General features: G+C 41.9%; 2 protein-coding genes across 2 annotated transcripts; both read left to right on the plus strand.

Annotated features, from left to right (window-relative positions):
- Positions 1–1,933: 1,933 nt before the first annotated feature.
- On the plus strand, positions 1,934–6,091 carry AVPR1A (arginine vasopressin receptor 1A). Its single transcript, XM_074901533.1, has 2 exons — positions 1,934–2,936; positions 4,736–6,091. Exons 1-2 carry the CDS (start codon positions 1,934–1,936, stop codon positions 5,017–5,019), a joined length of 1,287 nt encoding a protein of 428 aa, XP_074757634.1. The 3' UTR covers positions 5,020–6,091.
- A 96,995-nt stretch (positions 6,092–103,086) lies between these two features.
- On the plus strand, positions 103,087–243,380 carry PPM1H (protein phosphatase, Mg2+/Mn2+ dependent 1H). Its single transcript, XM_074902970.1, has 10 exons — positions 103,087–103,679; positions 170,323–170,491; positions 179,237–179,581; positions 187,127–187,239; positions 202,570–202,654; positions 209,689–209,807; positions 225,536–225,599; positions 227,288–227,395; positions 234,944–235,095; positions 241,114–243,380. The coding sequence occupies exons 1-10, from the start codon at positions 103,444–103,446 to the stop codon at positions 241,259–241,261; spliced, it is 1,539 nt and encodes a 512-aa protein (XP_074759071.1). The 5' UTR covers positions 103,087–103,443; the 3' UTR covers positions 241,262–243,380.
- The last annotated feature ends 413 nt before the right edge of the window (positions 243,381–243,793 follow it).

Consider the following 243,793-nt stretch of genomic DNA (forward strand, 5'->3'; position numbering starts at 1 on the left):
GACAGGCAAGGAGTTCTCAAGGCAGGGTATGAGCTTTGGATGTGAAAGAGGACTTGGTAGCTGTGCAGTATTGTGAGATTTGTGAGGCATAGCTTTATTTTCCCCCTGTATTTGCCCTGAAATCTGTAGTCACACACACTGATGTGTTTCCTAGGTCTAATACCTACAGCTAAGGTATGGATCTGTTGTTGAAAAGTTAGGAAAGTAAGTGTGTGTGTGTATGCATGTCTCTGTGTGTGTGTCTGTGTGTGAATGTGAGCTTGACTTACAAAGATTTTGACTCCACAAAGTTATAATATCTTACCAATACCTTCAGTAGTGTTCACAATGTAAAATGGAATAGACACTAAGCTGTGAATAATGCACTGAACTCTTCATAAAAATTAGGCTTTGCAACAAAGGCACCTTTAAAGAAATAAGCTTACTGGAAACTTCAGACAGTCACTTTTTTTTTTTTTTTTTCTGTATTCCAGGTTTTAGGGGGGTTTTGCAGCTTTTTATGGAAAAGCTTATGCCAGTTATTTGGATGGTTGGAGCAGCTGTCCTGCCACTAACCCCAAGCAAAGGAAGGGTAGTGTAGTGGCAGGCTGGTGTGGGTGCGCGTACCCTCTCACAAGCAAACAAGCTCAGAAAAAGGTCAAAAGCCTGGGATAAAGCCTTGCACAATTCCATCATGTTTAGAATCGTATAATCTTCTTGCTTTTTAAGATGAAAGCCTCTTCTGCAGCCAAAAGTTTGGAAACATCTTTTTATCCAAAGAAGATTTAAACTTTAATTCTTTACTCCTTTTCCTTCTCCCTGTAAAACCAGTAGGCAAAACCCCACGTAGTTTTTGCAACAAAATTTAACTTCAATCGCGTATGAGCAGACCCAGAGAGTTTTATTAAATCAAAATAGGATTGGCATCTAACGTAACATTTCTTTGTTGCAATCTTTCACATTTTTGTGTGACGGAAGGAAGGAGTTTCTACATAAAGGGTCAAATTCAGGTTCTGGTGAAATCAGGGTGTTAATCCACACTCATGACAATGGGAGCAGAATCTGCCCAGAGGAAGAAAACTCTTCAGCTTAAACATGTTTGAAACAAATATTTAATTGGCCAACTGACAGCAACTCTAGGACATGAGGAGATTTTGACTGTACTTGCAAACATGTGTTTTAGACCTATACACTAACGTCTGGATGACATTTATTGTCCAAGGTGAAATCCCGAAACCTTTAAAAACATGAGGTTTAGTGGGTTGCTTTCGAACTCGGTGCTGTTTCTCCTCATCATTCACTTTGCCGGAGTTTATCCCAGCACGACTGTGAAATGCCGAAGGCCCGGGTGGGATCTCCCTTGGAGCCAAACCAGCACTTCTCACCGCCCGACCGGCCCCTTCGCCTGGGGTAGAAGCAGGCTCGGGGGCGGGCAGCCTGGTACCCACAGGCAAACCTCCTCCCACTCCGCACAGTGACGGGAACATTTATATTCCCCATCAGACTGTCAAGTGCTGCTTCAGTCTCCCGTGAGGGAGCTCTCCGGCCGCAGCGCTTCGGCCCGGGCAGCTCTTCCCGCTGCCCCTCGCAGCCTGCCCGCCCCGCCGGGCTCCGCGGAGGCAGGGAAGGCGCGGCGGCCGCCGGCCCCCGTCGGAGCAGCGCTTTTTTCGGGCGGGACGGCCCCGGTGCCTCGGCGGGGCGCTGCCCTCCGGGGGCTCGGCGGGACGAGCCTCCCGCGCCGGCGGGGGCGGGCGGGGGGCGCGGGCGGGGGAAGGAGGGGGCTGGCGTCAGGCGCCGGGCAGCCACTGGCACGGGAGCTCCCCCCGCGCCGCGCCGCGCCCCCCGCGGCGGGGGATAAAGGCACCTGGCCCGGCGGAGAGGGGAGGCGGCGGGCAGCGGCGGCGGCCGAGCGGGCGTGCGGGGGCCGGGCCGGGCCGGCCGCGCAGCCCCCTCCATGCGCCTCGCCGGCGGCGCCGGCTCCCCCCGGGCCGCCCCCTCCCCCGGGAACGGCAGCCGGTGGCGGGCGGCGGAGCCCGGCGGCGGCAGCAGCCCCAGCCCCGAGGCGTGGTCGGGGTCGCCCAACGGCAGCCTGGGCGGCTGGGACCCCTTCGGGCGAGACGAGGAGCTGGCGAAGCTGGAGATCGCCGTGCTGGCCGTCACCTTCGCCGTGGCGGTGGTGGGCAACGGCAGCGTGCTGCTGGCCCTGCGGCGCACCCCGCGCAAGGCGTCCCGCATGCACCTCTTCATCCGCCACCTCAGCCTGGCCGACCTGGTGGTGGCCTTCTTCCAGGTGCTGCCCCAGCTCTGCTGGGAGGTGACCCACCGCTTCCACGGCCCCGACGGGCTCTGCCGCGTCGTCAAGCACCTGCAGGTCTTCGGCATGTTCGCCTCGGCGTACATGCTGGTGGCCATGACCGCCGACCGCTACATCGCCGTCTGCCACCCGCTGAAGACGCTGCAGCAGCCCACCAAGCGCTCCTACGGGATGATCGCGGCGGCCTGGGCGCTCAGCCTGCTGCTCAGCACCCCGCAGTACTTCATCTTCTCCCTCAGCGAGGTGGAGCGCGGCTCGCAGGTCTACGACTGCTGGGCGCACTTCATCATGCCCTGGGGGCCCCGCGCCTACATCACCTGGATCACCGGCGGCATCTTCGTCGCGCCTGTCCTCATCCTCGTCACCTGCTACGGCTTCATCTGCTACCACATCTGGCGCAACGTCAGGGGCAAGAGGCGCCCGGGGGAGGCGGCGGGCGGCGGCGGGCGGCGGGCGGGCGGCGGCGGCAGGCGGCGGGGGCTGCTGCTCGCCCCCTGTGTCAGCAGCGTCAAGACCATCTCCCGCGCCAAGATCCGCACCGTCAAGATGACCTTCGTCATCGTCTCGGCGTACGTCGTCTGCTGGGCGCCCTTCTTCACCATCCAGATGTGGTCCGTCTGGGACCAGCGCTTCCCCTGGGTCGGTAGGTGACGGGGCGGCCCCGCCGGGCACCGGCAGGGCGGCTGGCCGCGTTGCCTCCGGCCGCGCCGGCACGCCGTGGGGTCCTCCGGGGGCGCAGCCGCCCCCCCCCGCCGCGGTGCGCAGTCCAGAGCCCGGCGTGGGGGAAGCCCAGGGCGGGACCGGGGCGCGCCGTCCCGCCGAACCGGCCCCTCTGCCCCGGCACCCCGGGGATCTGCGCCTCGGCGCCCTCCGCCCCGCAGGCGCCGTCGTGGGGCGCGGCGAGGAAGCGCCCGGGGCCGCCGCCCTCGGGGCCGCCCCGCCGGCACCGCTCGCGCTCCCGGACCGGGAGGCCCCGGGGAGCGGCGGCGCGGGGCGCAGCGGCGCTCGGCTGGGGCGGCCCCGGGAGCCGGCGGCGCGGAGGGGCGCGGAGCGGCGGCCGGGCCCCCGAAACGGAGCAGCGGGCGCTGCGTCCTCATCCAGAGCAAAATTAGCGGATGGGAACCTGGAGTATCTGCTGCGTTAGTTTGAACCAGCGACATTTTCTTCCATTTGCGGCTGCCGATTAATACACCTTTAGAAACGTTTCGTGTTGTTCTGAAGCCTAGGCACATGCATGTCACGAGTAATATAGGAGCGGGGAACTTCCTAAGCCTTCTTTCATGCACATGCCTTGCGTGCGCGTTCCCTGCTCCTTGAGTCACCTCTGAGTACCTCCTTTAGTCGGCCACCAGTTCTCGTCAAACGTTGGCAATTTAGTAGTTTGGAGATACCCGTCCCGCTGTTAAATCTGGCTGAAAATAATTGGTGAGTTTAGAAGTTATTACAGAGGGAATGGCAGACAACACAATAACATATACCCCCTTTCCTCATACTGAGAAAGCAGCGAATCAAAGTGTTGCAATACATAACTTCTTGACTTTTTTTAATATTCCCAAATTATCACTTACTGTAGTGAGAGTATTGATTGCCCCGACCGTGTGACTGAAGTCAAGTCTAAAATGCAGGTCTCTACAGAGAAATAAGGACTTGCAGTAAGCAAATAGATTTTTTTTTTTTTTTTTTCAAAAAGAAATGCAAACTTAATTGAACAGCTGTGTATTTGGTAGGTTTGTTTGAAGAGATTCTTTCAATCTATGGAACTGCATAACACTGCGATTATACTTCTTTGGAGATTCAATGTTTACAAAGAAAGATCACTAATAATTTATTAGACTAAATATATAGAGTATTTGATAATTTAACTAGTTATTGAAGGCAGAAGACCCTAACTGTTTTATGGAGTAGTACAAACTTCCATTTTTCCTTCAAGTAGAATCTTCGAAATCCTGATTTGATTCACAAGTCAGTAGTTACTTGAGCATTCAACACTTTCCAGCATGCAAATGTATGCAGCAAAATTATTATTGAAAGCCATGGGAAATCAGCGGGAATTTTGCCATTGCCTCCCAGGGTAACCAATTTTTAAAACAAAAGTCTGAATAAAAACTGTTCGGTATTTAAAGCATGAGCTTATCAACACATGGATAAATATCAGTAGAAATGGGAATAAAGCATTATTTTGGACGGATTGTCCCGTAACTTCTCTCGTCACAGCTTTTTGAAGGCTGTTCAGACAAATTCCTGTTGACTTCAGTGGCAGCCTTACATAAATAAGAACTTCCCTGATCATGTCCTCATTTCAAATGCTCATTTCAAATGCTGCTGCTCAACTTTTAGATCTAGGATTACTCAGGGAAATAAATCCAACAGTTACTGAAGCAATTGACTGAATGGTGCAAATGTTCTTTTGATGATTACACGGCTTTCTTCTCCCGTCCCCAGATTCCGAAAACACCGCAACTACCGTCACGGCTCTGTTGGCCAGTCTGAACAGTTGCTGTAACCCATGGATCTACATGTTCTTCAGCGGGCACCTGCTGCAAGACTGCATACAGAGCTTCCCTTGCTGCCAAAAAATAAAGCGAACACTGAGTAAAGAAGATTCAAACAGCAACAGCAGGCGACAGACTTCTTTTACCAACAACAGAAGCCCAACTCACAGCCTGAACACCTGGAGAGAGTCACCCCACTCCAAATCAACCAGCTTCATCCCCATTCCAACCTGAGATGGGCCCTGGGACAGGCAGGGCTTGAAGCCCCGTAACAGCGCTTGGGACGGTCACGGTACAGCACTTCATGCTGGGCAAAGGCACTAATGGTGGTAATGAGGAATGACTAAGACGGCCATAAGACAAAATGTGCCGCATTGCTCGATAAGCTATTCTGCAGCGTGTAAATTATTTTCTGAAAGGTATTTAGGATTTGTGCAAGTGATCAGGAAGGTATGACAACAATAAAACAATTATTTTTCTAAGTAGAATGATTTTAATTTTTTTGTCGTTTCTAAAATACTAAGTGCGTTGTTTGCTTGTTTCAAAGCAGTAAAATAGTGGAATCAGTTATGTGTTGGGGTAACTCCGCTCTCTAGTGTTAATGCCTAAAACTTCTCATGTTTGTCTGATGAAGTAACAGGGAAAGAAGATGTTATGAACAAGATTGCAATTTAGTCTTAAAGACAAAAAGAAAAGCATTGGGAGAAAGTCCTGACTATCCAGATAAGGTACATGGTTAGACAGACTCTGAGTTATTGGGAATTTATTGATCATACTGCTTTGTCTTGTACAGGTCTAGCAATTCTCAGTTAATGAAATTTAACAGTCCTCGTGAAGGCAAATCCTTCAGTGCTGTCAATGTCTCTGTGTGTATTGTGGGGTTTCATTTTTAGGGTGACATTTCCTCTTCATGTTGATGGAAGTTATACAACATAATTGTGTTGTTGTACCTACTTTGCTTTTTTTAAAAAAAATTATTTTTAAAAAAGTATATTGGTAAATAAGTATGATAAGCTATAACTGTCTCAGCACTGTTACAAACAGATACACCAAAAAAACTCATCATGACTACCAGAACCACTTTCTTTATGGTTTTTGATTTATGCATTTTTTCTTTTTTCTTCACTAAGACAGTTAGGATCAAGCCACACTTGGTTGTTAAGCAAACAGCCTCATAAATTTGGGAGAATGTGGCTATTTAGTAAGAGCTGAAGAATCAGTATATTCCAAGACACAGATCTGAGAATCAAACTTACAAGTCTTCTGGAAACATATAAAGTTGTCAGTGTTGTGTTTTTGTTTGGGTTTTTTTGTTTGTTTTTTTTTTTTTTTTTATTTTGGCAGATCATGACAATATCATCTTTGAAATTGGCAGTAAACTGCAATAAAAACTCATCACATATATATAATTTGAAAGCGTTCAAGGTGTACTTGTTTTCACTACAGTGCATGCCAAGTCAAATGTAGTTCCTACAGCTTGTCAGTAATCCTGTTATGTCTTTCCATGGAGCGCGTCTTTTACCCAGAGATTGGGTTTTGAACCTCCTTGATTAAGTTTTGCTGTGGTTTTAAAGTCCTGAGGATCTCTTTGAGAAGTAACAGCTACCTGTCTACTCCATTTTCTTGAGCTGAGTCTTGTAATCCAGGTGTTCCACTGGCATCACGCAGGACTTCTGATGCAGTCCCAGCTGGCCTGCTAGAGCAGCAGCACACATGCACCGCTGCCTAACGTGCATGCTTATGTTTGCGAGGAGGAACCTCAGCAGCAGGTTTCTCTCTTTCCCACCAAAACCATACAAAAAAGATTACTTTTCTAATTGCTTGAGGAGAGAAAAAATTGGGGCCGCCACAGTGGCTTTCACTAAAGATGGTGCTTGGCCCCATGCCTGTCACAATAATGGTAGCAGAAATTAATAGAGCTAGCTGCAGGATAAGATCATATTCAACCTCTTGTCTGCTCCAAAAGCTCCCAGACATATCCCTGACGATTCCAGGCAAAGAACAGGGAAGGTTATAGCTAAAAATAAAAATCAAATTAGATTTTGTTGTCACTAAAGAAAATGGTAGTTCTTCTCTCTACATTTCTTGTTACAATTTTATGCTTTTCAGGAGAGCCATCTGGTCTAATATGGTGGTGGGTTTATTTTTGTTCAAAACACTAGAACCCAAAGGACTGCATGGTAGAACAGCTTATATTTAACAGACTATCTTCTTGACCACATTTAGTAACAGATGTGACTACAGCTCTCACCAGTTCTGGGCGAAGGTTTGTGAACCTGAAGTTGTGTTTTAGTCCAAAAAAATGCATGCAGTGGCATCAGGTGTGTGTGTATTTGTGCACATTATATTTACTACATATATTTCGCAAGTAGGTAATTCACAGCTACTGAAATTGCAAATGTTTCAAGTTAAGTACACTATCCTGTGCCTAGTTTTTTATTTGTGTTACTACTTTGTACATAGAATACATATTAAAAAGCAATTAACTGTACTAACAGAATTTTAATGTTTGTGGAATTGAATTATTTTTATATTACACTTTATATTCAAACAGAGAAGATGATGAGAAGATAAATGTAGAATAATGTTGATAATAAAACTAAGTTGGGTAATGACCAATATATAAAAAAAAAGTAAACAGACTCAAAATTGTAATTTTCAGTTTCTTCCAAATATGTTACAAAATCTAGGCTTATACTTGGGGCTTGTCAGCATAAATGTACCCTGTGAGTCTTAATTGACAACACTGTTTAGTAGTGTTTGGATTCCCGGCATTTCTTTGCCAATACTGAGCTTTGTTTTTTCACAGAATTGTAGCAATGGAAGATACAACCCAGATTTTTTAATTGCTCATCTGCAGAGATACGGGGTTTTTTAACAGCTGCTTTGTGTTATCATGAGGGCACACTGATGAAAACAGAAACAAGAAATTATGAAGCCATTGCACATTTAAAACATGGAAACTTGCTTTAATAAACCTATATATTTATGTGATGAGAAGTTTTTTGCTTCTTTTGCTTGACTAGATTTTTCAGTGCCAGAAACATCTTCAGTGATAGTCCACATATTTTACAAAATGTAAAATTTCTTCATTAATTTTAATGATTTTTTTCCAATGAAAAGCAAAGTGAACAAAACTAAGAAGTTTTTCTACTACACATAATGCATGAAGGACATGAGCAAAGAAGGAACATGCAGTCAGTTTTCCACTGTATGCTGTTGGTATTGTTAAAATATGCAACATAGCACTTAGGTTGTAGAGGGGTTATTTTTATACATTTGTTTTAATTTTGGGGAACAAAATATTTAGCTTCTATGTAAAACACGATTGAATAGATAAGCCTGCACTCTGCTGTTTGTGCTGGTGTTACTAGAATTGCAGCATTTCAAAGACTGTTGGATGGCAGAAGTAGAGCACATGAGATGATACTGAAGATGGAAAGAACTTTGTTCTTTTAAATAAGAAACATAAGTTACCAAAAAGCTTTTTTCATTAATTTCTTTTTAAAATTGTAGGTAAACATATTGTTGGCTCAGAAAAAAGAAAAAAAGTTTATTTTTCTGTATCACCACATCAAGATCGAAGTCTACAAGAAGACCCAAGTTTATGTGTGCCCAATCTTGCAAAGACAAAGATTTTGTCTGCAGCAAATCTTATGGCCATTCCAAATTGTCCAGGTTGAAGGACCTTACTAAAGTGCACACATGCTCCTTTCTAATTCGTGCATATGGAAACCAGGGCAGAAGAAGGAAAGGAGCTGCAGAACTGGATGTCATCCCAGGGCATGTACTGCTGGACCAGATTTGGGAAGTGAACTCAGATCTTACAGTAGGGCTATTGCCGAAATAGAGTTACTTCCTGCATAGGGGAAGCTCTTACAGAGTTGTCCTAGACTGAGTTCCCCACCTACAGAAAGGACTAATTAAATACAGTGCCCTCTTCTAAAAAGAGTCTGCATGAGTTTCAGTGGTACAGTTCCTTCTGTACATGGAAGAGTGGAGAGGCAGAAAGGAGTTAGTGTGCTTAAACACTAGTTTGGAGCTTTAGTTACTATTATAAGACAGTTTCTGTGATTTTCCTTAGGAATGAGCTTTACTGGAAAACATAGCACTTGCTACTTGGGTAGAGGAATTACAGAGTATGTAAATGAATGGGTTTCAAGGCCCAGGAACAGATCATAACTGCTCCATGGGGAGCAGTCCCAGCTGGATCTGGTAACAGTCCCTCACACAAGGGTAGGTCCAGCTAGTCTTGAAAAAGGCAGAACTGTCAAAGGTAATGTAAGTCACACAGCGTGGTTTGTGCAGGTATGCAAAAAGCAAGCAAAACCCAATCACGACTAGTCCCTGCTGAGCTTTGTTAGAGCCAGCCAGCATGGGTCTGCCTCTCCCAGGACTAGTCCTGCAGAAAGTCCTGGATCGGTACTGTGTTAATGGATTAATACTGTATTGCTGTTTTGATACAACTGCTCAGTAATTTGCCATGTCTTAGTATAAACTTGCTTGGAGTAACAGTTTAGATGCAAATCAGCCTTAGGTCTTCATAAGAACAGTTTTAGCTGAATTCCTGACACAGTCCATTGGTTTACTCCATTTCTGAAAAGCAAGGCTGTGAGGCAGCATCAGGAGTGCAAAGCTCTCTTCCCAGCTGTACGGTGAGGAGACCGGCAAGTCTCTCTAGTTCAGGCAGACCCAAGATGTTACTGGGTACAGGTGGACTTTCTTCTAATCAGAGAAGAATCTTCTGCACATTTCCAGCATTTTTCATATTTCCAACCCATTGCCCTTTTTTTTTTTTTTTTTTTTTTTTTTGCGGGGGAGTGGGTGGGAGGAGAGGATTAGGATGTTGCACTTTCTCAGTGCTACGTGAGTAAAGGATAGTTTTCAGAAAAAAAATGTTGGGATCAGTGGAAGGACATCTACAAGTTTCTCACCTCTTCAGTGGCTTAGTTTTTTTCCTTTTACTGATGAAGTAAATGCAAGAGTGCCTTCCCTTCTGTTTCATGCCAAACAAAGTAATTCCCAAGAACAGTTTTGAACCACTGTGGTTCACTATGGGTTTCTGTAAGGTGCTAACACTATTAACGATTGCATAATTAGGAATTAAGATTTAGTACTCTGTCTGCAGAAGTAAGGACTACCATTTCATGACTGTCTATTGTTAAATTGATTGTGCTCTTACTCTGCAATAGGACAAAATGCTACTGAAATCACAGTCATCCTTCCATGGCAGTATTTTATATACTCAGGACTATAATATTTTATTTTTCCTTTTCAAATGTGAGGGGTGTGTGAGACCTGCTTAACCAGATTTATGAGCTTTATTTCTGCCACTGGTCAAAAAATACAGCCTTACAATAACTGAAGAAAAAGAACTCCCATGATCTGGATCTCATTTTGACTTATGAATGACTTGTTAGGATATGTTTCTTCTGTGTTCTCCCATTTGACATGAATCATTCCAGTCTGTGGCCCTTGAACAAAGGAGTTTTCCGTCTAACTCAGGAAAAAAAAAAAACAAACCAAAAAACAACAACCCAAACGAATTGTTGAGCCTTAGAACTGGGCTAGGAAAGATTACTCTTGCAGGGCATAAATATCCTGGACAATGACATCATACGGACAAAAGTTTACCACAGAAGCCATCCTGCAGTCGCTGTTTCCCTTTGAGTCCACCTGTCTCATTCTTCTCTAGCCTGGCTGGCAGGCACAGGTAGGGAGCCACTGCTGTCCCATGTTCACTGCTGGCTATTCCCTCTTACAGAGGCTCAGGCACTGGCAGGATACTGGGAGGTCTGGATTGTACTTCCAAGCAACAGTGGCCACATGTTCAGTACTGGTCAAGTTAATTTACTGGTGCCTGAATTATCCATCTGTAGTTCATGGTAATGATGTTTATCTTCCCCTGTAAATTCTTGTAGGACACATGGAATAGAAGTACTACCTATGAGTTCAATATTCCTTTTAAAGCAAAGCACTGGCAATGGTGGCCCATCAGCTTTTACACCTTTGGAGCAAAACATGACAAAACTGGCATTACTTATCTCTCCAGGGCATGAAGCCCATTCTGGAAGGAATAGGTAGCAGAAACTGGCACCATGGCTGACCTCGTCTCTTCCACCTGTACAGCTGTGATTGCTCCTGATACAGTCCCTCCTGTCCCTGGTAATGATGACTGCAGCAAGAATGGGGACAGGGACCACAGGAGCAGCAGACAGTGTCATCATAAAATGCATTCATTCTAAACTCCCTTTGGAGGGAGGAATGTGGATCCTATCAAATAAAAAACCCACAGTTGCATTGGTCTTAGCCCCAAAATTATTTGAAACTATCAAGGTGCTTTCCATGTTGCAACTGTAAGTTACGTTTTCTGTATTTAGAAAATGAGCACCTTGTCTCCTGGAACTGTAAATACATGAAGCTCCTTACAAATCTATTAAGCATCTTTGCTGAGATGGCTAGCTACAAGGCTATGTCTAAAAAAGGGCAATGATCTCTTCAAGTTAAGCATTCAACATGTGACTTGTAGGGTCTTGGCCCCCACAATAAAAGCATGTCCTGTGGGAAATGTGGGCAGCCACAGAGCTTTCAGGGAGGAGAAAGGAAGAAGCCTAAATACCAATCCCGTTTTTGGAAAGAGGTGATAAAGTCAGATTAAAAGTCATAATAGTTGCCTATATCTTCAAGCTAAAAGGAAACAATTTTCCTAGTATTTTAGAAAGTTTTTCATTGAAGATGTTGTGGAAGAGAGGAGCAGTGGATGAAGAACCTGAAGGATTAGGAAGCATTTAACATATCATTCTTATCAAAAAGAGAAACTTGCTTAGGTGCTGCTTAAATGTTTCTCTAAGTAAGAATAGTAACTGTACAAAATAGTGGCAAAAGTAATAAAATATTGAATGGCATATGCTCTCTCCTGGCTGACTGTAAAGCAGGTAGAGTTATGCAGTAGACATCTGCAAACTGGGGGAGGCACAGACAAATGCATCCTCTGAAATACTGCAGGTGTCGGTCACCTCAGAAGGAAACCACTGATAACAATTCATTCCATCATTGGCTGAGATCAGAAAAACAAGGAAATCAAATCATCAGACTAATTTGGCACACACTTAATCTGAGTAATTATCTTCCAGAGAGGGAGCAGACATTATTAAATAGCCACCATAATGTTTTCTAAACGTGAGACATTTCAGTGTTTCCATGGGAGCAAGGGAGGTCTTCCAGGTATTACATGAGACACTAGAGCTAAGGATTGAGTTCCGTAAGACACTTGGGCATTTGTGTGGATCTCAGTTCTTCTGGAATCCCATTATCTCCAGTACTCCAAACATGGTGAGGGCATTCAGGGCAATAAAGAATTATATGCAGTAAATAATAAATGAAAGTAAAAGATACATTTGTGTGTCTATATATAATCTCATTTCCCAAACCAAATTGTACTTGTCTTTTTAAAAAAGAAATGAGCAGAGATTTAGTTATGTCTCTCTGATAACCTTGTTCACCATGAAGCTGATGTTCAGAGGTTCAAGAATCCTGTTTTGATATAAGTTCACAGATGTTCTTTATTAAATTGATAGGTTTGAAGCTTATGAGTTAGCAACAATGTATAATTCATTAATAAATTGAATAGAAGCTAGGAAAATGAGGAAACAGAGCTCTGCCTTTGTTCTTTTTTTTGTTTGGTTGGTTGTTTTTTTTTTTTCATCTATTCTGGCAATTCCACTGAAAAACTATATTTTAAATATGCTGTACTGGAGGTGAGATGATTAAAAACACCGTGAGGAACTCCAGCTTGACTCTCTTTTTCAACATAAGATTCATCATGAATACTTGCTCCACTGTCTCACAGATTTCACAATGTGAGGCATAGTGTAATTAGACAACAGATTCTCATTTCTGGACAAATTTATGACCCAAATGCCTCAACAGAGGCACTCAGAGTGGGAGGATACAAAGGTGGAATTCATCTGCATGAATGTACATACAGTGCAGGTGTGTCCATCTGAGCAAGAGTGATTATTTAGCCAAGGCAGAGCTAGTTTCTGGAGTCCAGGGAGTTATGATATGGAGGATGTCAACAACTCATCAGAAGAACACTGCCCTATCTCCACTGATATATGGACTATTCATTGATTACAACAGCAGGCAGACAGCTAGCTCAAATTGGTACACCTGTACTGCAGATAGCTATTGGTTTTGTTGTCAGATCTCAGAAGAGACCTCCACATTACTAGTTCAGGATTTTACTTTATTCCAGGGGAAATACAAAGTGTTACCACCTAACAGCATCATATTAATTTGAATGGAGCTGATGATGCTATCCCAAGAGCTGACAAAGGGTGGCTCATATTGCAAAGGTTCTGCCAGCCGGGTGTCTCTGTTAGTCACGTCACAAGGAAGACCAAAACCAAAATGAGCCTTAGAGATCAATTTACCTCCTCACACCCAGATGATATCTCTGGCCTTACAAAGAGGGAATGATCTCTACATCTAATCTCTCTGTGTGTCCCATCTGTTCATGATGAACCTTTTCAGGTTTCATCTCCTTTGTTCTTAAAGGTGGATTTGCGAGAAAATCCTTAATTAGGCAGAACTCTCAAGATGCTCAGATAATACAATTCTAAGGGTCAATGTACAACACAGAAAGGTATATCTTATTACACAAAGAGTTAGGACTGGAGAAAAAATGACAGGATAATACCTAAAATTCTTGGTAGTATTGTGTGGAGAAAAAAGCAAAAATAAGGAAAGTGAGAGTGACATGTTAGGTATCTCTGCCACCTACAGCATGTGAAATCCTGATTTCCTAAGAAAGTTCACAATTATAAAAGCTTTGAGAATATAAGCAGTGTAAAATGATTTACACCTGATGCCATCAAAGACTGTTTTCAACATGAGCAGAAGCACTGTAAGAAAAAAGGAAACAACAATTCTGATCAACAACTTTCCCTCCCAAGCATTTAAATGAAAAATAAAGGGATGTAATGGTTTAATGGAAAAAACAGATTTGACTTTTTTGATGAAAAGTGTCCTTTTCCCACTGAATACATCAGGTTATTGTAACAGAAAGAAGCAAACTCTCTGTGCCTCCGGGTCCATGTACCCTGTGGTCTGTGTGGGGAGGCCAGGGGTGTCTCTAGCTTCCTGGGTGCATTTCCCAAGTGTGGGGAAAACAGGGAGCACTAACGAGCTGCCCCAGGAGTCTCCTCAGCACACTCCAGCTCCTGTTGGGAAGATACTCTAGTCTGACTATTAATTCTGCATGTACCAACATGATTGAGTTCTTTCCATTACAATTTTTAAACCCTCCTGAAGGCAAGGATACAAGGGAACACAGAGACTCATTGGGACACCTGCACTTAATGTCTTTCTCCATGGACCCAGGAGGAGCGTACAAGCAGAGGTTACCTGCACCGCTGCTGGGCTGGCAGTAGGGCACAGGTGCCGTGCTTTCCTGCATTCCTCCAGCTCCAGGTTAGCAGGCTCTGGGAAACCAGGCAGGCTGTCTCCCCACCCTGGGAGTATGCTGGAGCAGCTTCAAGCAAGGTCTTCCACACTGCCAGTGTAGGTACCTGACCTCTTTTGCCTCTGTGTGGGCCTGGAGAGAATCTGGGTCTCTTTTGGGAGACAAATGGTTAAACTCCTTTCCCACACACTGTTAGCCGAGATGGGAACATTTCCAAAAATGCAGGCTGAACTTCCTCAACAATGAGAAGCCAGATCATGGAGGGATAGGTGTATAAAGCAGAAAAAAGTCTTGGAGACGAGATGAGAACTCGTAAGAATTTCTTTCTGTTTTTTAATAGCACATGTGGTAGCTGAGAGCCCTTTCAGTGAGCTTGTTAGCAGGCACTGGGGAATACAGCTCTAGTAGACCTGTCTCTTTATGTCTGGTGTTTTATGGGAGAAAACAATTTTTCTGGTTCAAAACATAGCATTAACATATCTCAGTCTTGCTGACCTCTGTGCTTGACCTGGCACTATGATACTACCAACAATTTCTCACATTATTGCTCACTAAAAATGAGTCAATATATCTACATATATTTTGACTTTAACTTTTTTTTTGCCAGCTCTAATCATGTAACATGTAACATGTTAAAGCATTATTTTCTGATGATAGTGGTTTATCATAGAATAATTTGTTGACGAGTATAAAGCATTTATTTATTAATTTTCTACTTCAATGTTAGTGGTTTATGACTAACCACATCTTGGTGGTCTGGTTATTTTAACCTTTATTTAGATCTCCTCAACTTGATCTGGGAGTATAGTTTCCAGCAGTTTTGGCAATATTCCTCTAACAAAACTGCAAGATAAAATAGACAATGTTTTAGCTGTTATGAAACCTCAAGCTCAGCTGCCTGTTTTCATTTCAGTGGAAAAACCAGAACAAACCAACAATATTGCTAATTAGCAGAAACACTTTAATAACACATACCAAACATTTGGATTAATCAGTTATAAAACATAAAAATTTTAAAATGTGCTTTCTTTAGACTCTGCGATTTATAGGTATTGCGTGACAGAAAAAGGGTACTCATTTTTCAAAATTGAATTAATCTGAAATGAAGAGCCTTTGAAACTGTTTATTGTTTGTTAATTAATCTCAACTCGAAGTTCTTTTCTGTCTTGCAATTGGTTACTAAGTATGACAGAATACTTCCATCATATTACAGAAATACTTTCCAAGTGTAATACAATGATCTTTATGCTTATCTGTCCTGTAAATTATAATCCTACATGTATTGGAGATACCAATTGTAAGAATTAAGTCATGCAAGCATGCTTTCAGTTAATGTACCTTTGATCTTTTGTGTAACTATGTTTGTCATCAGAAAGCATTCATCTTTTCAGCACTTTTAAGTGAAAGAATTTGCACAAAGAAGGAAACTTGCTCATGAGACAGACCCAGCTCTGCGATATCTCATAGGCAGCCTTTTCTGCCTTCACTGCATGTCTCAATGTTTGGTGCAGTGAGGCAACAGCAGTGAAGGGATGAGAAATCAAAACCACTCTGTCACAAAGGGAAATGGCTGCAATTCTGTCACTTTAATAGTGGGAGAAGAAACATGTAAGACAGAAATAACATCAGCTCTGGCACTTCTGCATGACCCTAAGGACTAGAGGAGGACAGAACACAGCTCCTCCCTGCCGCAGGCTGTGTCCGAGGAGCCAGCCCTTGTGCTCCTGGCTTCTCAGTCTGTACTATTTTGGTTTCAGGCAGCTTGTGTACCTCTGGAGAGCAATACTAACCCACTAAAGCCATGGCTTTACATAGCAGCGCCTTAGGCTCCCAGAATGGGCATCAGCCACATCTCTGGGCAGGCTGTCCCAGCACAGTTCGTGGCCACTGCTCCTCTGCCGGGAATGTGGCAATCCTGAGACAAGCTGGGTTTCATCCTCTCTACAAGGATCCTCACCCTTTCAAGGATGGCAGGCTGTTATTGGTGCACCCTGTGGCTCCTCTTTGCCAGAAGAAACAAACCCATTCCCTCAGCGTTTCCTCATACCACTGAGTACCTTGGCAGCTTGCCACTGATCCTCTCCATTTTCTCCACATCCCTCTTCAGCAGGGGCCCCAAATGGGACACCATTCCACCTGTGGCCCTACCTGCAGCAAGTAGAGCTGGATCTGCAGACCTTCCTAACATAGTTGCAGTTCCCTATTTCTGCTTGTTTCCAGTCAGAGTGAACTGTTGGCTTGTGTTCGCCTGGGCATCCCCTGTACGCACAGGTCCTTTGAGCAGGACTGGCCACCCCAGGCAGCACGCTGCACCTCTCCCCCTTGAACCTGCCTTCTCCCTACGGGCTCATGGCAGCCCCCTTCCCCATCAGGTTTAGGTAGCCATGATGGCATTTCCCAGAAACTGGAGCACAGCCACAGCTGAAGATGTCCCCATCAACACTGCTCTTCCTCCAAAGACCTTTGTCTGCTCCACAGTCACATTGGGCAGAACCCAACAACGGGACAGGGCTTAAACAGGGCTTCCTCAGCCCACCCCTGTCCTGTCCTCCATTTGGGACACCCATGCTTTTGGACAGCATTGTCACTTGTCCTGCTTGGAGGCAGGAGGAAGAGTAAAGGGCAGCTCACCCTCACAGCAGCATGCACAGCCATGCTATAACTGTGGGTGATGGGACAGGGAGTGCATGGAAGGTTGTCTCACGCAGATGTTTACCATCAAAGTGCTGCTGCTCAGCTGTTTCTACTTGGTTGCTACTGAGGTTGCTGGTTGCTGGTGCTACTAGGAAAGATTAGAGATTTTGCAAGCAGGTAATCTGCTTTTCTGGCTTCCTCTGTGTCAGTAGAAAAAATTAGAGCAGGTATCTCTCTCCAGCCCTAATCCCTGAGGCATGGTGAAGTTCATGTTTGGGAGGCGGTAACACCAGGTCAGTGCTCAGCTCTGAGGCATTTCTCAGCTCAGGCTCCCCCCTCACCCCTGTTCCACTAAGGGGTGCTACATGTGAATACCTGGAGCATGTAAGATAGTGCTGCAGCTCTGGGAGGGAGAGTAAGTCCTTACCAGAAATGTACAGGAAGGCTGTGGCTGTGCTGGAAACCAAACCAAAAGCATCCAATTCCTAGTACAGTGCTTTAACCATCAGATCATCTCCTCTCCAGAGAGCTAACCTGTTGCTGGGAGAGAAAATGTCCAAGAAGCTACACATAAGCACTGAAAGGTATTCTTCATGTTTTTCCTCAGAGATTGGTAGATTTCTTTTTTATAAAATGTCGGCACTTTGAGGACAAAATTATCCCTCTTCTGTAGTGTGCATTCTCAGGGGTAAGTAAAACTTCAGTTTTGACCACCTGACAAAAAATTAAAGGGATGTGATATATGCATTGTTTTCATTTGTTCTCAGAGCTGTTCTCAAAAGAGCGTCATTGAAGTGATGCAGTAGGTAAATATGTAACAAGCAGGCCAAAGGGCTTTCCAGTCTATTGTGTACCTACAGTGGGGAAAGCATGAAGATTCATGCTTACCCACTGACCCCTCACACTTGTGATAAAGCTGTGTTGGTGGTCAAGCACAGCCTTCTGGATAGGGACTTCTCCGTTTCCAGTTTGATTGCCTCAGTGCTATCTTTTAAAGACGTTTTAAATAATGGTCTTCATGTATTACTTTTTATTGTATTTATTATTTTATCCAGCCCAGTCTTAAGAACTGAATGAGTATATGGCCAAATGCAGCATTTCACTTACTGGTTCCAACATGATGCATTTTTGTGGGCCTTTCCTCAGCTGTAGCTGTGAATTAATCACCAAATTACAGTGCTTTTCTCAGCAATCTGAATCCAGGTATGGTTTTATATGACCTTTTGTTTACCTTATATTTAATGAGGGTCATTTCCCTACCTAAATCCTGTATGTCAGGCCTATATCCTGTACATAGGCCTCTTCCTGAAGGATGTTGCAAAAACAGCAAATCAGTCCCACACAGTCTTCTATACTAAATTAACTAGGGATTAAAGAAAAGAGATAATATGACACATTTAAGGATCACAGAAAACTCCTCACTTCCCACTGATGATTGTCTGGAATTTTGCTGAGGATGTCTCTTTTGGAGTCGAATCTTTGGCCATAGAGAGCTGTATTGCACGGTCCCTTTACCAGCCAAGGTCCATCAGGTCCCATCTGCACAAGGCAATGGGGTGACACGCTGTGACTAGCAGCTGGCTGCAGTCCTGGACATGACACAGCGGCATTAGTGCAATACTGCGATCAAGCAGGTTTGTAGAGATTTGTAATAGAAATATTAAGACTGATATGAGTTAATTATGAATCGAAATGTTTGTAAGAAAGCTGCAGATGAAACAGTAGAACAAAGTTTAGAAGGAGAGGTAAGATTAATAGCACTCTGTGTGTGATTTCATTCAAAGAAAGAGGAGGAACAAACTGACCTTAAAATAAGGTAACAAGATGAAGAACAGGACTGGAGCCATAAAATAACTAGATAAGGAAAGCAAGACTTATGAGGGCTGAGTTGACATACTGAGGTAAAAGATCCCAAACAGCATCCACTTGTAAAGGGCACAAAGGCAAACAGACATCAGTTCCTCAATGCTAGCCCTGGACATACATGTCATAGTGCCTCTGAGCACTTCTGTGTCAACATGTGAATCAGTAAAAACCAGCCTGGAGATTTTGTAAGTTAAAATCGTATTTCCCTCCCATAAGATCTCACAGTGAGTTAGTGTTTGCTACAAACTGGCCTTGCTGAGATGCAGGAAGAAAAAGCACAGCAAAACACTCAATGACACAGTAATTCTGCTTTCAACAAGATCTCTCCCCAGGCCTACGTCACACGTGAAGGTGTAGCAAGTAGACGTGTGACCTCAAGGGTCTGGACACTATATCCTGCTGAGCTTGGTACCCGGGATCTGAAATATTTGAAATAAGGTTTAAAAGACTTTTGGACAGTATCTGATTTTTGTGTTGGCTCACTGAATATTAAGGGTAATGAAAGCATACTAATGAACAGATCTACCATACACAATCTTATACAAAACCAGGAATAAAACTGTTCTGTGTATAATTCAATCCAGTTGAGACACAGGACAAGTTTTGTCTTTGGCTATATATGTTCTAATTTTGCTGAAACCTGGAATTATTTTTGTCCCTTAGCTCCAAATTTCAGGCTTCCCTTAACTTATAACCAAACTGGAAATGTTAGCAAGCAGTCTTTAAAATTATGTCAGTTGCAGAGTTACAGTTACTGCAAAGGGAAGAATCTGTGAATAAGGAAGATTTTTGGCCATGTGACTGACCAATAAACCCCTACAATGGAAGACGACTCAGAGGAGACAGTCAAGAGTGATGTGCCTGTGAAGTTCAGAACAAGATATTCAAATAACATGTTTCTTCCTTCAGAGGCTGTAGAAGAGGCCCACATACCTTTCATACAGTATTTTGCTTTTTATTCTTAGCATGTACTGCACTTTGGTGCATGATATTTATTGCAGTTTTTCAGTTCTTATGATGAGGAGTGTGACTCCCATAACCTCATGGAGGATAAAAAGGATCTGCCAGTAGAATGCATAGGAGCTGTATTCCTCTGGTTGTGGCTCCTTTATAACCCTTTTTCAGTGGGGATAAATCAGAGATAGAAGACAATTTTGAATACTATTTTCATGAAACTTCTCAGTCTTTCTATCTCTGAGCCAAACTATGACTCCTAGTTGCATGATATCTTTGCAATATCAATAAAGTCAGTGGTCTCTTCCCCTTCATTTTTGTCTTTAGTTTAAGATGTAAAAACAGAGGTAGAAATTGCTGAATTTAATCAGGATTTTGTATGCATAAATTTAAGAGTAGATTTTTTTCCCTTACGTTTTTTAGAAGTGAGCTTCCTTTAGAAATAGCAGCCCAGTAGTCCCAGTTAAAGCAGCACTGTTTGACAAATTACAAATGCCATGAAAGCAAGTCATAATCCACAAGGGAACTCCCCTCTTCTCCCTGCTGTAAGGATATTTATAGCTAGAAATAAAAAATGCATACACAAAAAGAAGATATAAATGGCAAATGATAAACAAGTCTTCAAGAATTGAAAGTCAGTAGAAATTTTTAGATGACCCCTAATGATTTCCCATTTTTTAAAAGAACGCTCTGTCCACTTCATGACTTGACCAAGGTAAGATGAAATAAAACAATGAGGCAAGCACTCTTATGGCACTTGTTAAAAACTGGGAAAGGAATGTGTGTGAACTTTTAGGGAGTTTTGCTATTAAGAACGAATAATTCTTAGTTAAAAAATGTCAGTTGTGAAGGGGTGGTGGAAATCTATGGCCTACAGATATCTGCCTGGGAGGGATGCAAGAGGAAAATGGGCTGCAAGTCACTTAACTGCTGATACAGAAAACACCGTAAAACATTGAATTTAGTGACATCTATGCTCTCACGCTGTTTCTGTTAACAAGGATAAATAGATACTCCCTGTGGTGTTTGTAGTGTCTAGTGACAATACAAGCCAGGGACCCATCTGTCTTGCAAATCTGACAAATTTTACACACCCTGGGAAGGCTCAGAGGTAGACATTTGTGTACATGGGAAAACTGCAATACTTAGAGTAAAACTTTTAGACTTACAAAGATTTAAATTGTACAGTTAAGCACTTGATTCAGAGATCAGTCCCTTACTGTAAGATAGGTAGCACAGGAGGAAAGAAAAGCTGAATGGTCAGGTTGCTTCCTCCTGTCTTCTACACTTAGTGACATAGAAATGGAAAGCAGAAGGAAGGGAACAAGGGACATTTGTTACCGCATCAGTACAGGCAAAGGGAAGGGCAGCAGTAGAAGGATGTAGCCTTGAAAGGGCACTGATTACCCCTGTGCCAGGTGTGTCAAATATTGGGGTGAACTGAGCTTGTACCCAGTGAGTGTGGCACTACCCAGGGCACAGGTTCAGCATGACAACAAATGTTTTTATACAATGCTTGGAAATTAATAGTCTGGTTTAAGGGCATGTTACAGAAATAAGTGCATTTTCTTGGTGCCGTACAGCACTGAGCTGACTACATGGTGGGCAGTGCTGTGCAGCATAGCTACAGCCTGCTACGGGGATTGGGCATGTAGGGACTTGACACACTGCCTCTGGAGGGTCTCAGGCTCTGGGAATGCCCCTGCCAGCCCTAGTCACAGTATGAGACTTCATTTCTCCACTAGTTTCTGCCTCCTAACGCTATTTGAGGCAGGGCTGGTGTGAGTGAGTTGGTTTTACTCAGTAAACTGGGTCTTCTCTGCAAGACAGGGATGGCATTCACCAGAAAATTACTCAGGATACAGGCGTCACGGAGTAAGTCACTGGGAAGCAGTGAAAATCTGAGAATTGCATGCTCTGTTTGTTACTGGGACACCAAATCTGGGTGCTTCAAATGGTTAAAAGCTGGAGATACGTACAGGTGTGAAAGTGGGGAAAAAATCCCACATATCAGTGCTTTGCAACAGGAGGTCGGGTGGCTGCTGGCTCCCTGCAGAGGTAAGTGAAGTTTACATGGTCCCTGGTTAACAGAAGCAGCCTTTGGGCTATGAGATAATATTCTTTTCAGGGTCTTCACATGAGTGAAGAGCCTTGAGGGATTAAGCCCATCCAAATCAGTGTAAGACTTCAAGAGGAATTCATCTACTTTTGAAGCTGGAGATCTAAGCAAACCTAAAAGCCCTGCTCATTTTAGCTCACTGTTGTATTTATTTTTTTTTTCCAATTGGGTTTTACTTTCAATGTAAATATTAAAATAACTGACTCTCCCTAATTTCTTGGGTCATGACTGGTAATAGGAAGATGACTACAGCACAAACATGAACTTTGTAAACTCTCACCATGAGCTCTCCCTCTACTCTTCACCCTAGGGACAAATTGTCCCTGACTTATGAGTTTGTTTCTCAGCAGACAGCTAATCTTTTCTATAAACAAACTGATTTCTATTCCCTTGAAAAAAAAAAAAAAAACCAAACAAATAAATGTACAATCTATGAAATCAATGTTCCAATCCAAAGGAGAAGCAAATAGCCAACACTTAGCATCTGAGTTGGTTTTCTGTACTTTTATGCCCTCTTGATGACATCTCTGCAAATCATCAGCTGTTTCAATGAAAGGCCATGAACCATTTTTTTCCCATAAAGGAGAACAAGACAGTTAAATTTGCTATCTGAAAATCAAAGAGAGTTACAGCTTATCTAGGGGCTGCATTTATATCTATTCTATTCAGTGGGAATGTTAGAAAGGAGCAAGAAAAAGTGCATGAGTGGATCTTTTCACATAAATAAAAGCCATTATTTAGTCCTACTGTATGAAATACACTAGAATGTAGAATAATTATTTTATCAATGACTACAGCAATCAAACTCTCCTGCCCTGAAGTCCTCACTAGCTACAAGGACTTGTAAATCCTATTTTGATCTGGGACCTGAAACTCCTCCTCACATTCTGCCACCTGCCCAAGGACTACAAACTGGGTTTCAGTGGAGCCCTTTCTAGGTGAGGTACATCAGATAATCCCCATCAAGTTATCCTTGGCTCTCCACCAGCTGTTTTGCTGTCGAGGCTGTAGGCACCCCACAGTTTCTAGGAAGGCTTAGAGGTGCTGACATGTGAGGTGCACTCTCTCAGAGCTGTTTCCACCCCCCTTGCTAACTACAATGACCATAGACGTTCCCCTGAACAGTATTGCTAATCCATTAATTTGGCATAATATGATCACACTGTTGTAATATTGATGTCATATTTGATATAAATTGAGTCTGCTGAGCTAGATGAGCTCATTTTCTCATATAGGGAACTTTTTTATGCTTTAGGCCCACTACTATGTTGTGCTCTTGAGAGTGAAGCATAATCCTAAACAAGTTTTTGTTTAATTCATAGAAAAATCTATGGAAAAAAGATTTTGTCAGATTTGTAATTCTGTGGCTATGAATCATCACACACTCATGATCATCTGTATAGTAACCTAGGGGGGTTAACCCAATTCTTTGATCCATGGGTCCTGCCATGACTCCCACACCTCCACCTGAAAGGCTGAATTGAGATCCTTGTCTTTGTTCCAGGACCACACTGTATAATTCAGTGGATGTGACAGGATGTGATTTGTCCTCTGAAATCTCTCATGCCCTCTGCAGTGACCTGGCTGTTACTAGGGCTGTAGTCCACCCCATGCCCGGCACTGCATTTCTCACACAGAAAGGGTGTTATAGCTTGCCTTAGAGCACAGATTAGGACCTCCCAGTACAGAGAACTGGTTGCAGAACTCTAAGTCTTCCCTAGCAGTGATGGGATGAGACATTTAATTTGGTTGTGAATAGACTTTGTCCAGAATGATTGCTCAGGTATCAGCACCACTACCAAAACTCCCAAGCTCATGTTGTATGTTTCTGAGAAGCATGTAACATGAAGGGAAGGAACAGATATCTGCGCTATCGTACCAAGATCCTGGGTGTTTTGTTCACTTTCTGTGACATCTTGCAAAGAAATGTCATGCCTGCAAATGTGCTGCTTAGGGACATGTTGTGGATCACATCTTCTGCCCAGCCTGTGTTTGGAGATGGCAGAAGTAAATTATAGACTCATAAGCATGAGCCAGTCTGCAGATTCAGATGCTCGGTTTACAGAGAAGGGTCTGAATACCAAGACAGAATATATTTACCCAAAATATGGTCCATTAAGGGAGAAGGTGATTCTGAATATCTGGAGACACTGCTGCACATTTTGAGCTACAAGCTGAACAACCAGATGCAGACAAAAAAATCCCTCACGTGGTGAAAACTGTTGGTTTGTAGTAAGAAACATATATTGATAGGAGCTAGTGACAGGTCAGTGAAGTCCAGACTTACTGTCTTCTCTCTCAAATCTTTCCATTACTGGATGAATCCTCTATAGGTACTTTTCAAAGACTCTGGCTATAAATATATAATGTTGTAGATTAAAAAAAAACCTCACAAGATATTGGATTTTCTATATGTGAAAGTTCAAGAGAAGTCAGGAGGAAAGACAGAATGTTTTCCTGCTAATAAAAGGGACATACTTTAATCAACATCATCAAAGATGGGACATCAAATCTCATTTAGATTTGGTTTGAATTAAGCTGGCACTGTCTGGCCTTGAGATAAGTTGGTGTATGAAAAGTTCCCTTCTCTGTTGGCATGAAACAAATCTCTCGGGATTTTTATGCAATGAGAATGGCGTAGACTATCTGGATCTTAATTGCATGTCACCATAGCTTTGTTACAAGATTAGAAAAATAGATAGATAGATAGATAGATAGATAGATAGATAGATAGATAGAGCTGGCAAATTATCTGCTAGCCTCCATTTTCACTTGGCTGCATGACACCTAAGGGGATATTTTCATAGGACAGAGAAATTCTTATTTATAGGTATACTTACAACTATTAAAGTACAAAATGGTAAATTTACTGAGTAGGTATCCTGGTTTCAGCTGGGGTAGAGTTAATTTTCTTCCTAGAAGCTGGTATAGTGATGTGTTTTGCATTTAGGATGAGAATAATGTTGATAACACACTGATGTTTTAGTTGTTGCTAAGCAGTGTTTACACTAAGTCAAGGACTTTTCAGCTTCTCACACCACACCACCAGCGAGAAGGTGGGGGGGCACAAGAAGCTGGGAGGAGACACAGCCAGGACAGCTGACCCAAGGTGGTCAAAGGGATATTCCATATGAACTAGGGGGAAAGCTGGCCAGGAGCCACGTCTTGGGAACAGGCTGGGCATCAGCTAGTAGGTAATGAGTAATAGCATTGTGCATCCCTTGTTTTGTATTTTCTAATTCTTTTTATCATTTCCTCTTCCTTTTCTGACCTATTAAACTATCTTTATCTCAACCCACAAATTTTACTTTATTTTCCCCAATTGTTTCCCCCATTCCACTGAGGTGGGGGGAGTGAGCAAGCAAGTGGCTGTGTGCTGTTTAGCTGCCTGACAGGTAGGTCACCATTCATTTTTCTGCCTGCTTCATGAAACTGACCCCAAGTAGTAGATTTGAGCATGAGGGTCATAATTTCTAGATGATAAGAGAGCTGATTTTGGATGAAGTCCTTCATTGTTAGGAGTAATTAATAACCAGTCCTTTGTAAAGGGAGATTCCTGCTGTCATCCTGAGAAGAAAGATGTCTATGCTGACACATCTTACTGAATGTTAGCACTCAGGATTTCCAAATAACAAAGCAAAGCTATAGTCCTTGGGAAGCTGATGTTATGACACAAAGTCCGTTTCTTTAGAAAGAAAGAGAGTTAATTTTCCTTTTTCACCCTGCTTTATACATGTCAGATACCTTTGAGGCATGGGGAATAAAATGTAGCTGTTAAGTCTTTTATTTGGCTCTTACAGAGCATCCTACACATCAACAGCAAACAGGGAAATCTCTGTGGGTCTAACATTTTCCTCCTCTGGAGAAGGGCTTTTTATACTCCATTTGATGATTCAGCACCAGTACGTTTTTGGGTTTTTTTACAATCTGAATTAAATTACTACTTAGCCAAAACCCAGTGATCAGAGTAATAGCTAACTGGTCCAGTAATTCTCCTCAAACTTTTACTAGCTCTCTTCTAAATCCATTTATGTTCTACTCAGGCTTTTTCTGAGTTATGCCACTTCTTCAGAACCCCAATTTGCAATTAGTCTAAAGGATATTTCCTTTTAAGGTATTGAGACTATTTCTGAAATGGCTGCTGCTAAATCATGTGAAGCAGAACGCAGCACAGCTTTCTTGCAGGGAGAACTGGATAGGGCACTTTAAGAGGTCATTTTTCTCTTTAGCTGCTCATGTTTTCTTTTATTCTTTAAAAAGAGTGTCCTGCTACATCCTCTCATTTTACAATTGTCTTCTTTTTTTTTTTTTTTTCTAAATATGTACTGCAGTCCAATGTGGAGGAAAAAAGATCTGTGCTTAATTAAAAAACATCTGCTGTGGAGCATTTTGGTCCTACGCTGAGGATTCATAAGAGAGAGCAAGATGGTACCCCTATATATCTATTTTATCAGGTTTGCAAACTACACCTTATTCCAAGTGTTTTAAAGCAGAACTGTATACTCTGAGTTTCATGTACTGGCCTTTTCATCCCAACAGGACTCATATGATATTCCTGTCCTTGTGGTGCATGGATTTAGCAAAGGCATTCTCAATATAATTCCTTTCAAAAGCAGAATCCATCAAATATGCCATAATAGCACAATTTATCCCATTGCTTAAAATTAGTTCTCCATCAATATGAGTAAATGTTCCACAAAAATGGGATTTACCAAGAACTCCTTTATGCAGAGGCTTCCAACAACTGCATCACTACACATTGATCTTGGTTGCAGTTCTTCAGTAGTACTAAATATTCCTTTTGGTTTTCTTTTAAAAATAAATTTGCTTCTACTACTGGACCCTGTAAGAATTAGAGACAAGTGCAGTTCCTACCTGTATTGATTTTCCAAAGTTTTGAAGCAATGACTGAATGCTTCTGTGATACTCTCTTGTACAAAAAAAATCCCAGGAAAACAGTCAGTGTTGTCCCTAACAATGAAGGAAGCTGTACACCTGACTTTGCAGGATTATTCCTAGGGTACAAGCTCAGGCTTGCCTGGTAGCATTGCCATACAGTGGGACATGGTGGTCCACACTGGGAAACTGTGGGAATGTTCCTGGGTCTGACTTGCCCTGTCACAGCTAACAAGGCTTCACATGGCTTTTGAGCATGCTTTGGCAGGCACCATGCCCAGATGGGCCTCACAGGCAGCTGCCCCCTTTGATGGTGCAGGCAGATTGCCAGAACCGCTGCAGCTTTGAAAATGGCCCAGTGTTGACCAGAGGTTTGGGTGAGATGCCCTCTATGAGTCCCTCCTGGACCCTGTTTTTTATGCAGGTGTAGGACCTGAGTCTCTTCATGTTCCCGGACTCAGTGTCTGGCAAAAAGAGTCCCTGCTAGGGAGGCTCTGCAGAGAGACCTGGACAGGCTGGAGCCATGGGCTGAGGCCAACTGTGTGAGTTTCCATAAGGCCAAATGCCGGGGGCTGCCCTTGGGCCACAACAACCCCCAGCAGCGCTACAGGCTTGGGCAGGAGTGGCTGGAGAGCTGCCAGTCAGACAGGGACCTGGGGGTGTGATTGACAGCCGGCTGAACAGGAGCCAGCAGTGTGCCCAGGTGGCCAAGAAGGCCAATGGCATCCTGGCTTGTGTCAGCAATAGTGTGGCCAGCAGGGACAGGGAAGGGATCTGACCCCTGTCCTTGGCACTGGGGAGGCCGCACCTCGATTCCTGTGTTCAGTTTTGGGCCCCTCACTACAAAAAGGACATTGAATGACTCGAGCGTGTCCAGAGAAGGGCAACGGAGCTGGTGCAGGGTCTGGAGCACAGGTCGTACGGGGAGCGGCTGAGGGAACTGGGGGAGTTCCGTCTAGAGAAGAGGAGGCTGAGGGGAGACCTCATCGCCCTCTACAGCTACCTGAAAGGAGGTTGCGGAGAGCTGGGGATGAGTCTCTTTAACCAAGTAACAATAGGACAAGAGAAAATGGCCTCAAATTGCACCAGGGAAGGTCTAGACTGGATATTAGGAAGCATTTCTTTCCAGAAGGGGTTGTTAGGCGTTGGAATGGGCTGCCCAGGGCAGTGGTGGAGTCCCCATCCCTGGAGGTGTTTAAGAGTAGAGTCAACATAGCACTTAGGGATAAGTAGTGTAGTTGGGAACGGTCAATGTTAGGTTAATGGTTGGACTGGATGATCTTCAAGGTCTTTTCCAACCTAGACGATTCTGTGATTCTGTTAGTATGGATTTACCTATAGGCCCTATACAATATTCTACAAATTGAGTAGGGGGTTTTCCCAACAGTTGGCCACTTTCAGCAGACTCCCTTTGAATTTGTGGAGGCCATTCCTCCTGACAGCATGCATCAGTCTGTTTTTAGACCTGCTGACACAAATTCTGGGATGTATTTGGCCTGCTGAGACCTTGCTTGTGAGTTCTTCCAAACAGCTGTGTAGAAGAAGGGTCCGCTTTCCCCGATGTGGGGGAGCATGAAGGCAGTGGCCTGGTCCAGAAAAATGTACCATGACCTGTGCAACAGACTGTGAACAGCCAAGTGAGCCTTAGCAATGGTGAAATAAACTATTAACATTTTTGTAATGCCAGAGTATATGTAATAGTCTTTGGCAGGCTTTCAATACACTCAGGATGTTAGAGTCAGTAAAGCTGCATACTGAAACCTCACAACCTGGGGAAAATGAGTCTTTAACAAATGTTGCTCAAGGTTTCTCCAAGTACTCATATTAATAGAGCTTGTACTTTGGTCTAACTTACTTCACAAACAATTTCAAGATTTTTTAGCAATTTAACACTTTGTGGATTTACCCTGCTCTCACAGTCATGAGAATGCACTTTCTTCCTCTCAGAAGACTATTTCTTTAGGAAACAAAACAAGTGCCTGCATCTTATAGAGCTGTAATTTTTTGTTCTCTGAAAATTATATTTTTATATTTTCTCTTCAAAATGCCAGGGGTTGTAGATTTTAAACAATCTGGGTCCTTTTCACTGTAAACTGTGCTAATCCAGGTTCCCAGACTGTTTTTCTGTGGTTGTATATTTACATGTCTCCTTCTGCCTTGTTTTCCCATGCTGTGGTGAAGTGGGAAAAGAGGTTTTCATTCAAAATGCCAATAATGTGAAAAGGGGGCTCCATTAGGAGCATGTTTTTGCTCAGACAGTTCCAAAGTTAACTGGGAAGGAAGCAATTTCTAAGCATCCATTATTGCATTCCTTGATTTTCTTAAAAAAATCTATTGTTGTGTAAAACTGTAGTAACAGTTTCTTCATAAGGTTTACATTTTTAATACAAGGCAGATAACACTAATGAAATCATTGCAAAGATGAAAAATAAATTTGTTTTATGTTTTTCATTTTCCTAACAAATACTGAATTCTACACCTGCTTTTTCCATTAAGAGATGGCCAACACAGAATAGCCAATAGTACCTAAAATTGTACACTATAAGAGTTTTATTCCAGAATTCTGTCTCTAAATGTCTTAACAAAACTGGATAGTCTTTGCCCTTAAATTCCCAAGATTTTTTCTGCTTCTGATGTTGTTGTGTTTTAGGCTTATAGCAAAACAAATAAGATGGAGACATTGTTCTTTTTGCTTCTCATAATGGTAAAGATTGTACATTAGGCTTTAAGATCTTTAATTTGGAACATAAACCAAAGGTGGTGGTACACAGAAAAAAACTTAATACTATTTACAGCAGTTCCTTTCATATTTCTCATTTTTGACCATACAAGAGTTTTTGAATTCAAGTTCATCACCTGCCTGAGCTGCACTTAAAAACCTGTGGATCAACAATACACTCTACAGGTAGGACACTTCTGCAGCAGCTCAAGGTAGTCCATCTCGCACTCAAACAGAAATGGTACTTGAATCTGTAAACAGATTATGACTGTATCATGTCTGGATAAACTCAAACCTCTCTCTTCAGGCAACTTTTTCAGATCCAGAACTCCAGAAAAATGTTCACTGTGCAGAGAATTAAAAGGATTTGGGATACACGAAGATGATGTGTTCAGATCTACCTGAGCACTAAACTATAAACACTGATACAAGTCAACAAAAGGAAATGGGAGGGAGTAAGAAAGGGTGATGTGCATTTCCCCAAGGAACCATTAGGATGCAGCCAGGTTGAGTACCCACACCGGGGAGCTGGAAGATATTCTCACACAGTATAATCATTACCACCAGTGGCAATTATGTACTTTTGCCTTTTTAACCTACAAATCATTTGCTTTCCAAGACTCTCAGTTAACACAGTTCACTCTGTTTTTTTGAAAACTCATTTCCTTGGCAAAGCTATCCTCTCTCTCAAGCGCTGAATTATTTAGACATCCCACCTGTCAAGTAAACAAGTCTGCTTACAATTTTTTTTTTTTTTCCCCATGGAAAAGACAAACATGTTCCAATTTTATGTGCATTTCTTTTGACCAGCATAAAAAACTTCTTGTGGGGTGCAGAAGTGCTGACACAGTAAGGACAGCATTTGGCAACTCTGGATGACAGTTTTCACAGTTCGCAAAATTAATAGCAAGGCATCTCTGCGTCTTCTAGCATGTGGCACATAGCATCCTTTCCTACAGTTTTATGAGCTATCATGACTCTGTTTTTTATTCGTGGCCTCTGAAATCAAGCTGTGGATGCTCTCATGGCCAGCTGCTGTCTTCCTGATCCCCTTGCTTATTCGTGTGCCTGTGGATGGGAGTTTCTGGGAACATTTCTGGCAGAACTTCAGACATTGTGCAGCAACAGAATTAAAAGGTTTAGTGATGCTTTTCCATCTCTGATCTGTTCTTGTGCATGTGTGTGTGCTATGTAATAGAGTATTATAAACTTTCTAAATGGAAACAAAATCTTTAAACCCCTTCACATTATTCATCACCTAGTCCTCAGCAGGATTAGGAATAAAAACATTTTAACAAAATGTGCCATCAGCATTTACATCTTTACAGAAATGCATGTAATTGTCTTTTTTTCCTTCTATTGAAGCACCCATGCACATTTCATGCATTTTACCTTTTACTATGGGTTTAAGATTATCCTTGCATCCAGTTTTCCTCCTCTTATTTAAGTCTTTTTGATAATAAAGAGATGAATTGTTAGTCATATCAGCTTAATTTACTGTAATTTTTCAAGTAGCATCAAAATTCTTGATAGTTTAAAAACATAATTGCAAAGCAGTGTTTGTTGTAAAGTATGTTATGGGGAAATTTATCTGTCCTGCATGATTTACAAAAGAACACTGGCTTTCATCATTATGCAGACAATGCTGAAAGCAAGACACAGACTGTAGTTATTAAAAGGCATATGGCCAAAACAGAAAAATGTGGGCACGCTCATTTACAGTTATAAAATAATTTATATCTACTTCATGTCTGTAATTGCCACTCTGTCCAGGAAGCCAAGGGCTTTTTAGATGCAATAAAAAAATTTTAAATTATGATGGTTTTATGTTTTTATTTCATTGCAATTAAATTAAACCTTAACTTCACAGATCACATCATCCTTCCCACTGTGCACAATGCAAAAAAAGAACCATATTGCAACATGATCATGAAACAAACATTCCTCCAACAACACTCTTACACCAGCATACAACTGAAAATGTTCTCCTTTTCCTTTCAAACCACAAGTTTCCTTTCCTACAACTTCTAAAAGCAAACATGAAAATACAGTTTTTGGAAATGAGCCTCATGTTTTGTTCAGCTCTTTTGAGACTGGATTTTCAACGTCATCATGAGAGCTTGAATCTTTCTTTAAGAAAGGAAAATTGGGGTGCTTGAAATCACAGGTGTCCTGAACATCTGGCAAAGAAAAACAGCCACTGATGTCAACAACACACTCCATGTCTAAATGTTAGTGGTAAAGTGGTGGCAGCTGGCAGTCCTGCAGCTGCTCCCTAATCACCCCTGCTAGTTACCTGGGGAGTGGAATGCTTTGTGCTTTGGGATCACACTGCAAAGCTCACGGAAGCATCCTATGATGCCATGCTGTGACTGCGACAACTGATTTTACACTTCCAATCAGCAGAAGACACACTAGAAAAGATCCCTCTTTGGCTTCCATTATAGATTCAAGACACTTCCCCTCCAGCCCTGGAAGAGGATTCAAGGCCTTATCAGACAAAGGAAAATGACAATTTAAATCGGTGATTGATGAGATCTCTTTAAATTGCCAAAAACTTTTGAGTTCCCTGTATCTCATAAGCTCACGGCTGTCTGATTTCAGTTGTTTATTTCCAAACACAGAATTTTAATTTCTGAGTTCCACAAACATTTCAGTTCTTACTTCTGCAAAACCCTTTCTGCACTGAAATTCCTTTGTGTTACATACACCACTTTATTGTTCAATTATTCCTCCTTTGCCTGCAGCCAAAATCCATCCACACCTTTTATTAGGGCTACATGCAGATTCTGGTGTTTGCTGCATGTGCCTTAATAATTTATGCAACATGTGCAATATTATACCTATATTCTTCACATATTTAAAGGTCTTGATCTAAAATGCATTGTCAGAGCTGAGTTGTGAATGATACAGACTCATTTCTGTCAGAGTTTAAATGCTCAGACATTTATTGTTCATACAGAAAACCTTCATGCAGCTACTCCAGTAACAAAAATATAAATAGCCATACAGTAGATGTTTTCAAGTGATGATGTGTTACTGTGGACACTTTTTATTATGTTACAGTTTGCATGAATTCTGCATTAACTTCCAATTTTTATTTTTATAAACAGCTCTTTAGAAATGTGTTGCAATCTATGTCACAAAGCACTAATTCTTCACACTGTACTGAGGGGTTATCAGTCTTCTGGGTTACACTGGTTAAAAATCATGACACTTTTGCAGACTCTTACATTACATTTAATAGGGAAATGCCATGCACTAGATAATTTTGGGCCAAGTAGGTGAAGTGTATTGTGGCCGAGTGTATGGAGTGTACAGTGACAACTGTAGTAATAACAAGTGAACTTTCCAAATACACATCTGTGTCTGAGGTGAGTAGCATTATGGTTCCTACTGGTGGTGGCCCAAAGCTATGTACTCCTGGGGTTGGGACACCCCTGCTACAAGTGTTACAGTCTCTCTTGTAGACAATGATTAAAACTCTAAAGGTCTGGGAGACACAGGTCTAAGTCAGCCTTTGCTAGTTACATAGGCAACAAACTCCCAAAGACAAATAGCATTCATTAACATTGCTTAAGATACTGTCTATGGAGGATTTCATTAGGTTGGGAAAAACAAGCTGCGACTCTATGTTAAACTCACTGTCAGAGGTTTAACTTACTTCATTGGTTTAACTCACTCTCTAGGAGCCTCCAGAAAAGCTTCAGATCTGAAGACATCTTGAATGAGAAATACCAGTAAGTCATTTACTTGTAGTTTGTTCTAGTCCTCAGTGCAGCTGCCTGTTTCTTGCAGGACAGCTCAGCAGGATGTGTCAGTCCATCCAGGCTCCATCGTCACGATTTTGGCTCTGCAGAGGGTTTTCTGCACATTAAGGACGAATTTCCTTCAGCAAAAGATGAAGAGGTTCTGGGTCTCCCAGGCACCTCTCCACCTGCTTTCCCCTTTAGACCTGAGGCCAAAGTGTCCTTAGGTAAGAGTTCTGTCACTGGTAGGATGCTCCTCAAACCACAGCTGGGTTTGGATAACCTGCTGTCCACCTCATGGGGTCCATATCAATTAAAACAAACAGACTTTATTTTCAGACAAAATTGAATTTTTCCACAGAAAGATGAATCTTGTGGTGAAAGTATCTAGAAACCCATTTTGCCACCAAAGTCTGAAAACTCACACCCCATTCTCCTCCAGTTCTCCTGCAGTCACGGGTGGGAGCGGGCATCCCAAGAGGTGGTAGCAGTGGTGGGGGAGGCCCATGTGTCCATCACCTTTCCACAGGTGCTCACCCTGCTAAGGAACTGGTACCTGGTTGAGGTGGTTGGGCTGTACTGGTTTAGGAGCACATAGCGCTGGGAGAGCAGAGACAGGTGGCCCTGAAAGAGCAACAGCCTGAGCTGTGTCAGTATTTGGACATTCTGAAGAGGAAGACTGCTTTTGTCTCAGTATTTAAAAAAAATTATAATAAAATAATCAGGCACTGGCTCTCCTCAGAAGCTGTCGCTATTGCCATGAGGCCCAGATCACCTTTACACTGGCACCACACTGTGGACATTTGCTCCTACTGCAAATGCATTTGTGCTTTTGAGACATATTTTATCCTCAGGGTTAAACATTTTATAAATACATATTTATCCTATGGGATAAAATAATCTAGGGGTTCAGAAATGTCATCTTAAACATGCCACTGTGACAGGTAGTGTGTAAGCGACATTTTAGGCACCGGGCCTGGGAGGGGGTATGAAACCCCTGTTATCACCCACCTTCCCCACAGAGTCAGCAGAGAAGGAGGTGGACTCTGAAGGGAGAGAGTCAGCTCCACGAAAAATTAAAGTGCTTCATTCTCTCACTGGTGGAGGAGCTTGGGCCAGCACCTTCCCACGAGCAGGGCCTTGCACTACGACCCTGGGCCTCGGCAGCAGCAGTGGCAGTCATTCCATACTGGGATGGACTGGGCTGGTAGTGCACCATGTTTCCTCCTCTCATCTCTCTTCTGTGTCAGCATATATCAGCAACCATCTCTGGTGAAAGCGCCTTTGCTTCATATCAGTTAACACCCATGCCAACACTTGTTCACCTTTTCATTCAGCTTATGGCAGAACAGAGAGATTTCTGGAAGTATACTTGCAAAGATCTTCCTCACCTTTTCCAACATAAATACAGGTTCTAGGGCAGGAAAGCAAACAACTAAATTCAGAAGGATATCTTTTTCTGTAGAGTGGCTTCACTGACTTTTAAATGTTAAAATGTGTTAAGGAGATGTATCTTGAAAGTTGCTATTGCAGAGCACACTCCATTTTTGACTGGCTAAATATTTGTCATCAAGACCTATTTGGGATGTCTGCAGAATGTTAGCCATTTTGCAGGTTTGAATATTTTGCTTTCCTGGGTCAGTATACACGATTCCTTTCTAGCAACAAAGTAGAGGTAAATGCTGGTGGGCCTTGGCTCTTCAGTCCTTTATTTATTTTGTGTGGTACACTATGGAAAGGAAGATCTGAGCGTGCATTAGCACTGGTTTTGATTTGCCTTTCTACCAGGCTAGTGAGGCTGCGTAAGGTGCAGCCAGGCTCTGCTAGCCTTGGTCTCCCATCAGCGCCAAGGGACCTGAGCATTAGTCGGGGCCTTCAGCATCTGCACCTGAACCTGCAGCAACGTGAATGCATTGGTCTGAGTTTCACACGTGTTGACTCACCACAACAAAAAAAATTCAGTATCTCTAAAATCTTGGGCACTTATCTGGGAACATAAATATGCATTCAGACATTGGACTAACAAGGTTGTCTTGGTAGCTTGTGTTAGAAATTAAAGAACATTGATAATGCTGATTTTTGTAAACTTTTTTTGTAAGATATTGTTCTTTATTCTCCAGTGTAAATTGCCACAATATGACATTTTTGACCATGGCATCATATAGGTAAAATGAAAGACAAATAGGAGAAGAGAAGAAGCAGATGACAGATCAAGCTCCCTCAAAGGCTAAACATGTCACCTACCTGTGTTTAGAGCTGATGGATCCCCATTCTTCCCATCTCTCCCCAGGAAAGAACTTCCAAGGCAGCAGAGGGCCAACAGGTGCCTTGCTGGCTGTCTCTGTGGTGCTGACAGATGAGAGCTGGCTCCATGGCAGCTGCAGGGGAATAGGAAAGGAGCAAAACCTAGATCCAGAAGTTTCCAGAAGTGTTATTTGAAAGGCCTGTGAGCAGGTGGCTTTCGAAATGAAGATCTTCCCAATGAATGAAGAGAGCTCCTCACTACCCCTAGCATTTTCCAAGCACAGCTGGAATCATAATGATTCCTATTTCTTATGCCATATGGCACATGCTCACCGGCTACCGTATTCAGATGTGCCCTGGACCATGACTTTGGCTGTCCGTACAATAACTGTGCACTCCCTGTAGTCTTTATGTATCTCACAAATAGCACGTGCAAATAGCATATGGATATCATCCTGCACTCTACCACCAAAAAATAAATATATCGAGCATGAGCTGTTTATGAATTTCCTTTCTGTCTAAGGCTTGTCTTCTTTAGATTTCTGTTATTGGCACTATCTCTACAGGGGAGAGTGATAGGCTCCTTAATCTCAAAGCCTGATGTTTTAAGATCAAAGTCTTTTCTTATTTCACTAAAATTTATTGAGATGAGCTACTCATCACTGAAAACTCTTGACAGTTTAAGAAATATCAGTCTATTGTAATTAAACACCAGCTGGTTCCTTGTAATTTAGAAAAATGGTAACTGTCTGTTTCAGATCACATATTGCAACTAACTGTGATTCACATGGGCTTTTTGAAACATCACTTTCCAGTGATTGATCTTGCCAAGAGTCTTTCTGTGAAACTGCAGGTATATCAAACACTTAATGTTCATATATGCTGTACTGCTTTCTGGTAGAGTAGATGTTTTATTGACCAATATATGTTCTATATGACTGAGATCTTATTTCCCATACTTCCCACTTACTCTTGATACTATTTAAATATTGATTTAAATAATGCACTGTAAGTAAGTACAACAGTGCCCCCCAGTCAGTAACATCTGATTCATCAATCAGTCTGATATCTCCTTCTGCATTTTGCATTTGTGGAGGTGGAAGTGCTACTGACATAAAAGCACATCTCATTATATGTTGATAAGTGTGCTAGCATTGCCAGATAACTAATTATTTTGTCAATTTATGAAGCATAAACTGAGGAATTCATTCTTGTTATTTGAGCAATTGCTGATCAAGTTCAGAGAGAAAACAGAGACATTTCCGAGGATGCTGCTTTTCCTTGCTTGATGATTCCTTACACTTAGAGGCTGCTTTTGCAAATTTGAATGAGTCATAGAGATTTTTTCAACAGCTGAAGATCTTTTTTACATGGGCACTGAAAGTGTCTGGGCTGCTTTAAAAATGGAAGTTAACTGTGTGGAAATAAGTGGGTTTAGAAAGTGGGTTAAACTGCACCAAGTAAAACTTGCTATCCTCTTGAGTGCTCCCTTGCTCAGTCATGTCATAGGAGCAGAAAACTAGGCATGCACAGGTTCCCATCTACTCCAGTGCCCTGTTCTGGACAATAGCAATGGTAGATGACTAGGATAAGTGAGAAGAGTGAGCAACATGTAGTGATCTCTTCCCAGCATGATCCCACAGCTTCCCCCAGCTCATAGGTCTCTTCACCTGGACTTACAATGATTTATCTTCTTGCTTACACTTGTCTCTTGCTAATGCAGTTACGCTCCTTCAATGCACCTGGCTCATTTCAGCTTGCTGCCTCTGCCAGGCAACACTCCCACAAACTAATAAACAAACAGTAGCAGGAAGAAGGCAAGGAGGAAGGAGAAGGAGGAAAAGGCCTCATAACATAATGAGGAAAAGCTCTCAACTTGTAATTGTTCATTCAGAGCCCTTGTAACAGGATTTAAATATTAAAACTCATTACAGTGATATTGATAGAAAGCTGCTCCACCAAAATCCCACTCCCAAAGGAGTCTGTCGGTTATGGCGAAGTACAGGGAAAACATGCACTGATTCATCTTCAAGTTCTTGTTCCACTTTTGAACTCTTCAAATATTGCTATTGCTAAAGCAAAATGCTAAAATCATTTTGGAGGGGGCTACAGAGGAGAATTATATGCAAACTATGATGAGCAGAAAGACATAGTCATGTTTAGTTAAAGAATTATAATTTGCCTGTTTCCAGACTCCTTACTGAATTGCTTCTTTCCAATTAAATACTGTCATTTGTTTCATATGGATTAGTAATAATCTTTTATTTCTGTCTCTGTGTAAAATAGTTATATAAACACAAACAAGATCTATAAAGTTTTAGGTGATATTTCTTTGTTAATCTATAAACTGCTTTATTTGTCTGTGACACACATGGAGATAAGGCTCGTGGTTGATATAGGACATGTTATGCCTAAATCCAGAAAAGGGTGGTCCCAACAAGAAACTGTCTGAAATAGCAGGTTTTTGCTGCTTGTTTGTATTCCTTTCTACTCAGTTGTTTGGGTTTTTTTAAATCATAAAACAGTAACAGCCAATAACAGTAAGTATTGTTCTCACACTGTAATTTTGTCAAGGTCCTGGCATTTTAAGGACCCCATGATTAAATAATGGAGGGCACATACCTGACTTGACAAGAGGAAAAAACAGACTCTCCCCACAATTTCTTGTTAACTATGTGATCCTTTTTTAATAATATTTAGAATAAATTACTGGGTGGTTTTGTTTGTAAATTCCACTTTCTTCCTTATATAGACAATTGTCATGCCAAAAACGTTTTGCTGCTTACAGAAGAGCAAACAGAATCTAAGATTGTGGTCTGGAATAATTGTGTCAGTCAGCATAGAACAGACTCCTTCCGCTCTTCCCTCTTGAGATTGCCCTTAAAAGCTGCTTATAGTCCTAACCACTTAAGTAGGAGAAAGATGTAAGTACTCTGAAAGTAATGGAAAGAGCAACAGGGATTAAGGGGCTGCAGGGATTCATTTACAATGAACTATTTTTAAAGCATTGCACTTCATACACAATTTTGTCCTGGGTGGAAGTGCTTTATATAACCACCATCACTGTAGTAGTCAATCAGGGAAAAACACTTCTCTCACAGTCTCCTTAACCTGTAGGTAATCCTCCCGTTAGATTTTTTTTTTTTACTTCGCTGTATCTCTGAAGTGTATATTTGTAGGCCATAAACATCAAGGTGAGTGACAAATTGCTGGAGTTAAAGGGCAAAGTGCACACATGAAAATGTGCTTGGCTATCTCAGGAACTGCCCGACGCAGAGATTTATTAGACTGTGATACAGCCTCCCACAGAAAGCAGTGTAAATTTTATAATTTAAGAAATTTTAAATAAGACCAGACAGTGCTTGAGGTCAGGTACTCCAGCTGTTTATGTGGTATCCTTCATGACTGGGTCTCAGAGTGCTGAACCAATAACTACAAAAAAAATTATCAGCACTTACTCTGCAGGAAACCAGTGTTTCTTTAGTCTTCTTTTAAGTGCCAAGATATAGACTGAGCAGTGAATTTCATAACTTAATCGAGAGTGCAGAGTCACCACATGCGCCTGTCTCCAACTGACCCGAGTTAATAACTGAAGCAAAGCAAACATGGCATCCTGTTGCTTCGGACCTTAATGCACTGCCCTCAAGAGCACAACCAAAGAGCAGATTAGCTGGAGACTGCTCTGCATCCCTGGCTCAGGACTTTGAATGTAAATGAAGCAGACTGTGAAATCAGTATGTAATCTGATGGTAAACCGATGAAAAACCAACAGGACTAATGGTACATGACTGGTAAACGAAGAGCTGTTGTATTTTGACTGAAGATGCATCTTAGACACAGGTACAAAGCAGAAATATGGTAAAACTACATACAGCATACAGCAAACCCCAAAGGGGTTCTTTTTAGGGTTACATCTCTTTTCCCAAGAAATTATCTCAGCACTGGTGGGCAATAAAAAATGACATTTTGGAAGTAGACCTATGCACCAAAAATTTGAGAATCATAACCAAAGAAGGTTCACATTTCTTGTTGGTGATGTAGGCAGTGAAATATGGCTGAACTACATGAGAAGAGACCACCTGGCCTGAAATTTTTTTTGGACTGATATAATGAATCTAATGTTTGACTTTGACAAGCATCACTTCAGGTACATGTTTGCCTGAATGCAAGTACCTCACCAGAGCACAAAGTGAATTCTGCAGACTCTGCTTTTGGTGAAGAGTCTGCAATAGGCAGTCTCCAACATACAGAGGCTTAGTGAACATGCCATGATTACAGGTAACCAGAGCTGGTCATTGTTTAAAAGTGTTAAAACTGTACAAAGAGCTATAGAAAATAATTGTTTCTGTACTATGGTACTGGTGCTGGTCTCAAGGTGCTGGTCTTCTCCTTTTCTTCATGCAGAAGACTGGGACCAAACTGAGGAGGAAAGAGGAGAGTGAGGAAGTGCAGTGGGCTTTTCTGTGCTTGAAAACCCACACTGGTGCACATCTTGCTGCTGACCAGCTTACCATTTTGCCCCGACTGAGTCTGCATTCTGAGCACAGTAACTAAAAGGAGAGAGAAACACAGCATAGGTGGCAACTGATGACTCCATAAGATTTACTTCTGTGGCTCTGGTCACATCCCATTGACAATTTCATACAGAAAAAATTGGTGATACTGAAAACATGAAGCACTGAAATAGGCAACCCCAGGAGAAGCTGTTTCTCTTCAGCAATTTGAAGACCACTTTTAGAAATCACAGGCAAACCTCCACTCTGCTGAACAGAAGTAAGAAAAGTCAAGAAAACCAGCTATATCATCTTGCCAGAAAAGCAGACCTCTTTCCCATCAGTCTTCAGAGGCCTTGATGGTTGGCTGAACTGATGCCAGGCCCTGTGGTAGCACTGTTTTGCACCAGAGGAGGCACTGCTTTAGCACAGTTAAAAAATACAGTGACCCAGCTGGAGCTTGAGAAGCCATTGCAATATCAAAAGGACATTCAACTTGTCCCTACATGGCATGAGGACATGGAGACAGGCCTATTTCACTGCTGCTAATATCACACACCAGTGTGGGCATAGCAAAGGTTCAGCGCTCACAGCATGCATGGCTGTTCCCTCGCCACCTCCAAATGCCGAAGACTAAAAGTAGTCATTTACAGAGCAGAGCTGCCATCCTCGGAGGAGGAGCTCATGTAGTCTGTGCATCCCAAAGCAAGTGTCCTAAACAGGTGAGAAACCTGCACCCTAAAAACTCCTTTTATTGACTGCAAAAAAATCCTAAGGTCCTGCTCAGTTGCAGAAATCTATACTGTAGGTTTCTACAAGTGCTGTAAGACCATCACCATATGTTCACAAGAAATTTGTAGTTCAGTGAATGGCCTGGAGGACACTTGCTAATGAACAGGTATTGGTTTACTTGTGGGATCTGATGTGGGTAAGCAGAGCTGTATGAAATTACTCATCTGTGCAAATCTGATGCTCAGAGATGGGCAAAATTCAAAACGTGATCTTTTGCTCCCCTTCTTTCCGTGAGGATGACACAGGACCTCCAGAACTACAAGGTTGCCAGCACGTTGCTGACTCTAGAAAGCAATCTTAAATAAAATGACTGATAACGGGGATGTATGATGAAAGATATTTTGATAAAAGCAGGGGATTTTAATCCCTATGCTAAACTATTTGATCATATGATCACAGTTTTTGCCACTGTAACTCATTAATATACTGATATAATAAGGCATGCCTATATTACATAGCAAAAATGGAAAAAATGTTGTTAATGCTTTCAAGGGCTTTGTCATGAAAACAATAAAATCACATTGATAGTTGAAGGTATTCTATGATTGATCAGCTCATTCTGACTATGCAGTTAAACCTGCCAGAAGAAACACAATGCTTTTCTTGAAAAACGATGGTGCACGTTAGATGGCATCCAGCTACAGTGCATAATTTGTTATCTGATTTTCAATAATATTTATCCATCTATTTTGTAATTTTTTCTGCCTGCGTCCTTGGCAATAAGATAATACCTTATGAGCCATCACCACAAACACAAATTATAACTGTGATTCTTTAGGCTAAGGGGCATTAGACAGCAGATGAATGATGGTCCCATTGGTGGCTGTTTTTTAGCAGAGGGTTGAAATGGTAGACAAGGGCTGACCTGACCTTTGCTTGACCTTGATGGGGAAAATGCAGCTTGCACTCAAAATACTTCCAGCTAGCTAAATCCTATAATGATATCAAGCCTTAGTTTTAATCTATTTTAATCCAAGCAGGTTAAATGCCTCCAGTTTCCCACTAGCCTCCTCTGCCTGCAGCCAAGGATGGGCAGCATGCGGGGTCTGACAAGGCACAGCACAGAGTTGTCTGGGATTTAGTTTTGCATCTTTGGTCACCAGAGGTCAGAATAAGCCAGAGTCTTCATAAATCCTGCTCATGATGCAAAACTTACCTCTTCCAGTCCAGATTTCCCATATGAATATTTTGTGCAACTGCCCAGGTAATGTGCTTGTACAGTGAACTAATTCGTCCCTAGGTTAACATTTTAAAATTGCTGAGGGGAACTTCTTTCTCATTAGCAGGCTATGCAAAGCTATTTAAAAACACCATCACAGGCATCGCAGCTTTTTTTCTTCCCCTTATCATGTTAATTACAGGGAATGGGAAAATGATCATTTACTCACATCATCCAAAAAATACGTTTCAGCCCAGTTGAAAGAGTAAGTGATTCTTACCACCAGAAGGAGGAGACATGTTTTTGGATCTGGAGTGTCTTGACTCAAAAAAACAGCAGATCATGAATGTACTTTTTCATTTTAGTGGCACATTTAAACAAAAGGTGGAAGATTTTAATTTAGCCATTAGAGGTCAGTAAATCCCAGGTTATTCATCGGTTAGAAACAAGGGAAAGATAAAAATAATTACAACATTTTTGAAGCTTTGGGGTTAAATGCTGGGTGAAATAGAGTCCTGGAATAGAGATTTTAAGATTAATATTGTAGTTTTCCACTGAAAATTAACACAGCTGAAAATTAGTCCACATCCTTCAGATTTTGTAAGCCTTATTTCAATCACTTAAAGAAAAAATTAAACAGTTGACTGTCCAGTACAAGATCCAGAATCAATCCAGGGAGCTGGAGGCTGGAACTAGAGAATGCTTTTCTCATACATGGACATGTCACCACTACACTATGCTTCAGAGTTACAGTCTTGTATACTGCTGCCCTCTTGGTCCAGGGATTTGTCTCTCCTGCTCCACAGCAGCACAGCTGCAGTGAGAAAGGTGCAAAGAAATACTGACTTCCACACCCATATAGGAGGACAAGAAAGTTATATTATTCCTCTTATACTAGCACCACTAACAGGAAATTGTCTTGATCTAAATAAAGTAACTGCACATGATTTAATAATGACTGATCCTGATGATGAAACATAAATAACGTATCTATTGACCAGCTAAAACTCAGCTTGCTTTCTGACCCCTGCCAGAGAAAAACTTGGGCTAATTTCTTTGCTGAACCTTCTCCCTCCAATGTTTTTTTGCTGTCTAATTTTTAGTTAGCCTATCTGAAGCTAACTTGATGCATGCTGCCCCTAATGATTGCTCAAATTTGCTAAACAGCTCTTCCTACTTCACTGTTCCTGGGTGCCAAGGTGCTAACCTTCATCCTGGAGGCATCTCCATGCTCACACAAGCACATTCCTCTTGACCATAGGTCCTACTGTGCCAGGCTGCCATGTTAGCTGATATGAACCTTAACCTTGACGCCTAACTCCCTAAATATTTGAAACAGAGAGAATGTGAGCACCTGTCTGGTGACGCACATCCCCTGATGTGTGCACTCATTCTCATTAGGGAAATATGCCAGGAGAGGAGACAGACACAGATCTCTTAATCAGTACCAGAAGACTATTAGGCTGCCAATGAGATGTCCCTTTCAAAAAGACAAAAGCCAACCTGAATAGAATATGCTCAGTGAAAAACTGTTTATAACATGGTATAAGGCCAAGGTGAAACTTCCTCTGGAGATCCCTGCAGTCCCATGTCAGACAGTCTGACTTCCAGGCAGGGAAAATCGCCCAAAAGATGAATGGGTATAGACAGGGCCACAGCAATGATCAACAGAAAAGCGAAGAAGCTTAAACAGCACAGCTTGTCTAGCCTAGCAAAATAAAGTCTGGGGATAGTTATGACAGTCGACTATAAATACATTGAGGGGTGAGTGTAGAGGAGGGAGACAAGCTATTCAGGATGAAGAATATACTTGGCACAAAAACAGATGGGTATATATTGCCTGTAAATAAAATTTCGGCTGGAATTCAGCAAAAGATTTCCAGGTCTCTCAAACGCCTCTATTTCTCCCAGGCAACAAATGATTAATTTAAATGTAGAACTCTGTATATTAAAGAAATGACAAGACATGATTGCCCATGACAGCAAGAGGCTGGAACTGGTGATCCAGCAGGTGTGTAGGATGGTTAGATAGCTAGAACCCTGTAAAAGTGCTTTACAAATAGGTCTTCAAAGAATAGCTCCATGGGAACTCAGTAGTTCTGTCATGTGTGCTCACACAACATTTTGTGGGAATCCTTTACAGCGATGAAATTAAGTCTTCCAGCTGCTGACTGACAGGTGATTGTCAAGGTCTGCATGCAAGACAATATGAGGTGACAGCTTGCAGATCACAAGAGCTTTATGTCAACAAGGAACATGGATGGGAACACCTTGAATGGGTGAAGAACCCTCTTTATTTATGACTCTCGGATATTCATGTTAAAAACTGTGACCCTGGGACAAAGCAGGGGAAAAAAGGATGTCTTCTCTAAACTCCAAAAGCAGATAAGCACAGAGAAAGGTTTCTGCTGAGCCTGCGCTCAGCACAGAGGGGAAAGACATTGAGGATATGTTCAGCATGTATCCAGAAGCTTCTTCTTTTATTCTGAAGAAATAAAACTGAAGCAGTAACATAAAAGGAACTGAATCCTGTGGTTGGAGATTTGAACTTGGGCTGGTGAGTCAGGCCTGTGGCATCCAGAAATAGTCTTCTGCCTTGAAACAACATGTGTGTCAGCAAGGGATTCTTCCTTGTGAGGAGAGGCTGGGCCACCCCACTGCATCAGTGACTGCAGCACTGGTGAGAAAAGGAAAGATTTTGCCATCATCCCCAGGGAAGTCAAAGGGAAGGTAGGGGCTTCCACAGCCCTGCGGTGGTAGGTCATGCAAAGATTAGAGAATGGGGCTGTTGATCACAGAGAGTCACTGCGCAGCTCCTGTCCCTCAAGGACAACATGCTAGCAGATTTTGTTCTTAAAAAGTAGAAGCTTAACTTCATGCTCTTCTGTCCAGGTTCAGGAACAGTCTGATTTATGCAAGTCTTGAGCATTCAATAACTTTCTTTAATTTCAGTGGTTTGTGTTGGCTTTTATTTGTAAATAATGTATCATTCTGTGTTAATAGAGAAGAATGGCGCAAGACTGTCAAAATAATAAACAGCTTGGTGTATGTGACATTTTAATAATTCTCCTTCTTAAGTATCATGGCCCTTATCATCATCCTAACACAATGACAAATGATTTGATCTTTCATTTTCTCTAATCAAGAGCTCTGGAACTAAATCATTTTACTTAATGGGAACAGCAAAGTCACTTGAATAATACAGATTCAGAACTCAAGTCAGATGTGACTTTTGAGCAATACATTATCTGGGTCAAACTGTGGATAAAAAAAGGAAGAGTAGAGATTAGGATGAAAAAGACAGAAAAGTAACTGGAGATAGAAGCAGAAATTTCATCTGTTTCAGTTTAGAAGATAGCACATCACATTAAAAGGCTAGAAGATAAACACATCATCAGCCCTGTTTTCATCACTTATAGTAGATATTTTAAGAAACTTCATCAACTAAGTAGGAAGTTGCTATGTCGCTAATAAGGAAGATTGGATGAGATAAAAACACAAACGGCCTGAGGAAAAACCCCATGATATAAACTGATGACTACGGCTAAAAGCTGCTGTTTAAACATTTTTTTTATTGATGTAAGAACTATCATGTGTTCTTCATGCTGTAGTATCCACCATGAAGGTCGTATTTGAAACAATGCATATTGATCTGAGCCTATGTAAGAGAGACATTGTAGATGCAGAATAACAATTTGGTCCCTGAACCATGCTCTTGCACACTGAGACTGTATGTATGGGCACAACACAAACCATTTCTTATATTTGTCTGCAAACTGCCCAGTCCATCTCCCAGCACTGTGACATGAGGCAAATTGATGGCCCTGAAGCAAGAAACTTTCAGCAGACATGTTTCCCCAGGCATTGCTTGTGTCCAGCTCTCACTGTGCTGGGGCATAAGTCCCATAATACGGTGTAAAGCAGTGTGAGCAGACCTTAACAGCAAGAGCTGAGAGCTGCTATTCATACCAGCCTTCCTATTGATTTAAAAGCAATTATTTGCCTGAGTAAGCCCTGCTCATCTGAGAAAGAGATTACAAAGTCATGGCCAGAGGCTTCTGAAAGATCCTATCATTGCCAGAAGTATGTGTTGTGAGACTTGCACTCTACTTTCATGAAATGCTTACAGTCCTGAGTCTTTAACCAAGTCTTCTGTGCCCTCCTGTTTTGCAGTTATTCTACATGACCATAGCATTCCTTTGTGTCTTTTAGAAAGATCTGGGATATAACTAAGTTTGGCAAGTTTTCCAGGTGGTCCTGAAGTACACAGCCCTGCCAAGAGTCTTTGCTACTAGACAGCCCTTCACGAGGTCTCCTAATTCCAGCTTGGATTTGTGAGGGATTGAGGACAGCCCTGTGTCCAGCTTGGCTGCAGTTCCCACAAGATGGACCATCCCTTTTCCAGAGTGCTAGAGAAGGGTCATGAGCTGATAGGATTCCCCGCTTCTGGAATACCTGGCTTGCACCCTGTGTTAGGACTGTCTGAATGTAGAGGTGGAGGAGACAGCAACAGCCTGAATACACTGAGAGAGGGATGCTAAAGAGGCAGCCCGAGAACTAGCTGTAATCACAGCAGCTTTCTCAAGCAGACATGTCCAAGTTGCATCCAACTTAACTCTGGGCATCTTTTAACCTGACTGCGCTACATCTGGACTGCAGTTTGTCCATCCCTTACTGCCTACAGAGTGGAAAGGGCAACAGTAAACATTTTGCTTGAAGCAATAATGAATCTTTGGTCTAGGAGGGAAAGTCTTGAGAAGCATTCCAGCTTCTCTACAGCTGTTGAGAGGCTGAGTGACCCAGTGGACTAAGACTATGCAGGCAATAGAAATTAATTCTATTTAGCTTCTGGTTTAGTACATAACTTTTGGTCAGCCATTTGATCTTTCCCACTCTCCCTCATGTGTAATATGGCAGTGGTAGGACCCAGTTCAGGGTACGATCTTGTATTCTCTGGAGCTGTAAAGGTAATATAACTGCTGAGCATCACTTGTGTCATGTCAGTGATATACCTTAGAGGTTTAAATGGTAGTGTTGACAGACCCTTAGTAATATGAGTGTTACAGGAATTAGTAGGTCTGTAAGTACAGGTAAATTTCCTTTTCGTGTTTATTTTGTCCTCAAGTAGATCACCAAAATCAGACTCTTGTTTCATACACATTAAATAACCTGTCCTGAATATTAAGAAGTTCTGCCTTTGTGTAGCACAAATCCTCTGCCAGAGCTTGCAGGTGCATGAGTTAAGCATAATCTGATCTGTTTTCTTTCCATTTCTTTTCAGGGGTACAGGTCTATATGCTGAAGTCATCAAGCCACATTCTTGTGTTGCCCAGTTTTTCCTTTCTTTCATGTACTTGATGTATTGGGTGCCATTAACATTTAAAGTACTATGAATATGTTCAGCCAGTAATAAAAGTCTTCACAGCTTTCTCAGCTACTGTTCATCATCTAACTAGTACTGAAATATGAGGAATGCGGAATGCATGCTGCTTGAGCTTTGCCATTTGTTTTTTAAAAAATACTGCTTCTCAAACAGCATGATGGAAAATTCTGTAGCATGAGTGGCTTGGGTGATACATACAAAGAAAATGGTCATGTGGTCCTCCAGCACCTTTTTTCCAGCTGGTGAAACTGAGATGCTGCTTTTTATCTCCATAACACAGATCATGAAAGAGGACAGAAGAAATGGCCTTGACAGTAGCAGAATAGCAGAGAAATAATGACAAAATCGCTGAGGAGTTAGTTATCTGCACTCTGGATACATTTGAGTAGCCCATAATAACTCTCTTCATTAGAATGCTTGGGATTTTGCTAAGTATGAAATGAGTGGAGATAAGGAGTTTGTGGCTGATGCAAGGAAAAACAGTAGCTATCCTCATAGATAAATTGCAGTCCTACCACTGCAGATCCTAAAAAAAAGCAATTAATCTGTAATAATAAATTTCTTGTACTTTATTTGAAATATTGGGGGAAATAAAAGAAATTTAATTCTTGGCATTAAATGAAAATGAAGTACGCAATGTGATACTTTGCATTTAGGAATGCATCTTGAGTGGTCTTCTAGAAGATCAGCCCAAAGCAAAACCAATTCTGTTAAATAACTGCTGACAGAACAGGTATCTCATCTGTTCTTAAAAATCTCCATAAATAAAGATTCTCCACCCTTCCATTGTAAACTTAGGTTTGTTTTCCACAAAGAGAAATTTAGCAGTCTGGACCCATTTCACTGGAACACCAAATTTTATCAGAATAAGTTTCCTAGCAGTGGCTGGTGCTCTCTCACTCCACTTTGCTGAAGAAACTGCCTGCATCAAGAAACTGTCCAACCTCATGAAGCCAAATTTTGTCCCTCCTAGCACTGGAAAGACTCATGACCAAAGTAGCCCCTGCATAATCTAGATAAGATTTATGATCTAGAAACCTACACCAAATCAAGATCTATACCAACCTCCCTCTACTCCTTCACTACTTAACTGGCTTGCACTGATAAACCTCTCCTTTTTCATGATCCCTGTCTATTGTAGCCCACTTAAATGGTATTTTGAGACCAGATTTTGTGAAAGGCAGCTGCACACTGAAGGGTTTATTCTAACACACTTGGGTACTCCTCCAATACCTAAGAAACTCTTCTGCCTATGTAGAACATGGAGGGGTGGCAGGTAGATATGTCCCTCTGGACATGGCAGTCCCCATGACCACAGCTAATCCAACAGTTAGCCAAAGAAACTGCCTGTTCATTTTATAACTTCTACCAACTCGGCGTGATTTTTTCAGCTGTGACAGTGATTTTGCAGCCACTGTCATGTGCCACCAGCCCCCAAGTCCCCTGAGAAGCAACTGACAGACCAACCTCACTGTGCTTTTGTGGCAGTGTTAGTCTGTGCCCAGTCTCAGAGGAGGGGTTGCTGCAATGGACTTAATCCTCACAGGCCAAGGGGAGCCAACACGTGAGGGACTGCAGAGAGCCTCCCTCACAGACCATGCTTTTGCTTTCTGAAGAAACAGCTGTTAAGATCCATTTTCTTATGTTTTTGCTTTTAGGATGTTGAAAATTCCATCCAGGAGGCCTAAAGCAGTCCACTGGTATGGCTGACTGAGAAATCCAAAGTTTCTGAGCCCATGATGTCCAATATTTAGCAGGTATCCCACACTAGGCCCTCATATCTAAAATCTGGCTCATATATTGCAAGTCCTCATCATCCATTAATCCCTGGATTATTTTTCTAGACATCAAGACATAAGACATTTCCTCCTCTCTTATTCCTTCCTTAAGATTCATACTGGGATGAAAAAATGATACATTTTCTCCTGACATGTAAGTGTGCAGCTGACTCACAAGTGTTCCTGCTCCTCCAGGACTGCTGCTGCTCTGTCTCATTCTGCCTTGGAAATACAGCAAGGTTTAGGAATGACCCTTCTTTATATATCTAAGTAGCATAATGTGTTAACTTTAAAATACTTGCCCTTGTGTTGTGTACCTCAAATATTTATTTAATTCCTTCCCTATTTCACTCCCAGGATTTTAGTATCGTGAAAGACTTGCAAACACAAATCCCTCAGGCAACTTTCAAAATGTCAGCCTTTATCAAAACTGTTTATTCTGTTGGTATTGGTACAGCTTTTTTCTCATTCTGTTTTTCTTTTCCTGCCTTTTCTAGACCAATTCTGTGTGAAGAAGGAGGAATGCATTTTCCTCTCCCGCTGCTCTTTTAAGACTTCATAGATAGCCCTGGACTCACTGCACTGTAAAACACCCCTATATGGAAAGGGCCGGAGATTGCTTTGCCTGGGGCTTCCTGCACTTCTCTCCTATTCCTCGTTACTCCCTTTCTCTAAGAACTTCACAGTCCTTCTTTCTGTCTCATTTACAATTTTTTACCTCTGCTCCCTTGCTCACTTGACATGTCTCTGCTTTGATGTGCCTCAGACCCCACACACCTCTTCTCTCCCTGCTCTCTCCATTAGCACTTTCTTTCCCCCACAAACACCCAGAGAAATTCTCCCACTTGATGGCACTTTTAATCCCATTGGCTGACCTTGCATTGGTAAATTTACTCAAGGCCTGGGAAGACAGTGACTGTAGTTACATCCCAGATGAAGAGCTTGCAAAAAGCACCAGTGTTCTAGGTCTGCTCAGTGGTGACCCCGCTGACTTCTGCTTATTATTGCTGGCTTTCAGCCAGGCGAGCCCAGCCAGTGGGCTCACTGGCAATGCCTATTCTGGTTGCTCGGGCTGGATGAAGGATCCCCCTGAGGAAAAACCTGGGGACTGGAAGAACAGTGTGCCTGCGTGTCTGTGTGCGCACATGTGTACATTGCTACCCAGCAACAGCCCTGGCTCCTTGTGCAGGCTCCTGCATCCTTTTTATTGCTAAATTTCCATTTTCCTACTACCCTGAAGGGGCCTCTGGCTCCTGCGTATCCCGCTGGAGCTTGCTGGAGTCTCCTCCAGCATTCCTCCATGCCTCTTCACCAGTTCAGGGGGAAGAATAGCACTTAGTGAATAGCCCATTCACGCCCTGGTAGAGTTACAAACCACACAGAAAACACTGAGGGCTCCTCCGCAGAGCCAGCTCAGGCAGGAGCACCTGAGTCAGCAGACTAGAGGCACTGTTGCTCCCACTCAGGACTGAGCAGGCACCGCTGAACATTGGGTTGGCACGGCAGACTGTGCCAGGGCAGACCTGCACTGTGAAAAGGCCATCGGCCCCATCGCTCACTGCAGATCTGACAGCAAATTAACAGGCGGCAGCGGCCTCCGAAAGGAGGCTTGCTCTTCTTCAGCTCCAAGGCAGGAGCTGGATCATTTCCAAAGGCAATGTTATGTGTACTCATCTGGAGGTTGTGTAAATAAATCAGTTCAAGGAACTAAGTGGGCTTTCTGAATAGCTGCAGCTTCTTCCCATTGAACCCTCTGCAGGGCAGCAATTGGCTGCCCTTGCTGCGGCACTGACTGCTGTGCTCCCTGTGCCGCCTCTCGTCCAGGCAAAGCTCTGCTGCCCAGGAAGAACTGTCTGTGGGACCAGTGGCTTCAATCATTTGTACATATTAACTGGGGAACATCTGTACCTTGTTTTGTACGGGATCCTTTTGTGCTTGGTTGTATGTAAGGAGTTTGCAGCTTTAAAAGGGATGGGAGTAATTTTCAGCCTCTCTAGGCATAAGTTTATATGATAGGCCTTTAACTGCATTTTCTGCTGGCACTGCTGTTGGTGGCCCTGGTACCTGGGCTCTTACCCTGCTATTGGTCTCCAGAGTCAGTATTACTTTGCATTTTAAAAGGTGCTTTGGGAATTCCCCAACACATGAAAACAGCTGAATTTAGCAATGGTGACAGTATACTGGGCCCAGTATCCCGGGCTGTACAAACAGCTGCCTTGCATGCCTATTTTGGAAAAAAAAATGTTGAGAAAACATAAACCTGAGTCTGTTTGGTTGGTGCAGCATTCACCTTTGGGGTTCTACACTTTATATTTTCACATCACACACTTTTTCTTAATTTAGGGAAACTTCAAGTTTTGGCAAAAAACAATTGCATTTTAGACATGACCCATCACAAGAGTGGAAAGAGGAACTTTCCTTTCCAAACCTGATGGGACTTCTGTAAATTTTAGTAAAAATTCCTCGTCACATTTTCATTTATAAAACTGAAACAAGGTAGTTCAGGTGCCCACCTCACAAGGGATTAGGAGGTGCTTCAAAGGGCTTTTGAGGCTGAATATACTTTGCTAATCTCTTATGTATTGGTTGGAGGCTCAGACCATCTAAGATGTTGGGGGGACTCTTGTTATTAATAGGGATTAAGCAGGATAGGAGTAACCTAGGGGTTCATGGAGTGCTAGGTTCATAATTCTCCCAAGGCTATTGGCAGTCACCATTGATCTTGACTGCAACTTGTCCCTGTGCGTGCAGTTCAGTGAGGTGCCGGTACATCCAATGCATACATTCCTAAATGCACAGATTCACACACATAGATATGAAGGTAAAAGGGATTTTGTAATACCCCAGATATTGCTACTGTCCCTTCAGAATTCAAACCCTAATTAGTAGTTTGGTCTTGCTGTCATTACACAGGTAAGAAATTAATGAAATCAATGTGACTAATCCTGTGATTAAGGACTGCAGACCAGGTTTGGTAGCTAATCTCTTCTGATAAAATCCCAATTTAACAGGAGTAAAATAATCCTAGCATCAGGTAATGAGGGACAGTGTTTTAAGCATGTGGAAGAAGAAATTTAATTAATTTTCATTTTGGAGGGATATTTTTATGTTTAGGTATGCCTATTATACATGTGAAGCCATCGTGTGTTCAACTCTGCAGCTGTAAAATAATCTCAATTTTTATTAGAAAATAAGGTCATCTGAACTCAAGGCTCTTTCAGGACAGTACGGTGATTTTGAAACACAAAAGGAAGAACACAGTTGTTCAAAGAAAATGCGATGACAGAGAGGAGATGCAGTGTCCTTTTTCAGGAGTCACATTTAAAAGGTAAGATTAAAAATGCATTATCTTGATGTGGGATTACAGAAAGCCCACTTGCACAGCTGGTGCAACTGGCACTCAGAGGAAGACAATCTGCCTGCTCTAGAGCTTCTAAGCAGTGATAATATGTTGTTTTCAACTTACTGTAGGATAACACTGGGGAAGGCTCTTACTGAATTTTAAAATAATTGCTATAGATGTATATATATGTGTCTCTGTGTCCTTGTGTCTGTGTGTGGATAACCATTGTCTTGCTATTTTCAATTTCTTCAATACCACACAGAGCTGTTTAATTCAGTGCAACTTTTTTTTAACTTCCTTCAACTTTTATTTTTGAATGTCCTTCTTTCTGTGTGTTTTCCAGGAAGGGAGGGAAGAGGGAGCAGAATAAACATCCATAGCTAGGTCTTGTTTTCAGAGCAGTTCAGTACATTCCTGCAGGCTGGGTAGAAGAGGAACAGTGTCTGCTGTGTTTTCTCAAAGTTACAGACAGTCCAGACATTTCAGAGGTTATTCATTTGTAGGAGGGGGGCATATTTTGCCCATCCACATGTACTGAGTGGACCCAGAAAATGATGAGGGTGCATACAGATGCAGCCAGCATGCCGTCCAGGTGGGACAGGGTAGATGGGTGAACTGAGCCATTAGACAACACAGTTCGCCCACATGGTTTTATGAGAGCATCATGTGCTACCTACAATGCTGAGACAGACAGACCCATGCAAGTTATTTCTACAGATAACCTGAAACTTGTAACCAAACAGTTTATAGTCTTTGTCTCTAAAATTATTGTGTTTGCAGGTACCTAAACTGATCAAATAGAAGTTGTGTCTGCGATTAAGCATTTACAGGCTCAGAGTTTCAAAGGTCAGGTGATACCTGAGCTAAATCCTTACCCTGGTTAGCCCACATGATTCATCCCTAAACATACATGTAGAAAACACAAACATTCAGAAACTGAGGTGTCGCGGTAGAGACGGTCAAGCGACAATCAATAATCAAGTTAGAAGCAAAAGAAGTGGAAGTTTTATTGTTTTCTACATACTTTATATATCTTTTACAACTACCGCAAGCTCTAACATAATTGGCTAAACCCATAGCAACGGTACACCCATAGCAATGGTACATGATTGGATAGTTTTCTTAAAGTTTTACTTCTGAACATGATTCACACAGTTCCTTATCTGTGTTCAACAGTTTCATGTTTCTTGCAGCAGATGTTCACTGTCCTTGCTCCTTATCTGTGGTATGCCCTCCTGCATGCAGACTTCTCACAGGTACGGGATGATCTGGCCGAGGTCAAATTCCATCTACTCTGCCAGGCTTTCAGCAGACCCGCTGCCTACCCCGACCATTCCCCCTTTTTGTGTTTGTGCTACAAATATTGCATGAGCAGCCTTCTGCAGGGCCCTTTGCAGGAGACTGAAAAGACATAGCAACATTAAAGCACACTTATGATGACTAACAGGATCATTCCAGTGGTTCTGATCAAAGAGATCAGCCAGCCCGATAACCCCCATCCTTTAAACAACTTTGTTAGCCAATCAAGACCATCATCTTCTGTTAAACGCTTAACACCATCTTTTAACTGTTGTATGCTCTTATGGATCGATTCAGAATGATCTGCAGTTGCTGGGGAAACCTGGTTGCAGCGAGGATTTAGAGTACCTTTCCTTGTAAATTGGAAATCCTACGCGATGCGTCCATCCGTAGGTAAGGCATCCAACATCGCTGCAAGCAGGTCCAGCCTCTAAATCAACAGGCCAAAATAACTGGCAATTTGCTTTGTGCAGAAACATCTTATTTCATCCTCCTGTTGGGTTCCACCCAGAGCCTGGCCACCACTCAAGGGGAAAAACCAAAGGATTTTCTAATAAGGTTAAACACTTGAGTTCTTAATTCTTGATATTGCTAAACAAAGTGAGTTGAAAACACACATTCTTATAGCATTTAATCCTTATTAATAACTACATTCCATCTAAACTACATCTTTCACTAGTGACTATTAAGCCTATATATTTTATTAAGGAGTTGCAATTACTGTTAGCATTTTCTCTTAAAAGAATTGGCAACTGTAGTGTAGTTTGTCCTGTTGCAGTAGCAAACATTACCCAGACATTCTGCTTAAATGATCAGTCAGGAGATCACAAACTGTCCGCACATGGGCACTCACAGTACCCACAGCTGGATCCTGAGTGCTGGCTGCCTCTTACGCCTCAGGTGTGGTTGCACACACCTTGTCGGTGACCATCGGGAGCCGTGACCTGTGGAAACACAAGCATAACCTCTTCCCCAGGTTAATAACTTACGTGGTCCACTCCACTGGCCAGTAACTAAATCTTTAACATGTACTTTGATGCCCTTTTGCAAATTCTGTTTTGAAAAGAGAGGAAAAATGTTGCAATATAGGAGCTGTAGAAGCAACATCCCCATAATGAAGGAAATTAAGAACATAAACTGCTTTATCCAAACATGCCTGAGGTGGTTCCCCAATCGTTCCCCCTTTTTGTTTTTGAAGCTGCCGCTTCAGCGTGCCGTGTGCACGCTCGACAATTGCTTGTCCTGTTGGGGAATGGGGAATCCCTGTAACATGAGTAACACCCCATAAATTAAAGAACGTTTGAACTTTCTGTGAAGCATATGCTGTACCATTAAACGTTTTAATTTGATGTGGCACCCCAAGGACAGAAAAAGCTTTCTGTAAATGTTGGATTACATCCTTACTTGTTTCTCCATTATGTGCTGTTGCTACCAAAGCATGTAAATAAGTATCAACAGAAACATGAACATATTTCTGTCGACCAAACTCAGGTATATGAGTAACATCAGTTTGCCAAATCTGTAAAGCTTGAATACCTCTGGGATTAGTACTGAAATACGCTGGAGTATGAGTTCCTTGACAATCAGGACAAGCAGCAACAATAGACCGACCTTCAGAATGAGACAAACCAAACTGCTGTCGTAGAGCTCGAAAACCTTGATGAAAAAATTGATGTGATAGAACAGCTTGTTGTTTCACATTAGGAACAGTACTCAAAGCCATCGCAGAGACAAGAGCATCCACTCTGGCATTACCTTCCGTATTAAATCCAGGTAAAGTGGTATGATTATGTATGTGCATGATAAAACAGGGTTCTGTGCGTGACTGAATAGTTTTCCAAAGTTCTAACGAAACCTCAAATAACATTTGATTGCTTGACGAAGTTAAGACTACTTTGTCCAGTCAGGAAACTAAGTTAGCCACATAAGCCGAATCAGTTACAATATTAATAGGAGTAGGAAAGGTAGAAAAAACAAGAGTCATCGCACGTAATCCAACAATTTGTGGAGAACCCTTTTGGTAAACCACCTTGTTATTCCAGACATTATTCTCGTACCACACCACTGCTGCTTTACCAGTTTTTCCTGATCCATCCGTGAATACGGTAAGGCCTTTAACAGGTTCTGGCTGGCTCAAGTGCTTCTGACCAAATGGTATTTCTTGAGCGAATTTCAGTAGCGGGTGTGATGGAAGATGATAAGACACTTGTCCCTGAAAGTCTGCTAAGGCCACTTGTAACTCATACTTTTTTGCAAGGCACCACTCAAAGTACCAGTTCTGAACAGGTAAAACAATCGTAGCTGGATCATGGCCTGTTAACTCCAAACAGCGTTTTCTAGCTTTTATGATCACATCAGCAATTAACTCAAATAATCGAGGAGCAGTTTTCCGTGGTCTGAATGATAAAAACATCCATTCTAAAATGTGTAAGGGGTCACTCCACTCAGGATTCCACTGCACCAAGGCACCAAATGGCACAGTTTTGTCAATTAGTACAAAGAATTGTACTAACTGAGACAGATCTATTCGAGAAACAAATTTTTTGTGTATGGATTGCTCCACAATATGGATTGCACTTAATGCTTCCTTATTTAATGTTCTGGGTTCTGTCGGATCACTGGAATTACTTAACAATTCCAACAATGGTTGCAGCTGCGAATTGGTCAGCCCGAGGTAAGGTCTGATCCAATTCAAAGATCCTATTAATTTCTGTACATCATTGAGTGTTTTAACCTCGAGGTCAAGTTTCACAGGTTGGGAAATAACCTGCTTGTTAGTAACTGTCATCCCCAAATATTTCCAGGGCTCTGTCTTCTGCACTTTTTCAGGGGCAATAATCAATCCATATTGTTGCAATGAGTCTTTAGTGAAATTTTCCATGTCACTCAACTGCTCTTTGCTATTTGATGCTAACAAAATGTCATACATATAATGATAACAATAACTGGTGGGAAATTTCTCCAGTACAGGTGACAATGCTTGTGCCATGAACTATTGGCATATTGTTGGAGAATTTTTCATGCCCTGCGGTAACACCTTCCAGTGGTATCTTTGTATAGGTTCCGCATGATTAAGAAGGCACAGAGAATGCAAAATTTTCTTTGTCCTGAGAAGCTAACGGTATTGTAAAGAAACAGTCTTTCAAAGCTATAACTATAATTTCCCAATTGTGAGGGATCATGGCAGGTGAGGGCATACCTGGCTGCAGAGCCCCCATCGTGGCCATAACAATTAACTTGCCACAGGTCATGTAAAAACCTCCATTTACCTGATTTCTTTTTGATTACAAATACAAGAGTGTTCCAGGGGCTCTGAGAGGGTTCAGTGTGTCCAGCAACCAACTGTTCTTCTACCAATTCTTGCAGGGCCTTTAACTTTTCAGTTGGCAGGGGCCACTGATCTACCCACACAGGGTCAGTTGTTAACCAGGTTAATTCCAGTGTGGGCCGTTTAACACCCTGCAGAACAGTGATCCCCGTTAAAAATCCGTAGTAATCTTTACACCTTACTGTAACAAGCATTCCCTTTCCCAGAGATTCGGGGGGGGGGGGGGGGGGGCTGTCGTCATATGAGATTTGACAGTCACCTGTTGACCCTCAGGGTCCTACTACTCCCATTTCCATATTTTCTGTTGGCCAGGAATAATGAGATATAATATTTACATCAGCTCCTGTGTCCAGAAGTCCAGTAAGCGTTACTGTCGCTGGCAATTCTCTTCTGTTGGATAGTGTACAGGTCATCTGTGGTCTTGATGATGAAGACTTGCGAAGGTCCTGTGGAGTCGAATCCTCCATCATGTCGCAACTGTTTTTCTGTCTTAGGAACACAAAAAAGGTACAAGTTGAGCAACGCAAGTGTCTTTTGGAATGGTTACTGGTGGGTAAGGAGTAGAAATCAGAGCACAAATTTGTCCAGTAAAATCAGCATCAATAATCCTCCCATGCACTATTAATTTAAAATTCTACCCAAGTAAGCTGACAATATCCCCCTCGGGTAGATGGTAGAGGTGCACTCTCCCCACAGAGTACACACCTAAATTCAAGACAACAATTAACACAGAATTACTGCCTCCTACTAGAAGAGGTATTTCACCTGTGACACTTTAAACACTGAGCATGAATAAACAGGCGGCACCCGCGACCCAGCGGGCGGGCACTAGGGCTCTGCACTAAGCAATGTTCACTCGTCCTGCACTCCCCCCGTACAGAGTCTGCCCTGCTCTCCGTTCCTCTCCGGCCGCTTCGGGTCAGAGGACTCCATACTGCACAGCTGCAGCTGGGCTTCGTCTCACACACACAAAACAATCACACAACCATACGAAGAGGCCTCTTACACTTGTCACTCACACAACATAAAATGACAAATACTACAAACAGTAAAACACCGTTAAAAATATAAAAAGCCATTGCTTGTTGATGATGTGGTGCTGACAGACAAGGGACGGTGCATCACAGTGTCAGCACCTGCTGTGAAAAACTGCCGCTTTTGGTGTTCGGGGGGGGGGGGGGGGGCGGGCGCACGCCGTGAGCGCGGTGCTATAGGCCGCAGGCGGCCGCCCCGTGGCTGAGGGGGCTCGAATGCTGAGTACAGCCATGAGCAATCGCTTCCAGTATACTTGTTGTAAATGACTTTTTTAAGTCCATCCTCATTAATGCTTTTCTGTAGTTCTTTAATAACAGGAAAATGCCGTCCTTATCAGCAGATAGTGGACGTGTGGAAGGGGCTGGCGGCTTTTCTGGAGGTGTTTCAGCTACAACTCTAGGATCCATCCGAGAATCGGACCCACTAGGTGACCTGGCATCGGCTGCAGCTGCTGCGGCAGTCCCATCACTTTTTAACTGTTTCGGGGGTTGATGTACCAGTTGCCATGCAGTTAAAAATGACACAGTGATGGCATTCTCCCTTACGGCCGCCTCGAATAAGGCGATCCCTGCCTCTTTCCATGTTTCGAGATCAAAAGCAGACCGTGCATCAGCAGGGACCCCATTCCTTTTGCACCAGATAAGCAAAGTGCGCAGGGCTTTTTCCTCATCAGAGGGAGCTGGTGGAACAGAGGGCTCCAGGATGGGAGGTGGAGGGGGCACTGCCTGAGGGGCTTTCTGCTCATTCGGTCTTTGTGGAGGAAACAACTCATCTTGTGCTTCCTCATCAGAGTCCTCATACAATCCCCTCGCCCTCAACCGTGGTCTACGTTTAGGACGGGCTCCCCCCGCTCTTTTTGATGTAGGTTTATCAGAGCGGTGCAAAGTTTGCATAGCGGCACTTAATTCTCCTTCTTCATCACTCTCATTATCACTCTCACCCTCCCAAAACTGCTCTGGGGACCTGTGAAGGACAGTCACGGTGGCTGGAGGGAGCATCCACAGTGTAGCTTTTTGTTCTGTCTGTTTATCAGCCAGACTCAATGCCTGGAAACTGTCAGTAAATTCTTTAGTGTTGGGTTCACCACCCTCAGAGTCTCTGTCAGACTCACTACACACTGCTGGCTCATCTGGAGGAGCTGATGGTGTTACGTTTGGCGTATCAGAATCCTGTGAGGGAGAAGCCCCTCCAGGGTCTTCCTATATCGGCACAGGGGGAGATGGAGGTGGACGAGAATGCCCCCTGCTTTTTCCTGTCAATGTTTTTTGTCCCACCACTGCAGACAGTGTGGGATCACCATAACTGAGCCCAGGACCAAATGAACTAGAGGCAGGAGTGGATTCTTTCTTTCCTTCAGTGTCATGTTCCTTTTCCCACCTCTTCAGCGTCTCAGTCAGCAAGCGCCATGTAGTTGCTAGCTCACACGCTTCTTTTTGTCCTTTTGAAACATCATCCCACAGCTTTTCGCCTATTCTCTGCCACACAGTCACACTAAATGCAGTAGTTACATTAGCTTCAAAGCCTTGCGTCTTATTCCATATTAACATTTTCTTCAGGCTTTGTTCTGGGGTTTTAACCCCTTTTCTTTTTAAAAGGGCTTTCCAGGCAGACAAAATTGTCTCCTCCTCTTTAGTTAGCTGCTGCCCCATATTATATCTTAATAAGTTTTCCCCGGTGGCTCACCTTGTACGCAGGTGTCAAAATGTCAGGTCCGGACCAGGCAGAATCCCCTCTGCTCTCAGCTTCACCGGTCTCCGTCTCCGCTGCACGTCGCCCTGCAGCTCATAAAAAATCCCCTATGTTCCACTTGTATCATATCACGTCGGGGTCACCAATTGTCGCGGTAGAGACGGTCAAGCGACAATCAATAATCAAGTTAGAAGCAAAAGAAGTGGAAGTTTTATTGTTTTCTACATACTTTATATATCTTTTACAACTACCGCAAGCTCTAACATAATTGGCTAAACCCATAGCAACGGTACACCCATAGCAATGGTACATGATTGGATAGTTTTCTTAAAGTTTTACTTCTGAACATGATTCACACAGTTCCTTATCTGTGTTCAACAGTGTCATGTTTCTTGCAGCAGATGTTCACTGTCCTTGCTCCTTATCTGTGGTATGCCCTCCTGCATGCAGACTTCTCACGGGTACGGGATGATCTGGCCGAGGTCAAATTCCATCTACTCTGCCAGGCTTTCAGCAGACCCGCTGCCTACCCCGACACTGAGGAACCTGGTTTTGTCGAAATGTCCAAAGCGTTGAAGCTTATATCTTCTGAATGGGTGGATTTGGAGTATTTGTTGAAGATTTTCTAGAATGTCACTGCACCTTCCTAACAGTACAGGTCCACTATGATGCTGGCTGCTGAGGCAGAAGGACTCTTGACCTGGTGTAGAAGGTAACTAATAAACCAGCACAGGCAAATAAGAGTTGGCAAGACAGTTCAGATGGACAACTGGTTCTCCTTGTGTCATACAAAGTGTTTTCCCTTTTGTAGTCCCTTAGTATGTACATTACATTAGTGAGGTGGGTGTTGGTCTTGTTTTCCAAGTACCAAGTGATAGGATGAGAGGAAACAGTCTCAAGTTGTACCAGGGGAGGTTTAGATTGGATATTAGGAAAAACTTCTTCACTGAAAGTGTTGTCGAGTGTTGGAACAGGCTGCCCCGGGAAGTGGTAGGGTCACCATCTCTGGAGGCAGTTAAAAGACATGTAGATGTGGTGCTTAGGGACATGGTTTAGAGGTGGACTTGGCAATGTTAGGTTTATGGTTGGACTCAATGATCTTAAAGGTCTTTGCCAACCTAAATGATTCTATGATTCTATGATTATTTTTATTCTATGCAACCAAATGATAACAACGTGAAAATACCATTAGCGGTGACAGCATGTTAGAACTGGTAGCCTGTCACTGCTCAACTTCCTTGCTGTTGGTTTGGGTTGCCCACAGATAAGCTCCTAGTATGCTTATAAATAATAAAAGGAGTTTGAAGAGATCAGAAGGCATATTCATAATCACTTATTACTTGGTGCCAACTGAGAGCACAATAAAAGCTGCAAATGAGACCACCAATATCTTATTGCATTCAGTGAATTACTGAGAAATGAAACCAAAAGTCATGCTCCAATAACAGCTAATGTCTCTGCTGAGCTCCAAGCTTATTGCATGCTCACAATTTTGCTGAAACTGACTGGCTCAATTATCTAATGAGTCAGGCCTCCAAGGAGCAGCATTTGACATCATGGTGGGGAAAATATAGCTTTAATTGTCAACATTTCACAATCTGAAATTTCTAATTTGAAGCTGCACTGCTGATCCATCCTGATAAGATTTTTCCTTATATATGGTATTTCTTTTGATTTTTAGATTTTCCCTCATGCATCTCTGGCTGCACTTAACAGGGGTTATCACTCTATTATTATTTTCTTGAGTGGTCCATCTGATTTCCTTCTTATCATCTTCTTTTCTTTTGAAAATGCAACTTACCTGTATTTGTTTCTTGGCCCATAATAAGCTTCCTAATTATCCATCAATCACTATCATCAAGCAATACAAAAAAGAAACCAAAACCAAAGAGAATAAATCTTTAGTGTCATATGATGTGTCTGAGTCTAGTTATAAATAAAGACACAAGAGGGAAATATTTTGTATAAAGAACCTGCAAATTATGGTGTTGCACAGATTCTGTTATAAGTATCTGGCAGAAATCCCTCTCTAACTCCAGGGCTTTGTTATGGAGAGGGAGTAAATTTGCTTTTCTGTATTCAGTCTCTTTTTTCCCCTAAACTGGATACTTTTGGTTTCTTCTTCTTCCCAGAGAAGAATTACTGACTGGCCTAAACCTCCTTGATTTGTTCCCCTTCACTTGACATACAAAATCATTAGCATTTCTCCTTTGGCTGTTAAGCAAAATCTATCAATTACCACAAGCATTTTTTGCTAGTTTGGGAAGAAGAAACACCCAAGTGCTTTCTCCTTAGTTTTTGGAGGACTACCATAGAAAACATACCTTATTTCAGTGTAAAGTATTAAAGATGAAGTTTGAGCTTCAGCACACCCAAGGTAGAGTGAGGACCTAGTTGCACTGTCCAGGAACAGGCCAGGTCAGGGAACAAAACTCATCTGTAAAATTCAGTGCAGCAGGTTTCAAATGAAGATAATGTGCATCAAAGCCCATTGTGTGACTGTTGCAGTATCCACCGCTACAGCTGAAGGCTGAGGTCAAAGCATCATATCCATGCTTCAGGAGAGCAGTATTCAGACTGCTGGATGTGGAAGTGTCTGTTCCCAGCTCCAGAGGGATTGGGGTCTGCCCAGCAGTACCAAGCACTCATCTGTTCTCCCCATGGACAGTGTCCCCTAGTTCAGCTGGAGCACGCCTTTGAGCACATGGTTGCACACAAATTATGAGAGTGAGAAGCGGGTCAGGCTTGGCCTCTCACGAGCTGCAGCTTAGGCAGACACAACCATGACTTATCCCCCGGACTCCCCTTGCTGTAGGGCAACAAGTGCTCTGTAGCCAGCCCATAGCTGGCACCCTGGCAAATCTTCAACCATTTGGGGGCATTATGGCCAAGAACAGCTATTTGAAAGCTATCTCATGAAAAAATCCTAGTCCCAGCAAGCAAAGTGATTGCCACTGGGCTCATGGCAACAGGAAGTGGGAGCATGCATGCTCTGCCTTCAAAAGTGCATGCCTCCACTGCTTGACCAAGGGGATGCTTCCCTGGAGCATGGTACCACTCACCTCTGACACCCATCAGCAGGTGTCTGTGACAAACTGATTAACTACAATATCACAGTAATCAGTTGGGAGCCACTAAGTGGCTAGAAAAGTCATATCATCCTAAATGTAAAGTGAAAACATCCTTACACCTGAACAGGAGCTCTAATTTAACATACCTTTAGAATGCAAGGTATCATTCAAGGGGTAATGAAGTGCTGACTATTTCTGGTTTTCACAATCAGAAGGAAGAACCTTATTAGCCTGCTTACTTAAACTAATAAGTTGGTGGAAATATTATTTCAACAAAATAAATTGCAGAAGTATATAAACTCTTCCAGTTTAATCCATCAGTCAGGGCACAAGAGAGCAAATGGAAGATGCTCTTTCAGTGATGTCTGAGTCCTGGTGACAACATCTGCTCATGGAAAAGGCAAGTTTTGGTTTCCTAGGTCATGACATGGGCTCACCATGGGGAGCCTGAGAAGTGGCTGACCTCTTGTAGGCATTTTACTCGCTGCGATTACTTTTTATGTGTTTTATCCACTCTGTTAATGAAATGTTTGCCACACCTGTCACTCTTGAAATATATTTCCATTCTCCATAGGTAAATCACAAACTTGAATCTGGTGTGACACTTCTGAGCTCTTGTCACTCCGTGGAAAAGTCTTGCGGAAATGTGGACATCTGATGGCTTGGAAGAAACAGCGTCTATAGCTGAAATCACATTTTGGCAATAATTACTTGAACAGCTAAAAATTACTTCCCAGTAAGTGTGAATGGCGAGGATGTGGCCCAGAGTGTAGTGCTGTAAAAAAGCATCTAGAAATGCAGCAGAATACAGTTTAATTCCAAACTGTTCATCACCATCTGTTAAGAGCTACATCTTAGAGAAGAAAAAAGGCACTGCAGTATAAATCCTTTTTATTTAGAAACACTAAATTTAGCATCCATAAGGGATTTGTATTTTCCCCTACAGACTTTTGTGCTTGTTTGCATCTGGATGCAGCAGCTTTACCTCTCTGCCTATGCAGTTGCTGGTGGGGAAGGTAAGGCGAGGAGGTCAGTAGTACAAAATTACAGCACTGATGTCGCACTTGCCTGCAACAGCTGTGCCTGCAGCAAGTGATGCGCTGTTTTCCACTCCCTGACATGCTCACTCTGATATCCCTGCTGTCACTGTAAATGAGGATGGAGAAAGGTGTTCCTGTTTCAGCTTTAACTTCAAGTGGATCAGAAAAACCACTTAATTCTTGTAGCCTGGGGCACAAGATTTCAACTATGGCATGTTGAGGCAACAGCAATACTATAGTGAGAATCCTATTTTCTTATTAAAATATGGAAAAAAAACCCATCTTCCCCTGTGTAAGAAAATACCTTCAGCTGATTTTCTGTATTTGGTGAAACTGTTCAAAAAGTTAAACACCAAACTCTAACCTAGTAGGAATTTGCTAGTCACCACATTAACTGATCTGGTGTTTCTGAATGTTGTATGCCAACAGTTTTTTGAAACACAAATCAAATCTGTGTTGATATTAACTATTTCACAGTGCTCAGTAGCAGCCTGTACAGCTGTTCAGAGGCTTGAGTTCAGTTTGTCAGGTGGTAACAGCTTTGACTTCCAGTGTTTTGCCCCTGTATCTTTGCAGAAAAGAAGCTAACAAAGTTCTCTCCTATATGTATATATTTGGCAATCTTAACATAAGTTTTGGTACCCATGCTGATCCCAGCTGCTTAGCATAGACACAGGGGCTGTCAGCTCAATGCCTTAAAAAGGCCTGAAATCTGCCTTGCCCATATAAATAATTCTTAAAAAGCATGGTAGATGACAAAAGGGCAATCTATATGACAAATCTCAATTTTTGGTGAATATCCCAAGTTATTGGGGTCCGTCCTTTAGTCCCAGTTTGCTTCAGCCCAAACAAGTATAACCCAGTAGCAGGAGGCAGTTTTGTAACCTTCTTACTTACGCTGGCAGTGGTAAGATTCGTCTGCTGCCAGAGCAGATACTGTACCCAAACCTGGATATTAGTGTCAAGAGCTGTAAAAAACAACTCCACTGGCAGTTGGAACAGACCAATGTAAAACCAGTGGAAAGGTAAGAATTAGGACCCTTTGATCATGTGAGGAATCCCAGGCCATGAGAAGTTTGGGCCACTACTCCAAATACAATTTTTACAATACAGAGCAGTTGTTCTTGGAAGAACACTGAGTTGATGCTTCTCTTTGTGTTGAGCTGCTAAGTCACAGTAAAAGCTACAACTTTATTGTGAGTGCTTTATAATACTATTATCCCATGTAAACAACTTCTGCAGCTGCTGCACAGATTTTTATGATTTTATATAGTAGCTGTGCCCTGCTCTGAGCTGCACTCCCATGTGCTGGGGCACCCAAGGGAGCCATCGGCTCCATCCACTTGGAAGCAGCAGTTTCTCCTATGGTTGCTCTTTGTGATCTGCTCTGCTCTGTTCATTAGGAGGAACTGGGCTGCTCCTCATGCTACATGGTCTTCTTCTTCCAGCCAAGCAGGGTGGAGATGGAAACGACCAGCCAGTTCCTCTTCCTTTGTCATGCTCTTTTCCACTGGGAACAAGAGGAAACCCATGAAAATGTGAACAAGTAGAGTGTTCCTCCCCATCCACAGTCCTCCCCTGCAATTAATAGGTGGTGGTAGTGTTTGTCTTGCATGCACCCAGGCCTTAGAGCTCCGTATCGAGTTCATGCATTGCCCATTTGCTTGTGGGGTTCATGTCCGTTATCACTGAAATAAAAAGGAAACCCTTCTGACTATTAACTGGTTCCTCTTCTCTCCTCAGAAAGTGAATCCTAATTTAAAGTGCTGTACACATCCACATTGCTCAAAAAGCTTTCATCGTGCAGAGGAAAAACAAATTAACATCTCCAGTAGTTATTTTATTATAGTGAAGCAAAGAACACAATAAAAGAGAATTAAAATTCATTTTCAAATTATAGTTAGATCATCCTCATTTTGAAATATTGGAGTAATATTTTGGTGTAATAACCCCTTTGGAGATTTCTAGGACTTGGGGAAGTTTAGGAACATAGCAGGATCATTTTCTTTCACTTCAGTATAGTGGATTTCCCCTGAGCATGGCCTTTGGTTTGATTAAGGTATGAGAAGGCTGCTACTGGCTGATAAAATACCAGTGGCCAAGGTAGCAATAAAAATTCCTCCTTTTTATTTGACTAACAATCTAAATAACTTAATACAGTAGCTTAATACTTTCCAAGTGAGAAAGAGGATGACAATGGATAATGATGAGAAATGCTTTTCTCTGGTATATACAGTTTAATGATGGCCCCAATTCAGTGCCACAACTAATCTGAATTACTTCTGCTTATAACATTGCATTAAACCCCTGCTGAGGGATTCTGCTTTCACAGCTACCTGTCCAGTAAGTGGCCATCAAGATGAATTTGGCTCCACAGCATTGGCATTTGGCTAGGTTACTCATTGCACTTATTTTATTTCTCTTTTTATCTCAAGCAGGCAGGTAAGAAAATATGTCAGAACGGACCACTTCAGCTAATGGTCTCAATCTTGCAAATATTTGCCACACGTACTTGGCACTGTGGCAAGTCCAAACAGTTCAAAATCACTAGTCACAGAATTCACTTTCAAATAACATGATTAAAAAGAAAAAAAAAAAAAAAAGACAAATCACAGTTCTTTCAATTTGCTGTTTTGCTGCTGAACTATGATGAAGCATATTTCCAAGTTTCTCTCTGCAATCATGAGGAATTGCTCAGTTTTTACTAAAATTTTGGATTCTCACATAATCTGAGATTTTCAGAAACAGGGTCAAAGAATAAATTTTTTAATACTTTGCAGGTTGGAATGAAATTCAGACTTGGTAATAAGAACAGTTTTGTTTTCCCATGACTTTCACGGTATTTAGTAGCACAGATTATTTTTTTATAAAAAATAAAGAAGTGGTCAGAGACCTGCTACACCACTTGGATGCACACAAGTCTGTGGGACCAGATGGGTTACACCCAAGGATGCTGAAAGTGTTGGCAGATGTGCTCACCAAGCTGCTGTCCATGATTTACCTGAAGTCATGGCTAACTGGGGAGGTCCCATTGGACTGGAGGGTGGCAAATGTGACACCCATCTACAAGAGAGGCAGAAAGGAGGATCCAGGAAACTACAGACCTGTCAGTCTGACCTCAGTGACAAGGAAGATCATGGAGCAGGTCATCTCAGGTGCCATTAAAAGTCATATAATGGACAACCAGGGGATCAGGCCCAGTCAGCATGGGGTTATGAAAGGCAGGTCCTGACTGACAAACCTGATCTCCTTCTACGACAAAATGACCCGACTACTGGACGAGGGAAAAGCTGTGGATATTGTCTGCCTGGATTTTCAGAAAACATTTGACACAGTTCCCCATAGAATTCTCATAGAACAACTGTCTGCCCATTGCCTGGATGAGCAAATGGTCTGCTGGATCAAGCACTGGCTGGCTGGACGGTCCCAGAGAGTGGTAGTCACAGGAGCTAAATCCAGCTGGTGGTCAGTCACAAGTGGTGTTCCTCAGGGCTCGGTGTTGGAACCGTTTCTGTTCAACATCTTTACTGATGATCTTGATAAGGACATAGAGTGTATCATTAGTAAATTCACAGATTACATCAAATGGGAATGTCGATCTGCATGAAGATAGGGAGGCTCTACAGAGAGACTTGGATATATTGGATCAGTGGGCCAACGTCAATGGGATGAGCTTCAACAAGGCCAAGTGCCAGGTCCTGCACTTGGGCCACAACAACCCCATGCATGGCTACAGGCCTGGGGAGGTGTGGCTGGAGAGCTGTCTGGAAGAGAAGGATCTGGGGGTTCTAACTGACAAGCAGCTGAACATGAGCCAGCAGTGTGCCCAAGTGGCCAAGAAAGCCAACGCCATCCTGGCTTGTATTTGAAATAGTGTGACCAGCAGAAGTAGGGAGGTGATAGTCCCCCTGTGCTCTGCACTGGTGAGGCCACACCTGGAGTACTGTGTCCAGTTTTGGGCACCTCAATATGAGAGAGATATCGAGGTGCTGGAGCGAGTGCAGAGGAGGGCAACGAAGCTGGTGAAGGGCCTCGAGAACAGATCCTGTGAGGAGCAATTGAAGGAGCTGGGACTGTTTAGTTTGAGGAAGAGAAGGCTGAGGGGAGACCTCATCACTCTCTACACCTACCTGAAAGGACACTGTAGGGAGGTTGGTGCTGGTCTCTTTTCACAGGTAATTAGTGGCAGAACAAGATGGAATGGTTTTAAACTCCAACAGGGGAGGTTTAGACTGGACATTAGAAAAAAATTTTTCACAGAAAGAGTGGTCAGACAGTGGAATAGGCTGCCCAGGGAGGTGGTGGAGTCACCATCCCTGGAGGTGTTTAAGGGACGTTTAGATGAGATGTTGGGGGATATGGTGTAGGGGAGAACTTTGTAGAGTAGGGCTGATGGTTGGACTCAATGATCCCAAGGGTCTTTTCCAACCTGAATGATTCTGTGTGTGTGAAAAAGTAATTCTACACATTGCCATTTGTCTAGACTCAAGCTGAACAGCAGGCATCAGTTCATCATTTGGGCATAAGTTTTTGGCTTTGGTAGCTTGGTTGGGATGATTTGTGTTCAGAGTTAGACATCCTGCTGAATCAGGGACATAGAAGTGTCCCCTGCTACAAAAAAAATTTGTAGTGGCATGACCTTCATCAGGAAACCACTCTTGCATTAGTGAAAGCTGGGAGTGTATCATGTGGTTATGGTATTATTGTGTTGTTGTATTTCAGTAAGATTCTTCTGCACAATGTACATAGTTATCCGGGCTCTGTCTTGGTACCAAGTGAGGAACTGTCACTACTAAGGTTTGAGGACTGTCACACTTTTTTAGTCTAAGATGTGCAAAACTGGCTGTCTGTTGAGGAAAGAGGCTGAAGGTGACAGAGATGTCTGTTTGCACATCTAACCCGACATCCCAAAAGGTACAGTGCCTGTTGAGAGCCTGGATTGGAGCTCTTTGTTAGAAAACCATTAAATGAGCCCCTGGGAAAGCTGACAGTGAGCACTTCGCTGCAGAATGCAGGGAGGAGGTGTGAGGATGTCTCTCGACAGCCCCTTCAGCTGAGGGCAAAGGCTGTGGCAGAGACCAGCATCTGGAGAGGATGGGGTGGCCAGGTGACAAGACATGGCAGACTGCAGCTTCCCAGTGAGGAGACAATGATACCTGAAGAAAGAGAGAGTCCATCTCACGCAGAGAAGTGGAATGTTATCAGGCACAGACTGAGCAAATTAGTAGAGGTGGATAATGAATGTCCCAAAAACATGGCCATAAAGTTCCCCGGGAATGAAAAGGGGCAAGAAAGAAAATAGTGGGATGACTGCCTTGGAGGTCTGTATGCTAACATAAGAAACATGAAAAATGAATTGGAAGAATTTAATTCACAATCGGAATTATTACTTAACTGATTTGGTAGATCAGTGGACATGATATGCTTATGATTTATTTTGGGCAGGAGGAGATGAAGAAGCATATTTCCTAGGTCTGCATGGTGGTTGTGTATGCCTGCTGTGAACACCAGCAGCTGGAGTCAACAGAGCTGCTGGAAATCTTTGAGCATAAAAGAGGAGACGAAGCAGCCCTGATGCAATGGATATTAACTGGTTATTGGAGAGGGAAAGGCTCCTTTTGATCTAATTTCTGCCAAGTGAAGAGGAGTTGGTCCAGAGGATGAATGGAGAAGGCAAACCCTGTGACAGGGATCATAAGGAGTGGTATCTAGCAAGAAAAGACATCTAGCAAGGGAAGAAAGGAAAGCAGTAAATTAAGAAGAAAGAATTTGGAGAAAAGGAGCGTCACTCAACTTGGAGAACTGATAGAGAAGTAAGGCAGAAGGAAAAGGGGATGTTTAAAGGAAGATCTTAAAAAGGCAGCCTCAAAAAGACAAACACAGATTATTTCATATGAAGGAGATAAAGGAAGAATAGTAAAAAACCACTTTTGCTAACTCAGGAGTTTTTCAGTGACGTGAAAATTATTTCGCATGGAAAGCAGGTCAAGTTATTATGAAGATATATGTAAGACTAACACAAACCTACAAGAACAAAATCAGAACAACCAAGGCATAAAATATAATAGAATTAACACAGGAGGTAACAAGAAAAAAGAACAGAGAAAATATCTTGAAATAACATTTGCTAGAACAGGAAGGCAAGGAGAAAAGTGATTCACTGCTAAGGGCAAAAAAGGTTAATATCGTATATAGATAGGAAATGAGGGAAGAAACAGTAGGTTTCTTTATATTGGCTGTGGCACTGCTTTTGACTTTGCTCCCAGGGGAGTCTCATAAACAAGTTAAGGAAACAGTTATATTGAAAGCCTTGTGAAATTATTGTACAACCAGCTGGAAAACCATACTTCTAGAGGAAAGGACAAGTAAATCTGTGCTAGGATTTCTCTGGTATTATTCAATATTTAATGGTTTGGACACTAGACAATGTACCTTCCTTGTATAAGACACAAGCTGGAGGACATGATTGGAATTCAAAATTATTCTGAAAAATTGAAGTGGTCTGGAATAAATAGCTTAGCTAGTAAAATTCACAGTATGAATACAAGAGGGGAAATGGTGGACTAAAGAACTGCTTTTTAGTAAAGGCTCTGGGGTGCACAAGAGCATGTGGGTGCATGTGACCCAAGTCCGTGACATGCCGCTGTGAAAATGTAACTTCATAGCAGGATGCACAAAGGAGCTGTGTGGAAGGTATATTCTGCCTTGCTTGCCACTGATAACAATCTAGCTCTGCTTTAAGAAAGATGAGGCCAGTTTGAGAGAAACCAGGGCAGAAGCAGCAAAATTAAAGGCCAAGAGTCCACAATCTCAGAGGTGAGACTCAGAGTACTGGGGCTGCTTAGATAAGAGAAAGCTGAGAAGAAACATAGTAACAGCTTCAACATTTGTAAAATTGTTCCACAGGATCACAGGATGAGAACAAACACTCAAGTGCCACATGGAAGATTTGAACAACACAGGTTTCAAGTAACTTAGCTCCAGGGCTGTCTGCAAGGGGAGCTGCAAGTCAGGGGCATGGGCATGACGGAATCTCAGGTTAGACCAACCTCTGCCAGGGATGACCTGGCAGAGCTGAGTGTGTCCTGGGGCAGGGCGTGGACTACATGACCTCTCAGGTACCCTGCCAGGCCTGTTTTCTAATTTCTGTGGTGACTTAAATGTTCCCTGTAATGAGAATGGTTGTCACAGCGAGATTTCACAGAACTGACATTTTTCCCTGTTAGAATCATAACTGCATCTGCAAGAGGAGTGACCAGAATACCTAATGACTCATCCAGTTAAAAATATCTTAAGGAGCAGAAAAATGAGAGCACTTAACATCAACTAATGCAGCCTTGAGGGGGCATAGGAGCAGATTTATTTTCCAAATGTGACACATGTAAAAATGGCCTATTTCAGACACAAACAATAAGTCTGTTACACTGATATTTTAAAGATGAGAAAATATTTATCAGAACATAATTTTTAAATGAAAGTATTGGCTCATCAGGGTTCATTCCAATTAAATATAGGCCATAATTTAAAAAGACAATAATCCAAGCATCTGTTTGACAACGGGTTTAGATCTGTGGGGATCTAAACGTGGGGATCCTGATTCTGCTACATCAAACCCACATCAAAATAGTGCTGCCTCCAAGCACTGAGCCAGGCTTATGTCCTGTTTAGGACCAGATAGGATGGTGGTGGGCACATACTAGAGATGAGCTAGTTGGTTTTGTGCTTTGATTTTGATCGAAATTATGTTTGACTCTCACAGCGAAAATTGACTGTAGCAAGAAATTTATTCTGATGTCCTTCTTACTCTCTATGTGAAAAAAAAACAAAAAAAAACAAGCCTCTGCCTCTTTCCAGTTATGTAGTACATATGCACATATTGCCACTTAAATGCTTACACAAAATATTTTGATAACTCTCTGTAATAAAGATCCACCTAAGTGTAGGGAAAGATTGAATAATCAGAATCAGTAGACTGAAGCTGAAAACGTGGCTTAGACTTCAGTCATGTGTGAGCAGCTCCTATCTGAAAGAATGGATTTTTTTTGTAAAAACAAGCTGAGAAAAACAGATGGAAATCATGTCCCTGTCTTACTGTGGAATTTTGCTACAAGCAAATATTGTTATCATGGTTATCTATACCAAAGTAAAATGCAATAGCTTATGCAGTTTCAACAACTCAAACAGAATTCCTCATTAGGAAATTATCTGGAGAGTTGTTTTAGGAGATGAAAGCCATGATCTTAACCTTTTATTCTCATTCTCTTTTCCTCATGTCAGCTGTGTAGATGGATAACTTCAAAGATAACCTCTTGAACTATATCTGCTACAAGTCCAGATCTTATAAAAGCATGATGCATTTGTCAAGTTTAGGCACTGGAAGTATTCCCATTGATTTCAGTGGACTGTCTGGTATATAAGGATAAGTGTAGCACAAACCCTGGTATGATTAGAGCCTTACAGTGGTCCTTATACTTACTGGAAAGGAGAATAATGCCTTTTCTTCCCAAAAGGTTTATCACTGGTCATAAACAAGTTAGCTTTTTATTGCCTCGCATATTCCCTGGCAAAAGAGATGATCGAAGCAAGCAAAGGGCCAGGAAGCACTAGCTATGCACATTATTCATGATGTATACATGTGAGTAACCTAACAAGAGTCCCCCACTAAGAGGAGACTGGTTTTTTCCAACACTCTTGTTGGGAAATTATTTCCAGCAAACCACTTTCAAACTCCAAAAAGATGTAGATATCCTTATAAAACACAGACTCACACCTTGATGTCCAGCTAGGAGCAATCTCACAGAATAACCTTCATTTCTCAGACATCGAGAAGGTGCTGTCAGCATCTTGGGAAGGCAGCAGAGATGAGGGGACACAGGGCGGGCAGAGTAACATGGGGCCAGCTGCTCGGGGGCCAAGACCCTCTGTCCCAGGAGGCGCTTGGCAGAGCCACGCCTGACTTGATCACCTTGGTGTGGGAGTCCTGCCTCAAGTTGGGGGTGGCTGTGCAACACTTGGGGCCCTTCTACTCTCCATTTCTGTCATTCTATGATGAATACTGGAGCAAGAAAGGTAGTTTGAACCAAAATCACAAAGGACATTACCTTTGCACTCCCAAAGGGTTGTGTGTGCGCTTAACAGGGTTATGAGCTTCCCAGGATGTCTATCTGCACTTTGAATAAATGCAATGGGACTATTACTCTGTGCTCTTAAATATGAGAAAACATTTGCTGATTGTCATGCAGATTCTAAGGGCTTTGGACAGCAGGACATATTTTGATGATTGTTTGCTTCTGGATCACTTGCAGTGCTGCCAGCATCATTGCTTGGTTGGGTCCTTCCTCTTGCCAGGTAGTCAGTAGGGAGGATAAAGCAATAGCCAACATTATCCTGGCCTCTTGCACTGTTTGAAAGGAAAAGTAACATTAAGCCAAGAAAGTTTGGGTATCTGTTGAAGTTGATAATATCCCAATGAAACACATGTCTTAATTATTAATACAAATGGCATCACATAGCAAAAATTTGTGCATATAAAATTGACTTATATTTACATTTGAAATGGTTTTGTTTTCTCCAGCATGAATGTTTGTCTTTAATAGGCTGTTAGTGTTTAGTTAATGCTACATTAGCTGATTTTGAATGTACTGAACTAGCAACAAAGAAATCACAATCCAGACATTACCTCAAGAAGAAAACGCAGAAAGAATCATACATGGGAAAGAGGTGCTTACTTTTTTTTCTTTTCACTGCATCATCAGACAAACTTCATTAGAAATACAGTCTATAAAATAATGCTCAACACATTACAGGAGATCATGTCAAGGGTAATTTTGCAGTGTGATCACAAGGGAATTAAACGAGCCATTCTTATTAACAATAACAAGTATTCAATATCTAATAACCTATATACCGTCAGAAAATTTTACTCTGAATGAGCATGTCAGCATTTTACCCCTTTTTTGTAATGAGTTTGCCTACTCGGGAGAGAGAAAGAATTTTAATGAAATGCTAATGCAGTACCTGTAGCTTTATTTGCAATTTTACATTAAAAATTTTAAATTAATTCTTTAAGAGAGCTATATATAGGTGATATAAATATAGTAAACATTTATTTAATCTATGGATAGTTGATAGCATCTAGATTGCATTGAACTATATAGGTGGTCTCCATAGAGATGGTTACATTAAGGTTATGTGATGTAACAGCCAAAGCTGATGTAAGTCATGCTAATAGGAATTTGAATAAAGGGGAACTGTAAGTAGCAAATAATGTCAGAGATGACAGGTATGAAGAGACTTTCCTCCACAAAGCCTGAGTACAAGTAGCCTGATTACAAATTAACAGTCCAGATAAACTGCTAATGGTGTATGGGCTGAGGCAGTGGCAGGGTTGACATAAGTCCCTGGCTGAGATGCTCCCCCAAGGCGCAAGGGCCAGGAGCAGGGAGAGGTGCTGCATGGCATGAAGATCACAGCCTCCTCCACAACGATGCACTGGATGGGCGGCTTCCAGACAGTGACTGAGCAAACTAAGAAAACAGAATCCATTGGAATTAAGACGTTTTTCTACCATACTAAAAAACTGTGTAGATGAAGTGTATGTATATACACACTTTACTCCTTATTTGCATGCTTTACTTTTTATATACTTAATGAGCTGTACGCTCAAGATTTTCATTAAGACTTTTAAGTACATTACTTCTTAATACTTGTTTCTCTGGGGAAAGATTATTGATTTCTCCTCCTTTGTGTTTTATATTTAATTTTTCCTGTATGTCTATGTTATATCTTAAATGACTGCCACTAAAACACAGTCTTTGTTCATGAAAGGTAGGATTTCTGCCACTTAATATTAGCCTGGTAGAGTTTAGTATCTTGTCTGTGCTTGCTGTCCAGGTTCTATTTTCAGTGGAGAGACAGAGGCCTCTCCAGGGGGCAACTCATTTGATTTGTCTCAGATGCCTTCTTTAGACCTCAATGAATCATTCGGTTATGGGAGGGCTTACATCCCTCTGCTCTGATTTTAGAGAATGCCCATCTAACTCCTTTATACCCAGTGCCTAGCTTTTAGATAGCCAAAGTCAGGAGAGCTGGATTTCATCTCTACCTGCTATAATGATGCTCCTCTACAGAAATGGTTACTTTAGAGGTTCATCCCAAGTGGTTGCTGAAATAAGCCATGAAATGTATTTTCTCAGAAGGGGACATACAGTTAATATGGTGTCCTTGATTTTCACTGGCCATATTGGCTTGATAAAATTTGCATGGTGGTCAAAACGATACAGTGGCAGGCCTCAGATCCTATTTAAAGGACTTCTTCATGGCCTTGACCCCTAACGTCTCCAATCATGCAGCTACATGCAGATGCAACATGACCTGTGGAGCTGTCAGGGAAGTAAGTTATTTCTGTAGGAACTGCTTCTCTTTGGAGAGACTCTGTGAAGGACTGAGTGTGATCTCCCTCAATCCAGAGGCTTTCCAAATGCTTCAGTTTCACCATCGTGCCACATGCACAGTAACATACCTCACAGCCTTTTCTGGAGGGGAAGATGGTAGTTAAAATTATAACCTAACCCATATAATGAATGGGCTCTCCTGGCTGATAAATAAGCATAAATGAGTTGTAATTATATGATGAACTTTCTTATAGTGATTTCTGCCTGGGAATAGCAAAATATTTCACAGACTTCAGGCCAAAATTCATTCTGCACAAGGATGCAATGTAAGGTCTACATACTGCTTTATTTTCACTCATGCATTCTAAATAACACTTAAGGAGCACTTCAGATGTGCAAAGGTCCTGGCCTGGCCTTTGACTTTCACTGACTAGTCTAGGATCAGACTACTAAACGGGGGTTTTTAAGGTCATTGCAAAGTACAAGGAAGGTCTGAGAATAGAAGTCAGTTCTTCTTGGTTCCTAAACCCAGAGACCTTAGGTGGCCTTATACATAAAGATACTCACTTCCTATGCCAAAACTGTTAAACATCTTCTATAAAAGTTTTCCAGACCTCTTTTGAAAGCACTGCTACAGATTTCAGGAGGTTCTTAATACCTTGTTAGCATTTTTGCAAATTGATCTCTGATGGCTTTCTCCCTCATTATATATTCCACAGCTGCTGTCTTGACAAGGCAAACAGCAGGAATCTGCTTGTCTTTGGGCTCCCTTTACTCTCACAAGGTGCATTTCATTCATAGAGAGATGTAATAAACAACCTTCTGGCTTCTCCATACAAGCACAACTTCTAACTGACATTACCAGAAACAATAAGGTGTTTTCCCTAACAAAAATTTCATTTGCATTTAACTATGCTGTGTTAGGCAATATTGAAGGTGACTCTAGAAGAGGTAAAATAGTTCTGTATTGATTCAGGAAGATGGTAGCAGTTCAGTTGTTTTTAATGAGGTAGACTGTGGTACATGGATGTTTCCAGATGCTTATGTAGCTTCTCCTGAGAAGCAGGAAGTTGGCTGGTTTTCACTTTCAGCGTAACCAGGATGTTCTAAACCTTCTCATTTGCAAGGACTAGCTCCATTTACTTTCATCTAATTCCAGGTGGGGGATTTTTTCCAGCCTATCTCTTATTTTCCTAAGCAACCATTACTGTGTAACTCTATAGGAAACAGCCTTCATGCTAGCTTTCTGCTGTTGATGCTTTTGGTAAGATAACGTTCCTCGGTAGAGATGTAAGCTACAAAGTAAGGTTTCCATTAAAGCAGTTTCTCTCTTACCTTTCCTTTATGATCAGTGATCCAACAGCTCTCTTCTTTTGGAGCCTTATCCAAAACCTGCTAAAATCAGTGATCTTCTCATTGATGTCAGCAGTATTTGTCTCCCTTGGCTAATGACTCAAGTTATTTAATACTTAAAACCCCATGAAATCAATGAGTTTGTAACAGCAAGTCATCCCTATTGTTTGTTTATTACAATATCAAAGACCTAGAGAGCCCGGGTGATCCAGAAGCAGAATCCCACCAGGTTGCTGGAGTCTGTCTGCCCCATGGCAGAGGAGCAATCCCTTGCCACTGCTCCCTCTCTGAGTTCCAGCAGAACTTACCTTACTGATAGACATTTGCCCCACCAAAGCCACAGATTCAGTTACTGAACTCTGACGTCATTCACGCACCATTTGGTGTATGTGTAGTGGAAGGAGAAGCAGAACTGCACCCAAGGGTGTATGAGCACTGAATGCAGCTGTAGAGCTATGGCAAGTTCGCAGGATCTGCTGCTTTTCTGCCATTTCTCAAACAGGACTTGTTACATATTACTCCCCATTCTCAAAGATAAATAAAATAGCAAACTACTTTAAAGAGTAGTTCCACTGTGTATTGCTGTTAGAAGAATAATTTTTAAAATGTATCAGAAGGATTGGGATCCAAAAAAAGTCTGTATTTTTAATGATGTGAATATGAATGAGAACTCAGGAACATAGCAGACTTGCATTAGGAATATTCATGCAGGAAAACTCACTATAGTAAGTGGAACAGAAAATACGTTCCCATGTGAAACAAAGAAGAATTCTTTCAGTTTATAATCCTACTCTCTTTACTAAGGTCTGTGATCAAGTGCATGACTGAGTATTACCCTGTATATGAGATATAAATTTTCTTCATACCATTTGCAGGGTAACCAGGAGTGCCTTAGTTAGAAATGTGTTATCATTTTGCTTTTTTTATGAGCTGTGGTGGCTCAACAAAGGCATCAGGAACAAATTCTATAGCTTCTTTCACACAATTTAAGTAGCAGCTTTCTTCCAGCAAGGTCTGGCCTGACATTTACTTAAAGAAAGTACTTATCTCTGGGAGCATACCAGGAAGGAATCTATAAAAATACATTTGAGGATCTTGTCAAATTAAAAGTGGGCAACAAAGAACAAGGATCTGCTGATACATCAGTGCATTCCAGAAACATACCCTGTTGGCCAGCTGTGTGTTCCCCATATCAGATAAAGAGAGAGGTTATTCCTGACTTTTATCTTTAAATGTATGGGTCTATTTTCCCTGTAGCTTTCCTGTCACTGCAATTTTCTGTACGGTTCAGAGAGAAATTCAGCGTGTATTTCAAGAGAAGAAAAGCCATCTAGTTCTTTCTTAGGAATCTGTTGACCTCCAGTTGGCCCAGACGTATGTGCACAGAAGCACCAGGGTTTTACACCACAGGAAGTCAAATCAATAGAGAGCCTGTTTAAGAATTAGCAAAGATTTAACTCATATAAACTTCAGTTCTAGAGACGTTTGTAGAAAGGAAATGGAAATTATTAGCTTTAATGACAACAGAAACTGTTTTCCTTACAGTCTTTTGTATGCCATAACCACATGTACATGCTTATATTTATATACTTCACATTCTTGCTCACTTACCTTATTCTTTGTGTGGAAAGAGAACGACAAACATAATAATGGTGTGTTGCAATAGCAATGCGTGAAAGAGTAAAATCTGCATTCTAGTAACCACTCTATGGCACGTAGCTAGAAAGCTGTGAGCCACACAGACTTGGTGAATACAGCAGACCTGAGGGAGCTCAAGAGGTGCTCTGCTCCTCCCAGACTGACTTGTTACCCTCTTGCCAGATGCAGGCCAGCTGTGACATTCAAGGGATAGGTTCTGAACAGCTTTTAAAGAGGCTAATGGTGAGAGGAGAAAAAATCATCCAAGCACCTAGGTGTCCACTTTAGAGTGACTGAATTGCTCTCTAGGCCTTCTCTCCTCTACACTGACTGTCCACTGATTTCAGTGAGAACTTACATACTTACAGGTTGATTCAGTTGCTTCAATTTAGGCATCAAATGCAACTTAAACAAGATGCACCAGGTTATCCCACCTGGCTTCCCTCACCACTCCAGAAGGACATGGGACTCCTCACGAGTCACAGCTGCCCAGCCTGCATGGGTAGGTGGCTCAGATAACCACAGCTCAGCAGACGAGCAACTTTTGTTGCTCAAAAACCATACAGTCAAACAACTGCATCATGCCCTTAGCTCACATGCAGATGCTTAAATCTGGAAGTCAAAGTTTGAAGAGAATTAGATGAACCCAACTCAGTCTGTTTCTGAATTGTAGCCAGGGACGTGCCAGAGCACTGTTAAGCAATTATGAGCTTTTATTTCAGTGCCTACAGTGCAGAACTAGGCTGGGTTTACTGAGGTTTCAATGCAAACCAAATGTAGGTGCTGCGCAGATTCCTGGCATGACTGCTGAGCTTTGTGGATAATGGTTTTTACTCATTTTACAGAGTAGAATGGATATGACATGATATTTTACAGGGACTTAGAGACAAATCCCTGCCACAAGAAGCTTAAATGATGTAAGAAGTTTAAAATGGATTAATTTCTATTGCTTGTGGAAACCTTAAGGTGTATGGCTTTTGCTTTTCTGTTCATTTTCTACCCAACTAACACTTATCTTTCTCTGAGAGCTGACACATAATGTGATATTAGTTCCTGAAGGGCAGAAGCTAGTTACAATCTGCATTGCTAAAATCCAGTGCATTGAACTAAGCTGTGTCTTTTAAACACAAACAAGTTGGTAGAAGGTTCTGGGAAAAGAAGTAAAGCAAAAACTGGACTTTTAGTGGAAAACAATCCTGAAAGTGACTGGGAAAGAAGCACAGATGAAAACTCTCACATGAACATGTAGGCTGCAGTGCAATCCATTCCTGTGCTGAGCTGACAGTCCTCTGCAGTGTCTGCAACCTCTGTTACTTATGGCTTAACATGTGCGGAGCCATAGAAGGAAAGTGCTCTTTATTTCCCAGAACAGCTAAAGAGGGCCTCAGCACACAGCAAGTTACTCTAAGGTCTGGGTAGCAGTCAGCTTTTTAAAGAACTCCATAAATAGACCTGCTTGTCAAAGACATGAAAAAGGTGCATTGTGGAGGTATAGCGCCTATAGAGATCCAAGTCAGGTACACAGGGGAAAGCTTCGGCCAGCACAGCCAGTCTCAGATTTGCTGAAATGGCAAGAGTTTTGAATTTTCAATTTTGTCATACTCATCATTTGAATCTATATTTAAATAAGTGACGCAAGCAATATGTGCCTCTACCTCAGAGCAACTGCCTTTCCTCTATGCTCTCCCTCTTAAAGCAAAAGTAGTCAAGAGCAGACTGAAGAAAATATTACAAAATATTTCATAGTCAAGTATTCAAACGTCTTTAAAAGTTAATTTGATTGACACTTATTTTAAGCCATTTGCCATTCAATAACTCCGGGTTTTATCTGACAAAATGCTCATTTAAGGTGAATTGAAACCTTTCATGTTTCAATAGAAACATTAAGTGTTAGCAAGTGTCAGCAGACCAGAAAACCTCACAAGCACCTGACAGCACTCTTCAGAACTGGAAACTGCCTACAGTCACCTTCACCTTCACAATAACCTTGAGAGAAATTTGCAAGCTGATGACAACTGTACTTTCAGAATATTTTGTATGGAGAAACATAACTTTCACTGAAGACCAAGGCAATCATGACCTAAGCTGTAGGACACTGCCACAGGCACACATCCAATTACCTTGTGTGTAAGTTATCATAAGAAAATAAAGTTTTATAAGTAAAAAAAAGATATCTGACAATAATATTATTTCATAAATTATTTTTAGAAAAAAATCTTTTATCTAGCCAGGATTTTAGGGGACAATGTTCTGATCTTTTTTTTTTTTTTTTTTTTTTGTCTTTCCCTAGACTCCCACCCTCTGAGCAAAATTGTCATGACATTTTTCGGCATCTTCTGTCAACAAAAGAGAGAAAACACAATGTGCCTTTATCTACCTACACAACAAAGTAATGGCCCTAGAAGTGGAGTACTGCATAGCAAATACTCATATAAAATTGCTCATAATCAATCCCCCAAAGTGATTAACATTTTGAATAATTAATACATTCAAGAAAATTACAATCTGTTCAAAGACAATTCATGACAAAAGTCTAAGACTGCCAAACAAGTTATTCATTATAAATTATTCCTCTGCTGGTGCAGTTACATCACATAAAATGAAGCACTCAAGCCTTCAAGAACCAAATGTTTCACTACCCTTTCTAATGGGTGGCAAACAGATGAAATGAAGCACGCAGAGAGAACTAACAGAGGAGAAACTTTGCAGTGACGGAAGATTATCCTCAGCATATATGGCATTTCACATATTGGGAACACTGGGATTCTTTCTAAGTAGAATAATAAGAAAATAATAAGGTAACACCAGAGCAAGGGGGATGCCAAGACCAGAATGAGCGTCAGTATGAATTTTCATTAGGCACAGCTGGAAGGTCTGAGAATGTGTTGTGCAACCAAGTCTATTAAAATTAAACAGTGTGATAACTGATGACACAGCAATTGAACTGCTTATACCAAAGGCAGATTCACAGCTAGTGTACAACAGTACAGATCCCCAGCACAGACCAATGAACACCAGTTGATTCAGAGGTCATCAGAAGGATTTTTTTAAAAGAACCTTCAGAGACTGAAAAATAGGCAATATTGAAAATTACCACTAGGTTTATAAACTGCTGCCAAATACTTTGCAGCATATGAATGATAGACTTTAATGAAATGTGGCATTTTCTTCCACAATATATTATCAAAAATATCTGGTACAATAAAGGTAATATCTGAGAAGCATTCATCCTTCCAGTCTTCAGTTAATAAAATACAGACACTAATCAGATGTTGCCTTTTAAGTGCAAATCAGAGCAGAGATTCACATTCTTAAGGGTATTTTTACAGTGCTTTGTTCTACTGTCAGATATGAAATGTGTGCATGCTGTAAATGGGTAACTCAAGATACTTCTTCCTGGGATAATTCCAGTGTGTTTCTATTATTCACACCAACTTCCAGAGATACCTAGGTATCCTCCCCACACTGGCTTTATGCATTAGAACAGTAGGTACTTGCAGGGGAGATCATCATGTTAGGGGTGGCCAAAGAGCCCTCTCCAGTCTTCACTGCCTGGTGAAGCTACAGCTCTGGATAGCTTATCTGCCTTCTACTGCCGAGAGAGGGGTGGATGGGATGGAGAGGTGTTCACTCCTTCCACCTCTTCAGTGGTAGCAAACCCATTTCCCAAAGGGTCTTCCCCCTAAGCTTCCATGTGAGGTTTATCCATAGGCTTGTCCATTCTTCTTCCCTGGGAAATGCCCTGGCTCATGCTCAGATCACCAGTCCCCCACTGTGTTGCTGAGGAGCCTTCAGCACTTCGTGCTGTTTGACTGGACCACAACACAGAGTTGGAAGAGGTTCTTATGACTCCATTTCTGCTTCCAAATCCTTGGGAAAAGTATGTTAACATCTACTTTTCATTCCCAAAGCATAAGACATCATTTCTGCAGTGCACTTTATCCCTGACTAATAACATTTCACCTAAAGTAATTTCTCTAGAATGGCATCAAATGCATTAGAACCAAGAAAGAAAGATCCCTGGCTTCTTTCCCATCAAATATCAGTAATAAATCCTATTATAAAATTTTGCATGGTTGCATGGTTGTAAGATAAATGGTTGATTTTTACAGAGGAAGAGACCTCTGTGAGGGTTATGCCTCCAAGTGAAGGGAAACTCAGTGATCTTCATTCCCAACAGCCATGTCTGCACTGTGTAGACCAGAGGATCTACTGCCATCCATCGTGGCTCCCTCCTTGCCATTGTAACCAGATTTCTTTCCAAAAGCAACTACTGGGCACAGAGGGGATGGTGCACATCAACACTGGATGCCACCATACAGGCACGATGTTGTCTATGCGTGGACCTCAGTGAGGACGACCCTGTACTGCAGGAGGGACGCAGCCAATGCACCTGTCCTACATTTGGGCACAGCAGCCATAAAAGATAGCATACAGAGGTAAAGGTGTACTTCAGAAGTTACAAAATGAGAGATTTCAAAGAGCTCCAGCAACCAGTTTGGGCAGTGAGTAGAAGCAGACAGCACCTGAACTTACCATAAACCCAGCACTGCTTTAACATGGGTACTAGTTAATAAGATAATTATCTTACTGTCTATAAAAAGGAAACCTCTTAACCTCACAGTATTCTTTATGTTAGCAACTTCCCTCAGCACCTGCTACCATCAGGTGGGAGGTGCCTCCATGGCCCAGAGACAGCCCAGTATTATTGCTAAAGGCTCAAAACCTAAACCCTTCCTGCCTGCACAACTCACAGAAAGACATTTTCCACTCTCCACTTGCCCCAACCATTTAGCACTGAGATGGTAAATTGATACACATATAACCTTGAGGTAGTCAAATGATTTCTCATATAAACGTTTTTGAGGATTTTAAATTATAGGGAACCTATTTACCAAGCTGTGGTGAAGGAGGTATCGGGCTACTGGAAAAAAGGCAAATAATCAGGGTAAGAAACATTTTGTTCTGCTGTACATCTCTCTCTTCATACATTGCTAGGAGACAGTAATGAGCAATGAGTCATGAGCAGAGTTTCACTAGAATGAAAAGGGGCAGAAATAGACCAGAAAGTACACCCTATCCTTTCAAGATCCCCCATCCCATAAATATCCAGATCTTCATTAATTAAGGCTTGAATGTAAATCATTGTGATTATTGCAAATTAATGCTGGGAACCAATCCAACAGAGCTGTCCAATAGATGTCACAGAAACACTGAGGCACATATGCTTTTCCCCACGGTGCCACTGGGAGCCTTGTCTCCTTCCATGACTCCCCAGTATGAACATGCTCCTGGTGAGGCATTTAACATCATGCCTCCAGCAGCTTTGAGGCCTTAAGGCATAGAAAGAATGAGGTGAAGTAATTCTTAGGTTTATTCCAAATGTAGCAGATCTTCAGAGCCTTAGAAATAGCCATTTGACTCTTGCCAAAACCTTTTCCATGGATACACAGGACTCAGACAAAATACTAGGAAAAGAGTTGTCTAATAATTGTTGAAAGAATAACTTACAAAAGGGTTTCTGCTGCAGTAAAATATCCTCTCTTTGCAGTCTCACCCATATGGTTCCTGTATGGACAAAGTCCCGTCTCTAGGAATAACAGCAACTACAAAAGCCCACCAGACACTTCTCTGATTTCCTTTTATCATTAACACTGATACTATCCAGATGGGAATGCTGTAGCTGTCTGAGTAACACTGAATGGCATATTACTCACTGCTTCTAATAGCACTTGGATGTAAAGTCTCCAGCTAGGTATTCCAGGAGAACTCCAGGTTAACAGAAAGCATGAGCACTTGAAGTTATTCTCATTATTTGTGTTATGATAGCAATGAGAGGCCAGTGATCCAGGATGCCAGAGACTGTAGGAATAAACAGACTGTACCTTCTCCATAGGTTTCCTTCCTGCAAGAAATAAAGTGTACTGGGATCATTGCATGAAGGTCATGTTCTATCTTCACTTGCAGCTGCTTGCAGCAAGCTTTTCTCTGTTCACGTCAATCTTTCTACTGCCAGAGAAACTTGACCTCTGGTTATCACCTAACTTAAAAAGGACATACAAGTCTTCCAGCCTACCCTATGTTGTCATATGCATTTTTTTTTATTCAGATACTTCACTGACAGGACAGTTAAGCAGCCTAAGTTTTCCACAACATATCTTCCACGTACATTCATCATCCTGCAAGGTGTCCTTCTGTTACAAGTGCCTATAAAAGCATCCCCCACAAAATTTGTCAATATCAGCTTTCCTGACTGCTTAGATAGCAATCTGTTTTGTCCCATCCAGACCCAGCCCCTTATCCTTATCTACTTCACCCACTCCTCCCCATCTCTTGCACCTGAGTGCTCCCAGCAGAACTCTGTATTCTTTCATTACCCCTCCTTTACCTGTGTTTCCACCAACCAGGACCCTGCTCCTTCTCATCCATGCAAGACAAGCTGCAAGTCCTCAAGACATGCTCCCCTTCTTGCCCTGAGCTGGCCCACGTCTGGCATCCTGAAACAGAAGCACAAATACAAGCTTAAAAGTGATGTGTGTGTGAGGCAACAGCAGCCACAATGGCAGCTCAGAGCTCTGGCTGTGCCCTTCTGCCAGCAAATGGAGGTGCCTGTGTCATGTGTCCTGAAAAGCCCACACACAGTGAGTTGGGAGAGGTTATAGCTGCTGCTTCCCATTCAGACATCTCACACAACACTTGAGCAAGGTCCGGTCAAGTGTGACAGCTGGAAGAGCCACCAGCATGTGGTATTTTCTTGCCTGCAATGAACATATGGATGTGATCTGAGAGGAACCTCTGCTTCTTAAACTCTGTGCAGTGATTGCTCCCACCTCCAAAGCAGCAGGCTGAGAAATCACACTCCACAGCTGACCTTCTGGTCACCAGCACAAGCAATCTTATGTTCTCATAACAGATGGCCACTGTGAAAACACAACATATTTGATGAAGCTTTGCAAATCTCCAGGGACTTATCAGAACGATGTGGAGAACCATGCCAGCTTTGACCCATGCGCTGGGTTCAGCAGATGGCTGACTGTGAGCAGCTGGTGAGATCACTTCAACATCTCAGGGTTAGTCCTCTGAGTGGGACACAGCCACACGTGTGGCTGATGCAGCAGCAGAGCTGTGTAACCAGAAGCTCATGTCTTACTGGGACTGCCAACACCCAGGCTCTGAGAGCAGGGCTTGATCCACATGCCACGCTATGTCCAGAAATACTCTTCAGCCATCCTAGATAGGCATCTCTGGCATCTGAATTCCCAGCTGAGACACTGTTTGAAGACACAACTGAGAAAAACTGGTAACTGAGGGAGTAGAGAAAGGCCAGTTCCCACAAAATCAGAGAAGAATTTTCATCTTTGTTCTGCTCTGCACCATTGCCTTCCTGAGATCAAGCCCACACTTCCTCATGCCCACTGACTGGCCCAAGAGGCCGCCTTCTCCTTATGGTCTTCTCAGATGCCCATGCTGACTGCAGGCATGATGCATCTGCAGGATGCAAGGTTTCAGAGCCTCTCTTGAAGATGAAGAGAGGGAAAATCAAGTGCTTGTTTCCCTCCCTAGTCTGCATTTCAGGCTCAGCTAGGTCACTTACAGGGGTAGACAGGGTGTATTTCTTCCCTGTTGCTACTTTTTAAAATGTGGTACATTCTTTTTGTTTGTTTGTTTGTTTGTTTGTTTGTTTGTTGTTGGGTTTTTTGTTTGTTTTTTTGTTTTTGTTTTTGCCTTCCAGTCTTAATTTTATCTTCATTTTGGTCTTTTCATACACCTTACCTATAAGACTTGCACCTTAGATTAATAAATTTTGGGAAGGTTCAATCTCAAACTTTTGCAGAACTATTTAGAAACTGATTAAAACCTGGAAAGAGAGACAAGCTGGTTAAATAGCACCCTCCAAAAGTCAGATATTTGGTGTGACAGAGGAAATGCAGATTCTTTCAAATCCATGTTGCTTCATCATTTCAACTCATTTGACCCTACAATTATCATTATTTTAGTGTTATTAGGGAAAGAAAAATTATGACCACAACATGATGTTCTTTCAGCATGATCCATTTGCTGCTTCGTTGTGCTAATTCTTGGCATTTCTAAGAGTTTGGTTACAGTTGTGAATTATGATAGCATGTATGCACTGTGTAACAATCAGAATTATAGCAAATTTGAGTTATGTCTTTAACTAGTGCAGTCATCTCTGCACTATTCCAAGTGTTCATTAATCAACATGCTTATCGAGTTGGTTTTTTTAATGTGCTCTTAATCTTCTGGCAGCAAGTGCAGTTTACTTGCATATGAAGTCAAAGTTTTATCACCGTCATCTAATATAAAAGCAAGCAAATGTCCTCCATCACCACAAGGAGCAATACATACTGTAGCTATGAAGTACATACCTAAACACACGATGCAGAACAGGGAGTGCTGGGAATGCCACACAGAGTTGTTCATATATGAAACAACTATGCTCAGCCTTGCGCTTTCTTGCTTGCTGGATGTCCACAAGCAGATCAAGTCTCCCAGTGTAAATGCAAAGTAACTTTAAGGCTGCCGTAATTTTCATCTGCATTGAACAAGTGCAGGAAAACATGTAGAGCTTGAGATTTTCTGGGGTTTCTAATACAGGTAGGTTTTCCCAGAAGAAATAACAAAAGCTTAGTAAATCTAGGACCAAGTCCCTTGCCAAATCTAATATTCCTCCTCTGAACTGGAAGGCTACTACAAGTACTTTATAGGGGAAAAAATCTTAGATATTGAGAAATCTGCCTCTTATTCCTAACATTCCTTTTAATTACAGTTGAACATTTTGAAGTCACATTTGACATTAAAATTCACTGTGAGGTAGAAATCAGATAGAAAGTACAACTGAATCAGCTGAAGTTTCTCAAAGAAAAGCAGTTGAAAAAGAAGGTAATATAAACCACTGAGACAGTCCTAATCTGAAAAGCACAATTTAAATAAACAGATAAACGCATGTTTTCAGTACAAAATTCAGTCCCATTCATCCCATAATAATCAGTTTTCATTTTAATGTAACATATCAAAATATTCGTAAGATTCCCACCACTGCTTTTAATTCCCATGTAACACAAGACCAGTTAGACTCTTTTCAGACAGCTGTTTTTTCACTTCGTATTCTGCTTCAGAAGAAATCCTTAATATCTTTCATATAGGCATACGCTCAGTACCGTTATAATGTTGTTACCCAAAACAGATTACAGAAGCAGGTTCATCACCTGAATGATCTTGGACTCATAATATCTTTTTCAGTCTAGGAGAAGACAGTCTCGTTTATTAATGGCTGCTGTTTACCCAGAGTTTTTCTGCAGAAAAAAAATAATGCAGCTATATTGTTATCTCTGTGGCAATATACAGTATTTTTTCATGGAGACATACAAGAAAAAGTACTGTTCTTTTCTTTGTCATTTCCTGTATCTCCATTATCAAGTCAAGTCCCAGCTGAAGTAAAGACCTTGGTGTACTGGATTACAACCATGCAATAATATCTGTCTCTCATGTATTATACCTACCTGTCATGTATTTTCCCTCTCAGAATAAGTATTGAAAGAATAAAAACCGAGGAGGAATTCAGTATCTCTATTCAAAAGAGAGGTGTATAAAAGAGCAGCTATCCCATTAAGTAGTTGTTTATTTTGAAGGGATAAAGATAAGTTTGCATCAAAGATATATCTAGTTTCCTTTGTTACCGCTCTATTTAGGCAGAGACAATAGCTTCTAGTGGTTTTTATAGCTGACATTGCAAAAGCTTCTATTTTGGTTTGAAATGTTCATTTAACAGTAGCATTTACTAACATACCCTGGTGACCAAAAAGAATATATTTGAAGCACTTCAAGAAAACATATTTTATTTCATAATAACCACTGAAAGGCGATGGCCAGATTTTACCAGGTTGCATTCAGTTCAAGGTCAAGTCTGTAGGGCAAAGATCACTTCAGACCACTTTTATTGTCCTTTTGTATGAATATAGCAGTTCCCAACAGAAATTAAAACAGATTTAGGAAAAATATTGAAAAACATTGTAAATAGACACTGATGTTCTCATCAACCTGCTAAGTCATGCTTATCCCTCTGCTATTTCTCTTTCCACTGATTTTATTTACAGTTTCATTGTATAGATATTTGCAGGAAGGAGAGCTGAGCAAACACAATTTTCATTATGGCGCCATTTAGATATTTTCATATTTGTCCTAAATCAGATTGGGACCAATTTTTATGGGAAGAAAACACATGAAGAATTTCAGTTGAGGAACGCAGAACTGTTTGCTTGGTGTGTTGGCATGTAACATCCAGGATTTGTTATGGGAGTTTGCAGAAGCGATGCCCTGGTGTGTGATAACAAGGAAATTTGTTCCAAGGACCTGAAGCACTGTGGTTGTAGTGCCATCAATCTATTTTATTCAGTTCGTTTTTATTTCAGTTCTCTCAGTACAACAAGTTTGTAAATTTAACATTTTCTTGTGAAAAATTACCATTTTGCAGGACTTTATTAATTTAATTTATAAACCTGTTTTTCTGGGAAAATCCCTAGTCAGGTCCAGAAGAAAGTGGATCTTATAGCTGAACACTGACATATTCAAGGAAAAATAAGTTTAAATAAACCCAAGCAGGTTAAGTACAATCATCCAGGCAATGAACAGCAACTGTGACTAGCCCCAGCAATGTCAGCTACTCATCAGAGTGCAGGAAGCTGATGTTTCAGCCTGAGAACTTTTGTCATTCGCTCTATGAGATAAGGCAATTTGCAGAATAAAACAAATCAAGAGATTTCACCAAATGAGTTTGAGAAAATCAGGATATGTTCATAAAAAATTTGTGAAAAAAGGAAAGGCTGAATCTGTCATGAAATATATATTGCTGCTATTCCTTCTATTGCCTTGGATATAAAGTAGTTTCAATTACAAGATATCAAGGATATCATTAAACCCCCTTCCAGAACAGAAGTTGCTCTTGCTCAGCTCATTTGACTGTTTTTGCATTATCATTTACGAATTCCAACACAAATATTTAGCCATAAGGAAATGTTGCAAGCAAAATATGACTTGTGCACAAAATGCTTCAATTTAAAATAGAAACAGTCCTCCTTTGACAAGGTTAAATGCAACTTTTAACACTCTAAGGATGCCAGCGGATAAAACATAGAAATAAAAAGCAGGGAGCCAAAAGATGCATATGGAGTTAACAATGCTCTTTAAAACCTCAGTGGAAGGCTGAGAAGCATATTTTTAAAATAGTTAAGCGTAGCGTGCATATCAATGCAAGAGTCTTGTGAAATGGGGTTGGCGTTCTCACACATGGCAGCACCTTCAGAAAGCTCTGCAGGGGACTGGGCCACAGCTCAGGTTTGTGGGAAAGGCAACAGCAGCTCCTTTGCCCTGCCTCTGCCAGAGGTCCTCCCTTCTTCATAGGCTGCTCCCAGGCAGACTGTGGGCATCCGGATTCATCCTTGAGGCTGGTGTGATGGGTGCTTCTGGGTCTGACTACCTATGTACGTGATGGTTGTGCTGAGCCTAGTGAGATGATACGGCTCACTCTCTACACCAAAATCTTGGTCAGCACTCAAGGAGGCAGTATTCTGGCCTCCGTTATTCACCTTTCTAGTTCCTTGCATCCCATCAGGGCTTGGTTTAGCAGTAAGTTGGCTGGGGAATTCGAGGGCTAAACAATTCCATTGTAACTGCAGCTGAGTCATCTCCTTTCCGCTCTGGGGGATGTTATCATACCTGTAACTTTGAATTGCAAAGGAAGAAGATGGATAAGGGCTACAAGGAGCCGGGAGTGGACCCAATCTTTTCCACAACGCAACAGCTGTTAGTTTTGTGACAGCCCACATTTGTGGTAACTTCCCCTGCAAATCATACTGCTTCACTGGCAATGAAACCAGGGGAAATCAAAAAACAGCCTGATTCTGACCCACTCTTATACTTGTGCACCCACACCTCAATCCACTTACATTGCTGCATGAAAACCACATCCAGTTCGAGGAGAATTGGGCCACTTATTCAAGAGCAAGCTCTCCCCAACACAGTGTATACACTGGAACAGTGCCTGCACTGAAAGGGCTGAAAGAGCATCTCCATGCTCTCAGGCAAGAGGCAGCGCTGGGGCGCATCCCTGTGCCCCCGTGCACAGCAGCAAGGGATGGCAGGCAGCCTGGAAGGCAGCCACGGCAGGGCAGCATATATGCCCGCAGAGATCATTCCTTCAGACCAGGACAGACTCAGTCATAGCACCCAGGCTGGAAACCTCCTTCTGCCACTTGAATCTACGTTTGTTATAGTGTCATATACCATCTATACAAGCTTAAGGTGTTTTATACAAACTATGTATGCAGGCACATGACTGCATCTGCATAATACAGCTATTTGAACTTTCCTACAGAGAGAATTCTTTCCCTGTACTGGCTAAGAAGCAGATGCCAAACTTAGGGCAGGTTTTTTTCCTTATACCACATTAAAACTGCTATTCAGATTGAATTTTAGTGTGAATCATATGATGACATCGATGCTTCAGAATATAAGTGCAGAATTCCCTTTTGGCATTAATGGTATTTATGAAAGAAACCAGAAGAGCTTGTTCAAATTTAAAATGTGGTAATATTTTGCCTTCTGGCTACTTTTAAATTTTAATTTTGTTTCTGCTAAAGGAAGAGAAAAAACAGTCTGAAGAGATTTACATGGAAAAATATCAAAAGATTCACCACCCTGATCCACTGAAGGAGATTCTCACATAAAGTTTCTCTCTGTTGTAAAGGCAACAGTTTTCCACGTAGATGTTGTTGTTGTTGTTACAGAATTAATCTCTATTTTATTAAGAGCATTCTGAGCTCATATGCACTTTTCATTATACAAGATATGCAACTACTCTGTTAATGGTCAGCTAGAAGTGATATACAGAGACACTGAGAACCTGTTTGGAAGACACTGAAGAGGAAGAACACATATGACTCATACAAATATGTATTGAGCATTGTGTTTCTACAAAAGGTAGCTGTCTACAAGCCTGAGAGGCACAAGCTGCTGTTATCTCATGTTCTCTGTCACAGAGAGCCCATGTTGGCTCTGCATCTGGGCAGTATGATTTCATTGGGGTAGTCCTCACATGCTTCAGTTTAACTGGGGAGAAGCAATGGCCTGTGCTTCAGCGCAGGTTGTGGGGAGATTATCAGGAATAATGCCGGATATTTCCTCTGGCACCTCTGTCGTGCTGACACCTGCATTATTTCATTTTACTATGACTAGTGCTGTTATTCAAGCTGTCAAAACTAAACTACTTGCACTGCAGCTCCCCTTCACTGCTATCTTTGTTATAATGATTATCATCCAAAAAAGGACAGAAAATACAATCCTGCTAATGTTGGCACATCACTAATTTTACATGGATGAGCAATTCTGGCAAACTGTCACATAAAAATTTAGTTGGGTTTATGCATTCTCACAGTATTACTATTATGATACAGTAAGTTTATTTTTCAAAATCAGTGTTCAAGATACAGTTGATGTTGTGTGTGTTAGGAAACAACAGGAAAAGATGAGTGTTGAAGGCAGCAATATGAGCCCCTATTTCTGATGAATTACAATCACCAGGACTTTTTATAAAAATTACTATTTACTCAGAACATCAAAGCCAAGTACTTAACTCCAGATCCTAAATACAGCTGTGGGAACCTGATGAAAACACAGTTTCTCAGAACTGTTCCCAAATTTTGCTGAAGCTAAAAGGTGGCTGCAACAGAAGCCAAGTGGAAGAACTTTCTAAAAATCAGGTTTGCTTTCCTTGGCAGCTTCAGGAGCAGTTGGAAACAAGTTCTAACCCCATAGTTTCCCTGAAGCTCTCATGGCTGTGTTGTGCAGAATAACAACATCAAGGTGGCTTAAATGCCTATGAATTTCCTGCAGCAAGGTCTCCGTAATAATTTTTAATATATGGCTATAAAATTGCAGACAGTGTTGTTTACATCAATAGCATTTACTATGACCTATCAAATTACCCTTTATTCATTAAATCAATAGTTTCCAAACTTTATTTTCACCAAGGACTAGAGTCTTTACTGAAACATTATTATGGAACTAATAACGGTATTATTACCATAATACTCCAAAGCTCTCATAATCCATATTACTGAATTAATATCTTCGTAATTCCTGGATGCCTTTTCTCTCCTCACCTAGACACCTCTTTTATTCCTGCCTCTCTTCAACCCTCCACTGCCTTGTCTTAAAATCTCAACCATTCTTCCCTATGGAGTAGCTGGTACCCCCCACAAACCACTTCTCACCATGTCTTGAGCATCTCATTCCCTTCCCAGAGGGGCAGGGACTTGTGACCCCACAGGGGCACTGTACCCTGTTTCTATACTTAGGAGGATCTCTGGTGCTCAGGGAAGAGATCCCCTTTTGGGACAAACCCTTCCAGGCAGAGGTACCACATGAAAATCCTGGGGCATGGTCACTGCTCCACCTGGGTGAGCCCCCTGCATGCTCCTGGAGAAGGGCAGCGAGCTCAGCATACTGCAGTAACAAAGACCATTTTCAGTCCTTCAAAAAAAACCAAACCCGGATGTAGACTCTCATTGAAGGGCTTTAGGGCATCTAGATTAAAACAATAATTGAACATCTGACCTATAATAGCATGTCACAAAATCCCCCGTCAGGAGCACATGAAGACAGCCCAGGACAGAAAGCTTGCACTGTTTTCCTTAAACACATTTGCTTAAACTTCAGGGAGTGGCTGGTTTTGACTGAAAGCACTGAGAGATCAAATCTTCCTCAGAAACTGCTCTCACCAACTTCATCCTTGAAAACCTGCTACATCAATGTAGCTGCCAACAGGGTCAGAGAAATACCTGCGTATCAGCACGTTTAAATGCTTTCTGTGCAGTTTATACAAGCCTTTCCTACCAGATTTGAATTTCAAGCTTCACCAGATTTAATGGAGCACCATAGCTGTCTTTGTGGTGTCAACACTTTTCTTCAGTCTCCTCTCGAGGTGTGGACTCTCTCCCTGCTATCATGCCAGCAAACTGTTTGACCCTGACTTCCAGACCTGCTTCTCTGACTAATTGGGGGTCTTTCCCAGAGCCAGGTTGTTTTGAGGAAACTGTCAAGAGTTTATCTTACAGTGCTTCCCACCAAACCAAATACTTTATTATTAAATAATGCATAAATATAGACAATGCATTTCCAGATTTTTATTAACCATGGGTCTTTTAATGAGACTGTAGCTCAGTAAGTCCTGTTACAAAGGTGCAAATGGAGGTATCACAGACTTTGATATACTGAAATCTGCAGAAGGAACAACTTTTTGGTTTGGGATTGCAAACTACAGCGACCGGGGACAAAGGACAAGCAGGTGTAGCTGTGGTCATGGTTCCTGGCTTTTGGCACAGGTAGAGAGTTGTCTGAGGGCTGGAGCCACCAAGATTGGGATGAGCAGCCCCAAAACTGCCCCACTGCCTTCACTGTCAGCCCCATGATGTGCTGAGCCGGGGAAGCCAGCAAGCAGCAGTAGAGTTATTCTACTCCCGATCTCAGGGAGACCAAAATTGGCTTTACTTAGGCTGGCAACAAGTTTCGGACCAGCCATGGGGTACCACAACTGCCCATGGCCTTGGAGGCTATGGGGTTTGCACAGGGCTGCTGTGCCAGTTGTGGGCAGCTTCTTGCTTCAGGCAGAGCTTCAGGCAGGGCTCAGCAAGTGGAGGGAAAAGGATTCTGAAAACATGGGGTGAAGGGAACTAAGTGGCTTAAGTGAGAAATTCAGTGGGTAAGCTAAGAAATAATTGGCAATAACCAGAATTAGATTATGGCATGCTAATTATTTACTCCCATTACTCAAATGTATTTGAGGTGCATGTATCACTCTCAAAAGGGGCTACAGCTCCATAGAAATCATTGAATATTTTTTTAAAACACACTTTATATTTAAAAAAAACCCAACTGTAAACACAGACATTCAATCACAAGTTCCAGAAGGTCAGGGTATTTATTCTACACCAGCTATTTGGTGAAAGATTATGATGCTTGCTTTATTGCTTTAAATCTGTTAAAAAGCATCTTTTCTATCCAGTTTCTTAGGTTGTTGCACACAATAGTTGAAAGGCCATGACCCATAGAAGTCGAAGGTTAATTTGATTTTCAGATACATCAGCTGGAGCAAGCAGAAGGTTGTGCAGATAGCCTATTGTTGTGGTAAAGTGTTTGCTTAGGGCATTTCCCTCTGCTGTCTCTGCTGCGGAAGCAGAGATATTTGGACAATCCTGTTTGCGCTTTTTCCCCATCAGCCCACTCCTGAGCCAAGCTGACTTCTCCCTGATGTAACCTTTTCAGTCTGATTTTAGGCCTACAGGTTTTTTGTGGGGTTTGGGGTTTTTTTAAGAACATCTGAAAAAGCCAGCTTCTGTGATCTCAGAAGAGCCGTTAAGTTAGCCCAGTGGATATACTGCAACACAACTGAAACAGTCCCAGTCCTCAACCACCCGAACTCCTCACTGTTACTGTATACAGGATGGCCACAACTGTCACACTGCTAATGCTCTCTTACGTGTTGTCCCTCAGCTGGCAGCACTACAGTACTGAATGAAGTTCTGGGTTTTAGCCACTGATTCAGTTCAAACTGGGAGAAATGAAGCAGATATAACTGTCATATTTTTGTGCCTTGGGCAACCTATTATGAGAAGACACATGAAAAAATATTCCTTTTCTATTATCATTTTTAAATCCACTCTACAGAAGACTGTCAAAAGCCATAGCTTCTAGTCAGTAAAAAAGGAAATAAAACCAAAGACAAATCAAGGCAAGAAAAAAAAAAAACAACCCAAGGTGAGTTAGAATCCATTTAAATAAAAAATGTCATGAGCATTAATCATTAATAACAGTGAGTGGTCAAGTTATAAAACAAGTGTGGGGGGAAAGAAAGTAATGTGCTTGTCCAAGCTAAAAATGGCTTAGAGCCCACACTACTGACACAGGTCTTTGAAGAAAAAGCAGTATATATTACAAGAGACTTTTGAAGGATGCTGTAGTAAAAAGGACAAAATTTGTAGTATTGTATTACACAACTAAAGCAGGAGACTTCTTTTTTTTTACTCTAACACAACTTAATAAATATTTATATACATATTTTTACCTCTTCATAAGACATTCACAAGTGCCAATAAATTCTAGATACTTGCTTTGCCTTGTTTGTTCTTCTTTCTTTGGCCCTTGAGAAGATTTTGCATATTAGTTGTACCAATCTGAATGACAGCATATTAATATCAGAATGTCATGTATTTGGCAAAGCAGATAGTTAGGCTGACTACACAGGGCCACAGGTATTTCATGAGCAGTGTTGGAAAGAAAAAAATAAATGGAAAAACAGTTTCCATATCCCTGCTTACAGAAGATGAGCCGAAAACCAAGAGCTAAATACAAAAGTAGCATAATTTCTCTAACTTTCTCTGACATCATTCAGTATAGCCCGGTCTGTGATTTCTGACAGCATAAAACATCTGGTAAACTCGACCCGAAGTCTAGGAGCATGGGGTTTTGACAACTTGCTCAAAAATCCCACTTCCTTCCTTGGCAAGCCTGCCTGAGAATGTAAGGCACCTGGGACTTTGAATACCCAGGCTGACATTCAAAACTTGTTCTGTCAAAACTGTTCATTTAATTAATATTTTAAAAAATTGAAAAGAGGAAAAAGAAAAGAGAAAAGAAAAGAGAAGAGAAAAGAAAAGAAAAGAAAAGAAAAGAAAAGAAAAGAAAAGAAAAGAAAAGAAAAGAAAAGAAAAGAAAAGAAAAGAAAAGAAAAGAAAAGAAAAGAAAAGAAAAGAAAAGAAAAGAAAAGAAAAGAAAAGAAAAGAAAAGAAAAGAAAAGAAAAGAAAAAGAGAAGCATTGCCTAACTCTAAGCAGAGCATGATGGTTAAGGTCTGACTGTGCTGCAGACAACACCCCAGCCAACATGCAACTTGGCTGACCCGAGCTGCATGAAAGCTTGTGCAGCAGAAGCCGCAGCCCAAATGTATGAGAGGATCCTTCTTTGTGTTCGTCATCTGTTCCTGAGCCACGGTCCGCAGACAAGAAGCCCCTCATCCACCCATCCTGTTTGCTCTTGAAACAGCCCCATTTAAGAAGCATCTGCATTGAAGGCAGCTAGCAGGTTACTCAAAAATTCCCCACCAGTTTGTACATACAAGTCACTTCCCCACCTGTTTAACCCATGCTTAACTCAGGCATGAGTCAAGACTATTTTATATTCTGAAACACACTCCTACTCAACCCAAAATGTTGAGGCAGTTAGGACACACGTGCCTGTGCTTAGTCAAGGTTTTAGGGTGTCTCAGATCTCCAAGCACCTACAAATACCCATCTCTGCATTGCAACCTATTTGATTACTTTCAGTTTTTCTGCTGAGATTGCCGGCAAAAGTGTTGCCATCGCTGATATTTTGAAGCATCTCACATCATCAGGGCAGATGTTCTTTTGCAGGAGACAGGGCAAAGGAGCCCCAGAGACAATATAATCATTTTGCTCCACCTGCCCTATGAAAAGCCACCAACAGGAGCACATAAACAAGCTAATCCCTATTCCATTTCATTATTAACAGATTTAGCTACAGGCATTAAAATGGAGCAGATAACGGAAAGTAAGAAGAGTCTGTAGAAGAGAAATTGTGATGATGATGATGCTTATTATGAAATTAGAAATTTATTTTCAAAATACCCACAGATATATTCTTGTAGAAAAAGGCATTCTGTAGTTTTTGGCAAATGTGAAATTCTTAGAGGCTTATGGGCAGCTTTCACTGAAGTATTTATTTATAAAGATTACAAGCAGTTACAAGATTTTGTGACATCTTTTACTGTGATTGCCAGTCAATTAAGATACATTTTTTTTGCCTTTTCCGTGCCCAGGTACCTAAATCAAGGTTGCTTTCATGCAGCTCAGGATGTTGATTTATTAGTCCTCCACTGTGAGAAGGGATATGAACCCACTTTTCTGGCATGAATGCTTTCACCATCAGCTGTATAGAATGTTTTTGACTAAGGACAGGGCTCTGACAGGGCCCCGCTTTGTGTCACCTCCTAAATGTTTTGGGGAAAGAACAGAAAGAATGAGTTTGCATAAGCAGGAAGAAGAGACTCTGCCAGGGAACCAGACACCTGGATTCCAGCCCCTGCTTTGTTAGAGCCAATCCAGACGCAGCATGGTAGCTGTGCTCAGAAAATACTTTTAGATTAAGTCCTGCTGGTGAAACGAAGCTCTGACTTTTGGATCTCGTAGGTCTTTAGCCATTCAGCACGACAAAGAATGAAGGTTGTTCTCCATGTATGTTGAATTAGGGGGCTAGATAACTTCTGGCTCCAATTCTTACCGATACCCCAGGGCCCCTGGCATGTCCATGCTGCATATCAGCATGAAAACCATGCATACAACAGTTTTAGCCCTAGTTTCATCCTAGTCTAAAAGAAACCTTGGATTTTTGGTTGCCCCTCCCATCTCCCCCACTATGCTCCAGCAGGTCTTTGATACGGGCGATGCACAGAGGTGGACCCGCAGGTGAAACACACTGTGACAGGAAAGGTGAGTCAACACTTACAGGTTTTAGTTGTCTCATGGTTAGGGCAGCAATTGAAGAAGAACAGTTTGCCTAAAATTTGTGCTTGAGAATAGGGCTTTGGCCCTGATATCATTTTGTGGATTTGGTCTCTTTGGGTAGCCTGCAGCCTTCAGTGGGACTACTCAACTCATGCTTCATGAGGGACTGGATTGTGCCTGAAACCTTGGGACTGTCACATTAATGATGTTCTGCTGGAAATGTTCTCTCTGAACTTCAGTCCCAGAAGTCTTTCAAGTCCTGTATGTGAAATTAATATTGACTGGAGAACGGTGCAGTAGAAATCAGGTATAGCAGAGGCAATATATCACTCCAAGTATTGCTAGTATTTATTTATTTTAAAATTTACTTGGTGCTCCTGCTTGCTAACTAGCAAGAATACCAATGGCTTCGATCTTGTCAGCTCTGATAAGCCTAGAAATGTTGGGGGTTGCTGCAGGCACGGACAGGAGATCTGGTATTGTGGGAAGTAGGATGGTTGTCTTAATAAGCAGCATTCCACCCCCCCATCCCACACCCCCACACGCCCCCCGCATGATGCCTCAGGCACTGTGCTTCTGAAGGGCCTTTCTCTAAAGAGCTTCCTCATGCTTATTAAAGGCTGCGCAGTACTTTTGATAAAGAATAACTTCACTGATCACCACATGACATGGTGATCTTCCTAAGCAGAACCATGTGCAAAAATGAGGCTCTAAGTGTTCTTTTGTTTGGGGGATTAACAGAGAAAACCAACCAATTCTTCCTTCAAAACTGGCTTTTCCGCTGCAGATACTGTCTCATCACCATGTCAGACACCTATTCTAACATACTCTCCAAATCAGTTCAGCAGCTGAAATCCCACCTGTGAATATTCTGCACATCTGCAGTAATGACACAGAAGTTCATGCCAGCAGAAATGGTGCATTTATCTCACAGCAGACCTGCTCTTACGGAAGTCTTTGGGAGTTTTCCCATTGCTTTACTCAGAGCATGAAAAGCACAGGAAACCAAAATCAAAGCAATCAAGTAATATAATGTATAAACAAGGTACAAGCAAGTAAGAGTTACACTGCTGAATTAAAATCCATACTCCTGTGAGACAGAGCCCCAAGTATTTCCATGTTCTGCAAAAGAAACAAAAAAGGGCCTGCACCAGAAATAATTTTTATGATAGAAAACATGCAAACACGTTGAGTCAATGCACTTTCATTCGATATGCTTCCAGCTACTCCATATAATATACCCTCTGCTCAAGTACTCAAGAGCCAGAACCAGAGTCCTCACAGCCAAGTAGATATTTCATCTTGCAAGCTTTTCCTTTATTTTAAAGTGAATTTTGTTACCATTCTTTAAAAAGTGGCTAGAAAGGTAGAAATAGGACACAAGGAAATGGAATGAAGCTGCATCAGAGGAAGCTCAGACTGGACGTTAGGAAAAGGTTCTTCACTGAGAGGGTGGTCAGTCACTGGGACAGGCTCCCCAGGGTAGTGGTCACGGCACCAAACCTGTCAGAGTTCAGGGAGCATCTGGACAACGCTCTTAGTCACATGTTTAGTTTTAGGTAGTCTTGCCAGGAGCAGACTACCCATGATCCTTATGGGTCCCTTCCAACCCGAGATATTCTATGATTCCATACATAAATAGAGCTATAACCTACAGAGAGTTTATGCCAGCCGTAAGTTTTTTGCTGACTTTACATATTGTTCTCCTTTCCCTCAGGATGTGGGGGACAAGTTGTCAGCTGGAGGGCAGGGCTGCCACTCAGCAGGCTGACAGGAACCTCCTGAAGTTCACCAAAACCATATGACTTTGTTTTTGGTGACGAGTCCTGCAACTGGGATGCAGTAAATCCTTACTGAGGGCTGATTACTGGGAAATCATCTTTTTGGGAGAGGGCCTGAGGGACCTGGTGGACAACAAAGTGCATATCAGCCACAAGCGTGCCTTTGCAGCGATGAAGACTAACCACATTTTGGGGTGTATAAGCAATTGTCAATACAAGTGATCATACCCCTCTAAATGGCACTTGTGAGAGTACTGTGTCCAGTTTGGGGCTCCTCAGCTGACCTACTGGAGTGGGTCCAGCAGTGGGCCACCAAGATTGTTGCAAGAACATGCTGAGAGAAATGGATTTGTTCAGTCTTTAGAAGACAAGGCTAAGGGGAAGAAACATGATTGCTGTCTTCAACTACCTAATAAGAGGGTATAAAGAGTCATATTCTTCTTGGAGGTGAATGGTGACAAGAGGCAACAGATACAAACTGCAACAGAAATCCCAGATAGATAGCAGGAAAAAAAATTTCACCGGTCAATGGCTGAAGATCGGAACTGATGCCCAGAGAGGCTGTGGTATCTCCATCCTCAGAAATATTGAAGACTCCACTGGACAACATTTTGGACAATGCAATATAACTTTAAAGTTGGCCCTGCTTAGTCAAAGACGTTGGAACACATGATCTTCAGAAGTCATCTCCAACTGGAATTATTCTATCATTGTATAAAATTTTAGAGTATTCTCTGTGTAAATCTGTTTTCATCATGATTGAAATGTTCTTGATTTTGCTGAATGCTGAATATGACGCATCACAAGGTGGTATAACATAATTCAGATGCTTCTAAGAGCTCATATAAATGTGTTTCTGGCCCACACACAGCTTCACTAGCTCCATAGTGTGGTTAGCCATTCAGAGAGGAAAGTATATTTATCCCAATATCACAAACAAGATTACATTTTTAAAAAATCCAGCCTGTCACCTTTCCTTTGCATTAGTCATGGGACTGCAGAAGGAAACAGAGTCAATTTTCAAACATATGCATAGCGAATTGAGCCTCAAAATTTTATTTGAAATCAATATCCAAACCTTTAGAGGTGTACCCACCACCAAAGGAAAATGTTTGGCTTGGACCAGATGGACCACAGGATAAGGGAATTTGAGGAACTTGCTGAGATCTCCCAGGCCTGACCATTACTTCCTTCAAGAAGTGGGTCTTCACCTTTGACTCTGAAGTGAGTGATATGATCCTCTTTCCCAAAGAGAACTGAAATCAAAGCATCTCTACACTTTTCAGTATGAAGAGGCCATATCATACCTGTTGTATCCATACAGCATTCTCATGCCAGAGGCAAGCATCCACAGAATTTCACACCGCACAAATATGTTTTGAGTGGTGAGCCGTTGTGCCCCCATATTTCTGATCTGAGTTCTTCCTTGTCATCTTGCAGAGGTAATAATTTAAACTCTAACAAGCCTATAAGTCCCTTACATTCCTCCCTCATGTTTTGTGCAAAATAGTAACTGCAGGTGGGACAAGAGGACAGACACTGCACATCCTCTTTGACTGAGTTTTAGTCAATGGTATTTTTCAAAGCCCTTGGGTCAAATGAACTGCAAAGTTTAGTCTACTGGCATTGCCTCTCCAGGAGTATATCTGATAACCTGTGAGGGGCTCTACTTTTATACAGAAAAAATGAGCCTCTCCAGGATACATGCCAAGTTCTGCTCATGCCCCTCTTCTCACTCCTGTATTCTCCAGGTGGCAGGTCCATTAATGCATTAGTGAGGGAAATGGGCACTGGAGTTCCTATCTGATGAAAAACTCTGGCCATCTAGCAGACAAAAGATAGCATGAAGAGATTCTCCTTGGATGGAAGGGCCTGGGAGCAAACTGGGACCAGAAATACCTAGTACGGTTCAAGCCACCAGAGTAGCCAAGGGGTTCTGGGAATCCCACCACCTCAGGCCTACCTTCCCCTCTAACATCTGAATGTAGATGAATGGCTGCCTGTTATGGCACGCAGACACGGGGCCAGTGAAAAAAAACCCTGAATTTTAACAAGACTTTTGTTTCTTTTTATTTATTTTTTTCTTTAAAGTAATGATTCTGCAACATAACCAGGAAGCAAAGCAAAGCAAACTGAAATGCATGAAAGGAAGAACTACAAGGTTTCCATTACACTGTAACCAAATGGTGTTATTAATGCCAAGTGGTTTTTTGCTCTAAGAGAGGTTTACTGTTCCTCAGAATATATTAGCCCTTGACATGACTAAATAAGAGGTAGGAAAAATAACCACCTCCTTCCGAAGGAGGTATATCTGTAATGTTTAATTTGGGGTAGAAATTCTTACAACTCTACTTCAGGTAGCACTTAACAGACTCTTCACATCCCTGTTCACTAACCTACTTTTGGCTCTGTAGACTTTATTAATAGACAGCTTTATCATAAAAACTGGTAAGTGTCACAACATCTTCCCATTTCTTGTGTCTGTACACAAGGAACCTCAGCAAACCCAGGCATTGTTGGAACTCAGCTCTCAGGCTGTTGTTTAATAACCAGAAGTTGAACGAGCTCAGAGCGCTTAGTCTCCAAAACTGTGTAACTGTGTGTTCAGCGGTATGCCAGCTGGTTTCTAGCATGAGCCAGCTAGATGACAGCCGATCATCCCCACTAGCCATCCATGATGACTAACCAGCTTTTCCCTGCTCAGTCCCAGTACTGTGCTACTCTCGCCTGTTTTCCTGAAGCTTGGCACACCCAAACCTGAAATCCTCCACACATTTGGGTGACCACCACTTGAAGCAGACCTCCTAAATTTTTCCAGTAAACGAATATGACATGGTCAATATGACACAGCCAGAAAAGGAGGAGATAAAACATCTATACCCTCATATTTGAAGATATTCAGGCTTGTCCTTTCACTTTTGCTCCATGGGAGCACCCTAAGCGCCTGGCTGAGCGCAGAGGCACCCGGGGGGCGGCCACACCACGGCTGCCGGCTGGAATCACCCCCGCCTTCCCAAGCGGGCGGGAACCCACAGCCGGCCGGCTGCAGCACTCTGGCCGTGGAGGCCACTGCCGCTGGCCCGCCCTCACTGCCAGGCTACTTACAATTCTTTTTTCTAGCAAAATGGTTTTGTAAGGAAAATATCCTCGACACGTTTACGGAGGAGAAGGACGTTAAACGCTTCAACCGGGAGCCTTGTGCCGCAGCCCGCAGGATCAGAGGGCTCTGCCAGGGGCTGGGACAGAGCGTTCCGCCTGGGCAGCGCTGGCTCGGCCCCACGGGCAGCGGGGACGGGCGCACTGCGGGCGGCGACCTCCCGCCGCCGGGAACGGAACGCCCGGCCCCGGCCCCGGCCCCGGCCCCGGCCCCGGCCCCGGCCCCGGCCCCACCGCCGCAGGCAGCCGGGGGCGGCCCCGCCAGGCCCCGCCCGCCGCGCACCTGCCGCGGGCCGCCCCCCCGGTGCGGGGGGCGGGCGGGGGCGGCGGCCGCCCGTGCCCGGCGTGTGCCGGGAGCCCGCCGGTGCCGCAGGAGGAGCAGGAAGCGCCCGGGCAAATCCAGCCTCGCTATCACATGACTCAGCAGCCGCCGCCGGGTTGAGTTCACCCAGCGCCGCGTCGGGAGGGGGAAACCTGCTGCCGCCGCCGCCGCCGCCGCTGCAATGAGCCGGCGGCCCCGCGGCTGCCCCTGAGCCCGCCGCTCCCCCGCCCGGCTCCGCGCGGCCCCATTGCGGAAGCGCGGCGGGGGCTGCCGGAGCCGCCGCCGCCGCAGCGCTGCCCGCCGGCGCGCCCCGCTCCCCGCCCTGCGCGGTGGCTCCGGCGCTGCCGCCGCCGCCGGCGGGGGTACTATGCTCACGCGGGTGAAGTCCGCCGTGGCCAATTTCATGGGCGGCATCATGGCTGGCAGCGCGGGCGCCGACCACGGCAGCGGCGCGGACTTGCCCCTCCGCTTCCCCTACGGGAGACCCGAGTTCCTGGGACTGTCCCCGGACGAGGTGGAGTGCTCCGCCGACCACATCGCCCGCCCCATCCTCATCCTCAGCAAGGACACCCGGCGCCTGCCCTGGACCACGGGCTACGCGGAGTGAGTACGGCCCACGGCTGCGGCAGGTGGAGCGCGGCCGGGCTGACCCCGCTCCTGGGCGCACCGGCGGCCGGAGGCGGCGATGCCGGCTGACCGCCCCCCCACCCCCGCGGCCGGTGCCGGCGTTGCCGGCGGTGCCGTCCCGGGCCTGCGCGGCGCCGTGGGCAGCGGGGAGGGGGGCGGCATTCGCGGCGCCGTGTGCCCGGCCCCCGCCGTAGCTTTGCACCTGGGTAACTCCCTCCTGGGAGGCCGGGGAAGCAAACGGTCAGACTGCCCTTGGAAGCCCCCGCGGAAGCGAAGGGTGGCAGACGGGCAGCACCGGGGCTCCTCTGCCCGCAGCGGCGGCTCCGGGGGCCGCGGATGGGGTCCTCGCCGGGGAACAACTGTCTCTGTTCTTGACTCAGAAATGAAAAGGGCTATTGATAGGAATCCCGGTTTGGTTTGTGCCTCCGTAAGTGCTTTCCACTGCCCAGAAGTGGTGAGATGCGGAGGGGTTTGGGGCACCTTCCTGTGGACCTGGCAGCTGTCATGCTCGCTCGTGGTGACTGGTCGCCCATTTCCCCAAGTGCTTTCCAGTTTGGGGAGATGCTTGAGGAGCATGAGCTCCAAACTGAAAGGGAAATCCAGTGGCCAACCCCGAAATCGGGCTTTCCCGGCCGTTTATTGCCCTGACTCACTCATATCATGGTATTTATTTGAGAAGGTGTCTGGTCGGGACCTGGTTGTGTAGCCTTGAGCGCAATCAAACTACGTGATTGCGTGCAATGCCTTAAATACCAGCCAGGCGAAGGGCAGTGTTTGTTTGGATGCAGATCCTCATCCCGCTGGCAGTGGGAGTAGCAGCAGAGGAAAGGCGCATCCTTGTACTTGATTCCAGTATCGATAGACATGTTGTTGTCTTTGATGGTACTGGGAGCAGTATTCAGTGTTTGGTTTCTCTCTGCTGCTGTCTCGAAGTCTTGAGCATGGCCATCCGTGTTGCTACCAACTCACAGATCACAGAAGTTACACTAAACTAGGTCTTCCAAGCTACTAGTTGTTTTTCTGTCTCTTCAGGCATAAGCGAATTCCCAACAAAGCTACAGCAAAAACTACGGAGAAGGCTTCGCATTGTTAATGAGCCATCGCTAGCTTTATTTAAAAGGTTGTTACATCATTGGGGACACTGAAATGGAAAGAGCGGTTTAAAGAATTTTATATTAGAATTGTTCTCCTCAGATTATTAAAGAATTGAATAGACTACTGAGCAAATTCCCCAGGAACTCTTAGGTTTAAATGTTTAAAAGTAAGCTCTAATTGTTCTGCTACTATAATAGTTCCTTAAAAAGCAATTCTTTACCGAAGCAAGTAAGTGCTGCTATTTTTAGCTGATGTGAGGTGCTGTGGCTTTCAGAGAGTAACAGTAATTGCAAGTTGGTGACAAAGTGGAAGGGAGGTTCTTTGGCTCCCGGCTGTGTTCGCCCACTGCTGGCCTGCCAACTCTGCCTGAGACTGGGGAAGAAAAATGTGGGTGCTTGAAAGTGAAAGCCCAGGTCAATCCTGTAGCTGAAACCTTCTGTGAGGGAGTGTTTGGGGATAAAGTAAATGGCTCTTGGGGTCATGAAAGAAGAAGAACATACCTAGATTGTTTTCATATACTTGTTTTTATTCTGAGCTTTGAGTAGTACGGTTAATTGGGAGGTGAAAAGAAAGTCACTGACTGTCTCAGTTCCTGTTGTTATGGATGTGAAAAGAGGTTGGCTTTTTGCTTTATCTTTTGTTTGTTTTGGGTTTTTTGTTTTTTTTCTCCTTTGTCTCATCCCCTTCCAGTGCAGTTACTGGTTCTAGTGCTGGTGGAGCACAGCTCAGTGAAAGGTACTCCTTAGAGGGAACTAGTGAATGTGTTACCAGGCTCTTTCCAGAAACATCTATATGATCTTCCAAAATGGGGTTTGGTTGTAACCAGAAGATGTCAAAATGCTCACTGTGCAAAAGCAGAAAGCAGTACTATCAAAATTGCGTTGTCCTCCAAAGGCAAAGCTGTGCAACAGCCATTAATAAATAAAGAAAAAGAAAGAAATAAGGATGAACTTGGGTTTTGCCGAATATGGCTTTTTTTTACTCCTACTGAGCCTATTACCAGGCTTTCTGAAAATAATTGTGAGACTTGCTTGGAGGTATACCATCAAAATATCCGTTTTCCTTTTGGAACACATTTGAGTTATATAGAGAAAAGAGACAGAAAAAATACCAGGAAGGTAAAATTAATATAACACATATTCTGAAGTTTGCTTGCTTGGGGGAAGCAGGTTATGAAGTACTTTTATGCTATTACTTAGCACTGTGTTAGCATCTATATTAAGGAAACTATCAGAGCTGTGTTTGCCTTTTGTTAAGGTACAAGTGAGCACTTGCAAGACTTAAGAGGAAGTTTGGTGTCCTCACAAGGAGCTTGTGACATAATACAAAGGTCAGCCACTTAAGTAGTGGCTAGTTTTTACTAGTTTGTTTTGGTATGAAGGAATCGGAAAATTGCAGTTTGCTTTGGTATGAAGGAATTGAAAAATTGCAGTGCTGTGAGGTCCAGATTCCCTGAGCTATTTCATTTTTTGTGTTTCAGCAAATCAGCAAAAGTGATTCTAGTGTTTTGTTGACAGGGATGCCTTTGGGCACTGAGAGTTTTACTTCTTAAAGTTGAGGTTTGTTGTAGACTTAGAAGGTGGGGATTTGGCCCAAAAGGCGTAAAGAGAGAGTGTGTGCCGCCTTTATTGCATCTGTCCTGATGTCATGAGCTGTTCACACAGCGGGGTTTGAGTTGGTGGATTTGTGCTCCTTGCACACCAGCATCTGCCTCTCTGTCTTTAGGAAGAAATTTTGGCTCTGAGAACAGATCGCCTGGAGGCTTTGGCTAGGACAGTGCTTGCAGAGTTCATGTTCTTCAGTTGTAAACCATGCCAGTTTACAGATAATATTGGAGCTCCTTGATGTCCTCATGTCGGTGTTTCATCCAAGCTGGAGAAGGCATTTTGAGGTTAGACCTGGTTCCCATGCAGGACTAAAGCAGTCTGAGTCCACAAAATATGTAGCCTTTTCATGGACATGCTCTTGTTCCTTTGATTCCTGAGGATAGGAATTTCTTACTAACTTAGGTAGTGATAAAGACGTCCAAGCTGCTGACTATTTCTTCTCCTTAGCATCTGTGGTATATGCCTGTTTATCTGACTTGTTCCCCTGGAACAAGCACTTCTCCTCTTCTGCTTCTTCTTGCTTCTCTTGTGCTAAACTTTTTTGTAATAGATGAGCAATATTGCAAAAATATCCATGTCATATTTTAAGTTATTTTAAAAATTACCTACTTATCTTTGTGGTATTATGCAGTGAAATGTAAATTAGCCTTTATTTCTTATTATTAGCTTCCCCTCTTTTAATGGTGTGATCATGATGCAAAGCATGTAGGCAGGCAGAGTAAATCTTCAAAAACATACCTGGTGCTGGGATAAAACATCATTGCTTCCTGAAATTTCAGTGGGAATCCCATAGGGCCTTTCTTAGTCGGTGAGCAGCCAGAAAATTGTCTTCTGAAACAACTGTCCTGCTGTCTTTTCCTTGCATGAATTTCAGTTCACCTCTTACTATAGGATGGCAAAAGGCTGTTACATGTTTCAAAGAGGTACTCTTACACCTCAGACACTTTTCTAATCGTCATCAAACTCTGTAGAAGCAAAATTAAAATTGTATCCCACATCCAGTTAGCTTTTAAAATTATCTTTAAATGTATTATTTTATTTAGAAACAAACTTTTCCTTTTTAATCAAGGGTATCCTTAATACAGTTTTACTGCATGTGGTTAGCTGATGTGTATCAGCAGTGATTTAGGGAGAGGGTAGTCTGTTAACAGCCCTTTAAGTCTGCCTTTAATCTAGAGGGGTAAGGAGATCTGCTGCTCTCTGAAAAGTGGTTTGAGTAAGGGGTGTGGGGCGGATATGGATCCTGCCTGACACTTTATTTACTCGCTGCCCTCTGTCACCTCTGGAGGCAGCTGCGCTTCTGAGGCCACAGGGCTCTTCCAGACCTTTCCCTGTCTGAGCCATGAGCTGGTTTCTGAGCTTCTGCTTGTTCTCCCTGTTGGGAAGAAGTTTCTTCTCTAGTCCCTTTCTGTGCTGCTTGCAGTGTGTTACGACCTCTTCCCTGCAGAGCTTCTGATAAGCTGCTCTCCACCCCTGAATTAAACTCTGAAAGTAACTGGCGAAGTAGAGGCAGTAGCATGGGTAGAGTATATAGTAACAATAAATGACTTGGATGCTATACACCTGCATCTAAACTCTGTCCAGAACTTTATTTTTCACCTTTTGCTCTTTTGCTTTATCCTGTTCTTCCTGTGAAGGTAGAGGATGAACAGGGTGGACCAGCCTTCCTCTCCTGGTTGAATTCCCTGGACTACATATGGCATGACCAAGTAGATGCTGAATTTGCAAATGACAAAGGACTGGCATGCTGCTCGTGCTGGTGGAGTTGCAGGGAAACTGCAACTGAGTAGCATTTTGTGGTAGAAAACCAAGACTAGTCATTTTCCATTTATTCTGAATGTGTATTCCTGGTTGTGGAGAATTCAGTAGTATAATCGCTTTTCTAAATTGTATGAATCCTGGGGATGGGACCATAGTTAACTGCTTCTGTATCGCATACTTTCTTCTCTTCACACTTATCTTTCTGCCATCTCTTTGGAGAATATGAAAAGATGCTATTAAATACACTTCAGGGAAATGAGAAAAGTCTCAAATGTATGTTGCTGATGACCTTATGCAAAGGACAGTTTTGCCTGCCTTTAAAAATTTTTTTAAAACTTCTAAATGACACTTTAGGTATCTTTGCAGTTCCATGTTATAATAGGTAGCCAGAAACTCAGCTTTTATGGTGTGTGTGTTTCTTAGCTTATAAAGTCAATTTATTATCCCAGCAGTGCCTTTTGTTTGATGAGACACAAAGTCCGGGCTCTTTTTCTGTAATGTTACATTTCAGAGATACTCTGGTTTCTCTGCTCTGCAGGCCTGCAGTAGCAATTAGATTTTCTCTGTGGTGTGGTGACTACTGACCCATACTGAATGCAGAGTTGTAGGTGAAGTATGATGACTGTGTCGTCCTGCAGCGTTATTACAGTGGCATGTTGTTACAGCAATAACTTAAGTTCAAAATGAAGAGAAGGGGGGGAAGCTTATGGATTTTTTTTTTCTACTCTTAAGTACTGGTTGTTTTGTAAGGCTGATGATGTTTCATCATATTTTCTCCGTGTTACTTGGTTTGTAGGAAATGAGTGTATGTGAGAATTGACTGGACATTTTTACTAAAATAATTTCCAGCCTTTTTCAGTGATCATAAATTTTAGGCTGGCACAATCAACATAAAATTTGTTGATTTTGTGAGTTAAGATAACACAGAAGTTATTTTTCCACCTGAAGTTCCTTTCATGTTCTGTCTAGACCAAACTGTTTATACAAATGTTAAGCGTTGTAATAACAATCTGAAGCAGGTTGAAGTTTACCATGTCTGTGAGATGAGGTAAACCAAAGCAGAGAAATTGCTTGTCCTGAGTTGGACAATACGTTGATGTTGGAGGATAGCGTAGGGTTTGCAACTGCTGATCGCTTATTCTAATCTGCATTGCCTCCTACTAAGAGGAGATAACACTGCAGTCATGCTCCTGTGAATTGAAAGTTACATTCTCATTTCTGGGAGCATGACTCATACTCCGTCGGTAAACATATTTCTTGTATGTATTCTGTTTGGTACAAATTTCAGGAGGATGGTATGCCTGGGAAAAGGAACACCTGGTTTGTGTCTTTTTTTCTTTTTTCTTGTTTTGTTTGGCTGTATTCTGAGGTTAAGTACACAGAAATTATTAATTACTTTCCTTTTTAAACTTTTAAGAAATTTGTTTACGCTTCTCTCTGGGTAAAATTATGTTCCTTTTAGTCCTTCTGTAGTTCAGAACATAAGACTGACTAGGACCTGATGAATGAGCTAAAAATTCAAATCCCATATGTGCACATAAAGACGACTAAACATTCTTCCTGTGTATGAATTATTCTTCTATGCATAATGTAATGTTAACTTTTGTATACATTGCCAGACTCTTGTTTAAACCTGAGCTCAGATAAAACAGCCTACAGAAATCTCATGATAGTTTCAAGAGCTTCAGAAATCCCTTTCCTTGTAAAAGAGTTTATACTATAGCATCTAATATTTATGTAATGCCTCTAATCTGCCAAGCATCTTGCAAATAATAATTTCAGAATAACCTTGGAGAAAAATGTACACATGTAAATGTTCCGGTTCTTCAGGTGAAGAAACTGAGGCAGTAAAGATAAGCTTTGGCAAGAGGTTTGATACGAATGTGGAGAACAAATCCTGAGTTTAAGGTTCTGTGCTTGGACAACACAGTTGGGTTTTTTTCTGTTGTTGTGTGCTTGGCTTTTCCTATGTGGTCTCTGATTTCTTAGAACTAATGGGGGTAAAATGAGAAAAAGGGGGGGTGGGGGAAATTGTGCTTTTGTATTTTTAATGTAATTGAAGTTACACACATGATTCCTAACAAGGCACAAATGAAATTCATCCCTCTAAGCGTCTTGTATTGCTAGTCCCCCAGAGGCTTAAGGCTGGAGCTGTCTCACGTATTTCTGAAAATCTCATTTGAGCATGGTCCTGACTTCTGAAACCAGAGGGTGACTGTGTTCTCCCAGGTAGCCTTCCTTTGGCCCCTTCTGCCTTGGCAGTTGTGGCAGTCAGCAGATGTTGCCTAACACTCATTTTTCTTAGATGCAGCTTCATTGCTTGGGAAAGGTGTGAGAATGGCTTGGCGTAGTTATCATTGTGCTATGAAGTAATCTGACAGGGCTGTGCCCCTTAGGGTGAACTGCTTTGAGCCTGTGAATGTGATCAAATGAAACATGCTCAGTTTGACCTTGAAAGGAAGCAGCGCTGCAAAGCACAAGTTGTTCCTGCAATGGGATCCATGTAGCGATGAGGAAGAAATATGGTTTGTGGGTTTGAGTACAGGTTAGGTCAGCTCTGTGTTGAGCTGCATCCTGAGTAAGACTTGGAGTAGGGGAGTGCTATTAATGAGTGGAGTGAGATGGCTTTAGGTGGATTTGGGCAGAGCAGACACAGTAACTTTGCTGTGGCATGAGGCTGGAGTAGGTATATGTGCTGTGTGTATGCTGGAGCAGTGTTTGCGGGAGAGGTAGAGGCTCCTGAATCACATTTACCCTGGATCTTCATCCCCCCTCTCTTGGATTTTTGTTCCAATTGAACTCACCTCTCTAAAATGCAAGAGGTCTCACTGGACAGCAGCAGCTTGGTATTAATTGTGCATTTTGTTGTCTCTTTGACAAAGGATTTTTTTTTTTTCTTCCTCCTCATTAAACAGGAGGAGGAAGGTGACTTCTAAGACTTCATTCGCATTTGGCCAGTTACATTTATCTGATATGTTATGTGTTTGGGATGGCCAGCTACAATACATGGTATTATCCAGAGCGATTTATCTACTTATAGGTTAGGTGGAGTAGCAGGGAATCATGATTTCAAGTGCTTAGAGTGCAAAACAGAGTTAGCACAGCTGGTGAGAGAAATCTGAGCCTTGTGCTGAGCCCTTCTACCCTCTGAATCTGACAGATATGGGGTGGAAGTCTTACTGCATGGTAATTACAGAGGTTCAAGCACACAGGAGATGGCCAGCAGGCTTCACTGCTAGTGCCTCCTGCCCAGCTCCCCCATGCAGTGGCTGGCTTGCTGTCTGGTAGATGCTGCCAACTGTACTTGTGGTTATAAGTGACAGGGTGCTACCTTGTTGATGCTGTGTGAGCTATTCAACAGGTGAAGCTCATAAAATGGCTGGAGACAGGTATGATTCCTCTTCCCAATACCATAGATAAGGCAAATGTTTGCCTGCAGTTTAGTGTTCTCTAAATAGAAACTGCACCCAGTATTTCTTTGGGGTGAAGCTGTACTGGCATAAAGCCAGTCTAAGGGACATATTTAGTTCTTGATCACAGCATGGTTTAATTGCTGGAGTCTGAGAGGGGGAAGGAGTAAAATAACCCCAAGCTGAGGCAACCAACGTTGGCAAGTGCGGTGGTTGGAGCAGGAAGGGGTGCCCATGCCAAAATATGGACTGGGTACATGACTCGGCACTCATGCTGATTGCAAGAAAAACCTTAAGTAAGAGAGCTTATCAGTGTCCTCTGTCAGGCAGGACTTTCTGGCATGAAGCAGGGTGGCAAATCTAGAGCTTTTCTCATTGTTTGGGATCTGTATTCCACATGGTGAGGCTTAATGGGAAGAGAGTCTGCTGAGGGAGTCCAGGGCTGCTGAGGTACAGGGGTACAGCCAGTGCTGTGTCCTTGGAGATCCTCTGACTTGACAGAACTGAAAATGTATATATTTTTTTAAAAACGAAAATATTATAATGGTAAGCTGTCAGTGCCATTCACTGGTTATCATCTGTGTTTAGTTTCAGTTAATTTCCTTCTGTTTTCTTTGATACCAAGGGTTGCATGCCACACCTGAATCGTGTGGGTCTGGTCTTGATGGCCATGGCAATGCTTCTCGTAAATGGTCCCCATCCCCAAGACAAGCAGGAATTGAATGGGTCTGGTTCCACAACAGGAAAGAGAGTAGCATTATTTCAGCCTCTCTTTCCTCTGGTGTGGGAGGTCTGTCTGTCCATTGGTCTCACTTGTCATAATGACAGGTTGTTTTTAGCTCTACTGGGCATCTTCTTTGCTGAAGGAGTAACAGTGTCAGATCCTATAGGCTCTGCACCTTCTGTTCTTGTGAAAGCAGGTTCTGGTGGTGACTGGCTGAGAAGTGAATAACCATTTCCAATCTCTTCCCCCACCCCCCCCCCCACCCCCTCCTTTCTTCATTTTGAAGTGCCACCATAAAGTGTAGCCAATCCAGACTGACTGTTTTTGATGCTGTTCACGGTCCTTTGTAGGCAGTCATGATGACACTGATACTGTGATTTGGGGTGGTCAGCTTCGCCTGACTTCAGGGAGAGAGGGTGGGGAAAAAGGTGGGAAACCATGTACCATTGCCTGTATGCTTTCCATGGTGGTTTTCTGCTACAGTAAGAGAAGACTGAGCTTCGATTACACCTTTTGCTACTTTTACTTTGCACCATAATCGAATTATTTATTTTTTTTTAAGGGGCAGATGACAGCAGCATATGTGTAAATTGGAGCGGAAGAAGAGCATGTACTGTTTGGGTGTTAACTTGTGATGGTTTTGTGGGTCATGCTCTGATGTCCTTCATACTGCTGCTTCAGATATCCTGTGGCAGGGTGTTCTTGGACTGGAATTAGAGGTCTGTGAGATTGTCTAGGGATCCTTCCATAAGCATAGCTCTGTTTCCAAAGTTGTTCTAGTTAATTTTTCCTTTTATTAAATCTGATGGTCACATAGCTAAGTGACTTTTGTGCTGTCCTGTCTGTGTATTTGCCCCATTGCTTAAAGATACCAACAGAGGTGAGATCTTTCCTCCCCTCTGCTCCCCCCATGAGCCCTTCTGAATTTCCCTGATTTGTTCCTCTGTCCTTTATGGCCTGTTATCCAAATGCTTCAGACTCCCTGCAGAAAGGCAAAAGAGATCCAGCTCTAGCCAAGCTCTGCAGCAGATCTCTTTCAATTTTTTTTTTTTTTTGCCAACATTGATTCATTCAGGCCAAGTATGATTTGTCTATCTTTAGGTATGTGTTAGAGACCTCCTCAGAAACAGATGATGCATAGCACATGTTTGTAATGCCATAAAATGCATGTCAGCCAGAACTAACAATCTGGTCCTTGGTGGAGTCTTACATTGGAAGTGGGACTGAGGATGGGTCTCCAGCAGTACTGTGGGCTCTCATACTTCAGTTCTTCCCAGAATGGCAGTTTCAGCCAGTTACCCAGCCATGAAACAGTTGATACCCATTTCCTGGGGTAAAACATGATCCTTTCTGTGGTGAGCTACATGGGCAAGGGTTTTGTCCTTTTGTTCAGCTGTGATGTTTAAAGACACAGCTTATTGAAGGCTGAGAAAATACCATAGGCATTGCTGCATTGATTTCAGATGGGTTTTGTTAGGTTTTAAAACAGTTTGAGTGAGAGGGGGAGGTTAGTGCTGGGAAAAGAAGTTGCCCGAAGTGCCACTGATTTTTTTTTTTATTTTTTTTTTAAAATTCTTCTTCTTCTTTTCCCATTCTCTCTTGAAGTTAGTAGTTTTTTACCATTGGTTGTGGGCTTTTTGGTTCTGAAGTTAGCAGTTTTTTACCATTGGTTGTGGGCTTTTTGGTTCATAATCCATGCTGCATGTCTACGAGGAGGAGAAAATGAGAATCTGTGAGACTTTAGTGGGAAGCAAACCTTCCTTTACTTTCTGGTTGGGAAGAGTACTGCTGAAATCGCTTCAGGCCCAAACATTGTAATGGAGAGAAGGGTCCTCTCCAGCAGGTTCGGGGTTGTATTGGATAATCTGTTTCAAAGGCAGGAGCTGCTGCATAAAACCCACCACCTCCCTACCTTGCTGACCAGGCTCACTGAGCAGCTCTGCTAGTACCCAGGCGTGCAAAGGGTTGCAGCTCTGTTGGTTTGGTGACTGTGAAGGGAGCTTAGTGCCTTTTCCTGTGTCCTGTTCCACCCCCCGGTTGTTAATTCCACTGGCTCCATGTCTGTGCAAGTGCTTTGGCAACCTGAGTGCAGGTCTTGTTTTTTTTCATTTGTTCAGCAGTACGTGATGCTTTGCAGAAGCCCATGCAGTAAAACTAAGTTCCTTAAATTGCTGGTTGTAAGTGGTTTTTTAAAACAGCATTTTTGAGAAAGTGCTTTTTCTTCCAAATCTGTGTTAAGGATCTTTGTTTCATGAGTGAATGCTAAATTTTGGAGTAGAAAATAGATTTGTTTGAACTAGTTTTTGTTTCTCTTTGCTGAACTTTTTTGTAGGTGTCTTGACTGAAAAAGGAAATTAAAAGGTTTTTTTTTGCTTATTTCTTTCCAAGGACTTGATCTAAGTTCAAACTTGCAGTGTTTATCCTTTAGACATTTTTAAGAGCTGTATAATGAAACCTGCATTTGTATGTGTGGCACTGCTGGGGTGGAGTATGCCTTTAGATTCAGGTACTTGGTTAGGCATTTAGAAATGGAAAATACTAATCATAAAGCTAACCTCAGTGAATACTGTTGCTTCTGTCATCACACAGATCATAAAGTTTTGTGGGTAGTTGGTCTGAAATGAGTGATTTTCATTTTGCAGAACATAAATAGAATTTTTTCTCCCCTGTCTTTCTCTCACTCTTCACACAAAAAATTAGTTGTTTTTCAGCCATTTTTATGTGTCATTTGAAGGTGAGAACTTAAATAGGTCAAATATGCTCTTGACCATAATGCAGGAGTTGTTGAGGCATTAAAACTTAACAGTGATATTTAAAAAAATCAAAAGTACACCAACATCAGACTTGGAGGATCATTCCCTCTCCCTTACCTTGTTGCCTCTGGTTAATCACATCTCCGGTCCTGAGCTTTCAGTTTATTTCTTTATTCTTCTCAATAAACTTCGATTAAGATCATTGTCTCCACAGCCCTTGCAAAATGTAGATGACAACTTCTTCAGTCTGGGACTCCTTCCGATGTACTTCTCAATGTCATTTTAAGGTCTCACTGTCCCTTTCCAGTAGTGCAAAGCCAGGAATTACAGCCCGGTGAGTTCCTTCGGCAATCTCTCCACAGTAATCCCTGAAAATCCTAGGTCTGTGGATGGTAATTCTATTAGCCATTCAGCAAGCTGAGTCTGGAAGAATACAGCTGGTGTGTGGGAATGTGGGAAGTTCCCCATCTCTGCCTCTAATCCTGCTTTTAGAGGGGAAAAAAGTTATAGGCTAATGTGATTAGCTGTAATCCCATTCTTGCTTGGTTTTAGAAGAGTGTCTGATTCCTAAATCGCAAGCTCGTTCTGTGAAGTGCTTTCATGGAAGGGACAGGGAATTATTTTGGCACTCAGCTCATTTGTCTTTGAAAAAACACTGGAAGCAAGAGAAAAAGAAACTCATAGCCAGCAGTGAGTTTATAGTTTTTGTTGCACAACATGATTTAGAAATCTGAAACAAAGAGCGTGTGAATGGAAACACAAAATGAGCATAATCCTTTCAGGTATCTAGGTATGTGTATAAACACAAGCAAGGAACAATTTATGCATACACTGAAAATTGCTCTTCAGGGCTCTGTGGGCCCAAAGGTTTATGTTGGGGTCTTGTTATTTGATGATATGTTGTTGCTGCTGGAACTGGTGGTTTGGTTGGTTTAATGTGGACCAGGAACAGAGCTGTCTAATAAAAGCCACAGCTTCTATCTAAGATGAGTGACCTGGGGACTTTTTTCCTCATTGAAGCACTTGTTTTTCCTTTTAGCACTAAGGGAACGAAAACACTAATTTCTGCAGAAGTGCTGGTGTGAAGTGTTGGAAATGCTGTTGACTACTGGAGAGGGGCAGAGACAAGACCCTTCCTGATGGGAATGAAACACACCAAGGTCTGCTGCTGTGTATGAACGCAAAAACCACACTGCTTTGGGGACAAAGGCCATCTTCTTTGATCATTGAAAGATCAAGGTCTTTCAATGCCATCATTTGCTCATAGAGGTTTGGTGCTGACTGCGGCCCCTGTTTGGGGAGGAGAAAGCATTGCCCTCACAGGCTCAGCCGGTTTTCTGTTTGCAGGGGAAAGGAGGGAGAAGGCTGAAAAATACCTTGTTTGAATCTTGTTTATTGGAGAAATTGGAAATAAATGTAACTGGTCTTGAAGTCAGGTGCTGCTTGAACCTTCTGGAGTGAATGGCTCTGGAGAGGGATGAGGTCTGAGGACTGAACTTGTTGCTTTTTTGTTTGAACAGCAAAGTTGAGTTACTGCAATTTTGAGAAACTGTGTGAACTGTGGCTTTCTTTTTTCTTCCCATCAAGTTCTTGCAGGTTTGACAGTGGTGGTATCAGGATGCTGGGCAGGGAGGTCCTGGTGGCAGCTGCCCCGAGACACCTAGGGAAGGGAGGCAGAGCACAGGCCTGGCTGGAATAGCCACCTGGCCTAAGCTGTAACGCATTTTTTTTTTGGTTCAACTTGCCAAAGGATTGTGAGGTGGGAGAAAATTCACTAAAAAGGAATATTACTCACTTTTGTCTCCTGTGTTGAGTTGGTCTCAGGTATCGGTACTGTTGCAGTAGCTCAAATGCTTGGGAGACATGATGCTGTAGCAATAAAATATTGTGGTACTAATCCCTATAAATTTACAGGCTTAGTCCAAGCTAGTGTTTTGAGAGGTTGTGTGGGACTGCCTTTTTTACTAATAAAAAGTATCACTTAGTTTAATTACAGTGTAAGGAACACTACCTCTCTGGCACTTGTTTACAGAACTGACATTTTGTTATATGGTGTAACTGCAGTGTTCCCTCACAGCCTTGTCTAAGGCCAGAAAACTTTGTAGGCTATCAATAAATAACTGATTACCTTTAAAAAAACAACAAAAAACTCCCCTCAAATCTCCCCCTGCTATCAAGTAATTGAAGAGGAAGTTTTTGTTTTTCTTTCCCCTTTGAAATTGTATCATACTCCCTGGAGATCTTGGAAACACTACATGAGTAATTAGATGGATTTAATCTTGGAGAAAGGTAGTGGTGTTTAGCAAGAATAATTTGAACTAGTGTTACACAGGGATGTGTTTTGAAATTACTGTAGCCCCTCTAGTATCCTTCTGGAGAGCATGCCAGAATGATTGCTTGTGGGTAGTCAAAAAGCCAAAGAAAGTGTTACTTCCCTTGGACAAGTGGGATGTGATAGTGGAAAACGGATTGCCTCTATGAAAGTCTACATTTACAACATGATTGAGAAGACTGTTCACCTTTAATTATGGGTAAAGCTAAAGAGGAGGAGTAATGATTACAGAAAAAAACAAGTAGGGAACATAGAGGAATTGAAAGAAAGGGAACAAAAATGAAGCCTACAAAACCTGGAGAGAGCACACTGAAGGCAGACTAAATATTTTTGTACTGAAGGAAGAGTTTAACAGGAATAGAAAACTCTATGACAGAAAATGAAAAGCTGTCAACAGGGTAAAAGATAATGCTTCCCTGTGTATCTTACACGGGCAGAATTCAGTGTGTGAGGACATATTAAAGAAGCCTTTCACAACTGTAGGTCAGGGTCTTTGGTTTCAGGAAGCCCCAAGACCTTGGATTTGAAGATATTTAAAGTTAGAGATAGCTGCCATGAAAACCCAGAGCTGTTGTTAGTTAGGTTTTATTTTTCTCTTCTTTAAAATAAGGAAGAGAGCATCTTATGCTTTGCTGCATGACAGGGGTCTCTACTGGACATCAAGGAGATCACTCTCCTATGGTTGGGTTCATTCCTGAATTAACCTGGTATTTCTCACACTTCCACCTGGAATACCTGGACTTGCCTCTGCAGCAGAAAGCAGTGCATTTAGCAGGGCAGAAAGGGAGCTGCTAAGAAGATTCTTCTGAAGGTATGGGGTTTTTTGTTGCTAGGAAGGATAATCAATCCAGAGTGTCATGATTTAACCCCAGCCAGCATCTAAGCCCCACCCAGCTATTCACTCACTCCCCCCCCCGGGATAGAGGAGAGAATTGGTACTGTAAAAGTGAGAAAACTTGTGGGTTGAGATAACGACAGTTTAATAGGTAAAGTAAAAGTTATGTGTGCAAACAAAGCAAAACAGGGAATTCATTCACTGCTTCCCATAGGCAGGCAGGTGTTCAGCCATCTCCAGGAAATCAGGTCTCCACTATACTGAACAGTTACTTGGGAAGATGAATGCCATCACTCTGAACATCCCCTCCTTCCTTCTTCTACCAGCTTTATATGCTGAGTACAATGTCATGTGGCCTCGGATATCCCTTTGGTCGGGTGGGGTCAGCTGTCCCAGCTTTGTCTTCTTCCAGCTTCTTGTGCACCCCCAACCTAATTCGCTGGTGGGGTGGGGTGAGAAGCTAAAAAGGCCTTGAGTCTGTGTACGCACTGCTCAGCAATAACAAAAACATCTCTGTATTATCAACGCTGTTTTCAGCACAAATCCAAAATGTAGCCACATATGAGCTACTGTGAAGAAAATTAACGCTATCCCAGCCAAAACCAGTACACAGAGAAAATACCAAAATGAGGAAGAAGGTGCTTCCATGGAGACTGCAGTAAAAGTTTAAAGTGGCAGCAGAAACTATTCTAAAAAGTGGTGCATAAATTTTTCTAGATGGGGAGAAAATACCCTCTTAAAAAAAAGTTCTTTTAAGGGTTGGAGTCTTTGCATTTTAGGAGTCTGTATTTAAATACTGTTAAAAGCAGCTTCTTTTGTTCAAGGGTAGATTTGCTGTTTTTATGGTATTCCGAGTTAAGAGCTTTTCCTCAGCTAAGAATTGAGGAAGGCTACGTCACCAAGAAGAAAAATAATTATGACTGGCCATTGGTGTCATGTAACATCTTATTCTTTGTCTTTCAGTTCTTGTGTAATACTTTAGGCCACATTCCTGAAACAAAAATGCAGAAGAAATCTATGCAGAAAAATAATACCTGTCCAATTTTTCCTCTCTGGATCTTCTGTTGAGAGTCCCAGCCCTCCAGAAACATCATGGAGCTGTGGGACTCTATACCACCTTCACCAGTGTTGCAGGAGTACCGTTTGGAAAAGAATACACAAAAATCAAGTGAACGTACTGCTACAGTAAACAGTTGAGTGTTGTTACAGGCACAAAAGATCTGTGAGTAGTGAATGGATTAGTCCTAAAGAATCACTGAACAAGTAACTCAATCTGGAGGAACAGCAAGGTGGTCTTGACTTTGAAAATAAGAACGGAGTTTGGAAATTATTTCCCATGTGAGGGTTTTAACAAGACCTGAAGGAACTAAAATATCTACAGTGGAACAGTCATACTTGCAAGCAATGTGGAACAGGAAGGATTTGTTCTCAAAGCAGAGAACGGCACTTGCAGTACAGAAGCACCTGGAACTCGCACTAGTGTGACACGCAGCATAGTGAGGGGTGTAATTCCTGTACAGAGCTAACATAGCATTTTGCAGAAGAGCTTGTCTTAACCAAAATTAAAAGGATGTTTGTGGATGTGTAGACAGAGATGGGGGTTTTCATATAGGAGGCACGCAGTAAGCTTGCTTGGGAGCACTGGTGCTAGAACATCTTTGTGAGCTATTGCTCTCCTACATCATTATGCATATCTGCAGATACGAGCTTATGCAGTATTCTTCAGCAGACTCGGTTGTAAATCAGATAGAAAGCAAACCTGGTAAGTTGTATGAGTTTAGCTATGTAAAAAGTGAATCTATGGGGGTATGGGAGGAAGTGTGATTGGAGACTCGAAAGCGGAGGTGAAAGAGTTCCAGCATGTTTTAGAAAACTGAAATCTGAACAAACACCTGAGATGTCAGAAATAATACACTTCCACATAACTGTGTAAGGTGTGCATACTCTTTGCATAGGCCTTGATTGACTTTGATGGATTGTAGGGAAGGTCTTTCCTTTTTCCTGTGTCAGTTCACCTACTGCTCTGCTGCCCTGCAGCAATAGGAAATGCAGAGCTACAAAAGCTTTCATTTTACAGCAGCAATGTTAATTTTTGTCAACAAGGAAGCCAGTGGCTGTGGAGGGGGGGACTAGACCTGTCTCTGGAAGTCAGCAGCTGACATGAAGAAGGGTTTGCTATGGAAAGCATTGGCCTCTCATAGTCTCTTCATGCTGTATGTAGGAAGTCTTCAGATCTCCTTCCAATATGGAGGGGTGATGTGACTACAAAGCTGACTTCTAACCATCTCTTCCCTCATGTTTCATGGGTGCACTTCCTATTACAGAAGAGTGAAATGTGGCCACCAAATGTCAGAGTAGTCTGACAAGGTACTTAGGGAAAATGTTTCCACTCGGTTGGCTCTGAATATGAGTTTGGTCTAGAAATCTGAAAATAAGAATTTGACAACTTATTAAAGTCTAGGACCATTGCTAGTGTTGCCCTATTTATTACAAATACAGGCTTCATGTGTGTGTGGCTGCCTTACCTGGTGTTAGCAGCTGAGGAACATGTATGACAGCTGAGTATATGGGTTTCATCTGTATGTGTTGGCAATGACCTATTAGATGATGTTTTGAGGAAAACCATTTTAGACAGGTTTTTAAAGAAAACAAACCAATGACCTTTTTCTGAAACAAAGTCTTTACTTATTCTGAGCATGCCCAGCAGGCTGCCATACTGGGAGGAAGTTGTGCTCTTGAAAGTATTTTGTTTTCTTTTGCTATTACTTTGGCCCTTGTCATCAAATTGCTCACTTGAAATCCCCAGCTGTTTTTTGCAACAGTTGAATGAAATGGAAAACTTCTAATTACATCCTTATCTAAGAGTGCTACCACCCTACTTAAGTGCTGTTTGAGATAAAAAAGTCATGTTGTTCTACTTTTCAGCTGGACTAACCTTGCAGTGGGACAAGTATATTTTGTGAATTATGTTTCTCTGATCATTGATCCTTTTAATTATTTGTGTGGCAAATCAGCATGAAACAGAATTATGTCTAAAGAGAGCCAATATTATCATTTTCTTCTGACAGCTTGCAGTCTGTGATATCCAGTGTGGTTGTGTTGTCCATTTGACTGGTGGAGTGTTAGGGGACAAGAAAGTTGTCATCACAGTTTGATTCCTCAGACCTTGCCAAAATTTGGAGGTCCAGCCCACAGACCAAGAAACCCTCATCCAGAAAGCCAGTAGGCATCTGAAACACGCCATTGAATTATTATATGCAACTCAGGTGGCAATGTAGCACTCTAGGGAGAGCCCCGTTTCATCTGAAGAACACTGTTTGCTGTTTCTCTGGACAAGCTGTGCCCATATCTCCCCAAACATTTGGAACAAAAATTATCATTGATTGTTCATTCGTTTATTTACCATCCTATTCTGTGACCGCAGTAGATCAGTGTGTATTTTACAGCCAGAACTGGAAGACCAAACCTTGAAAGAAATTTTTTAATTCCTCAGCCACTTTCCTTTTCTGCCCTCACTTCTTGAGCCTTCAGAATAGTTGTCAGCCTTATCAAAATCTTCACAAGGAACAAACTCCCAGTGGACTTAAAAAAAAAAAAACAAAACAAAACAAAAAAAAAACCCAAAAGACCCAAGTGAAACCAAGCTGTGCCAGAATAGCATGTGTTTATAATGAGTTCTTTGAGGTCAGAGCTGTAGGAATTCCTGAAACCTGCATATGCTTTGAATACAGTAAGCTGTCTAGAGCAGTAGTACCATCATGGGAATTGTGGGCATGACTGTACACCCAAGATGCTTTCCTGCAGACAGTTGGTGAAGGGCTGAAACGCTCTTTTCAGCAGGAAACACCTTTTGTATCTTTCCATCATCTACCTGGCCTTGATTCTTCCAAGTTACTTTTAAACAAAACCCCAACAATCCAGAACAAAACAAATAAAAGCTTTACAAAGATGAACTTGGGAAATCAAACTTGTTGTAACTCTCTTGGATATGCATAATGGGTGTTGGTGGAGGTAGAGATGCATGTATGTATAATGGTAGGGATATCTCTAGATATGTATAATGGCTTTATGGCCTGACTTGTAATTATACCCTGCTCTCTTGCTTCACTCCCAGTCACTCCTAGTGTGCCCTTTTTCCCATTGTCTCACCAGCTAGTGTCCTTCTTGTCTTATGATATGGCCCATGTTCTACCAGCAACTTGTTTCTTTATCAGCATTTTTTTTTTAAGTTTTATGCATTTGTTAATTTCTGAAGAAGTTTGTGCATACCTGAGTGGATACATTGGGCAAAGTTTCAGCTCTGTCAGCTAGTCTCATAAAAGATGCTATTGTTATCTGGAGACCTGATCTCCTTAATATTATTTTGATAGTGGGCTATTTTAAGCCACAGTCAGAAACGAAATAACCTCCTCATTTGAATGTTAAAAGAAAGGCATACTTAACTGTAGGTCTCTTGGAAAAAAGCCAGTGGGATTAAGCGCTGTCTGTGCACTCCCAGATGGTGAAGCTAGCAAAAGATTGCACTTGGAGATTTTGTGAAACTCTCCTAGTCACCCAGAAATAGTTATAATATGTGGGATGCTTGAGTAATATTAAAACAATTATTTGCATAATACTCTAATTTCCATTGTCAAATGTAATTGTCACACCTCCAAATTTTAATGATCCTTATTTATGCTGCATCTTTAAGATCCTGTTAAAACCATCAGAATTTCCTGATTTCAGAATATACTGGTATTTGTTGAGAGTGAAACACTAATGTGCTGCTTACAGGTTCTGCTTCTGCTACAGAAGGAAAATGGGTATTTTCTTCTTTTATTCCAATTTCAGACTCTGCTTCTAACCATTGCTACCATGCCTTCTGTTTTTCTCAGTACCTGGCAGAGGGATGGGAAATGTAGGAGGACAGGCAATTGATGTTTAATCCTTCATGTGTTTTCTAATTTATACTAGGGCTGATTATACATGCATCTAGAGCAAATAGGCATGCATATATATTCTAAATAGAGACACATGATGATTTTCCTGCTACAGACAAACACTGTATCATCTTCCACCATCTCTGTGGTTTGGGCCTGCTAAAAATCCTTGTTATGTATTTTCACTTCTGTGCTGTTCTTGCAGATGAGAAAGCTTTGATAAAGATATAGTGCTTGAGAAGTCTTGTTTCTTAAGAGATTTTGTCAAACTACCACTTCTTGGATCAAGTTTGGGCCTTTCTTATAGTAATTAAAAATGCTGTATAAGCTACAGAATTCCCTTAAGTGGTTGTGATAATTGAGTGGCTGAGTGATGATTTGAAGATTACAGTGTACTGAATGCTCTGTTTGAAAAACAAAAATAAAACCCTGTGGTGGTGTTAGGGCATCGCTGTTGCTAATGCAAGAGCATTGCTGCTGCTTTGTACATGGACCAAATTCAGCCCTGTAACCTCTTCGGTTCCTACAGGCAAGGTACCTGCTTTGCAGATTTGCCCTTTATTTCAGGATTGAACTCCTGGACAAGTCTGACAGCTGTTCCCAAAGGGTGCTTTGGAGGTTCCCTGACTTCCTGATGGCATTTGCCAGCAGCGGGAATACTGTGCAGAGAGTTTCATGCAGTCCTTTTGTTTGGGGTGAGGTTTCTTGGTTTTCTGTTTGGTATATTAAGAAAAGACTAAAAAGAAATATCTCTATCTTCACATGAAATATATGTATCTGTAATGACAGTGAATTATTGCTGTATTATTGAGCGTTTCCTGCTTTGGTAATTATTGTGTAGCAATGCTGTCACTGGAGTTGCTGCCAAATTGGTTTATAAATCTGCAGAAGCTGCAGCTAGCAAGGGAAGTCTGTTAAAATAACACAATTCGGTTTACAGGGTTTCTTTCACATTTTTGAAATTTACAGGTTGCAGACTACAGACACGGTGCTTACTACTTAATACTGTATTTTGAAGTCACAAACCACTCTGTCACCTTGACAAAATTTGGGGTGGCCATTGTGCTTCATCGGATGAGAAGGGAAAGCTACAGGGAGACTTTTCAGCTCTCCAGAAGCATGAGGTCAGCAAGCTGATGTGCTCTGAAAGAGGAGAGAGCAAAAGTGGAAACAACACTGCTGCTCAGCATATGTTGGCAGAGCTGAAGACTTTGGGGGTTTAATAGTTTGGGCCCTCTCTGTGAAAAGACACCCTGTGCTTTACAGGCAGCCTGGCCATATCTCTTTGTTGCATCTGTAACATGCCCCAGAACTCTAGGGTGGATAAGGTTTTGCCTCTGCATATCACATTGCAGGGGCTCTGGGCAATGTTCTGGTGTCAACATCCTTTAAAGGATGTTGGAAGAGCTGCATGGTGAAGAGGACTGTGAAAGTTACTCCAGAGATGGAGAAAGTGCCTTACAGAAGGAGACTTGGATGTAATCTATCTAGTTGACAAAAAAAATGGTTGAGAAATGAACTGATCAGAGTATGAAAATATTTATGGGAAAAATGCATTATGAAGGAACTCTTATCTAGTGAAAGAAAGCAGAAAAAGAACTGAGACCTGGAAGCGAAAACTGTAAATTCAAACGAGAAATGAAGCACAAAACTTTTGTGGGGTGGTGGGTAATTTGAGGCTCTGTCAGGGAAACAGGTGAAGCTCTTATCTGGCGATCTGAACTGAACAAGTGAGTACTTCAGAGACACCAAATGTTTCTACAAACAGAAATGACTAAAGTTGATCCTGAGATATTTCAGTGACTACCTCTGGTAGATTAGAGGTCTGACTAAATAATTATCTTCTCTCTTCTGGCTTCAGAACTTTAGTAAATACACTTTTTAGAATTCCTGTGTTAATAAATAAAACTAGTTTCATAGCAGTTGGCTATATTGGTTATATAGCACTTGGCTGAAGTCCTTCAGGTATAATTACTGTGTTGCTTACACTGTTCTGATTAGAGACTGTGACAGCCTTATTAGTAGCTATGGAGATGCTCTGCACTTTCACCCATTTAAAAAAGATTATCTCAGATGGGGTTGTAATTAAGCAAGTAGCCAATTAATTGAGCAGTGGCTGAACCCCCAAATGCCGTGTGTCTGCATACAAAATAGGTGTGCTAGGTAGTCCTCATACTTGGTGACAGAGCTGTAAAAGCCTGAGTTGTCAAATAGCCCTGGAGAGGCAGCTGGGGAATGATGTGGCAGTGACTCTTGCAGTGTTGCCACTTGCCAAGGGGCAGCTTTCCTGCTTCAGAGGAGCAGCAGCCTGAAGTTTCAGACTAACAAGGCAGAGATTTAAATGTGGTTCTTGAAGGGGGTTTCTCACAACTGGTCTGCAAATTACCCAAAAGGATTCTGCAAAAGCTTATCTTTGGCAGTTTTCAGTCTTGAATAAAACATTTTGATTAGGGGATACCTGTACTTAGACCATTTATATTTCTGCTGGGTTATTGGCCATATCTTCACACTTACCGTGATGTTGCTTTGACCGCTAGAAGAACAGTGACTTGTATTTTGGTTCATTCTGATTAATTAAAGCCAAGCGTTTGCGTCACCACATTTCCTGCTCCCTTTGATTTAATTTCATTCAGCCCCCAAGGAGGTATAAAGTCTCTACCAGCTTTCTGCAGTGTATACATAAATACTTAATTGTGAGGTGACTGTATTAATAGAATTCCTTGTTCCTCATTTTAGTTTAATGTATGTATGTCATTTGGTAACATGAGCAGTGAAAAGAAAAGCCTGCTAAATTTCATGTAGAAAGCAAGCAATTATGCCCTATGAGAAACAATGTGGAGGGATCTCTGTGTCTGTGTCTCCCTCTCTCTAAATATATATATGTAAGTATAACTATATATCTATAAATAAAATATATCTGTGTATGTGAATATCTGTATATATCTATTTATACATATAGATATGGACATGTTTTAGAACAAGCTTCCATCAATATATGATAGACCATGTGAATCAGCTATTTGGAGACCTCACGTGTTGAGGGCAGAGTGATACCTTTCAGGTCAGCTGGCTCAAGGCAGAGGTGACATTTTAACTCACCTGCTCTGCTTAGTCTTACCTTTGTGTTGTCACTGTAAATACTAGCGTTTTCATCAGTCTTTCTCCCCGTTATCTCTAGATAACTGGGGCTGGAAATACTATAAATGGAGTGAAGAGATTCAAGTGTAGCATCCTTTGCCTGTTTCAAAATCTGTATTAAAATTAAACTGATTTTACAAAACAAAGAGAAAAATGCCACACAACCTTATGGACAAGATGAAGCCCATTTATTTGAAGGACTTGTTTATCCTTTCTCTCAGGTGTCAATCCATGGCTTGACATTTTGTAGAGGAAAATTTCAGCCAAACTTGTCCAAGGAGCTGGGCTCTGAGTTGAATACTCACAGACTTCTTGAAAATGTCTTGATTTATCTGTTCTCTTTAGCCAGGCCTGATTGTCAGTCAGGATGGGCATATTGGGCGGTGAGTCAGCACATACTTAGTTGGGAATTGGGCATAACACAGGCTGACTCTTCTCCTGCAAGGAAGGAGCTGGAAGTAATCTCAGAAGATTAAGTGTTGTTTCGTAAGATAAGAAGAGAACACAGGAGCTATGGTGATAGCTGGGGCAGAGACAGGTATGGTGTTACTGTGTTTCAAGAGGCCTAAGTATGTGATAAACCAAGTTTCATTAGCTCTTCTGCTATCATTCCAGTCTTCTGAAATGCAGAGGAGACAATGAAGCCGCTTATTGACCTTCAAGGGAGCATCAGTGCCCCGGTTCCTAATTATTGATGTGTTAAAGCAAGGGCTGGTTGATATCACAGAGCAGATATAAAATGTATGGGAAATAAGCTTTTTTAACATTATGCTGAAGCATAATGTATTCTTAATGGAATTCTTTTTATAACTTGCTAGGCTGTGCATTTAAAAATATTGATTATAGGACTTTGGTGGTTCTAAGTGAAAAGATGCTTCATATGCTACAAGATAAGGAGGAAGGAGTACGCATTTTGTGTCCTAGGTTGTTTTGTGGTGTTAAGAAAATGCAGAGATTGCTGTTTCTCTTCTCTTCCTGATAAAAAAAAGAAATAGAAATGAAGTTGTAAAAAAGGAAAAAGAAAAAAAAAACCACCAAAAAACCAAACCAACAACCATAGAAGTAAAAAGTTAGTGATGATTGCTTATAATTACTTTTGTTAAAATACTTTATGTTCCAAAATGCTGTTTGGAGTAGCTATTTCTGAACTCTGACATCAGCTAACTAGAAGCCTGAACAGTTTTGCTAAGGGTGTTTTTTCTTTTTAATTGTAGTACTTATTTCTTGTGGGGTGTGTAGATGATTTTGAACACTGATGTTTCAGTTGGTTTCAGAAACAAATGTCCGATGCAGCACCCAGCACCTTTAGTTTTTAAAAACAAGCTAACAAAATAGGCACTAAAATCCAGACTGTCCATGCTAGTCTCTTTATCAAAATTTACCAAAGGTGATGCCATCCATCATCTAATACAATGTAGTAGTAAGGATTTGGAAGTTTAATGTTGCCAGTTTTTCTTCAAAGTCTGGACATCAGAGATGTTAGGTTAAATCTGATCTCCTCCAGCAGGATTTGACATTCCTGGCATCTCTAAATTTCAGAAAAGCTTAAAGTCTGATGTTGCCTCTTAAAATCTCACTTATACACCAACTCAATTCTGTAGTGTAATCTAAGACAAAAGTGTTGCTGTACTTTTCTACATTGTCTTGCTATTCTCTGCCACCATACAAAAGAGCTGGGATATGACTTTTTAGGGGTTGAGGGACTAGCCTTTTTTTTCTGATAGGATACTGAGGTGTCTCAGTTTGCTATCCAGATGAAATAACAGTTGTTGATATGAGTTGTTACCTTCTGTTGAAGTCAGTTAAGTGGCTTCCCTTTGGATTAAACTGTTAGAGAAAGTGAGTCTTTGGGAATATATATGAATTGGAGGGGGAGGTTCTGAAATAATGAATCTGTCCCCTCTCATTAGTCTGGCGTAATAGTGGTTTGACTTTCAAATAGGAGATATATATTTATCACTTTGATCCATGCAAGTAAAAATTTTATTAATATGAGGAAACCTGGGAATAAATATTTTATACCTGTATTAACTGAAAAAGCAGCACAGGAAAAAGTGTTTTGCACATGTCTTACATTAATTCTCAGTGTTTCTTTTTTTCCTTTTTTTTTTGGTTCCAGTGGATTGATATTATAAAGTGTTTAATCAAGAATATGGAAAAGGATGTATGTAACCTAATATTAAAATCTCAAAGCTATAGAGGAGCATAATGTTAATTGTTCCATAAGCAACACTCTGTCTTGTGTCACTGGCCTGGCTGATGTAAGGCTGCTCTTGTTCTTTTGGGACTTCCTCTGTTGTTGGGGTGGTGTATCTTCCAGTGTGGGCTTGAAATCAGTCTGCTGTGCATGCTGAATTACAGTGTGGTAGCACAGCATGTCTTTGGTGTGTGACTATGGGGTGTGTTCTGTTGCTGGAGGGCTAACTGCGATTGTCATTAGAAAGTGAGAAGCTCATTCTTTTGTTTTGCCCTTGGATCTCTTTTGTTTTAGTAAAAGCAGTAGAAAGTGTCTCTTTAGTTGTGACCAGAAGAGTCACAACTGCCTTGGAAAGGACAATGTAAGGAAAGTAGTGCTGGGAAGTGTTTGGGAGGACTTGGGTGACAGATGGCACCCTCATAGCTGTCGAGGGTGCCATCTGAAGACTGGCATGTGGCCACTGGGGGCTAGAAACCCTCCAGGTAAGGTAGGTGTATGTGTTGACTATGCTGTTGTGTACTAGTGTTTTCCCTCTCAAAACTTTGTCCTTACTGCTGAAGTAAACGCTACCCTGATCTGAGTGTGAGGGTTTCTCCTGGGGGGTGGAGAATGGAAGGCCCTGGCCAACCCAAGTGTCATGCCCTGGTCATGCTTGGTTGGAGAATTGGTCAGAGGAAAAGCTCCTTGTTGGAGGCAAAACAACCAAACATGCCTAAAATCTTAATGGTTGGTGTCAGAGGCCAGGAAAGGCTCATAGGTGATACTAGCACTGTGATTCTAGTGGGGAACATAGCAGGCCTGATGAGAGTGAGAGAAGATGATGGAAACTGTCCTGAAGAGGCTGAGCCCTGCATTTGCATTCCATGGGTTGAGTGGCTGCAATGGCTGGGTGCCTGCATGGTCCCTGCGTGTGTGTGGAGGCTGTGTTAGCCCCTGGGAGCCAGTGTCAAGTACTGTAGTAAACATCTGGTAGACTTCAGGGTTGGAGGCTAGATTTTAAAAACAAAAATGCTGAGAAGTATTTTCTTCTCCTTTTGCTGCACATCTGGCTAACCTGGTATTTTGTGTCAGAGTGGAGATGTGTTTTGAAATGATGCTTCAGAACCTATTGGTGAGCCATACCCAGCCCAAAACGTGGTTCATGTCATCTCTTCAGTTGGAGCAAGAGCTCTGGCCAGGGCTGTGGGATGCTATACACAACTGAACAGGAGGAGGGAGGAAAAAATGTTTCCTAGAAGAAATGGTCAGTGTTTCTCCTAAAATAGAATGAAGACAAATAGTTAATAATAACTAATACTGTATGTAGATTTAAGTAGTAAAAAGAAGAGAAAACTGGCCAGCTGCAGATGAAGGAGGTAAATGGAGTGGCTTGTGGAAGCCTTGCTTTGGTCAGTAGTGTTTGAGGCTTGGGCAGTGGCTGTGGGAAGGAGTGTGATGGCCATGAGCAGTGGTGATGGCTGAAAAAAAGGTGCTGTCAAGCATAGCAAGCACCTGTTATGTGGTGGTCATCCACAAGCTGGGTTGATGGCTGGTGATTGCTGGATTGATTCTCTAATTACTGTTCAGTCTGTGCTGGAAAAGTGTGTTTCAGAGCCGTTGCAATCTGTTATTCTTAATGGCAAATGAACTCGTTCTTCCCTTAAGGCTTCCTCTGTTGTACCTTGTAGGTGCTGTGCCAGCCGAAGGGAGAGGTCTTGCTGCAAAGAAGTTGCATCTGTTTATCCCACCTTACTTTTTCAGGGTGGAGGGGTTGTCCTTCAAATTGCCATGCACAAGTTAAGCAGTTTGCCTGGCAACAGACATGTGATGAGATAGCAAACGCAGACACGGAGGAGCTGTACAATGCAGAGCTATAGGAGCAAAATTAGAAATGATCCGACTGAGGTGAGGTGCTAAAAACTTGAGTCTGTTAATGCTATTGCAAGCCTGCAAGGCAGGCTGGGTGAAGGAGGAGGCTGGGTTTGCTGTCCTTAAAGAACTGGGGAGAGGAGGAAGCAAGTGGATGCAGAGTGGTGAAAGAATGAGCGGCCATGTGGTATGTGTTAAAATAACTTGAAGGTGATGCACACAAATGGGGAGACAGTCTGGTGACTGGCACAACCAAGTCAGCAGTGATGCCTTGTAGGCACCAGGCTCTTGCTGTAGGCGGTTAGTGCTGCTGAGTGGAGGGGTGCCATGGCATGGGCTCCAAGCCGAATACCACGGTTGTTCAGACTGACTGAGAGATTTGGGCCATGCCGTCTGGTGCTCTCAGGTAATGCCTTGGTGCAGTTCTTGGAGTCTCTTTAAGGCTGTTATGATAAGATGGCTACGCATCACTGAAAGAGCTGCTGAGCCTGACATGCTTTAAGACTTGTTCTTTTTCTGGGTTTAGTTTAGAAAGACCATATCCTCCTCATGCTTGCCTTGAAATTCTAATGAACCCCAAGAGCTTTGAGGTCAAAACAACTGATGTAATACCATGACTAGATGACTGGAGTAGTGGTGGTGAATATATGGACAAATAAAGTGGAGGGACTCAAAAGTCTGTGCTGGTCTCATGAAGTGGGGTGAGGGGGAGATATCTTTCATACTTTAGAAGTCCAGAACCCAAGATTTATCACTTCAATATTGCAGAGACCTGGGACAGGAATTTCAGATTTAGGTGATACTTATAGTCCCTTGATCTCAATCTGGTTTTAGAAAGTGTTTAAGAACAGGTAGATGTCTTTACTCATTCAAGATACTGAGAATAAACTTTCCAAATTCTTGTTAAGAAGAATACAGGCCACGGAGAAACCTTCACCAAGCTGTGAATGAAATGTTTCTTGTGTAAGTGTAACAAAGGCTTCAGTGAAATGACCCGAACACTTCTGACTGTTACTAGAATTTAGAAGATCAGCTGGTCTGTAGAAGTGGGAATAGACCTACAGCACACCACAGGAAGAAACATTTGAGGTGGGGACTGTTTATTATGAGGAGGTTCTTATGAGAGGACTTGGCTTGCAAATATCTGTTAATAACTATTCAAAAGAAAAAAATACTTGTTTAAACTTGAGTTGAGACTAAATCTATCTGAGAGTTCAGTTTCTCCAAAAGGGTCACTTCTGTCTGTTCTCCAGCTGAAGAATTTGAAAGGCATCATTATGTCTTTGAAATGCTATTAATTTGAAGTAGGAATAAGTCTAAAACAAGGAATTATAATAACCTTTTATTCTCATGAAGCAAACTAGTTATGAAAATGTCTTTATCAGTGTTTACAATTCATCAAAATCTTAGATGAACCCTGCACTTGGGTCTGTATGATGACTTGCAGGGCTTGTAACTCCTCTTTGTATTAACCACACAGACACAGTTCTCTGGAGTAGTCAGGCACTTGTCCCAGGGTTGTCATTTGCTGTTCATCAGCAGTTTTCACTGAACTTGCTTCTCTTTCCTTAGATGTATTTAACTAGTATGGTTAGTTTGTTGTTCCATGACTAGGGTTTCTGTGCTTTCTTCTATAAAAAGTGTTTTTCAGTGAGTAAAAGGAAGCTTTGTTATTTGTTTCAATGGAAGCAGGGTATGGCCAAGACTAGCAGTGTTGTATCCAGAATGTCAGTTTGCACATGCAGTTGTTGCATCTGAAGGTCAATGTATGTAGTCAGCTAAAAATGTAACCTAATTATATGGTTCAGTGAGAAATTGTGTAGTACAGCTGTAGCTAGTGAAATCCTAGGTGAAAGGAACATGCAATTCGAAAAGAGAATCATAATCTGTAAAGGAGCTAAGTGAGGTTTTGTTTAAAAACCACAAATACAGTGATAAAGCACTTCAGACATGGACTCCGCGTTCTGGTTTTGTTTGTTGGGTTTTTTTGGCTAGAGAGTAGCGGCTAGCTTATGGGTACTGTCCCTTTGCTGGAAAAACTTTGGTCCAAAATTTCAGTTTGAGAGTGCAGCATCGCTGGTAGTCAAAAGCCAGGAACTCCATTTTCCAGATGTTTAGGTAGCATTGCAGAGGAGAGATATCTATTCTCTAGTTTTGGTGATTTCTGGGACATTGTCTTTGCCTGTTGATGAGTCCTGGAAAAACTTTTTGTAGGATCAGTGTTTCTATGCAGAAGCTGTGGAGAAAACTGGTTTCTAGAAAAGAGGTGTCTTGTTAGATATGTCTTCATCTTAGTATGGGATGTCTTTTGAAACCTCTTGAATAAATGGCTTTTTGTAAAGTTCCATCTACTAGACCAGTGATCTCCAAAATGGGGTGTACAAAATAATCCCTTGAGGTGCAGGAATGAAAATACTAGAACTAAATTACATACAAGGGTATATATATATATTGTGGGTGCGTGATTAAAAATCTTTTATACTGATGGAATGTACAGTTAGGATGGAGACTACTGTTCTGGACAATAATGTATTGCCTCATACACAGAAATTTTAAAAAAATTGTCAAAGATTGTTTCCTCTTTTTGGGGAGTTTGTGTGTGGTCCATCGGCTTGGTAGTCAGCTGTAGTTACTGTAGTTACATCACTAGCTCCCATCTTGTTCTTCCTAGAATAGACAAGCTCTGAATTAGAGCTTTATCATTAGCAACAAAAGTTGAATTCAAGGGAAGATTTTATTAGAAGTTGGCTGAGGTTTTTTAAGTTTGATTTCCCTTACTCTGATCACATAGCATGTGGCTCACTAGCGTGAGTGGGCTTCAGCATCAGTTCCAGCATCTAGAGAAAATGTCTTTGGTCAAAAGCATTTCACTGTTGGCCTGGAAAGTCCTAGTGGGGAGGGGAATGGTGCTTTCTTGGCATTGGGGGGAGGTGTGAGGGTGCTGCTTGGCACCTGGAACAAGGCAAATGTCTTGCCCTGAATTATGTAGACCTTTATAAATTAAAACACAAAGCAACAAAAATGACTGTGTGGAGGTCAGTAGAGGTGATTTTTTGGAATATATTTGAAAAATTATTTTGTTAATTTAAACGGTTTTTTTTTTTCACTGAACCTGACAGGGTCTTTTCTTCCCTTCTCACTCTGAAGGTGTGCACTCCCTTTTCGGCCATCATTCTCTGTCTTCCTTGCATGGATGGAGTGTCTCGAATACTTCAGGTGGCTGTCACCTCTACATACATTTATGTTCCAACCAGTGAACTTAATAAAGCCTTATGTTATATTTTGGTGTGTTATAGGATTAACGAAAAAGTGCTGCTTTCTCTGTCAAGGATGAATCGCCCTGACCCCCTTTCTGTTGTACCAGCTAAAGCTATTGTCACATCAGGGCCACTCTTCTTCCTGTGTACTTGCTTCAGTGCAGACCCTTCTGTGGTCAAAAATGGCAGGTGCAGAGAGGAGCCCGGGGTTAACTGCGTTGTTTCACCTGCCCATTGTCTTTTGGAAAAGCAGGCGAATAAGCCAAATCCTTTCTCTTCTAAAGCTCCTGTTGTGATTTGAGGCGATGTTACGAGTGTCCCGATCACAGATGGCAATGCCATTATAACTGGAAGTTTGCTTGTTTTCCAGAGCGCTTGTATTTAACAAACAGCCCTAGTTCTTGCTTTCTATTTTTGTAAGGTTATTTCCTTTACAAACTTGGCACCTTCAGAGTTAAGAGTTTCTGATCCAGCTCTTGTGCAGAGAATTTGAGTGCATCACAGAAAAGGACATTACTTCAAAGCAGGTGCATCTTTATCTTTGTACTTCTGAATGTTTTTTAAAGGTTGGGAAACATCCGTTCCAATAGCCCTTTGTGAACAGATGCTTGCTTTATCTAATCGACACTTCTATGCTGCTCCATCCCTTCTTGCCCCGCAGTAATAAGCACCCAGCGGTTGCAGCCTGACTCCATCCTTGCGTGCTCCCTGCCAGTGTAGGAAGTCACAGCTGTGCTGCGCTATCCTGGGCTGCGTTTGTGATATTCAAGAAGCTCAGATTATATCCTTCTTGGTAGTGTAATGTTTGATCTTTTGCCTAGGACTTGATAATAGTGATTAATTACACTGCTTCTTCAGATCTCTAGGCTATGTATGACTTTTTCCCTTATGCCAGAGAACAAGCTTAAGAGCAGTATTTGAGACTGTTGACCTCCCTACTCAATTAGTGTTTAATGCTGATTATAGAAATCTTAGTCTGGGGTTTCTGAAATGATTAGAAAGATGACTTTTTATCCGGAATTTGTGTGCTAGCAGCCATTAGTACTGGCAGTAGGACTGTGGCTATAGCTCTTTCTTTTCCATGCTTTCAAGGGACTATTGTACCGTGTATGGTTATTTCAGAAATAATAACATTTCCTAGGGAGGAACCTGTTGCCCTAACTGAGATTCACTAGTTCATTTAAGATAACAAAAAAGGAAGTGCTATGAACTAGTGTATGTCAGTACTTTTTAAACATCTATTTTAAAGGCCATTTTTTAAAAAAAAAAGAAGATAAAAGGAAACTTTATACGATGAACTTTTTCTCCTAGTTGGCTGGCTGAGTACATATGCTGTAACTCAGTTCTTGTATGGTGTACTTGGCCTGAGTGTTAAATATTTTGTTTTCTTTAATTCTAGTAAGTTGCATTCCTGCCACCTATCTGACTTCACTAATAACATTCCCCTTGTCTCATTTGTTGTGAAGTCTAGAAACTGATCTCTAAAAAATTGGCTGTAAGTTCCAGTTGTGACTGTCACTGACCCTGCCAAAGTTACTTGCAGGGTATACCCTGCACATGACTGTCTTGTACTACCACAGCACTCTGGTGTTAATAGGCAGGTACCAGGCAAAAAAAAAAAAGGGACAAAGGTAGAGACTTACTTTAAGCTGCACAATTGCCAACAGTAGTGGTTTTATGGGTTGGCAATGGCAGTTCAGTATTGGTTTTAATATGAATGAGTGCTTCACTTATCTTCTGTCTTTACCTGGATTGAACCTGTTTAACTGCATGCTTAAGGACCCATCAGAGGAACTGGAAAGCCTTGTTCGAAGAGTCTCTGGGGTAATATGATAAGCCGGGACCAGTCAGGCCAAAACATGGGCCACCTGTACCTGGGGTCGTTGGCCTGCATTTCTGCAGTAATCTGAATTTTGCTGCTGTTGTTTGTTTGATTGTTAGTGCTTTTCTTGACTGACTGGCATCTGGTAGTCTCTAATTGTTGCTGTCAGCTTTATGTTGGTAACTAGCAATGAGATTAATTTAGCTTTGAAGCTGAGCAATTCTTTTTTCCAGCCTAACACCATTGTTTTTGGAACAGAGACAGCTTGGGGAGGGGGGAGGGAGGAGAGAGACAAAACAAAAATCTTCTTCCCCCAGTATTCATTTTCAGTTGGCACTTTGCAGATGTCCTCCAGAGTAGCTCTTCCCCAGTGCAGAAGTCATTCCATGCAAAGTATGAAGGTTACCTCCTGTTTGGGATGAGCTTCTCTGTATAGCCAGTTGTGGGTTTCCTGAGCTGAAGTGAAATTCAGAGGGTGTTAGGAGGCTTAATGACAGGTCCAAATTATGCCAGCCCTTGAGATGTGTCTTCCTGAGTCTGTATTTAGGGCCCATTTGGTAGAACTAATGTCTTGTGACAGGGCATCTCCAGTGAGTGAATAAAAAAAGTTGTTTCAGCTCTTTGGCTGGGCATGGAGAGGACAGACAGATGAACTCTGTGTAGCCAAAACTTGAAAGAGTAAGTTCCATGTATCCATTTTTACATGGCTGATGCTGTCATCTACCTCACTGGTCATGCCCATCTGCAGCTGAGGATCTGTAGGATTTGGTATTTTTACACTAGGAATCGGTTCTTGCTGTGTGCCTCTACTGGAATGATGATAGCAACAGGTGAAGTGCTTGGGTGTCAGCTGCTGGCTGCTCCAGTGTACTCCCATGTCCCAGGCAAGAATTGTTATACTGCGGTTGGTATATTTACAAAGGGCATTTTTTCAACCAATTTTGCACTTTCGAAGTGGGAATGTATTCCAACAGGAAGAAGTAATCACAGTGAAGGAAGCTTCTGGCAGTTCTGCACTTGCATTGCACCCAGGCCTGCGCGTGGGATAGAGGGGCAGGGCCGGGGCAGTGGTGCACCAGGCACAGCTCGTGACTGGCCCAGGGAGCTCGCAGCTGCTTTCTTCTTCTTCCCCAGCAGATACAGAATGGGTCCTAAAACCCAGCACTGAAGTTCATAGCTTGGAAGGAAAGAAGGAATGCTGCTGTAAATAAATTTGATTTATTTATTGCTTTATTCTTACCTCTCTTTTTGCCTGCTGTCCTTACAGGTGGAAATAGTCCTGAAAATTTTTTGCTTTACTACTTGTAGCTACTGTGTGGGTGTTGCTGGGAGGGACAGAAACATGGAGGGGGAGAAATGATCCACAGATGTTTCTTTGATTAAGATAGTTGTGTGTATTATTTGGTTTGGGGAGCAGCTATGGAGGGGGTGTACATTGACTCTTTTTATTTTTTTCTCCTGCTGTACAGTATCTCTGTAGTGATCTGCTTTGAGCCTGTGAATGTGTCTATTGGGTATTTATGGTTATCATCTATAATTTATTTCTTAAAACATCTTGCCCAACTTCATTATCTGAATAATATGAAAGAAAAAGTTCCTTGTTCATGTCCTTATTCATGGCTTGTTCCTGAAGCATTTACATGTAAGTGTGCAGAGTGTCTATGTGAGTTGGGGGGTTAGGAGAGGAGAGGCTTTTTTCTTCAATAAGAAGAATATATCTGCAAGCAGGTACAGAGATCTGGGTGCTTCTCTGTCTGAGCTCGGAGAGTAACAGATGAAAGCATTACTTCTGATCATGTGGAAGGGAGTGGGCATTCGTAACAGTTTGTAAGAGAGGCTGTGTGGGCAGCTTCCATCAATTCTGCTCAAATTATTGAAATCCTTCACAGAGGACCTTAATAGTTGAGTATAAGAGTTAAAAGGCTTTTGATCATTAATTTTTAATAGCCTAAATGCTGACTAAATGTCACTGACTATCTCTTCCTGGAATGTAGAGGGTTCGTTCTCCCAGTCTGTCTCCTGGCTGAGGAGGCTGGATTCCCTCAGTACAACTAGTCTTGTTATTAAAGGACCTCAGCCTTCTCCTCATCACTTGTTACCATGTTTCCTTCTGTGTCTAGCAGGGGATGGAGGCTCTCCCTGGTCTTTCTTTTGCTACTGACATATTTATAGAAACTTTTCTTGTTGTCCTTGATTGCTGAAGCCAGATTAATTTCCAGATGGGCTTTAGCCCTCCTGATTTCCACCCTGCATAGCCTCACAGCATCTTTGTAATCATTGTGAGTGGCTAGCCCCTTTTTCCAAAGGCTGTAAACTCTCCTTTTCTCCTTGAGTTGCAGCCAAAGCTCCCTGTTCAGCCAGGGTGGTGGTCTCTGCCCCCGGCTTCTCTTAGAGCACCTGGGGACCACCTGCTCCTGAGCCATTAACACTTCCTTCTTGAACAGTGCCCAGCCTTCCTGGACCCCTATACCCTTCAGGATCATCTGGATCCAAGGGATCCTGTCAAGCAGGTGTCCAAACAAGACAAAGTCAGTCCTTTGGAGTCCAGGTTGTCAGTTCTGCTTCCCCCTCTCCTGGCCTCTCTAAGAACAGAGAACTCTATTATTTCATGATCACTGTGCCCTAGTCAACCACCACATCATCCACCAGTCCTTCTCCGGTCACAAAGAGGAGATCCAGCAGGGCACCTTCTCTGGTCGGTTCGCTCACCAGCTGTGTCAGGAAGTTGTCTGCCACACATTCCAGGAATCTCTGGGACTGGTCCTGCTCTGCTGTGTTGTATTTCCAGCAGATGTCTGGGAAGTTAAAGTCTCCCACAAGCACAAGGGTAAGCGATTGTGAGATTTCTCCTAAGTGCTTATAGAATATTTCATCCACCTCTCTGTCCTGGATGGGTGGCCTATAGTAGACTCCTACTGCAACATCTGCCCTGTTGGCCTTCCCCCTGATTCTAACGCAAAGACACTCCACCCTGTCTTCACTACACTTGTGATCAAAGCAATCATAACAGTCCCTAACATACAGAGCCACTCGACCGCCTCTATTACCTTGTCTGTCTCTCCTAAAGAGCTTGTAGCCACCACTTGGCACACTCCAGTCATGGGAGACATCCCACCATGTTTCTGTGATAGCCACTACATCATAATTTTCCTGTTTCATCACGGCTTCGAGCTCCTCCTGTTTGTTACCCATGCTGTGTGCATTGGTAGAGATGCACTTCAGATGGGCTGATGTTTTGCCCTCTTCCCCCTTCAAATCTACTTTAAAGCGCTCTCAATGAGCCCAGCTAACTCCTGCCCCAAGATCCTCTTCCCCCTCTAGGACAGGTGCATTCCATCTGATGCTAAAAGGTCTGGTGTCCCATATACCGACCCGTGATTGAAAAATCCGAAGCCATGATGGTAACACCAGTCTTGGAGCCACAAGTTCATCTGTTGACTTCTCCTGTAATCTTTTTTATCCATTCCTGCAACCGAAGGGATGGAGGAGAACACAGTTTGTGCCCCTGAACCCTTAACCAGTTTCCCTAAGGTACTGAAATCTCCCTTCATTGATTTAGGACTTCTCCTGGTAATATCATCTCTACCTACCTGGAAAACCAAGAGAGGGTAGTAGTCCTTGGGTCTCAATAGGGTGTGGAGTTTTGCCGTGAGGCCCTTCACATGGGCCCCAAGGAGCAGCAGAGTTCCCTATGAAGCGGGTCTGGTCTGTGTATGGGGCCTTTGACACCCCTCAGAATGGAGTCACCCACTATAATGACTCTTCTGGGGTTCTTTTTAGAACTTGTTTCCTGATGTTTGACTTTTAAAAATTGGTGTTAGGAGGTGTGTGTTTCATTCTCACACTGCATAAACTTGGGACATTATCATCAGGTATGTGTTCACAGATTGGAAAAAGCTTTATGTCATACTAGTTATAATGCAAGAATGGTGAAATGAGGAGACTACACTTCAAAGCTTTGTAAAGCTGTAAGTTTTCAGGAAAAAAAAATTTTAGTTTTTTACTAAGCTGTTTAGCCTGATGGCTTTGTGAGACAGCTGTCCTGTTAGGCAAGACTTTGGTGGTATAACCTCATGTTGCTTTCTAGCCCTCTAATGTTTGACCACAATTGACCCTGGAACTATGAAATGCAAGTTCCCAGTAGTATGGGACAGTAAGAAGAAGGGACAGTTAGCTGCAAGGATAAACGATGCATGGACATGAGCAGTGGAGTTGAATAGCCAGGGTATGTCATTCTCTACTGAATTTTTTATATTCATTGATATCCTTAAACTATTAATCAAGCAGTAACATGTGTTGCATAGTCCAGTATTCAGTTCTGGTTGAATTTTATTCGTTCCTAATTTCTCACATTGTTACTTAAGTACCAGCAAACAATGGTTTGAATTTTTGTGCTTGTCTGTAGCTTTAGATGAAGTTTCTCAGATCTGTGTAAAATTTTTGTAATTGCTAGGATTTTTCTTGTTACAATTTTAACAAATCTAGATTTAAAGTCAGGAGCCTTTGTCTTGAATTTTCTTCACTCCTTGAATATAACGAGAGGAGAAAAATTCAAATTATGAGAGATGGAATACATTTGGGTGATAAAAAGCAGCACACATTAATAATCTCAAACTTCAAGAACTCTGAATCTTTTAAATGAAACTGGTATAATCGGACAACTTTCTGCGGTTAAGACAAAGCAAAAATAAGAACCCATTGAATCACTAAGTATGCTCATAAAGTAGTTCATGACTTTCCAAAAGTCATCACAAGTGACTCCTGTGAAAAGCTTGAAGATTTAGGTTACTGTTTCATTTTTAGGACTATAATCCTACAGAGTTGTAAAGTCCACTTAAATTTTCTGCATTTGCAGTCTGAATGGACATATAGGTCTCCGTCATCACTGGCCCTATAGAATCATTGAATCATTTAGGTTGGAAAAGACCTTTACAATCATTGATTCCAACCATAAATCTAACACTGCCAAATCCCATTAAACCATGTCCATGAGCACCACATCTATATGTCTTTTAAATATCTCCAGGGATGTGAGTCAACCATCTCCCAGGGCAGCCTGTTCCAATGCTTAATAACCCTTCCAGTGAAGAAATTTTTCCTAATATCCAATCTAAACTTCCCCTGGTGCAATGTGAGGCCATTTGCTCTCATCCTATTGCTTTTTACTTGGGAGGATGACGCCCTCCTTTCAGGGGGTTGTACAGACCAGTAAGGTCTCCCCTGAGTCTCTCTTTCTCCAGGGTAAACAACCTCAGTTCCTTCAGCTGCTCCTCATAAGGCTTATGTTCTACACCCTGCACCAGCTTAGTTGCCCTTCTTTGGACATGCTCCAGCACCTCAATGTCTTTCTTATAGTGAGGGGCCCAAAACTGCACACAGTATTTGAGGTGTGGCCTCACCAGTGCTGGGTACAGAGGGACGATCACTTCCCTAGTCCTTCTGGCCACATGATTTCCAATACTAGCCAGGATGTGATTGGCCTTCTTGGCCACCTGGGCTCACCGCTGGCTCATATTCAGCTGGCTGTTGACCAGATAGATGAGTTCTCACTTCAAAATTGTACCCTCCTCAGGTTTAAAAAAGAAAAGACAAGTTGCTTAAAAAGTGCTGTATCATAAAAGTGTGAACAGAGATGAGTCATTTACTTTGAGAAACGTTGGGGGGTTTTTAGTAGCAAAATGTGAGTTCACTTGTTACCTGCAATCCTTGGGTTAGAAGTTTGTTTTGGAATGAAATGCTGGGTAATTACGCAGGGAGGACACTATTCAAGTTAAATACATGCTAAGTAAGCGCATGGCTTGATTTTTGTTTTCTCCCTCATAATACTAACCTGTTTGGTGCAAAAAGATTAACCTGGCATAGGATTTTGACAATTCATTGTCAATATGTGATGCTATCTGGATTTTTTAAAAAAAAATAATTATTTAAAGAGAAGGTGGTGAGAGCAGGTTCCTCCACTTGCTGAACTGTTGTAAACAGGTGTGGAGATTTCTCACTGTTTCAGGTGTGGAAAGCTTGCATTTGCGTCTCCTCAATTCAGCATAGGTTTGTACTGAATGTTTAAAATAAAAACCCAATCTAAAGGTATTAAAAATAACTTCCAAAAGAAGAATTTCTTTATTTCAGTTTTTTACTATGACAGACAATTAATAGGTAAACTCTCCGGCTTTTGAACTCAATCTTCTTGCTTCATGGTCAGTCCCTCTGAGATGATTTTGCAAAGCCATTTGCTTATTGCTCTGCTCTTCTTTGTGTCTTAAAGCAGTGGGCTTTAAACATGCTTCACCCCCTGAAAAAAATAAACTAAAAATTGAGGGACAGAAAATTGAGAAATGGACTTTCCTTTTTACCCTAAGACAAGGTTTTCTTGCATGTCTTCAGGTAATGTGTATTTGTAATCTTCAGGACAGAGTGGAGTGTCAGTAGGACTGTATTTGCTTGTCTCTCTTCAACAGTTTTACAGTGAAAAAGCCTTTTTGCTGACAGGATAAGCATTATATGTTGTCTTACACTGGATTTCATGCAAGCTTGTCAAATTGCTTTTGCTACATGTTGTAGGAGCAGACCCCGCTTTCTGGGAGCGTTGAATATTGAGACAATTTGCTTACTGTTTTAAGTGTAGTATATTACTTACAACAGTGTCATCTGATACTACCACTTACCTTTAAATTCACAGTAATTTGATTTATTCTCTTTTACACATTTTATACATTTTGGAGCTACACTGTACTCTTGAAATGCCAAAGTTGTGTTGTGACTCATGATAAATCTGCTCAGGTATGTCTCATCCACACCCTCTGTGAATGGTTGTTTTCTCACCCTGGAAGTGGAGATGGCTTTTCTGGGTTTCTTCGGGGATGCTGTCATCCCACTGTTGACAGGATTGGCCCTCTACTGATCTGACTCTGCCGTGTAACACTGCAACTTCCAAATTTAGTATGTTTATTTTAAAACAGTTTCCAATGGAGAGGAGAGGCAAGAGGTGATGCAATCCAAAATCCTAAAATTTGGACTTAAAAAGTTAGAAATTCAGGAAAGCATCCATGCTGTTTCTCATGCTCCTCCTCCACAGGCATCTGCTGCCAGTCCCACCAGGTTGAGTTTGATGTGGGATGTGGTGAAAGAGGGCTGCTGTAATCACTCTTACCAATCAGGTGGTTTTGTGGAACTTGATGGCTCTGTTTCTCTCCAGCCCCAGCTGTGTTTGCTTCATTTGAGTCAACTAGGTCATGTTGGAGGAAGGTGAAGGAATACTTGTAAATTAAACTGGTGCCCTTCTGGATCTGGGCATAGTTTCAATGAGTTCCCAAGGGCTCATGGTAGAAAAGAGTTGTGTTTATTAAAATAAGCCTTTCTTGTGTTTGGATCATGGTGATAGTTTTGCCTCGTTTCCTGAAGGTGAGGAAAAAGCCAGTGCAGCATCCAGGATAACTGCATGCTTCAATACTGTCAGTTCAGTGCTGTGAATTCTTGCCTGGGAGGGTGCTGTTCTGAACATTTGGTATGTGGATGGTTATGTATTGCCTTCGAAAGTCCTGGGGTCTTCAACTTCCTATCAAATGAATCCATTATGACTTGATCTAACAGTGCTAATAGTTTCCCTTATCTGTCTGGCAGGGCGTTGTTTGTTTTAATGTGATCTCATCGGTATTATTAGATGAGTTTGAATGCTAAAACTTTTTTCCCTTTTATTCCAGTAGCAAATATATTTATGTGTTTTTAAGATGGAGAGTATGCATCAGAATTATAGTGTAGTATAAATAGCAAATGCTTCTCAGCTGGCGAGTGAAAATAGTTCTAGTTTATATTCTGCAATATGCAGTGTTTTAATGATTTGAAGCATCCCATTTTTACAGGACAGATTTCAGATATAGGGGGTTGAAGTGTTAGGGCAAGTTCTGCTACTGTCCAAACAAAAACTTGGTTTAAAAGAAACATATATTGCTTTATGATTACACCCCAGTTTTAAATGTCATTCCTGCAAAGATTTTATGTACGTTACTATAGCATAATTTGTGTATTAGAATTTCTGTTGAATGCAGCAGTGAGGCCAAGAAATAGGGAAGATTGAAAGCAAGATTGTACACTTACTTGGATAAAAGGTTTTTCAGTCAGAACTGAAGAAAGTCATCAGTGTAGAGGAATTAGAATGAGATGCTCTAAAAAACCCTGGGTTTTATCCATTCTTCTTCCTTGGGTTTTTTTTGCCTTCTCTGAATATTTTTCTTGTTTGTGTCTAATTAATGGGACATGAACAGCTCTTTCATGTTCCTTAGTGTTGCTTGGGGGGATCTCCAGACCAGGCCTTTGATAAGAATTAAATCACATCTTTATGGCAGTAGTTTCATTCATTTCCATGGGAATTTGTGGCAGTCAGGAACTTTGGGGTTTTTTTGTTGTCTCAGAGCTTTTACTTGGCACTGGATATTAGCCTAGGTTCTTCCCACACATACTGCAAAAATCTTGAAAACTGCTTTTATCTTTGTCCTGGGACTTGTTTTAATGATGACCCTATTGCTTTTAATTGGTTTTGTGTTTCTTTGTGGAATGTCAGATGGTCAACTCTCCCCCTCCTATTTTGATGACCAGTGAATTTCTTCTTTTTTGATCTTTGCCCCTTATCCAACATGTATTGCTCTAACTCCATGTTTTATAATTCCAGATGAAAGTAGCTTTCAAGGTCATTGGGACAAGCCTTCCACCACATGAAGGTACAAGCATCAGAGGAGGGTTTTGTCTATCAGTGAGGTAATCTTCTTGGGGAGAGGAGGTATCTCCTAAGGAGCTGGGATGTGAATCTGCTGTCACTAACCAACCACTGCTGACATGCAGTGAGTGTGTTTAGGGTTAATGTGCTTGCTCTTTGCCAGACATGTGATAAGGACCCGAAGAACAGAAGAATTTGGATATTTTCCTCTTCTGACAGATTAAACAGTACGCTATGTTCAACCAGTCTACACAAAGTACTTGAACATTTGATGCTATCACCTGTTAACTTCTTCTAGAAAATGTTATAGCTGTTATGGAGAAGAAAAGTTTCTGTACACCAGAGAGGAACTCAGGGCTGCGGACAAACATTGATCCAAATCACCAGTAAAAAAACCTTCTTGGACTGGGGTGGGAAGTCCTCCCTTGAGTGTTCTTGCAGTTGTTACTTCTGTGCCATTCCCCTCAGCAAGCAATTTCAAATAATATTAAATATGACTAAAGAAAGACATGTCTGCATCTGTCTCATGAGTGTATATCAGTGTACGTTCTGAGTAGGCCCTGGGTTGATTTTTTTGCCACAATCCAAATGTTACCTCGAAACAGAAATTTTCCCATTTCCCTTTTAATTTGTTCGAAACTGACCATTTCTGGACTATGGCAGCAACCCTTTGGAAACATAAAGCTATTCATTATAAAACTGATGTAGATCTTGGTCAAAAATACAGTACAACTTGCTATGGTCACCAGAGGAAAAAAGGCATCTGTGTCAGTTCAAAGCAGGCTGTCGCTGAATTTATAAGCTTACTCTTGCCCTGTGTTTTGATGACTCATATACCAACTTCATGTTGACTGCAGAATTCCTTGAGGATTCTCGAGGTTTAGACATGCTTATAGTAAACTGCTGAGTACCAAGGAGGTGGCCTGCCCTAGGCTTGTCACACAATCCCCTCTCCATCCAGATTACTGCAGTGACCCATGCAATCCCTGCTTGATCCATACAGTTTAGTAAAAGAGCACACTGTTATCCTCTGAGAACCCTTGAACTCAAGGTATCATTCATGTGCTTGGTGGTGGGATGCCTTGTTGTGTACCAGATGTTCTTTGGTCAGACTGGTTCTAGGTAAAGGTTTAGGGTTATTATGTTTGTTTTATTCACTACAGGAGAAGTTTCTATTCAAAGTTATAAAAAGATAACATGTCAAAATGTATTTTTAGGATTATGCTTCGACATAGGTTACTTTTTTCATTTAGGTTTGGGGTTTTTTTAACCATAAGATTCTTTCTTAGCTCTTTCAGCATCTTAACTTCTGAACTAGCTTGTGATGGTGGCTAATGAGCCCTGAAGCTGAACTGACATGTCCTGGAATCCCTAAAGCTATATCTCCTTCTGTATCATGTGTCCTTCTTGCAGGTAATACATCCTTCTGAAGGCACTTGATGGAGTCACTCAGAACAGCTGTTCTGAGTTACTTTCCCCTCCCTGCCTAAAATATGAGGAATGTCCTGACTTTCCCATCCCCGTTTCTTTCACTAGACACTGGCCTGGCATCTCATGGCAGGAGGTCAAGTCATTTCCTTCCATGTCCTTATGCTCTTTTGATTAAAGTTTCTATTGAGAATCTCACCTAGCACATCTCCCATTCTGGACTTCAAATGCTTACAAGGCACATTAAATGCACAATGTTTGTCATCACATACTACATTTTAATAGCATAGAATGTAAAACAGTGTGGTAGATGTAGAGAAAGATTGAATATATTAATTTCAACTTAATATGTTTATAGCTGTTTTCTTTGTGATCATCATATGAAAAAACAACTGTGTTACTGCAGAGCTGAATTTGAGTGTTTATATTAAGTAACCTGTTCTTCCTGCCATGAGCAGTGTTAGTTTTGAAAAGAGGAGGAGGATCTTCTACAATACTGTTAAGAGTATTTTTTTAAAGCTGATAGTGTGGAAAAAAGGGAAACTCTCAGGTGGCTTTTCTTAATGAGTTATACAAATTTATTTTCAGTTGGGCAATATTTCTACTTTTTTTAATGAGGTACAAGATAGAGTCTGTACTTGTTTAGGAGTATGCCTTCAACAAGGAGGAGTGCAAATGAGTACCAGGAATTTAGACAGATTGCATCATGCTGAATCTGTTGTACTGATTGCGTCTAGCTGTGTGTGGACATCAGATTTCTAATTAAAACTTCTTTAAAGTTTCAAAGGAAACTGAAAGCAAAGCATTGAAACTGATGGTTTGGGCATTATCTCTACTATGCTGCACTGGAGTTACAGTGCAGCTTTATATGATTCTTCATTTTGTAGTTAACTACTGGGTAAAACAATGTTGTTTCCCCTAGTTCTTAAACCCCAAAACTCACCACAAAGAAAGCAACTTGCAATTCCAATTGAGCTCCATAGTCTCATCTGCACTAACTACTCTTTTATTTAATCTTTCTCATTGTTAATTATTTACTGACTTCTCTACAAAATTCTGTGTGAATGCTCTGTGTACATCAAGGAGGTGTACAAATAACTTGATTGAAAATAGCCAATGGGTTTCAAACTAAGCTTGACAATTACTACTTGTTTTGTAGAAATAGTGACTGGATAGGAACTAGTTATTGGTCTAATACTTAGTGCATATCAGATGCTGGTAATGTCACATATCTTTCAAATCTGGGCTTTCCATGGCATTTTTTTGAAAGCATCAGTATGGCCTTTTAGGGGGAGACTACTGCTTGGGCTCTGTTGATAAAAGGCCACAGAAAACAGATGCAGGTTTACTCTGAGGAATTGTTCAAATGCCTTAGCTTGCAAAATGTCAAAGCCACTTGCCATGTTGCCTCTCCTCGATCACCTCTTCTGAAAATGGAAAAGTACCCTCTGAAAGAAGCTTCTGCTTAAAGTGAAGACCAGGAAGCTAAAAAGACACTCTAACCACTTCAGTATCTTCTCTCTCAAACTTGCTTTCTCCTATGGGTATTGAAGAGTTTTGAAATATCTTGAGAGTTGATGAATATCAAAGTTGCACACAAGAAATCTTGTACGGTGGAAGACAGCTCTCGTTATAGCCATGTCGGGTGTCTGCCCTGCACTGTTGCAGAGTTCAGACCCTCAACTTGTGTTTTGCTGAGTGCAGAAACCACATCAAGGTACATGTAGGTCACATGCAGAGTGCAGCTGATAGAAAGCTAACCAGGTAAATTCTTTGTGGTCAGGGCAGCCTGCAGCTTAGTGCAAGCTGTAAAACCTGCCTGCAAAGCTAGGACAAAGCTGTTGACTTGAACAAAGCTCCAAAGCACTGCTGGCAAACTGGAAAGAGCTCCTGTGCCTTTGCTGCTTTGATATATGCTTAAACATCTTAGTGTAAATTTACCTTCATGAGCCATCTATGCTGAGCTGAACCACAGCAGCTGAGGTATGAGCATGTGCTCTATTTTTTGTGGACTCTGAAGTGGGAGATGGATAGTGTTCTGGAGAAGGGTGCCACAAACCTGAGCCTTAAGTTTCAGTTTAAAAAAACCAACCAAACAAAAAACCCCCCCAAAAAAACCCAACCTGAATCTGGAGCATCCTTTTCTTTTGTATGATTTTCAGTTTCTCTTTCATCATGCCTCTCTCTGCTCTTGGAATCTTTGATCAGACGCTTGAGTTAACATTATTAATAGCCTAGTTCACCAGCTCATATCCTGAGATCTCCCCAGAACAACACAGGTGCTTTCTGCTATTGTGTGCAGCTGTAGAGAAGTAGCTGTTGAGACAATACCTGGAAGTTGTAGTTTCACCTCCTGAAACCACATTATAGCAGAACTTCAAGGAGGAACAACTGTTCTAAACCACTTTGTCCTCAATTCCTTCTTCATGTGGCATTTACAAACATTACTGTCCAAAAAGACAGACAACAAAATGGCAAGCTGTTACATTATCCTAGTGTGATTTTTTTTTTTTTTTCTTTCTAGGCCATGGAAAAGAGACTTTTGTATTTGGTCTGCTGACACTTTTACTTAAAAGTCTTAAGAGTCCTCACTGGGATTGAGATTGAGACTCTTCTCGTGGCTGAATTATCTAGGGCCTACTGATACAGTTTTTTCCCATTTTTGCCCAAATTATAAATTGGAAATTTGTCCTTAGTGGAAGCAACTTTCTCAAAACCTCACAGCCAATGTATGAGGGAATTGGGAATAGGAGCAGATTTCTGAACCCGACCTAACATTGTTCTAGCATTGTGCTGCTTTGTGCTTTGATGAGTGAGGGAAAAGCTTTCAGGGATCTCCCCCAGAAAAACTGACTTATCTGGCTAATGTAGTTTTAAGATAGCCACCTTTGAGCTCCTTGTCTGTGCTGTCCACCAGATTAACTCTTTTGTAACAGTCATCAGGATAGTGTGGTCTCTGCAGCTTGGCCGTGTTGGCTGGTCATTTGGAGGAGGTTGGTTTGGCTGCAAGCAAGCAGACAGAGGGCTGGAGGTGGGTTGTGGAGAGTTGGCAGGAGCAGTAAACCCTGTTGCAGAAGATGGTATAGATGCCTGGAGGGTGGTCAAGGCTCAGCTCAGCTGATGAGTCAGGTTTGCAAGACTAGCTGTGCAAGGGCTTATTGCTTGAGCTGAACCCTGAGCCTTTGGTCAGCATAGTTGTTTCTTGATTTGATGTGAGGATAAAAGCCTGATATATGGGCTTTTATTGACCAAAAATTGCAGTTTATCTGATTCAATACCTGGGTTATCTCTTCTGCTGAGGCAAAATAAGACAGTTGCCTAAGGCAACCAAATATGTTCAGTGTGATTGCAAGTTGTGATTGGTTAACCTCTCTGGACTTGACTGATATAACATTAAAAATGGTGTTCCCTTCTTCAGTGCAGTGCTGGTTGCAAATACATTCGCATTTTGCTGATTTTTATTCTGCTTTGCCAATGTATGTTAAGAACATCTGTGATCTTGTAATAAATGAGATGCTGAGTGGGAGCCAGATTTTTCCTTTTCTAAAAACAGTGCTAATATTGGTTTCTGCTGCATTGGAATTTGTCTTGGGTATCATATAGAGCTGGATATTGAAAAAGTTTGCTCTAATCCTGTCTTCACTTGGCTTAGCTACTACGGTTGAAGGCCAGAGGTGAAGAGCTGTGTAAACCAATCACCTGTCCTTACCAGGGAGTAGAGTATGAATTCCATGTTTGGAGGAATAAGGGGAAGCAGTTGCTCTGTTCATGTCTCAGGGGTGTGGAACTACAACCAGGAAAAGCACTTGGCTTTTCCAGGCTTACTTTAAATTGGTCTTCCAGTTTCTTGCAGGAAGAAGTCCAGTTTGGGTACTAAGGACCATTTGGAGGTCAAGAGTTCATTCTGTCAGCCCTTTACCTAGAAATAGTCTTTTTTGAGATGATGAACTGCCCCTGCAAAAATGGGATGATTTGAACCTGCCATTTATATTTAATGCTGTATTTGTAATTATTTTTAGTGGTAGTTGGGAGAAAAGAAATGTTAGTGGCTAAGCAGCTGTATACAAAGAAACACAAAAGATTGTTCTTGGGTACTATGTAGGAAAAAGGCCTAAATTTAAAATAGAAGTATCCCATGTCCCCATCTTGACTTGACTTTTTCATCACTGCTTTTGAAGCTGTCGAAGGTTTACCTCACGGTCCTCAGCAGCTTCATTCACAGAATGGTTCTTTAATGCTGACCTGTGGAACTGGTTTACCCAGTCTTGAAAGCACCAAACCCCATGTTTGGTATTTGGGAAGCTGCTATGGGCTGAGCATCAGCACCCCCTGTGTGTCCTCTCTCAGCCTGGGAACACCAACAAAGTGTGACACCAGAGGATGCAGGTGCCTAAGTTACTGGGGAGCAAAGCCCCAGTTGCTCTCAAGCTCCTTTCCCGACTTGGCTTCACCAGCAAACCCCCATGGAGTAGGAGCAGCCAGTGGTCATCTTCAACCTCAGAAGATACGTTCTTGAAAGAGTATATTTGCCTAAACTCTTTGTCTAGAGATCTTACCGCAGACAAGGAAAACTCCAGGTACTGTAAAGCAGCCTTCAGAAAAGGGACATAATCGGTCTCTTCACCTAGGCTGGATGACCTTTGTGTAGGTGAAGAAGACTGTTAGAACTGCAAAAATGTACACTTTTCAGACTGTCTCATCTGAGAGATGTGAAGGAAGTGATTATTTTCTGATTAATACTATGTATTTCAAAAGTAACAGAGAGATACATGTTGTTAAATGCAAAATTGCAGATTCAGGTATATACTCTAAATCAAAAACTGCACACTTTTTGTTCTGGAAGTACTATACTTGATTGCTGGGGATGCTGATGGATCTCACCAGTCCATAAAACTTGCTTTCTGCTTCATGTACAACCTGGGGGGGGGGGGTAAGATATCTCTAACTTTCTCTCCTTCCACTTAACACATTATTAGATCCATTCATCTGTCTCTTTCCTTTTCTCAAGCTAGTGTTGCTCATAATGTTTGTCCTCCTTGCTGTGCTAGCTTTATGTCAGAAAGCTCTATTTAGAGGCTGATTTTACTGTAGCAAAATGGACTTGCGTATGTTCTGCTGCATTTTAGCTGACTGGGAAGTTTTTGTTACTGTGCATACTACTGCTGAACCATCTGTTCCCAGTGGAAACCCCTGTAGATGTGTGTGCCATCAGTAAAGCTCATCTGTGGTGCACAAGCAAACCTGATGAGGTCTGCCCCTGAGCTGTGGTGAGAGCTCCCACAGGAGCTTCACACCACAATGGATAGTCGGTGTTGGCTATGGTTCCAAGCTGTGTCCTCTGGTGTTCACCACCTTCTCTCAGCTGTAAATATAAATGAAGCTGTGGTCTGATTTTATGTGAGAGATGGTTGACATGTAATCTGAAATCAGAAAAAATTGGCACATTCTAATGAGCAGCAGTCCTGCCTGTGTCACTGCAAGCTGCATCAGTCAAAAGACTGTGAATATATTGTAAACTATAGGCTTGTATTGCTGGAGGTAAATACAAATAAGATACAATAGGAGAAGGGAAACATTTTGCTTCTGGTTTTGTTTATATAGTTTTTTGTGCATCTGTTAATTTATATAGTTGCCCGTGCCAGTTTGTGGGTTTTTATTGTTTTTATTTAGCTCCCAAAGGCTTGGAAACGTCATTATTCTTGAAATCTGCCAGGGCTGGAAAGAAAAGCTTTTTGTCCCATTAGGCCATTTCAGACTTCTGTGCAGTTTTTTTACTTGCTTTTAAAGATATGAAGAGCTGTGAGTATCAGACTGCCTGAAAGGTGAGGAATAAGCTCAATGCAGAATGACTCAAGCTCTGCACATATCTCTGAGCTGTTGTTTGTTTCTATTAACTTCTGGCCGAAGTGATAGTGTTTGAAAGCATGCCCACCTCTTCAGTTGACAAGACAGATAGTCTCTTTCCTCACACGGTGACAGAAATGTCCCTTCTTTGATTAAACAGGCATCATAAAATATATTGAAAGCAAAGATGGTCCCCTTATTTTTCAGAGAGTAATTTTTCAGGTAGATGAGCTTAGTAAAGTCTCAGTGTTTTTTGAAGACTCAAAATAGATTGAGTTGAGGAGTGGGTGTGTACCTAAATGTTAGGCAAAACAGCCCCACAAACTGGATATTAATTTGACTGTACTGTAATCCGTGGAGTCTCATAAATGCCTACAGAGAGGTGGTGATGCAGGGAATATTATTAAGGCAAATAAGATGAGTGCGATCCTATCTCTGTGCTTTCTTGTGCTGTTAATAAAGTGATACTGCCTTTGTTACAGGAGATCACCCTGTTTGTGTTTTGAAGAAGTTTGTAAAGGACAAAGCCTGAAATGACTAAACAATTTGGGGAGTATTGTTCCCATGTCCAAACAATGGATCTCTGTGCTAATATAGAGTAAAAATCATCAGTCCTGCCTTAATTAAAGATATTTTTGAAAGTCTGTGTACTATTGGAATTAACTGTAACAGTGTGCTTGTTTAATTTTTTTTATCATTATATTTCAAGCCCAGTTGAAGGCCACTGTGGAGTCATAGGCAGATAAAGATGCTTGAATCACAGAAGTCCAATGGATACATTATCACTGTAGTGTTCTTTGCTGTAGTTGCTGAGGCTATTCAAGATGTTAATTGGACACTAAGTTTCATCTCTAGAGAAAATGTCTACTAAGTGTTTGGGACACGTTCAAAATATGCCAGATCCTAAGAGAATGTTAGTTGCTATGCCTCACAGCACATTATACCAAAGATCTGTTATCTGATGAAGGAAATGCAAAAAAATTATATGCAGTGATGCCAACTACCAACTGGAATGTTTGATAGTTTTAATTAGGCATTTAGGTATTTGTTTGTTCTTCCATGTAGTGCAGTTTGTGCTGGTAGTAGGCAGGAGACAAATTGGGGGTGAGGGAAATAGAACTGTTGTCATAGAGGTAAGAAAATAGAGTGCAGTGAAGTTTTTGCATGCGTATATAAATGGGAAATATGGGATGCTTGTTGCTTAATCCTCTGGAGTCCCATTGGTACCTTTATGGCAGAAATTCAGTCTATTTTCAATGGGTAGTTATGGTCTAAAAAGTACAGTAAATACAGAAGACTGCAAAGTTTCATGCATGTGAAAATAAGAGGATTAAACAATTTCAGTACTTTTTTTTTTTCCATAATTGAAAAACCATACTGCCTTAGGCAGAAATACTGCTCGCAATTTCCCTTCAGCATCCAAACTCCTGGAAAAGCCTCTTTTCTTCATAAAAGGCAAGAAGCGCCAGCCAAAATAACTTCACAAGAAGGGAAGGAGTCACATATGTGGGCGCTGTATTTATCGAAGTTCAAGTGATAAAATGTGATTAACTGAGATTGGAGCAAACCATCATGTATGCTAGAAGACCATCAAGTAGGAAGCAGGCGGTTGTTTTGGCATTTACGTGGAGGTGTCTGGTCCTGGGACTACAGTGGGAAGGTAATGTTCCTTTGTAAAATGTTCTACTATTAGTAAAGTGTGTAATCGCTCTACCCACTCCCCGCTGTCTACTCCAAAATGATTCCTCAGATTCTTGAGACATCAGGGACAACAGAGCTATGCTGAGGCAGTTCTGAAGATGCTCTAGAAATTGATTTTTGGTTTTGTTTGTTCTAGTTTATATATGGAAGCAGATTATAAGGACCATGGGGCTGTCAGATTGAAGGTCGGCATCCTTCTTTTCCTCTTGGCACCACCATTGCCCAGTGGGTAGGGGAGCAGAAAGACATAGTCGCTGCTGTTGTCTGCTGCCAGCTTGTTTCTTGGCAGACCCAAATGGGCAGCCTACTCACCCCTGAGCGCATAATGCTGCTCTGGGGAAGGTCAGTTAACATGCCTTTTCCTTGTTTGTGCATCTTTCCCTTGTTTGATACTGTGGAGCCACACAGTTTTTAATTGTGCATTACAGGAGGAAGGTGTGTGAGGGCAGGTAATGCAGCAGGAGACTCCTTTGTATTTCTTCTGTTCAGAAATGCATTACTCAAAATCTTTTATTTGAAAGATTGAGTTTTTTACTTACTGATATAATCAGTGTTTTGAAGGAATGGCAAATTTTTTGCTTGCCTTTTTATTTTTCTTCCCCTTCTTCTCAGTAGAGGAAGACTCCTCTGTGTTTTCAGTCTTTGACTTCTAATTGCTTTGCTGATTAATCCTGTATTCCATGGGGCATTTTATTTAAACACTCTGAGAACTATAGAGATTGGATTTCTTAATCTTTGTGTGGTAAACAAAATCTGTCCTAACCAGCTAAGTTTATCCCTGTTTAAAATATATATGGGGAGCATGTGTGTATATATCTCAGAAGAAGACAGAGGTAAAGGAAGTATGGTGATTAAATTGGGGCCAAAACCACCGTTTAAACGTGTACAGTAGGTGGTATGATCGTATTTTGTGGCTATTTGAGTCTGTGAAGTAAAGGATCTCCTTTTTTTCAATTGAAATACTTCCCTGACCCCTGACACACACAGTCTGATGGAAAAAGGTGGGTATTCTAAGCTGGTTGATGGGTAAAGGGAAGGAAAATAATGTTCATGTCATGATCTTGCCATGTAGAAGTAAAAAAATCCAATGCAAAGATGGAAGGTGCTGGCTGCTTCACTAGTTATTTTGAAGATATTTTTATTTGTGTGTGTGTTTGTATATTTCTATATAAGATACAATACAAATAATTGGTGTTAGAGGTGGTATTATTTAAAGAGAGTATTTTTTTTATTAAAAGGTCATCCCTCATGCTTAAAATATTATTTTCTTCTCTTACTCTTAGGTGCTTCCAAGTTTTGTTTGACGTATGTGTAATACACATTCGATGTTATATCATTTTACTGTCTTGTACAATGCATTAAGAAATTTGAAGGCAAGAAGTAATGTATTTTATGCAGCTGTATTGTCTTACATTAGGAGACAATCTTGTGGAGCTGAAGGATAATTTTGAGAATCAGTTGAAGAGTAATATGTATATTGGTTTGCTATGAAGTTCCTGTTTACTGCTGGTTATTAAACTACATGACTGGGAGATTTTTTCTTTTTTAGGCGCAGTATCTTTGGACAGTGTTGGGTGAAAGTAGGAAATATCTCCTTCAGATTCCCTTCAAGGAGGGTGATACAGGAATGGAAAGTTCCTAGTAACGAGAAAAGGGAAACAAGTATTTTGGTGGTGGGACAAGAAACAGCTAGAGAAGGTTGAAGAATTGGGTCAGAAAGCTTGATGCCATCCTTATGATTTGGGGGAAGGGATGTGGCCTCACCACAGGATATCCCCTTTAACCAAGGGGCCTGACAGGATCAGAAGAACCTGAGACAGAGTAGGTTTAAAGAAAAAACAAAACAAAAAACAAAAGATGACTTAGCATAACATTACAGTTATATCTAGTGGTGAAGAGAGCTCAGGAGGACTCCTCTTGAACCCTGAAGAACTTGCCAGGGGACTGGAGAATGTGAAGGAGGGTTAGGCTTTACCAGGTTTGGTTTAGCTATAGGCTTGGAGAATCCTTTAGGCTAGATCACAGGCATGGGCACCTTAGCACTGCATGTCCCCAAGGAGGGATCCTGTAGAGCTGAGAAGCAGCCAGAATGCCTGTACCAGGTTGGCAACAAACAGGACTTCAAGCTGCCCAAGATCAAAAGGTGCTTCAGGTACATCTGCCAGTCTCTTTGCAGTCCAAGGGGTGGTGTTCAGAAAGGAACAGCCCTTACCCTGCCATCATCATGACTCTATGATGCTGGTGCTATGCTGTTGTCTCTGAACAGAGGTGGGGGCTTGCCAGTTCACTGTCCTTCTCAAGTTACTGGGACTTATTGTTACCAACATCGTGGTTAGCTAGTTCAAAAACTGTGTGGACTTTTCGGCACTACAGAACAGTCTTTGTAAATAGTCTTGTTGCAGAAGAATAGTTAATTTTATTTTTCCCTGAGCGCAGTAGAAGCCTTTTCAGTGAATAATACAGCATGTTTGAAGGTTTGGAGAAAGATCTTTTGAAGATGAATGATTTTTAATTATGGTGTTTGTGGTGCATAACAGCAGCTATCTGTACTCATCTTTTATTGCAGAATTATATTTCAGGTGGATCATATGGTGAAATAAGAATGGGTTTTGTTTTTCTATACAGGAGAAAGTGTGTAGGAAAAACGAATTTTTTTGTTTCCGTGAGGTTCCTGCGAACTTCTCAACTAGAAGGCCATAGCTGAACATCCTGTCTGTCCAGCCCTGGAGACCTTACAGGACTGCCCAGGAATTCCCGAGTCTACAGGTTGGGTTAAACTGCCCCTCATTGCAGGTCTTGTCCTGGCCACCAGGACAGTGTTCATGCTAGGAAATACTACTGAAGCAAATGTTGGCTTCACTGTTTGTCCTGCATTTATGCATGTTGTTTCTTGGCGTGTCACCAGCACAGCTGTGGCCTGTGCAACCTGACATTTTTCCAGATGATACCCAGGAGCATCCTGGACAGCACTGGACAGCTGGGATGCAGACACTCAGTTCTGGGAGAGGATGAAGAGTGTAGCCCGTACCCTTTGGACCCTGGGCTGAAGAAGGGCCAGTTGTATGTAGCAGAACAGGTGTAACCCAGGAGCAGGCTTGTACAGTGGAGCAGATGCAGAGTTTGCTGCTGGCCGGCCAGGGCTACCATGGTGCTTTCCCTTCACTGGGCTCAAGGTCTCCAGCCCTCTGCTTGGCGGACTGAACTTGTGAAACATCAGGAAATGGATCTGACAAAATATGAATTCTGTTTGTGGGGGCGGGGGTGTTTGGGCAAATGAACAAATAGTTGGAATGATGGACCTGGTATAGGGAGAATGCAAAACCTTGAGGAGGAGGATGGGGCCAAATGTGTCAACAAGCTGCACTTGGAGCCTTTTGCAGCGTGGTCTAGTCATAGGGATGAATGTAAAAGTTGGAGAGGCAGTTTTGGTACGTGTTCCAGCTTACAGTTAGGGAAAGTTTGCATTTCTTCTATCAGGCCACTCTGCCAGAGTCCTAAACAGATTTTTATTCTTTAAAGTCCAGATTTAACTTCTTTTTAAAATACACTTTCTGTAAAGGAGCAGGTGGAAGCTGCATGCAGACTTACCAAGCAGACCTTTGGTTGCAGCCTTGCATTCTGGCCCATCCTTGCTCTGGGTTTTGCAGGTTTTCAGTCAGGAGAGAGGCATGTTCTCAGATGGGTTAGAGGGATATTTCTTCTTCCCGTACCTTGAAAACGGATTCCTCCTGTGCTCTCTTTACTGCCCCCACCCCAGTTAGCAGGAACACTGGTCTTGGAACATGTTGATGAATGCAGGACAGCCTGCGTGCATCGCTTTGAAGATCCTCGCGCCACCTCTTTGTGGCTTTTCCCAGCTTAACAGCTGTCTCTTGATGCTACTCTGGAGGTATTTTGTCCTTGGCAAATGATTTGCAAATCCCTTCCTGCTACTTGTTGATCGTTTTGAATTGAGAGCGGATTAATGATTGTTTGTCTAGTGGCAGTGTTGTCCTCTTAATAACAGTTATCCAGCTTTCTTGTGCCTGTCTAAATTTCATGTGCTCAGATGACTCCAAGGGAACATATCTGGGTAGTGTGTGAATGTCTAAATTTAGCAATAATAATCTCTAGCTTTCAGCAGAAGAAATTACTGGATACACTTCTGTTTGTGCAGAGTACACACTGAGATAAGTCTATATTGACATCTGTTTTAGTACTAATTCCTGACTTCTCTCTGGTACTTTCAGAAGAGAATAAATTTTTCTGTAAAAAATCTCTGAACTTGACTTTGGCCTCTGTGGATTGTTTTTTTTCCCTGTTATGCTAGAGAATTACATAGTTTTCAGCTGCTCTCCAAATTGCCAACTTTCTGCTCCACTGAAGTTACTTCTGGCTCCAATCCCAGTATTTTGGGGGAACAATAGATCCTATTTTAGCCTATACAGATTTAATTGCTGTGAATAAGGTTGACAATTACCTCCTTTTGTGTTCTGAGAATCCCACCAGCTGTTTTAAAAGCATTTAAATTGCTGCACCATGCTAAACTCACTTGTCACATCAGGACCTATAATGCCAAATTTCAGGCACCTGGTAATCTGTCCTTGCCATTTAATTTTAAAATTTTTGCTGCATTTAATTGTTTCTTCTACTTCCACTTCAGCCTTGGTTCTCTACACTTGGTCATGCCAAGGGACTTCTATACCAAAGATGCATTTGGAGGAAAGTGCGTTTCAAATAGCAAGAATACCTGTTGAAAGAGAAGCTGGTGGGCTTTTTTTGTTGGGTGGGTGTTTTTTTGGTGTTCTGTTTTTTGGTGGTTTTTCCCCTTCCACCCCTATAAGCTCAGGCACTGAAGGTGGGAATCATCTGACCGTATGCTGACAACCTACTGTGTAAGTGTATAGGCTCAGCCTTATTGTCAACGAAGAGGAACAGACGTTTCGTGCTAATCTAAACAACTAAAATAGGTCAGATGAATCATGCCCCCAAATGTCCTCTTTGCTTATAAAGTCTGGGTGATTGTCTCAGATTTAGCTGTCTGCACTGTAGACGTCTTACTAGATCTCACTGCTGGAGACCATACTTATAGCAGCAGTCACGTGTAGGTGACTGTAGACACATGCAGAGACTGAAGAAGATTAAAAGTATTTGGCTTCTTGATGCAGAGCCACTGCAAGTGCCAAGGTAAAGGGGCTCTGGGCTTGACTTCTCGAAGCCAAAGGCAAATCTCAGTGGATTTTCCTGCAGATCAGTATTTCATGTCTGCAGTTACATATCACTAAACCATGGTGCGCCATCTTTTTCATTGCTAGCTTCCTAGACTTGTAAGGTACAACTTCATAACTTTGTGGGTTTTTTTCAGAAATGTTAGTTTAAGCAGGATCTCTCCTCCCTATCATCTGCTGTTTCTGCCTCCTTATTGTCTCTTCAGTCTTGCTGAGGCAATATGTTGATTTGGGTTTAAAAAAAAAGTAATTTTGCTGCACAGTTATCCCTGTGGGGTAGCACACTGGTAGGAGGAGGTGGAGGTTTCTTACACTGGGCAAGCCAAGAGAGGGGATGCTTGTGAAAGTTCACCTTTCATCCTTTGCCTGAGAAGTTGGCAATTTTCCGAATTGTTCAACTGTTGAATTCTGCAGGGGTGTTTTTTCAGTTCGGATACAGCTTTTTTTAATGTTTATTTACAATCTTGTCAAGGGGTTAATAAATTCAAGCTTCCAGTTTCAGCCACTGCCTTAGTGTATGCTTTACGTTTGTGCAACTGTAATTATAATTTCTGAAAACAAATTGTTCCTTGATGTAGCAGGATGCAGGGACACACTAATACTTTATTATTTCCTGATACATATTTTTACAGATCTTGACACAATTTTAATTTCCCAGTGGTCTGAGAGGTCTGGAGAGGGTTACATACAAGTAATAGGAGTCAGCTGGTTCTGGTGTTGACTTTGTTCTTGCTGAGACCTCTCTGGGATTGTGATTGCCTTTGATCATGCCATGCAGGATCCATCCCATCAGTGCTGCTTAGGTCCATCTGTGCTGGGCTACCGTATCTCCTATTGGCCTCTTCAGGCACAACTGACTCTCCTTGGTTATAGTTGCTCTTAAAATATTTGATGTTGGCCCTGTTTCTTATGTTTGTGCTAAGTATTTACTAGTCTGTAGGTTTTCCAGTGTGCCTGGATGTTTTTGGATTGAGGTTTCAGTGGTGCTTTTGCTATTGACTTTGGAAGGGGTAAGATTGATAATGGAGGCAGATTTTTGCAGTATAACTGGGAGAAACAGTAGTGCTGGAGAAGCATGACCTGGTGCTGTGCAGCTGCTCCTGCTCCTGTTCAGAGGAGAGCAAGGTTCTAGCTTGGAGCTGTTCTGCATTTCAGGCTTCACAGGGTGGCAGTGAGCAGGTCCCACTCAGTGGCAGATTCTGTGCATGCACAGGGTAAAGCAGGTAGGTCTCTGTCACCTAGCACATTGCTCTTTCTGTGTTCCCATATGGACATGGGCCTGGACAACCTGGTCTAGGTGACGCTGCTTAGGCAGGGGGGTTGGACCAGATGACCTTCAGAGGTCCCTTCCAAATTCAACCATTCTGTGATTTTCTGATATGGCACCTTCCAGAACTGCTCCTTAACCTTGCTGTTCCTCCTCTGCTCTTGGGTGGGGGCAGATTGCTTCATCCCACCTCCTAGCAAGAGCCCTTGGGAACAATTTGCCCTGAGGTTCAGCCGTGGTGCCTAATCAGTGCTCATGTCCATGCCATCTGAGGCACAGTGGGACTGGTTGCAGCACATCCCTAAGACGTGTTGTGGCATACTATGGTAATAGGTGGTGTGCAGACCTTAGAGCTTGAGTACCTTCCCTATGGATAAAGGTAGCACATGGGGCTGGAAAGGACACCCTTGTCTCCAAACACTGTGCACACATGCAGACAGACACTGATTTGCTCACTGCTGTATGGCTGCTCTTAGATAGAAATTCTGTGTTTGGCTGTGATTCTTCTTTTTACTGGTGCTGATTTTACCTGAGTCCCTATGTTGACTTTGTCTCCAAATTATTGCTGCACTTAACATTTTGCATCTGTGATGCCTGAACAACTGAGCAAAGATATTAAGCACTTTGAACTATATTACATGAAAAATGGATGTTTTCTATGAGATAACATTTAACTGAACTTTGAAAGCTTGCCTGAGAAATACTATAGGTTTTTGTACTGGGGCGCATGTTTATGTGTATCTAAAATATGTGTAAAAGTACTACAATATTTTCTTAATCCTGTTTTGCATTAAATACTGTGACTTCTTTAATACCTTAAATTTGAGAAAGCTAGTTTTGGAGTTGGCTGTTATTCCCAAGCAAATGAGTGAACACTATACAAATGTTTTGATGGGTCAAGATCTATAAAGATTGAGGTAGCTGCCGTTTTTCTGCAAACTTTTTTTTCAGGCTCAGGATTGCTGATATTTCATTGGATTGCATTTAGTTTATTTTTTAACGGTTTCAAAGATGAGGTCTAGGAAAGTAATTTTAATAATAGAAGAGATTGGGTTTTGAGGCACATTTCTATGGCAAAGAGTCATTGTAGTGCTTTTTGCACGTGGCTCCTTCCTGCAGATCTGCGATTTAATGTACTCTCAGAGGAAAAGTGATGGATGTAAAACTCCAGCCCCAGGGTGTAGTTTTTCTTTAAGCTGTTCTTTAAAATTACTAACATACAAGTGGCTTTGAATTAATTTTCTACTTGTGGATTCTTGGTAGTAAAGCTGTATGTAATGTTCTGGTTTTCTGGTTTTTTGTTCTTTTCCTTGCCTTACATATGTGTCCTTTCGTACATATATAGTTTGCTATAATGACTTTTTAAGAATAAATTAGCAGACTGACTTCTTCCAGGTTATAGAGGTTTTACAATACTTGCTGAAGCAGAGGGATATTGTGAATAAGGCATTAGTGCTTATCTGTGGAAATGTGTACACTCTGTCACACTTGCAAAGATTAGCCTGGGGCTAATTTAAGTCGACAGCTGTATAAAAGGGATTAGTACCATCACCCCAGCGCTTGCGGTTAACTTTCACACATGCTACATGTGACAGATCATATTTTTAAAAGCTTGAACCAGTTCTGCATAAGCCATTTATCTTGATTTCTCTTAACTGAGAGAGCTGAGACTTTGGTCTACAGCATTGTAGCCTAATGGTGTGGGATTTACTGAAGTACTTTAAACTCGTAACTTGCTTCATTGTAAGCATAAGAAGAGCTTTTATTTTCATATAATTGGCACCCGTTCTAAGGGTTTATTTTGGATGTGCTTTCAAAAGTAGAACTTTGGGAAGGAAATCAGGGAGAGGAAGAAGTGACATTTTGTTTTCTTGATGCATCCTTGTCATATGCACTCATCTATGAGTCTACAATAAAACTGAAATATTTTTAATTAAAATTGAGCATTTGGTTGGGGTTTTTTTTATGTAGAAGTAGTTGGTGTAGTAGTAATAATAGTATTGAGTTTGCAGGCAAAGTGAATATTTCTGAGGCCCAGATGCCCCTTGCTGTAGAGATTAGAGGTAGGCTGCTGTCCCTGCCCTTAGATCGTTTTAACTAGTGTGATTTGTGTTTTTGTCACATAATTGTGTGGGACAACTGGACCTCATATGCAACAGTTCTTTCTTCTACGAGACTTGCATGTCTGCTGTGTCCTCCTTACAAGGTATACTTGTGTTCAAGGTTGCCCTCAGCCTCAGATGTACGAGGAGTTCTGCAGCTCATGGGAACAGGCATGGAACTGGCTACTTTACCCCGGCATTAGAGGGAAAGGTATGGTAGAGCTTGGGTTCTTGTTTTGAATGTGAGCTCAAGGATAGATCCAGAGATGTTTCTCATCTAGAACAAGTCAAAATCACTATCCATAGATGAGTTTCTCAGTGTACAGTCAAAATCCAATGGACTTTCAGGATCACCCTTCATGGCTAAGGCAGAAAAGTCATGTGTGTGACAAAATGGCTGGGAACAAAATAAAGAAAAGTCACTATCACGATGTGCACAGTATAATTTCTCAAGATTGAACCAGGTGGCTCAGTTTCAAGAGTTGTCAATCCTAATATGTAAAGTGAAGTCAAAGGATTAATCACAGTCTAATGAACCACGGTGAAGTATATTCCTGTAGAAAGGTTCCTTTTCCTTTCACGCCTATTTTATTTTTAATGCTTTCTGCTTCTATTTGAAGCTCTAAACTTGTCATACCAGGCAAAACTGGTAAGCATTTTTTGCCTAATCAGCAATAAAATCTAGGAAAGCCTAGTGATGCATAAGCTGGCTTCACCAGACCGAATATGATAAGCATCATTTGAAGAACTTTCAAGGCAACTTCTTCCTGTATACCATAGAAATAAGTTCAGGCCCATTCTTCCCAGATCAGCAGAATTTTGAAGTTTGCTTACTGAGGGGAAGAAAAAGGTGTAAGACTGTGTTAGTGGAAATTGGACTGGAAGGACACTGGTCAACACTAAACTGTTTGTCCTCGTTATCTTCTGGGTCTCTTGCTTAGTTTTTTTCAGCAAGCTTTGAACAGACAGCCAAAGTTGCTTTAAATAGTATGATGAGCAGTCTGACCTGGCTGTCTCTGCAATTTCACTATGTTTTGTAGGAAAGAAGTCTTGTTTCTCTTACAGCGTCAAGTTCATGTTTGCTTTTGCAGACTCTTCTCACCCCATGCTGATAGCCAGTACAGAGGGAGTGAGGAAGGAGAATTTGACAATTAATTTTGCCAGCTGTGTCTGAGATTGATCAGCCCTGAAGTGAGATCATGCTTAACCTCATTTGCATCCCACCAGTCTGGCTCAGCATCTGCTCTGGGCTCACTGTCCGTTGTTTTTCTTGTGTAATACCTGCATGCTAATTATTCAAAAGAGCTGCTCATCCCTGTGTAGTGATCACAGAGCTTGTTCCATGTCAGTGACCTACAGCTGTCTTGTTCCTTATAGTCACTTAATGTTTCACCTTTTTTGGAAAGCATAATTGGATGATATGCTCCGCAGTAGCATTTTGGGAAGTGCATACAAATAACATCAGACTTGACTTCCCTTTCAAGATGTCGTCAACTTCAAGACAATCATTGTTCAAAGACAAGCTGTGTTACCAGTTTACGTTCATTTATGCTGAACTTGTGGCCAAATTTTTAAGAACTCTTTTCTTGCATTGTTTTTGACTTTTATAGTGGTTTTTAAAGTTTCCAGCATAAATGATATTCTACTTTTGGGCCTTGCCTATTTTAATCCCGTATTTAGGTCTATCAGTTTGGCAGGTGTAGTAGCTTCTAGCTGGGTCCTAAAGTGACCTTGGCCTGGTATACCGGTACGATTGCTGATACAAGAACCCATATTTTCACACTGGAGCATTGCAAGGCTCAGCTTTATGGCTAAACATTCACTTCCTCCTTGGTTAATAAAATGAAGGTTTTATTCAACCTCATAGATTTATAGAACCAATTCAGGGATGGCTTCAGTTTCTGCCTGCAGTGGACAATGCTAGTGGGTGTTTTGGTTTTGATGTGAGCAATGTCACAGTTAGAGTAATGAATGAATGAATGAAACTGTTTAGTCTGCTTGAAAAGCTGCCTTTCATCTGCAGGAGGAGGTGAACCGCTAGGAAGAAATCTCTTTCAAGTCAATTCCCAGCGCAGAAATAAATCTTGTGTGGGTGAAGGGGGGAAAACAGCCACCTACCTGGAAATCTAAGACTATAAATGAGATGTCACAGAAGAAGGCAGTGGCATCCACTCACATGCTAATCCATTAAGGGGGGAAAAAAAAAGCCAGAAATACTTGTATGAAAGGGTTTTTTATGGTGTCTTTGTCATTCTAAGACTGTGAAAATTATAATGCAAAACTGTAGGAACATACTGTCTGTTGTCTGTAGTTATGGTATTCATTCATCTGGGATACTTCTGTGTTATCAGTTGAGTTGTATGCAAGCTGATGTCATACTTACTGTTGTGGGGTAGCGCATGTGTACTGCCACATCTGGAACGAGGAGGGAGCCTGGATTGTAGCTCCTGTGAGCAGCTGGAGCCTGCCAGGCTGAAGGGGGGAGAAGAGGGCTCTGTGTTGCCTCATGAATTGATTCATTCACTGTCGGGACAACTTCAGGTACCCCCCTGCTACTCTGAACCCTGAGCCTTAAATTGTAAGTCACAATAAACAACAAACTGCCTATGGATATATCTGCTTTTTTCTACCTTCTTTTTCCTAACCCTTAAGGAGAAGAGCTTTGATGTTTGCCTGGGGTTAACGAATTGAAGTTTTTGTGGATCATATGAGAGCAGGTTTCCCAGGTAAAGGCATCCTGCAAGCAGTGCTTTCACCTCAGTTTATAGACTGCTTCAAGCTTCTGTTGTGGGCTGTATTTTCCTCCAAGTATGGAAAGCATTGTGGGGTGTTTTTGTCGAGTTTTTTTGGGTTTGTTTTAGTCTTTGGGGGGCGGGTGGGGACACTTTGCCTTTATCCTCTTTTCACCTTGTGACCAGCAGGAAGCTCGTTAATGTATCTATTTCAGAAACTTGGATATGCCAGAATTGCAGAAAGTCACTTTTATCCACAGTAAATAAAGCACCCCAGCAACAGCCCTTGGTTATCATTGCTTAATTCTTGTGATTATTGAGCACAGCCAGTATTTCCTAGAAAAAGTATTGTTTACTTCCCCAATGAGAGGTATTTAATACTGTTAATAACCTGAAAACTGGTAATGGAGGAAGAAGGAGCTTGTTCAAAGTTGTATAGGTTAATAAATGTTAAAGATATGTGTGCTAATTAGATAAATGGAGTTAGAAAATTTCTTCTGGGAACAAAGATAAAGGCATGGTTAGGAGAAAAATTCTGTTTTGGTGATAGAAACATTTTTTTAAAAAAAATATTTTTTGGAAGGCATGGATTATTTTGAAACAGATAACTTGTTTGCAGGGCTTTTCTTAATACATTTTTAATATGAAACTTTCAGCTTTGTTTGAACAGAGTTGGAGTCTTTCTCTTCATTCACAGAGGAAAACATTTGACAACATCTTTTTGTGAGATAACTAAGGAAGCAGCAGCTTGGGACCATCAACTGGTCTTTCGGTTATGGTTTTGCTTTCTGTTGCTTTATTAGAAGTGTTTGGGTCCTTGCAAGCTAGTTTTGTGTTCTTTCACTTGGCCTGTTCCACTTTCAGCTGACCCTTCCTGCCGGGATGTCTTCCTGCCTGGTATGGCTGCTTCCTCACCGACAAATGCAAGTTCATGCATCTCTCCCTTTTCTCTTTCTTTTTAGAAACATTTGTAGGTATTCTGATGTTCCAGTGTCAGACTTTGTGGGCTGCACAGATAATACAGCCTCAGCCTTAACCTGCATGATTCAAGTGCAGGATATTCAGACCTTTGCTCTGGTCGTGCTTGCATAGGATGTCTTGACCCTTGCAACAGGTCTTACAGAGAAGGTGGAACTGGAAATGCTCTCTACTACTGCAGAGAGGAACTTTGCTTTGATGGGGGAGAAGCAGGTAGGATTTGGGGTGTCCTCCTATGGTCACAGGTGGCTCTCAGTTATCCCACAGCTCAACTAAACTGAGGGGTTAGGTCAGGTTCCCTGCTTACAGGTTTTATTTCTTAACTTGGGCAGGCCTAGAGGGTATGTGTGGCTAGTTCCCACACTTCTCCTGCTGCACCGTAGCTCCCCAAGCTCTTCCAGCTCTCAAAATCCTTACATTTCAAAAAGCATTTTTTGTGCACACTGCTGTTGTCATGCATCATTCAGAATTTCTGCTGAACTCTTTGCTTTTACCCATTATTTTTGTCTGGGTATGTTACATATGAAATTTTGCTAGACTTGTGAGTTTAAAAAATACAAGTACTTGGACAACTACTTCACATTTTTTTCAGAATTTGAGATCTAGACTTGAGTAAAGTTCTCCTACTACAGCACAGTTTAGAAGTTTTGCTGAAGCAAATAAAATTTAGTGTAATCTCAAAAAGCATGGTATAGGGAGGAGTAAAACAACCAAAGAGTATATGTACTGATAAGAGTGTGAAAAAGAGGGCTGAATAAATATGCTTCAAAAGACTTGAGCTGTTTTTTGGTGGGGTAGTTGGAGTTTTTTTTAGTCAGGAAACCACTATCAAAACCTGTTTCGGATTTGTTCAACTGGCCTATTTTGATTTTTTTTTTTTTTTTTTAAGATAAACTCAGGATTTTGTAATCAGTGACCTTGGCACAGGAATTTGGGCTCTGCTTGTTGAATGAAGAATAGAAGCACAGTGTGACCTACATTTCCATTCAGTCAGATGGGATTTGGGGTCTCATGAGATACCAGCAGAATGCTAATTATGAGCCAAACAAACCAGCTGGCTCTTAGCTGGAAGATTTACTTTTAGCTGAGGACATGTTTGAGATTAGTCTTGTAAAGTACTGAGGTGTCCATCAAGGTTGATATAAGTACCTCTTCAAGTGTGACCAACCACCACCACCTCTCTGTGCAGGCTTCAGAAAGCTCCTGTTTGCAAACTAGGATGTATTTTTAATAGCACTACTATACTGTGAACTAAACCTTAGGATAATTTATTTATTACTGAGCAGTGTGTTTGACACAAAAGAGACAGCTAATTCTGTAAATAGAGGAGGTTCTGATTCAAATTAGATACATTAATTGGGTTGAACTTTGGAAAAGTTTGGATAGGAGAAAAATGGTTAATGGGGGAGAGGAGGGAAGGGATGAGAAGGAATTGATCATAAATAGGTCTAATGAAACAGTTCCTTGAAGAATCATGAGAAAACAAAATAATTCCTTTGAAAACATGAGTAAAAGCTAAAGAATTATATAGCCCTCAATCTTTTCTTTTAATTCTTCTTTCTTTGTATTTTATTATTATTGTTTGAATCCATGATAAAATGGAAGTGAGGATTGGAGTGGTTTTTGGTGGGGGAGGCTTTTTTAAGTTATGTGTTAGAAGGTAGTGCTTTATCCTAGTTTGTTCACTTTACTGGGGGATAACATATTTTTCAAAGCAGACAGAAAAAGAGATATGATGGGGAACAGAAAAATCTTAGGAAGCTGAGGTATTTCCTCTGTGGAAGGAGGGGGATGGTAGATTTTTCCATAAAAACTTTCAGAGGTCTAATTAAGAGTTACCTCTTGGAGACAGGAATATCTTGTTAGTTCTGCTTTGTTACTTGTATAAGCAGCTTAGATGTGGTTTTTGCCCTGGTAGGTTACAGTCTGGGAGAGCAAGAAGGAAAGACAACAGTGAAATCAGCATTGGGAAGCTGGTTGAAAGAATTGCCTCAAGGAAGGATTTAAGAAGCTGCAGAGAGAAAAGGATTTCAAAAGACAGCAAAGACAGATGTTTGAAGCTGAGTAAAAGGTGTTACCAGCTCAGTGCTAGGCATCAGGCACCAACACATAGCTCAGGTTTTGAGATAAAAAAATCCCAGGGTTTCACTGCAGCCCTTTTCCAAAGTTTGCCATTAAGATGGGATGTGAGAGTAGAAGAGTGCCAGTGTGGCAGGAGAGGGACAGCTTTTGGCATCTAAACTTCATTACAGGGTAGAACTGGTATGACATTATCATTAGTTCAACTCTGAAGAAGGATTTCCAAAATAAACTTAATCATCTGCTGGAGAGAGGAAAACAGGATTTTGGGGAGATAAAGTGAAATTCCAGGAGGGAATATATACTACTGACACCCCAACCCTCACATCTGTTCAGTATTCAGTCTTTCCCTGTTCCTTTTGATGATGTCCTCTTCTAGCAAGGTGTTTGGTATGCAGTTTCAACTTCCAGGAGTTTGTTTCATGGTCACTGATTGCCAAACTAGTTTGTTAGGTCACTTTGTTTTTGTAGCCCTTCTAATGTATTCTGTGCCTTGACAAATTTTCTTGGCAAGAGCTTTATAAAATGATACTATATTGTGCATAGCTTAACATGCTGTTAAACATCAGAATATCTCCTACCATTCAAGTCCTGAAGTCCATCACTAAGCTTAGAAACCAGAGCAGCTCCAATACTTGAGTGATTTTTGTAAGGAACGTAGGGATTTTTGTATGGAATCGCTTTTGTCTCTATTTGTCTTCTGATTTTTTTCTAAATGGGATTGCAAACAGCTAGCAGCATCAGTGAGGAGACTGATCAGCTAAACTGAATATTAATTACCTACACTTTCTGTGCTGCTGCAGTATTTTAATCATGCTTGTAGCATTTCAAACTAAAGAGGTGTTGGTCAGCTGATTTAAATTATTTTGTGAATATATACTTCTATTTTTCCCAATACAGTAGGAAAATGTCAAGTTTTCAGACTAGAAGTTTATTGTAATAATCTCATTGTTTGGTCTCCTGTTGCTCAAAGGTTAGGCACTACAGCAGGAGTGGGTGGGTAAACTGCTCACAGGTGTCTTGCAACTAGGTGCTACTTGGTATCTGCTTTTTGTGTTTCACAAAATAATTTTATCCACAGTTGATGTTTATTTACAAGAAATACTTGTAAGCAACTGGTGGTATTGTGCATACAGATGTCAGACTGCATGCAGCGTGTGACATTTGGTACTGGAAGGAAACTCAGTTTCTGAAAGCAGTTAATTGCAGCGGATGCACATTTTCTTAGAAGACTTTTTTCTAATCAGAGACAGGAATACATATTTGCATGTCACAGTATCATGTCGGTCTTAGAAAATCAAAGGAATATATTACTTTTAAGCAAGGCTGACACAGAACTGACACTTCAGCAAGAGCAGGCAAGCTGGGGCAGAGTCCCCTGCAGGCCTTCCTTTGGTTTTTGTTTTCATTTCAACAACCTTTAGCAAGTGTTTTCCTGTTATGTAAAATTTTACTGTAGTGAAAACATTAGAGATCAAGGAGTCAGGTATGTCTTGAACTTGTCATCAGGATTATGATATACCTTCAAACTGTTTTACTTTCTGGGGAGGCAGCAGTTGTTCATAAAAACACATGTGCCTGATGTGAAACTTAGTGTTTGTCCGGAAGTGGAAATGCTGTCTCTGGCTAGTGGTCAAGTTGTTAGGTGACTCAAACCTCACAATAAAGAGGAATGGTTAGATAGTGTTTGTGGAAGAAGACATGCTTGCAACAAAGCAGCCATGTCTTTGCTTCGTTGGAGCAAGACATGGACCCAGCTTGCACGGGTTTTCCCTGTGTGAGCCCAGGACTGTCAAACTCCTTACTGAACACGGTGTCATGATGCAGAATTAGTCAGCCTGTGATAAGGTTCTCATGTAGAAAGTGAAAAACGTATTTGAACTTGGCTGTTCTGAGATGGATGATACTAATCACAGTATCATCCATCTCACAACAGATCTTTTGCAAGATAATGTAAACTTCTGATTAGGGTTTTTAAATGTTGGTGTTGGAATAGCTGTTATTTGAGCTTCATGACTTATGGAGGGAAGATGAACAGTTGTGGTGGAAGTCTCAGGATACCGTTGGCCGTCAGAAGCTTGTACTGAGCTCTTAGTGCTCGTTTCTGCATGCCTGCAGCTCTTGGTGCAAGTATTCTGCTTTCTATGCTGCAGGTGGGACAGAGGTATGAGGGTTTGATGGGGGCAAGGGGGGTGTATGTTCTGCAGTGCTAGAGGGGTGTATTTAGTATGCATCTCCCTGTTGTTGTGGTACAAGCAAGCTTAACTTGCATGTTGCAGTATCAGGCAAAGCCTTTCTTTTGTATTTCTGTCACAGCATTTCTAATATACGCCCTTTAAACAGACAAATAGCAGTTGCATATTCTTCTGTGCCTTTAGCAGTAACAGCTTTTTAGATTTATATAGCAGGTATTTTGTTTGTGCAAGAGTTAGAACTTGTCAGAATGCACACCCTTAGTCAACAGATTCGTTATTCACTGTAGCAGAGAGTCTGGTGGGTAGAAAAGGAACTGGGGATCTCATGTTTCAGCTAGGAGGTGTGTTATCAGCCTTGAACATCAAGTAGTACTTTTAAAGAGAAGTATGGTATACCTAAGGATAAAATATGCTCATGATACCATTGGTTCTTATTCACATAGTTCTGTGAAAAATGCTTGTTATGCCATGTGTAGGTGTATGGAAACAAACAAGTATGCCTATGTGTATGTTTGTATGTGTGTAAGAAAGTCAGGTATTTTAATTCAGTTTGTATTTGCAATACTTCTGGGGTATGGTTCTGTACATCTTGAGTCACATGTAAGATACAGATGGAGGCTTCTGTGCTTTACTGACTTGGACATGTTCCTTGTTTTCTTTTTTGTTTTCTTTTTTTCTTAGGGTAATAAATGCAGGGAAGAGCACGCACAATGAAGATCAAGCCAGCTGTGAAGTCCTCTTTGTCAAGAAGAAAGCTGGAGGCACTAATTCTACACCGAACAAGAACTCTTCAACGAAACGGAGGTCATCCCTGCCCAATGGAGAAGGTCTTCAGCTGAAAGACAATTCGGTAAGCAGACTTCTACATCTTATCAGTGGAGGAGTACAAAATAAATATAAAAGGATGTGGCAATATGACACTAATAGATATTTACTGAACGTTTCATGTATTTTCAGTTACTTCTTATTATCTGTGCTTAAATACAGAACACAACTATATTTTTCTTAGCTCTACTGCTTGATTTTTGATTTCTTGCATTGAAAAATGCTGCTTGCATCTAAGACACTTTAAAGATGGGAAGGGAAATATTCCTTGGATTTTCCTTTTTGTTTCATTTTTGAAAATATAATCCTGAGAAATTTACTGCTGAGAATACTTTAATGACTGTGGTTGACTTGTCCAGTGACAATCACTGAAAGCACAGCAATATCACCTTTTACACAGTCATACAATTTAATTAAGGATTAGACAGTCATTTTGGTTCTTTTCACTGAATCAGTATTGCATGTAGCAAGGTTGGTTTATGCTAGTAGGGTAAGGTCATTCAGTACACTGAATTCCGTGATTTTTGCAGACTGTGGCTCCTCTTTTTCTGTGGAATGTGATGTATGTCATGCACTTGTCTACTGGCAATCATCTGCTATTCTTCATCTGTCCTGTTTCCTGACTGGCTAATTACTTCATCTATTACTGAAGCAGGAGCTCCGGCCCCAGCAATGATTGATAGTTTGTGTTCAATTCAGACATTTAGCTATGTAACACTAAATGCCCTATCTGGATGTTGGAGTCAGTCAATGTGCATATGCAGTCTTTCTGCTGTTGGGAGAACCCAAGTTCTCCCTAAGTGATAACTAGTCTTTCAGTGGGCTATAAGTACCCCTTTTTGGTTTTTTGTTTTAAACTAGGTTATGAATAGCAGTCTATTTCAGTCTCTCTCCCAAAACCCCATGGTGCCTGGTACACCTGATGGCTGCAGGGGTCATCAGGGTCCCGAGCAACAAGCATTCCTCTTCCACTGTGTCCCTCCCCACCTTTTGCTCCTCCTGTTCTGTTTCATATTTTATTATTACTGCAGTGTTTTCAAACTCTTGACAGATTTTTCATGTTTGCAAATAACCCTGTTCTTCCCTCTTTGAAATCTTTCCTTAAATCACCCATCCCAGTTCCTGGATGCTGATATTCCTCATTGGATTTAGATAGTTGTATTTTTTTTTTCAAGTACATATTTGCACTCTCCTGTATAAAGGATTGTACCCTGTACTTGCTGGGACTATGAGTTCCAGGCATGCAAGGCAAAACAGAATTCCTTTCAGTAGTATATATTTTAAAAGTATATTTTAAAAAGTCTTTCCTAAAAAGTCCATGCAGCTGTCTGGTTCTGTCCTTGGTTCTGTGAGCGTATTTAATTTTTGTATGCGTTAATTATGTTTTTGTGAAGCAAGCATTTGGCTACAGTACTTGTTCATGTATATAAAACACATCAAGATAAGTCACAGATGTGCTTGGTCCAGGTTATGGGTTGGTTTGACACAAAGGACACTGATTGCTGTGTCATGCATGCAGCACGCTGCAAAGACCCCTGTGCAGACACCAGCCTGGGTAGACACATCTTGGTGCTGTGCAGAGGTACTAGCTTTGGTTTGTTTATTTTAATTTCCACGTCTACCATGTGAGATACCTGGTTAGGGGCCTCTGCATCTGGGATGCACCCTGGATATATGTGGCTGTACTGAATTTGCCTGTGTTTTCATATTCTGGGGGCATGCATGGGACAGAAAAAGCTTTGTAGCATTGTCTCACAAAGTCCAGTTAACTTCCAGCTTAGAGTAGTATGAAATGCTTCTCAAAAGCAAAAGGCAGGCTATGTTGTTTTTACTGTACTGCATGGTTAATCATCATCTTCAGAGGGACCTTTTTTTCCCAAACATTACATAGTTAATATGTTTAGATTGCATTAAAAATACAGGGATACAAAACTGTTTCATCACTGGACAGGGATCTTTACTAGCCTTGATGTTATCCATCGTGATCATCATACTGTTATGGTATCATAATGGTAGGGTCTATAAACTGACTGAATATTTTTGAAAGCTGTTCTTTTTATCTATTTCAAACTTAATGATTGTCAGCCTTGTTAAATGCCCAGTTACCCTGTGTTATGTGAAGTATCTCACAGACTTTTCTGATTTCTATTCACTAGTATATTTCCTGCTTTGATTTTGTAACTTTCATCTGGATTTTGAAATAAACATTCACTCTCTTTCAAGCTTCTTGAAACATTTTTATTACAAATCTTCTGTTCTTTCACCTGTTTCTGACGTATTTTGACCAGAAATGAGCATAATGTCTGAAATGAGGAGCTAGCTGATCCGTATAATATAGTACACAGTTTTCATGCTACTTGTTATCATGTTCTTTACATACGTACATAACTTTGCATCTGTTTTCTACATAATATTTAAATGCATGCTATAGCACTCATTATTTAACTGTGTAAAACCCATTCTACCATGTTATTAGACCATTGCTTGTGAATTTAAATTTGTAATATATTTTCCCAAAACAGACAGCATATTTCTGGAGAAAGTTTTCTACTAGAGGGCAGTCTTACACTAGCAATTAGTGGGAATTTTTTCTTGGTACAATTTTTGTTGGTTGAATATATCTAAAAAGGAAAAAAAAAAAAAGCAGTACATATCTATGTGTCATATTTTTGTTTTCATATTTTAATACTGTGAAATATAATATTGTATTTTGTCGTCGCATAGCATTGTTAGCAGGCATTTTTTTGAGGAGTGTATGAGTTTGGTATTAAATGTGATGACAGTGCAACTTAATCTGTATCAACAGGATGTAGAAATACAGGCTTGAGACACCCCATTGAATGGTATAACATTGTTCTGGCAAGTATTTAGTAAGAAGGCCAGAGGCTGAGTGCTGTAAATGCCTCACAGGGAAATCCCACCATAACACATAATCTAAAATTGTCACCGAGTGGTGAAGCACCTTGTAGAAATATTGAAGGAAGGATGAGCGAAGCAATTTACGGAGCATTTGTCTGATGAAAATAAAGATTTCTTCTGTTCTTGTTTAGTTTTTAAAGTGTGGAGCACAAGGGAAATGAGAACTGGAATGTTAACCGTCTCCTCATTTAACAGAGTCCATTTCATTGTCCTCAGATTTTTCTTTTTTTCCACAGAATCTTTGAGAAGGCCACATGCCATCTTTGTTTTACCCTACTTTCTGAGAAGTCTGTGAAACTTAAATGGCAGCTGCATCTGAGATTGTGTGATCATTGTTGTTTAACGCTAACCCCATCAATGCAGTCCTGCACTTTGGCAAGGCAGCATAAGGGAGTTGGAGAGCCACAGGTTGTCCACACACTTTGGGTACCTGCCACAGGTTGTCCACACACATTGGGTACCTCTGTCATGGCCTTGACTCTGCAGGTGGACTCTACAGAGCTTCTGGGAATGGGAAGGAGGAGGTGGTAGGCCAGAAATTAGGAGATTGAGATGTGAACATTTGTTTAGCCTCAACACACAAAAATCCAAGGAAACCTGCTAAATAGCACAAATACGATTTTCTTCTTGAAAGAGGATGGGCTAAACTGAGCAGAGCAGTAGAAGGAAAGACTCTGCAAATTCAAACCTAAACTAATTCTCTCCCCCCCACCCCATTCCACTACTGCTTGATTAATCATATTTGCCCTCTGACCCTATTCAGGAGCATTCACTTTAAATTGCACAACTTTTTTCACTGGTGCTATTTTTAAATGCCTTTAACTATGGGATACCTTGATGATGAATACTGAAGACCAGTATCACCAGTGAGTGAAATGGGAATCCTATGCCAGGATAGTGTCATAGTGACAGTCAGGTTGCATGACTTAATGTGGTGCATTATTAATTGTCCTTGTAATGTGAGGATACATAATTATTAATTCTGCAGTTTTCTTTGCCACAAAGATGGGACAGAGTATTTGTTTTGTGTGACACAAGGCTGGTTGCCTGCCACCAGTAGCTGAACATACCATTGGTAACATGAGAATGCTTTCTTCAAGGATAGGGTGGCAATTTCCCACCCAGTTCAGATTTTATAAGAACTAAAGATATGCCCTAAATGAATTTTCTGGGTGTAGTTAATATTTGGAACAATAATAGTTGTGGGTTGTTGTTTTCAGAATAACTCTTCAGTGGCAACGTGATTTATTTGCTTGTTTGGAATTAGCTTCATAGAAGAAATTCTGAAGGTTTGAAATGTAGGACCACTGTCTAGCTTACCTGAAAAATTGTCCCAAATTGATCGCTATATATTGCTAAGGCTGCCCATTTTTTTTCTATAACGGAGCTCCAATTATGTGTGTGTATATATATGCATTATCTTTCATGATTTCTCATTCGTTGCTTGACCCAAAACTTTCTGTGTCTTAATTATATTTTACAATTACAGAACCCAGGAGACTTCTGAACTTTCCTGAAAGCTAGGTCAGCAGTTGAGGAGCCTGAAGCTTGTTAAGCTTTCTAGTGCATTCATGTATCTGGTAGCTACTCAGAATTTCGTTAAATCTGAATCTTCTGAAAGGAAATCTAAAATAAATCTCTGTGGTGACCGATCATACTCCCACTTGAGGGCTCTGTCCAGTTAAAAGAATAAATGGAGACTGATGTTTGAAAGACCGCTTTGGACAGAATACCGCCAGAGCTAGTAGAAATAGATGTCTTGTTCTCTAAGAGTCTGCACAATGTCAGTGCTTTTGGGAAGAAGTTCAAGCTCTGAAATGTGAAAGAACAACCATGCATGTGCATACCAAAATAGGTAATTGCTTGTTGGCTGCAGAGGTCATCTCAGCTGTGGGAGGAAAAGCAAGGACCTTTTTGTGCTTTTTGTCTCATCTGTGTTCCCTGACTGTCGGCCCTTGTTCATTCTCTGAGTTGCTGCTTTATTTGCACCATATATTTAATTCTCATGGAATTGGTATGATTTTGGAGAATTCATTTCTTTCAAATAGAGCAGCTGTTCTTACTCTCAGGGTGGAGAAAAGGAATTTGTCTCCTCTTGTTTTTAGACAGCTAACAGATTATTCATTGTTATACTTTTTCTGCTAGTTCAAAAGTAAATGAAGCTTTGTAGGAATACATAGTAGTTTTTGGAGACTAATACTTAGGTTACAGTAATGCCTGCAGAACCCAACTGAAGGTTAAGGCCCTAGAGCATCTCACACAGAACTTGTGTGTAAGAGCAGCGCTGTGGTAGTCATCTCCCCTGACTTACATGCTTATAATACCTCTCAGTTACCTAGGACATTTCTGCAGTTGATAGAGAGAAATAAATCTACTTGGGAATGAGATGAGCATAGTCTGAAAGTGCAGGGGAATTTTTTTTTCTCTGCTGAGTATAAGGACAGTTTAGAGAACTGTCTTAGAAGTGTGAAATATAGATGTCTGAACTTAGTTGAACTTGTAGCAACACCCTCTTGTTTAAGAATTACTAGTCAAAAAAGATCAGTGAACTCTAGAAGAACCACTACAGCTGACGTTGCTGTGCTGTGTTCATGTCAGTGACAGCCTGAGAACACAGCTCAGGCCTGTGTGAGTTTCTCTGTCCTAATTTGTGGTGCCTCTTGGCTTAGAGGAAGCAAGTTTTCAATTTCATTTCAGTTTTTGTCATGGACTGTTGTTCTGATCTGTTTTAAAGCTTCCCAGTCTCTTGATGGCACCTTATTTGACTACCAAGTCCACATGAGGCTTGTTCAGTGCAGGACATATAGTAATGATAGTGAATTGCATTTATAACTGTTCTCCTTTACCTTCTGAAAAGCTCTAATACAGACTTTGGTGGGGGCGTGCTTTGGAAAACTCAAGAAAATGAGTGTGTGGGGAGGTTAAACTTGTTCTTAATTATAAGTTTCTGTTATAGTTGGGCATAGAGGGAAGGTGATGACAAAATACCTTCTTCCTCTCGGTGGAAGGTAAAATATTTCCATTTCAGAGGTGTAATGTCTTAATGCTTTTTTCCCCCCAAAGGCAGCACATCTCCAAAGGAATAGCACCTTTCAAATGACATGAGGACATAAGCTCGTGAAGCATTATCCATGGTGCATCATGAGATGGATTTTGGCTGAGGAGCCAAACCCTAAGAGAAGAATGGGAGAAGTAGTTTGATCTACAACTCCCGGGAGGCACAGTGTTGCCATTTTGAAGAAGTGGCTTCAGTTTTCAGCTGAAATACTTTTACTTTGGGATACTTGTTTCTGTTGGAAAAATACTTTACTTTTTGCATGAATAGCAATCTTTTTTTACAAACAGGTTTTTTTAGTCAGTAATCCTGTTATCTGTTAAAAATGGTTTAAGCAGAATTTTACAGCCAACTGTTGTGTGAACTTGGAGGGGTTCTGAGCCCAGAGCAAGCTAGTGCAACTGCCAGTCATGCCTTCAGGGGTGAAGTTTCACAACAGATTTTTTGATTAATTTACCAGATTGGGTAAGTGGGTGGGCCTGGCTAAGGAGCCCCATTCGTAGATGTGTACATTTGTTGGGTTTTCCACCATGATAGGATGTATCCTGTATCATCCTTACTGTGGTAAGTAATCCAGTACTGTAGGATAGTACTCCCTTTTCTCAGCATTTTGGTAATGAAATGAAGAGTGCACTATAAACTGCTGAATTCCTTTTCTTGGAGGAACTTTCCACTGTGCAGATGACTATGTTGTTAACGCAGTGGTTAAGAATACGTTTGAACTTTACTACAGCAGCAGTGTTGTAAGCTTAAGAAAAAATAGTCTTTTATGTAATTTTTATAATAAAGGCTTTTAAATGTGTATTTCAACAAAGTAAGTTATAAGTAATAATGCTCATTCAGCAGTGGATTCTGCCCTTTGAACAACACAAACTTGTGATGGTCTGTATACGTGTTGCTGAAAGAGACATTTTGCGTTAGGTTTTGGATTTTGGAGTTCAGGGCAACAATGAATGACATCTTTTGGATTTGCAAATGACAATTCACAGTGTTCTTCCTCCAGTGTATCTTACTCCTCCTACAGCCGGTGGTTGCCATCTTTGTGGAGCAGCTGGAACAGCAGAAAGTAATAGGAACTGCAGTTCACAGCTCTGTCCATAAGTTTGAAATAAGCAGTGCTTCAGGCATGAGGTGGTGCCATACAGGTAGTCTCTAGGCTATATGCTGGTGCCTAAGGGAGCAGTGTTTGGGTGAATGAAACAAATCACGTCTGTCATCCTAAATTAGACCACAGTGTGACATGCAGATATAATTTTTAAGTTCTTTGACCACAGTGAGATCTAGGTTATGCTTTCTTAGTATGAGATGTTTTGCAACAGTATTGCTTGATGCCTGTCCCTTGCAAAATGATTTATTTCTAAATCTGTATAAGTTCACCCACATCTGACGAGCAAGGCAGCCCCATAAATGCTTCTTTCAGCATAGCTGGAAGAAGGTTCATGGTTAAGGAGAAATGGAGGGGGAAGGGGAGACTGGAAGGACTCTTCCACATGCTGCTGCCAAATATGCTATCATGTGAAGACAGGTATTGTTATGCCTTAAATGCTTCTCTGAAGATTTCTAGGTGGATTTCTCCCAAAAAAAGTTGAGGTTATCTAGGGTATGGCCTCTTGATATTTTTTTCAGTCAGATTGGAGCTTGTGCTGCCCAGAACTTAGTCTGCCTCCAGCCCTAGGTTAATGAGCCCTATCTGAGGATAGGGAACCCTGCCACAAAAACATGGTTTCTGCTCAAATCAGAGCAATAGTTGAGTGGACTTACACCTGTCAGAGGAGACTGTCTAGAGCAGAAAGGAAGAAATACTTGAAAATCCCATCATTGATCAATAACTGATGAACAAATATATAACATTACCACATATACCTTAATTTTAATAATGAGGTCTACAAAATTTACTTTTTTTAAATACTCTGCCTGTATAAGAGTGGTTGCACTGACTGGAATGCTAGAGTTGAGCTAAGATACAAGATCTAAAAGCATACTGTTATACATAGGGCTGTACCAAAACACTTGCATAGCCCTTCTGATGAAAGGGTATGTATCTAGTACCGCACAGGAAACCTTTCAGAGGACTGGGAAGAACTAGGCAGTGAACATGTAAGCTAGCATGAGTGGAGTGCAGCTGATTCCACTTGTGTCTGCCATCCCTGGGGACCTCTGTGCTGTGTTGGTTCCTGGGCTGGCACAGGCAGGGAAAGCCTGATCTGTCCCATTTGCCAGCATGGATGGACCTTATCTACCCGTCATGGAAGTGGGGGTCACATCTTGTTACTAGATGTCAAACTGAGATCCTTTGTCTCATGCCTAGAGGAAAAAAAAGGGTCTGTCACAGAAGTATTAGGTGTTGTCTTGTGTAGAATTTTGGTCTTCATGGTGGTAGGTCCATCATCTATCAGTGATGTGATTTTGTTGAATGCTTTTCTGATGCACACAGTCATTAAGAAATTAACTTAGTCTCACAGTAGTAACTGTACTTGGTTGGTGCATCCTATGATGGCTGTAAAGTAAGAAATATTGCAAGTTCAGCCTTTTTTTTTTCTTTCTTTTTTGAGGAGATTAAGGAAAAGAAAAAAAAGAAAAGAAAATGGTGGGGGTGTGCAGCAAAAATAAGCATGTCTCCTATCTGCCAGAGCTGTACTAACACAGTGGGTATTTCTCCATTTCAGAAAGAAGGTTACCTCTGGAAAAGTTACCTGTGTTTTACCTGCTGCCCTTGTGCCACCAACCACGTCACTCGAGGCTGTGTAATGGTAACCATCTCTTTTCCTTCCCTTTCTTCCCCTCCTGCTTTTCCAGGACATAGATGGGATTAACCTGTACTACTGGTCCCTGTTTGATGGACATGCTGGGTCGGGGGCAGCTGTGGTCGCTTCCAAACTGCTGCAGCACCATATCCTGGACCAGCTGCAGGAGATTGCGGACATCCTGAGGAACACGGCTGTCCTCCCGCCCACCTGCCTAGGAGAGGAGCCTGACAACCCGGCCACCAACAGCAGGACGCTGACGCGGGCAGCTTCCCTGCGTGGTGGTGTGGGGGCCCCGGGCTCACCCAGCACCCCTCCAACACGCTTCTTCACTGAGAAGAAGATCCCACATGAGTGCCTGGTTATTGGGGCCATAGAAAGTGCATTTAAGGAAATGGTATGTATATCTCAGAGCTCTGAAGTCCTTGTTACATACATTAATGAGTTGCATGGCCTGAAAATGAACATTTAGGGATTTTTTCACTTTTTTTTTTTCTTCCCCTACTTAAACACTATCTGAGTGTGGGCAGAACTATTTTAAGAGCCTCAATAGCTTACCTGGTACATCCTTGTGAGGCAGGAACTGCACCCTAAGTCCCAGGCAGCAGCATGGCCGTGTTTGTGGATTACGTGACTCTTAGAAGCTTGGTCCTTACATGTTGTGTCGTCGTGTCATTTCCCCCCCCCCCCCCCCCAAGATAAAAAGTATATTGCAGTAGCAGATTTCAGCATTGTCTGTTACCGTAAGGCTATATATATGGGCATACACTTTACAAAGCCTTGTTGCCCTGCTGGAGCAGCAGCAGACTTGGCATTCCTTGCACCACAGGCCCTTGTTTGTGTTGCTCACAACTACATAAACAGGTCATAGATAGTCACATCAGGAACATAGATGAGGGACAGCATCCTTGATCCAATCCAATGACCTGTAGTTCACGTTAGTGTTGGGGTGGCCCTACGGTCACTACTGTGCTTTGTCAGAGTGCATGTGCATCTCTTGACTGAGGTAGGTTGGGTGGGGGTGCGTGGGGCATGAAGTACATTTCTACCACCCGCTTGACTTGTGTTGCAGCATGAACAACTGGGAGGAAGTCATGGTCCTATGGAAACAGAACACCCATCAATTTCCCTATGGAAGGCAGGTTTTTCTTTTCTGTATTGATTTAGTTGTTCTGTGCCTTCCTCCTTCACTTCTCTATGTTAATAAAGGTAATTCTTACCAGGCAGAGCAGAGTCTTAGCCTGCCAGTGAGTACATGCAGATCAGGTCTTGGGAGATCTGATCTTGTTATTTTTCTTCTTTTTTTAATTGTGTTTGTTGTTTTTAGAAAAGCCTCTTATTTGAGCATAAGGTTTTTTGAACTAATAAGTGTTTCCCAGAGGTTTTATTTGTTGTCTGTAAATAAGTATTTGATCATTGCTTTTCCTGATATATGTGAATTTTGCTTAGTACATGCATCTAATTAGAGACTACAGTTGTTGTTATAACAAAGCAGTGCTTCACTTTGAATTCTGAATAGCAATTATCTTGCTCGGTTGCACTTCCTTCTCCCCAAGGAAGTGCAGGCAAACAGACCCACCAGTTGGGTTTGGACTTTTAGGTCGGTAGGGTCCAGGAGCAGGAGCCTCAGCCAGAGCTTAGGCATCATTCAGCGTGGGGCATACCAGCAGATTTATAGACTCTGGCTGGTGGACTCAGCTGAAATCTGCTAGCTGAAAATAGAGGGTGCATGAAAATCTCCTGTCAGTTAAGCATACTCTTTTCAGAAAGGGAGGACTAGCTTGCTTCTTTCTTTATTGAGAAAGAAGGGAAAAGATGACACTTGCCCATCCACTGCACCCTAGTGGGTTCAGAGCCTGCTTAAGAGAGGGACACTGATCTCATGCTTCAGTTGGGGTGATTTTCAGGCCGGAAGAGTGCCGGGCTCTGAGTGTGTGACATGACTCTCTCTCCTGTTGAAACTGGTTCCAAGTGCAGGAGAGATGAGAAATGAAGTTTCATGGGACTGAAAAGCAAAACTAAGAGAGCTAAAGAAGGGCCATTTCAAGTACTCTACCTTTCTTATAAGAGCAGTGTGTGCATTACCCGTTGCTACCTTCCTGAACACATCTGAGAGAGCTGGGCTGTTACTGCCCTGCTTTATTTTGACTTCGCGCCTCTGGTAGGTGTTCAGAGAGAAAACCATCTTGGCTTATGTCTAGGCACCTGACTGCTTGGGAGGGCTTTTATGGATAGAGTATGACAAATGCAGAAACCCTGGATAATTCACTACAGTTACAGTGCTGGATATTACGTGTACAGGTGATAGTAATCTGTCCTCCCTTTTCCTAAACTGAAGTCCAGATACTATTTTGTTTTCCTCCCTGTGTCTTTGTTCATATGCTACAGATTAGATACCTTAATTCCCACTTTTGCTCTTTATTGGAGGGTTGAAGTTCATTGTCTGTCTTTGCTATATAAATGACTCTGTATCTACCATAATTCAATATAATTTCAGCATTAAGCTTTACATTAAAAGCAAGTCTTATAAAAATGGTCAGATTAAGAAAAGCAATAGATAATTATATCTACTTTAAGCTCTTGGGGGAGTCTTATGCTTATAATTGGTTTCAGCAGAAGAGTATTTTCTTTTGCCTGTGTAAGGGAGAGGTTTGTAAGATCAATACTCTTGAGTCTCATCTATGCTTATAATGATAGATCTTCCCTCCACCTCTGTCTAGCATCCAGCTATTTCTACTGCTAGTGGTCTTTAGGTGAAGATTTTAGGCCCCTTCCATAGCACTTAGTTCATTCAGCTCTATTTTGTACTGGAACGTCATGGATGTTGTTGAGTTAGGTCAGTGCAGTTCAGATGTGCATAATGTATTGAGGGTTTTGTGCCGGCAGAGCGTATCGTTTTACCTGGCACTTGGTGAAAGCTCCTGTTTCTTGGACACGTTGGCAGACTTGGTGTTGTTTCCTGAAACACCCATTGCTGCAAAGGAGCCCTTTGAACTGGTGAAAATGTTAAGTAGATAGATACCTTATTTTTTTAAACAGTCCAGCCTGACAGGTTTATCTAATGATGGTTTTGTCCCCTTTTCCTGGGAGCATTTAGCATGCCATTACTTCTTTTTCCCCCAGCTGCCTTTTGAATTCTAGTTAAGCTCCTCCTGTTTTTGCATCGTCTCAAATAAAATGCAATTCATCCCTTTCAAAAGGCTTTTAATTTTTTTTTTTTTTCTTTATTGGGTATGGTTTCCTTTGGACAGTGCTTGTCTGATAGCTACGTGCAGTAAAACACTGTGAAAAGCTGACACAGATTAAGTCATTGCCTAACTTGAAAATTTAACAATTAAGCTGTCCCCTTTTTGAAGTACTTCTGGACAGTGTTGGAACTGGGATTAGCATATTTCTGTGTTGTGTTCTTAAATAATTTACTGTCCTGTTTAAAAAATAAAAAGTGCTTTATGTCAGTAATTGCCAGGGATCACAATTATTCTAGTTAAAAGGAAATAAACAAGCTCAAGATCTGAATGTATCATAAGTCAAATCCTCTGATTTTTCATCTCTTGAGTTTTAAGATGTGCATTTATAGATTCAATTCTAGGGAGCCAGGAGAGATGTTTCCATGTGCTGGATAGAAGCATCAAACTAGAATCCCTTTCCTGTATTTAACCTTGTATAGATGTATGTGACACAGTGTGTGTATTTTAAAGAAACATTAAGGGAAGAGAGAGCTCCTTTTCCACACTGAACCATGTTCAATTTTGGATGGGAAGAGATGACACAGAACTAGTCTGTATGATTTATTGGAAGTATCAGTTTGTATAGACTGTATAATGATTTTCTTCTCTCCTGATTTTTTTGACTCAGATAAAACCTAGACAGGTACTTTTGCAAGATTTATGCCATTTTAATTTGAACAGTCTTGAGAGAGCAACATAGGTTGTATGGTGTTCCTTTTGAAAAGCTTCCTCTGATTAAATAGGCAGTAGAAATGAGGAAGGTCGAAACAGTATTGCAGGCATTTTGATCCATTTTTGACTGAGGTAAAGCAGGTTTAAGGGGTTCATTCTGTCTTTATGCCTTCTGAAACTTTTTTTTTAAGCAGATACCTGATACTGTGTGTGTAGGGAGTAAAGCTGCTTTCTGTCGTAGCAAGATTGAAATTCTGGAGGAAAGGCCCCTTCTCTGAGGACAGATATAGATGAAAAGGTTACTTTAGTTGTTGTGGTATGCTAACTTGTGGTAATGATGATGCTACAATTTGAATATACCTAGTTCTGTTTTCGAGGTCCTCATTTTCTAAAACTTAGCATCAAACATAGCTGGCATTAACTTTTTATGTCTCCACACTTGCTGCTTTCATGCTGTCTCCCCTTGTCTCTGCATCGGCTGCGCACACGAGCCCACCTGGCTGAGGCTGCTGGTGGCGAGTGTCCCGGCACTTCGTGTGCCCAACACGCGTGGGTCGAGACAGGCGGAAGGAAAAGCTGGGGTGCCACAGCACCCCAAGAGCCGCCAGTTGTCCACAAGGTGGCATGAGCAAGCCGCCATCGAGGGTCTGGGAGCCTCCAACAGAGGGGATGGTAATGGCTTTGTGGCATAATATTCCTCCTTTTGGGGAAGATACTGTTAATTAGCATGATTAATCCTTGCTTTTGCTCTGGGAAGCCCAAGTTTGAGCCTTAGAGAGGTGGGTGCTGAGGAGACCGAAGCGGTCAGGTTGGTGAGGATGGTCTGTCTCAGGGCTGCTTCTATAAGCGGTAGAGAAAGCAACCCCTTCTCTCTGTCACCCACTCTGGAAACATACCCTGTGGCACTTCGTAGTGTCCTCTGCAGGCTTTGCTCCATCCTCCTTGTGCTCCGTCACCCAGGGAGGAGGGGGGGACCAGGGTGACCAGGCATGAGGCAACTCCTTGTGGGCACCCTGCTCCTACCTGCAGCTAGAGGGGGGCAGAGCACTGAGGAAATTAGCAGCTTCCTTGGCATGACACAATAGCCTTTTGAACAGAGGATATAGAAATCCTCTTTTTTTTTGTTTGTTATTCTATCAGGGTCTGCACGAGTGGCACGCACTGCCCTTTGGGCTGAAAGGTGCATCATTTGCTTCTGCCTGGCAGCGCTCAGCTCTTTCCCTGCACGCAGATTGCTATGGGGGCATGGGCTGCGTGCTACAGACAGGACTAGGAAAGAAGCTTAAAAAAAGTTTGCTCTGAAATCTTTCTCCAGGTGGAAAATGAGGAAAGCTTTGCATATATTCAGACTTGGTCGAGAATGAGCCCCTTTATACCCATAAAGGCTTCAGAGGTGTTTTGGAATTTTTGCCCCTGTTTGTGCTGCACTACTTTACCAGAAGCGCTGCTATAAAATGTTGCATTAAAAGCCAGTGTGTCTACATCAGAATGAGTTAGTGGCATTGGTGGGCTTTATTTTATTTTTGTCTATTTTTTTTCCTCAAAGCTTGTTAAGCCATAGGAAAGCCTTCCTTTCCTTTGCTTCCCACCCCACCCCCCCCCAAGTGTCAAACAAAGTGTGTAATATCAAATTAAACATGGCTCTGAATATACTCTGACAAGTTACTGTAGTAAATTCAAATTCTGAACAACAACTAGATGGAAGAGCCCATGAACAGCAATTATTCGAAAAAATTCAGTACACAGATCTAGCTTAAGTCAAGGAAACTCTGAAAATGAGGCCCTAAAGATTATATATCTTCACTTCTATAATGGATGCTTCTGAATTCTGCTTATTGAAAGAAATAAATTTTAATTTTGGCATTCAGCACTTGCAGAGTGTACATATGACAGGGCTGAAACCAGGTGAGGAATTGTACATTGTTTGAAGGTCTCAGAGGATACTTGGAACTGCAGGATGAAGGTTTTTTAAAATTCCTGACAGTGGCTGGAAGATCCACTGTAGTATTTGTTAGTTTAAATTATTCTGATGGTTAGAAACGTCTGCTTCCTTTGAACTGTTCTTTTCAGCTTAATTTAAAAATATATAGAAACCACATGGGGAGGAAAATCAGCTTCTCTATGGCAAGATTAGATAGAGGCATTTATAACAGGCCCATGTCTGTGACCAAAGGTTCTGCAAGATTCGATTTTTAGCTTGGAGGTGTTTTCCTCCTGTTTCTCATCCCCTTTCCCCGCGGCCCCCCGCCCCCCCCCCCAAAAAAAAAAAAAAAAAAAAAAAAAAAAAAGGCAGGGGGAGGGGAGTGGGAGGTGAGAAAAAGACAGACCGCAAGTGTGTGGGAGGGCTAAGAGGGAGCAGTGCGGCGGTGCGTGCAGTTCCCGGGAGCAGCGGAGGGTGGCCGTGTCGGGCAGGCGGCGCCTCGCTGCCCGGTTCCTGACGCAGATGGGATCCTCATGCACACCGCCCGGCGGGGAGTCACACCCTCTGGGACTGGCGCCCTCCGGGCAGCGGGCAGAGCTGCTGAGCATCCCCACCGCTCCTCCGGGTCGCCTCCCTCTCCCGAAATCCGTAGGAAAGAAAGTGTCATCCCTGGCGTCCTTCAACTCTGCAGATTTTCAATCAAATTGCAGCCGTCATGGTTTGCATTTGTTGTGGTGCTTTTCTTCAGATAAATTTAGCTCTAAAATAAAGCTCTAAATCCTATACCCCAAGGCATAGACAATTTGAGCTGTTTGTTGCTCGGTACAAATATGAAAATGGCTGAAGTATAGCTCTGTGTGTGTATGCACAGAGGCAAACATATTCACAATAAAAACCACACACAAGTAGGCAGGGTTTAGCTGAAAAGATTTGCCAGTACATGCAATAACAGTGTTAAATGATGCTCCCTGTTTGAGTCCAGTATACAAGGAAAGACTAGTTTGAAATTGGGATTTGATTCTGGATGCAGGACAGGAGGGTAATTTGTAACATGATGTATTTTAACCCCAAACTAAATGAAGAGGCATCAGAATGAATTCATTGACATATACTTCAATTTTGTTTAAAATATATGGATTGCTGGAAAATAGGTCATTTACTTGTCTTTCGTGTTCTCCAGGCTTTCCTGGGACTACATATATATATATATATATATATATATATATATATATATATATATATATGAAAAAATAAATCTTCTGTATTTTTTCATTCCTGGCCTTGATTTATTGTTGGTGACAGATGTGACTTGTGTTCTCCACTTATATTAAGCAGAGAAGCTTTTTTATCTGTACTGTTTCTTACACTCAGAAACAGTTGGAAGCTAAACACAGGAAGAACAATCTGAATAGGTTCGTACCTCCTTAAATTTGGGCCTGTGCACATGCATAAAAATTAACTCTTTTCAGGACCTCGTAAAAGCAGTGAGGTGAGACACAGGGTTAAATACCGTGGTTCATCCTGGAAAGTCTGTGAATGCCTGATATTTTTCAATAAAACTGTTCTACTGACCTTCCCCCCTCTGCCCCCTTAACAAGTTTAGCATCCACCCATTCCCTGTGTTTCTGAAGGGTAGCCTTGTGGCATAAGTGTGTCTTGCTGTTTGTAAAGGTATATGCTCTGCAATCCTAGTGTCCCTTTTGGATGGCAGGTAGTTATTAATGTCATAGCTAGGTCTCATTAATTATTTCCTGTCTATGTAAAGCACTTTCCAATTATACCACCAGATACCTGTTAAGCTACATTTATCTTTGCCTTCATTGTGATTTTTCCGTAGCAAATTCCCTTGCATCCCTCAGACCTGCCATTTGTTCCTTGGTGCCTGATATTTTCCGGTCTTCTGTCCTGATTTCTCCCCAACATTTTTGTATCATAAGTAATAGATACTCCTTGACTTTCCGTTCTTCTCCCTGACCATGTGGCCATAGCTGCAACAGTAAAGAAAGCTAGTGGGACATGCAGTTTAAGAAAGACTGTATTTTTTTATTTAGAGGAATCTTCATTTTCTGAAATGTTAACTGCAATGCTGTCTTTATAAATCTTTGTTCTCTCTTTCCTGTAGGATTTGCAAATAGAACGAGAGAGGACCGTGTATAATATTTCTGGTGGCTGCACAGCCCTTGTGGTGGTGTATTTATTGGGGAAGCTTTATGTGGCAAATGCTGGTGATAGCAGGTGAGTAAGTGTGGTGTCTTCCCAACTATTTCTTTGCCCCAGACTTTCCAGATTGGGTGTTACGAAGTTCCTTAAGTGCAGACAGTATCGCAAGAGGATTCTGTTTCTTGGCTGGACACTTAACGGTTCTCACGGAAATTAATGCAAATAGCAGTGATAGGTTTCTAGTATCTTGTTGAGTGGTGGTTGCAATCAGGGAGGTTGACGACACTTCTGGCCCTGTAGCAGTTTCTGGATGACTTGATGGTGGAAAGATGCTAAAGAGCTATTGAAACAGAAGAGATGTTTGGTGTGTAGTAGAATTGTGTGTTGAACACTGACAAAGTAACTGCATCTGGAACAGCTGGTAGGGCTGGACTGGTTCAGTAGGAAGTCCTGTGGATCTTGTCTTAAGTCTTAGTCTTGGAACGCTACCTGGTTCTCAGATTTTGATATAATTGAAGACAATAATCTGCAAGCAACTGCTAGTGCTGTAACAGGGAGGAGAGGAGGGAGAGGGGCTATCACAGGTTAAGATTTTTACTGTGTCCTGTTTTAGCTCGTCCGTTTCTCAGAACTGAATGCTGTCATTCAGGGATTGTAGCTTCATTATATTTAGAAGTTGGATGCTTGAAGACTCATGATGAGAAGCTTTTTCTTTGTCTTCTGCTTTAGCTAAAGCTAGGAGCATACTGGAAATCTCTCACTTGCTTTCTTTTCTCTCACTCTGCCCATACCACCATCAGAGAGAGATAATGAGGCTGCTCTTGCAAGACTTTAGACCTTCACATGTTTCTTTTGGCAGTGCTCTGCATAAACAGGCCAGGGAGAATAGTTCCCTGGATGATAAAGGCTGCTGTTGTGTTCTCTTAGTTAGCAGCTGAGAAATTGAAGTCCGCAAAGGTACTGAACCACATTGTCTTTAGGTGAAGATTGCTGTGGTTGTGCATTTATTTCAGGTTTGTGTGCACAACAGTTCGTGTTTGCACTGTGTCTGCACAATGTATTTACAGAGAGTGGTCAACGACAAGATGTTTTGTAGTTTAAACTACAACGTTTTTATTGTCTCTTACCGCTTTAAACTGCGTAGGGAGTCAGGTAAATACTTTGAGCACAAAGTTCCTATTCTTTTCGTGTTAGTGGTTGTTCTTAATAGGCTGAATTTGCTGTTTATATTGCAGATTGCTCACCCAATTCCTCTTGACAGGTGTCATTTGAATCTTTTTCACATCAAATGTTAAATATGCCCTCACAGGGTAGCTGCAAACCTGTTTGAGTAGACCACCTGTCTAGTCATCAGAATAAAATTTCAGATCTCTTGTGATTATATTGGAAATAATCCTGTTTTCCTGTGCTCTTACACTTGAAGTACAGTTGAGTCTCTTCCTGTGGGTTGGCTAAATTGCTTTATTGTCTCTCAAAAGCGTTCTGTGCAAAACTGAGTAGTTGAGAACTTTACTCTTAAATGACTGGCTGCTTCCAGTTCCCTCAGGATTCCTTCTCTGCATTCTGAGAGCAGTGTACGCTCCATTGCAGCCTCTGACACCCAATGGGAAGAAACTTGGTGATGGTGATCTTTAATTAGCCCCTGCATCCACTTTAGTTAAAGCCATTGAGCCTTCAGTAGGCTTTGAATATTCATCAAATTCATCAGAAACATCTCTTCAGAAAAGCAGGAAGAGCAGGAATTAGAAGAGAAGCCATCAGCAAGGCTGGGTCTTGTTTCAACCAGGACTCAAATTTTTCTACCCATTCCTCATATCTTGTAGGTAACAGGGTCCCTCCAGATCCAAAACAGTTTGGTTTTGCACTTTCCAAACGGACCTCATGGAAACCCCCCTCATGCTGGGGAGAATTATCTCAGTTCCCAAAATCTTTCAAATAAGTCCCCTTCTAGATTTTTATAGCTCAAGAAACTAAAAGCTTTACAGTTTCCAATAGCAGTTGATCTGGGCCTCTCTTCCACCAAATCCTCACTTCCCATGTTTCAGAAAGGGAGAAACACAGCTATTGCAAAACATCTAAGTTGTTCCTCATCACTAAAAGGACATTATAGGACTAGAAAAGCAGCTCTAAGGTTGTCCACCTACTGCCAGGGTACGTGCTGCATTCCTGTATTTTTAAGAGCCCAGTCATGTAGCCAAGAAGTTTTATTTGTGTTAGTTGGAAAAATATGTTCTTTTTTGCTGTTTCATGCCTTGCGTCGTCAGCTTAGCGGTTTGTACAGCTACAAATGAGGGTGCTGAGAAATACAGTGAGGAAACTACATTTAAAAAAAAAAAAGTTTCTCTTCTCTTGAGAAGGGTGGGGTTTGTTTTTTCATCCAAACAGGCGACTTGTGTTTGTTGCTGTTGGAAGGAGATGCCGAAACCCTCAGTTCTTCAGTTGAGCTTTAGTTTGAGTTTACCTACTCATTTGTGCCTCTTCTCAGTTGTCCTCTTTCTTCTCCCCTTTCTGCTCCCCCACTGGAAAAAGCCTACAAATAAATCAAGCTACATTTCCCACAGACGAGAAACTGTGAGAAGAGGTTTTGTGCTGCAGGGGTGGGGAAATAAACATTCTAAGTTCACACAAACCTCATTTGTTCTGACTCTGCCCAGAAGAAGGTTAGGGTTTTTTTTTAATTCCAGGCAACTTGAAAACAACAGAAGCTTCTAAAGGTGGGTTTTGAACAGCTTCTGCTGTCACAGGACCAAGGTACGTGCAACAAACTGTTACTATCACAATGAGACTAAGGAAACGCCAAGTGTGAGACTTGAATAATAATGTGCAGTGCAGTGCCAGCTATACCTCAGACTTATGTCTGTGGTATTCAGTTTAACCACCAAAGCTTCTCAAATCTAATCATTTCATGCCACGTACCCTGGCAGTGTTGTATAGCAGCTGTCCTTTTGTAGTTGATGTGTAATTACATCATGAAAAGACTTTAATTACCATATTACTAAATTACCAGCCAGCAATCCTTTCAGGTTCAGCCCTAGCTCGCTTCTGTATGGACTATCAGGCTTCTCAAAGCTGAACACTTTTGGTTGGTGTAAAAGGGAGAAAAAATTGTGATAATTGTAGGTTTTGTTATGAACAATTATTGAGCTTGATGTTATGGCATCACTGATGTCAATGATATAATTAAACTTCTGCTAACGATGCAATCACAGTTCTGTAATAATTACACGTTAACTGCACATGATACCAGGACCTTACTAAAAATGAGGTGATATATTCAGAGCCTGATGAAAACAACTTGGAGGGAGCAGTTTTCATTCTCTAATGGCTTGTCTGATCATTCTTGGACTCTACCATAAATATACCTACTTGTACAGTCAAAATTCACGTCTGAATACTGGCCAAAGCTTTTTCTAATGTTTCTCTCTCTCTCTTTCTTCCTCTCAGTGGTTACCATTGTCCACGCAAGGTTATCTAATTAGGGACTGATAGTGCTGTAGTCATCTATCTAATACATAGTGCTTTTCTGGTGAGCATTGGGCGCTGTGCTTTGCTTACCAGTTTGACATATGCAGTATAGTAACTAGGCCAGGGTCCTGGAATAGTTGGGGGGTTTTATTAAGGAATAGTCTTCTCTGCTCATTCTTTTAAATAGTATTGTTCAATTTTGTATTGCTAAAGTGACTTTTACTTCTAAACTGCTGTAACACGCCTTGTTAATCTCAGTTCTTTTTAGTTTTATGGTCTTTATTAGGATGTTGGTTTATAGCTAGTGATAAAGCAGTAGTAAAACAGGGACTTAATGTTTTTACTGATTACTGCCCAATTATTGTATAGCCTCATGCAACATAACATTTGCCCAGTATCGCTATAGTGACTGTAATGCAGTATGATCATATTAACTATTTTTAGCATGAGCGTTCTTCTGGCTTTCATGTTGTCTAGCTAAGGAGCTGCTTGGAGACTGCAGGCACTGCCATTTTGTGCTGTGCTTGGAGCCATGTAGGGTAGTGGTGCTTTTGTCATAATATGAGAAGCAGAGCACAACAAGTTGGTTTGACTTTTCCATAGGCTCTGAAACACTCACTAAATCTGCAGATGGGTTCTTGGGCTTTTTTGATTTATTGGCAGAACATGGGATCAAAGCAAAGAGCCTGATATTTCGGAGGTTTCACAGACGTGCAGGGTCACTGGATTTTTGCTTTGCTTCGTCAGCTTTTTTAATCGTCTTTTGCCTCTTTGCTTTTGTTCCCTGTGCTTATGTTTTCAGGGCGTATTCACCCTGTGCTTGAATGTGTATCTCCATGTCTAGAATAGGTTTTTCTCCTCCTTTTTGCAAGTGTAGAATTAATACTAAGGCATTTGGGATTGTTAAATGACAGGAGCCGGTTGAGTGAATGTTTTTGGGGTGCTTCCATGTGAGTATGTTAAGCAACTTTATTGGTGCTTCAGGTGCCCAGATGTGGGAGAGTGTTTATAACGCCGACTTCTCTCACTGTAATATAGTGAATTGAAAATTAAATTCTACTTTGTTTACTGTTTCAGTTCTTTCTGGATTTGCTGCTTGTGTTGAATCTCACTACATTTATACTTCCTCCTCTTCTGTCACGGTGCTTGTCAGCTGCTTCCCTCATGCATAGTTCTCATGTAGGAAGTCAAATTTGGGGATTAATCTGCTTTTATGAAGTAAATGAGAGAGGCATGGAGACAGCCGCATATCTGCTGACTGACACTGTAGCTTAAACAGAATTTCACAAAATTCAGAATCAATAATTCAGACCCATTTTTGTTGTTCATGATTTCTGACCTCTTCCTTAAGGAAGTCCAGCAGGGTGATTTTTGCTAGAAGCGCTAACACTGTGTAAGGATGGAAACCAAAAAGTGTTCTAGTATATTACTACTGTAGAGTTAGTTTGCTTTAGTCTTTGGGTTTTTTTAAGTATTTTTAAGGAACTTTAATTTTCTGATTTTTCTTAACTACCCATCTTCTGATCTAAATGGTATATATTTTCCCTGTTTCCCTTGAGTGGTCTGCCTGAGCTGTCTCTGTCTCCTTACATCTGTGTCTGCATAAACAACAATAACTGTGCTTCATACTTAGTACTTAGAGGTCTCTAGAGGGAAGACTAACTCAGTTACTAAGCTTCTCCAGTATTTGGAAAAATGTTCTTTTTCCTGTGTTCTTCTAAAGATGGCACAAAAAGAGCTGCAGATCTCTGAACCACATGCAGGACCTTTTCACCTCGGGACCACACAATCCATGGTGACTTCTCTTTGTCCTCTGAAATTCTTATTCCTCCAAATACTCAAAAGATGCCTTCCAAGAGGTGAGAGCAACACTTATGGATTGTATTTTGGCTAATCTGTGTGCACATCCTCTTTTTAGATTATTATTCTTTGATGGAATCACTTGAAAGTAATAAACGTTTGATCATTTCAGGGCAACAGATAACATAAGTCTGGTTTGCTCAAGAGCCTGTGTAGTGCGGAGGGACTGAATTCAAGACGAAGCAAGTCTCTTCTACACACATTCTCCTTCACTGACTGCAGTTTTGTAGGTGGAAGAGTCTGATCCTGCCTAGCCAAAAATGTTGGAAAAGAGCATGGTATCTTTGTCACACTCAGGAGATACAGCCAAGTCCTATCTCTCTGTTTCCCTGCTTCTTTTCCTTAGAAGCCTGACTTGCAGGCCTGCAGAAAGCACTTCTGCTCCCCTTCTCCTGCCTGGCCTCCTTCCAGGGAGAAGCAAGAGCACAAGATTCATAGGAATAGCAGCAATCTCAGATATTGCAGGATTTTATGATGGGTAAAGCTTTTGGAGGCACTTCAGGAAACACTTTACATGAGGTGTGAAGAAAAGGTGTTGGATCACAAATAAGTTGTTGCACTCGAAGTGCAGTGCTGAGGAAGAGCGTTTTCTAGCGACCCAGTAGATGACAAGTTCCAGGGTACTGGCATGTTGTATCCAGCACTGACTTAGCAGAAATTATTAATTTGGCAGTAAATGTTAATAGGCTTTTGAAGACAAAACAAATGTCCTGCCTCTTCTCCAGACTTGTTTTTCTTGGGAGTGTATGCCTTAGGAATGTTTGTGACAATCTAGCAGGTGTTGAAGTCATTGTAAACATTTTCGGTGAGTGGTAGAATCAGTGAAGTCTTTGGTCCTAACCACATAGATATCATCTACGTATGAAGTCCTTAATGTTCAGGTTATGAGGAAGAAGAGGGATTTTGGCTTTCAAGTAATATCAGTAAACTGGAAAGCCACAGTTCTTTGGTATTAGTTTTCAGGAGTGACGAATTCTGTTAACTTTAATTCTCTTCGGTTTTCAGCCTTTAAATAAAGAAAGAAAAAACGAAACCTAACAAAACTCAAAGAAACTAATAAAGCCAAACAAAAAAAGCTGGTTGCTGCCACTGCAAGTAAAAATTCCCCTGCTGCCTATTTTTATTGGTGAATATGAGCACTGATCAAGGAAAAATTCCCACTGTAATAACATCTTTGTGTGTATGTTGGACATGTAGCCTGTAGAGCTCCTAGTGTGACGCAAGGGTTCAGAGATATAATCTTAATCACTCTTTTACTGATGTATAAAGAGCCTGTGACCTCTAATAGAAGCAGCTTGTGGTATAAGCACATATACCAGACTCCAGATCTCCCAGTGCAGTATCTTAAGCTCAAAACCATCTTTTTAATCTGTGTCTTTGTAGCTGACCACAGAGAGACCTTCAGGTTCTTCATTCTAGTGTTACACGGCCAGGGCCAAGGCACACCATGCAGGCTAGGCACCTCAGACCTCTAGTTCCCATCTGTAGTATGGGAGGAGAGGCAGGGGGAGCACCCCAGTCTTGCTTGGTGAATGTTTCAAGTCCGCTGCGGTCTTTATTGTGTTGGAAAGCTTTTCTTATCCCCTGAATTTCGTGAGCTTGCCGGGCAGCTCAGGCCGTTCAGTCTCAGCAGCAGCTACGTGATGTAGCTTGAGCCCTGTTCCTGGAGCTTTTAGTGAAGGCTTTCCTTGTCAGTTCTGTGTGGGTGAATGAAGCAGGGCTTGGGTAAAAATTCACTGATGCAGAGTGAGCAGAGAGTGTGACTTTTCAGTCTACTTTTACTTCTCAGTCCAGCTTGTTCCAATATCCTGCAGCTGTCACTGAATTAAGCAGAAAAGCTGAGATCAAAGTAGATTGGATGTTTTAGATGCTAAAAGTCATTCTAACTTCCTCAATGGTAAGATGGTGAAGAGCAGAGGGGGAAAAAAAAAATCCATGCTTCTTCCCTCTTACATGGTCAGCCATACCCCAGCCATATTAGCGGCAAAATAAACACTGACTTGCACAGCAATGCCTTCATCCACTAAGCCTAGGTTTAGTTGCCATAGTAACTCGTCCTGGAGATGAATGTGATATCCTGGACAGCAGGGAAAAAGACTTTGATTCCAGAGATACCAGTCCTGAGGCTCAGAGTTGGCCACAGAGACATGACTGCACTTCTTTGTTCATTTCCCTGAGATGACCTGAGTAGTTGGTGGCATGTTCTTAAGCCGTGATACAGAAACGTGGTGGTGTATCATCACTGCAGCCCTGGACTTAGGTGTGTTCAAATGAAGAATACACTGAAATCATCACGGGCAAAATGAATCCCATGAGGGCAGCAAATCTCCAACCAAAAGATGCTGGAACCGATGGCAGGCAATTTTCATGTGCTAACAGTGTGGCTATAAACTGGCTTGTAATAGCTTCCGAGCTGCCAGCTGAAGTCCTCTCTGAAAGATCAGTAAGTTCAGATGTAAACCAACAGGAAAGGACACACAGTTAATTACAGAGAATTTTAGTTTAGTTTACTGGCTTTTGTTTAGTACTACTGTAACCAGAGTAGGCAATACTAGAAGTGTATAGGTAAACATATAAAGTCACCACTGGTTCAGTAGCAAAAGTTACTTTCCTGATTATCAGCAACAAAAAAAAAAGGCATACAGATAGCCAGGGCAATTTCATTAGTGATGGGGGGTGAGAGTTCAAAAAAAATGTATAATTAGCCCTAAAATGAAACACTGCTAATAAAGCCAACTGCTATTAATAACTTCATACTTAGATTGCATCAGACAAGCAATACACCCGAGGACCTAAATTAGAGCAGGGAATTCATGGGAGAGTCCCATGGAAATGGATCTGTAACCTGCCAAAGAGTCACTGAGAACTAGAAGCATGGAGCTCCTGTGGGAAAAAATGACCGGGCAATGTGTCTTCTTCAAGCTGTCTCCTCTGTGGAGAACCTGCAAGCTCAGTATTATATTTAATTTAAAACTGTAGAGTAAGTAGTGATGCAGAAACAACTGAAGTAATGTAGTTACTGTATTGGTGATGGCCAAGTGCTTGGTCACCGTTGGATGCAGTATAGGGCAGAGGGAGGCTGCCAGTAGAAAATCCCTTTAACTGCTACTTACTAAATTGTTAGTTGAATACATGGGATAGAATGTGAAATCAGTTCCAAAAATTCAGATTTTTATTGTTTTGGTGGCAGTAAGGAAGATGTTGACTGTCTCAGGTGTTAGCATAGATAAGAAATAAACCCTTCTGTGGAAACCTATGAATATTATTTTGCTTTGAGAAACAGCTTCTACTTGACCATTCATAATCCTTTAATATAAATAATACAATTAATTTAGTAAAAACAGACCACCAGAATCGTATCAGCAGCCTCATTTTGCCCAGAGGCCTTCTCCACAGAAATCACTAAATAAGCATTAGAAGTGTAAATATGAATGAGTCGAGTAACTGGAAACAACTTAAAGCTCTACACGTGTGTGTGCAGGAACAGCTTGCGTGCTTGTAGGTGCCTCTGTAAGGTGACTTTCAAGGTTTCTTGCAGGGACTGGATTTCATAGTTTCTTTACCTGGTTCTTTTCAAAGGCAGGGGGAGGTTGTTTTGCCACAGGAGAGGTGTAGGTGCTTGGCTCTGTGCTAGTGAGAGGACATGTAAAGAGGCCCTTGAGTGAAATACCTGGGAATGCCTGGTAGGTGTCCTGCCCGAGCAGGGCTGTACCTGGCGGCTGTGCTGCTGAGATGTTAACCCTTGGAGAAGCCGGAGTGGCTGGCAGTCTGCAAAAGGCCTTAGCAGAAATTTGGGAGGATTCTTCATTGTTCCTGCGGGAAATGCTGAAGCACACTCCTGTAGGAAATTACTTTAACCCTGACTTTATGCAATGCTTCACCAACGCAAGTTCTCACACCTTTTATTGGCTGGAGGGAGCCGAAGTTCCCCAAGTGATGAATGAATGTGTCCAAACAACCTGCTTTAACTACAGCATACACAATGAGACTACATTGTTGTGGGGAGAGTGCGTTCCCTGCTAACGTTGCCTTTGTTCAGCTGAAAGAAAAATGATTCAGTGTTTCTATTCTGTCACAATACTTCTGCGGACAGCCTGATGTTTACACTGAAAAATGTGAAAAAAAAACAGGTGGCAGGACTGTTGAGTGACAGTAGATGGAAAATGAGGACAGGTTCTACCCCCTCCCTGGTTTGTTGCTTGTTTTCTTGGTAGCGATGCCGAGTAGGAGTTGGGGCATTTTTGAAACATCGCTTGGGTATTACTGGTGGGAGGCAGCCAGGGCTTTTTTCCGTTGGTGTTGCTGAGGGTTGCTGCTTTCACCTCTTGAGTTTTATAGTGATGGATATGTCATCACTAGGACTTGTTTTAATGCCAGCTAAATGTTATATAATGGTTTGTTTCACTACCCCCAGCCTGCCTTAATTCATAAAATTAAGGAAATAATTTAAAGCCTTTGCACTATAGTTCCACAATTATTGCCAGTGCAGTGGTGTGTTTGTTCACCTGGTTTCTACAGAAACACTGAGAAATGAGTCTACGTGGGACTAAGGAAGAGTAAGTGAAACCAAGGTGCCAGGGATGAGAATGTATTAAAAGTCATCAGTAATTGTAATGGCTGTTAAGTTCCAGTACTTTAGAGAGGAGAAAAACATTTTTTTGAATCTTGTTGTAATCACTTCTTCTTTCACTTCTTAGCAATTAAGAAAAGGTAAATAAGCAAAACTGTTTTGAAGCTCACCAGACATCAGCATTGCTCTTCCTTGGCTTCTTTAAATATATGCATTTAGTTACCATAGTAAACAAGTACCTGCCTAGACTGATTCAGTAGTTCTGAGATTTACTTTTTTTTTTTCCTCAGCTATTTCGTGACACACCTAATTAAAATCTACTGCTTGGTTCCCCTTTGAATGTAATAAAACCCTGCCTTATTCTTTCTGTCAGTTTAATCCTTCTTTCTTTTCCATTGACACATTTCTAATACCTCTTCAGACAGGCCAGACACTTCAGCTTCATCTGTACCGAATCCACAATGCTTAACACCTTTTGACAAAATGGATACATCTCCCTGTGGCTTGGAATTGATACACACTGTCAAAAAGGGTTTTCCAAACGGTCTTTCTTTGTCACCTTTACCAGATTTTTACCCTCTGTTGTAGAAATGTGCAGTTTAACGTTGCATTTCAAATCATTTTTGGCTGAAAAAGTGTGTAATGGAATCAGGGTGTCCCCTGAATACTCGTAACAGTAGGAGATGCCTCTTTGTTTTGAACACCAGAATCCCAATAGACCCATGACAGCAGTGAAATTACACTTTTGACCTTGTTCACTAAAGTGTTTCTTTCTCTGTATGATTAAATGAGAGGAACCAACAATAGCTTCCTCTAAAATGTATGAGTTTCCCTCTGTTTGTTTCTCATAAACTCAGAAAGGATGCTGTGCAATTCTCAGCTGATTGTGTTCTCCACAAAAGAAAAAAAAAGGGGGGGGGACGGGAGGGGGGCGCCACACACACCAAACCCTGCTTGATTCAAGGAGAGGTGGCTGTTTTAACCATATTAAAAATGCAAAAGCAATTCATATATTGATATTTCCTTAAGCCAGTGTTGTTGCTGTATCCTGCGTGTGAGAGCAGCAGTACAACAGTGGCAGATTTTTACCATTTTGTTGCTTCATTCACCACATTTTAGAAGGGGATATAAACTAAAGCACCAAATACTGTTTTAAAGTATCGAATCTGAATATAGAAAATAACCATATACTTAAGGTTTTGTATGAATGCTGAAATACTCAAAAGATCATTTAGCTGATCACCATGGACTACATGGTTATGTCAATTCAGAGGATAATTGTAGTTTCTGTAGACTTACATAGAGCCTTTTAAGATCCTGGTGTTATTTTGCACTTGCATGTGAGTGAGTGGACATAGTCCGCTGCAGGATTTGCTGTGCCTGGCAGTCCTGCCTTATGCACTGAGGCGCTGGTATTGCACTTGCTCCACATTTAGTTGTTCAGGGCATGGCTTTCCTGGATCAGCAAATGCTCAGTGAAGTGGCCAGAAGAGAGATACAAAATCAGATTTTTGTTTCTTCAATTTTAGGCTACTTCAGCTGTGTTTTGGGGACTTTTTTTCCCAGTATGTTCCTGTTTTCTGAGAATATTTATAAGCTTCAGATTAGTGAACATACTTTCTTTGTCATGCAGAGCATGTATCTGAAACGCAAGGGCAAGTATGATCCTGTAGTTTGTGTGGGTGGGCTCAAAAGAGGGAAGAGGAGTCGGTGAAATCTATAGTTTTCAGAAGGGATCAAAATAAGTGACTTAATGGCCCTCGTGGCCTCAAGACTTAAGACAATTTCTCCTGTCTGTTTGCTCGCTCTGGATGATGTTGCATGGAGAGGGCATTAGAGCAGTAGAGCGTGGAAGGCAATACACCGAGGGAAGCTGCAGATCTGTGACTCCCGATTTCCTATCCTGCCAAGAAAACTTTTGTTTTCTAATTACTACATCATTGGTCGTACAAATTAATAATTGGTATGGGTCTGAAGCAACCTTGTCATCAGAGAATATTTGGTTAGTGTTGACATACTTGTCCCCTGCAAACATGAATCATCCATCTGCCTTTGGCAGGCTTGCCCTGTGGCTCTGCTATAATGTGTTTCACCAGTGTGGCTGAAATTAAAATGTCACTAATAAACATGGCAGCATCAGATGCTCTCTGGGCACTGCATCTCTCAAGTTGTTCTTGCTTCCTATGTAGCTATTTCTGACAGTTTAATAGGACAGCTGTATTCTGGTATAAAATAATACATTCATATTTCTACAATGCATGGGGAGCTAAATGCTTTCGGAGCGCTGTTTCATTGTGTACATGCATCTTTCATGCATGCCAGAAGCAGTAATGCTCATATAATGCCATGATGCTCCTTAGTCCATTAGGAAGTGCAAAGTCAAAATTAATCATCCTACAGGACCATATAGAGTGGGTCTCTAAAAGCAGTTACTGGGCTGTTTGTAGCTGCCGCATCAGCCAGGCTCCCTCCCCATGAGCAGTTATTGACTTTGGGCTTTTGAATTCGGAACTCTGGAGGTTGCTCAGTGGGAAAAGCTTTCAGTCAGTGCTTGGCAGCTCTGTCACTGCAAGGTCACAGGAAGGGCAGTTCAGTCTCCAAGCCCAGTTAGGGCCTGATTCGGTATATCTTCAATCACAGGAGAAAATCCCACTGAGCAAGGTGGCTCCCAGGCCAGGCTTTCACACCCAGCCTCACCAGTGAGACGGTCAATGAATGTGTCTGTTTTTGTCACTTGGGCCATCAGAAATACTCTTTGGTGTCATGAAACAGCTAAGCAGCTGGTGCGGAAAGGTAAAGAGCCTGGTAAGAGGATAATGAGCCCACCACAGTTGACAGACCAGTGACCTGTACATGTACGTCTGCATCCCTCCCGTTACTTATATCTAAAGCTGTCTAATTCCTTGGATCAAATCATTTGACTCTTATGAGCAGCTGTAACTTTCAAGTTGAATAAAGTCCAACTGCTGAAAACATTAATGAAAAACATAAAACTGAGGCTCTGTTATATCAGATATCAACAGCATTGCTTTAATTCCCCCCTTCCAGAGATTTTTTTTTTTGTGCTGGCTTGTGCTTTTCATCCCAGGTGGCTGCAATTTCTAGTGAAAATAAGTTGAGCAATGAAAGGTTGACCCACTCGCCTCTGAATTGCTTTTTTATATGATGTGAGTCCCTCAGGGCCCAATTCTACCCGTGGAAGTGAGAATGATAGCTATCAACGTATATAGGAAGTATGTCAGTGTGCACAAAGAAAAAGGTGAACCTCAGACTGGTCTGAGTGGTCTTTTCACAGGAAGTCCATATTTTAATGGTGATTAAAGGGAGGGAGAAAAGGATAATTAGAAAATTAGCCTGATGTACTAGCAGTTATATCAATGTGTGTTTTTATATTAGGTCTTTCAGACAAGCACAAGATCAGTAGATCCCTTATGACTCTTAAACTAATGTGTAAAATTTGGTTAGTGTCTGATCAGCTCCTTTGATCAGTGTAGTCTAGACTGTTGCCAGGGTACTTACTCTGCACTAAACCAACAGTCCCCTTAAATGGAGGCCTACTCAAGTGAGTCAAATTACATATGAAAAGGTTATAAAAACTGTCCACTGTCTTTGAGTAAGTGAGTCTGATTCAAAGCCAAATACCTTAGAAATTGCAAAAATAAAAGCAAAGGTGTTGTTGCAGAAAAGAGGTGGTAGAGTTCTTAATTAATTTTTAAATTACTGTCTTGGAAACCCAAAAGAACAATTTTCATCAAACCTTTATTATTTTTAACTGGACTGGCATTTTTGTAAGCCTGTAATGTAGTCAGATCCCATAAAGGGGAAAAAATTCCATCAAAAATTCTGCACAAATTTCTCTTAAATTAATGAGTTGCAACCACTATGTCTGTCTCATTTTAAGCACACATTATTGTTTTTAGCAGTGGGAGCCTTTGGTATGTAGGTTGCACTCTTGCCACATCTAATTTCTACACAGGATTATTTGTAAGGGAGTGCTAGAAGTCCAGGAGCAGTAAATTTGTTATCTGTCAAAGCAGAGCTGTTTTCCCCTCATCACCAGAGCCTGTTCCCACCTCTCCCATTGTAGTGCCATCCTGTACTTGTCAGTTCTTTGCCGTATAAATCTCAGAAATGTGAACAGTTCCTTTCCTCTTTGATAATGCTCCTTCCTTTTGCATATTAGCAATAATAGATGATTATTTGGAGACAATTTTATACCAATAACATATCTGTAAGACTTGGACAGTTATCCAGTGCCACTAATTTTACAAAGATGGTTTGTACCTGGGCTGGTTTTGTCAAGATGCTTGTGTCTTGATTTTTAAGTTTAAATTTTCAGTCTTTGTGTGCCTACCATATTTGTTGGTTGCATTGTAGTGCCATCAGAATACCTGGCATAGAAGCAATGCCACCAAATTGATCACAGTATCAAGAGAAGTAAGCTAGCACATATCAACAGGATCACAGAAAAGAGATTTGAAACATAGAAACTGGAAACCAAGTGATAGTTGCTTGTTTTATCTACACCAAATTCTGTGCAAATTCAGGAGGGAGCTGGTATGCTGCTACTATCCAAACACTGAATTAATCTATTGATGGTGGAGAAACAGCTCCAAAACAGTCATTAAAATCTTCGGGATGATACATATAGTTCATCCAGCTCTTTGAAAGAGCCAAGCATTACTATACTTGTAGAGCTGTTTAAATGACGGAAAGATAAAAGAATGCAATTCTGTGAGTGAATACATGACTGCAGAATGCAGTAGGAATATGGGGTAAATTCTTCCCTAGTGTGACTGTTTCAGCCAGTGGTGTTATATCTGGGAAAATTCAGACTGTATTTTGCGTGCAACATAGCAGATTGTTAAGAGGCAACAGGCAGGTGTTTGAGAGAATTTCTTCTCTGTCATTTGCAAAAGTGTATGTGAAATGTCCTGGCCAATATATAGTTATTCTATTGCCTGTCATCTTTCAGCAGCTAACCAGTTAAATTTGTGTTGAACGGGATTTGCTTTTCCATTTCCATTTGCTGTTGGAGTAGAAATGTTCTGACGTGACATACAACCGATCAATAATTGGAAAGCGCTTGCATGAGTTATTTGAAGCCAGTAGTTTAGACAGTCTCAGCCACAACTGGGATTAAAACCTGCAAAGAGTTGTTCTACAATCAGTGATTCTGCAGCATCTCCTCTGGGTGTCTGCATTTCACTTAATAAGGATACCCCATAGACATCAACTGAAATAACTCTTGCCTTTGTTGCTTGGATGTTTTTTGTGAGTTCTGAAATGAACTTGGCATATACAAATATACTTTGTTATCCAGCCTAAAAGATGCAGGGCAAGAATTATTATCCTGTTCTGCTGACAACTTCAGTAGAAAAGAGATGGCTTTATTTTACTGTGACTCTGAAGAGAATAAGAGTGTGACTGTACCCTGTGCTTTTCTGGGTATTTTTTACTTTTTTTTCCTTTTTTTTCCCTGTACTGATGATGTTTTATTACTATTACAGGGCTATAATAATCCGAAATGGCGAAGTCATTCCAATGTCTTCAGAATTCACTCCAGAGACCGAACGCCAGCGACTTCAGTATCTGGTAAGAGACCTGAGGACCAAATCAGGTACTGATGATGACAAGCATTGCTCAGTAATATCTAAGGTTCAGACACATGTCACTGAGTTAACTGTGGCTCAGTGAAGACCACATATCTGCTAGACACCAGTGACTGACCATGTATGTCTTTTAGCCATCAGCAAATGTGGAGAAAAACCTGGTGATGCAAATCCCGGTGAAAGGAGTCTTACTCTTCTGTGAAGGCCGTCCGTTAGCATGGCTGTACTTGTGTAGCTTGTTCAGCTGCAGACCTTCAGCAGCTGATTGGTGTTGGATAATGAGTGCCCAGACATAGACCACTTTACTGTGTGACAGTATAAAATACCACAGACTGCTGTTTGTGTCCATGTGAATGATATTACAGGGTTTTATTCATTTGCTCTGATAGTATGCCAATAGTATCTTCATCAGGGAAAAGATATCCACCTTAGAGGAGGTGATCTCAGCGAGCGTTAGTAGCTGCAAGATAGGATGAGTGAATAAAGATTACATTTATTTAGTGTAGCAGCACCCGTAAAGCTGGGACAGGGTGACTAGCTGAGGACATGCAGGATGGTTTATACGCCAAGTTGCACTGGCTCATAAGCTTCCCAAGAAACATAAGTCAAAATGCATGGTGTTATTTTTTGTGCAAACAGTCCTGTTATTTTTGTTTTTCATCGATGGTCAGATCAGTTGGTTGGCTGTTTGTCAAAACATCATTCCTAATGTGCCTGAGAGATTTCTTTTGTGCTTCTTCTGGTCTCCACTATTTCCTCTTAGAAATTTAAGCTTAAGCCAAGGCAGGCTCACCGTCAGCTTTGCCTGATGTGAGGTGGCAGGCCAAGGCTAGTGGCATTCCCTGGTCTTAAGGTGTCTCTTATCTTCAGCCTGGCCCAAGCACTGTAGTTTGAAACTAGGCAAAATGCCAGTGATTGAATGTGGGGGTGGAAGGTTTTAAAGAAAAATTTTAAATGTTTCCATTATTGTCACATTGGATTTTTAGTTGGGTTCACTGGCTTAAAGCTGAAACATTCAGAAGAAATACTGCTTTGGGAGTATTTATATTCAGAGAACCAAATGGAAAAGAGGCCTAATAAATATTTACAGTTCAGTTACATTTAAAATAATTTGTTTGCCCTTAAAATAAAAGGTATCTTTAGTATCTAGGGAGTCTTCTACTTCTGTAGGAAATACGAGATAAAGCATTGCCTACAAGGGATTTTTTTTTTCTCTTTTGATGTTCTTTCTGGCTTATATTTGAAAACAGCAGCTGATCTGAAAGGCATTTCTGCTGTTTCCTTTGGAAATTTCCTTTACCTTTGTTTGTTTATTTTAAGTCTGTATGTAACAAATGTGCTAGGGCTATGGGTATCATGTTCAAAGAAAATACATACAAGACAGCAAGAACATGAAACAAAATTAGAGATAATTTCAAACATAACATTCAGTATGTAACATTTTTGCCCTAGTGTTTTAAAAAAAAATTACACCGAATTTCTTACAAGGTTGACAAACATTACATTCCAACGGTTGCATCTGTCTTGCTGATTAGATCCCAGATACTCACTTTGGCTGTCCCCAGGTTCTTCTATCAGTCTATTGCACCATCGACATCTCTCTTATGCCGTTCTTATCTGAAGTTACTTAGATTAATTTTCTTACTTGCAGTTAAAGCTGAGTTTCTTTGTTTCAGACATGTTGCACCGCTCTTCTTGCACAAGAGGAAGAAAATCACATAATCATTTTAGCATTAATATTTTATTTTGTAAATGCAAAGATGCTGGTCACTGTGAGGAAGTTACTGCACAGGCAAAGGGAGGGAATGGATTTACAGTCTACCAGCTACTGACCATTGGTTCCCTGTGCAGTAGACACTGTTAGCACAGTCAGGGTGAAAGGAGCTTTCCTCTGCCTTTAGTGCCTATTGATTGTTTTGCCCACACAGAACTTGGCTTTAGGTCCTCTTTCCTGGGCCCTAATTTCCATGTGCAAAGAAATCTGTGGGATTATGAGTCATTCAGGTCATGTGAGTATCTCTGTATGAAGTCCTCCAGCCTCGTGTTAGACAAAACTGTGCTTTGGCTAGTACTGGTTGAGTAACTGGGGATGGAGGGTGTGAAACAAATGTTTTCCCTATTCAGCTCCCATTTTAATGAAGGTTTATTGCCATGTATCCAAGAATGGCCTTGGGCATAGGCCTCTGGCATGGCAACCTCAAAAGAACGAGTTGACTGTCCAGTCATTCTGACTTTTGAGAGTTCTGGACATGGTCATCCCTCCATCTACACCTTCACCCCCTTTTTTTTGCAGTGGGAGGACAGCAAACATCTGCAGATTTCAGGCAGGCCATATGGCAGAGGAAGACTTCTGTGTCAGAGGACAATCCTTCAGTCAGAGTGCTGCTTAAGATGTAAGGCATGAAAGCCTTGTACCAGTATTTTCTTGGTCCTTTGGCTTCTGTAGAGGTTCAGTGCACTCTGCTGCTTCCCTTCCACTGGCAGATGTTCACAAGCCTCCTTTTCTTCTGAATTTTCATGTCTGTCTTTTCTTTTTAGCACTGTGGCAAGAGAGCACAGTACCTACTCCAGGAAAGCCCTGGCTTCCCATATCAGTGTATCTTGAGGGAAAACAAAATCCAATATTGACTGGGAGCTGCTCTGGTACATTCAACAGTTGTGTTGGCAATGACTGCTGGCGGCAGTTTTCCTTCCATATTCTAAGGAAACTTAATTTCAGTCATGATAGTCTAAATTGCAACAGTAAATGACATAGATCTTGTTACTTATTCCCTTGGAAAATGGTTTAGAATGAATGATGAATGAGTGTATTGCAGATGGGTATATTTCTGTTAGTTATGAAAGCTGCACTTTGAAGATGTCGTGTGAGGTCAGTGGGGTGTTACTGCATACTGTGGCCATGTGTGTAGCCGGGCAGTGCCCCAGAAATTCACAGCTCAGACCAAAGATGGTGCACTGCTGCTACCAGGGCAAAGTTTACTGCTAGTAGAGCCTGGGTGGCCATCAGTGACAGTGAGCCATGGATGCTCCTTGTTTTTGGCACCATTCAAAGGTTCATGAGCCTGGACAGTCATGGTTTCAAAGAGGATTAAGTGATACTGATTTACCTGCTGAAGGATGCTTGGGAAACCCAAGCAAAAAAGAGGAATGAACCTGCATCTCGTAAATGTCAGTTCAGTGCTTCAGTTACAATTCAGATGCATCTTAATTCTCTTACAGTTTGTGGCTCCCTGCATCACCTAGTTTAGGATTGCTTTGGCCATCTGATGCATTGTATGATGCTGTGGTAAGAGATGTGTGGTTTTATGAAAAGGGTCCTGGCCTTTCATAAGAGGAGAGACCAGTTCGAGGCTGGATTTACCTCCCACTTCCCTCTTTCCTTCTACCACTGCTTCCTTTAGTTTTAATCTCAGTTTGACTTAAACATTTCCATATGACTAATTTGCAAACCTTCTGGATGGATTTTGCTGTGGATGCTGTTGTGAGTGGTAGTCCCCATATAGCAGACTATCGGAGAAAATGGCACAATATTAAAGGTTAAAGTTGTAAGATATAGTTGGCATAGGGGTAAACAGCAGTTCTGAAAATAACACAGAATATAGTGAAACTGCTAGTAGCAGTGATGTCCCAGAGCAATGTGTACTGGAGGAGCTGGAAAGGCATCAGCAGGCTTTATTGAGGCACAGTAAGATACCTGCAGTGTTTCCTGCCACCTAATTGACACACTAATGTGTAAATCTGGATTTATCTTAATTTCATATTTGCTTTGCTGATCACCAGGAAACACAGCAGGAAGTAAATGGCATTTTGAAAAAAAACGTGACTAATATATCCTTGAGCAGACTCCATTTTAAACAACTAATGTCAATATAGTACATCCAGCCACAACATACACCACAAAATGGCAGAGTACCAAAAACGTATGATGCAGACTATACCAATTTATGCCAGAAAACTGTAATAGCTTCTGAAAGAAAAATGATGGAAAATATTCCAGTTCCATAACACAGAATAACAATGTTGTCTGAACATACACACATTGTAAGGATGTAGGAAGTGTTTGATAGTCACTCTTTTTATTAAATTTTAAATTCTCTGAATGGTGTTTCTGGTCTGCTGTTCTTGCAAATCGAGACTAAACAAATAAAAAAATGTAAAATACGGTGCCTCATCACAGATGAAATGCTGGTAGTCAGTTCACTTAATGCCTTTGTTTCTCTTTTGATCACTTGAGGGGATTTCCTTATGTCTGCTTATGTATATACTTGAGAGATCTGTAGATTTTTTAAACGTTGCTTTTTATTTGTTTTCTGGTTCTGCTGCCCAGCACACTTTGATTTGGGTGGAAAGGAAGGAGAGTCCTGCCTCTTAGTAAATGGAGAACAGTTCTCAAAAAACCCAACTGGAAGTTGCAGCTGAGTTTTACAGCAGAACATTCTTCTCTCTGTAGAATTACAGTGAAGCATCAAAAATGACTGTTAAAAAGTGTAAAAATATAGACAATTTAAAGTTTTAAAAAACAAAGCCCAACAAAAATCTCAGTTTCTTCACATAAGAATTCAGCTCACAGACACCAGGATCTTCAGAACTGCCCTTTTCCCTCTGTTCCACTGATGCCAAAAATGCTAGAATCAAGTTAAGATCCCTGGACTGTAAATTAAGCATCAAGGCTTGGCCGCAGAAGAGAAATCTTATTTGAACATTAGCAGTCCACTGGTAACTCTGCCAGCTTTATTAATCTTATTTCACTTGTGACCTCAGACTTTCCATCTAAGTAAATCTTTATGAAATGCAGTCTCTCCCAATCGCTTTACCTTTTCAATATAGGAAATTCATGTTTTCAAGGGGAAAAATGCTAAAAGCCTGTAAGTTGGGTTTTTTTTTTGTCTGGACCTGTGATCCAGACTAATAAGTAATCTCATAATCTAAAGGTTAAATAACTTCATTTTGATGTCAGGTGTAAGGGTTTTTTGCTTTAAATAAGGCTTCTTGGTTTGTAGGCAGGCAACAGTAGTCTTAAGCTAGAATTGATTTGTAATGATTTAATCAAGATAGGCTGTGCATTTTTAAAAGTGAACTGAATTGCACTTTCAAACCAGACTGACTTCATTGTTTACAATATCATACACTAGAAAATTAATACCAAAAAATCCAGCTCTCTGCTGTCAGTGTGTAGCAATACATCAAATAAATCATTAGGAATGTTCCATCTCTTTTGTGACTGGAATGAAAATAAATAAAAATTAACATTTTACATTCACTTTTAAATAAATAATTCAGAGTTCTGGAAGTATGAAAAGCCTCATCTGGACTAATACTGCTAGATCTCTCAAAAGTCACTAGTGCTTCGCAAACATTTCTGTAATGAGGAACAGTGATCCAATTAGAGGGTCCTTGAAAACAATATTTGGGTGGGGGAGGGAACCTTGGCTGACTGTAGACTGCAGGAAAAAAGTGTAATTCCCTTAACTGTACATGGAGAGAGAATTTGATGGAGCTCCTGTTCCAGGAAGGGATCACAGTGTCAAGATCGCACTTGCATGCTTGAAAGCCCCCTCTTTAAAGCAGAATCCAATCTTGTTGGCTACACACAGCAATCTCCCTCAGCCCCATTTCAATTGAGCTCGAGGTGTTTTCTGTAAGGATGTCTGGCAATGGGAATGGGGACAAGCTGATGGAAGGTTAGCTCTATGATATGCTGAGCCTGATCCAACTATTAAATTTAGTGGGAGCAGGCTCGGCCCTTAAATGTAGGAAATATTTTATTGTGAACTATCTGCATGATAGCTGCCAGGTAGATCAATAAGGGCTTCCACTGCTTCCTGCTGCTCACCTTTGATGAGCACTAGATTTATGACAAACCCACAAACTAAAGCCAGCTCATTTGGTCTGCCCTGACAGCAGCTGCCGCTGGAGATAAGACAGACTTTATTGCCTTAACTGGCTGGATAAGGAAAAAGAGTTATCTACAGAAAGGTTAAGAAATACAACTTTTTTCAGTTCCCTAGCCATTTTGACTGTGTCTTCAGAAGAGCTTGCTCACAATGCGACTTTGGGGAGGGAGGGAGAAAGGCTTGTTTATGCAAATATTAAAGAAAAATGAGTGAGGTTTATTTTAGAAAGAAATATAGTATGTTTAGGATTGACCTATTGTGTCAAGTGATCTGTGTATAAATCCAAACCAAAAAATTGTGTAGCGGACAAAGAGCCTCATGATGCTCTCAAGTGCAGTCGGCTCTGGAGAACATGAGCCTCGGGCATGGCTCTGGCAAAAAGGCCTCCCAGCATCTGCAGAGCAGCACGGTGGGAAGGACAGCAGCAGCAGCGTTCAAACGTTAACACCATTAGTTGTGGTTGTGACAGAAAACTGCTGCTGCTTTTCTTAAAGTCTATTATGCATGAATGAAGTAGTTTTTAGAAGACAAGAAAATAAAGTGCTCTGCAACGTGTTTATTTGCAGTGTTGCATGTGATGGGGTACAGCACACTGAGCAAGTAAAAGGGAACATGTGTTTTTTTTCTCAAGGCAGTGACAATTTAGCATTAGGTTGTGTGTGCTGTGGACATAGCTGAACTGGGAGTCAAAAAGTTTGAACACTCCACATGCACCTCTCCAAGTCTGCTTGCTCCATGACTTTGTCCTTTGATCATTCCCTACTGACTTACAAAAGGAGATGTGTTTGGTTTTACAAAGCCCTGCAGACTCCTGCAGGGTCAGTGGATGAGGCATACTTTAGAGATCCCAAATGCTGAGGAGCATGTAGTAGTGAAGGGTTTTGAGGGCAAGAAAACTGTTCCCTATAAGGCTGCTGCCGGACATCAGGCAGTGTCAGAACTGGTGTGTATGCACGTTGTTTGCTGAAAAGGAGCTCCTCATCTTTCTTGTTTATAAAGGGCGGGGGGAGAAATGTGTGTGGGAAGCAAGCGGGAAGGGATGGTGATGTTACTTCATTAAAAATAGATGATGTCTGGTTTTATGGTGTTCATGCGGTATCTGTGGCTTGGTTTCTGCCAACAGGCTTACATGCAGCCCCATTTGCTGGGAAATGAGTTCACACATTTAGAGTTTCCACGGAGGGTGCAGCGCAAGGAAGTTGGAAAGAGGATGCTCTACCGTGACTTCAACATGACTGGCTGGTAAGAATATGTCCTTCTCAGCATGGGGTCAGCTTTCTTCCCAACCAATGCCTGCTTTGTAGATATCTTTGATTAATGTAAACTGCATCAAACATGGATATATATGCCTGCATACTAAAAGGAAATGTATTTCCTTCTTCCAGATGTATTTTTGTTTTAGAAGTTAACGTTTTAAATAAATTGACCTCCCTCCAGAGCCAGGACATCGGTTTGTTTTAATGTGTAAGCACTCAAACCGAAGCAAACATGTAAAGGGGCAGATGTGCCAGAGGATCTTCCTGAAAGCTAAACAACTTTCCTACCTTGGAAGTAGGTTTTTATAGAACCTGGATCAGTGGGCCATCATGCTTTTGCATGTGGAGGAGCGCTTGTGGAAGGGAAGAGCTGTCTCCCATACTCAAGTGCAGCTGACCCCTGATTTGGGTAACCCTTGAGGAATTATTTTAGAGCCAGGCCTATCTAAATAAAAGTCATAGCCAGGCTAAAATGAAAAGACTTGAATGAACAGCATTGACTCAATGAACTGAAGACAGGAAGAACAATGAATTTTTTGTCTCTGGCTAAATATCTTCATTGTTTTGTGTGGTTCAAGAGGCTCCTTCTCAAGTGACTCCTAGTAATTTAGAGAAGCCTTAATCCTTGCTGTTGTGGGCTCTCTGTGTGACCTATAAAGGCAAAGGCCCTATATATGCACATGGTCCTCACTTCCATGCTGTTTGTGTTTTAGCATTCTTAGCAAATGCCCTTTCAGGAGGGGAAAGAAGAGAGGAGGTTAAAAGCCTCTCGTTTGGAGACTTGGATGCTCACATGAAACTACAACTCCACATGCTTCTGATTTGTCCTGTACTTATAGACCATAAATATAATGATACTTTAACAGCAGAATAATGATTTAAGTTTAATATTAATCTGAAGTGTTTGCAAAGAACATGTTAATCTGAGAACAACCAGCACTGTCCATCATCTTGAACAGATGCTAGTAGAATATGCAGTCTCACCTTGAGAATGATGACTTCACATTTTAAAAAGGCTACAGGCATGAGCAAAAGGTTAGGAATAGAATGAGAACATTGGATCAACTGAGGACTTAAACAGCAAAACGTTTGGAAGATCATGACACACTCCCCCAGTTTCTGCAAAGGAGGTTTTCATATTAAACTCCTGGATGTCTCTGAAGACATCACTGAAGAATGGCATCATGTAGACTATCAAATGTCTTTTTCAAGTTGTGAGGTGCTTGACTGGGGAGGTGGGGGGAAGAACACAACCTTCTAATTTGGGGGAGAGCTACAGAAATATCATGGGCCAAGAGCTTCCTGAGAGGAGGTTAAGAGCAGAATTATTTCATCATGGTTGGAAGGCAAAGAGGGTTTCTCCAGATTTGTGGGAATTGTTTTGTGTTTCCCTGATTGCTTAGGGGTCTGGAAAGGAAATGAGGTTAGAATGGTTGAAGTTGCAGCACTGGCAGGTGACTCCACAGCTTTTTGCCTAATAAACAAGAATGGCTCTGACAAACTGCAAAGAATTATGTTTTACATGAATGGGCATTACAGTGATCAAATTTGGTGTTAATAAATACCAAGTAAAGTACGGAGAGATAAAAATAACTTTTTGTCTGCAGTAGAGGTTCCAAATGAACTCAAGAGCCATGTCAGAAAGCTCAGTGGAAGTTCTGCTTACTGTGATTTTTCCAGTCAGAATCACTAGCAGAATGTTGAGATGCATACAGGGTTGAAATGGTTAATTAAACTAAGAAATAACTCTGTATATCAGTTTGTACCACATTTGTGAATCTGTGCATAGCGTTTCACCTTATTTAAAATTGTTATTGCATAGCTAATATTATTTGGCATTAAAAGAAAAATAAGCAACATAAATCTTAAATGTAGACTAATGAGAAAGGTAGAAGAGCTTGGGTAAGTCTAAATGGATGGCAGATTTCAATATATTGTTTTTCAGTACTGGTGTTTTCAGTACTAGCATATGGGGGAGAGGAGAGAGTTGATGTTCCTGTTGATTTTTATGAATTTCCTGAGGTGCAGGACACATGTTGATCCAGTTACAGATTCTAATGTGGTCAATGCAAAAATTGCCACCAGTTTAGTGCAAACATGCCTAGCTATGAACAGTGATTCCAGAATAAATACTTAAATTGTGACTTGAAAATTCAATTCTGAGTTCACCTCAGTGTTGTCCCAGAAAGAGGTGTCTGTGCCAAGCAAAAGCAGGTGAAAACTGTGATAAGGCTACCTCTCCCTGCTGTTCCTTTTGACTTTAGGCTGGAAGTGGAAAATGGGGCTACATTTTTGTCCTGAATAAAAGAATCAGAATCTTTTAGGTACTCCATATCCCACAGCTAGTGCATCAGTTACCTCTTTGTTCATTTGCCTCGGGACAATAAAATGGTGAGGGAATTGTTCTATCACCATACATTTCTCTAAATCAGAGCCCTTGTAAATAAGGATCCTTTTCTTTTTGCAGGGTGTTTGCCCAAGGGAGTCTTGTTTTCTATCGCATTGTGTGCAGTGATCTCCTAAGCAGAGAACCAGCAATCTGTTTCTATTTATCCAAAAGTCTGGGTCAATCTTAATGGTTGAGACTATGGACAAAATGTTAGATTTCCAGCTTGTTGGGCCCTCAGAGGTGATAATTTGAGGTGGCTGGTGTTTCACAGTGGTTGTTACCCATTTCAAGTATGTTGCTTCAATTTTCTTTTCTAATTCCTAGATCTAACTGATGCATAAGGACACAGTGGCTGAGGACATGTCTCTTCTGCATTTGTTTCTAAGGACAGTATCTATCATGGAGAATAAATTAGAATATATATTCCTTTTCTAGAAAATGTCAGATGGAGCTTTGATCAGCCAGAGCTAGATACGCTAAAACACTGCCGAACTTTTATCACTTAGAATGCAGAAGATCAATTCTCCGAACCTTCTTTTGGTCAGTGACTTCACTGTGGTGACATCTGCATGTACATGTAGAGAGGTGCAGGTGATGTTAGGAAGAAACAACCACTCTTACAGTTAATTACAGAGCCTTCAGTGGCAGAGTGTAAAACACTCTCTGCTCTGATGTTTCCTCAGGAAAATGAACTGTTTTATTTTAAAATTCAGGACACTTTCTGTGTTTTCTATTAGGTTTGGAGACTTGGATGCTCACATGCTTTTTTTTCTTTGTTTTTACCCTTCTCCTATGCTCTGGAGCTTTTCAGATTCTCAACAATGGCTTGGCTTGCCCAGCTTGTTTGCATTACAAAAGGTTATTGTCTTTGGGTCTGTCATAATGCATTTGGGCTTTTTTTTTTTTGCTTTTTGCTTTTTCTTTCTTTTTTTTTTTTTTTTTTAAGTGAAGTTTCCACACTGGCTTTGTCTCAGCAGTCCACAGTGGTATCAGAACTGCCAAGTTTCCCCACAGCATTAGGACAACCACTGATCCAGCAATGTGTACTGCATCACTAGTCCAGGCTGCCTGTAACTGCTTTGAGACCAGCCTTTCCCTTCTCCCTTCAGCTCTAGTACCCTTTCTCCTTTCTCTGCAGTGGTAGTTAGGGTGAGAAATCCACTGTATTAAATGTATCTAAAATAGATTCCATTTAGGTGGAAGCTGACTGTGAGCTGCCCCTCTTGCACCTTCACCCCATGTGTGTTGTGGTTGAGCAACCATTGCAAAACGTGTACTAGCTGGCAAGGCATCTTAAGAGCTGCATCTCCTGCTGAACAAGCCTTCGAGCTGTCTTGAGTCGTAATTTGCTGGCAGACATCTGTGTTACTGACAGTCTTTCACAGCTGGGTTTCTGGGCTGGGGTTTTCAGGCCCATGGCTTGCAGAGGTTAAACTTGTATTGGAGAGAGGGCAGTTCTGGTGGCTTCAACAAGTCCTGGCAACAGAAACATCAGGGGAGACTCGGTGGCCACATAAGCAAAGTGCTGCCAGTGCTAAAAAGGGGTGCAGGTAGCCTGAGGTAGAAATATGTGGGGGAAAAAAGGCAGGCCTAATGATAACTGTTCCTTTAAAGGACTGCACAGAATTAGTACTCTCTGTCTCTGCCTTTTATTTAAAAGTTAAGACACAGTTGGTCAGGTTTTCTTTACTCGTGGATAAATCCAGTGTGAACAATTTTAAGTGCTTTGCCTTGACTATATCCTAGACACCTTCCCAAAACCTGGTTTTCTGGCTTACTGTGTCCCTCACTGTCAAAATGGCTCCTTCCCGAGTTCCCCTCTCAGCCTACTGTGGGGCTGGAGGAGCCATACAGTGCTACACTTAACCAAAGGCATCCAGAGGGCACTACCAACTGGCATCAGCTTTGGCGGTTTCAAAGTTAATTTTCTGCTTCTCCTTGGTACACAAACAGTGGCCTTTGTGCTGCTGATGTTGAAGTTTTTAAAAGCTTGTTTCCAGGTCACCACTTTGGCTTTCTGACTTGATTTTAGGGTGGCAAAAGAGCCCTAGATAACAAGTCAGGTTTTTTGGCGGCTTCCTTTGCCCTCCAGTGCCATGCGCAGTTGAGCTACATCCTGTCAAAAATGGCCTGAACTGGTGTAGTACCCATCATGTGTCATGGGCCAAAGTCCCAGGTAGCATCAAGCGGGGGAATTGACTGCTGTATGCACAGTGGCAGCAGAGCCCTCACCAGCTTCGTGTCTGTGTGTCTGCCAAGGGGGTGCTGTGGCACACAGTTAGCCACCCGAGGGTCAACCCGTGCCGGGGAATCGCCCGCCCGTGTGATTTATTCCAAAGCAGGGAGGCTGGTGCCCTGGGGTGAGCACTAAGCAAAACCCATTTTATTCTAGAGTCAATATTGTCCACTGTCTGGAAAGCCGCCAGCCTGCTCTGTGCTCGCCCTTTTCTTTCCAACAGGGAATGTCTTTCAGCCTTTAAGCATCTGATTAAAAAAGCAACTTCACTTTTCAAGCCATTTTATTTTGTTTGGGATGGATGCCTTTTGCTTTCATTGTGCAGCCCGCCTTGCCGTCTGCGGTTCAGACTCCAGCTCACAAAAACCAGGCTCTCATTAATCACTTATTGGGGATTCAGAATACCCTGGTGAGAGCCAATGTACATGTTTTGCTTGGTAATGCGGAAGCTGATTTGAACAAATATTGCTAATGCAGCCACTGTCTTATTCTTTATTGCTGGACTCCATGTCCTTTGACAGCACGTTCAGGTAGCCTGCCTGAGGAGTGCCTGAGCAGATTGAGAAATGCCACAGAAATGCTTTATGGAGGAGGTGCCTGCACTGCACCCCCCTTTAATATAAATTGATTTATTGAATCAAGCACAGAAGCCCTGCTACAGAAACCTCGGGCTATATTCTCTGGAGAACCACCTAATAAAACAGCCCCAACTGACACTCCTCATTAGCTTTTCCACTGATCCCAGGGCAGTATTTAAAGTGACAGTGTCCCTCTTTTCAGCCTGAATTTATCTGCTGGCTAATGCCTGTGGGTCTAATTAGCTTAGCATTATTAGTCTTATTCAGATAAGCTGCATTTCCTAACAGCTTGATTCCAACTTGTAAAAAGTAATTGGAAGTCTGCAAACGCTGTTCCGTAAACCTGCTTGATTGTGCCTTTTAGCCAAATTCATGTAATTTACAAAAAAATCATCCTTTCCCCCCCCTTTAATTGAGCTTTTTTGTCTAATGAAACCTTCTGTGCTCTTCTCTTGAAATCCTGACTGTATTGTTTGAGACCTCAGCCGTATCCTTTGTACAATCGCCAGGGAGAGATCAAATTTTAATTTCATAATTACTTCACAAGAAAGCAGCCTTTTCCCCAGTCATGCCTGGTATTAATTTCCTCCCAGCAACTTACATTTTCATAATTTAATGATTATGGGCCACCTTTGCAGCACTGGGCCTTTCTGGAGAAGAGGGAGATAGGATATCATTTTTGCAGCAGAAGCCATCATCCACAGCCACTTGCCTTGCTTTTTGTGTCTGTTTTTTGTCTCTCATTGCGAGGTAGCCAGGAGTGGGACAGGACATGCCTCTTTGGTGCACGCAACCAGAGCAGCTTGCTGGGTTGTGCCTGGGTGTCTGGGGCACAGCTCTGTGATGATGAATGGCTGTTTGCAATGTGCATGTTATGCATCTTTTCAAGATTTGCAGCCCTCGCTGCAGGAGCAGCGGGAGGTGAGAGCTGACCTGCTGTGTACTGCACGTCTCCTGACAGTGATGAATGGCTCGGTTTTCCCCAAGTGCACACATGCCACAGGAGCTGAGCCAGTGTCTTCAGGGCAGGAGAAAGCAGAAATGAGAAAGTAATCGTGCTGCAACAAAAGAGAAAACTTAAGTCTGAGGTAAAGCTCTTCGTAAATGGTCTCTCTGGGGCCAAGTGAGTGCAACAAGAATGAAGTTGGTTTGAGTCATGTCCTGCAGGAGCATCTCCTTCTGGAAGCAGCATGCCTAAGGCCTGTCCCTGCGTGGTTGTGCATCTCTGCTTGGGCTTTGCCTTGGCACAGGATCAGGTATTGCATATGCAAGGGCAAACACAAGACTCCTGGTCTGTTTTATCAGAAATAAACTAAACTGAAATGATTAATCTTCAATCTGAAAACCCAAGCAAAATCAACTCTTCTCCCTGATAAGGTGAAGTCTCTTCCCCTACTCCTGCTTTCTCTGACTTCCCCAACTGCACAAATTTGACAGAACCTCAGCTGGTTGTGTCAGGTCCCTACGAAACCCTATTTTCTTTTCATTGCCACCCAGGATTGATTTACGGCTCTGCTTCTGGCTGAGAGGATGCCCCATGCTGCTCCTCTGAGTTTCCAGTACTGCTGTGGGATGGTGAGGTTTCTGCTTGCTGTGTCTCACTGCTTGCCCCATCCTACACTACAGCAATCTTTCTCAGAAGAGTTTGCTTTGTGATTCCTCCTTAACAGCAATCTCTCTTCCTTCCAGAGAATCCCAGCTAGTGAGTGTGGAGCAGGCACTGTGAGGTTAATATGCAGTTTTTCTTCCCTCTGCCTCACCACATCCTTTTAACAAGAAAGTACAGCAACATGTGAATTTACAAACGATTTTTCTGTCCATCACAGTGCGTTAGGCTCATAGGGTGTTAACAACCCACTTCCCTTACCCCTGTATCTCCAGAGCAAATTGCTGACAAACCTTCCTGTTTGTCTTTAGAAGAGATGAACTAAATTTTAAGAAGTGCTCAAGACAGAAGATTCACAGGGGAAAAAAATACTTGGCCTAGTGAGACTGTTGCAGAACATGGATCCACTGCAGTATGTGCCCACAGTTTCTGTCAGTCAATAGTGGAAGCTCAACTGGCCACAAGCGGTGAATAAAAGTGCCCACAGTATGCTTGTCCTGTCCCTCCCAGCCTCCTGAGCATAAAGGCAGCAAGAAACAGTGCCTGTAAATATTATTAGTTAATTTTTTTTTTTCCTGATTCGTCCTTTTTTTGAGCAATGACCTCTCTAGATCCTTGGACACGCTCTCCCTGACTTTCTTCCACCACTTTCTTATCAGTCCACTCACGTTTAACGGATTAAAAATCAGCCACACTCCAGGAAGTGCCTGAGAGAAGATACTGGTGCTTGAATCTTTAAAATGGGCTGGTCAAGATGGCTAGAATTAATTTTGCTTAGGAATTACTTTCACAGGAGTGCATGGTGCTGGGGAATACATCATCTCCAAAGTCATCTTAGAACTGTACATGACAGTGAAGGCTCCTTGGAGGTCCGGAGCTCACATACCAGTCTGACTTGACTGAGCTGGAGATCATACATGTGTACAAGTCATGTTGAGTTGTTTGGTTTTTTTTTTAGATGGGTAGGCAGAACTGGGATTTGCAAAATGAAGCATTATACAGATTTAAGTTCAAAAGAAAATTTCTGATTTTTCTGGGAAAAACACATGTTTTAAAACTTGGATTTTTTTCTTCTTTTCCTGAAAGAAACCCTATGAGAGTATCTTGGTTTAGAGTAGATCTTTCCCTAAAAAGTGTTTTGTGCGTATGTGCACATGCATCGGATGTTTTTAATTGATTTGGCTTCGTTATCATCTTTTCTCTTAACAAACGTTACTAGAGTTTGTGTGCCTTCATTATCTTTGTTTATCATGGTTTTGCCTCATTAAAGCATATGTCAGATGAGTAATAGGAGAGAGGTACTGAGGCACTGGAACATTGAAGCTAGCCTACCTAAAGGGTACTTAATATCAGACAGTGCTGTCTGGATTTTGAGATTCTGACTGCAAAAGTACATATATGTGAGGACACTTTTAAAAAATTACGGCTAGATTGAGACATAAATTGCATAATTTTCAGTGGCTCTGTGCCCTACCTGCACTACACATCTTTTCTTCGTGGTAGTAAGCATGTACTTATACTAGTTTGATGCCTGTAGTTCAATAGACAGTATAGATGAACAGTTCCTTTTGGGTTGGTGATTATCTGTTATCCAAAGGGTTAGCTCAAATTCACTGATACCTTGTGTGAGAAGTGGGGGGAAAAAAAGCAGTTTCTGTCAAGTTTTGTGTTGCTCAAGGATTAAAATCTGTTTGTCTATTGGTAAGACCAAAGAAAGTTGAGCTTGGGGGAAGAGAGGTTGGTTAGCTGAGGTAGTTTTGTTGTGGGATGTTGTCTTTGGGGATGGTTCTGGGTTTGGGGTTTTTTTACAGAGTGGTAGCAAAACAGTGCTAGAAATACACTGAATCCACAAACCTGTCTGGAAGGAGAGCTTTCATCCTTGTACTCAATATGAACTAGGACATTTCTGAAGCTATAGTGCTTTTTCTTGCTTGCTTGCTTGCTGCAAGTGCATTTTGCTCTATGCTTCAAGCTAAAGCCCTTTGACAATTGTTTTTTTTTCTTTGGTTTAATTCTCGGTTTACTATCAGATGTCACTAGCAGAGATGTGAAATATGGACAGACTTTCTAAAGCCAAATACCATGGAAAAGCAGAGCACAGAGTCTGGGTTCCCCTGTCGTTCACAGAGCTGAACATTCCAGGTCAGGGTTGATTGTGTTTTTGCCACCATCTGTTGTGCTGGGGGATGCCAATGCAATACTTTTCATGACCGGTAACCTTGCACAGTTTGCTGTAGAGAAAGAAAATACAATGGATTTTGGTTTCGGTCATCAGCAACTTCTACTCTCACGTGAATTTGCATGTGCTTTCAGAAGGCCAATTTTGAGACAGATTATATGGCAGAAGAATGCATAACACATGTAAGAAATTATATAGTATTTTGGCTCTGCAGTCTGTATTTGGGAGCTGTCTAGTGTTTCAAATTCTGACCCAGAATCATGCAGGTAACTTTGATAACCTTTTAAAGAGCACTGCTAATGACCTCAGCACTGAAGGAAACTTCTGTAGATTGTCCTGTGCATTTAGCAGCTTCTGGTAATTTTTTCACCATGTATTTAGAGCAGATTCCAGTTAACTTATGAGTAACATCATGTCAGTCCTAGTTCTTTCATTCTGACATCTCTTTTGGCTCCTGGTGCGATTTGGCCTGGTTTTCCAAAATGTTGATCCTGAGTCCAAATGTAACTTTGTGGGTGGTACATATGTCAAGCCCTAGTTCAGTATTTTTGGACAACAGTAGCATTTTATAATTCTTTTTAAATGAAAAGAAGAAACAAAGTTAACTGAAAGAAAATGCAGCTAGATCTATCTGGGCACAAGCTTGCCTCTTCTACTTTCCCCCTCCACCCCCCTGTTTTTCCATTTGGAAAAATAGAGGTTTACGTGGCAGAAGCACTTGACAGGCTTCAAGCTCATTCAGAACAGCAAGCAGTAGTATAGCCTTGTCTTTATAACCTGTCTTGTCATGCCCTGGTGGCCACTCAGACTTCCTAGGATGCAGGTGAGGAAGATGGGGAAAGCAGAGAGTTGCAGCCCTCTGTGTGTTTGTTAAAACAGTGAGCTAGGCTGAATCACGTAGATGGGTGAATAAGGCCATGTTGGCACTAAAAAAGCCAAATGACCCCCTCAGGTTCTCTGTCTTCGATATACCTACTGCCATATTATATAAATATAGCACACTCTAAACAGTACATGAAGGTATAAATGCAACTTTATTACATAAAATCAAGTGAAATCGTCCAGAAGGTTGTAGCCCGTGTGAAATAAACACATGTACAAAGTACAGGAGGTTTCACAGGGCGTAAATTAAAATAAACTTCATAGCTTCCTTCCTTCCTTCTCCCCAGTGCAGTTGCTGAGCTGCTAGCTGAAAAGCTGTTCTTCATCCTTCTCTTGCAGCAAACCACATGCTCATATATTATTAATTCTGTTTCACTAGTAATGCAGGACATAGGTACTTCTCTGGAGTGACTCAGGTTGCTTTTCAGTGTGTCTGTGCCAGCTCCATTTCTGCGGTTGCGGCTCTGAGCATTGTTTTTCAAGCACTGGTAATTTTTCAGGCAATAGCAACATCAACATGAAAAGCATGTTAGAAATAATTCTTGACACCCAAGTTCTGAGCCCAAGAGGTGATTTGCTGTGAGAAACCACAGAACAAATCACTGTAGGTGATGGCAAAACAAATCAATCTAGGTATCCCTTGCTTAGTCACATAGCTTCAGGAGGTCATAGACTAGCCAGCTGCCCTTCCTAATCTGCTGGTGAAACAGGTTAGCTTCAGCCCTTGCAACACAGCCTCTTACAGCATCATCACACCTTATGTCACAGCTGAAGGCCCTAGGGACGATGGTCCTTAAGGTGGTTCCGTGAAAGATGCTGGTCTTGGCAGTGGGGACCATTCTTTTGAAGGACACCAACCAAAATTATGCCTTTTTCACCCCTTCTTTTTTCCTTCTTCCTAAAACACACTCAGTGTGAGGCGGTATGCTGAAGAATATAAGGAAGGAGGGGAGAGAGGGAAGCAAACTTGGTCCCTGTTTTTGGTTACTTACAGCACAGTACAAAGTAAGGTCTTAGGTTTTAAGTAATTGTAGTTATCTTGCAGATAATATAGTTTGTGGGTAAAAGATGGGTTGAGTTTTTCCTTTAAAAAAGGAGTTGCAGATAGTTAAGTCATGTCATCTTAACACAACAACCACTGAGATGTTGTGGGATGACTCTTATGACTGGAGTATTAGAATGGAAGGATACAGGCTCTTTAGGAAGGATGGGCAGGGGTGTCACCCTCTATGTCGTGGGATGATGGAGCCGATGCAGAGCTTATGGGTCGGGATTAAAAGGAAGGCAGGGACAGGAGACGTTATAGTGGGGGTCTGCGACAGGCCACCCAACAAGGAAGACTGAGCAGATGAGGCCCTCTACAGACAGATAGGAGCAGCCTCACATTCACAAGTTCTGGTCCTCGTGGGGGACTTCAGCAACCCTGGTATCTGTTGGAGGGACAACACAGAAGGGCATAAGCGATCCAGAAGGTTCCTGGAATGTGTTGATGATAAGTTCCTTCTCCAAGTGATAGAGGAGCCAGCAAGGAGAGGTGCTATGCTGGACCTTGTTCTTACCAACAGGGAGGGGCTGCTGGGAAGTGTGAAGTTCAAGGGCAGCCTTGGATGCAGCGACCATGAAATGGTGGAGTTCAAGATCCTTAGGGCAGCAAGGAGTACACACAACAAGCTTGCTGCTCTGAACTTCAGGAGAGCAGACCTTGGCCTCTTCAGGGATCTGCTTGGCAGAGTAGCACAGGATAAAGTCCTGCATGGAAGAGGGGCCCAAGAAAGCTGGTTAATGTTTAAGAATCACCTCCTCCAAGCTCACGAGTGATGCATCTCAACAAAGAGGAAAGCAGGTAAGAACACCAGGAGGCCTGCATGGATGAACAAGTTGTTCCTCGACGAGCTGAAACACACAAAAAACCCCTATAGAGGGTGGAAGCAAGGACAGGTAGCCTGGGAGGAAGACAGAGAAGCTGTCTGAGCAGCCAGGGATCAGGTTAGGAAGGCCAAAGCCCTGATAGAATTAGATCTGGTCAGAGATGTCAAGAACAACAGGAAAAGCTTCTATAGGTACATCAGCGATATAAGGAAGACTATGGAAAATGTGGGCCCTCTCTAGAAGGAAACGGGAGACCTGGCTAGCCAGGATATGGAGAAGGCTGAGGTACAAAAAATGAATTTTTTGACTTGTTATTCAGAAGCAAGGGCCCCAGCTACACTGCCCAAGATGCTGAAGGCAAAGGCAGGGACTGGGAGATTGAAGAAATGCCCACTGTCAGAGTAGATCAGGTTCAAGACCATCTAAAGAACCTGCAGGTGCACAAGTCCACGGGACCTGATGAGATGCATCCGTGGGTCCTGAGCGAACTGGCAGATGAAGTGACTAAGCCACTGTCCATCATATTTGAGAAGTTGTGGCAGTCTGGTGAAGTTCCCACTGACTGGAAAAGGGGAAACAACCCCCATTTTTAAAAAGGAAGACCCGAGGAACTACAGGCCAGTCAGTCTCACCTCTGTGCCTGGCAAGATCATGGAGTGCATCCTCCTGGAAACTCTGCTAGAGCAAGTGGAAGATAAGGAGGTGATTGGTGACAGCCAACATGGCTTCACTAAGGGCAAATCATGCCTGATGAATTTGGTGACCTTCTACAATGGGGTGACAGAGCTGGTGGATAAGGGAAGAGCGACTGATGTCATCTACCTGGACTTCTGCAAAACACTTGACACTCCCACAGGACATCCTTGTCTCTAAATTGGAGAGACATGGATTTGAAAATGGACCACTCCGTGGATAAGGAATTGGCTGGATGGTTGAACTCTTAAGAATTGGAGTTAACTGTTTGACATCCAAGTGGAGAGCAGGGACAAGTGGCATTCCTCGGGGATCAGTGTTGGGACCAGTGCTGTTTAAGATCTTTGTTGGCAACATGGACAGTGGGATTGAGTGCACCCTCAGCAAGTTTGCTGACAACACTAAGCTGTGTGGTGCAGTCAACACGCTGGAGGGAAGGGATGCCATCCAGAGGGACCTTGACGGGCTTGAGAGGTGGGCCTGTGCAAACCTCATGAAGTTCAACAAGGCCAAGTGCAAGGGCCTGCATATGGGTTGAGATGATGAGTGGATTGAGAGCAGCCCTGCAGAGAAGGGCTTGGGGGTATTACTGGATGAGCCAACAATGTGCAGTCACAGCCGGAAATCCAACTGTGCCCTGGGCTGCATCAAGAGAAGTGTGGCCAGCAGGTCAAGGGAGGTGATTCTCCCCTTCTACTCTGCTCTTGTGAGACCCCACCTGGAGTGCTGTGTCCAGCTCTGGGACCCCCAACATAAGAAGGACATGGACCTGCTCAAGTGGGTCCAGATGAGGCCATGAAGATGATCAGGGGGCTGGAGCACCTCCTCAGTGAGGACAGGCTGAGAGAGTTGGGGTTGTTCAGCCCAGAGAAGAGAAGGCTCCAGGGAGGCCTTATAATGGCCTTCCAGTACTTAAAGGGGACATACAGAAAAGATGGGGTGGACTTTGTATCAGGGAGTGTAGTGATAGAACAGTAACAGTTTTAAAGTGAAAGAGGGTAGATTTAGATTAGATATTAGGAAGAAATTCTTTACCGTGAAGATGATGAGACACTGTAACATATTACCCAGAGAACTTGTATATGTCTTCTCCCTGAAGTGTTCTACATAATTTAGTCTTGTTTGCCATTTGTAACAAATACATACAATAACTTGAAAATCCTATAGCAATGGTTGTCTTGTTGGGCTTGTGGTTTGATCAGCCATTTGACTCTGATGCCCATCATGGACTCAGCTGATACCCTTTTTCTTGGTGTCAGAACACAACTGGCTGTATGCAAGGAGTAGGAAAGAGTTCACACTTCTCCTCCAGGGGGTTTTGCTAGGGCTCCCAGCGCTGTAGGTCTGTCTGGAAACTTTGGAAGATGTTCATGAGCAGTCAGGAATGGTAAAATTCTTCCTCCACATTCAAACCAGGATATCCAAATTGGTTAATGAGGCAGAGACGTTAGCTATTCTCTGTTGGAAATAAAGAACAAGAGCAAAGTCCATGACTGACTCATTCTTCTCAAGAAAATGCTGTTCCAGGACTTAAACATCAGGGAAGTATTACCACACTAGCTACTTGTAGTAATTTGTTTCTTTTTGTTTGCTTTAAGAGCAGCTAATCAGTTGCCTTCCCCAGTACAAAATGCCATTTAAATGTTTTCACTGTATTGTCTTTTATAGAAATGCCCAAGTATTGTGGTTATATACCCAAGATATTCTTGACTATGTGGTCTCTCATGAAGCACCCACTGTGGTTTGAAAGCCTCACCTGGTTCCATTTTGGGATTTCACACATAATAATGTTTCATAGTATGGGAGTGCAATCCTTTACTACTCTTTGTTCTATGCATTTTGGTTGGTTTTCCTTTTTCTTCCCCCTCCCTTCACCCCCAAACCCTAATATGGGCCCTACCTGTAATTACTGGGAGATGTAAAGGTGGGGCTTAGATGTCTGTGCTACTCTCTTTAAAGTCTGAGGCTTGCCTAGGTGATGCAGCATGTATAGCTGTGTAAAACAGCACCATTTATTGATCCCAGATCTATGCCATGTTTTGGTGAAGCAGGGCGTGTTTTGATTATAATATAGGATTTCACCCTTATTTTCTAATTTCCTGCTGGTTTATGTCACAGCCTTAACATTGCTTAAACCTGATGGAATGCAACTCCCCGGAGCTCAAGCAGTCAGCCTGGCTGGAGAGCCACGCAGCAGGGGCTGGCAGTGTCTGGCAGGGGACCTGGTGCCGCATCTTCCCTCCTGCTTCGGCCTTCCACTTTCATGGAGAGCACTGACTTACGCTCTCAGGGGATGATTTTGGTATTGCCCCAAGGGCTTTGGGCAGTGGTGGGCCGGAAGGGAAGAACAACTTGCGGGGAAAGGCTGGGGAGGGACAGTTTGTGGTATGAAAGGAAGTGTGTCCCTCGGGGGTGACGTAATTTTAAAGAAGCTTCCCAGCGCCTCAGCTCGAGCATGTGTTATACAAACTATGGGACTCTACAGCTTGTGAGAGTGACAGCCGTCTATTTTTTTTATTATTATTTCACACTGGCAAAATTGTTCTCCTTCTCACCTCATCAGTGTCAACAGCTGGATGTGTAAAAGGTAGAGTATGCCCGCATGTGGTAAACAGAATCAGAGCATGAGCATTTACTTTTCTTGTCTCTTGGTCATGGGAAAGCTGCTGTGAAACATAAAATCTCTGACAACCTTGACTGTTGTAGTCAAGGTCAAATAAGCACTAAATATCCTTCTAAGACTCTTCAGCACATGAAGCTTGTCTTAGTTTAAGCAGTCCTGAAAGGTGAGAACAGGATTGGAGAGCTGTTTCACACTTTGACTGTGTACACGTTCTGTCGTTGCTCACCATTTCATGTTAACAGTGTGAATCTAGTCACGGGTTAGCTTCTTGGTAGGTTTGGGTTGATGGTTTTGTTCGGGTTGTTTTTTTGTGGGTTTTTTTATGACACTGTATTACAGTATAGACGCTGCCATAGCTAATGATGTCTCACCTGATTAGGATGTTATTCCAGTCCACCTCTTTTTCCTTGTAACCAGTAGGAGCAACTTGGCATGTTAGATATTTCTTCTATTAACTTTTCCTTTTGGTGAAATGGATGAGTCTTTAGGGACAATCTTTACACCGAAAAAGAAGTTTACATCTTGATTCAAAGACAAAGTCCCTAGGAAAAATTTTTTTTTTTTTCCCCCCTCCTTTTAAATCACAGCTGCTTGTTTCAGGGCACTGGGTCACTAATTGAGTGCAAGCTTTATAAATGTTATTTGTCCTTCCCCCACAGGGCATACAAAACCATTGAGGAAGATGACTTGAAGTTTCCCCTTATATATGGAGAAGGCAAGAAGGTGGGTATGTTTGCTTTCCTCAGACCAAAGGAAGAAGGAATTCTGTGCTGATTACCACTCAGTTTAGCCTGTGGCAGTCCAGTGTTTTTCACTCAGTATCTCTTTATTTTATCGTTTTGACAGCTTGAAAGAATATCTTGGTTCTGTCATAAATCAGTCTCATGTCTGGAGGGTGGCAGGGAGAGCTCAACATACTAAAAAGCATTTTTATAGCAAACAGTCATTTGCTGTTCAGTTTGCTTTTGTTTTTCTTCTATTGTAAGTAGGCTACAATGAGACCATGTTAAATAATTGACTTGAAATGTTCCTGGTTTCATTGTAAAATATAACTAGGTTGGATGAAGATAGAAAAATATCTCATGTTTGCTGAAAACAAAGCAGGAGGATATTTAATAGTGCTCTGAGATGCAAAACTCTAGTTTAGGAAGAGGAGAGGTCAGGGCAGGATTTGGAAAGTGTAACACCCCTTAAACATATCTTCTTCAGCTAGTAGATGTGAATTTACTGTTGAATTTTTCTGATGTGTGAATGCTGATAGTTTTTCTTGAAAGGGAGAAACAAACCATTCCATTAGGGTGCACTTTGTTTCCAGCTCTATGATTAAGAACAGTGAGATCATTAGTGCTGATCCCAGCAAGCTTAGCTGGATGTAGCAGTAGGATCAATATAAGGACGCAGTGGTGTCAGTTTGCCAATATTGGTATGCTCACTGTGTTTCTAAATAGTGCTCCCCTGCTGCATTAGGTTCTTATCTCTATGCAAAAATACACACTTTTCAGAATTAGTCCAAGTTTTGAAGATTCAGACCTGCAGCTTATCTCTGAATTTGGTTAGGTTTATAATTATTTGCAAAATGTTTCATGCACATCTTTTTAATTTAGTTTCTTATTGCCTTATGGAGCTAGGGGTTAGTGAGGCAAAATAATTTTGAGTCAGTTGCTCACTGTTATTGATGCTGTGAGCTCTCTTGTTCAGAAGCTGCTGTGGCTAAACGATACGCAGACAGCAGAGAGCAGATTCCCCATGAGGCTGTCTGCCTGATCAATCATCTTTGGAGAAGCATTAATGAAGAAGAGCCCAGCACCTCTTGGGAGACAGCTCACGTTGCAGAGGAAGGTGCTTGGGGAAGGAAGTGGTAGACCTGAGGTAACAGCAGACCTGCCCTAGACTGGCTTTCCACAGAGGAGACCACTGTGGTCAGTGCTACTGTCACCGGTGTGTTAGCAATTTAAGGTGGCCTTTGGCACTTTTTCTTGGTGGAGGGGGTATATGGCAATATATCAGTAGGGAAAGGCCATAGGTTTCTTAGGTGAGAATTAGTGTCCTTGTCCTTTTTATAAAACCTGTTTACTGACGGTAGGTATACTTTGCTGAAGGAATGCTCTCATAGACTGGCATGGGACAGTGACGCGAATGGGTTAGGTCTCTGTAGTCCCAATCCCTTACGGATGTTCACAGTCTAAGATGTGTGTATGCAGACTGGGATATGGATGAATAAAAAGCTTGGAATAATGAGGGAAATGGAGATGACATGAGTGGGAAAGCTTTGATTAGGTCTGTTAAATCTAGAGTTTCTGGGAGAGAAAAGGGAATTCATCCCTAACTGTAGCAGTTATGGAGTAGAAACGTTACCTATTGACACAGTGCATGTAACTAAATTTGATCCCATCGCTTTGCTTTATTTCCAGGCTCGGGTTATGGCAACAATTGGAGTGACCCGAGGACTGGGAGACCATGACCTGAAAGTGCATGACTCCAATATATACATCAAACCTTTCCTGTCTTCGTCTCCAGAGGTAAAACAGCCAAGATTTGTGGGAGAGAAACAAATATACTTAGTGTGCTTATTTGTTCTTCCCAAATTGTTCATTCTGATTGTGATTCAATCCAGATAACATGCTGTCATTCCCAAAGGTGCAGCATGTTAGTAACATCCATATAGTAGGAACATTACAAGTTCCCCAGCTGTGTTCCTTAGCTCTGGTTACTTCTACTACTGGCAGAGCATTGATGCCTTCTCACTCTCTGGTCTACAGTTATCCCTCACCATTCAATGTGGCAGACACCCGTTTCTGCCCACCTTCATGTGCTCCAGCTCCCCTTGAGGCCCAGATCATGCTGCCTTCACAGAAGCTGATGTAAATTTGTGTTCTCCAGAAGGGAACACTAGATGTCTTCCACAGTAACATAGTATCCTGCATTACACTGAGGATACCAGATCAATTCCTAAGCAGAAAAATGCCATGAGGGTTTGGAAGAGTGCTTTATGCTTCCATCTGTCTGCCCCCTCACCTCCAGTTTTTAATTCTTTACGATGGTTTTGTGCAAACACCACATTGTGGCAGGAATGTCGGTGTGCATTCCCAAATGATGGCATAACGAGGGGATTATGCAGTATCTGTGTTCAGGGAAGTTTTAAATTACTCCATCATTTTGACTTGCCTCCCACAAACAATTCCAGTTTTTGACCACTAGAGACCTTGCAGTGAAGGATATCAAGCCTTCCAAAGGGATTTGAATGTATTTGTTAACAAGAAACATGCAAATCTTGCTTTTTTCCTCTGTAAACTGCATTTCTATTCCCACATCAAGGAACAGATGACACACATTTTTCATAAAATATTAAGCAAGGGCAAGCCATCCGATGACAGCACAAAAAGAGGAAGCTATGCTTCTGTGGCCAAATGCTGAGAGCTGTCCACTGTCAACTGGCTTGCTGGAGATTTAACCATACCCGGTATTTGACCTTGAATTTATTGCTTGCTATAGCAGTGTGAGAGAATGAAAGTAAACAAATGACATAATACTGCTAGGAAGGAACCAAATTATTAAATTAACCTTGCTTAGAACATCTTTGAGACTTCAGAAATAAAAATTAAACTGTTGAGATATTCTGGAGGAGATCTACAGACAGCCCCTTCTTCATGTTTCCTTGCTGTGAATCCAATACCTTACCTCTCCCCCCTTTAAGTGTGTGGTATTCCTCACTTGGGACCTGCTCCTGTTCTCAGCCAAGCAGGCAGCAGCTCTACCCTTATCACTGTGATGGATTTGTTTAGTGCCAGCAAAATGATGCAATTCTACCTATTTATTTTTCTTTCTGGCATGCTCAGACCCAGTGTTTCTGGGGTATGTAATGGCTGCAGCACAGTATCTCAGCAGTATCATCTCTGCCAATTGCTGCTGCAGTATTTGTCTGTGTGTATAAACCAAAGCTTCTCATGGGCTTTTCTGATTTGTGTGGAGTGTGTCTGTACGTGTTCAAATTCTGGAATATGACATCCAGTTCATATGCTATCCACGTTTCCCGATCCCTTAACTGCTTTGCAAAAGGGAAGCAAAATTGGCTTTGTTTCCACATTCCTTCCACAGCTAAATTCAGCAGAAACGTATGAGGGCAGGAGGAGGAAAGACAGATCACCAGCCACCTCAATTTAGAGATACTGGCAAAAAAAAGCCCTGAATTTTATTAGGAAGTAACATATGCTTCAACTTGCTTTCCATTGCACCTCCTTCTCTTAATCATATCTTCCTTCTCTTCCCAGAAGAGCCCCAGTGCTTTATCTCCTCCTGTTTTTCCCTGACTTGTTCTGTCCATACGTGGACAGTGCACCTTGCACAGAAGCTGGCATTAAGAAACATTTTTATGCTGCCATCTGGGAAGCTTGGCAATTGGAAGTAAAGGCAGTACCGTCAAGCAGCAGTCATATTTGGCCCTTGTGCAGCACTGGATTTTGAATTGTTTATATAGAGGTAGGGAAACAAAATGTCTGGTTTCCAGACCTGGAAAAGGGGAGGCACAGGAAATTAAGGCACACAGTGAGTCGTGACAGAGGGAGGATCCAAGCCCTCTGGCTTCTGTTTCTGTGCCGTAATTACAGTGTCCTTTCCCAAGTTGGGAGCAACGTTCTGAGTTTCCAGAATATTTTACTTCCAGCATGACAAAGCTCGGGTATGCTGTGTCCACCAAAATTTAGCTGAAGGAAAGGTAAGCATCCCTGAGACTATATCCAGAAATAGGCATAGAAAAGTAATTTGAGAGCGGTGTGAAATGATGCTTTGATATAGTGCCAGGCTATGGGAGGAGAAGTCATGTAGCCAAGACTGACAAATGTAATCAGGATTCAGTGGCTCAGCTGTTACGAGATCAGATTTGGAGGACTTCTGCAGGTTGGTGAGCTCTAGAGAATTGAGCCTTTTATAATGAACTGGAGTAGCACAAAGCCGGCAAGCCATGGCTGAGGCTCTCTGGCATGGAATTAAATATTTATTTTTCATAATGGAACAGTTCATTTGAAAGCTTTCAGCAGGAAATTCTGCTTTTTAAAGCTCAGCAAGAGCCACCTTGTTGCAGCTGAAAAGCAGAATTTCATCTGGAAATTTTTCAAACAGCAGCTCAGCTGTTTGGTGGGGAGAGGTGTGGCTCTGACAGCAGCATTTGGCCCTTGCCAGCAATGAACCCAAAGCAAGCCACCACAGTAAATGATAAGAAGGTAATGAAGGAGAATTTTTCTTGTTCCATTGTGTTAGTAAAGTCTTTCTGACAACTTCACAAATATCTCAGACTGTTTTAGATTCACATCTGCCTTCTGGAGAAATCTTTAGAAACTGCACCATTGAAAGGAACAAGCAAGGCAAATGCTTAGTGATGTACGGTATGATCAGAGGGAGTCAAGGTAGTTTCAAGAAGCAAACATCACACTTTAGTGGCTTGAAATCCTTAAGGGTTATGTCTACCAGAGAATTAAAAAAATAATAATAAATGCAGTAGACAGTCTTGCATGAGCACTTTGATTTCTCAGAAAACATTTGAGAAACTGTTCTGCATCGCAGGTTATTAATATAAAAGATATGAAGCTACAGACTGAGTGGAAAGTTGGCACAGTATACTGGAAATTGGCTAAAGGGCAGGAAACAAAGGGTGGCAGTAAAAAGCTAAAAGGAGATTAATTGGTGAGTGCTGCAGGGAACAGTGTTGGGACCGGCTTTTTATTATTTACATATAAATTACTTGGAGGGTGGTATTGAAAGATCTCATCGTTTGCCAGTGAAGCTATGCTGGATAACACCGCACATAAAAAGGGACGATACAATTAAGAAAGGGCTTAATTTATTGAAGTAGTTGAGTTGATCAATAGTGCCGGCAAGTGAATGTGGGCTGTTGTTTGGCTCGAATTCCCCCGGGGCTGGCTGCTGAGGAGCACCTCAGGTAGCTGCAGGCTCGCATGTCACTGTTGTGAATGGATTTTGAGCCGCAGGGACTCACGTTGGCTGCCTCTTAAAAACAAACCCGGCAAACACGCCAACACCTTTGCAGAGCTGCTGTGGTCCTTTTCAGCAGCCAAGCGCAGGTTTTGTCCAGTGGGTAGATCCGTTTGAAATGTAAATATAAAACCAGCCCGCCTGTTTGCTCACTGCTTGCCCAGAGCGTTTTTCTCAGCACTCTTGACTGCATGCAGGTGAGCAATATGAGAAACAAATACCTGGATTGAAGAAAGGCATTACGTGACAAACTGTGCAAGGCGTGTTCAGAAAGATGATGTGTGTGACTGGGCTCTAGTGGTGTGTCTCCACTGTTACCTATCAGCAGAGATCTGTAAGTACCAGTCAGGATAAAATACAGTGTAACCCGGTGCTTATTGTCATGGATGTCTGTGCTACCAAGGTTCTGCCGCTCCTTCCTTATAGTTGACTTTTTACATTTTCTAGTTACTAAAGTTAAGTTTAGCTAGTTAACAGGTCAGCTGCTCTACATCAAGACAGACATCACTGAATGGTAGAAGTATGGTGACCAAACTGGGCTCCTTTGAGGACTGCCCTGCTGTTCCAGAGAGATACTAGACAATGAGAAAGTTTGCCAGGGCAGCACAGAAGGGACTGGTAGGCTGAGGGGAGTTGTTGACAAGGCTCTCAGGACAGCACAGGAGGCAGAGGATGGGGCACAGGTAGCCCAAGGCATTTGGGGGAGAGGTAGTGAGTTCTGTGGAGACCTATCAGGATTGATGTCTGGCTGCAGAAGCAACGAGTCATGAGGGAAAGGTTGAAGATTTGGGTTGAAATTGCTAAGAAATTTGTCGAGGGTGCAGCACCAGTTAAGAAAACCTCTGCAGTGCAAGGCAGTGCCTGGCCAACTGTCACCTGCACTAGCAGGGCTATGCAATACTGTTTTGCCATGTGTGCAGCTTTGCACAAACTTGTCACAGACAGAACATCACTTAAACCTCACTGTTTAGTTTCCCAAAATACAGCTACAGTAAGGAGGCAGTCGTTGGAAAGGTTGGCTCTGGAATTTAAAAAAAAAAAAAAAAAAAAAAAAAAAAAAAAGTAGTAGTTTCCATTGGAGTCAATATGCTGCTTTTGGTCAGATAAGATTTACAGTGTTGTGGGGTTGCTCGCTGTTGTGGGCACTTAAGTAACTCCCTGGGTCTCTCTTCATCTTTCTGAAACTCTGGCACATCACACTCCCTCACCTTTTCTGTACAGCATGTATGGAGTATGCTGTGGGGTGTTGCACAATGTGGGGTGTGTGTGGAGTGGATGTTCAGTGAGCCCCTCTGGTCTGAGCATTCGTTACACATGCCTTGGTGGTGCTGCCCAGCCTGTGTACCGCCGGGAGCTCTGCTGTCATGCTGCTCCGTGTCCAGCTGAAGGCACGTGTCGCTACTGCAAGAGACCTTCACTGACCCAAGGAAGAACTAAAACAAAGCTGCTAGCAGAATAGTGAAGGGTTAGGAGCTGGCTTGTTTCTGCACCTGGGTAAGGTGGTCTGTGAACATAACCTGAACCTATGATATACTGGAGAGCTCTTAATTAACTATTTTTTCGTCAGTAACATGCTGGGGGCACCTACAGCTATGTTTTAGAAATCCAAGGAAAGACAGAAAGAAAGAGTGTAAGAAAAAATTAAGCATTATGTGGACATGTCTGCTCCAATGTGTTACTGCTGTGGTAACTGGAGGGCAGAGAAAGCTGTATTTCAGTGGACATTTTGTTGCATGTCCAGCTGGTCCTTGTATACAAGAATCTTACCTGAGGTTGCCCGAAGCTTACCTGCTGTAACCTTGGCACTCTTTTTCCTTAGCCTGGGCACCAGCCCAGCATCCCTTATGGATCACCCCACAGACCTTCTCTGCACCTCTTTCGACATTTAGTTCCTTCTCAATGGCACTCCTTTCTGGAGGTGCTCGGTTCCCAGATTACCCATAAAATCAGTGACTGCATTTTCTTTTCCCAAAAAACTAAACATTGTTCTTGGTAAAATGATCTGTTCTTGGTGTTGCTCTTGCATTGTGCTACACCGAGGTTTTGGACCTTTTGACCTGTGGATTGATTGCAGGTAGCAGTGCCACTCACCAGTCAGACAAGATTGTTCATTTCAGGAGGATTCAAATCTGTGATGCATGGTCTTGGTTTCCTGCCTTCTGCCCCGCCAATGCTGCAAAAAAGGCTCTTGTGGTGTAATGTGTACTTTGCCTGTGTGGGAGAGCCGTGGTAGATGTGTTTTTCGTAGCACTGACATTAGAAGCTTGGTTATTCCTACAAGGAGCTTGCTGCTGAGTGCATTCCTGAGCATTAACCCCAATGCTGTCTCAAATATTTGCCCATACCCAAGAGATCTGACCAGAACATGTGCTGCTTATTGATGGCTGTGTTGGCCAGCTTACCCTCCACACCCCAGTGATTTCTGAATTGAAACCCTGGGCTGTTAAGAGGCTGAAGTAGGTTCTGTGTGATGGGGGGGACTATGACAGCTACTGGTTTCTGTGCACTCGGCTTGAGAGGAGAGCTGTGCTGCATGTAGAGATCTTTTCTATAACAGTATTCCCACTCAGTCTGAATAAGGAGATACACTCTAATGAAGAGTATCTTGCCTTGCCTTTAATCCTCTCCAAAGTCCTTATTCAGCTGCTACCTTAGATAATGAAGTGAAGGTTACATTTTACAAATGACCTTCTTGTGCTTTTGAGTGAAAGGTGAACAAGTAAGGATTAGCAGTCAGGTCTAGGTGTTTTGGTTTTTTTTTTCCTCTGGTACTGGTTGCAGTCCCATAAAAGCATAATTACATTAAAAGGTCCAGGCATTTTATGTGCATTGCCTGCTCCATGGCTCCTAAGGGGAGAATGCACCAGGAGGGAAAATAAAACAGCTCATATTTTCTAGTTATGCTAAATGCTTGTTACGACAAATTTCCCAACTGTCGCTGCTGTAAGTGGAGCCCAAGGCCAGAGCAGGGTGCGTGACGAGGTGCACCATTTCCAAACTTCAGTACAGATGATCAGTTCCTCCTGTCTGCCTTGCCAAGGTTGTCACACTTCTTCCAAACTGTGGTTCCTGCCATGGTAATTAAAGTGCTCCATGAATGCTTTACAATGGTTCCTCATTGCAACCTGGAAATTGTAGGCAGTTTGTCAGCTGGAATACAGTGTGTGCTGGAAGGAGAGTTACACCCAACTAAAGGCTCAGTTTAAAACACTTGCCATGACCTTTCCTCGTATTCTGGCTTAGCTGATGGTCTCCTGCCCTCTCTGCTCCTGGCTTTTCCCAGACTCATCGGGAAGGGGATGGTGGAAGTCTTTTTTAAAGGTAGGGTATTACAGAGGTGCCAGCAGCAGTGGTCTGCGTGACTGTGGCAGACTGATGAGGTGAAGCCAATGGGTGTTTTAATAGTGTGGATAAACTTGGGAGTTCACTTCCGTGCTAATCTTGAATTGGTCTTTACCTACTGAACTCCTTACAAATGCACGCAACTGTGCAGGTAAACAGTTTTCCTCCATTTTGTGGAACAACTCACTTGCTCAGGCATAATTCTTGTGTGCAGTAGCTGCCTCGGGTCTAGAAAAGTGAATGCAGTGCCTTCTGCCACACAGGCATTTCCAAATGTGCAATTTAGCTGGCAGAGTTAAATGGATCTGGACAAACAGTGAAAACAATTATTTGTGAATATTTTATTAGAAAATATAAAAAATTCATCAAATAAATTATTTAGCTCCCATATGACTAGTCCTGCCAATGATAGGGAAAAGCCTCACACACCAGGCTGGCAGGTGGGGGAAGCTTCAAGCACTGCTGGCAGCAGGCGGCACGGTGCTTTACAGCCTGGCTCAGGAACGCTTGCATCCATCCTGGCTGGGGTCAGCACTCAAGCTGCACTGCACTGGGGCAGGGAGGGCTGCTCTCTCGAGGGCTAAATTGGAGACAGACCCCAGCAGTGCTGTGGGAGAGGTATTTCAGTGCCCTGACCGAACCTGCTAACTCACAGCCAAACTCAGCGATGTTTTACAAACAGGTCTGACAGTCTCCTTCTTCATGGATGTCTCTTGGTTGGTTTTTTTCTTTTGTTTTAGGTGAGAGTCTATGACCTTCTGCAGTACGAGCATGGGCCAGATGATGTTCTGATCCTAGCTACTGATGGGCTCTGGGATGTGCTGTTAAATGAAGAAGTAGCAGAAGCTGTCACTAACTTTCTACCAAACTGTGATCCTGATGATCCCCACAGGTTCGTCCTCATCCCTGATTTTTTAGCTTCTCTACAGAAGAGTGCTTTTTGGTAGTGTATTTTTGTAGAAGGTATGATATGAATAACATTAAGTAAATACGCAGCACTTGCAAGAAGACATTTTTATAAGTTGGATGAGCCTCTACAGCACATGTAGGGGTTTAGGCAAGGGGGGATGGGGGTGCCTGTTATAACTCAGAATTGCCTGCCTTCAGAGGAGTAGTTGTGGGATCATGGTATCTTGGCATGGGATCCATTTTGTTTGCTGTATGGGGTCCTGTGGAAACTGTAGGAGGCTGAGGTCTTAGAATAACATGGCAACAGGTCTGTCGCCAGCAGTCAGAGGTTTCCACTTTCTTCTGTATAGAGCTTTAACACTAAAGATTGTTTCTTACTAGGGCATCATCAACACATCTCTCTCTCTCACCCTGTATGTATATATACTGCATGGTGTGGTGCCCACTCATTCCTGATCATGGTGTGACCTTTAAATCCACCTTCAGTAGGATCCACCAGCTGCAGGACAGCTGTGCTGACAAGGTGGAAATAGGTGGAAAGCGACTATTTCATTTAGTTGGATTCCATTTCATTTCACAATTTTAACATATTTCATCCTCTTCATTTTCCTGTCTTTTATCATCTCTTACTCGTTTAGTTTCTGTCTTTAAAACATACCATCATGCAAACAAACAAGTTCCCAAAGAACTAGCTAGAGTGCTCTCTGCCTTGAGTGAATCTATCAGTCTGCTGCTGAGTTCAGTGCTGCCACGAATTAAAACATTATGCTAGAGATCAGAAGCCTCTCGCTTGTAAAAGGGAGGACTGTGAAAGTGGAAAGAGCTTTATCCTTCACTAGGGACTGTTCAGGAAGAGAAGTGTGTGTTGCTCCTGAATCCAGGCCTGGCTGTCACTGTCTTCTGCCCTTGCCCTGGGCTGAGAGTGGGGAAAAGAGCTTTTATGCATCCCCAGTTGGTGTGTGGAAAGCAGAGCTTCAGAAATAAGCTCTGGGATATCTCGTCAGCCAAGTGAAAACACATGGGACGGTGCGAGAGCTCAAGTTACAGTTGTTTAGATGTGGCAACTCTTGAGGATATGGAGAAACCCATCTCTAAACGCTTGGTGTTTCTCATATTTCTGAGTGGTCATCCCTGTGTCAGCCCTGTTCTCCATCAGCAAACAAAGATAACTGGGTATGGACACCCTGACAGCCACTTGGATTTTAAAGTGAGAATGGCTCCAAAGTATTTTCTTGCCCTGACGCTGACAAACATGGAATGCAAAAAGAGGTTTTGCTGCAGGCACTCAATCGTCAGGAGACCGAATGATTAGCATGAAGCTGCGACTGAAATATTTTGCCCTTCCCCGACTCCTTGTGCTGAAGAGGAGATGTGGTATGGATGACAGCCAGGGCTATGTCTGCTTCAAGACATGGAAGTGTCTCTGCCCTCTCCCTGGGAGATCAGGCAGAATTAGCATGGGGCACTTCAGGGCATCTGGCACTCTGCTATGCAGATATACCATTAATTTAAGGCAGGAGGAGATCACCCACCCAGTCTGCTTCTGGTGATTCCCTAGCACCATTCAGAAGTGTTAGGGAGCTTTTGCTTTTATTTCTGCACACCTGACTCTCCGCTTGCAAAGGCACCTGGTAAAATGTAATACTTCTGCCCTGCTCTGTCTCTGTTCTCATCTAGTAATTGGGAAAGGTTGACTCTTCCTACCATCCTCACTGGTCCTGTCTGTTGTGAAGACAATGTGGGTGTATTGTGTCTGTCTTGTTCCCTTTGGTCTTTCCAAAGCTGGTGATAGCCACCACGTTTGCTGTAGTAGGAATGGGAATACTTTGTTCAATTTTTTGACTTGTTAGGTGAGTAATTTTTCATCCATTATAAAACACCCATAGAAATCATAGACACTAAAGGGAAAAAAAAAATCTTTTGTTTCATTTAGATTTGTTTGTGCTGGTCTAGCTCCAGTAATTGTGGGAGAGATTATTCCCTGTTTGTGCCAGTGTGAGTGCTACACACTCCAGAATTGGGCCTTCTGTATTATGAGTTAGAACAAACACATTTATTAGCGTTTGACCTACTGGTCTATGAATGGACATCTGAATTGAAAATTAATTTGTTCTTCTAAGTAACTTTGTGCCAGGTAATTTAGAGGCTTACGAATAGTGGTGGCAAGACATTTATCTTGCCAGTTTGCAAAAAGTAATTAGAGCAGTCTCTCATATAGTTTACAATTATATTTATTAAAATTACCTTTGTGGAATTGCTCTTGCTGCTTGGTTGTAAAGAATATTTACAGGATTTAAAGTACTGTGTGAGAGGTTTTACGTAATTACTTCACAGTGGTCCAAATGAGGTATAACTAATGAATTTACAATAGCGTAGCAGCTCAGACTGTGGAGCTGCATTCATTCCTCTCACTAGTCAGTGACAGGAAAATCTTGTTTGCTGTATTATCAGTTATGTTTAAAGGAAATGTTATCCCACAAAATGTCAGGTTCTGTGATGGGTGTAGTGACATAGTCTGTGGTGAGGTGATCAGCTGGAAATGTGAAATCTTCAGGGATGTAGAAAACTTGTCAAAATGTAAGAGACTTGCCCCTGGGGTTTGGTAATGCTTTGGTCTTCTGGAGAATCTACCTGTGGAGCAGACCCTGTATCCACCTGACCCAGTAGCCTACTTACTCCCTGACAGCAGCATATTAAGAAAAAAAAAGCTAGGGAGGAAGATTTTAGAGCTGCAGTGTACTGCAGAGTATTTCTCTGTTACATAATTAGCTCTTTGAGGGAACAGTATCCCCTCCCATTTGAATTAGAAGTCATTTTATAGGCTGATGGGTAAGAGCTTACAGCCCTCAGCAATGCTCTTGGGACTCTCTCCTGCTGATATTTACTGTCAGAACTGTGAGTGTTTGTTACCCACAGAAAAACATCTTTGAATCCTGTCAAACATATCATGTGCCTGGGCATCTCCAAGTGCAGGAAGAGCAATGTCCTCAGGTCTGTCTTTACCCAGACATGCAGACACAGCCTCAGGGGATTTGGGTAGTGGGTGATGGGCACAGACTTGATTAGAGAACTGTTCCTCCATGAGGGCTGTAGTAGAGTGAAGCAGCTGGGCTGGAGCTGGATTTCTTAGCCCGCTCATTACTTGTGGGAATTGTGGCAGACGAGCATGAAAGGGACCCTGAGTGAAGAACAGGTGGTAGCAACATGCTGCTGCTTTCCATGCATCATCTCTGTGAAGAAGTATGAAGATAGAGAAACATGACTCTTGCCCATTTCCTTCAGCTGCACTTAACGCACTTATCCCACTGACCTTGTGAATCTTTTATTTCTCATCCTCTCTCCTGTCCTTTCTCATTCCCTCTCAGTCTCCCCTCTCACACTAGCTAGAGATTTATGAGGGTGCTGGGGAGTTGCTCCACCTCTGCTGGGTCTGAGAAGATAAGAAGCTGTTCAGACAGCAGCACGTTTCCCCTACTGTCACCATTTCTCCTGCGGTACTTTCACTGATCAATGCTGAAAGCTTCAGCAGAAGAAAAAAAAGATAGATATTTATTCTTAAAACACAAAAGTTGTATTCCAGTGAGGCTGTTCATTAGGAAGAAGTGGATACTTTAAAACTACTTCAGCAGTTCTCTAATGCTGTCTCGACAGCTGAATCCCAAGTTCACAGTACTGGAGAATAAAGCATTCAGTAATGGACTGCTGCTGCTATTCATCTCCAGGTACAAGAGACTCACCCTATCTCCTCTAGTGCCAAGTCGAACAGCATAGCTTCAATTCAGCTCTACACAAGGAAAGGAATACGTTACCTCGCTGTTGCCTTCACCTGTTCCTTTTCCTTTGCTTCAATGTGCTGGTCTTCTTGTGTATTTCAGTCTGGCTATGAGAGAATTTCTGGTTTATTAAAATTCCTTTTTTTTTTTTTTTTTTTTAATAATCTTACCCTCTCCAAACATTAAGCATCAAAAGCTTTACACAATCAAGAGCAATACTCATTCCTTTGTACTCTTTAGTTGTGGGGAGCCCTTGTTAATTAGAAGGAAGGCGGCAGAAAAGCTTTGTCCTAGAATGATGGGTGTTTTCTTCTCTTAATTTTTGACAATAGCTGAGAAATCCTTAAAAAAGTTGTTCTAGCCAAAATTCACTCAGCATCAGACATGCTGTGAATAAATATTCCAGTTTCTTGCTTGCCACGTGGAGTCCTTTTTGTTCCTTAGGCCCTGCATCTGATTTGGGGGTTTGGGAGCTGGGGAGTGCCAATATGTATGTTTGGGTTTTTCCCCCTTAGACAATACAATTTCATGTTGCATTGGGAGAGTAAGGACAGTGCTTCTTGCTTCATCCTGCAGTTATAGCTCAAGGTCATTGGTACAGACTTATCTCGGAACGTGTGGGCAGTGTGCATGTGTGTGTGCAAGTGAGTGTGTTAAGAGTCCATTCCTTGGGCCCTTATTGCTAGAAGTAAATCTTGTGTCATGTGAGGGCTGGAAATTTTATCACTCAGTACCATTAGGAGCAGGGGGTGCATTGCTTCTGTACACATTACTTGGATTTAACGTCAAACCTTTTGGCTAGTCAAATGTTGGTTTATTTGCATTGAAGAAATACTTCTAGTAGAGCAAATAAATCTATTCCTCGTTCAAAGGAGTCATTTAAGACACCAAAATTGTACAAAAAGGACATAATTAACATTTTCCCCTTCTTTTATCCTCAGAGAGTGAATAAAGTCTCTACTGATAGAAATTATCATTTATTCTCTGGTGAAAATTTCTAGGGTTAGAATAGTCTTGGATACCCACTTAATAAACTTGTTTTTTTTCCCCCACTGCTTCTGATCAGTGGAGATACTGTTTTTTCCTGTTCCTCAGATCAGATCTAGGCAGATCATTTCTAGCCAAGGATTCTCCCTACAAAAGAAGGTCTTGAAATGTAAACCCTTCTTGTCCTTCCTAGTTTCCGGAAAATACAGAGGTGTGCTTTGCTTCTGGTAGCCTGTGTGTTTGGTTTCATAGAGCCCCATATCATCTTAGAAGATTATAATTATGCTTCAAATAAGAGACAGACACAATATTGAACTGTTTTTTTTCTTGTCAGTCTTTCAGCTGTTCAATTAATTTTTAATTATCAAGCCATAGAAAAGTTTGCCTCCACCCAACCAAATTCAAAACATCTCAGCCAGGTGTTGGACTGATGAAGAAAAACACATGACAGTAGCTGTGCACCCATAATGAGATTTCTTTCAGAGGAAATGTCTAAGTGAGCACACAGATGTGTTGATCTAGTAACAGCAGGTAAAACGATAAGGGAGAATATGTTGCAGCACATGACAGAGCACCTTTTAGACTCTGACACCCTTCTGCCCTCAAGCAGCATCTGTTATTTTTCAGAATAGAAAATAACCCCCATAAATTCAGTGCCACTCAGCCCAGCACATGCTGGGAGTTCTGAAGCAACATGAAACCTGGTATTTCACTAAATTAAGCAATTGACAACTCACATTCACCTAGCTTTCATTGAACTCATAATGTGAAATAACTGTAGGACTCTCTTAATCTGGCTGTATTAATTGTAAATTTCCTGTTCTGGTTTCAGAGTAAAAGAGATTTAAAAATAATTCCTATGGTCAAGGAAAATGGACAAGTTAGTCTACTTGGTTTAAGTGTAATTTGGATTTTCAGTGCTCTATTACTTGCTTTCAAATGACTTTGTTACGATTTGTGTCTGAAATAGTCAAGCTATTTTTACTTTCGGGTGTGTCAGTGAACAAGGGCATAGTTTTCAACAGCAACTAGTATTATTTTGGGTACTCAATTTTTCAGACTACTCCTAGAAAGCCAATTTGTTAACAAGGTGGGTTAATATTTTTCTGAAAACCGGTAAAGCCAGGCACCCAAAATGGGAGCTTGTCCTGATAGCTCACAACGGTAAATCTGGCAGGCTGTGAAACCCACTTTCCTCACGAAGATGAGCAGTCCCTGGCTATATTCTGCCTTTTCCACAGGTACACGCTGGCAGCGCAGGACCTGGTCATGCGAGCCAGGGGAGTGCTGAAGGACCGGGGCTGGCGAATATCCAACGACAGGCTGGGCTCTGGAGATGACATCTCTGTCTACGTCATCCCTTTAATACACGGGAACAAACAGTCATGAAAGTAGCATGAAGAGTGGTTGTAAGATGGGAATCTTTTTGGGAAGGGCCTGTAAGAGACAATATGTTTTTGGTGGTCTGACCAGGACACTTTCAATTGATGTAATTACTCAAAACTAATGCTGGAGGGGTATTTTTCTGCCCGAAAAGTAGGGCTCTGCACATATACTGTATATGATTAAAGATAACCCTTGAGATTACAGTTTCCCTATAGAAATGGGTTTGGTGCTTAACAGGAATGGGATTAAATGCTGCTAGCATATTATGGATTCTGTTGTCCCTCCAGGTGGGGAATTAATCTCTTTTTCTTAGTTCATGTAGCTTGGAAGAGCCATTTCAGTTGTGAAAGTAGAAGTGGGTATCAGAAGCCTAGGAGGCTCCTGAAATCTACCCCCAAATATTCAGAAGGTGACTTGGGTCACTTCTCATTTAAAAATATCTATATATACATATATGAGACTCAAGAGTTTTCTTTCAAAAAGTTGCATTCATGACTTACGTATAGACAACTTCAAACGTGTGTAATCCTTCGAACCCCCATTTTCCTCTCTTGTCTCTTCTTCAGTAGACTATACTCCTGTATTTTAGTAGGAAAACTGAAATTGTTTTCAATGTCTATGCCTGTTTACTGCAGCTAAAACAGCCACCTGCAAAATTGTCCAGGAGAAGTAGGTCACAGTCCTGTATGGCAAGATTTATTCTGGTGTAAGGAGTTAATTTGTCAAGATTCCCTTTTGTGTGTATACCATGATTATACAGAGCACGCAAACTCAGCTTTATGTGATATTTACCTGGAGGCCATGGTTTCTTTGGGATCAGAGATTTTCATTCATTGAATGGTTCTGCCTGCTTTATCCTGTTGAAAGGATCCCTGACCATACAGCTTTTGCATCAGTTGGGATTCAGTACATTTATTTGGGCTTCTGAGTATATTTTTAGGTGGATTCCTACTTGAAGTGGTGGCATTGTTCTTGTTATCAATTTAGATACCCAGATAATGATATATTTAAATGTCATTTCACTTCTCTTTGCCTTGTTTATTATTCAGTATACCTTTGCCTGCTTGACTTGGTGATCAGAAAGTGACAGCTTTTAACTTTCTGTCCTCTTGTTATTTTGAGTACTGTAGACAAGGATCAAAAGATCACTGTGATAGATACAAGCCCTTGGCTAGCTTCAGCAGCTTTTTTCTTAGCAGTGATGAATCAATTCAAGTAAAGAAAATCTGAGTAAAACATTATCAGAGTAAAAGCAATAGTCCAAGAGGAAAAGAAGTGAGCAGATCTGGCTGTTCTTCAAGCAGGCAGCTCTCTTACATCATTGGCAGGAATTGAAGAAAAAACAGAATCCGGGTTCTAGCATACAGGCAGGTGTATGGGTTGGGGAGCCAAGTTCAACCTAATTTGCCCCCAGACCACATTCTTTTGGAGCTGCTAATCTGGTTTGTACTTCTTAGCCAAAAGACAGGGAGCTGACATAACTGTAGTGCACTGACTAGGCAGCTCACAAATGTTGTGTCTTTTCCAAAGGAGGAGGAAGATGCTGTGCCCTTTTGCACACTTTCTCCTCAACAGGCCGAGGCCTAGAGCTCGCCAGTTTTGTAATTTGTGATGTCCTATGTAAACACCGCGCAGCGCGTGTGTGGTATAGCTGCCCAGATGCTGTATTTGATTGCATCTGGAAGTACATGTGCAACAGTCTCAGTAGATTTAAACTACCCTTGCTCCAAATGTCTAGACCCAGTAGGAGTTTCAGTTGACAGGAGGCAATGCAGAGTGTGTAACAGCTCAAACATGCAGCAAACTGCATTATTTTAGCCTGAAAACTGTTCTGTGCATTCCCCAGTGCCTGCATGTAATAAAGCTGTGCAGAACATGGATGTTTTATATTCTAGAGCTTCAGCATAAATCAATGGCATATCTGATTATGTGTTATCATGCTTTATCTATTCTTCCCTTATTTTTTTTCCCCTTTACCTCTTTTTCTGTGTGCAGCTGGGTGAAAAGAGGGGTTTGGAGTCTTAGAATATTTTTCACATGCCCCCCATATGTTTTAAAGTTTAAGCAAGAGATCTTCTCTTGCGCTTTTTTTTTTTCCTAATAAACTTGTAAACATGCTTTTCATGCTCTGTGTAACTCCTGTTGTCTCTTTGCAAATGCAATTGTGTAGTCCTCTAGCAATTCAGATCCTCTTTCACAAAGAAGCTAATGCTGGCAATTCTGGCAGAGTTGTCTGAACAGCAAAGAAGCTGGTGCTTGCTAGTACCAACTTCAAGCCAGAGTCAAATATTTTAGTGCTCATGCATTGTTAGTCCTCATTATTTGGTAACGTGGTGTCAACACACATACCAGTCATTATAAAACCACTGATTACAGTGTGGTGGAAATAAATTTCCAGTGTAGCATTTGCTAAAATTTAAAAGTGAAACTTCAAGGCAATGGAAAATGCATGTTCTCATTCAGGGGCATTTTTAAATGTACCTCTGGAGAGACAGGTTAGCAGAGTGCATGACTTGTGGGGAGCAAACTGGCTCA

Source organism: Athene noctua, chromosome 3 (genome assembly GCF_965140245.1).
Source record: "Athene noctua chromosome 3, bAthNoc1.hap1.1, whole genome shotgun sequence".
NCBI classification, from domain to species: domain Eukaryota; kingdom Metazoa; phylum Chordata; class Aves; order Strigiformes; family Strigidae; genus Athene; species Athene noctua.

Excerpts from the sequence above, each read along its gene's own strand:
- AVPR1A (XM_074901533.1), top strand. The coding sequence starts at position 1,934 with ATGCGCCTCGCCGGCGGCGCCGGCTCCCCCCGGGCCGCCCCCTCCCCC. Across the intron at positions 2,937-4,735 it reads CCAGCGCTTCCCCTGGGTCG|ATTCCGAAAACACCGCAACT; the intron begins GTAGGTGACGGG and ends TCCCGTCCCCAG.
- PPM1H (XM_074902970.1), top strand. The coding sequence starts at position 103,444 with ATGCTCACGCGGGTGAAGTCCGCCGTGGCCAATTTCATGGGCGGCATC. Across the intron at positions 202,655-209,688 it reads GCCAGCGACTTCAGTATCTG|GCTTACATGCAGCCCCATTT; the intron begins GTAAGAGACCTG and ends TTCTGCCAACAG. Across the intron at positions 225,600-227,287 it reads TATATGGAGAAGGCAAGAAG|GCTCGGGTTATGGCAACAAT; the intron begins GTGGGTATGTTT and ends CTTTATTTCCAG.